Source organism: Odocoileus virginianus, chromosome 9, assembly GCF_023699985.2.
Source record: "Odocoileus virginianus isolate 20LAN1187 ecotype Illinois chromosome 9, Ovbor_1.2, whole genome shotgun sequence".
In the NCBI taxonomy this organism is placed as follows: Eukaryota; Metazoa; Chordata; class Mammalia; order Artiodactyla; family Cervidae; genus Odocoileus; species Odocoileus virginianus.
Genome location: NC_069682.1, coordinates 62,999,616 through 63,287,973, shown reverse-complemented (window position 1 = coordinate 63,287,973; position 288,358 = coordinate 62,999,616). Strand labels below are relative to the sequence as shown.

The 288,358-nt window shown below is 46.5% G+C and overlaps 6 protein-coding genes, 1 long non-coding RNA gene, 1 other non-coding gene and 2 pseudogenes across 12 annotated transcripts; 2 read left to right on the top strand and 8 right to left on the bottom strand.

Annotated features, from left to right (window-relative positions):
* Window positions 1-4,518: 4,518 nt before the first annotated feature.
* DHX35 (DEAH-box helicase 35) lies at window positions 4,519-74,381 on the bottom strand. 3 transcript variants are annotated; one of them, XM_020909087.2, is made up of 22 exons: window positions 74,278-74,380; window positions 67,500-67,633; window positions 63,395-63,487; window positions 55,055-55,132; window positions 49,454-49,558; window positions 46,977-47,038; window positions 46,085-46,154; window positions 43,863-43,922; window positions 38,308-38,420; window positions 37,282-37,378; window positions 36,131-36,289; window positions 33,931-34,141; window positions 29,418-29,542; window positions 26,133-26,187; window positions 23,544-23,639; window positions 21,692-21,786; window positions 20,979-21,056; window positions 20,133-20,262; window positions 16,226-16,307; window positions 13,478-13,549; window positions 12,071-12,182; window positions 4,519-7,583 (listed from the first exon to the last, which is right to left on the bottom strand). In XM_020909087.2, exons 1-22 carry the CDS (start codon window positions 74,315-74,317, stop codon window positions 7,539-7,541), a joined length of 2,112 nt encoding a protein of 703 aa, XP_020764746.1. In that variant the 5' UTR covers window positions 74,318-74,380; the 3' UTR covers window positions 4,519-7,538. The 3 variants fall into 3 exon arrangements, 2 of the variants coding, with proteins under 2 accessions (XP_020764746.1, XP_070328727.1); XM_070472626.1 differs by lacking the exon at window positions 26,133-26,187 and having other exon boundaries at window positions 23,544-23,697; XR_011489624.1 differs by lacking the exons at window positions 4,519-7,583; window positions 12,071-12,182; window positions 26,133-26,187 and adding an exon at window positions 15,457-15,809 and having other exon boundaries at window positions 13,480-13,549; window positions 23,544-23,697; window positions 74,278-74,381.
* On the bottom strand, window positions 48,304-48,399 carry LOC139036874 (small nucleolar RNA U3; annotated as a pseudogene).
* Window positions 61,802-62,369, bottom strand: LOC110147556 (cytochrome c pseudogene; annotated as a pseudogene).
* A 4,574-nt stretch (window positions 74,382-78,955) lies between the features above and the next one.
* On the bottom strand, window positions 78,956-79,090 carry LOC139036868 (small nucleolar RNA U109). Its single transcript, XR_011489730.1, has one exon. It is a non-coding gene; the product is annotated as a small nucleolar RNA U109 (small nucleolar RNA).
* Window positions 79,091-81,167: 2,077 nt separating this feature from the next.
* On the bottom strand, window positions 81,168-104,012 carry FAM83D (family with sequence similarity 83 member D). Its single transcript, XM_020909086.2, has 4 exons — window positions 103,518-104,012; window positions 90,454-90,621; window positions 86,073-86,197; window positions 81,168-82,607 (listed from the first exon to the last, which is right to left on the bottom strand). The coding sequence occupies exons 1-4, from the start codon at window positions 103,992-103,994 to the stop codon at window positions 81,629-81,631; spliced, it is 1,749 nt and encodes a 582-aa protein (XP_020764745.2). The 5' UTR covers window positions 103,995-104,012; the 3' UTR covers window positions 81,168-81,628.
* Window positions 104,013-106,736: 2,724 nt separating this feature from the next.
* Window positions 106,737-215,502, bottom strand: PPP1R16B (protein phosphatase 1 regulatory subunit 16B). 2 transcript variants are annotated; one of them, XM_070472625.1, is made up of 11 exons: window positions 215,414-215,502; window positions 185,509-185,859; window positions 129,875-129,945; window positions 124,918-125,063; window positions 122,560-122,663; window positions 120,499-120,623; window positions 117,343-117,468; window positions 116,727-116,802; window positions 115,956-116,085; window positions 115,695-115,863; window positions 106,737-111,696 (listed from the first exon to the last, which is right to left on the bottom strand). In XM_070472625.1, the coding sequence occupies exons 2-11, from the start codon at window positions 185,756-185,758 to the stop codon at window positions 111,187-111,189; spliced, it is 1,707 nt and encodes a 568-aa protein (XP_070328726.1). In that variant the 5' UTR covers window positions 185,759-185,859; window positions 215,414-215,502; the 3' UTR covers window positions 106,737-111,186. The 2 variants fall into 2 exon arrangements, with proteins under 2 accessions (XP_070328726.1, XP_020764744.1); XM_020909085.2 differs by lacking the exon at window positions 215,414-215,502 and adding an exon at window positions 214,937-215,025.
* Window positions 213,591-218,798, top strand: LOC139036456 (proline-rich protein 2-like). The gene is made up of 3 exons (XM_070471823.1): window positions 213,591-213,755; window positions 214,194-215,481; window positions 215,785-218,798. Exons 1-2 carry the CDS (start codon window positions 213,591-213,593, stop codon window positions 215,208-215,210), a joined length of 1,182 nt encoding a protein of 393 aa, XP_070327924.1. The 3' UTR covers window positions 215,211-215,481; window positions 215,785-218,798.
* A 25,796-nt stretch (window positions 218,799-244,594) lies between these two features.
* Window positions 244,595-266,692, bottom strand: ACTR5 (actin related protein 5). 2 transcript variants are annotated; one of them, XM_070472624.1, is made up of 10 exons: window positions 266,256-266,692; window positions 263,887-264,116; window positions 261,017-261,186; window positions 257,784-258,001; window positions 256,908-257,090; window positions 251,986-252,102; window positions 251,068-251,207; window positions 249,917-250,049; window positions 245,962-247,629; window positions 244,595-244,883 (listed from the first exon to the last, which is right to left on the bottom strand). In XM_070472624.1, exons 1-9 carry the CDS (start codon window positions 266,664-266,666, stop codon window positions 247,372-247,374), a joined length of 1,860 nt encoding a protein of 619 aa, XP_070328725.1. In that variant the 5' UTR covers window positions 266,667-266,692; the 3' UTR covers window positions 244,595-244,883; window positions 245,962-247,371. The 2 variants fall into 2 exon arrangements, with proteins under 2 accessions (XP_070328725.1, XP_020764950.1); XM_020909291.2 differs by having other exon boundaries at window positions 266,268-266,692.
* Window positions 266,693-272,021: 5,329 nt separating this feature from the next.
* On the bottom strand, window positions 272,022-277,578 carry SLC32A1 (solute carrier family 32 member 1). The gene is made up of 3 exons (XM_020909299.2): window positions 277,488-277,578; window positions 276,330-276,977; window positions 272,022-273,953 (listed from the first exon to the last, which is right to left on the bottom strand). The coding sequence occupies exons 2-3, from the start codon at window positions 276,720-276,722 to the stop codon at window positions 272,766-272,768; spliced, it is 1,581 nt and encodes a 526-aa protein (XP_020764958.2). The 5' UTR covers window positions 276,723-276,977; window positions 277,488-277,578; the 3' UTR covers window positions 272,022-272,765.
* Window positions 277,579-277,998: 420 nt separating this feature from the next.
* On the top strand, window positions 277,999-284,930 carry LOC139036767 (uncharacterized). Its single transcript, XR_011489623.1, has 2 exons — window positions 277,999-284,156; window positions 284,614-284,930. It is a non-coding gene; the product is annotated as an uncharacterized lncRNA (long non-coding RNA).
* Window positions 284,931-288,358: the final 3,428 nt, after the last annotated feature.

The window sequence follows — 288,358 nt, the reverse complement described above, 5'->3', positions numbered from 1 at the left end:
GCACAAGCCAGGAGAGCAGCCAGGAGGGAACCTGGGTGAAAGCAGGAACCTTTCATCCTAATTCCAGCTGGAACAGACTAATCGATTGGCCAAGATCAAATGTCAAAATTTTACACCGTTGGCACCCCCTCAGAACTGGGCCAGGCATCGTCATCGTTCAGGAGGGCTGACTTTGGTTTATAAAGCTGGCAACAGGAAACCTGCTCTGTTTCTCTGGAAGCTGGGATTCCATGACCTCAACCCCAGCTCCTGGACAGGTAAACGGCTCCAGAATCTCAGTAACTGGGACAAGTAATGCTTCCTCCTTCCGAGTCTGTAGCCCAAGTAAGGAACACTCATGATGAGTGATAATATCCTTTTCTCCAGGCAATGAGAAGTTTAGAGTCAGGCTTAAATTTAATAAGTTCCCTGGTGGCCTCTTTGAATTTGCATGTTGCCACGCTAACCTGGGCCAGATTTCTCCCCCTACAAGGCAATTCTTGGAAAATCAGGCATCAGTGATCATTAAACTGGTTCTAAATGTCCAGCAAGCCAATAACAAGGGGAGACGGAGCCCCACCTTGGGGCAGCAAACACAGCTGAAGTTCCTGAGCTCCTAGGGGTGATCAGGATCATCAAAGGGTTTTCAAAGCCTTGATGTATCCTGCTCCTTGTAGCCTCCAGGCTTACTCTGAGGGTGAGAAGTTTCCAGAAACACAGTGCCAGGAGCTGAAATGGAGGACAACAATCCCCGTGGGCTGAAAGCATCAATTCCATCTTAAGGATGCGGATCATCAGGAAGGACTTATGAGGAAGTAATCTGTCTTGGAAATCCAGCTAAGCTTTGCCCAGGTGAATCCCATGAGCTATGCACCGTTCTGGCAGTCTGTCTATTCATTAATTTGGGAAGGGTTTTCCCAGTGAATTCATTTGCCTGGCCTGACAGCGACCAAGGAGGGCTACATGCCTTTCTTTCCTTGGTGGTCATCCAAGGCCCACTGCTGTTGCCAGCTTTCCAATGGCCAATGAAAACTAACTCCATGCTGGGGTATGTAGAGTTTTTTTTTAAAAGGTATCACAACAGGGGGGACTCCCCTGGCAGTCCAGCGGTTGAGAATCTGCCTTCCAATGCAGGGTACGCAGGTTTGATCCTGGTTGTAGTTCAGATGGTAGCCTGAGATACAGGAGATTTGGGTTCAATCCCTGGGTCAGGAAGACCCCCTGGAGAAGGGAATGGCAACCCATTTCTGTCTCCAGTATTCTTGCCTGAAGGATTCCATGGACAGAGGAGCATGGGGGGCTCCAGTCCATTGGGTTGCAAAGAGTTGGACACGACTGAGCGACTAACACTTCCACTTTCACTTGGGGAACTAAGATCGCACATTCTGCAAGGCAACTAAGCCCGCACACTGCAACTAGAGAAGCCTGTGGCTGCAGTGAATGATCCCAAAGGCCACAAGGAAAACCCTGTGCTGCGACGAAGACCTGATGCTGCTAAATAAATACACACTTTTTTTTTAAGGGCATCACAACGAGAATAATAGCCAAGTAGGAAAGCACTGTGATGGAGAATGTGAGCATTAAGGCAGGTCATGGTGGTCCTCAGAGGATCACGTCCAGGATCAAAGAGGTTCCTTGGGGATCTGACCTAGAAGGCGGCAGCAGCAGGCCCACTGAGTTCAACACTCGTGAGGCCAACCCTGCACGCCTTCTACCCGCCTGATAAGACAGACCTAGAATAAGAAAGCTACCTGGCCTAAAACCAAGGCCTCTTGCAGATGAACACCGGAGTGCCTCTTCCATCCCACCTTATTTCATTTTGTTCTTTTCTCTTATCGCCATTCCTCACTCCCATCCTCTCCCCTCCACCCCCTACAGGCAACCCTCCTAATGTGCATCTTTTTGTTTATACCTGTTTTTGCGAACACTCTGTTGTTTCTTGTGTGAATATATTTGTAATGTCTGTACATGGTACTGTCCCATCTGTTTCTTTTCTCACCCAGCTGTTTTGAAGGTCTGTGTTACATGTCTGTGGCTTGAAAAGGCTTCGTATACTCCATGACATCAACCACTGACATTTCCCCTGCACATTCTCCCAGTGATGGACACTGCTCCACCCTGCCCCCAACGCCCGCCACCTCCACCACAACTACCCTCTCACCACAACCAAAGTGGGTGAGCATCCTTACACGTGTCTCTTCATGGACCCAGGTGAGAATTTTGTTGGGAACATTGACCGAGACATGGATGTCTGGATTGGGGAACAGGAGCTTACTTCATTCAGTGAGTTGTGCCAGGAGGCTTTCCACTGGTCCCCATGTCTCTGCCAAAACTTGTCATTACCCACCTTTGCTAAGCTGATGGGGGCCAACTGATACTGGATTGGTGCTTTAGTTTTGTGTCTCTCTGATGATTCACTCTAACAGCTTTTCACTGGTTTGGTGGACTTCTGGGTCTGTTTCTATAAATTGTTCATTCCCTTTTGCCCATTTTTTTCTCTTGGATTATCTATTTACTATTGCATATTCCTTATATATTCTTGACAGTGAATCCTTTGTTGGTTTTAACCATTGCAAACATCTTTTATCCTGTTCTCACACCTACAGCTAGGCCTTTTGCCAACCATGGACACCAATTAAGCAAACTAAGATGTAAGAGAAGGGAGTAACAGAAGTAAAAGGAAATGGAAAGTGAACTAAGGAAAGTTTTAAAAGAATAGGTTAAAATGAGACAATGAAAATGATGGAAGAAAATATTTACAGAACAAAAATGAAAAGTTAATATGAGTTTTTTAACCTAAAAGTATAAAAGTTAGAAAGAAGTATAAAGACGACCAGGAAGTTAAATATGAAGGTAAAAATGCTTTTTAAAACAGTATCAGCATCAACCAAATCACATATACGTATATTTTTTGTAAAAGCTTCATGGTGAAAAGGGAAATACTGCAGAAGTGAGGGAGGTGAAGGCCAAAAGGACGAAGTATACACATGTGAAGACAGGAAACGAAGAGCTCAGAGTAAAGACAGAGCAGTGCTAGGCAAACCTGATGGTGCTTCAGGCCTGAAAACACAGCAGGTGGAAATGGAGAGAAAAACGCTCCAAGGAAGCACCTGAAGGCAGACTGGGAACCCCTCACCAGCCAGGTCCTGCCCTGGGAGCCTGGGGTCCGGGCGCACTGGGCCGGAGGCAGGGCCTGGGGCTACTCTGGCTCATGGAACAGTTCACCCATCAGTCCAGGGCCAAGGAAAAGACTGACCAGTGTGCTTGGAGTCAGAGCCACCGCCCAGACCTCAGTCAATGGACAGGCCGTGGGCCACAGCCCATGCTCGGCCTTCGCCCAGCTACAGAGATTCTGGGCATCCTCCCCCGGGCCCTTCAACACCGCACCAACTCCCTTGTGCATCTCCCAGCCCCTCTGGCTCAATCTCTGCCTTCAGCAGAGCCCACAAGTGAGGCTGCGGCCACACAGGCCACAGGGCCAGGGAAAATGATGCCCTGGCATCCCTCTGTCAGGCACGGAGACGGCCTATTTGAACAAGTCCAGTACCACTGAAGAATGCAAAAGGCACCAGAACATCCTCCTGGTTCACCAGACAGAGCAGTGACCCTGAGGACCCAGGGACAAGCTCCCTCCAGCACACACCGACTAGCTACCCGCCCCAAAGTGGCCAGTTGAGCATGAAATGGGTGGATAGGCCATTTCTAGTTCCAATGGCAGGACCAACAGATGAAACGTAGGAAATCCAGGGTTCCACCAGGCACCAAAAAGGCATGCAAGTTGTACTTTACACAAGCAGGTTGGAAGGCTGCGGAAACATCCAGGTGAGTCACTCACTGGAAGGTGGAAAATATCTGATCTTATCAAAAGGTGAAGTCAGCAACCTGGGGGCTGAGTCCTGCCGCCTTGAATCCTTCCAATTATGTGAAGACAGGCAGGTCCCCTGCTGCTCCAAAAGTCCACGTGCAATCCAGTTGCTTGACAAGGCAGCTCCGTCTTCCCAGAGATGCGATGTTTGGTGCTGAGCTGCCCGCTGGCCCACACAGTACTCCCTAGCCCACAGGCTAGTGGTTCCTAGATTTGGGGATTTCATCAACCAGTTCTGTTGTTGTTATTTTGGCTGCACCAAATCTTAGTTGTGGCATGCGGGATCTTCTTAGTTGTGTGATGTGGGATCTAGATTCCTGACCAGCATCGAACCCGGGCCCCCTGCACTGGGAGCAGAGAGTCTTAGCCACTGGACCACCAGGGAAGCCCCTTGAATTTTTACTGGGGAAACTCATATACAATTTTTTTTTCTTTTTTTTCGGCCAAGCCATGCAGCATATGGGATCTTAGTTCCCCAACCAGGGACTGAACCCAGGCCCCCTGCATTGGGAGCATGGAGTCTTAACCACAGGAGCACCAGGGCAGTTCCCTGTAAGACTGCTGATATTTTTCCAAGGAAAACATTTTTTTTAAAGCTACCATTTAATATCACCATTATTTCTAAAAGAAAGAACATTTTAGCACCAAAAAAAAAAAAAAAACCACCACAAAAGGATGGGATAATCTTTTATACAGAATAACCATGAAATGCTTGCCATTTGGAGAGAGAAGTCAGGAAAACTCATTGTGGGCCAACACTGGTGCCCACCACCGTGACCTGTCAGGAGTTGCATTCTAACACCAGTGCTTTGCAGAACAGGCCAGTGGGCTCAGAGTGGATCCTGGTACGGGTTAGAAGACAACCTGTGTCAAAACTGTCACTCAAGACTGATGCTCCTCCTGACTGCCCAGCTGGTGGCTCACCTCCCTTCCTGGGTTGAGGTCCTCGTGACACTTTATCTCCTTTACCAGTGGTCCCCAAGCCACCACATCATTAGGATCATCCGGGCTGGAGCTCTTCAAGTTGCAGGCTCCCAGGTCCCACCACTGGAGATCTGGTCCTGTAGTTCCAGCATGGGGCCTTGTGGTCATTCGAATTTAGGCACCTCAGATCTATGACCCCGCCACTCAACCCTATGAAACAACTGACCGGAAGCCATCAGCGCTGGGGCCTGGAAAGTAGTGCTGAGAACAGGGAAGGATGGCAGGGGAACCCAGACTGGCACCAAGGCCAAGAGGAAGCAGCAATGGTCACAGGCTGTGCTGGTGCTGAAGCTGGTGCTGAAGCTGGTGCCAGAGACAGGAGCTGGGGGACTGGGCGACTCTCCACGTTCACGGCCAAAGTGAAAGGGTGAGGTGGGAGGGACAGGGCAGCAGAATGTAAGCACGCTCTGTAGGTTCACAAGGGTCTTGTTAAGAGCAAGCTTTTTCTGGATGACTGGCTTTTAACCACCGCCGCGGCCTCTGCCATCTCTCACCACTATCATCCCTGTCTCCTGCCTCCCTGCAGGTCCCCTCACCCAGTCACTTGCTGTCGAACATCTCCACCCCACTCCTGTGTCACACACACAGCCCGGGTGCTCAGCCAGTATCTGCAGACTGGATGGAGGGACGGGCCGGAGCGCAGCCTGGCCCAGGGGCCTCCTTGTGATGGCTCCGTCCAGATCTCGGGGAGACCGGCTTCGGCACAGAACCCACAGAGCATGAACGAGCACAGAAGGCCCGTCCCTGGGCCTCAGGACACCACCCCATGCCACCTCCCAGCATGGACTCCCCTGCGCCGTCCAACACAAGCAGCTGGTTTCAGAAGGAAGACACTGCAAAGTCGTGGAAATGTCACTAATGGTATCTGAGCGCCTGTGTGGGGCTTGAGAGGGCTCATTCTTGTGGAACGACTAGGGGACAAAGTCTTGGGAGCTGCCAGGCCATCAGGCCCTGCTGGTCTCTCAGCCCCGCTGAGTCAGCGCTCTCTGACGAGGTCACGTGGTCCTGCAGAGACGTGCAAAGGGGCCCCGGGGCCAAGGCTGGCATTTCGCGGTTGCAGGCCTTTCATGGTGACGATCCATCTCCACACACGAGGGGCTGCAACGTGACACAGGGCAAAACGCTGGGAGGCCTGCCTGCTGGAGCTGCCCAAGAGGTGGAGAGACGGCGACAGATGGGACCCACAGGTAGAAGTGGCCAGTGACACCTGCTGGCTCCAGCCTGCACCACGGACTGTTGTTTGATCTCCTGATTTGATCTGCGGTCTAGCCCCCAGAGGATGTGGATTCTGGCCCTTTGCCTCCTCCCACCCCAACAGAAGCTCAACAGGCTCAGCCCTGGTCCCAAATTCAGGCTTCATGAAAGCATTTCTAACCTTTCTCCACAAGGATCCCAATCAGAAACCGGTGAGAACTGGCACTTCTTTGGGACTTTATAAAACAACATCCCATGTCTGCTCTAACGATGTTTGGAGGGCATCTGATCACACAATCTTGCTCTACGGGGCTTCCTGTGCCCACATGACCCCAGAGTTGCCATGTGCCAAGCCTCTGGTTTCTCAGCTGATGTCAAGCACTCACTTGGAAGAATTCATTGGACTGTCTTAAAATACAGACCAGGAGAACCACGGATGGGAGGGACTACATTTACTTTAAGTATAAATGTTTACTATTATTAACAAGTTACCACTATTATTTACATGTTTATAAAACAGAAATAAAAATGACATACATGTTTGGTGCCAAAAGTGGCACATCCAAACTAGATCGGTACAAAAATAAACTTTCAAGCTATGTGTTTGCAAACATCATCACAGCCAAGCAGCCCGGGGGACAATGACACCAGTGCCTGCTGGAAGGGTCCCCGCCTTCTCCCAAGAACCCAAGCAAACACACAGAAGACGAACGGACGAGCATGTTCCTGAGCTACAGAAGCTTAGAGCCTCTAAACGGTTGTGAATTTCTGCTACCGAGGATCTGGGATGGGTTTCAAGCTGATGAGCTGTCACTAGTGGCATCGGGACATGGCACCGTGCGTGGAGGGGAAGCTAAGCTGCTTGTGAAGCCAAGGAGCCTTGTGCACACGGGTCCTCCCTGTTGATCACCAATCCTCGCAAATCTCCTGACCACAGACAAACAGGAACACGGGCAGAGGGAAAACAGAAGCTGCTTGACTTTAGAGTCCCTGTGCCCACCAAACACGCCCCGGATGACTGGCAGAAATCCATTGCGTTTCCAGGGTCTCATCATAGATATGTGCCATGTCCACACTTGGCCAAGGGCCTCACTGGTCAATAGAGGAGGGGTCTCAGCAGGGAGAACAAGGCCAGCCCAGCAAAACCCTGCCCACCCCACGTGGTGCTTCAGCCTGCGGCAGCCCACCTTCCTCCCTGCTCCCCATGAAGCAGGGCTGGAGTTCATGCCTGGCGGCAGGGGCACGCTGGACCAGGGAGGGTGCTGGGTGAGCCAAGAGCACGGGCTTTCCAACTCCTGCGCAGCAGGACACCCGCCCAGGCAGACTCCTCCAGATCCCGGCGAGGAATGCAGATGCTGAGGGGAACGGGCGGGAGGGGGCTGTGAATGGGCTGCAGCCCACTGCAGAGCCGCTGATGGGTCCACAGGAGCCGAGGCCAGCTTGTCCGCCCTGGGCCGGGGGTGACCGCGTGGAGGAGGGGACACCGAGCAGCCCCTGCAGCGGCTGCCAGCTCTGCTCACTGGTCCTGGACCTTGGCCCTCTTGGCTTTTAGGGACAGGTGCTGCAAGAGAAGAGAAAACAGCATCGCTGGGGTGGGTCAAAGGAAGCAGACTCGAGCACGATTCCCTGGAAGTGACCAAATCAAAGCTTCCACCTGGTTCACACCTTCTCAGTAAACGCCCTGCAGGCAACAGTTTGGAGGAAAAAAGCCCAAGGGACCGACAAAGGCACCAGGGCTTCAGTAAGCCACACAGGCTGAGGCTGGGCAGCCCCGGGCTCTGAGGGCAGCTGTCAGTCAGACATGGCTCACCCTCTGCCCCAGCCCTGCAGCCCAACAGCCGGGCTGCTCAGGGCCCCAGGCCAAAGATCACCTCGAGTTTCCTAGAATTTCTTGAGAATAGTCAAGGGAAGGTACCCTCCCCTTGGGAACAAAAAGGTCAGCCAACCTAGCCAGCCATCCCCAGAGGCTCAAGGTCCTGCTCTCATGACGCCCCGCCCAAGAGCGGGGAAGACACATGGGAACAGGACACTTCCTGGTGACCAGTCTCTCTTTCAGAAATGTCACTCTCTAGCAGTGTAAATAACCCAGGAAGCCTAACACTATCATCATGGGTATCAGATAATAGGATTGGGGGATACAAGCATCCTTTACGCTCGAAAGTAAAGCCAAAAGTGCGAGAAATCCTAAAGTATGCATTTGAAGCAAGGAGTGTACACAGAAGCTTTGAATAAAGGTCCTCTGTTTACAACGGAGGCAGACCTGATGCTTTCTCGGTAAGTTCTAACCCAACAGCCAGGCGATATCCCGAGCGTGCTGCGCTCACACGGCAGGCTCCTCACTGGAGGGACGTCAACGCCCCGCCTGCTGGCAGAGCAGGCCTGCCAGCCCCCAGCACGCTCAGGGCCCAAACCCCGGTCTCTTGGCACATCCAAGACGGCCTCGAGACAGCCATCCCCACCACCGAGAGAACCTCAGGGCCTGAAAGAATGCAGGTGCAGAAGACGCAGCCCCCCACCAAGCACGAAAGGATGGGGGGCGAGGGAGCAGCACGCAGGTGCAAATGAGCTGCAGGAAGTCACACTTTCTAACCACTTATGGCCGAGAAGAGAAAGAAGAAAGTGTTAGTTGCTCGGTCATGTCCAACTCTCTGCGCCCCATGGACTGTAGCCCGCCAGGCTCCTCTGTCCGTGGAATTCTCCAGGCAAAGATACTGGAGTGGGTTGCCATTCCCTTCCCCAGGGAATCTTCCTGACCCAGGGATGGAAACCAGGTCTCCCTCATTGCAGGCGGACTCTTTACCGTCTGAGCCAGCAGGGAAGCCCATGGCCGAGAAAGGACCAGCATAGATTCCAGCAATGGCCCTGGTGAAGAGGGTTCTCCCTTGATCCCACAGGTAGCTCAGAATCAGGAGAAAAAGCCTGAGGACCTGAAAGGCAAATCTCTGGACAGGTCCCCCGTCCTTCCCTCTCCAGCTGTGGGTCTTGCTGAATGTCTCCTAATTCTCTCCTCCATGCACTTCACCTGACATGACCCTGCCCACCAAGGGAAGACACCCATAGCCTTAGCTTAGGAACAGGGATGAGGTCATCGTGCCTGTGGGGCCATTTTTGGTGCTCATTTCTGAAGAGAATGTTGTGTATAAACAAAGCGGACTCTGGACCATTTCAGGCCTCTTAACAGGGCAAGAGCAACACTCTGAAAAACACTGGTAATGGAAAGTCACCAACGATGCCAGGACAGAGCTGGGGATGACCTGTGGGCTGTGCATGGCCGTGGGGCACTACGCTGCACTTAGCCAAGGACCCTCCACCATGCACGGGCAGCTGCTGGAGAGTGGCTGGGCTCTTGGAGAAATCAATCCATTTTGGACAAGTTAATAGCAGAAGTGCCTTTGGACTGCTTAGTTAAGGAGGGACTTCCCTGGTGGCTCAGATGGTAAAGCGTCTGTCTACAATGAGGGAGACCTGGGTTCGATCCCTGGGTCGGGAAGATTCCCTGGAGAAGGAAATGGCAACCCACTCCAGTACTCTTGCCTAGAAAATCCCATGGACGGAGGAGCCTGGAGTCCATGGGGTTGCAAAGAGTCGGACACAACTGAGCGAATTCACTAAGTTTCTTGCGGTGGGAGAGGGTTAGGGCCCTCGCCTGTACAATGAGGTTGTTGAACTAGGTGATTTCCAAGACCAGCCTCTCTAAAATTACTCTGATCACAAGCAGTCATCAGAGTGAAACTGAGGAGCTGAAAAACAGACATTTGGAGAGAAAAAAAAAAAAAAAAGACAAATTTGGCATTGTTGTTTTCTTCAAAATCCTGGGGCAGTCTGCTCTAACTTTGTGGGTTTGACCTAGAAAAACTGTCATTTTGAGGTGAGAAGGGAAAATGACTCTGCTTCTGGGTTAATTCTGTTCTCCCAGAGTCTAAAAGAACCTGAGACAACTTCAGAGTCTCTCTTCTCTAACTGCCTGACTCTCGTTATGCTAAAACTGCACCATTCTCCTTAAGCTCAAGTTTGCATTTCTAATTGCTCTTTTGGACTTCTGAAGTCTGCTGCGTTCCACCTGAGAGGTTTGGTGGAAGATTTTCCTTCATTTCAGGTTTATCCTTATCAGCCCAACGCAGCAAAGAAAACACACTGCATTCTTATCAATCCCTGCAGTTGATCTCATTTTCAGCTGAAATATCTGGATGGGGATACAGGAAGTTGAATTATATAGGTTTGAAATGTTTTTTGATTGTTTAATATTTAAATATCCAAAGATTTAAAAGGACAACTTCCCTTGACATTGCAGGAGGGGGAGGGATGAAAAGATCCTTCCCTTTATAGGATCACAACTCAAATGTTTCCAGGAGTCAAGCAAGTGAGATAAACAAGGGAGGCAGGACCTGGAGAGAGTCGCTCACAATAGGTGCCATTCCTCAGCCCCTGCTGCAAACTGAGGCTCAGAAACTCAGCAAATTCAACATGTCTTTCAAGAGAATCTTGAAATCCATATTTAATGTGGACTCTCCCAATTTTAAAAGGCACCAATGAAGCCACATTTTGGTCTGAAAACACTGCAGTTTGGCTACAGCTTTGATGAAGTACAGGTTTTGGTTTCCCTTTTGTGGTAAACAATGGTCAAACTGGACCAAATATCTGAAGCGATAATTTTCAGGTACTGGGTAACAGAGAGCACGGGGCTGTAACCCTTGAGAAAAAGGAAACACTCGAGGTGAGTGAACATTATAGTCATTCCTGGTCTCTGTATGGCTATCCACACTTTGTCGTGTCCAACTCTTTGAGACCTCACGGACTATAGCCCGCCAGTTTTCTCTGTCCATGGAATTCTCCAGGCAAAAGTACTGAAATGGGTTGCCAGTCCCTTCTCCAGGGGATCTTCCCAACCCAGAGATCGAACCCGGGTCTCCTGCATTTCAGGCAAATTCTTTTACCATTTGAGCCACCAGGTAAACCCCTGTCAGAGGGAAGTGAATCCTAAATAGAGAACAGTATAGCTGGGGAGAGGAAACACAGATCAGAGTTCAGAGTTGCTGCACCTGCTGGAATTTGTAGAACAGAGCATCAGAAAAGAGGAGCTCCAAAATCAACATAGACCCTTAAGCCTCTGGCTGAATACTAAGCTGCACAGGTGCAGGCCAAGGTTCCATAAGGCTGGCAAAGAACAGGTACTGGGGAGTTGTGACCTGGTATGGAGGAGACACTGGAGGTCTGAGCAGCCAGAGTGCAAAGGCCTCACTGAACATCCCAGGCATTCAGCTGAGACATCAAAAAGCCCATGTCTTGGGAGCAGGGCTACTAGACACCTGCCCAAAAAAGACTAAAGTCAGGTCTTGGTAGAATTAAACTGACCGCCAGTATGAACTGTCTACTAGAAAAAACTCAATATTCTTTACAGAAAAGACAACAAATTCAACTCTTCACAACAAACCACCCATAATGTCCAGCACACAACAAAAAATTGCTAGACAAGAGAAGCAGGAAATGTGACCTATAACGAGGTAGAAAAACAGTCTAAAAACAAAATAGATCAGAGATGACAAAGATGCTGAGTTAATGCACATGTCTGCCTTGGAAGAAAAGCATATACTGTATACACAGCAATGCCCCCACCATGTGTTTAAACTGCCATAGGTTTAAGCTTGCACACGCATTTAGTCTTGGCAAAGCAATCCTCATCAGAGTATTTGTGCTGCTTCTTGTGAACATGGTCCAAAGTGTCACAGAATTTCTTTGGAAATGGTTTAGAAGGGTAGAGGGAGAGGGGAAGACCTAAAGATACATTCTCTTTTTCTTATCATGTAAGCTGGAGGGATTTTATTTTTAAATGCACGTGAGCATTTTAAATGTCACATGAGCAAACAGTATGGTGCTTTTACCCAGAACAATCTGCGACTATGGTAACGGCCTTTCACCTATGTACCACTGGGGGTTGGGGCTGGGGGGCAGGCAAGCTTAGGACATTACACTGAAAAATAAATGTATATTTAAAAATATGAAGAGACAGGTAACACGTGGTTTGGGGGGCCAGGCTCAGTTCATTCCTACCGTTCCTTGTTGATAAAAGTGTGGAGCCAGCTCCAACAGCCAAGCAGACTCAATGGCGGTCACATCTCTCATGTAATACTTGGAGGTTTGGATAACTTCATTGTAGATAACCCTGAAACAGGAAGAAATCATGAGCTAATTTCCTATATATTGTAATTAGAATCAGAACCACAACAATTACAGATGGGAAGTTTTTCCCCCTTTACTTTTAACGTGCATCCACCTGTTCTGTGTGCCAGGCACTACACTAGACAAATGCATTCATGTTGCTCACTTAAGCCTCATGACCTGAGTGGTTGGTATACTACTGTGTCCATTTCACAGAGAAAGCTCTAAGTCCCACGTGATTTCCAGGACATCTCAGTTGAACCTTCTGGTTCCTTGTGCTTTTGTTTACAGAACTCTGAACTCTGAACAGAGTCTAATGACTTCATTAGAAAATGTAGAAAGAGAAGCTAAGGCTCACTGATTCTGAAAGGAGCTGGGAATTAACTGTTAAGGGAACCTTCTAGAGAGATGAAAGCATTCTATATCTTATTAGGAATATGGGTTACATCCACACAGTTATAATGACTGCTAACAGTTTTCTTCATGGGCTAATGAGAAGATTGATTGTGGTGATGGATGTATAACCTTGTGAATGTATTTAAAGCCAAAGGATTGTACATGTTAAGTGGGTAAATTGTATGAATGTGAATTACATAATATCTCCATAAAGCTGTCAAAACACACACACACACAAAAGAGGGGGGAGTTTGCCTGAGGCTGAGGTAACAGACATCAAAAAGCTGAGCCAAGAAGGTAATTTAAATCCCCAGATTTTAAGAGTGCGTATATAAATATAGATATCAGTTTCCAGGGACTTCCCTGACAGTCCAGTGGTCCAAGGCTCTGCACTTTCATTGCAGGGGCATGGGTTCGTTTCCTGGTTGAGGAACTAAGATCGCGCAGGCCACACCCTGCAGCCGTATCAGTTTCCGGAGCAAGGATTGATATCTCCTCCCTGAAGCCAGTCCTTACACCCTGGCCCATGGAACTGTGAACCTCAGCCACCTATCAAATACATCCCTCTACAGAAGCCTTTCTCCCTAGGTACTGGAGTCCATCTGCTCTCTGTCGGGCTGTGGAATGGGACCTGGATTCCTCTCTCTGCACAGCTGTACCAAGAGTGAGGACAGAGCTCCTAGTCTGTGGGTGAACACAAATGTTTGCTGAGGGGACCAGTGAGCAGAGGAACAAGACCATTGGCTTAAAGGGATCCTTGACAGAGCAGAAATTCTCTGAAGACCAGAGTCAGCAAACACATACTGGGCACCTGGACTCTAGGCTTTGGGGACCCAGAGGTGAACCAGAACGAGGCCCTGCCTTCAATGCGCTGACAAAGCAGAGTGGCAGGAGGGGGCTTACCAGCGGGGCGGCTTCTCTGCATAGAGGACCGATGCTGGGTGGATGTGCAACTCATGATCATCACGGATGGTCCTTGGGGAGCAGAGCAATTTTATCTCAAGTACATTTTAAACACTTTCAGCAAGACCTTCCCACAGATGCGTTTACACTCTTGAAAAATGCAGGTGCACTTCACACAAACAAAACTATCCTCTCCATCTTCTCTCAAGCCCTTTATGACCCCTCCCCCATTGGCACCCCAGAAATCAAGAATAAATCATGCTAAAAAAGGGAGAAGGACATTTGAAAAAAAAAAAACACCTGAGAAATACATTTTTCTGCTTATGTTTATCTTCCACAGGTTCTCTTTCAAAAATTTCCTTGAGGACAGAAATATATACAATTACTTCTATAAACTTTTCTATTAACAAGGTTAAACAGTAAAGACTATGGAAGAGACAATTATAAACAGGGGAAAAAGAAAGTTCAATATTGGACTATCCACTTCTCAGAGATAATATTTCAGATGTCAACTCAAATTTAATTCAATTTAATTCAAAAAAATATTTACAGCGCACACAACTGTTGGTGAGATCAGCTCATGAGAGAAGATTAACAGATCAGGATACTGCTGCTCAAACCGTAATTACAGAGCACTTCTGCAGCTGCCAGGGATGTGTCAGGAAAGTGCTCAAGGCCACGAGCCTGCACACATCCAGCGCTGGAAGAAAGCCACTGCCCAGGGTGCTGACTGTCTTATCAGGTGACCAACACTGAACTGTGTCCCAAAGGGACTGACCACCATGAAGCCTGCTGTGTAGCCTGTATTTCTACTGAGGACACTGGTGAAAGACTTTTGTGAATGCTAGTGGGAATTGCTAATTAATAATCTTGAGGAGAGCGGGGCAATCAGAATGACAGCGAAATGATGGTTCTCACTGGAGAAGATCACAGCCTGTCCAGGGCCGCCTCAGACAGAACAGCTCAGTGCTGGGAGCTGGTAGGGGAGTACATACGATGGGGCAACAGAACCGTGACACTGATAGGCTGGAATACACGGCCTGGGGTAACAAATAGAACATACTAGAAACAAATGGAAAGTGCTATACTGAGGCTCAGTCAGCAACCAAATATTAGATGGAGGAGAGCTGACTGCCAAAAACAACAAAGAAGCTCAATGCAATTCTGGGCTCATTAACAAAGCCCAGTGGGAGGAGATTGGGGGAGAATGGGAACCTGCACATGTCGGCCTGAGTCCCCTAAGGTGTTCACCTGAAACTAACAAAACATTGTTAATTGGTTATACCCCAGTAGAAAATAAAAACCTAAAAAAAAAGAAAAAGAAACAGGGTCCAATATCTGGAATAGGACAGCACAGTGACTTCAGGATCACAGGACTAGAATATGTTCTGAGGGGAAAAAGCGAACAATAGTCTAGGGAGGAAACCCAAAGACAAGTTAGGGAGAGAGCCTTTTGAGCACCTCCTTATTAAAGAAGGGGCTTCCCTTGTGGCTCAGCTGGTAAAGAATCTGCCTGCAATGTGGGAGACGTGGGTTCGATACCTAGGTTGGGAAGATCCTCTGGAAAAGAGAAAGGCTACCCACTCTAGTACTCTGGCCTGGAGAATTCCATGGACTGTATAGTCCATGGGGTTGCAAACAGCTGGACACGACTGAGCCACTTTCACTTTCACTTTATTAAAGAAGAGCACCTTCTGATCACTGCTCTAAAAAACTGGCTAAAGTGAAGTTACAAGACTAAAACCAGCTCAGAAACAGAAAGATGGACTAAAGTAACAATTCAACAAACTGGAATGATTCGGTTTGGAAAAAAGAGGGCTAAACTCAGTGTTAGCTTTCACCAAATTTGAATATACTGGAGGTTATCGGAGGTCATCAGTGATCAGTGACTTTTCTATACCTGAAAAATGGAACAAGAAGAGACAAGCCGTAGTGGTCAGCAGAGGGAGGGGCCAGCCAGCACGTGAAGAAATACTCACCAACATTCCAGTTTGGCTCCAATGTACCTGGGGAGCTTCAGTTGTGCAGACCTCTAAAAACATCAGAAAGCACCCAACAGCAAAACTAACTTCTCTAGGAGAGAGCAATTTTAATGGTTCCCTCAAGTCCTATTACTCTCTGACTACAACAGGTATGTTAGCAGCCTGCAGACTTGTAACAGGCTTTCCTGACAGCTCAGCTGGTAAGAATCCACCTGCAATGCAGGAGACACCGGTTCGATTCCTGGGTTGGGAAGATCCGCTGGAGACGGGATAGGCTACCCACTCTAGTATGCTTGGGTTACCTTGGTGGCTCAGCTGGTAAAGAATCCACGCACAATGTGGGAATCCACCTGAATGCAAGAGACACCGGTTCAATCCCTGGGTTGCCAAGATCCCCTGGAGAAGGGAAAGACTACCCACTCCAGTATTTTGGCATGGAGAATTCCACGGACTGTATAGTCCATGGGGTCACAAAGAGGCGGACACAACTGAGCAACTTTCACTTTCAGACTTGTAACTATCATCCTCCTACAACATGTGCATGGGCTGAATATTTGAGAATCATTTCCACAAAGTTAAGACATTATGCTTAAAGCTGTATAGCTAACCTCAAGGCATCTTTAGAAGGAGGCAAGATACAAATAAAGAAAAATGATTTAATCTCTCTGCTTTCTCTGCATGTAGGCTTGCTGTTGGGTTTGGTTCATTTTTAAGATTTAAATGACTTAAGTGACTTCACAAATGACTTCACAAAGTATCATGTTACCTATAAGCTCCAGTAGAATGAAACCTCGCGGCATTTGCAAAGAATCCGGAAACAATGCACCTCAGAACTGGATCTGGATCACCTAACACAAACAGAGGGATGAATGAGATGAGACCTCACCTGCCCTATGCTCTGTGCTATGAGGCCTACCCCAGGCTGCCCTGAGCCACCTTGAAACCATCTCCTGAACGGGTTCAGCCCCACGATTCCCAGTGCCAGATGCCAGCCCTGGCACCATAGAGGTCCCCACCCTCCACAATGGCTGCTGACGGAAACATGTCAGACTGTTCTCTTAACCTGGGACCCCGCCCCCCGAATCCCCAGCCACAGAGGACCAGACCAAGGTTGGGCACCAGAACCTACAGAGCACTCCACATGCTGGCCAGGGACCTTGGAACTCCTCTTTAGGAGAGCATTTTGCAGGAATGATGTTCCTTCCCTAAGACACAACCTGGGACATTAACACTACAAGATTATTTCTGTGCTTATAGTTAGTTCATAATTCTTCAAAATTTTCAAACATCTCAGTTTAACTGGCACTGTGCTGCTGTAGTAAACATCTTCCAAGGATAAAGCCCACTCAATTAGATGATTTCTACATGACATATCCAAATTATTCTGCAAAAACGAAAATGCCATCCATATGGCTTATGACATACGATATTTCATCAATTCTAAGATTTACTCTTTTTTACACCTTAACTCATTGAAATCAGGACAGCATTTTATAATTATAATTGGCAACATTTTTTCTTTCTTAATGACACATAAAATAATGGTATGTCTTAATGGTGTCTTAGATCCAACAAAACATAGTATATTGGTAAATAAGTAACCAAAAAGTGGTATAATTTACAAAGCTATCAACAGTGTATGAGAAGGTCAGTTTTACTGCATTCTTACCAGCAATGTTCTGGCACAAAGGTACCCCTTCATTAACTGTACACTTATTTATTACTATTACTGTATTTCTTCTTTTGTGAATTTTCCATTCCATTCCTTTGCCAATTTATCAACTTGGAAATTAGGTGTTTTTTTTTCCTTAATGTGTTAAATAAATTCATTCTGTAATAAAGCTTTTAATTTTTTATCCCTTATATCTGCTGAAAATATTTTTTCACTGTTTTCCTTAACATCTAGTTTTTGCTTAATTGGAGGATAATTACTTTACAATGCTGTGTTGGTTTCTGCTGTCAATGTCAATCAGCCACAAGTATACATACATTCCCTCCCTTTTGAAGAGAACTTTTTAATTTGCATGTAATGTATTGCGTTTCCATAATTTTCTCTATTGTTCTTCAGCACAGAACTGAAAAAAATTTCAAATCTACATTTCCAAACACAATCTGATCCTAGCCTCAGGCCCTTCTCTCCACTTGCCCCAAAGAAGTATCTGTGTAGAATGTGCATTCAAAATGAGATCATTTCCAAGGGGTAAAAACTGCCCTCCTTAGGGGCAGGATGGTGGGAAATTTTAAGTATTAATAAGAACTGTGGCCCTCCAGAGCTCAACCCTACCTTACAAAATCTTATTCCTTAGTACAGAATTTCTTGTGGTAAAAAGAATTTAAATTCAATCTAACTTTTCTCCTGGGCGAGGGGTTTGATAGGGACAGAGTGAAAAGACAAAGCAGGTGATAAACAGTTAATCGCACTAGGGAATTGTAAGTAGTGAAAAAGCATAGATTTAAGTTAATAATCACTCAAGAAAGCAGGTGTGATTAACCACAAAATCCAGCAGACTTGCTTAGAAACAAAACCATGCAACAGAAGCAGGAGGCATGCTCAAAAGAGCTAAAACAATGGTGGCATGAGACCCCACATCCTCAATGAGCTCAGTAAGCTAATGATTCTAGGAAACACTTCTCTGCCCACACTAAAAACAAAACCATGAGGAAAGGTGGCGTTACACTGAAACCTGAAGATTTACCACATTTTAGTCTATGTTGCCACTTTTTGCTCCTTTTCACTGCACAGTGACAGTCCCAGTTTGACCATGTAGGGACAAGAAAGCTCCCTGGCTTGATGTGGAGGAGAAGCTGAAGATGGAAGCTTGATGTCCGCTCAAGAATGAGGAAGAAGGTGGTTGTCTTCCCCTCCCCTGATTTCCCTTCAATTATAAAGCTGCAGCCCACTAAGTTCTCTGTGTGGCAGCTTCTTGCCCACCTGCTTGTAAGCCTCACAAGCATCCTATTCTAATCAATCACTTCTTATCACTTTGTGCCTTCCTAAATTCTTTCTGCACTGAGGGCTAAAGAATTGGAGCTCTTCCTTTGGAGCCTCCAAGACACATTTCTGCTGTTTAAAGTTGACAATGAAAAACAGGTTAAGAAACAAAGATGCAGATGGATGGCTGCTCTCTATCTCCTGGGAGACAGGCGCTTGATCAGCTTCTCCCCAGTTAGCTGCTTTTGTGAGCTTCCTGTTTGTACTGATGATACTTTACCCAGTCACCTGGGCTCAATGCTTCCCTCTCTTAGGAGCATGGTCATCCATCAACACCCTCTGAACATCTGATACGCTCCTCTCTGCCAGCACTTGTCTCCACAGTCCTCCTTGCCTAGTGAGCCCTTTGCCACTGGTTTCTAATCCAACCAGTCTGCTCAACTGGACTTCCACCACCACGTGAGGCCCACTGTGAGCCCTCTCAGTCCCCCCAACCCCAGGATTCCATCTTCCCTGCATTCCTACTAGAAACTCCATCACTGTACACCATGAGCACTCAAACATCTATTCTGTAGTTTCTAAGACAACTGATAATCTCATTTGCAGTACTTTGTGTCACCATAGGACTCTCTCTTGTCACTGCACTGTTTCAACAGTAAGAACCGCGTCTTTGTCATCATGTAATTAGTTTCCCTTAGTACCAAAGGCAACATAAAGCTCTGGAATGAAACTGCCTGAGCTCTGAGGCCACTGTACACTCACTGTGCGACCTCCGTGTGGCCCATCACTCACTGCCTCTCAGCCCACTCTTCTCATCTGTAGAATGGTGATCACAGCAGTATGTGTTTCACTGGAGCTCTGTGAGCACTAAATGAACTCACACATGAAGATACAGCCCTGCTGGGCCTGTAACGGGTGCTGCAGCTAGGTTAGCAAAAGCTAGTGGTGCCAAGAGTGTTGCCAAGGGCCTGGCACACAGGAGGAGTTCAAAAGACAACTGCTGACTGGCCAAGCAGACACACCACCCCCTGGAAAGCGTTGGTCTGCACCACGTAGGCCCATCTTTGCCAGTTACCAGCTGTGTTGTCCCGAACTTAAATGAACTTCTCCCTGGGACCTTACAACTCCTCTGTAAAATAAGGATAACATCACCTACGCCTTGGAGTAGTAGATTAAGTGAGAGAATATTAAGTAAAACCCCCGTGGTGTAAACTAGTGTGTCCTCAACTAACAGGAGTCACTGTCACTGCCGAGGCCAGAAACTGTGTCTCACACAGCACTTCCGTCTCACCCAGCGACTGTCTAGGCTAAACACAAAGCGCATGCTTTAGTAACACCTGTTGTTGAAAATAAAAGGCAGTTTATACAGAATGGCCATGTAATGTCTTCCACGTAAAAGTCATTTTTCTTGCAAAACCTACATGGGAAAATTAACCACATGGCATACAATGAGGTGAAGAATGTTAATGATTCTTAAGTGTTGTCACGGCTTGCTAAAAAATTTTTTAAAAAAAGAATAGCCCTTAGAAATAAAAAATGAACCTTCTTGGGGGTGGGGGTTGGGGGGAAATATGCTCCCTTCACATGCAGCTTTTCACCAACACAGGCAATTCAAAATGCGAGCCCAGTGTGGGTCCACAGTACACTGTGTTGCCTCATACTGCCCAGCCTGAGAACGCCAAGGATGCAACTCCACAGGGCAGAGAGAGGAGTGTCATGAGCAGTGGCGGTTTATTCTTACCTTCACTAGATTTCTTGGGCACTTGAAACTTGACGAGAAGCTTTTTCAACTGCTCCCTCACTGTCGCAGCTCTGACGAGACCCTTGTAATTCAGGAAATGCTCCTGACACCACTGGGAGTTTTTGTTGTGCTGCAGGACAAGGCACACGGAGGGAGGGTGAGACAGCAAGGACAGCTCTGGACAGAGGCTACGCAGTGGACGTCACTCAACCCTTTGCCTGCTTCAGTTTACTTCGTGGGACAAGATCAAGTCATTACGGGCCCTCTGGGGCCCCATCTCTCTAAACAGACGCTGACCACCCTGCTCACCATCTGACTGCTGTCCGATCCCACTCTCCTGTGCTAAAGCACAAGTGAGAACTTAAAGATAAGCAGCACTGTTTTCGGTCTTAAGTATCTCCCTGAGCGTGGCGAACTATCAGACAGAACCCCCTTCCTGCAGCTCTTTGTAAATCAACTTTCCCTCTCAGGCAAGCCTGAGGTCATCACTTTACTTAACAACAGGCAAGTATGAGAAGGTCTGGTGCCGATGCTTAAGCCCAATACTTTGGCCACCTGATACAACGAGCTGATTCACGGGAAAAGACTCTAATGCTGGGAAAGACCGAGGGCCAAAGGAGAAGGGGGTGGCAGAGGATGAGATGGTTACATAGCATCACCAACTCAATGGACGTGAATTTGAGCAAACTGCGCCGCAGGAGATAGTGAAGGACAGGGAAGCCTGGCGTGCTGCAGTCCATGGGGTCTCAAAAAGCTGGACATGGCTGAGTGACTGAATAACAACAACAGACAGCCTCCAATGGACCGGAGCATGGAGGGGGCCTTTGGAGTGGCAACTGTGCTTACTTTGATAAATGCTTCATACACATTGAGCATGGTAAGATGGTCACCCTCCTCCACAGCAAATTTTCGGTGCACTCGCATCTGGAAAGAATAAGGCAATGTTTAGAAGCTGACTCCTGTGAGCCTCTTGTCCTGGAGGTAACACAATGAATAGCTCAGTATAATTAATTTACAATGCTGTCTTAATTTCAAGTGTACATCAATATCGTAACTTTTCCTTCACAGTCTTTCCAGCATTCACCCATCTACCCATCAGAAATGCCTGGGCTGGGAGGGCCCTGTCAGCAGCTTGGCTGTGCCAGGCCTGCTGTGCCCAGGCACGAACTCCTGGCAGCACTAATAAGCCCACCAAGGTTGCCCCCAGAGCAGCCTTGAAAACAACCTCCCTTACTTTTGAAAAGTCAGTAGGACAATGGTTAAGATTTGGACCATGAAAGGCAACTCCACCAATTCTGGCTGAGCAACCCTAAGTTATCGAGCTTTTCTGTGCCTCGATCTGTAAAAATGGTGACAGTAATACCTCCCTCCCAAGTTCACACTGAAGATAAAATGACATGATGTATATAAAATGCCTGGCACAACGTCAGGCACACAGTAAAATAAACACTCCAAACTGAAGCTGCTCTGTCACCAGCAGTCCCTGGGCAGTTTTAACAAAGAAAAGACCAAAGTGAGCGAGATTTGTATGAACATCTTGGGGAAAAAGTCAGACTTACAGCCTGAGACTTCTGGTTTGAGGGAACCACAAAGACATTCTGGATCTGCATCATGGCAGCAATGCTTAGAATTTCCTGAGAACAGCCAAAATTCCCTATAAAACAAAACACACGTTTGATTTCAAATGTGTCGTGTGTCACGAAAAGAAAAAGACGTTCTCTGATGTTTGCTTGCAGCACACTATAAACTAAGATCATCTATTCCTATACAGCTTCATTTTAAAATCTTATATAAACATTTCACCCTGCTCTGTATACATGGTCCAGATGAATGGAGGCCTGGAAGGACTCCACTCTGCAGCGGTCACACCGAGGGACTCTGCCATGAGACTCAACTAGGGCAGGCCAGCGCCACACCTGCCCCCTCCTCTCCAGGTGGACACCTGGAATCCTGGCAGAAAGCCTCAGAGGGAGGGGGGCAGGGAACACGTGGGCTGTATCCCCTGTGCTGTCCCTCTGCTCTGGATCTTTCTGGGAGGAGGCCTCCCTCTCAACAGGGCTCGCTTCACTCAGCAAGGCGGAGGCATACCGAGACCAGGGAAGCACGCGGTGGGCTGCAGTTGCTGGCACCTGGGCAGAGTCTGCAGCAACCAGCCCTCCAGGGCATCAAATGGAGTGAACTGCCCTACATGCTCCCCAACGGCTTCAGGCCTCACATATGATCTATCCTGCTTCTCACTGCAAGCCTGGTAGCTCCAAGACACAATGAGAGCTAACTTTCACCATGCTTAATCTGAAACACAGCTTTGTTGACTGCCAGTGAATATAAAGTTAGACTAAAGCAAGACAGAGCTAGTATTTCCCTTCTCTGGGCTGTTGGGGGTGGCAAGCACAGTCTCTATAGTCTCCAGAGGATTTTGACTTCTAAGTACGAGAGGATCTTGAGGCTCTACACTTTGATCCCTTAACCCATATTCTCATAAAAATCTGAAAGCGTCAGAAAAGTTGGGACTCTTGCCCATTGGTAGTGCAAATACAAAATGGTGTGGCTGCAAACACAAAGTGGAAGATGCTACAGCGATTCCTCAAAAAATTAAACACAGAATCACTGATCCAGCGATTCCACCCTAATATTTAGACCTCAAAGAAGGGAAAGCAGGGATGCAAACACATACTTGTACACCTGTGTTCACAGCAGCATTATTCACAATAGCCTAAGGGCGGCAGCTCCCTAGAAATCCACCAGCAGGTGAATGGTCTGTCCGTACAATGAAATATTACTCAGCCTTAAAAAAAATTCTGACACATGATACAGCAGGAACCCTGAAGACATTGTACCAACTGAAAAAAGTCAGTCACAAAAGGACAAATATTGTCTGACTCCACTTACATGAGGTTCTTAGAACAGTCAAACTCATAGAGACAGGAAGTGGAAGAGTGGTTGTCGGGGGTTGGGGGAGGGGAGAATGGGGAGTTAAGTGTTTAACGGGTAGAGTTCCGGTTTGACAAAAATGAAAACATTCTGGAGATGGGTGTTGGTGGTGCTTGGACAACAACGTGAAAGTACTTAATGCTGCAGAACTGTCCATTTTAACATTTTTAATTGTATTTAAAAATGAGTAAAATGGTAAGTTTTATGTTGTGTATTTTTCACCACAAATTTGTACTAAAACTCAGGTGTCAGACCCACAGGAAACAAACAAAAGTGTTTCCTGAATTAATGATGACTGACCTTAAATCACAAGCTAACAACATGCCCCAAAGCAGGCAGCTTTAGATGAAAACTCCTTCAGTGCTTAAAAAGAAAATTCTGACGCATGCTACATTGTGCCCTCTCCCCCAAGGTACACAGAATTTGAGAAACAACTTTCTGGACAAAATAAATCAATGAGAACCACTGGTCTCCACCTACCTGATTCAAGCAGCATTTTTGCAAACATGGGATTTAAAGGAAACTCTGCTATTCTCATGCCAAGAGGTTCAGTTAGGCGACAGTCTTTGTCCAGACCTGCCACAAGAACAACAAAAGGCAGAAGGCATGAACCGCTGTGTTGGAAGACGTAGAGCTGTTGGGAGAATAAAAGATGATGCATGCTAGCAAAGGCGTATCCAGGAGATGAATCATACACTACTAGCCTCAATCTGACTGCTGTCACAGTAGAAAAAGAAAAGATTTCCTCAGAGCTCTTGAATTTTCAGTTTTGAAAAATTAATTCTTCTAATGGTCTCTATGGGCTTCCCTGGTGGCTCAGTGGTAAAGAATCCACCCGCCAATGCAGGAGATGCGGGTTCGATCCCTGGGTCGGAAAGATCCCTTGGAGGAAGAAATGGCAACCCACTCCAGTATTCTCGCCTGGGAAATCCCATGGACAGAGGAGCTGGTGGGCTACAGTCCATGGGGTCGCAAAGAGCTGGGACACATCTTAGGGACTAAACAACAATGGCCTCTATGCAAAGACCTGAGTTTAAGGAAATGGCCCCAGAGCCCCCTCCTGCTCCCACCCTCTCCTGGTTCTATTTCTGCCCAGAAACTGCCTTCTCCAAGGGCCCAACCCACAACCAGATAGTGCCAAACACAGAGGGTACTTTCCTTAGGGCCCCCAGCAGTCTGTGAGCCTGCTAACTACAGCTCCTTGGAAATACTCTTCCCCAGCTTCCATGACCCACACTGTCTGGCTTCTCTGCCACCTCTCCTGCTGTTCTCTCTGCATCACCTCTGGACTACTGCACTCACTTCCCATGCTAGCAAGGTAATGCTCAAAATCCTTCAAGCTAGGTTCCAGCAGTGTGTGAATCATGAACCTTCAAATGTACAAGCTGGGTTTAGAAAAGGCAGAGGAAGCGGAGATCAAATTGCTAACATTCACTGGGTCACAGAGAAAGCAAGCGAATTCCAGAAATAACATTCATTTCTGCTTCACTGACCATGCAAAAGCCTGTGACTGTGTGGATCACAACAAACTATGGAAAATTCCATTTTTTCCCCCATCACTTATGGCAAATAGATGGGGAAAAAATGGAAACAGTAACAGATTTATTTTCCTGGGCTCCAAAATCACTGTGGACCCTGATTGCAACCATGAAATTAAAAGACGCTTGCCCCCTGGAAGAAAAGCTATGACAAGCCTAGACAGCGTATTAAGAGTAGACATCCCTTTGATGACAAAGGTCTGTATAGTCAAGGCTGTGGTTTTTCCAGTAGTCCTGTATGGATGTGAGAATTGGACCATAAAGAAGGCTGAGGACCAAAGAATTGATGCTTTCAAACTGTGGTGCTGGTGAAGACTCTTGAGAGTCCCTTGGACAGTAAGGAGATCAAACCAGACAATCCTAAAGGAAATGAAACCTGAATATTCATCAGAAGGACTGATGCTGAAACTGAAGCTCCAAAATTTTGACCACCTGATGCGAAGAGTCAACTCTTGGGAAAGACCCTGATGCTGGGAAAGACTGAGGGCAGAAAGAGAAGGGGATGACACAGGATGAGATGGTAGACAGCATCACTGACTCAATGGACATTAATTTGAGCAAACTCCAGGAGACAGTGAAGGACAGAGGAGTTTGGTGTGCCATAGTCCATGGGGCCGCAAAGAGTCTGACCTGACTTAGTGACTGAACAGCAACATTTGGGGCTAACTTGAACTGCACATTTTAAATGGGTGAATTACATGGTGTATGAATTATATCTCAATAAAGATCTTAAGAACTAAAATAAAAAAAAATCACAAAGAACAAAACCTCCACTGAAATTTAATACCAAACTGGATATTATTTTCATTGGAGGCAACCTTCACAGAAAAGACACTTCCAAAATAGGTGAATTTAGCCCACAATTTTTTCTATCTTAAGATAAATACCACATTTTCAAACAACAAGAGAACAGAAGTTCCTCCATAACATGGTGTCTCCTTGTCCAAACAAGACCACAGGCCGGTATTCTACCCAATCCTCCACAGGAACTCCAGGAGTGGAAGGAAGGGGGTTTAGGGAGAGAACACTGAACCAGTTTCAGAATGAGGTCAGGGACACAGAATAAGGCCCAGAGGGGTGACAGCTGAAATGCTGGTGAAAGAATCTCCCAGATGTCTCTTAGGAAGTATAGGTGTAGCAAAGGTTATTAAAAGCTTTTGATGTATTGACATGCTTCATAAATTTGTCACAATTGGACTTCATGATCCAATCATAAAGTGAAAGTAAATTGTTAGTTGCTCAGCCAACTCTTTGCAACCCCATGGACTGTAGCCTGCCAGCCTCCTCTATCCATGGGATTCTCCAGGCAAGAACACTGAAGTGAGTTGCCATGCCCTCCTCCAGGGGATCTTCCCAATCCAGGGATCAATCATGGTCTCACCTTATTTCGATAAGCTTGCGTGTCACTGAGAGGATCATATATATGGGAAGAACCAAGTTCATCCTTGAAGATACCAAGAGCCCTAGAGTGAATACAACCTAACACCACATATTAATAATGTGTAAGAAACACAGTAAGAGACAGACGTACCTCCCAGAGCATACAGTAACTCCAGTGCTTGAACCATCGACTGCGCTGGAGGTGGCTGTAGGAAACATAACCACCCCCAAGTTAATTTCATCAGGTAACAGCTATAACAAGGCAACTACTTCCTGCTCAAACTCACTCTTCGCTTTGACAGCCCCAGACTTCCCGACCTCCACGCTTACTCTCAAGATGTGCTTCCTCTCCCTCTCAGCACCCTTCCTACTCCGTGGTCTTCAATCTCAGCTTGATTAAACATTTCCTTTGAAGCTTTCCCTCATGCTCCGCTCACATCAGAAGAGACGGGTCCTTACCTTGAACTACTTCCTTGCTTTCCCTAAACTCTCATCAAACATTTCTAATTTTTACCTCATGTCTCAGCCTTCTAAGAAGCCCCATGATACTGCAGTATTGATGGATGATTCATCTTTGTATCACCCAGAGCTCCGCCCCAGGCCCTCCCTATAGGGAGTAACTGACATCAGTTGAATTTGAACTTCTGGAAATAAACAGAGAATGCTAGACAATCCGAAGTTTAACAAAGCTGATACTGTGAGTTTCAGTCTGAGTCTCTGGATCCTCACTGCCTTCTTTCCTTCAGTGAACCTTTACTGAGCCTTTACTGTGCGCCAAGCATCACTACCATCTTCTAAACTATTTCATCTATAAGCCACATAATAAAATTATAGTCCTTTTGCAAATTGCATAATTTCTTTTTTCTAAATGCATTCACAACAAATGTATTTTAAATATATACTGTTTCAGTTCAGTTTTACAGGTGAGGAAAGTGAATAACAAAATGTAAAAGACATTTGAACAAGATCCTAGAGGCCACTGGTGGCAAAGCCAGAGACAGAACTCGGGTCTCGTTTTTTCCACTCTGCCACACCCACTTGGAGAAGGAAATGGCAACCCACCCCAGTACTCTTGCCTGGAAAATTTCATGAACGGGGGAGCCTGGTAAGCTAGAGTCCATGGAAACGCAGAGTCACACACGACTGAGCACCTCCACCTCACACCCACTGGACTGCCGAGGAACAAAGGCATACTTTTCAAAACTGTGCTGACTGCAGGCACGCACTGACGAGGGCAGGAACTAGACCTGACTCACGGCTCGCCAGGGACTCAACAAACCGCTGCAGACTAAATCATGTAACTGATTCACTAGTCTCTCCTCAGTGCCCACAACATCCTACTTCATGAACAGCAAACATACACACAGCACCTAAAAGGGGGCCGAGATTATATGAGTAACGGACAGACCAAGCACTCAACGAGGTTCTGAATCATTACGGAACAAAACAGGCAGGACCTCTTGGACTCCTTTTAATCCTTGGCCCTGTTTGCAGTCAATCACCAGGCCTGATGAATTCTGCTCTTGGGATTCATCATCAGTCAAAAGGCCCACACCTTTACCCCCTCCCTCCCCAAATCACATCCAGAGGATTTTCACCTCAACACACACTTAGTAGTATTTCTCCGCGGCCTCATCTGATTGGAGATCACATAAAAACACTGTTTTAATGCAGCTGGAAGCACTGCGTGTGCAGTTTTAGTTTGCTTTTCTCACTGCCTGGTGTTCTGTTCCCACTGTTTCTGGTACTCATCACGCTTCACAGTGATGACCCTGAGACAGCTGCATGCTATTCCAACAAGGTCGTACACTGTGAAATAAGCACCTTTCTTGCTACTGGGCAACTGAGTGGTTTTCAGTTCTTTGCTACTGTAATTATCACTGCTAAAGATACAAAATCATATGCATCCTGTGATTTCAACTGTTAAAAAAAAAAACAAACCACAATTTCAGGGGAAAATAACCAGAAGGGAATATATGAAGATGAATTTATGTATATTTCCTTCATTTCTCAGCTGTCCAAAAGTTCATGATTTTCACTATTATATTTTTATATTTAATATAATATGATACTATAATCATTATCCGACATATAAGTTATTTGTTTCTTTTGAATTATCTTCAGGAGAAAATTTCCCAAGAAGAAATATCAGGCATTTCTACAGCTCGTAATGTCAGAAAGTCCTCCATGAGGACCGAAATGGAATACAAAACCATTTCCCCCAAGTTGTGTCAGCTGGACTTTATCATTTTTATGTTTGATCATTCAACTAATGTAGAGTGGAACAGCTATCTCAATTTGCATTTCTTTCTCCTAGAGAAGTCAAACGTATTCTAATGTTGGTTATTATTTGCACTATTCATGCAACATCGGGGACTTTATCATCCAGGAATCTAGACTAGTAACACACACCAACAATGTCGGGATAGAATAGAGAGTCAAAAAAATACAAGTTTTCAAGTCATAAAAATTCAAGAGGAAAACATGAGTGAGTATTTATTAACTGACCAGGTTATGAGGAAATGCTTCACAAGCACAAGAGAAGCAAGAAAATCATAGAGGCAAAGGTAGAAAGATATTGCTGTGGAAATGTTTACAGTGGCTGCACGTAACTAAACAAGCAATAAAATACAAACTAGAAGAACTATTTACAAGAAATACTATAGACAAAAGTTAATAGTTTTTAACAGTTAAGTCTTTAATAATTAAAGGACTCTTTAAAAATCACTAATAAACACTAGAATAGTTTAATTCAGAAGAAATATAAAGTGGCTGATAATTTTTTTAACCTTATGAGAAATCAAAAAAGATAGAGATGGTATTTTTCTTCCTTCCTCCCACCAACCAAATTAGAAAAACTCTAAAAGAAGATAACATAGCAGGATCAGGGTCCAGTGAGTCAGGCATGCATGTGCTGCTCAAGTTTATACCTCCAAAGGAATTCTGCCCTGTATCGAGCACCTACGAAATGATTATGGTCTTTGACCCAATAAACCCACTCCTGGAAATAATCAGAAATGCAATCAGCCATAGGGACTTTCCCTGTAGCTCCACCACAGCCCTCCTGGCTTCCCCAATCGGGACACTTCTCTATCAGGCCGACACACTCCTGGATCACTCCACCCCTCCAGACTCGCTGAAATCTCACTTGGGTTTCAGGTCTCGCCTCAGACATGACTTAACTGGGCTGCAGGCCTTTCCTGTGTCTCTCAGAGCACAGGGCACAGATCCCTGTCATTACCCCACTTACTCCCTCTCCCCCAGCACACAAGAACAGAGGTTGTCACCTTGTCTGGCTGTTCTCCCCTGGACCTTGCACATGATACCTGAGGTTAAGCAAAAAAACCAGAAAGGCAGCACACTCTGTACCGATGCCAGCACCTCCCTTGGGAGCATTCCAGTCTCCCGGCAGCTACAGACGGAAGGCAGGACTTACCGACATGAAGTGGAACCTGAGGACGTTGTCGATTCCCAGCGCCTTCAGCTGCAGGATGACGGGGGCCAGGTTGCTCCGCTGCATCTCAGGGACAGTGGACTGAGGCAGCTGGTCAAAGGCTTCCTCTGGGGATAGGAAATCAGAACTGTTTGGGATCAAATGTCACAATCAAATGTGACCATTCTGCCAAAGGAATGTTGTCCTTCTCTCACTTTAACGAGGGGCTCTAGGAGTCTAGGCTCAGACTCATATGATACTCTGACAGATCGTTGCCTCCTATTTAGGAAAGACCCTTTTTTTTTTAACTTTAGATAAATATATTTTAACAATATGTCTTTATAAAAGTATGTCCTTTCACTTTAGAATGCTTTTTACAATGTGATTCTTGTTAGCAAAACATTAAAACAAAGCAACAAGTTATTACTGTGGGTGCCCAGTTTCCATTCCCTCTGCGTGGGATAGAGCCAAGGAGCCAAGGAATGTATATAAAAGCAAACAACGATTTCAGGATAAATTACCAAATAAAACCAGAAGATAACCAAAATATCTCTAAAATATTAAAAAATGACCAAATCTCAAAAAGACCAAAAATTGTCCAACTTTTTAAATCAAGCCAGGCACATACGTCACTCCCAGAATCCAATGCTGCCCCAAATGGATTAATGAATGCTTACACACACCATCGGGAACAAAAGGTGACCTCGAACAGGAAAAGGCACCACAAAGTTCAGGAGGCCAAGACGGGAGGGGCAGGAGAGGGGGAGGGAGGGAAAGAGACTCTGGGAAGCCTTTATATAAAAGCTAGATTAAAAGGGTGAGGGAAAAAAACAGCGAGGAAGAGATCAAATCCTTTGTGTGTATATTCAGAAAGCTTATGGATCATTTAGAGAAGGATTATAGACAAAATCCTCCCACATCAGTCAACATTTTAACTGTGCACACCCTCCTTCACATAAAGGTGGCCTAGCTTCCAACATAAATCTCACCCTCCTTCACATAAAGGTGGCCTAGCTTCCAACAGAAATCTTTAATTAACCAGAGAAAAGTCAGAGCAGAACCAAAGGTGTCATGAAGAAACACACTATCACTGAAGGACTTCAAAAAAACTTTACTTTGAGAAAACAGACAATAAATATTCTGTGAGTTGATTGATGCAAATCGCCAAATGCATGGGCCCACCTGGAAGGTTCTGGGTAACAGGCAACAGCAGGAAGTTCCAAATGGGATATTTCCTTCAAGTTTCAAGAGCGTTTGAGGGGTAGACTTTTGGTAGAATAACCATATTTTTCAAGCACACTGCTATCAGATAAGAGGACAATCCTGATGAAGACGCTCACAGGAAGTAGGTGCTTCTTAAGAGTTCAAGGACACTTCAGTTAAGTTCAAGGACACTCGAGTCTACTGAGGACTCAAGTACACAAGGCATTGTGCCAAGGACTGCAGGAGCTGTAGGCCAACTGCTTTTGAGACGTTTCCATGATTCAAAGGGGTCTGGGACCAAGATGAGGAAAAGGCTAGGTCCCAGTGTAGGGTCCTCCCGAGGAGAAATGGAGGCTGAAGGATGGAGGGAGGACAGCTGAGGGGAGAAGGGATTTAGAGCACTGACATCTGAGAGAGGAAGACAGGGACAAAGTGGATCCGTTGGGCAGAGGAAACGGTCCATGGAAAGGGAGACATCTGAGAGAGGAAGACAGGGACAAAGTGGATCCGTTGGGCAGAGGAAACGGTCCATGGAAAGGGATCAAAGGTATGAGAAGCGAATGTGCGAAAACAGAAGGTAGATTCAAAAAAGAGAGCAGCTGAGCAGCGATGCGTGCAGGGTCAGTGCTGTGGACGGCGCGGGGAGACAGGCTAGCAGTCCCGGAAGGATCTGGGAAACTGTTAGGGCCAGAGGAGGGAGCACCCTGCTCAGAGCTGTGATCTCTGGATGTAGGCTAGTGGAGGAAACCTAGAGGCTGGAACAAGTTACCTCATTACTGGCAGGTGGTCTCCTCCCAACCTCACCTCCACTAAAGTGGTTCACACTAAGGCAGCCAGTGACCCTTTACCCAAATCCACTTGCCTATCTTCAGTCTACAGTCTGCTGTTTGATTTCCTTGGAGCGTGAGATGATGCTGGCCATTTCCTCTTTAGAGGTAACCTCAGTTCAAGTTAAACAAAGAATTACCATGTGACTCTGCAATTCCACTCCTAGGTGTATACCCAAAGTACTTAAAAACACAGACTGAAGTACATGTACATATTTGTTCATAGCAGCACTATTCACAATAGTCAAAAGGTAGAAACAACCATCAACTGATAAACAAATCGTGGTACCTTCATACAATGGAATATTATTTGACCATAAGAGGGAATAAAGTACCAATAAAATGTAAATGAACCTGGAAAACATTATGTTGAGTGAAAGAAACCAGACACAAAATGTCATATGATTCATGTAAAATATCCAAAACAGATACATTCATCCCTTGGGATCCACAGGAGACTAATTCCAGGACACCCCTCTCCCCCACTGCAGGTACCATAATCTGAGGACGCTCAAGTCCCTTACAGAAAATGGCGCAGTATTTGCACATAACCTACACACATTCTCTGAATACTTTAAATCATCTCTAGGTTACTTATAGGACTTAACACAATACAAATGCCATGTGAACTGTTTCTGGGCAACTTCAAGTATTGCTTTCTGAAACTTTGTGGAATTTTTTTCCCAAATGTTTTCCATCTGCAGTTGGTTCAATCTATGGATACAGAGGGCCACCTGACCATCCAAAACAACAGAACAAAGATTGCTGGTTGTCAAGAGGCTGGTAGCAGGGAGAAATGAAGAAGGAAATACTGCTTAACAGGTAAGGCCTTTACTTTAGAGTGATAAAGACATTTTGTAACTAAATAAAGGTGGTGGCTGCACACTGTGAAGATAATAAATGCCACTGAACTGTTCAAGTTAAAAGGGTTAATTTCATATTATGTAAATTTCACCTCAATTAAAAAAAAATTTAAGTTTCCTGAAACTTCCTCTACCCCATATTTCAGTTTGCCTCTGAAACGGGCTTTCCTCTCTCTATTTCCATTATTCCCTCTTAGTACCTTCAGTGGATGATCCTTACCTCTCTGGCCTCAGGTTCTGCATTCTCCCTCCCTTCCATGAATCCTTCCTACCCCCTTCCTCCCCTCCAAGTACTGGTACATTCTACTTCCTCTTCCCGCTGTGATGAAATCTAACCCCCACTGCTATCCCCTCAACTGGGTTAACTACTGGGTTGCCAGGTAAGGTCAGGCTCAGTTATGGACTCTGAAGCCCTCCCTAATAGGAACAGCTCCCTGCTGTCTGCTTCCAAGGCTCACTCAGTTATGGCCACTCCATCACACCATAATATGCTGATCTGTTCATGAGCCTGCCTCCACCACCAGGCTGTCAGCCATGTGGCCTCAGACCGTGTCTCACCTGGCTTTAGATTTCCAGGCCTGGCACAGAGCAGGTGCTCTGTAAACATCTGGGAAAAAGAATAAATGATGTCAAGGACTGAACAAGGATGATGGTAATCAGAAAGGAAAGGAGAGATAAGTGGTAAAATCCCTGGATCTGGTTAAGTGACTACAGAAGAATATTGGACAGAGGAGGGAATTAAAAATGACTTGAAAATTAAGTCTAGATAATTGAGAGAAACTTTGACACCGTCACCCACAAAAGAGAGGTACAATGAAGTAAAGAGTAGCTCTGGGGACCTCATTTTCTGTAGATAAGATTGCTGTTTAGTTGGAGAGAAAGCTTCTTAAGGGCTAAGACCATCTTCATTGTAATTTCATGTTGCTCCTTCAAAGTCAAACATGGAGCAGGAGCTGACCAACTGCTTTCTATCAACAAGTCTCAGGAGAGACCCTGCTGGTTTGGCTCTGCAAAGGTGCTCTGAACCAGAGGTAAAGATGGAACCCACTGTGGGGCCCCACAGGATTCAAGGATCCCAGAACAACAACAAAAAATGCCACATGATGCTAAGAGAAATGTTAAGAAAGACAGAACATGAGCCACAAGGGTCCAAGCTACATGTCACATGGCTGCAGACAGGCCAAGGCCCAGACTAGGTCAGAAAAGGGGTGGCAAATAATTGGTAATTCATGGGACTTCAGTGGTGGTCCAGTGGCTAAGACTCCTCACTCCCAATGCAGGGGGCTCCAGGGTGCCATCCCTGGTTGGGGAACTAGATCCTACATGTCCCAACTAAGAGTTCACATGCTGCAACTAAAGATCCTGCATGCCATAACTAAGACCCAGTGCTACCAAATAAATATTTTTTTAAAACTGGTCTAGCTTTGGCCAGTGAGGAGCAGTAGCAAAGAAGGGCCATGTCTGGGGTGAGGAAAGTGGTGGGGGTCAGATTACAGAAGGCCTTGTGAGGGAGATCTGGGTCTTAAGTTCTGCTTATTAGGGGTAGATACCTGTAATAGTCTCTGATGCCCAGGCTGACTAGGAGAAAGTCAAAACCTCTAAAAGAGAAAAAGCCACACTTACCTGTATAAAGGCGGTAACATTTCCCTGAGCGGCTGCGGCCACCACGTCCTGCTCGCTGGTTGGCTGATGCCTGGGACACTGGGACCACCACCAAGCACTCGATAGCTGTCCTGGGATTGTAGGCCCGGAGCTTCACGAAGCCACAATCAATCACGTACACGATCCCGCTGATTGTGATGGAGGTTTCTGCTACGTTGGTGGCCACGATCACCTAGGTTCCCCCACAGGAAGGAGTGTCAGGATAAAAGTGTTTTGGTTGTCTTCACCCTGAATAAACTAATCAAAGTCCTAAAAGATTTCAAGATATCTTCAACAGTGTAGAACCTGTGAGAGGCAGTTAAGTATCCTGGGTGGACTAGGATGAGTTTTAGGCTCAGGGTGTCTTGGGTTTCAATTCTCCCTAAGCTTGGGACCTTGGACAAGTTCCTTAACCTCCTGAGCATGTTTCTTTGTTTCCATAATAAAATTTACCCTCCCGAGGTTCTTGAGAGGATTAAACGTGAAACATACATGAAATGATTATTAGACCCTGGTAGCTGGCTCAAAGAAAATATTCACCAAATATTAGTTTTTACCTTTTGTCAACTCAAGTGATGCACATCACCACCTGTACCTGTCTTTTACTCACATTCTAACTGCTTTCTGAGGGTCTGCACTTTGCCAGGCACTCTTCAAGATGCTAGGAATGTACAATGGACAGAGAGTCCACATTCCAGTGTGAGTGTCTGGGTGGAGAAATAGTGAACATAAACAAGAAAGTGACAAACACCAGAAGGAAAATGCAATAGGGTAATACTCTAGTATTATGTAGTGTTCAATGTATACCTCATGTTATGATACATTAATAATGGAGCATGCTTACTTCAGGTTAGATGGCCAGGGAAAGCCTCTCTAAAAGATGATTTTAGGCTGAGACCTGAGTAACAAGCAGCAACCGGCCCTACAGAGATCCAGGCAGAGGAAGGAGAAACAGCCAATGCAGCCACAGACCAGGATAGTTAAATAAAATATGAGGTTAGGAGGGATGCAGGGACCCAATCATGCATGGTCTCTGGGCCACAGGAGGGGTTTGTATTTTATTCCAAGGGCACTGAGCGCTGCCCCCTGGCGGGTGTGAAGCAGCAGGAGACATACAGATATAGCATTTGGAACTTTTGTCAGGCACTTTTACATAGATCATTTTACAAAAACCTCCTACTATTTTTATGGAGCAGAGTCAGGATTTTATGCTATAAAAAAAATCCATCTAAAAGTTACTATTATTCATGTTTTATAGCTGAGAAAACCAGGCCTCAGGGTTGAGTAGCTCATCCCAGTGCACAGGGTAATCCAGGTCTCCTGACTGGGTGGCGACAGTTCACGTTTGACTGGACAGACTTGAGCTGCTCTGTCCCAGTGGCCAGGCTGCCCTCTTAAAAGTGACCTGAAGTTGGGGGTGGATCCTCAGACTGGCCATCCCTCACCTACTGTGGTCTCTGCCACCTGCTGATAAATAGCTACTCTAAGGCAACTCTGGGCCATTTCTGTACCTTCCTCACTGGATGAAGGCAGAACAGAACAGAACCCAGGGAGGTGACAGACAGGAAACAGACTGGCTGCCTACTGGCTGCTTTAAACCAGTGCTTCTCACCAAGCCCTTCCCCACCCCAATTTCAAGGCTAGGTATTTTTAAGCCACACCTTGAATTAACTGACTTAAATGGCTGAGAAACCATTTTACAGTAGCTAATCTACTGTTTCTGACTGATCTCAATTCACGAAGACAATCCTTTAAACCAAGATACTGTTGTGTGACAGGGAAAGAAAAGAAGCAAAGAGAAGTCACCTACTCTGATAATTACCAAACTTTCTGTGGGGCAGGCTGAGATATCTTTGCAACTCATTATTGATTGTGTGCTTTTGTCCTTGTTTGTGTTTTTTTGGGGGGTTGGCTATGCAGCTTGAGGGAAATCAGTTGCCCAACCAGGGACTGAACCCAGGCCCTCAACAGTGGAAGAGTAGAGTACTAACCACAGGACTACTGGGAATTTCTTTCTGTGTGCTTTTAGCTCGGCTACACAGAAATACAGACCTTAAGTTCTTTAAAATACCTTCCTATTTAGCATGTTCTATGTAAAATAAACCTTTCCAGTAGAGAGCAAGGGGGCACCAACACGATTTCAGACGGCTGCAAACGCCCTTGGTTCCTGGGTTAATCTTACCTTTCTGACACTGCGTGACACCCTTTCAAACACTTTCATTTGCTCAAAGGAGGGCAGTCCCGCATACATGGGGAGAATCCGGAGGTGTCTCTTCATACCAGTCTGACCTAGAGCTCGAGCCTGCTCGATCAGCATTGACACGACAGTTTCCACCTCTTCCTAAAATCATCAAAATGGGGACCAAAGAAATCGAGGTCAGACTGAAGCATGTCATTTTATCCCACTGCAAGAAAAATGTAGGATGGGGTCAAGACTATAAATGCGGTCAGATTTGTGACTGTCAGAGTCATCACTCCACACTGGGGTGGTATTTAATCAAATGCAACCGAAAAAAAAAAAAAAAAAAAATCAAATGCAACCGAACAATGGTGTCAACGGGGTGTAAAATCATCACTGTCCGATTAATTACTAAAATCCATAGTACCTGCAGTCAATAGAAGAATTCCTGATGCACCAAAATGACTATTTTACTGAGGTGTTTTTTTTTTTAATACACTGCAGCAAACAGTGTGGCATATACATAGACAAGTAAGTTGTGACATACACATGGACAAGTTGTGGCATACAAAATCACTGTAAGCCTGTTCTAGAAAAGATTACTGCACAATGGAAAATGCTTGACAGTGGAAATGATTACCACTAGAGGGTAGTTCTGAAGAGAGCTACAACCTTGAGTGAGCCTTTAAGCCTGTCTGGCTGTTTCTCCAGTGGTGTGCCAACCTGTTCCCTCCAGGGTGAGCTGCAAAGGTGTCACTGGGAAAAAGGTGCAGCAGTGACACAGAGGCACAACATGCACCTCATGCAGGACTCAATCTGGTATCTAAACGGCCCACTGACTTAGCTCTCTGATTTACTCTGCAATTAGCTGATAAATTTTAAATGTCTGGCAGACAGAACAGGCAGGAGCTAATGATTCTCTGGCAATTGAGTCAACAGATGAATGACATCAAACTGAACAATTTTTTAATGCAATCAAGTAACCACAAAGACAAAACATGAGATCGATGGCTAAGTAAAGTAACAGGCTTCTGTATACATTTTGGTGCTGCTTTTTTAAAGATTTTTTTTTTCTTTAATTTTTATTGTAGTGTAGTTCCATTTGGTACTCAATATGTCTGTTCACCAGAGGAAAAAAGGTTCAATGGAATTACCTGACCAGTGAGAAATGCTAGTATGTCTCCATCTCCCTCAGTCTGGTGAATTTTCATCACGGTTTCTACGGTTGATTTGATGTAATCTGGAACAGGACTGAAAATATGTATGAGATAAATTCATCACCAGAATATGCTCATTATTTATAGATCAATTACCTTAGTAATCTGGCAGCAAAGCCTTGTGAAAGTTAGTTTGGGCCTGCCCAGCAGATAATCGGCATATGAATAATTAAAATAAACATTCTTTTTTTTTTAAATGCAGCATTCAAATACAATTCATAATCACATGTAAACTACTATTTTTGGCTTTATTTGCAGAGACAGAAAAGCAATAAAGCCCATGCAAACCAATGTCCTATCTTTAGCATGCAAAGATTCCCTAGCCAGGGAAATTGGGTCTCTTGTCCCAGTGCTAAATTCCACATTCTTTCCACTTCCCCTCCTGACCACCAGCAGCACGTCTGAGGGGAGCAGATGGAGCCCACGGGTGCCTGTCCCTCTAAAATGACTCAGAAGTCAGGCCCGTAACTCTCGGACTTTATCTGCCTCTGGCCCAGGCTCCCAGTCTTCCTCTGTCCAGTGACAAGGAGTAGGAATTAGGATGACCCTTTCCTATTCAAAGAGGCTCCTCCCGAAAATGTCAGCCAGGCCTTCCTGCTAAGATGTAGAGGGTTGAGAACCAAATGATTCAAATCACCAATACCACCCAAGCTGGCAATCTTGTAAAGCCCAGTTCAGACTGTTCTAGAGCCCTCCTCCCTGCAACCTTGTTCTCATTTTGCTCTTTGCAACTGAGACAGGGACCACAGTGTCATGGAAACCTGCACATCTGGAAGGAGACTTAAAATCCTGCAGCGATACTGAGGGAGGGTTCCAGAACATCCCATCAGTGACAAAACATGCCCTTCCTCAGCAACCTGGCGCACCACCCTCGAAGCTGTAAGCAGACACAGCTGCTTCTCAGCCCACCAAACAGGCCTGGTTTTCCAGTCGCCCTCACTAAAAATGCAAGGACTGTCAAACCTCTGTAGATAAAAGATGTCCACTGGAAATGTTCGCCCTTCCACTGTAAGGATCACGCATGTATCCCTGGTTGGATCACTGGTGTCATTTTGATTAAAGAAATCCCGAAATTTCTAAAAGAAATTAAAAAAAAAAATTCTTCATCGCTCAAATTAAAAAAAAAAAGGTTCATAGTAACTCATGAAAAGAAAGAAAATAATATAAAACTAGCAGAGCAGGGGATCGGGGATAGGGATTGGCTATATGTAATACAGACTAAGGATAACAAAATTATTCAGAGAATCACATTTTTATTCTTATAACTTTGGGGAGTCACATTTCAACGACAGACCCTTTATTGAAGATTTGACAGAAATGATCAAGGTTAGATTTCCAAAGTGCATTCAGCTGTGAACCTAAGTCAACAGCAGCAGAGGGATTATTCATCTTACCCCACCTGGCCCCCCTCCCCCATACTGCATTTAACCTCAGACTAGATCAGAAGGTGTAACTCAAGTTAAAGGTGGATTACATCAGGCTGATGTGTACTTCTGATCTGGGAAGCACAGCTCTGACCACACAGATGATCGCTGTATAAAGGAAACCTGTACATCTGTGAATGGCAGGGATATTCCTGGCAGTGCAATCACAGATCTACAGGTCCTGTGTTTGCAGAACAGAGTCCTCTCCCTCTTTATATGCCCCTCAGGCGGCAGCACAACACTCTGCATGAGCAGATCGGCAATTATCCACTTCTCCCACACTCCCACAGGACCTCACTGAGAGAAGTGGCTCTTGGCAATTCCACCCAAATAGGTGGCCACATCTTCTTCAGTGGCACTTGATCCCCAGGCCTGCGGTCTTTAGGGAGGCCAGTGGGAGAGCGCTTGACCTTCCCGGTCCCCTGAGGCCTGGCCACGCGCTGCTTCCTCCTCTCCTCCTAGGAGGCCCAGCCATGGGATCACCAGGCCTGTCTTCTTTCCTTCCCAGGTATCTCCCCTAAACACGTCCACGTCTTCTCCCGGAAACCAGGATCCCAGGGGTGCCCTGAGAACTTGAATCAAGTACAACATGAAAAGACTAGGAGGAGCACTTCTAGACGAGTCGACTAGATTGAACTCCAAAATACCTGCATGCTACATGTCAACCTCCAAGTCATGTCTGAGAAGAGTAAACAGACATAAAAGAACAAGCCTCCGACCGAAAGTACTGTGCTGTGCTATGAAGACCCACACAGCTCCACCCTTCTTTCAAGTAAATTCCCTGCAAGTGACTTCAGCCTTCCTGTGTCCCATGGTATGCAAAGCATAGGCAGGCTACAAGTGACGCACAAACAAGGGAGAAGGCACTGCACCCCAGTCCCCCAAACAGTGAATAAGCCAGGGAGAAAGGTGTACAAAAAACCAACCATAACATAAACCGAGCCTCAATGACTGGATGACCAGAAAAGAGCTGCGAGTTACAATCAGGGGAGGAGGAAAGGGCCCGAAACGACGTGGGGTAGGGAGGGCGTTCTGGACGTGGCAGGATCCCCTGGCTAAGCCTGAAAGGATGAGGAGGGCTATTACTGGTTGGGAAGGAGAAGAGGCACACCCCTTCCAAGGATGACAGCAGAGACGTAAAGACAGAGAGTTACTCTTTTAAGAAACAAAACTCAGCATTAACTGAGACGACACAAGATTTTTATCCTTAAGAACTTCATCTTTTATCTGTATTTGGAATCCGTATTAAACACATACACACGGAAAATTAAAGACTAGAAAGCAAATAAACATAGTGTCAAGAGGGTCTGCAACTTGAGGCAGAATGAAGGACCAGCAGGAGTGAAATGAGTTCAACCCACCAGAAAAAGAAGAGTGAGAGTCAGCTTTGAAAGCCAAGGATCACGCTGACACAGACACACACAAAAGGACTAGGAGGAAGAGGCTTGTCTGTGACATGCACACAAATGACGTGGATGTCTGCGGGATCGCCTCCCCTGCTCACCTATTTCCTTCTCTACTAGCGGCTCTGATCTGGCCCACAGGAGTGGGCCCCCAGCAGCCATGCCAACATGACCTGCCCACCTTTGGCCCATCAGAATGGTTCCAAGTGGGTACCTGACTATAATGGACCCCAAATTCCTTCTCTAAGAATCTGGAAAGATAAAATTATTCTCTCTTCAAGCATCTGGACTGTGACAAAAAAAAAAACCGTGGGATGGGTCAATGATCACGTTTTCTGCCAGGTGAATGGAAGCCAATAAAAGAAAGAAAAAAAAACCATGTGATACAATGGTCAATAAATACTTCATAATTATACTCAGTCACACTCTAATTAAGTGCTGGCTTAATTAGGTTGATATTAAGAAATAGCTAAACCAATGAAGGTGACAAGTTGATCAGCCCCATCCAACTCCGCTGGCCTCTGTCTCCCAGTCGCAGTCACTGGGTGTCTTCGACTGCAGGTTGGGCCACCCAAGGCCCTGAGCAAAACTAGAGCAGGTGCCATCAATCCCTCCAGGCAGTGGAGTTAGGAATGAGTCTGCTGCCCACAGACTTAACAGCTGGGCGACAGGGGAGGCGTTGCGGCATCCCTGGGCCTCCAGGTGAAAATGCTACCTGAGTCACGCCCCCCCATTCACCACTCTCACACACTCCTCCTCTCTCGTCCACTTCAGTCCATCCCTTCCTCTTCTTCGCTCTCTTACTCTCACCTGGGAACTCACATTCCATATCCCACGGGCATCCACACCCACCCAGGTCTCCCCTCATGCAGAGACACACACACAACTCACTCCTCACTTCCCAGGCCAGAAAGGGATGAAGAAATGAATGACCCGAGTCCACTCAAGGCTCCGCTGAAAGTTACTGATGTCTGGCAACCCGTGCATCCTAGTACACCCAAGGCTGACACAACTCCTACATTCCACCCTCCCACCTAAAAAAATCACTCCCAGGAAGTGCATCACTATCAACTACGGCAGGCAGAATGGAAAGAAGCTATATTTTTCCATCTCCATGCCACACTAAAGACAATGAAAGGCAACTGTAAGCAATAGATATTACTGATGATTCCAAAATTTGCACGTTATAGATTTTAACCACAATAAAAACTATTGGGAACAATTTTTAAAAGCGGGTGGTGTTAAAGGTAAGAGGTGAAATGGAGCTGATGTTCTGGACAACTCAGCCATGGAAGAGGTAACAAGAGGTGAGGTTAAAATAACATCCCAGCAGGGATTACAGGTGAAGGGCATAAGAATTCATTAAAGAGGGCAACAGAAAGCTTTAACCCTAAAGTTACAGTGGGCAGACCTAAGACAACAGACTCCTACACTGTGAGAAGGTCCAAGAAACCGGTCAGGCAGCATGCAGACCCCTCTCTCAGCCAGGCTGACTTTTCTCTCCCTCCAAGTTGTTCTGCATCGTGGAAGCCACACGGAGAACAGGAGCGAGGCCCTCTTCATCTCAGCTGGATTGCAGAACTGGCTTCCTGACTGTGATCGCCACATCTGTTTGTGTCTCTTCTATACAGCACCAGCGTGATCTTTCTAGAACTCAAATATGGGACTTCCCTGGTGGTCCAATGGCTAAGAATCCACCTTTCAATGCAGGGCATGGGGGTTCGATCCCTCGTCTAAGATCCCACTTGCCACAGAGCAACTAAGCCCATGCACCACAACTACTGAAGTCTGCAGGCCCAGAGCCAGTGTTTCACAACAAGAGAAGCCACTGAAATGAGAAGCCCGCATACCACAACTAAACAGTAGCCACCGCTCACCGTAACTAGAGAAAGCCTGCATGCAGCAACAAAGACCCAGCTCGGCCAAAACAAAACCCCACAAATGTGATCAAGTCACTGCCAAGCCACACACACGCTAGGGCTGCTGACCAGGTGAGAGGGTGAAGTTCACGTGGCCTGCAGGCTCCCCCATCATCTGACCTCTCCCAGCCTCTCCCATCTGAATTTCCCATCCCTTTCCACCCGATCAAAATTCATTCAATCCACAGTCCCTACTCCGTGTCGGACACTGTCTCAGATGAAAAGGATAAAGTAGAGTAAGACAGTCAAAGTCCCAGTCTTCACAGTGTTTACATTTTAGTGACGGGAGACATACAATCAACAGACACGCAGATATGCACATCATGGCAGCCAGAGAGAAGAGCTAAACAGAAACGAGGAGGAGAGCAAGAGAATGAAGAGCGACAGGGGCTTGGCTGTAGACACTGGTCTGGGAAGGCTCTCTGGGTGCTCATACCTGACCAAGACTGGAAGGAAGTGAGTACAAGGCCATGAGAACATCTGAAGCAAGAATGGTCTAAAAGGAGGGCTCCCCCCACCAAGAGCAGAAGCATGCTTAAGACCCCTCTGAAGAAAAGCAAGGTGAGGCTGGCGTGTAAGGAGCACTGCAGGAACTGAAAGCAGAAGTCGGAAGGATGACTGCGGGTGGGGGACAGATGACCCCCCAGCAGGTGCTGCAAGCGAGATATGGCTCCCACCTTACACTTGACTCACAGCCCTTTGAACACACGTTTCACACCCCCGTGGTTCTTTGCATGCCTAGGACTCCCTTCCCCACCCCACAAAACTAGCAGACTTGTGTGCATCTTTCCAGCCTAGGTGGGATGTCTCTCCTCCGTGAAAGCTTCTGGACACCCTCCAGCTGGCTAGAGAGAAAGCACCCCCTCCCTGGCTGTCTCAGCACCTTGAACAAACTGAACTGCAAACACCTACTTATGTGTCTGCTTCCCTGACCAGTCGGGGGGTGTATGAATCACCTGTAGCCAGCACTGTGCTTGTGTGTGTGTGAGCTGTGTGTGTGTGGTCTGCATGTGCATACACAGCAAGTGGTCAAAATTATGTGTTGAGCTGAACTGCTGTCTGAACTAAAATATTAGTCATTAAGACAGAAAAATAAGGGGGAGGGGGTTGGGGGAGGGACAGAGTGGGAGGTTGGGGTTAGCCAATGTTAGCATTTATATATATAGAATGGATAAACAACAAGGTCCTACTGTTAAACACAGAGAACTATATACAGAATTCTGTAATAAACCATATGGAAAGGAATATTTTAAAAAACTGCATGTATATATATATATATACACACACACACGTATAGCAGAAATTAACACAATGCCATAAATCAACTTATTTCAATAAAAATTTTTTTCAATAATGAAAACTAATGTACCCTTAGCCATAAAAAACTGTAACGTGAAAATTACTATATGTACAGGGAAAACTTTAATTGTATTCCCAAAATCTAAATATAAATGCTAAAGTCATAAATTCAAGAGGTATAGCCTCCTACTGAAAAGAGTAATAAAAAGAAGCTGCCTGTGTGGGGGAAAATATAGCATGTAGAGAAACAAGACAATAGGTAATTATGAACTCAATTAATTACAGGCTATTTCCACCCACGAGTTGAAAAGGAACTTCCTCCGATGACATGGAATCTAGGACATCAGATGGCCCTATGAGGAGGTAGGCCATCCTGCCGAAGATAAGCTCCAGCTGGAGGCAGCTTCCCAAGGACATGACCAGCAATCCCCATGTTGAGCAGGGACAGAGGATGACAGTGGAAATGCTCCTACCTCTGCATCCAAAGTGGCTGAAGCCACAATCAGTCGAAGATCCCCTCTCTTCTTCTGAATCTAAAAAAGAAGGCGTGCAGAAAAACAATGATAACACTGTGACACAGATGAGATAATCTGATATCTGAAATTTATTACAAAATAATCCAGTGTGTGGAGGGGGGTGGGGGGATGGGAGGAGCTTAAAGATGAAACAAGACTGACCACAAATTGGTAACTATTAAGTAACAGATGAAAGGGCAGTTCATTATACTAGTCTTTCTAAATGTGTGAGTAATAAAAAATTTCCAAAACAAAAAATTAGAAAAGAAAAAAGTATAAAGGAGCTTTAAGACACAAATTTGAATTTACCAAAAGTAAAACCATTTTTTTACTGACACCTGGGTCTCTGAATAGTCAGAATCTGTGTATATACAGTTAAAGTATGAAAAATCAAACAATAAATAATAACACCAAGACAGAAATATGGATAAAAGATATTAACAGTTATTCAAAGAAACAGATGATTAATGGTCATAGGAGAAATGATCAAATAAATTATAGTAAAAAAATGTTAACAATGAGATTATTGTTTCATCCATCACACTGGCAACAATTTATTTTCAGTGTTGGCAAAGATTCAGTGAAATGGGCCCCCTTGTTATATCATTCCTAAGAAGGTAATAACAGAGTGGGATAGTTCCTCACAAGTATCAAAAAGTTTGGCCAAGAAATAAATTAATAATGAAAACAACAGCAGCAGCAGCTAGCATAGAGTAAGTTATGTGCTATTCCAAGGTCTCTGCATAGTTGTGTAGTACGTGCACTGCACAAAGAGGCTGTTGCTGCTGCTAAGTCACTTCAGTCGTGTCCGACTCTGTGACCCCATAGATGTCAGCCCACCAGGCTCCCCGTCTCTCAGATTCTCCAGGCAAGAACACTGGAGTGGGTTGCCATTTCCTTCTCCAATGCATGAAAGTGAAAAGTGAAAGTGAAGTCGTTCAGCCGTGTCTGACTCTTAGCGACCCCATGGACTGCAGCCCACCAGGCCCCTCCATCCACGGGATTTTCCAGGCAAGAGTACTGGGGTGGGGTGCCATTGCCTTCTCCACACAAAGAGGCTAGGGGCCTCTAAAATCCAGCCCACCATCCCCTCACTCAGCTGCAGACATCCTCCCAAGGGAAAGGTATCTCACAGTCTATTCATGGCCCTGTGTCAGGCGCCATCCTAAACATTTTGTATCACCTAAGTTTCACAACAAATGATGTTATAGGGCAGACCTAAGAGAATGCTTAAAGATTCTGCCCACTGTGGTAGCCACTAGCTGCATGTGGCCAGAGAATCCTTGAAATACAGCCAGTGGGACTAAAGAAATGAATTTTTTATTTTATTCTGTTTCAACTAATTTAAATCTAAAGTGGCCAGTGGCTATTGGATAGGAAAGTAAAGCAGCACAGAAAAAGAAAAACTTGGTATCAGCCCCATTTGAGCGATGAGCAAATTCAGCATTCAGAATTAAACCCAGGTAGTCTGACCCAGAGTCCAGGCTTTTAATCACCCTGCTCTAGACTCTGGGGATCAGAAATATCCCCAAAGAAAACAACCAGAAAATATAGGAAGGGAGAAGAGGATAGAAGTAAGGTTGAAACAAAACCGGCCATGGGTTATAACTGTTGAAGCCAGGTTATGGGCACATGAGGGTCATTAAACCCTTCTCTCTACTCTGGGATATTCTTGAAATCTAGCAAAAGACAGAAAAGAAACATATCCAACAGATTTAACCACAAGGGTGCTTCCTGCAACATTATTTAAAATATTTCAAATCTGGAAGCCATACAGATGCCTAACTGTAATGGAGGCATCAAATACTTTATGGTAGAGACATGTGACTATATAGCCATTAAAAATGTCTTCAGAGAATATTGAATGACAGAGGAAAATGATCCTTATGCAACGCTAAGAGAAGTATGCAAGATACACATGAGCACAACAACCCAATCCCCACTGGGCCAAAACAGGTGCATGAGTACGCACATAAATAGACACACAAAGGAGAAAGGAGAGAAGGAAACATTCCAAAATTCTAACGGTGAATGTCTCTGCATGAGTAGGGTGATCGACAATTTTCATTTCTTTCCTCTGTATTTTGCTGAATTTTCTAAACTGCTACAATGACTTTCCTGATCAAACAACAAACAAAACAAAAACACAAAACCAGAAGTCTGGCAGTAAAGCTATATACCTTTTTCAGCAGACCAATGGCAATGTCGGTGTACAAGGTCCTCTCATGGGCTTCATCCAGCATGATGGCACTAGAATCAGAGGGACAATCTCAGTGAGCATCAAACCAACCACCGCACAAGCCCATCCAGACATCAAAGGGACTGCTGGGGATTCAGCCCCCATCCGATCACCTTGCAGCAAAAATTAACACCAAGTACCTCCTCTTTGACAAGGCAGTAACTCTAAAGCTAATAAAAATGGGCACTTCAACTTTTCTTGGTAAAGAAAATGCCGTTATTTATTGCTACTTTTAAAGTTTTACCACCAATGCTGGATCCCAACAGAATCTAATACATGATTTTAAATTTCAATATAACATATAGCCCCACCGAGCACATAAAAATTGAGATAAGGCCCAACCACCCAAAGACTAAAAATCTGAATAAAACAGCACGAAGAGGCACGTGGTCATGGCTATGCCACATGTGTACCAGGGAGTTAAATATGACATCCTTCCCCAGGATACACAGAGCCCGAGTGGGACCATTTTATACGATGAGCAATGGACAGAGACCCACAAGGAGACGGAAAATGTGAATAATTATTTGGACTCTGCATGTTACATTCAACAAATCGCTGCCCAGTTCTGTGCTGTGCCTCTGTAGTCACCCTTCAGCAAGATAAAAACAAGTCAACAGATCGTTCAAATAATGACAGGGATTTTAATGAGCCCAGTTTTGACTCTATATATTCTGAAAAGAACATCAGAGGTCGCAACAGCCAAAGGAAGGAGAGAAGCTTTGGGAAAGCTGAGTGTGGTCACGAATCCCAGCTATTAACACAACTGCTCCTCAATCTACTTGTGTATTTTTGAAACTGTAGGAAACTTATCACAGGAAAAATATACTTACCTGTATTTTGTTAATAATGGATCAACCATCATTTCCCTGACCAGCATTCCATCGGTCAGAAACTAAAACACAGAAACACAAAGGTTTAGAAATAATTCATTTACACTGTATATTCATGGCTTTCCTTCAAAGAGTTCAAGTCCAACTAAACACATACAACCTCATCACCAGTGTGTGTACAAGACAAATCCCACTAAGGACTGTGAGAAAATACTCCCAAATTTTGGTTATCAAGCAATGGAATGGTTTACAAACAAAATATTAAACACAGGACCCTTGGTAAGAGCTGGCAACTCTATTTGCAAATTTTACCTGCATTTGCTCTGTGAGTTTTGACTAAGCCCCACTTCCTCTGAGCCTGGACGATGGCTACTGCTATGAATAGACACTGCAGACAAACCTGGGTCTGCCCAGGGGCATGCCCCTGAGTCAGAGATCACTCTTCCTACAATGTCCCGAGGACCATAAACTTGCAGCTCCTGAGGTGAATAACCTCAACTTCAACTGGTATTATTTTAGGAAGGCTGACTGGGGCTGTGGTTAGGAATACAAGCTATCACAGCCGGCTGCTGGGTCAGATCTCCACTCTTCCTCTTATTATCTGTGCAAACCCTGGGCAAGCTACTTACCCACTCTGAGCCCAACTCCTCATTTGTAAAATGGAGAAAATAAAAGCACCTGTCTCACAGGGTTACTGTGAGAATTAAGTGGGAGAGTACAGTGCACATGTACAGGGCTTAGCAAGGGCCCCAGCACACACACAGAGAGCTCAAGAACGTCAGTTATTAATATTATCATTAAGGATTAAGGAGTGTCTATGAATATGCTTTAGAAAAACGCAGTTAACAGCTAGATGCTGTTATTCTCACCCCAAAACAAGTCAGTCGTTTAACAAAGCTAAATATTTCCCTCACAGGCTGTATCTTAGTATTTTTCCTTTTTGTTTCGTTTTTTAAAGCAGGGTGCATGTCCATCGTATTTTTCTTGGACCTGATACGAGCCGCCACACATACACATAGAAGTGCAAGTGAGAACGTGCCACCGACAGCCCATCAGTCGGGGGCTGAGTGTCTGGAAACCATTACCAAAGGGAACACGAAACTTCTCATAGAAGACTCTCTAAAGAGAGTCACTGATTATGCAAGTCACTAAAAGCTACCTAAAAATTAGCTAGTGTAAATGCATTTGGTGGTATAGAAGAATCAATCCCTTACCTAGCAAAATGAATGTCAAAGGTAAGAAAATACAGAAATTTAGAAATTTTGCATTTTTGCAAATTTGCATTTTTACAAATCACTGCATTTAGATCATCTAACTAGTTTCAGTTCCTCTGCTGCAAACCGAGAGGTAACTGAGATTCTACACGATCAGAGAAACTTCTCCAGTAACCAACTATAGAAATGATCCCTGAAAGTATAGTCCTCGTCACTGAGATTCTAATAACGAATGTTTATTTCATCAAAGCATTTTCTTTTTTTTTAACTTAAAAAATTTTTATTACTGAAGTATAATTCATGTACAATATTATATAAGCCACAGGTGCACAATATAGTGGTTCACAAGTTTTGAAGATTACGCTCCAGTCACAGGTATTATAAAACACTGGCCATGGTCCCCATTTGGCATGATGTATCCCTGAGGCTCATCCCTGCAGAGTCGTTGTGCTCCCTAAGCTCCTAGCCCTGTGCTGCCCCTCCTCCTTCCTCTCTCCACAGCTAACCACAAATTTGTTCTCTGTGTCTGTGAGTCTGCTTCTTTCTTGCTATATTCACTAGTTTGTTTTATTTTTTAGATTCCACACATAGGTGATATTATACAGCGTTTGTTTCTCTCCATCAAAGCATTTTCATCCATTGCTTCCAGCACTATCTGAAGAGACTGATTCACACAGTGGTACACAGTAGACACTGCTGAGCTAACTGTACCCTGATTCTATGATGCTAATTATTTTAATAGTAGCAACAAGGTCAAAGAACACACATAAAATCCATTATCATGTGAAAATGGGCCAGCGCTAATTAGCACAAATAACATTTGTGAATTCTACACTTTATCAATTTATACTATTTGTCCCTGTTTTTAAGTCTTTTATAGGTAAGTTTCTATATTTAGACAGCTACGTGGATTGGTGGGGAAAAACAATAAAACACACATGAGAAAGGACAGCTTTGAGCTCTGGTTCCACCACCGATGGGCACATGACGTCAGGCAGGTCGCTCAACCTCCCAGGTCCTCAACCTCTTCACCTGAAGAACCAAGGGCGTAACTCGACCTCCAAAGTCCTTTCTGGGCTAAGACGTGAGGACACAGAAAGAGCTCTGCACCTCCCAGGCTGACTTCCCTGAGGGCCAGGATGCTCTCATACACTTTCTGTCATGGCATCAGAGGCTTAGTCAGCAGCACTGGCTGTGTGTTTTTACCTCTCCCCAGATAATCTTCTTCCTTATTTACAGTAGGAAAGCAGTTGTGAACCTCACCTTAATTCTCGTGGCCAGCGGGTTGGTGCAGTCATCAAAGCGGATGCAATAGCCCACCTCATGGCCCAGCACTGCACCCCTTTCCTCAGCCACTCTCCCTGCAACCTTTGGGAAGAAAGATCATGCTGAAAATAGAGACATAGAAATTACTGCCCAGAGCACATACTATGGAAAATCTAAAGGTCACTTATTTTTTAAACACCATGCTGAACACAGTGGAAAATGAAAAGAGAAGGGGCAGGTTAGCAGAGAACTAGTGTGATAATCTTTACAACGATCAACTTTATGTTGACTTGAGGCAACTTATAAAACAGTAAGTATGGAATAAAAATAGAATCATGTAAAAAGGTTACAGATCAGGATCAAAGAAATTATAGATAAAATTCAAAAGGTCAAAGCCAATGAGAAAATTTTTACAACACAGATATGCCAAAGTTATTTAAGTTGAGCCACAAATTCAGCTCCAGGTTTCCTGGTGGCTGAAGCAAAAAGGGAAAAAGAAGAAACTTCAAGATTCATCCTTTTCCTAAAGCTTTCTTTAGCATACCAACTAGGGACAAATTTCCATGTCTTTATGCCTTGAAATAAAACAACTTCCACAGGACCAGGAAGGCAAAAGAACAAGAATGACCAAATTCAACATTTGGTTACGTTCATTTTCTCTTTGGAGACAAAAGAACAACATTTTCAGAGCAAGATAATCTAAAATGACTTGTAACAATGTCCCAGCTACCAAAACTACTAAAAGGTTAAGAATGCAGGTTAAAAAATCTTTACATGAAAGATGAGATGAGAAAGTTAATGAAGGCTCCAAGTTAACATAATTTAAAAAAAAACAAAACCTACTATGAAGACCATAAAGTATAGACACATTTTTTACCTACCAATATATAACAAATGAAAGGTGAGGGTAGGAAAAATAAAACGAAGGTGAGGGTAGGAAAGATAAAAAAGAATCCAGCTGTAAGATCTATTACTCCAGAAGGCCATTCATAGGCTATTAACTTAATAACAGAAAATATCTGGGGACTTCCCTGGCAGTCCAGTGGTTAGGACGCCAAGATTCCAATGTAAGAGGTGTGGGTTTGATCCCTGGATGGGGAACTAGGATCCCACATGGCATGTGATGCAACCAAATTAAAAAAAAAGAATGAATAAACAAAATTGCTGGATACTTTAAAAAAAAAATAAATTTTAAAAAATATCTGATAAAATGAATAAACATAAAAGTAGAAGAGCAACAACACTTAGAACTTAGTTTACCTTGAAAGAAAATAAAGGGTTTAGTGCTCATTATGTAAACTATCTAACTAAAAAAGACCCAAAGGGAAGCAAAATTATATAGAGCTTTCCCGGGAACTCTACCAACCAACCCCCAGCATCCTGTCTCCTCCTTTCACAGGCGAGGCAGCCTCGCCACCTAGTCCCTGCGTCCTGAGTTTGGATCATAAGCTGACACAGGGCACGTCTGACGCAGAGCTTTCAGCATCAGCCACTGGGCTGCAGCAGCCCCAGGTCCAGGAGTTCAGAGGCTCCCTGCATCCAGTGCTTCGAGCCGAGCACACTAGGCGTTATCTGACCATCAGCGTTTAAGAAACTGAAGAGCAGGTGAGGACCAGAAAGTGGCCCTGCCCAGTGACTTGAAATTACAGATCTCAGAGGCCACGACAGAATCTATCATCAAGCAGCTGGTATGCACCACGGAATCTTTCAAAACATCTTATGAAACCAGAAATACATCCTACACTGCTCTACCTCTGGAGATTACAGCTCCCAATAACCAGTATTTCACCAGGAGAGTTTTGTTATTGTTATTGTTTCAATTCCAACCCCACAGATCATTAAACTGTAAATCTTAAAAACTGGCACAGAGAGTGTGTGCATACAGATACTGGAGCTTATGGGGAAAACCAGCTTGTAAAAGTGAGCATAAAGGAACCAACCTCTCCATAAAAATGTGATCATTTTATGAAGCCAAACATTTATTCACTATTTGTATACATTTGCTATAAAATGGATTTTATTTTCAAGTTCCTTTTCAGAAATTTTATGTATGGTCATACCACTAGACATCTGAAAAGCCATATTCTATGGGCTTTTTTAGGGAATTTTTTTTTTACCTCTACTGTATAAGTTCTATTCCCAATAAACTCATCAATTAGATGGGATAAATACTGGTTTTTTGATAGAACAAACAGATATAGGAAAAAGGAGGTCAAAAGAAAACCAGGGACACTTCCCCGGCAATCCAGTGGTCAAGACTTTGCATTCTAACACAGAGAGTGTGGGTTCACTCCCTAGTCCGAGAGCTGAGACCCCACATGCCTCTCAGCCAAAAAAACCAAAACACAGAACAGAAGCAATACTATAACAAATTCAATGAAGACTTGTATAAAAGAAAAGAAAGACTAACCACCAATGACCGAGCACCTCCTAAGTGAAGGTGCTGTGCTCCAAGCTTTCACAAAATGTATCTTATTAAACATGCACCCAGTCCATTAGGTGGGCAAGAGACCGTCTTTTACAAAGCAAGAAACTGAAAACAGACAAGCTTAGCACTTGTCCTGAATCACAGGCCCAGGCAGGGCCTGTTCGTGAAGTCTAACCCAGACCAGGAGTCCAGTGAAATGCTCATTAAGGAGCTACCTTATGAGATCAGGCCGTGGCTTGTGCCATCTGTTCTTCGGCTCTGACATTGTTTTCGGATTTTAGTCTGCACACAAAAGTACTTGTGGAGATGGAGCATTTCAAACTTGACAGCTCTATTAATACTACTAGGCTAATTTATATACTCTTTGTCCTCTAAGAGAAAGCATGTGGTCTCATGGAAATTATCCATGGCTACAAATTTGGAGGAAAAATGCAAACTGATTAAGAGCTGGGATTCCAAACCACAAACAGAAAAAATTGCTCGAATGTTTTAAGTAAGTGAATCATCTTTCATGACATCAAAGGCTAAATCTAATGTTGTAGTCAAGTTGCCAAACCACTACTTCCATTTTTAGATACACAGAAGAAATTGGAAAATGTTCATCAGTGATGTCTAACTAGAAGACAAGTAGAAAGCGAACTTTGGGGGTAAAGAATAATGAAGTAATTAAAAGTTAATACAGAGGAAAAATAACTCAAGGAGACAGAATTAATTTCTTGTCCAGGTAGAGATGTCAAAATAAAGGCATTCTGGGGACTTTGGTGACACAGTGGACAGGAATCCGCCTGCCAGTGCAAGGGACATGGGATCGATCCCTGGTCCGAGAAAATGCCACGTGCCACAGAGGATAAGCCCTGGAGCCACAACTACTGAGCCTGTGTGCTGCAACCACTGAAGCGCACACACCCCGGACCCCAAGCTCAGCAACAGGAGAGGCAACTGCGATGAGAAGCTGCACTGCGACGAAGAGTGGCCCCCACTTCTCACAACCAGAGAAAAGCCCGCACAGCAACAAAGACCCAGGGCAGCCAAAAACAAGTAATCAGGTTTAAAAGAAAAAATAAACTATAAAAGTATTACCCAGAGAGACAGAACTCAGCCAAAGAAATCCAGTTTCAAAAAAAATCACAAGCTTAAGCTAAAACAGCATAAAGAAGAGATAAAGTCACAGCAGGGTCGAGGAGAAACAAGGTCTCAAACGGACAGATCAGAAAAATCAACCTGTGGACATCCTCCACATCTCACAGCCTGGCCCTGAAAGAAACTAGAGAGAGGCTTTTCCCAAACATGAAGACAATCCCCCTAATTTACACAATGCTAAAAATGTCAGTTACAAAGCTAAAGGAGCTTCTCTAGTATCAGTGCAGTATCAACAACACAAAGCAAAGCTGAATCACCCGCACTAGAGACACTAAAATACTGTTCTACTCTCACTGAGGGAAAAACAATAGAAAACCATCAGGTAAAGAGGTGCTCAGTGGGGACAGAGCCAAAAATTGCACGAAAAAAGATTTACAGAAATGTGTAGGACAGTTAATTAATAAAAATACTATGTTATTTTCTGTTTTTTTTTTAATGGTGGTGGTATTATCAGGGTTTTTCTTTTTATATTATCAGTTTTTAAGATTTGTAATGTAATATCACCTCCCATTTTAAATATTCACTTCTCTAGTAGAGGAAAAAAAAAAAAAAGCATTCAAAGAAGTGACTATGAGACCCAGGTAGAGATGCAAAGAAAACAAAATCGAATAAATCTGACTAAAACAATCATGAACACTTTGGACAGGCTTAAAGAAATATCACAAAACAAACTGGAAAGGCGATGATCCCAGAGATAGTGATAAATACTAAAAAGACACAAAGGCAATCTAATACACACTTAATTGGTGCTCTTAGAAAAGAGAAAAAAAATAAATGGTACAGAAAAGTATGCCAAGATATAACGGAAGAAAACCTGCCCTGATATAAAGAGATTTAATGTGAAGATTAAAAGTTCTTCCACATTTAAGAAAAAATGTGGAAGAAAAATTTAAGAAAAATTGTTAATTTTTAACAATTGTTAAACTGTTAAATTTAAAAACTGTTTTAACAATTTGATTGTTCTGTCATCTTCTATTTCAGCATCAAAACGTATCTCAATGAAATCGCAATCAGCATCAAGACATATCCCAATGAAATAGCAATATTACAAGCATTCAAGCAGAAGAAGTAAGCCTGGAAGGCGAGGGGGGCTCCGCTGGACCTCAGACCTCAAACTATTTCTATACAGTGATGCTTGAGGCCCAAAGGCAGCAGGGCAATGCCTATAGGGCTCTTACAGAGTGCAAATCAAGAATAAGACCACAATCAGACATTCTCAGGCATATACAATTCAACCAATCAAGAAGTAAAGTACAAAAAAAAAAAAGTGAAATGAGCAGCTCAAGGTTGGCAAAACCATGGAAAATAATTAGCAATTATTAAACTAGAATTAAAGTTAAATGCCTGTGGGAGTTATGATTACAGAAAAGAACATGTACTTATAATCTTGAAATTAAAATTATAGTTCGGAATTTATCACAAATGGAGGAAAGAAAGGTGGAAAGAATAAGCATGCTAATTTATGCTTCTTTTATAATAGGCAACTACCTATAACATAGTTCCAAAAATAAGTAACCTTCTAAAGCTTTCTGTAATCCTTTTTCTTCACTTTCAAGCTTTAATAACTTCTCCTGTGCTGAACAAATACTTACCCAAAGTTCAGTACTCCAAAGTTCCTATTTCAATGCAGTTTCTTCTTTTGTTAAATACAGCAAAAGCAAATATATGGCTACGAACCCATTTTTATAAAATGATTTCTATCCATCTAGCCAACTATTTATCTAAACATAAAATGAAGCTTAAAATGATGCTCACAAACATTCACACTGTCTTTGCTATGTGGTGAGATTTGGGGTTTTTTTCCTAATTACTTTTTCTGTTTGACTTTAGTAATTTATTATTACATAAAAATTCATAATGTACAGGGATCAATTTTACAAAAATAATCAGATCATAGTTCTTTTTAAGTTGAAGAATTAAATTCTTAAGGAGCAGTGTCATACTCATCTGGAGCTTGTAGGAAAGAAGAAAAAAGAAGCCACTGAAACAGAAGACACAGACAGAGTGCTTCCAGCAAAAAGGAAACTCACTGTAACAGCAGCAACTCTCCGGGGTTGGGTGACTCCCACCACTCTTCCTTCGGCCGTCCAGCCAGCTTCTGCCAGGTACTGCAAATAAAATCATGTTTCAGCACACACCTGACACCACTTCACCAGAAACAATCTACCCCAGGATGACCCTGGACTGAAATTACTGAGAAAGGAAATAACAGATGGTTCTTATTTCAGCAGATATTTTTAAAATTATTTTGCAAATGAGGGATTTGAGGTTTGGAAATGTAAGGTCATTTGCTTTAAGTTCATAGCACATGCATAATAAATTCAACATTCTAACTCCCCCGTCTTATAAAATGTCTCCATACTTCAGCTGCCTCAAGGAATAAAAAAACTATCCATTGGTCCCTCAAAACACTGCTAAATCTGTAGAACAAAGAATTTTAAAGTACATACATAGACAGTTCAATGAACATCAACCATACAAAATATTTTAACCAGAGTAACTAAAAATAATTGCAATTTTTAAAAAGACCAATAAAACATACGTCATTGCAAAAAATTAGATTTTAAATACATGCAAGTATTCCATTAGATATCTGTATACATTAGATTATCTAATTTATGTATTTATTTGCTACATAAGAAACATTTCTTAATTATTTGATTATATGCTTTTAAATCTAAAATGGGTTAACAGTGGTTAGCACAGGTACATGTTTTTGTAATGTCGAAATTGTTTTAAAATAAATACATATATTACTTCTATAACAGAAACAAAAAGATTAAAAATACTATTACATGCATCCGCTTATTTGTTCAAAAGGAAGGGCAAACTAGAAATGAAAGAGAATGGCTTTCTGAGGCGGATCGGTAGGAAAGGGGTGAAAAGGGGAGGAAAGGGGAGAAACTGGAACAGGCCAGCAGAGACACGGAGTGGCAATGTCCTGAGCAGACCTCTGTGAGCGGCCTGGACTCTCAGAACCACAGTCACGCTGCAAGGCACTCTTCAAATACCCAAATAAATACACCAAGAAAGCAACCAGGATTCGAGGGAAACCAAAAAGAAATGCAAACACTAACAAATGACCCTATCTGTATTACAAATGAATAACTGACCACCCCGAAGAGGGTGGAGAAGTAAATTAACCTAGGATATTGGAAAACAGAATCTTAACTGAAAGTCAATGACAAAAAGAACAGTACCTCAATGCTACAATCCAGTTAGTAAATGTCAGGGGTATGGGCTAGCAATTCTGGAGCTATTTTATGTGTTCACTAGAGTTTGGCCACCTGATGCGAACAACTGACTCACTGGAAAAGACCCTGATGCTGGGAAAGATTGAAGGCAGGAGAAGGGGACGACAGATGGTTGGATGGCATCACTGACTCGATGGACATGAGTTTGAGCAAACTCCAGGAGTTGGTGATAAATAGGAAAGCCTGGTGTGCTGCAGTCCATGGGGTTGCAAAGAGTCGGACATGACTGAGCTACTGAACTGAACTGAGAGTTCAACAAATAAATAAATACATTGCAGACGATGAGGATGGCGTTTCTCACTATGGAAGAAGAGTTACAGATAAGGAAAGGCTGGAATGAGTCCTATGCTGTTAGACTGGAATCAGTGAAGTATCAGCATAAATTGTGATTTTTAACATATACAGATTGGCACAGATATATAATAAGTGTTTTTACGTAGGAATTTAATACTTCACTGATAGCTCAGCTGGTAAAGAATCCGCCTGCAATGCAGGAGACCCCAGTTCGATTCCTGGGTCAGGAAGATCTGCTGGAGAAGGGACAGGCCACCCACTCCAGTATTCCTGGGCTTCCCTTGTGGCTCAGCCGATAAAGAAGCCGCCTGCAATGCAGGAGACCTTAGTTCGATTCCTGGGTTGGGAAGATCCCCTGGAGAAGGGAAAGGTTACCCACTCCAATATTCTGGCCTGGAGAATTCCATGGACTGTATAGTCCATGGGGTCGCAAAGAGTAGGACATGACTGAGTGACTTTCACCTTCACTTTAATAAGTATATTATATGTATTTAATATATATTATATATATATAACATATGTACATAGTTAAGGAAGTCCTAAGTCTGCCCACTGAGTCTGCCCACTGAGACTTATAGCAAAGACACCTCTGTAATAGTAAGCACTCTAGCACCAAAATATTGATTTTTAAACAGCATTTCCCAATAAGAGGAACCAGGGCTCCTTGGAGAGGTGGTTGACACCAAGGTTAGTGCAGGAAAAATAAAAGATAAGCGTGAAATACCTTCTGTTACTAGAAAGTAAGGAAGTGTTCAAAAATGAATGGAGTCTTTTAGAAAGAACACCAGAGCCAAATACAAGGAGCTCCTAATGACCAAAGCTGGACCACTTTGACCAACACAATAAATAATGACAGCATTGGGTTTTAACCCATACAACAAAAGAAATCACCATGAGTCCATGCTGATATACACAAATAACTGGATAAATAAACGAAGGAGAAAGGAGAATTCTTCCTTACAGATTTCACTTAATAAAGGCAGAAGGGAAAAGGAATAGAGAACATCATCATTAGGCAAAAACCTGAATAACTGCTGAGGGATCCACTGAGGGATGCTAAAACTAGTAGGTGACAGTTTGAAAGGAGCAGAATATTTGCAATCTAAAAATATCTCCTCCAAGATACTGACAACTACAAAGGGAAAAACAGTAACTTTACAGGTGAAACCTGGGACCTTAACAGTGATCATATTAACCTCATCAGAGATGAAGCTTTTTAATATTTCAGCCCTCTTGATACAAGACACTAATAAGGACACATCATTTTCTATGGGAGTCTTGCCAAAAATGCAAGCTCATTCTAATCATGAGAAAACATCACATAAACCCAAACTGAGGAACACTCTATAAAATAAATGCTCAGTACTCTTCAAAAATGTCATGATCATAAGAGATGAAGAAAAACTGAGAAACTCTCACAGACTGCAGGAGACCAGGGAGAAATAACAACTAAATCCAATGCAAGAATCTGGATCTTCTGAGAAAGAACACTGGTGGGAAAATTGATGAGATTTAATTAAGACTTACAGTCTAGCTACTGGTATTATTAATGTCCTACTTTTGATTACTATATCATGTATGGGAAGTGATGTAAGGGGTGTAGGGGAATTTTGTATTACTTTTGCAACTTTCCTATTAGTCTAAAATTAGCTAAAGATAATAATTTAAAAATGACTATAAGGAACAAATTGTTTTAGATAATGTAGGTTTTTTGTCATAAAAACTGTGAAGTTTCTCTCTCTTGCATTGAATACAAAATACTACCAATCACCCCAATCAACACAAATGCAGAAAGAGAACTATAAAAATAATGGCTAAGACTCACCTAGCACATCACTAAGTGTCAGCAACCGTCTGGCATGCATAACCCAGTTTAATCCTCACAACAAATCCAATTCAGAAGGTACCAGCATCATCAACAATTTAGAGATGAGGAAACAAACAGGTCATAGGACTTGTCCAAGGACACAGATAAAAATCTAAGAGTTAGGATTCAAGCTCAACAAACCAAAGCCACATATCCAGGACACAATTCTACCATCCAAAATAAAATACACTCACTTGCAGTCAATCTCTTAGTAGTAGTGTTAAGAGAAAGAAAAACAGTCTATGATAATAAAACTGACCATGAAGCCAATCTCTCAACAGACCTGAGATTCAGACTTCTGCTTGCTTATGGTTGCTGACAAGTGGAAATATAAAGATGCTGCAAATGTAGGTATAGTGTGGACATCAAAAGGGGGTGTCACAGAGGGAGACTGTTGAATTCCATCTCAGTTCTCTCTGCTCTTTTTAAGCGTCATCAAATCTGGTCTTCTTGTTGAACTGTGGGATTAGGAAGAACTCCACTGAAAACTTTAATAAAAATTATAGCAAAGAACTTGTTTTCACAGTCCACTGTTTTGACAGAGCTCTAGAAAAAAAAAAAAATCATCTAGCTTCCACATACAGTTTGTGAAATTTCAAAACTGGTGCAGGGTGCTAGGGCATGCTGTACTTTTCCAAGGAAAGGTATTACATAAATCTAGCAAAATAGTTTGTTGACAAAAACTTGCTTCATATTCTTGCCATGACCTTCAGTTCCTCAGTCCTTCCAATTTTCCTATGCTGTAACTCATATTTAGCTCCACAAGAAGGTGGAAACTGTGACTGTCTCAGAGAAGTGGAACTGAGTGGCAAGGAAAAAGAGGATAATCCACGGCAAAGAGAGCAGGTATTTGGGCCAATAACATAATCAATCACAACCCTCTAGTCATTTTCACCAGCAAAGCTTAGAAAATTCACTTTTTACCATCTATTCCTTTGTGTTTTTTGCATTTTGTACCATGAATGGATTCCCTATTCAGAAATACAATGCTTATTTTAAAAATACAACTCCTAGAATTTCTCTGGCAGTACAGTAGTTGAGACTTTGCCTTCCCATGGAGAGGGTGCAGGTTCGATCCCTGGTCAGGAAGCTAAGATCCCACATGCCTCACGGCCAAAAAAACCAAAACATAAAACAGAAGCAATACTGCAACAAACTCAATAAAGACTCTAAAAATTGTTCACATTAAAAAACTCCTAAAACAATACAGTTCCTTAAAAACAATTAAATTCAAGTGCATATGCCCTTTGACCCAGCAACTTATAACTACTATATTTATTCTGTAAGTATACCTGTATGTGTATAAACCGAGATAGGTGCCAACGGACTCACAGCATCACTGTGAGAACACAAAACTGGAAACAAGCTAAATGTCTACTGACTGGGAACTAGAAAAATACATTATGTAGAATCTATGCAGCTGAAAAGAGAATGCTACATTGAGTGGAAGAAAAAAACAAGGTGCATAAAACATGTATAGAGACTACCACTTGAGTTTCAAAAGGGGAAGAATATATATATATATATATGTATATATATTTTCCTGTAAAAAATACATGTGTAAAACCAATTTTTTAAAAAAAATCTCTATCTAAGAAACCTGTAGCATCAATTACACCTGCATAAAAGAAGTATCAGAAGACAGGGCAGGGAGGTGGGAGGGAGGGGACATACCTATGGCTGATCCATGTTGATATATGGCAAAATCCAACACAACATTGTAAAGCAATTATCCTCCAATCAAAAATAATTTTTAAGTGTTAAAAAAAAGGAAAAAAGAAGATAGGGCAGAAGGGGAAATCTTTCTCTTTTTATATCCTTTTGTGTCTTTTGAATTTTAAACCATGTCAACCTATTAAATATTCCCCCCAAATTAAAAATACTAGAATAAAACTTAAAAAAAGAAACTACCTGTGTTTGCTGCCACGCTGCCCAGGCTGGATCCTCAGACCCCACTACCTTCTCCCCTTCAGAACGTTCTTCCCTGGACTCAGCCCCTCAGCACGTGCTCTCTGCTCCCTAGCAGCTAAGCCTGACTGGGGGCAATGACCAGATCATTGTGCTATACTGTGTCATGGATCCAGATATCTGCTACCCATCCCTGTGGGAGGACGACATGTGCTGCCACCCTACTGCTATCAGACCTGGCCACGTCATTTGCTTGGACCGATGAATGTGACAAGTGTCACTTCCGGTCCGCAGTTTTAAGCGCCAGCTCATGACCCTGTCATCTACTACAAGATCCACAAGTCCCAGACAGGAGCTGCGCCATCATCCTGGGTCCCAGTGACCATGTGGGAGCAACCCATACCTTGGGTCATCAACCCCAAAAGACCACACAGTACGAGGAAGAAAGAAACCTTTGTGCTCTTAAGCCACAGAGATTTTCAGGTTCTTTGTTATCATAACAGAGTTTATCCTCAGCTGACTCAACAATCACACCAACTAATTCAAAACAAACTAAGGTCATCTAATGCCATGTGGCCATTAACCTCTGTTCTACATCCCCCTTCTCACCACTCTCTACAGTGTCCTCACCGGTAACATAAAGATAATAATAGTGCCTATCTTACAGGGCCACTCAGGATGAAACAGGTTAGTATGTGTAAAGTGATCGCTTTATGTAGCACTTATAATTACTACTTATTGTTACTTGGTTTATTATCATTGTTATTAATATTACTCTCTGATAATGTCTCAGTAATATAACATGGCCCTTCTCCTGTGTCTCTAAGAAACAAATAATATCCTAGGGGTTTTTTTTTTTTGAGGTGCTAAATATGCTTTATTTGATGCTACACATAAACCACACTAAAATGCCTTTCATTAAGTAAAAGGCAATATTTTAGATAGAGAATTTTAATTAAATTGGCATAGTTAAGACCAAAAAGATAAAGTGGACATTGTCAGTGTATCTTCAACCCTTGCCTTAACAGACTACTTGAAACACATTTGAATCTTGCTCTGTTCTATGTGACAGTGAAGGGAGTATCTCAGTATTTTAATGTATTAATATAATCAGTTCTAGAAATCTACATATATAACCAATTCCCTAAAGGGTTTGAGAAGGCATTCACCACCTCCCTGAAAAGGTTAACATTCCTTATTCACATTCAATCATCCCTTTAGAAGAGGAAAAGAGTGATAATACTTGTTGAGCCAGAATTACTATCAAAATTCAAAAAGCTGATCATATTCATTTAGCCACACACCAATCTTAGTGAAATCAGGACTGTCCAACAGAAATATTCCATCAGCCATGCAAGATCTGAATTTTAGTGTATGAGCTCAATTTAAATATGGTACACACAAAAACTCATGAGACGTTTCTGTTTCATAATAAATAAGACAGTGGCCAGCTATTACTCATTAGTAGCTTTTTTGAGATAAGTTAGCAAGTCTTCCCTTTCTTTCTTCTCTTTAATGTCAGCAAAGATTACTTTTGTTCCAGGGATGTACTTCTTGGGATTCTCCAAGTATTACATCAGCATCTCCTCTCCCCAGGTGATGCCTTGATTCCTGCAGGCACAGGTGTAAGAGAATCTAGCCGCCTGACCTGTCTTCTGCTCAAGCGGACCATGGAGGTTCTGCTCAGTTTTGTGCTTGCCTCTTTTTCCACAGTACAGCACTGGGCATGCTTCTGAATAAAGACCTCCCAGTCCTTCTCGACATCACCCATTTTTAAATCACTCTTTCTCTGTGCGCAGCTGAGAGGTCCTACTCACAAGGCAAACGTCCCAGTCTCTCTATGCTGCAGTCTTGGTACCATCTACACATATGTTCTCCCTCCAGATCCCCCATCTCCTCTCCTCTGCTGTTCTTTCCCTTCTGCCCACTATTCCCCAGCCGTACACTAGATCACCTGGGCAACTTTTAAGAAATACCCATGTTGGGGCCCCATCCTACACCCAGTATTGTGCTGGATAAAAGAAGCTTTACTTTTTCTTTCTAAGAGTTCAAAAATAGGCAGAACGAATCTACAGTGCTAGAAGACAGAATAAAAGTTATGCTTGTGCGTGTATGCTTGTGGGAGCAGGAAGAAACGGCAAGAGTCCAGAAGAGGACACAGGGTCCTCCAGGGTGCCAATGATGTTCTATTTCTTGATTTGGGTGCTGGCAGTACCACTGTATTCACCTGTGAAGGTGAATGATCTATGATGTTATGATCAAGCTACAGTTATGATCTATGATGTCAGAAGTATACATATTTTATACTTCAATAAAAATCTATATTAAAAAAGCAAAAAAAAACCTGCAAGGACTCTTATCCCTGACCACTTAAATATCACTCCTCACCCTCCAAGTCGAGGCTCTTAAGACACAATTCAACTTTCACCCTGTCTTTCCACTCTTGATCCTACCTGACCACTCTGTTGAGCCCCAAACACCTCTGCACTCCAGTATCTCTACCCACAGTATTCACTGCATGAGGACATCTTCCCAGCCAGTGTCCAATGATCGTTCAAAGTCTATCTCTTTGTCTTGCTTCCCCCTTTCTTTCATTTCAAGATCTATTTCAAATGCCACTTCTCTTACAGGACCTTTCCTGATCCTTCTTTTCACTTCTATTCACACCACAGATGATTTTGCCCTCTAAGAGAGATTTCTTCCATAGCACTGTATAATTCTATAATACACTGTCCATTTTTATCACAAGTATAGCAGCATCCGTCTTACCCCTCCTCTTCTGCCTGCTAATGCAGGAGACATGGGTTCGATCTGCGGACCGGGAAGATTCTGCACGCTGTGGGGCAGCTAAGCCCATGCGCCACAATTACCGAGCCCGTGTGCTGTAAAGCCTGTGCTCCATAAAAAGAGAAGCCATCGCAATGAGAAGCTGTGCACCACAGCCCCACTTGCTGCAAATAGAGAAAGCCTGTGCGAAGTAATGAAGACCCAGCACAGCCAAAAAGAGAGAAAGAAAGTGTTGCAAAAATAAATAAGTATATACTCACTTGTGGAATCTGTGTGCTTTTCCCACATCCTGTTTCTCCAACAATCACTACTGTCTGATAGTTTTCTATCAAGTATAATATATGATTCCTAAGCTGAAAAAAATATAACCAAACATTATAAATAGACATACATTTTCTCAAAAGACCTAAAACAAAGATATTTAAACATTATGAAATGAGCTATTTGCCAAAGGAAAGGACATTTTCAAAAAGAACTACCAAAACATATTCCTAATATCTATCAAAATGTATCTCAGGTACTGTTGGTATCAGTATAAGACAACACAATTGCAACTGAATATAATAACTTATCAAAATATATAATGTACATACTCCTTGATTCAAGAATTCTACTTTTAAGAAGTTATCCTAATACATGTGAACAAACATGTATATACAAGCATACTCATCGCAGTGTTGTTTGTAAGTTCTTAAAATCCAAACAGCCTATACGTTATCAACAAGGGAGTGATTAAACAGTTATGAAAAGACTCCAAAATGGAATAACATGTAGCCGTTAAAAAGAACAAATGCCTATCTGTACTGATGTGGAATGGTCAATGAGGTCTGCCATGAGAAGAAAGTAAAACGCAGGACAGTGTGATAATACACTACTATTTCTGTTTTTTAAAAAAGGGTAAATACATATATGCTTCTTTACATATAAACTACTTTGGGGAAAAGCAAAACAAGGCACTGGTAACTGTAATGTCTCCAGGGAGGGGAAGAAAGTGGGGGCAGGGAGCAGGCATATGAGGAACCACTTTAACTTTGTGCAATATGCATGTATCACCTTATTTTTCATTTACTAACTGGTGAAAACAAAGAGAATATGCTTTCATCTCTACCTCTAGGGCCAAGCGCACAATAAAGTACCTACACGTTACATCTGCATTTCAACTGGGCCTTCCTTTACCCAGTCAGTGGGAGCAGAAATGCTACTTTGGCCACTGGAAAGTCACAGACAACTCCAAGATCCCATGTACTCAGTTTCAGAATGTATTTTTGTACCCACATTTGATTACAGACACACCCAATGATCTGGAAAATCCATAAATTCCTCTTTTGAGGTAAAAATCTGCCAAACTCTCCTACTCTCATCACCATTCAACTCATCTGACTCCACAGAAGACTGAGATACTCGATGCTGCCCTATTGGTTAAATAAGCTATTGCAGCTGTTTGGGGGTTCCAATTTAGCATTACTTAGGGTCTAAATACGTAATTCTCCAGTTTTAGTGTAAAAATATTTTAAGATATTTTTATTATCTATTTAACAGATATTAAATAGATATTTAACTATTTGTTAAAAATGAAGATTCCCAGCTCTACCCACAGGGTTTCTGATTCAGCAGGGCTAGGGTAAAGTCCAGGAATTTGCCGTTTCTGCAAACACCCAAAGGAGATTCTGCTGCAGGCAGTCTCATGACTCATCTCGATGCTTTCCTGTCGATTGCCTGGACTCTGCAGTCTTTTGGGTTAGTTTTAGGCAGGGAAAGGTTTGGGTTCTTTGCAGCCATTTTGTAAATAATACCTTGTCAATCCATCTGTTGAATGGACGAATGGGTGGGTGGTCAAAGAAAACTTGAAATACAGTTTGAATATAGACAGACACATGGCATTCTAGGAAAGGGAAATAACATAAGTAAAGAAGATGGAAATAAGCAAACTATATGAACTCCATTCAAGAGGTGCTAGAAAAAGCCCATGAAAGGCTCCAGGTTTGATTTGGAAATGAATTAATTATTAGTACAAGAGATGTAGTGAGGGCCTTGAACGTACAGCCAGAGTCCGGGCTTTACCCGGGAGGCAGTATGTGCTGTGTTGCAAGCAAACTGGGCAGTGGTATACCAGTGATTCAAGCGTGAAGAAACCGAAGGCATGAATTCACTTCATGTGCTAAATACGAAGCACTGCAAATGGATATGTGCACACAAAATGATGTGTGACATTCAAGAAAGAGATGACAAGATTTCCAGTTTAGAGACCGGGAAAATGACGGTACCACGAACAGGTACAGGCAGGGAAATTGAGGAGAGCTGGTGCAGAGGACCAGACTGAGCTTCAGCGAGGTTTGAGCTTAATGGAATAAGAATACAACCTTGCATTGCAGTGTCCAGGGCCCAGAGAAAACGACAGCCCACAGGAGGCAGCCAACTGGAATGTTGCCTTGAAATGGCACTGGGGAAAAGGGGGATGAGCCTTAGATTTACTGCTGCTTTAGTTTCAACTTCTATCTTTAAAGCTACTTTCACTTTAAGTTTTAATGGGGGTGTGGGTGGTGAATGAGTAACTTTTATCCTTTTCGTCTCCTGTGCTGTGCCAGGTCACTTTGGTCGTGTCCAACTCTGTGCGACCTCATGGACTGTAGCCTACCAGGCTCCTCCATCCACGGGACTCTCCAGGCAAGGATACTGGAGTGGGTTGCCATTTCCTCCTCCAGGAGATTCTCCAGAACCAGGGATGGAAGCCAGGCCTCCTGCATGCTGCAGACTGTTTCCCGGCTGAGCCACCAGGGTAGCCCCAGATTTATCTCTAACATCTTATGAGATTACAACTGTGCTTAAACTCTGCTTTGATTTTTATCAATAACTTACATTCTCATCTTACCGTTTTTAATTTCATCAGTATGTTACCATCCTTTTTTTTTTAATCTGTTGTTTCATTTATCATATTTTACAAGTACAGCTGGTGGATGAAGAAGAGTCAAGAAAAGTAAATACTCAGTAAACAATAATTATCCTTGTACTTAAATGTGTATTACATGTCAGGTATTTTACTAAATAATGCTCCAAGTGGATTATGGCATCTGGTCCTCATAACTATCCTATGAGGTAGGTCTAATATTACAGATAGGAAACAGAAGCTCAGGTGCTGAAGTAAGATCACACAGCACACAAATGATGAAGCCTGCCTTTGAACTCTGAAGTCTAGCTCAAGTCTAGCCACTTCATCACAGCTCCAACTGTGTCCCTCCACGCTGAACCTATAATCTTATCTTCTGAGGGTCAAACTGGTTTACATTCACATATAATGGATGAGGTTAATCATCTATAGAAGAATCCAGAGACTGTCAGTACAGGAGTAACTAAAATGTCTGGGGCCACAGAAAAGTCTGGTGGAGGTGACTTGGCTATATTCAGAAGGTGGCTGCTTCATATCCATTTGGAGAAAGAACATATTAATAAAAAAGGATTTTTAGCATAGTCTAGACAAAGAATAAGTGCAAGAACCTGACGGCTTTCACCCAACATTGTGCAGGAGAAAAGACAGACACCAGTGCTGGGGGCCCCACCTACTTGAGTCAATTCAGGGGCCTCATACGAGGCAGCAGGACTTCATTACCCTACATCAGGGGCTACAGGAAATACATATCCTTCGACTGTATCTAAACCGCCTTTGGCTCTGAACCCACTTTCTGATTATAACTTGACTTTCCATGTGGACTTGGCAACGCGGAGAAAGTGTGTTCATGGACCGTATTCTCCGTACTGGAGAACCATGGGTGACTGTAAATGAATATACTCTGAATTCTAGTTTAACACTTTGGTTTCTTACAAGATGAGTGTAAGTCCATTTCATGAGACTAATAAAATCCTCCATCTGGATGTGCACGTGGTGTGTAATAACCACGCCCAAGTGCCATCACTCTCCCAGTGGGAGTTAACCTATTCAACGGAAACAACCTGGTATTTCTAATTAATCTGTGTCAAAAAATATGCCTTTAAAAAGAAAGCTAAAATTGGCCATATGCCAGTAATCTACTGAAAATGGATGCATGAAAGTTCACTGTGCTGTTTTCTCTACATTTTCGTATGTTTGAACTTGTTCATAATTGAAAGCAAAGAGGGGAAAAGAAAAATGTCACTTCATTTCTTCCAGTTTTTCCAATATGTAAGATCTAACTGAAAAAACCTTAAGGACTTTCCAGATTTCTAAGATTAACACACATGTATTCTGAAGACACCCTTCAGACAGGCCTCTCTGAGCTCACTGCATTCTAAAGGATCATTAACAGTAAGAGGAACATTATTCACTTCAGTGCCAAGTATAAAGCTACTGCAGGCTGCTTCGGGCTGACAACTGAACATGCTTATTCAATGTACCTTGAACACTGGCAGCTTCTGCCTCTGCTGCTCTATAGAAAGGGCAGCATAAGGGTTGTAAACAACAGTTGTTGCCGAGTTTTCAGCTAGACTTTGTCTCTCTTCAGAGATGCTGACACCTGGCCCTTCTGTACCTGCAACAGAAATGTTTTGGTTTCTTTTTTTCAGACTCTCTGATACAAGGAACAGGAAAATCGTGAGAAAATTACAAATTCAAAGACGATGATATACAATGGAAGCCATGCGTTTTTATTTCAAACCACTAAGAGGTATTAAACTGTAATTTCAGGAAAACATCTAGAAAAGTACCTATGAGACTACAGAAAAACATCACAGTGGTGTCAAGAACAAAGGAGACAGCAGTCCCACTGGGCTCCAGGTTGTTCACACACAACTGTAGTGACGGAGGACAAGGTACTGAGTTCCGGTCACCAGGCTGGGATTATTACCAAACTCTTAATAAAAGTGGTGGGAACCCACCAGGAATTAGCTGAAACAAATGAAGACTCCTAACACCGTAGGATGGCAGCAAGGTTCAGGGTCAAGGAGCACCAGGGACCCAAACACTGCCTGGCCTTGCTCCTTCATTCTCTGCTCCTCTTAACAAGCTCCTTTCGGTCCCCGGGGCTGGGTTCTCTAGGGAGCTGGAATCAAGGCTGCAGCCAATGCCAGAGCTCAGGCTCACAGCTCCTCCACCACTCACTCACTCACTCATCCACCGAGCAAAGATGGCTGTGCCGGAGATACAGCAGTGAACACTACAGACGCAGGTCCCACCTCTGAGCAGCGGACTTGCTTCTCTTATTCTTCCTTCCTAAGAAAGAAGACTTAGAGCATGAAGTGGTGGTGGAGAGAGACCCAGGGAGGGGGACAGGGAGTCCCAGGTGTGTGCTGACTATTTGGAAGGCGGGACGGCTTTCTTTCCCCCAGTGTAAGGCCACTGCCTGGCCCGATCCAGGCAACCATGGCCCTGGAATGGGCTACAATAATTGGCAGCTTCTATTTGAGTCACAGAACTGAAGTGGTTGGGAAGGAAGTGCTGGTGCACTGTGCTGAGCAGATTAAACACCCAATACCCACAGTGGCTTCTTCTTGTTTTATTATTATTTATTTGGCCGTGCTGGGTCTTAGTTGCAGCATGCAGGATCTTTAACTGCAGCATGTGGGATCTAGTTCCTTGACCAGAGACTGAACCTGGGCTCCCCTGCATTGGGAGCAGGGAGTCTTGGTCACGGGACCACCCAGCAAGTCCTACAACAGTGGCTTCTTGGTAAGAACAGTAACAAACTGGGGCTCAGGGAGGAAAAGAATAGGGAAACCATATCCTGCCAAGAAAAATTGTTTGAAGTACTATGGATTTTTAGCCTGAAAAGGAAAAAGCCTTAGGAGTAACGTGGGTTCCATCTTTATGATCAGCCTCTGTAATTTGTCACACCAAATTGTTCGTGCATCCCAAGACAGAACTCAAGAGTTGTAAGTAAATGGTACAGGGTTCAGAATTCAACTCAACATAAGGAAGTTATCTCTAAAAGTAAGACTTGTTCAGCACAAGAGAGTGTCACCTTTCGGAATTAATAAAAACCCTCCCTAGAAGTTCATGGCCCTCTGTGAGGATTGCTTCAAGGATAATTACCCAATACTATCATCACCCAGGTTTTCTGAATGCAGAATCTGTGATGCTATGTAAAAGTGCAGAGGTTTGTGATCAGAATACTTAGCCTAGTGGTTTATTTTTACATTTCTTGAAGGGTCCCAAATCCCCCTGACAATCTAATTGAGGCTATGAACTCCATCTCCTGAAAAATACAACAGAGAGTAATTTATCAGAACACAAAATGCTGGAGGTCCAGAGACTACTCCCAGAGCTAAATTCAGAATCACTGCTGTATACCTCTGATCCCTTTTCTATTTGTTTCCAGGAACACAGTCGTGTTCCAGAGGTCCAAAACCGTCAAAAATCAGGTAAGTGGGGCACTACTATATTGTTTTTGCCAAAATGTTGACCTTCCTTTCAACAAGATAAAAGACAGAACAGGACTTGGAACAAAGCCTGCACTCAAAGAGGCACATTTCCTTTCCTTTCTCCCCTTATTATCACTACATCTGATTAATTCCTTGTGATCTTCACTCAAGAAAACTAGAGCAAAGAAATAGCTTATCCTCATCAGCTCTGTTTTTGTCCTGAATCCTCTTCTTTTCAACACATTTAAACCTTTATAGAGTGCCTAGAATCTTTTAACATTGCTTCTACCATGTTTCCGGAGAAGGCAATGGCAACCCACTCCAGTACTCTTGCCTGGAAAATCCTATGGATGGAGGAGCCTGGTAGGCGGGCACTACTGAGCAACTTCACTTTCACTTTTCACTTTCATGCATTGGAGAAGGAAATGGCAACCCACTCCAGTGTTCTTGCCTGGAGAATCCCAGGGACGGAGGAGCCCAGTGGGCTGCCGTCTATAGGGTCGCAGAGTCGGACACAACTGAAGCGATTTAGCAGCAGCAGCTACAACGTCTCACCTCCTCCCACTCCAAGATTTAATCCACCCAGCTATCTTCCTGACTACCCCACCCCTCCTGTCTCTAACCTACAGCCAAGTTCACCTCTGTACACGCGGTTATGAGGTCTTTTACAAGAACAGCTGCTGTCAATCAATGAGGAGCATGTCTCCTCCATACAAAAGACTCCATTCAGCCAAACTAGGACTGCTTCCTGGCTGGCTACACATCCCATGGCCCATTCTGGCTTCCTAGGGTTTGTTTTTCCCTTGGGAATATTCTCAGTGCTTAAATGAGTAACAAGCTTGTAATTCTTGTAAATTTAAAGGCCTTCACCTCTCCATCTATGAAACAAGATTGATAACAGCACACCCCCTCCCCCTCTTCAGCATTCCTTCTAACCCAATTTTTCAGTTTAAGTGGTGATCCATCAATGGGTTATAAAACTCATGTACTTCTTTAATATGCTATGTGACTCAATTATTTTGGTGTTTTGTTGGACACTGCTGAGGCGCCATCCCACTCTGCCTTTGTTCCTGCTAAACTAGAAATAAAATAGTATCAGAGTGCATCCCAAGAAACACTGCTGTTTTTGTGCAACCCTCTTCAATTGTGTGTGTATGTGTACACACATGTGTGTGCATGCTGGATCACAGCACATTTCTAGCTGTGTATCCGATCAAAAAATCTTCAAAGCTGTTGCTGTAAAGTGTTTGCCAGACACGTGGTCAAACACTGATTTATCATTAAATATTTGTTGAATGAAGGAAGGAAAATGGCCAGGCCCTTCTGATTCACTTGGACTAACAAATCAAGTTAAATTTTTTTTCTACAGAAACCTCAGGCAGCTCATACAAAGATCTTAAGGTAGAGATCACAAAATGGTAGAGATCACAAACTATGAGGTCCCCAAACATGCCATCATTAAAATGTTTGAAATTGTTCATTTAAAGCATGTAAAAATTTACCATTCTAATCTGGGCGTGAGGCCATGTGACAACTGTTGGGTGGAACCACACACAGCTTTCTGCTTTAGACAGGATGTTGTATGCTTCAGGCTAATCGACACCGCACACACTAGAGTTTGCCACAGTTCCCACCTCTCCTTACTGCTTCCACCCGGCTGCTTTGCTTATTTAGACTGTCCGAAAGGCCCCTGCAGCTACCTGAGCTTGTGACTCCCAGCCTGTAGGACACATGTTCATCTACCCTTATACCCAGTCTCAGCCACTTCCCTGACCTCCACTATGTATTTCTCATATCCTATTTTCACACCTTCAACTTCAGTTTCCTCATGTAGGTAAAACGAGAGTAATACCTCCATCACAAGATATTGTGACCACTTAATAAGATGACATAAGTAAAAGTGACTAGCACAAAGTGTCCAGTAAGTGTCACCAAATGCATTACCAACTCAGTTAATAACAAAACAGTTTACCTGGACCAGTGGTTCCCAAACTTTAATGCACACTGGAATCACCCGGGGATCTTTAAAAATTACTGATGCCTGGTTCTGAGCCCCTCTAGACTTCTGATTTATCACCATGGAGTAAAACCAAACAGCAGGAGTTTTTAAAGCTTCCCAAGTGATTCAGCTACACAGCAAAATTTGAGAACCACTTACCTAGATAGTCACCGAACCCAGAAATCTGAGTCATTACTGACTTCACCTTCCTCTGTATGTGCCTCTAAAATGTCTCTCAATCAATTAAGTCCCTCCCTACAGCTCACATGCCAGAACTGCGGTTTTCAATACCCCTCCTCGGTTTCAGTAGCAAAGGATGTCCCTGACCCTAATTTCCTCCCCTAAGCATTGTGCACACCAATGCCAGTTATCTTCCAAAAATAAACTAGATCATGTTATCTTCTGCTTAAAAACAGTGAAATTCAAATTTTTTAACTTGCTTGGAGACTTCTCATAGTGAGGCCCCTACTTACCATTCTGGCTTCATGTCCTGCCATGCCCCACGATACGTTGTTGTTTAGTTGCTAAGTTGTATCCAATTCTTTTGTGACCCCATGGATTGCAGTCGGCCAGGCTCATCTGCCCGTGGCATTTTACAGGCAAGAATACTGGAGTGGGTAGTCACCTCCTTCTCCAGGGGATCCTTCCAACCCAGGGACTGAATGAACCTCTGTTTCCTATGTTGGCAGGGGGATTCTTTACCACTGAGCCACCTGGGAAGCCCCGCCACAAAACATACCCTACCATTAAACATCACCACGCTACTCAATAATTCTGGCGTTTTGGACACTGCTGAGGCACCATCCCACTCTGCCTTTGTTCATGCTACACACTTTAGAGTTCCATTCTCCTACCTCTCCATGGCACAAAGCCTTATTTGTGCTCCAACGTTCACCTCAAAAAATAGCACTATTTTGATGAATGATATCTTATCCACACATATCTTATGTACACATTCAACCTCTCCCTCTCGTCTATCTGTTTGTGTACTTACTCGTTCAGTCAACTCTTTGTGACCCCATGGATTGTACCCCACCAGGCTCCTCTGACAATGGAGTTCCCCAGGCAAGAATACCGGAGTGAGTAGCCATTCCCTTTTCCAAGGGATCTTCCCAACCCAGGGACTGAACCCGAGTCTTCTGCATTGCAGGCAGATTCTTTTACCGTCTGAGCCACCAGGGAAGCCCTCCTCTCTCCAATACTTGCATAAATTATAATAGCTAAATATGTATCTAGGGCTAAGAGCTTGACATGTATTCTCATTTAATCCTCAAAACAATCCTCTGGATAGGTGCTTGCCCAGTTTACAGATAGAGTAACTGTGATTTTCCCAAATTGCCAAGTTAGACAAGGGCAGTCAGGACAGTCTCAACAGTCTGATCCTAGTCGAGTTCCTCTTCCTTACCACTCCCTTTTTCTGTCTCACTTTAAAATCTCTAAAAGAGGATATCCAACTTCATAATACAATTGAGTGAGAGAGAGCATAAATCTTGAGAGTAGAGCTTTGGTCATCCATATTGGTCTCCTGACTAGAAGGCTAGATGTCCAGTAAGTATAACTTCAGTGAATAAACTAAACAATGGAATAGAACTCTGAGAGTAATCCCATGTTCCTTAACCAAGAGAGTATCCTGGTCTGATTTTCAACAATTTATTCAGGCCTTAATTGCACTTAACACTCTGACCTGTTATTAAAGGCTCAAAGAAATAAAGTATTTCATTACCTAACTGGACCTTAGTTTTGGCTGCAAATAAAACTCAAGGATGGATAATTGGCTGAGGACTTGAAATGCTGAATCATAAAATCCTAAAACTCATTAAGTGACAATCTACAGATTTTAAAAAAGAACACTCTTGCTTGGGTTTTCTTCCGTATCACTGATAAGCACAGTCAGAATTTCAGGGAATCACTCTAAAATACCCTTGAAAACCTTCCCCTATATTACCCTTCTCTGTCTTATTTCATTTTTGCTTCAATATACTTTACACATCTAGACCTACAGAGGCTCAAGTGGTGGAAAAAAGTAAGTTGGCAATGATTAAGAAACTTTTGTTTTTCACAAGAAACTGATGGAAGGAGAGGAAGGGTCTGGTATGTAAGCATTCAACAAATCTTGATTAATGAGTAAATTCAAACAAAACAAGCAAATCATTTGGCGGCTGAGAAGTGGGTGAGGGCCAATACGGAAAGAATGTTCACTTCTGGCAGACACGCGGGGTGGACAAAAATTACCCTAAAACAGAGTAAGACACTTTCCCTTTTAATGAGCACTTACTCTACATGCAACAACGCGCTCACGTTCTCCTTATTCTAGCCCACATGATAGGTGTTATTCCTCTCGTTTCACAGATGAGAAGGCTAAGGCTAAGAAGGAACTTGCTGAAAGGAACTCTACTACTCTACGGCAGAGCCTAGAATTCTAATCCAGGCAGTCTGATTTCCTAACCTGAACTCCCAAACCCCGAGCAGCACCTGTCCAGTCCCAGAGTAGCCCCAGGGCGGTAAAAGGACACGCGTGGGCGCTTCAGCTTTTCCCCATCTCACGGGTTGGGCAACACAGGCCCCAGGAGCGAGGAAAACGAGGCCCGGGGAGGCTGAGAGACTGTAATGAGGTGACAGAGAATTTCTGCCCATGCTGGGGGCGGATTCCTCAATCCCTCGGGACCACTGTGCACGCCTAAGCTGCCAAGCCCACCAGCGCGGCAGTGGCCAACCCGCCTAGGTCAGGGCTGCGAGCACGCCCGCAGCTGGCTGGCCGTGGGGTCAAGACCAAAGTCAGGCCGCCTTATCTGCCCAGCGTTCCGCCAAGGGCCTTACCGGGTCTCCAGAACTTCACCGGTCCCACGGGCGCAGCCATGCTGGGGTGAAAGGTCACGAGGAAGGCTCCACCCCTCCGCCGCGCACCGGCCCCCAAAGGGGCTGGGGGGCGTGGCCCGTGAGGAGCCTGGCTCTAAGAGGTTCCGCGGTGTTACGGCCACGCCCCCGTAACCACCCCCCTCCGAGCCACGTGATTTGCGTTTCAGCCCCGCCCCGGACCCATGTGATCGGCTCCGCCATATTGGAGAAAAGGGCGCGCTTCTTTCTCTTTAGCATAGCAGGCCTGCATAGCACACCTGGGTTCTGAGTGGCCTTAGGAGTTTGGCGTGGCCCGGAGGGCGGCAGCACGCTTCTGAAAGGTTGAGCTTGGCAAGAGACCGCTGGTCCGAGAGTTTGTCGCCGCCTGCGGTACGCGGTGGGCAAGGAAGCAGTGCATCCCAAATTAACATTAAGTTGTAAGCTATCACGGGTGTATTATTTCTTTTAGTCTCCTCCACATTTTCAGATTGGAGGATAATAGTAACTACCTAGTGGATTTTGTGGTTCAGTAAATATTGGGCGCCTACCGTGCGCCCAGGCATTGCAGTTTGTCTCTTTGATGAACTTCTGTCCCAGAGAGCAGGGGCGAGGGTGTCCTGGGAGTAAATGAGTAAATGCAGCGGTGTTTGGGGTCTTCCCTGGTAGTTCAGTGGTTAGGACTTGGCACTTAATGCAGGGCGCCTGGGTTGGATCCCTGGGCAGGAACCTAGGTCTTACATGCCGCGACTAAGACTGGGAGCAGCCAAACTAAAAACAAAACCAAAAAACGTTTATAATTAACAGTAAATAAAACGATGGAAACCAGTATGGAAGTCTCCAGAGCCCCTGAGAGTAATGCGAGAAGGGAGAATAGATTGAAATAAGAAAATTAGAAATGGGTAGATCTGTTAGGCTAGGACATTGGCCCAGTATTTCCTCCAGTTTCATTCATGACCCGTGTTTCAAATGCTTGTTAAAAGTACAGATTCTAGACCCCCAATCCAATCCCGAATCAGAATATCCAGGGACATGGCCTAAAAAACTGCATTGAAAACGTGCTACAGAAGATTCTTCCCAGTAACCAGCTTGAGAAAGATTCCACTAATGAGAGCTAATAGGCTGGAGTAGAGGAAATGCTTATATGGGTAGGCAACTAATTGGAAGGAAGTGAGAAGGTGCAGAATCTCCGTATTTTAGAGCTGTGAAGAAAAGTCTTATTCCTTGAGAGAAATGGTAGTCGTGGAAAGATCAAAGGCTTTGAAGACAAGTAGAATTCGGAATCCTCACTATGCCTTTCCTAGCTCCTAGCTGTCCTCTAATCTTAAGTTGTAAGATGAGGTTTTAAAAGTTTTTATTAAATGTGAGAACATGTAAGGTCGCCTACAACATAGGACATCCAATCAGTGTTTGCTGTGAATAGCTCATAGAGCAAATTGACCAAGGGAAAAATCAGAACTTACACATATACACACTAATTTTCCAACTATTCCATTTCCGTAATGAAAACAGGGTTCCATACATGATCATCTCTGCCCAAAATTCTCTACTGATCCTTTAAAATATCCTTATGTCAGCTCTAAGGCTTCTCTAAATTCACAATCCAACTTCAGTATTCTCCTCCTACAGACTCAGAACCTCTCTACTTGTTCTGTGATTTAACACTCATTTAGTTAAACTATAATCTGTCTCCACTGTTACACTGGAAGCATCTTGAGAACATGCATCATATTATTACAACTCAAAGTGCCCACTGAGTGATGTATATGTGAACACCATGCTTTATAGTTTTAATGATATTGACCCTTCCTTGTTTTATTTTTGTCTGATTTTCAATAAGGGCCCAAGTATACAAAACAGGGTTTATATTAATACATAAATACAAGAGTAAATTGAATAAATGCCACTTTTTATTATTTCTATATTTATTTATATTTATTTTGGTCACACTGAGCAGCATCTGGGATCTTAATTTCAACCATGGAACAAACCCATGCCCCTGCATTGGAGGCTTGGAGCCTTAACCATTACCAGTGAAGTCCCTGATTTCTGTATTTTATAAACTACGATTTATGTGATGAAGACTTCCTGTTTACAAAGAGTGTAATGGCCATGTGCAAATTACCAGATCATAATCTTAAAGCTGGAGGAGACTTTAATCATCTAAATTCTTTGTTTTATAGAAAAAACAAAAACAGCCCATGAAAGTTGAAAGAACTTGGTAAGAATGGGCTAATTCAGTATCAGAATTGAAACTAGACTTTAGGCTTTCTAATTCCCAGGTCAGTGGTTTTTCAACCACATGGACCATTTAAAACTGTTAGAGTTTAGCTCTCCTTGATGAGAATTAATTCATCTACCCCAGAAAGTTCTCTTAGCCCAACTGTCTCTAATGGGCCCTTTTGCTTTCAAAGACTTCTACTACAGAAAGCATCTAAGTAATACCCTAGATATTGAGTGGTTTTATTGCCACAAACTAGGAATGGTCTCCATGGACTATCTTATCTTTCCTAATAAACTATTTCAGAAAGAATGACATAAAATAACTACTAATTAAACCCATTGTTTCATGACATGGCATCCAGTATTTAGCTCATTGCCAACAATTCCAAGAAAGTTTGATCATTTTGTTACATTTTGCAACTTCCAAATGACCAATTTTCCACAGATAGTCCTCAAGATGTTCCATAGGTATATTATAGAAGTTTTTCTCTGCCTCTGATGGTTATCTGATACTTTCTGCTTTGAAATATAGCCCATCTGTCTTGGCCATGTTTAGGACATACAGGATTTGGAGTGTTCATCATTGTACCAGTAAAGTCTTTTATGTTACAAGTAATAGGAAATTCAACTCATTTTTATTAGGCAAAAATGGCTCATATAATCTAAAAAGTCCAAGTAATTCTGATTTGAGACACAGCTGCATTGAGGCACTTAGGACATAATCAAGACTTGCTTCTGATCATAACATTCTGCCTCCTGCTGCCCCAGGTGTCACATGGTAACTAGATGGTTATTCAACTCATGTCACATCCTCTTAGCATCAAGTCTTTTTCCAAAAATTCCTGGCAAAAGCATCTAGCTGGGCATATATCCATCCCTGAATCAATCACTAGGACATCCTGACTGGCTTAAACCTGGTTATACACTCCCCAAGTCAAGTGTGTTCAGCTTCACCAGGACCACATGGACTGAGAACTGGAAACAGAATGGTCCCTCAGAGAGTCTTCTGATAATGAGATTATCAGAGGTGGAATGAAGGCAGCAAAAATAATGAGTAGCCTCCCATGTATGCATGTACTATACTAGAACTCCTGGCTTCCTAAGAAAAATCCTAGCTGCCCTTGGGTCTCCTTCAGGAAGCCAGATCAGAGTTATCCCCCAGCTTGAAAAGAGACAGTTCTTTGCAGAATTGCCTTTCTTGAATTGTGCTACAACAGGGATTTTCCACTGACTTTAATGTGTAGCCCTTTGGGACTTGTAGCATATATAAACCTGTCTGGTTTGTTCACTTGCATACAAATGATCAGGTTCATACAGGTGTTAGCATAAACAAGTGTTTACTCAGCTCCAGGAATCTGGGTACAGAGGTGTGGAGAACCCACCAGGAGAGACTCAGCTAAATTCTAGGAGAGTCTCTATCATGTAGGCCTGAGGAATTTTGCGCATCTATTGAACAGAGTGAGTTGAAGATGGCAAGGTCTGCCAGATGCTTTCTAGGTAAGATGACTGTATGCTTTATCGGAGAGTGAAAGGGCAGGCTCGGGGCATACACTGGACCTCTGCCAGGCAAATTGGGATATATTTCCAGGTGCGTAGCACCAGGAACCTAGAATAACAATGCCTCTGTGAACATACTCAACATAAGGTATGTATTCCACACTCACGGAATATGTATGGATGCATTCAACTGCTTTATAGCTTTAGACAAACACCTTGTGGAGTCTCGTGTTTCGGCACACCCCAGAACATCTGTCGTTGTATTTTCAGAATACTTCACAGAATCATTTTTATAAAAGGATTCTTCTAAGAAATTCTCATCTGATCTTGGTACCAAGAATTGGGTTTTTCCTGTACCTGGAGTTAATCGTACGGACATTGTGGATGCTAGATCTGACCAGGTTTCTCTTTCTGCCTTGGTTACTGAGAAGCTTAAAAGTGTGTGGTCTGCCCAAAGTGTCAGTCATGGTGGCTTGTATTGACAGTGTCCTTCCTAACACCCCACCCTCTGGTTTCTCATGTAACTTCTCACTTTTGTGATTCTTGTACGTTAGGTTTTCTTGTCAGCTGCTTGGAATCCTGTAAGTAACAGAGAGATACTCCACAACCCAACTGCCCACAGAAGTGGCGTGGCCATCTCTTCAGTTGACTCTTCCAGTTTTTCAAGAGAATGCCAACCCTGCCATCTGATTGGGTTGACCTTGAAACTGTACAGCCAATTCAAACAGCTCATCAGGGAGAAAATAATGAGACAGCAGAGTCTGAACACTATTTGATACTGGGAAATTTTTACAAAATGTTTAGGTGTGATCAAGGAATTGTGGTTATGCTTTATCTTTCAGATATACACTAAAATATTTACTGCCAAGTTGTAATGGCTAAGTCTGACATGAAACAGGTGAGGAAGTATAACTCTATCCCAGGGAGAAACTTTTTTTTTTTCTAATGTAGGAGAAATATACTACTACTCAACCTCTACTGGAAGGTTGGCAGCCCTGAGAACTCCCTTTTTAATGTAGCATGTTATGGACGTATTCCTGCTTCCAAAGGAATGAGAAGCAGACATTTCCACATGCGAAGCAACACATATTTTTGAACCAAAGTCTGCCATACTCACCCTCCCATCCCCTGGAATTGGTGTCAACAGATCAACATTTTGAACAAGGACCCCAGATGACTGCTGTAGGTCGTCCTTAGATCTCCCCCTCAGAAAGCTCAAGCACCATGAGAGCTTTGCTTCCTCTGACAGTCCTGGCCATTTTCTTAGGATTCCATATACCTCTTGTTCTTCTTTCTTTTTAAAAAAAATATTTATTTGGCTGTGTCTGGCCTTAGTTGCAGCACACAGGATCTTTGATCTTTGTTGCAACATGCGGGATCTTTAGTTCCGGCATGAAAACTTAGTTGTGGCATGTGGGATCTAGTTCCCTGACTAGGGATCTAACCCAGGTCCCTTGCATTGGGAGCGGAGTTATAGCCACTGGACCACCAGGGAAGTCCCTCTTGTTCTTATTTCTAATTGCTGGCATTGCTTTCAGAAAATAATGGTTTTTGCATCCTATTTCACACAAAGAAAGGGGCTCTGAAGTTGTTAGTATGTGATGGGCCATATACCTGCCCTCCTCTGAGAAAGCCATGGTGCTTAATACCTCATTCCAAAGTCTCAGTGGTGCTGCAACAAAGAATTCTGTTTATCGGATCCATTTGCCAGAGTGAAACACAGATCCTTTTTTATGCATGCCTATTAATAGCTCTGTGGAACACAATGAGTTGAAATTTCAAACATACCTGCATTTGTGAATGAGCTTAACTTTTAATGTTTTCAATTCACCATGGCATTAACTGCCATTTCTCAAGGTACAACTGGAAATTCCCTGGCAGTCCAGTGGTTAGGAATGCCGTGCTTTTACTGCTGAGGGCACGGGTTTTCGATCCCTGGTCAGGGAACCGAGATCCTACAAGCTGTGCAGTGTGGCCAAAAAAAATTTTTTTTAATTAACAACAAAAAAAGGTACTCCGATGCCTCTCTACTCCCTGTAGAGAAATAGTCACATTTCAAAGCACTGAACTCAGAATCTGAAAACCTGTGTTTAAATGCTTGTCACCATTTATCAATCATGTGACTCCGAATATGCTACTTAATCTGAGCTTCAGTTCCTTCACCTGAAAATTGGGAGTAGGAGCTGTTCAACCACTCCTCTGATGAGAGGGTCACAGATAGCACACAGGAGATTATCTAAATCTGGAAATAATTTCAAGTAACAGTATGTTTATATGAGGCTTGGGCCAGAGTTGTTTACAGACAGGAACCAGTTGTCTGGTCTGCTTCCCAGTCCAGATTATAGCACTAACCCAGGAAACAACCTGGTGAGCAGAAAGGAGTCCTAGTGCACACGTGAAAACCCGAAGGCCTGCTCAGATCCGGGTGCATCAGCCGGTGGCTTTAGTGGCAGACAGCACCCTCCGCTACTACGGATCTCTTTTGCTCCAATCAAATCAGCAGGAGGAGGAAGCCATCAACTCTCTTTCTTTTGCCCATGCACAAAGGAGACTGGACAAAAACAGGATTCCACAGGCATACCAGCGCTGACTAGCAGGGTGTAGAAACTAGTCGCATTGCCTGCCACTGGACTAGGAATCTGGGATAATTGTCACTGCCCTCTTTTGCCCCTACTGCAGGATATCCGATTGCTAAATCATTGTCAATACACCCATCTGATGAAATTAGGCCCATGAGGCCACTACGGTTAATATCAGGGTGAATCCAGGATGCACACAGAGGCCTTCTCTGGCAGAGAAGCACAGAACTAAAGTCCTTGTCTAAACAGCTGAAGCTTTTTCCTTGAAAAAGACAAGCTAGAGCACATGAAGAGACCTGAGATTTCTGGCAAGTTTTCTCATTCAAACTGTAGAGCTAGTGACATCAATATTCATATCGCTAGGGAAGGTGTGACCCTGACACTTTATGTGATCTAACTTAAATATTTTCTCTTTTATAATTTGGGTCATCTACTCTTCCACCCAAGACTATAAAAAAAAAAAAACAAATGCATAAATAGCTATGAGGTGCGTTTACTTGTAACGCATTCCTAGAGTTAAACAGAAAAGTGCCAGAGAAGAAAAAAAAATAAGACACGAGCAACCACCAAACAAGATTTGTTTACATCTATTTAATGCTAAGAACACAGATATCCTCAAGAAGGGACACACCTAAGAAACAGAGTTTTGAGTTTTTTTCCTGAACAGGATTTTGATCATGAAAACTAGTAATTCAAACCTCTAAAACAATAGAGCACATAAATCTAAAAATGCAACACATATTTTATCTCTTACCTGAATTACCTGAGAACCCTGAAACATTCTCTTGAAGAGCTATCCATATTAAAATTGTGCAAAGAAACTGTACCCATAGTGTTTAAACCATAAAACCAAGACTGGGTTTATACATGATAAAATAAACATAAAGCACATAAAATACCATGCAGCTCATAGAGTTCAAAGAAAATCAGAGTGAAGGAAAGGCAATGAAGACAGGAGACATTCTGGAAAGCGGGATGCTCCAATGACATCTACTGCAAGACTGTTTGAGGCCAGGAGCTCTGAATGTGTGGAGCTGTCACTGATAAGATGGATAAAGTGTGATTTCTCGAACTGCCAGCAAGTTAGTGGATGATCTGGCAAAACTTCCGGAATTAAAACCAAGGTAGTTTTCAGTAAGGAATGTTTTTCTTGAAAGCATGGCCAGCATGTGGTTGAGCCGGGACCTGATCCCAGCAAAGTGAAACTGTCTCTCTTTATTCAAGTTTCTGAATGAGTCTCTGAAGCACAGATCGAAGTGGGGGGTGCTCCAGTACTTAGGGTGTCCAGGCGTGGCAAAGTCAGTGGATCTGAAGGAAGTCTGGGAACCGATGGAGCTGGCCACGGAGCCTTGGGAGGACAGAGAGGAGGAGGATCTCAAACTGGAGGAGCGCGACACAGACATCTTTGATACTGGTGACGCTTCCTTAGACTGGCTTCCCGGAGAGGCGAGAACACCCTCGTCCACGTCAGTTTGGGTAGTGGCCGATGTGGTCGGGACCACGGTTTGGGAGCTCACCACCCTGGTGGCCACTGCGGTCTGGGTGCCGGCGCATGCCATGGCCGCGCTGGCTTGTGTCCCCACGTCACTCATGCTCACAGCGGGCGTCTCCTCTCCTGGCTCTGTCTGAGTGGCGGCATCAGTCGCCCTCCTGCCCTCCAGCCTGTCCCTGCGGCTGCTGAAGTAGTCCTCTTCGCTGATGGTGGAGGCCTTGGAGGCCCCGCACCCAGCCTCTGCCCGGCCCTCCTCGCCACCCAGCTCGGCCTTCCGGGGAGTGCTCGAGAGCCTGGCCAGCCGCAGCCGCAGCAGGTTGCCCAGTGTGAGCTCCTTAGACAGCGGTTTCTGCTCGACAAGATGGTCAAACCTGCCACTGATCCGGAAGCTGGACAGGAGCTTGGAGCTGATGGGCTTTGACTGTGCGTAGAGGATTCGGAACTCCAGGTCAAAGTGTTCAACCACTTGGCCGGACAGAATCACCAAGTTGCTGCTGTTTAGTTTGCCATCTGTCCATGTAAAACTGCAGGATTAAAAACAGAAGCTGATAAGGATGATTGATCTTCATTTACTTACTGTCAACCTGATTTTAAAGCCCAGACATCCTGTGACAAGAGTCACAATTCAGGTGACAGCATACCTACCATGCAGTGTGAATTCCAGCTCGCCTTAACACAGGATATAACCCAGGAATATGTTAACATTGAAATAAAAAAGGGACTTCCCTGGCAGTCCAGCAGGTGAGACTCCGACTCCCACCGCAGGGGGCATGGGATGGATTCTTGGACAGGGAACTGAGATCCCACGTGCTAGAGGGTTCAGCCAAAAGGTTAAAAAATAAAAAGACCAGTAATTCAACCAACAGGCTAAAACGTATAATCCTCAGCCTCAGAGTTGCTAAAAACTAGAAAGGGCTCCTAAGGTGCTGAGGGCAGCGCCCTCCTTTGAGGAGTGAAGAACGTGCCTTGCGATGTCCCGGGGGAAGCTCGTGGTGGAGCCTAGACTGGGCCCCAGAACTTCAGAACCACAGGGGCAGTGCTCCTCACTACCTCCCCCACGCTGCTGTTTCCACAGAGGGAGACAGGCCTGTCATTCTCATGATGACACTGTTGCTCAACACACATGTAGAGCTGATTAGTGGCTGCGCGCCCCTGGCGGTCCAGTGAGCAGCCTCCTTCCTATGGTGACAGGACCCCGCCCACCCCAACCCAGCCAGCCGCATGGAGGCACCCTCTCCAGGTACAGCAGGGCTGGGCAGGTGACCCAGGCTGGCCAGAGTATCCTACCCCTTAGATGAGGGGATCTGCGCAGGGTGGGTGGTAAGCCAGTGACAGCCAAGGAATTTTGCAAGGCCTGATACCATCAGAGAGTGAGAGGAAGTCTCACTTTGATAAATAGCTACTGACGTTCACATGAGGGAGCCTGGACCTCTGTCTGCAAATAGAGAGCCTGACTGAGAATAAAGATCCATGAGAGGACTTCCCTGATGGTCCAGTGATTAAGAATCTGCCTGCCAATGCAGGGGACATGGGTTCAATCCCTGGTCCGGGAAGATCCCATGTGCCATGGGGCAGGTGAATCTGTTCTCCCCAACAGGAGAAGCCACTGCAATGAAAAGCCCACACACTGCAATGAAGAGTTGCCCCCACTCACCACAACTAGGGAAAACCCATGCATAGCAACGAAGTCCCAGTGCAGCCGGGGGGAAAAAAAATCAGCTAGAGGAAAGCAGAAATAGGAGACAGTGCTCTGATAAATACATGGCCCCTAGGTCAAGATGAGCTGAAAACCAGTGGCACCGTTCTATACTTTCAAGTTAAGTGAGATAATCAATGCCATTTTGCATAAAGTAGTTTGAGCCAGCTTTCTGCACCACCAGCAATCACCCCACTGACTCAGAAAAATTTCTATCAGGAGTAGGGTGTTTACATAAAAAAATCATAAAACATAGTAGCAACTCTGTCTCTTGCAACCAAGAACCCAGGCAAAAACAAATTCACCTTGCGACAACTGCCTTCAGAGCTGGAGAAGAAAGATCCTTTTGAAAACCATCAGTAAGATCATGTAAACAAGACACTTATCCAACACCAGGATTAAAAAAATGTCCTCAGCAAATGAAAACTATCCTTACTCTCATCCTCAGTGGTAGCATATTTCATTTTTAGGAGGTAGCTGTAGGAGCCACTGTGTCCTTGTCTTTTGAAGTAAGATGTCAGCTCAAGAGTTAATGATTGGGAAAGGTAAAGATGTAGAAACAAAGAGCTATTGGGCTGGGGAGCTGGTAACAATTTAGACTATAAATCTGCCACACAGCAGAATCACTGAACTCCTAGTTCCCTGAAAGATAGAGATAAGGGCCTAACGCACATCCCAAATTGTTTCTACAGGAAGCAGAAACCGTCCATGTGAAAACTGCTGACTACAAGAACATAGATCCCAGACTGGTTGAAACCAGAAGGCTGATGAAGCTTGAAACTTCACCTTGATGCCAACCAATCCGAAAACTGTCCACAAGATGATTACACCCTGCTCCTTGAACACAATAAAATTCCTCACCAGCCCCTCCAGGGTGGATCACAGAGTCTTGAGATCAAGAGCCCACTGGGGCCCTCTCTGCCCGGCAAAGCAATGAAAACTACTCTTTTCTACTTCACCTAAAAATCTGTGTTTCTATTTGGAACTGGTGAACAGAGGCCAAGTTTCAGCAACAATTTTTGTATTTCAGATTCAGAATAGTCAAAAATCATTTGGAAGTTTGGTTAATATAGATAAATCCTACTGTGGGTAAAAATCTTAGTTTCCTCCTATTACTGCCAAACTTCTTATGAAAGGAAGTCTTAAGGAGGAGTTCAAATTGTTATGAGCAATGATGGTACTGTTTGAAAAGAAAGACACCAAGAGTTTCTTAATCTGCCTGACTCCTCTCACACAAGCCTCTGCACACCCACCTTTATCCAGGGCTGACACTCATTAACACTCAGGGCTGCCTGCTTCTTCAAATATAGTTTTTCTTCTTTAAACTGTAGAGACATACCTCAGCTCACATATACCATCAGACAGTCTAACACAGAGATGGCAAAACACACCACCATCAGAGCCATGTCCATAAAAATGGTATATCTTAACCTCTGGAGATCATCATTTAGCACTTCTTAGCTATACCCTCCATTCAAATTCCCTGCTCTCTACCCTAAGATGCCACGCCAACAGGAGACTTCAAAGGTGGAGACAAAAGCTTGGATCTACTTTCTAGACTAAAGCACCAAATCATAAGGCTTGAATCAAGGTGAAGGATTAAAGTAGGCAGCTTCGGCTGTGCCCTCCATCCTGAGCCCAATGCCTACAACTGCCCTTAATTCAAGTGGGCAGGGACAAGGTGGGTCGAAGGCCTGGAGAACCAGGACTTGAGACTGATGCAGTCACTGTTGTTGCTGCTGCTGTTGTCGTTTAGTCACTTAGTCGTGTCTGACTCTTTGCGACTCCTTGGACTGTAGCACAGCAGGCTCCTCTCTCCGTGGGATTTCCCAGGCAAGAACGCTGGAGTGGGCTGCCATTTCCTTCTCCGGAGAACTTCCTGACCCAGGGATGGAACCCAAGACTCCGTACTGCAGGCGGATTCTTTATGCTGAACCACCAGCGAAGCCCCCCTGTTCCAGTCACTGTTAATCCCAAATTCGTCCACTGCAAGCCTCGCTAAGCCTTGAATCGAGGACTCCTGACTCACTGTCAGGTCTCCAGATAAGTTTTAACCTTTGCACTTAAGGTTTGTGAACCACAAAGGCAGTGGAGGGGACCCTGGCCCAACCCACTCCAAGAAGAAGAGGCTTTGATTAACCTATGCACACCTGTTCACACCCACAGATGCACACACAGAGGTATGTTTGCCCATAAAGGCTCACATTGAGAGGGAATAGCAACTTTCACCTTCATAGAGCACACTTCCTCTTAAAAGTTTAGATTAATAACCATGGATGGGTCAGAAACTCACCTGTAGGAGCCTGTAGCCACACGAATGCCATCAATCAGTGTGAACTTTTCATGAACCTTCCCAACAATTTTAGTTCCTGACCTGGCGTAGTAAATATTTCCTGTAATCGTCCGGACAGTCATCAGCTGTTGGTAGGGGAGTGGGAGAAAAAGAAATGAATGATCCAGTGAGCACATGATAGAAGCAGCCTTAGTTTACGATTTCTGAACAGATAAACATACTGGCAGATGAGAGGTTACACTGCTGGGTAACAATGCCCACAGTACGGGAGCCAGGTGAGTCTGAGGACTTAAGTAATGCTATTCACGTAAGTTCATCTTCTTACATGCTTTTTTATGCATGCATATTTATTTCTGAGACCTTCAGTTCACGTGGACTTGTGCTCTAAAAGAAGATTCACTTTTTGGAGACACTGAACAACAGAATTCAAACAATGACTTTGAAACAAATGTGGGGGATAAAATCATCAAAGAAAACATAATAGTAATAAATAACATTTTAACAAAGACTTAAAGAAGCTAAGGTGACAATTCTCCTCTTGTATAATAGCGCTGCTAATAAATAACAGCCCATCCACACTCATCCCTACACCATAATGGGTATGGGGAACAGGAAAAGAGGACAAGCCTCTAAATACAGGGTTTCTGAGGTGGAAACACTCATATTATGTGTGTTAATCAGCAATGTTACTTCTCCCACAAGTCTGCATTTACCAAAAAGGTACTCTGGTGATACACTGGGGCCATACGTTGTATAATTATCCTTGCAGAATGACACACACAAATGTATACACAATGGTATGCAAAATACTAAGCCAATCTGCATTCTTTGGAGCAGAGCAGTAGCTCTGTATCTTTACAAATCTTACACACCAGAAGTAAATGTCTAAGATTTTTGTTTGATTATCTCATTCACTCCACAAACAACAGAAAGCCCCTACTATGTACCAAGCCTTGCGACAATAGATATAAGGCATGCTCCTTACCTTCAAGGACCAGGAGACAGAAAATTAATGATTAAATTAAATGATTTTAAATTAATGATTAAATTACTATAGCAAGACATGACACCATCCAAAGAAGTGAAAACCTACATCTCCACAAAAACCTGTACACAAATATTCATAGCAACTTTATTCATAATTGTAAAAAACTGGAAACTACCCTAATATCCATCAGTGAGTGAACAGTTAAACAAACTGTCGTTTACCCATGCTATGAGATACTGTTCAGCATGAAAAAAGCCAGTCTCAGAAGGTCACACACAAGAAGGAGGGGACACGTATGCCGAAGGCTGACTCATGTCGAGGTATGGCAGAAACCAGCACAACACTGGGAAGCAATTCCCCTCAAACTAAAAATAAATGCTTTTTATAAGGGCCACATACTGCAGACTGCATCTACGTAACATTCTCTAAGTATTCTCTAAATGACAAAATGACAGAGATGGGGGACAAATTAGTGGTTGCCAGGGATGAAAGACGCTGGGAAGGGAACTGGAGGGGAGTGTATGTGACCATAAAGATGCAGCATGAGGGAGACCTCGGTGGTGATTGAATAGCTCTGTATTCTGATAGCAGTGGTTACACATATGTACACATGTGATAAAATGGCACAGAACAATAGACCCACATGGTACCCATGTCAATTTCCAGGTTCTGATGTTGTAAGTTATATAAAGTATAACTTGGGGGAAACTGGGTGAAGGATACATGGAAACCTGTATGTACTAATACTATCTTCCTATCTTCACAACTTCCATCATTATTTCATAATGAAGACGAAAGACAAAACAAACTATGGCATAACACAACATTGTTTCTGCGCTATTCTTACCAAAATGCGAAATATGAATTTAACCATGAGGAAACATCAGACAAATTCCATAGGAAACTGGCTAATATTCTTCAAAAGCATTAAGACTCTAACACGAACAGTTCCAGATGAGAGGAAGCTAGGAGAAACGGCAACTAAATGCCAGATATGGTCCCAGATTGCATCCTAGGTAAGAAAACAGGCATTCGTGGAATGATTCATGAAACTCACAATGTCTATAAAATAGGTAATAGGACTCTTATCAAGTTTATTTCATGATTTTGAAATTTGTTCTGAGGTTTGTCAAGATGTTAACATTTAGAGAATCTGGGCACGGAGCATTCAGGGATGCCTTATACTATTTCTCTAACACCTTTGTAAATCAAATTATTAAAAAAAAAAAAAAAAAACAACTAGAACCTTCCATAGAGGTGCACATGGAGCTGGCAGGGGAGGGATTCCTGGATAATTCCTGAGCAGAGCTTCAAAGGATTTGCATATAATACAAGCATGAAGAACATCACTGTGGGCAGATTTCAGTGTGATTTCGTGCATCTTTCCCTTTGGCATTTATCTGAATATTATATAGGCCTCTGTGATTGTGTTCAAAGCACTTTTAAAAAAATTATTCATTTATGGTTGTGTTGGGTCTTCATTGCTGCAAAGGCTTTCTCTGGTTGCAGTGAGTGGAAGTTACTCTTTACTTGCGGTGCACGGGCTTTTCATTGCAGTGGCTTCTCGTTGCAGTGGCTTCTCGTTGCAGAGCGTGGGCTTGAAAGTCAGAATCAGTAGTTGTGGTGCACGGGCTTAGCTGCCCCAAGGCATATGGAATCTTCCCGGACCAGGGATCAAACCTGTGTCCCCTGGATTGGCAGGCAGATTCTTAACCACTGGACCACCAGGGAAGCCCAAAGCACTTTTTATTTATTTTTTATCTTTAAAAACTTTTATTTTATACTGGAGTATAGTTGTTTTACAATCAAAGCACCCTTGAGTGCCTGCACACTTAGGTGTGCCCAAGTTCCTGCAGAGCGGGCAGAAGAAGTCGCCCCCAAGAGGTGAGGGACAGACTCACCGACACAGGCAGGCCCTGGCGAGCGAAGGCACCCGGGAAGGTGGTGCTTCCCAGGGAATAAGTTAGGACAGGAACACTGGTGAGGCCAAAGGGACAGGCCTCCCGTGGCCCTTCCTGAGGATGCAGGCCCTCCCAAAGGCAGCAACCAGTAGCAGGCAACTGAATTGGCAAATACACCTAGGTTTTTGCTGAGTGGATGAATCAGAGCCAATCACTCAATCAACGTCATGACCTGCCTGCCGCTCACACACAGCCTCAATTACAGCAACAGCACTTTGAAATTAAACACTGACACCTTCAATTTCTTCGCCGGGCTCTACGTCAGAGCAGACTGAATGTCTGGTTAGATCACGATGTGCTTTCCAGGCCTGACTTGCATTTCCCTTGGGTTTACCTGACGCATTTTTAAACTGTTGAAAACAAGCTAGTGAAGTCATAATCTTACACTTAAATACTTGGCTCAAATTCTTTCATGCTCAGGGCAAAGGATATAAAAAGTCTACTTTCAAAATAACAAGAAATGAGAGGCAGCATGTGACAGGGATTAAGAACCCTGGGGCTGAGACTTCCTTGGTGGTCCAGTGGTTAGGAATCTGCCTGCCAATCCAGGGGACACAAGTTCGATCCTTGGTCCAAGAAGATCCCATATGCCAAAGGGCAGCTAAGCCTGCATGACAGAATGACTGAGACTGTGCAAGGGCAACTAGAGAAAGCCCACACGAAAAAACAAAGACCCACTGCTGTCAAAACTCAAAAAAAAAAACAAAAAAACACCAGGGCTGGAGGCAAGCAGACAGATGGAGAAACTCCATCCCACTACTTTTTAGCTACAGACCCTGGGCTCTTGGTGTCACCACTTCCCAATCTGAAAATAGGTATAACACCACTCACCTGATGGGGCTGCTGTGAGCATCAAGTGGTATAACACTGTCAACAGCCTCAAATAGCGCCAAGGACAGACCAGGACTCCATAAACGGTGATCATCACGATTAAAATTGGAGCCTACCAGTGCTGCGGTCAAAAGCAGCAGCTTCTCCTCCCCATTAGAGAAATGCTACCTACTCTGATGAACAGAACAGCACTTTGTGTGTAAGAAACCAGTCTAGTTCTTTCCAGAATTTCCATCTCATTTTATGTTTCTGGGAACTTCCTTATTTTGGAAAATAAGGATATTACTTTTGGGGGTTTCCTTTGAAAATACTAGCCATTTTTCTTTATAGATTAAAAAACATTCTCTCTGATCACTGTATAATACATTTTTACACTAAAAAAAGAAAAGGCAGCAGCTTCCAAGGCAGCCTCTTGCCAGGAGAGGCCAAGGTCTGACCCCGACTCTGTCCATCCCTCCAGTGAGACTTCAGGCAGAGACTTTGCTCGCGGCCTCCAGTCCCTCCCCGCTTCCACTGGGGAGACCACCACCAACTGCCCCGTAGCTCACCGACAGTCATTACTTGCTGATTGTGGTGAAACTAGAGACTTTGTAACACAAACCTTTTCTTCTTCGGGATGAACTTTCAGATCCATGCACATATCCAAAAACTGAGAGAGCAGAGCCTGGTCCAGCAGGATGTAGACAGCAACTCCCTGTTTCCGAGAGATTTCCTGCAGGTCTCGGAAGATGTCGATGTCCGTGAAAACATCCATCACCACTGCAATCACCTAGGGTGTGGGGCAGGGAGAAGAGCCAGCGGTCAACCCACAAGAACAGCACCTTACAGCTGGCCGTCAGGACTCTGGACCCGCTCTCGGAACTGCCAAAGGATCCCACCTTCCTTCTCCTTCTGCAGTATCAGCTTTCCCCTCACCATGGACTCTTACCCATTTCCAAAGATGCTCAGGCCACTGTATCCTACAAATCTGGAACTGACCCAGCTAACCCTCCCAACTGCCTCCCAGCCCCTTTCCTCCACACTGAAAATTTCTCAAAACTATAAATTCAACCACTACCTTGACCTCCTGTGAACCTGCTCCATTTAATTCTCTTCATTTACTAAAACCCTCGTCTTACAGCTCAGACCAGCAAGCTATCCAGGTTCTGCAGCTAACACACTGTTATCTTAGACATGTGGTTTCTCGTCTATGTCTGTAACACACATGTAAAACCTTAAGAGTCTCTCGGAGGCCCCTTCTGGGTGTATCAGTCTCCAAGCCTGACTTTATTGTCTGATTTTGGATCATAATATGATTTTCTATTATAATCTAGAAAGGACCACCCCATTTACCACTGACTCAATGCTTGAAACTGATCAAACCGGGCAGGCTGATGCTCCCACCTTCTGCCTCAGCATATCACAGCACATCTTCATGATGTCTACTCCCTCCACCAGTCGGAATCTAACCAAATGGCTTCTGGAGCACCAGCCTCTCCTTTGTAAGAGGTGGTCCCTGCAGTTCTCTTGTATCTATCCACAATGCAAGCCCGCAAGAAGAACACGGAAATATGTCCTAAAGATGCTGCCCTGGGGCTTGGACCAGTCCTTTCCCTCTTCCCAAGGACGGGGCTCCATTTTGTCTCCTGATCAATTTCCCTTTGTGCTGATCAATGTCACTCAGCACAGACTAGGTGCTGCCTTCTGGCCTTGGGCAGATTATAGCTGCTCTGAAAGTTTTAATCCTTAGCTACAAAAATCGGTTCCTAGTGAGCATTAAATGACTATGTTACATGGAGTGCTCTGTACAAGAGACCCTCTGGTATCTGCTCGCTGACTGTGACCAGCCCTGAGGCTGAGCCATCCAGACAGTTCAGGGCAGAGAAACGTCTGCTGGCCCCCAGCTTTCTTGCTCAAGAGAGGCCGCTCCAGTGGCAAATCCTCTCATCGCTTCCTCTGCAGCTTCAAAGCATGGTTGTCAGCTAACTGCTGGCAGGGCTGTGGGGGCATCAAAACATGCAGGTCTTGTACAAGCCCCTGCATTGAGTCAGAGCCAGGGTTGGGGCCAGGGTGGGGAGGGGGTGTCAGCTTAAGAAACCACTCCCAAAGCCCAAGGTTCAGAGCTCTTTTGTGGGATGGAAAATCGCACCAGTAAAAACACGAGACTCTTCCCATCATATTAACTCCTGATTTATTTACAGGTCTCATCTCTTCTGTGGGGGCAGAGGCCCTTGAACAGGACTGATTCATCCCTCTTGTCCCAGAGAGCTCAGGACAATACTCAAGGGTCATCATCCAATAATGCCTTACAGGGAGCTTGAACGAATCTTTTGGCCAACTCAATATTTGAGTGTCAAAGAAAGGCAGAGACAAAGGGACAATTTCACTGTCCTTCTCTAACATTGCACAGTCTTGTCTACCAGGAGGATGGACCTTGAAATGCCAGCTCCCGGGAAGTCACTGCTGTGAGGGAATTTGGGAAGGTGTATTTCTTTCCCTGGCTCCCTTTCTCCAATTTTGCCAAAATCCCAGCTGTGAGCTATTCTTGACAAAGGGTACAGCTAAAACCCGCTGGAGACAGTGACTTAGAAAACAAGCATTCTTTCTAAATTGGTGGCATCTCCAGAAGTTTATATTCTCGAATGCGTTTTTATGCATCCTATTTGGAGATGTATCTATCCCATGTAATTCAGCAGTTGAAAGGCAGAGAGGCCTAGGAGCAGACCCCAGTTCTGTGACCCAGGGCAAGTTGTTTAGTCTCTCTGAGCCTCAGTCTCCTCCTCCAGTAGATATGGAGAACAGCATCTGGCATCTGCGTCAAAGGACTGCTGTGAGGATTAAAGGAGACAGAGCCTGGGAAGGGCTTAGCTCAAGCATGAAATCAGCATTCGATTATGCAGCCAGCACTTCTTTCAGGGTCTACTGTGAGCTGAAGCCTGTGCTAGGTAGGAAAATGGTGATAAAGAATTCGGCACACACCTGACTTACCCACAAAAGCGAGGACCTGGGATGCAGGCAAGGAAAGTGGTACACACATGGTAAGAGGCAATGAAATCAGGGGAACACTTCGCAGGGACAGGGAGACAGTAAAGCATCTCCCTTGCAGGAGCAGACCCAACACAGGCCCCCAGAGGAGAGCCGGGGAGGATTCCTGGAGGAGACGGCATTTGAGCGGAACCACAAATAAGGACAATTTAGCCAGGGGAGAAGTGAAGGGGTGGAGGGTGGGGGGGGCATCCAGCAAGAAGCCATGTAATGACAGAGGAAGAGGCAGGAAATGACGGGGTATGTCCCCGTCTGGCTGGAATGCAGAGAACGCACAAGAGGGAGCAACAGCACGCGACTGAGACAGGGGAGTGTGCAGGAGCATGGAAGGTCCTGGACGCCAAGCAAGGCATCAGGACCATACAGGTCACGGAGAGGAGGAGGTTTAAAAAGAGTGACGAGGGCAGTGATGGAGCCACCAGGACAGAAGATACTGATGGCGGTGTAGGGTGAAGATGTGGCCCTCTCTTCCGACCCAAGGCCACGTACCTAAGTGCCTACTGTATTGCTTTTTAGGTTCACAAATGTTTAGGAGGACTAAAGACCAAAATGGGCTTCCCAGATGGTTCAGTAGTAAAGAATCCACCTCCTATTGCAGGAGACATGGGTTCAATCCCTGGGTCACGAAGATCCCCGAGAGAATGAAATGGCAACTCACTCCAGTATTCTTGCCTGGGAAATCCCAGGGACAGAGGAGCCTGGCAGGCTATAGTCCATGTGGTCACAAAGAGACATGACTGAGCGACTCAGCGCATAGCACACAGTGACCGAGAGAGGGACTTCCCTGGCGGTCCAGTGGTTAAGACTCCATGTTTCATGGAGTTCGATCCCTGGTTGGGGAACTAAGATCTTGCATGCCGCATTTGAAAGTCACTCAATCGTATCCAGCTCTTTGCAACCCCATGGACTATGCAGACCATGGACTTTTCCAGGCCAGAATACTGGAGTGGGTAGCATAGCACAGCCTTTAAAAAAAAAAAGAAGAAGACTAAAAGAACAAAAATCAGCAACAGAGGTTTCAATGGGGGGCCAGGTGGGAAACCATGAGGGTCACAGAGGAGTCTGATGTGAACTCAGGTCCACACAACAGAAAACAGAAAAAGAAACAATCCCGAGAGGGAAGTTTCAAAATTAATTGTGAGGTGGCATAAAATCTCATAAAGAGGTTCTGAATGCACACATGTGAGAAGAGAGTCGAGCTCATAAAAAGTGAGAGAAAAACAAATCCAGAGTCAGTCCCCATCCTCAAGAGAGACAGGAGATGAGATGGGGTATCTCAGCGCGATGGAGCCACTGGGTGTACACCCTGGCATCACTGGGACAGAGCCAAGGAGGCCAGCCCAGCTGGCCAGGCTAGAGAGGGTTGGAGGGTTGCTGGGTAGGGCCCCAGAAGCAGGGCCCATAGTATAAGGCACCTGCCAAACTGAATTTTGATTCATCACCCTAACAAAACAACTGTACAAACACCACCATTGTTACAGAGTGAGTAAGGATCTAATTTGCTATTAGTTTCATTGTTTGGTTTTGAGGCCTCAACCTTTCCTGTGTGTTGAAAATAATTGGATTTGAACTGGTCTCTCACACCCACGGAGTAGTTAAGAGGGTGGATGGAGGTGTTTCTCCTGATTCCCCCTGTATCCAACATCCCCTCCTCTTTCTAGAGCAGGGCCCTTAAAAGACTTCTGGGAAAAAAAACAAAAAAAGACTTCTGGGAGCAGTCGCAGTAAAGCCTGCCTTCCTTCAAGACAGACCCCCACCCTACCCCCCCCAATCTCTGCCCTTAGCCCCTCCCCACCCCCATGCAACCAAGCCCTGCGTAGCTGAACTAGACCTGGGGCTTCTCAAGTCTCTAAAAGGACAGCCTCTTCACTGAACTGAGCTATGACCTGGGCTCATTCACTAGCCAGCTGAGTACCTGCTCTCCAGGGCTGGCCCCATCTCAGTGGTGTTGGTGTTCATGCCCTAGAAGATACACTTGGACTTGAAAGTGATCATCACTCCCACTTCCTGAGTCATACCACAGGATGGACAAGGAGAGACCCGTGGGCAGGTGGGCATTGCCCTGTAACAGTTCGTGCTGCAAAGATTCTGTCTGTTCTCTTAGGGCTGGAAAGCTCTGCATGTAGTGGTTCGTGAAAGTCTTTCAGGGTCAAAGCCCATCTGAGCATGTCAGTCCTAAAATGACACCTAAAGAGGAAACACTCAGCTGTCGGAGCCTGGATGGCTGGTCTGCTGCCTGGTCCTCATGCTGTTCCTGCTTTTCTGCAGCCACATCTAGAGCAGCCACTCCTGAGTCAAGTCCATGTCATCATCACAGATGACACAACCTCAAGTTACCTCCTTCAGTCACTCAGTCCAACTATCCCCCGATGATTTATACCATGGGACCCGGTGATCCACATGATTACAGGTAGCAGTCCCCAGAGTATTCTGCATTGATTCCCTCATTTATGTTACTTTCCACCTACAACTGGAATCTTTTCCATTTGCCAAAAGCTCTAAAGAAGTATCTTGAGATCTGAAAACCCCATTAATTGTTATCTCCAATTTACTGAAAAGAAAAATAAAGCATGCAGAGGTTCTATGACTTGTTCAAGGTGACACTTAGTCAAATGCAGGAGCTAGAATTTCAGTGCCATTGGGGCACCCCCAGAGCTACCTATTAAAAAGTGTTAAACATTATCCCAAACAAATCTAATTTCAGTCTTCAAATGATTGAGAACTTGGAATAGATCCTGAAAGGACTGAGTAGAGTATTCCAGAAAGTATATAAGATTGAGTCCACCAGGGGGGATGATCATCAAGGACACAGAACTTGGAATGCCCTAGGACAGCAGCAGGCACTTCCTTCTGCGGGCGGGCTTGCTAACGCTGAGTGAACTAAATCAGAAAACGTTGGGAAGCACAGACGCTATCTGATGAGGCTGCAGGGTTAGACCTGGACACAGACGCAGGCTCCTCAGCTTCCAAGCACCATGTACCTTCTGGCCAGTTACTTCCGCTGTGCTGGCTTCCACCACAGGCAAATAACACTACCCACCTGTAGTGTTCGTGGTGGGTTTGGTCAAGAGAGAACACCTGATAGCTCCTGGTATGCAGAAAGCCTTCACATGGCAGCTGGCACAGTCTTAGTTCTCACTTTGCCACCGTTCCTGGGTAAGTCATTCTACCTGAGCTCAGCATCCTCAAACAGAGCCCCTCTGAGCTCTGCTGTCTGATTCATGCACCCTCCATGGGCAGGGTGGGGCTCTGAGAGCTTCATGGGGCCATGCAGGGTGGGTCATTCCTGTTCTCATTCCAGCTCTTCCCCTGCCTGGAGCAAGAGGTCCAGGTCACTCACCGCTTCTCACTGCATCTCAGTTTCTTTCCCTTCCCACCCACGATCATAAAGCAAACACACATGTTGGAGATGCTTGGAATTCTACCAGAGGTCTATGCATGTGCAAAGAAGCACCAGCCTGTCTGGTGGTCAACAAGAGCCTGTCTGCTGAATTCCTCATACTGAGCACACGACACCCAAGACAACTTCCTTCCAGTTCCCAGGGCTCTTGTCTCTTCTGGAGAACTTCTTGCTAAAATTTAAGAAAAAAAAACCACAAAAGACCTATATTTTCTCCCCAAGTATTACATGTTTTAATAGAACAGAAATGACCTCCTGGAGATTTCTTTTAAAATCTTTAAATAACAATCTTGATATCAACTTTAGAGTTTGAAGACCAAAAAAAAATGTTAATGTCCACAGCAAAACTTAAATTTGTTTGTGCCTGTTGTTTTCTCTAAGTTTCATGGGCTGTTATTATAAAATGAGCAATTTAAGTACCAAATTACAGCACTAGTGGAGCCTCTGTCTGCAGAGAGTGGCCTGGGTCCTCGCTGGGAAGGCTGGGGTGAGAGAACCAGTTCTTCACTGGCCCCAGGAGTGAGGGGCCAGACACATATGTGGCATTTCCTCTCCACTGTTCCAGCGTAAAATACACAGGTGGACTGGGTTTTTTCTTTTTTCTCTTTAAATTTACTATTATTTTTAATTTTTTGGCAATGCTGTGCAACATGTGGGATCTTAGTTCCCCAACCAGGGATGGAACACATGCTCCCTGCATTGGAAGCATAAGGTCTTAACCACTGGACCACCAGGGAAGTCCCTGGGCTTTTTCAAAGAGAGGGAAAGGCATCAAGAGGTGTTCTGTGGGAGAAGGGACTTATCAGTGTGAGTTAATTTTTGAATTTTGCAGAATATCTGCCTGGCTCCCAAGTCCAACGGACAAAACAAGCTACATCCAGAGACATCTGGCTTCCATTCTTGTCCCTTCCTTTCTGCCCTCCCCACTAACATAATAACTTCAACTAGTTTTTGCTTTATTCTCCCATTTTAAAAAACATAAATAAGCATATATGTGTATACATCCTCACTTATGTTACTGAAGAAGTATACACATGTGTGTATATGTGTACACATACATGTTCTTATCCTCCTGTAGATAAAAGGCAGCAGATGATATGCACTGCTCTAGGCCAGTGAGTACAACAGAACCTTCTGAGATGATGGAGATGTTCTGTATCTGCTCTGTCCAAGTCACCGGCAGCAATTAAATACTTGAAATATGATTAGTATAATAGAGGAACTGAGTTTTTTTTTTTTTTTTCCTTTTAAGTCACATAAATGTGAATAGCCACAGGTGGCCAAAGGCTGCTGCCTTAGTCAGGACAGTTCTAGCCACTTCATCACAGGAAATAGCTAGTTCCCATCCCTTTTCAGTTGCCAGGCACTCCACTGTGCAGAAGGGCTTGGTTACTCACCAATCCACCACTGAAGGATGTTTGAGCCCTTCCAGCCTTTTGCTGTTACACTCAGTGCTGGAACAAACAGCTAACAGCACAGGCCTATTCGTATTTTTCGCCAGTGTATCTTTAATTAACAATCTTGATATCCACTTGAAAGACAAAAAAGATTGTTGTGTTCACAGCAAAACCTGAATTTGTGCCTATTGTTTTCCCTAAGTTTCATGGGCTGTTATTACAAAATTAGCAATTTAAGTATCAGATATTTAAAAAAAAAATAAGTATCAGATATGTCTTTGGGACAGATACAAAGACATGGAATAGCTAGGTCCACAGGTCAATACAACTGAAATTTTGCTGAATATTGCCAAATTCCCCTCCAGAGGTTCTATCATTTGCATGAGGACTTTTAAAAAGCCAGAATACCTACTACTTCTCTTCCTGAGAGAACTTATTTTTTATGCATAAAGGAACCAGAGAATAATTCTGCAGCTTCTCTCAACTGCCTAACAGATGCTAGGTAAAAAGAACAAAGAAATGAAATGGCAAACAGAAAACAGCATGGTGGTGGCCAGGGGCTGGGAGCGGAAGGGAATGGGGAGTCGTCACTGTTCAACGGGAGCAGAGGTTCCAGTTGCAGAGATGAACAAGTTCTGAACCTGAATGGTGGTGATGGCTACAGTGGTGATGGTGAATTACATAATGCCACTGATCAGTACACTTTAGAAAAGTGGTAAGTTTTGTTACATATATTTTACCACAATTTAAAAAGAAGAAAGATGAAATGGTGAAAGATTTCTGAAATCCTTAGGCTAAAGCATAAAATCAAAAGGAAGGAGTAAAAAGCAGCCACACTTAAGTCTGGTGGGGAAAGTCTTAAAATGACACACAAGTGAGACTTCCTAGGCCAGTGGTTCTCAACCAGGGACAACTTTGCCTCCCAGAAGATGTCTAGCAATGTCTGGAGATTTATTTTTTTAACTGTAGGAAAATATATAACATACAGATTTGCCATCTTAATAATTTCTAAGTGTATAATTCAGGGGCTTTAATTACATTCACAATATTGTCAACCATCACCACTGTCTGTTTACAAAATTTTTTATCACCTCCTACAGAAACTAACCATCAAAGCAGCAACTCGTTCTTCCCCTGACTCCCCTCCCTGGGGGAAACATTTCTGAATGTGAGGACTGTTTTTCAGTGGGGGCCAGTACTTCTGGAATCTACTGGGTAGAGGCCAGGGATGCTACTCAGCAACCTACAACGCACAGGACAATCCTTTGGGACAAAGAGCTATCGTGTCCAAAACGTCAATAGTGGCGAGGTTGAGAAAGCCTGCCCTGGGTTGAGACGGGCATCCACACAGGAACTGATTACACTGCACGGGTTCTACTGCAACTCTGAGGATTGCGTAAGATCAGGAGGGCCTTAATTTAGATACACGTACGTGCACACTGGGGGCCTCTGACAGATTCCTCAGCTGCTACTCCTCCTAGGAGGCGGGACTCTGTGTCAACACGATGACAGCTTCTTCTAATGCTCGGGTTATCAAAAGGATGCCCAAGGGTGAGGTCATAGCAGAAATGTCCCTCTGGAACAAAAGCACATAGGGAATGGGTAGCTGGTAAGAACGATAGCTCTGGGGAATGCAGGACCGCTTAGAAAGATGAGCTTTGCTTGGGAGCTCCCATCCAGACACTAGGAATATTTCAGGAGCACGGCAACAGCACATTGCCACGTAAGGGCACACAGCACCTCCAGGCAAGGTCTCCACTCCCACCCTATCTGTGGGGCCCAGAGCCCAGGTCAACACTGATTCTCATGGTAACAGAGACAAAGAAATGAATGACTCATCAACAAATAGAGTAGTACAGGGATAAATTCTAGAGTATGTATGTCAGAGGAAATTCTGTGCAGCTCAAAATTCTCCTAAAAGCAAACATCTCAGGTCTCAAACAGTCCAAAGCAAAAGAATAAAAGTACAAAACAGTATTTCCTACAACTGAGCCCTAGGTAAGCTGTACTCAGAAGCCATGCTGTACATAAATCATTGTGTTTTTAAGATGCTGGACCTCACTCAACACAATAGACCCACACTTTGAAAGGTGCACAGAAACTTTTCCCAAGAGCGGGACTGGCAGGTTCACAGCCTCGGACCAAGCTACCCTGGGACAAGTCCTTGCTGAGTGGAAAGGCAGGCAGACTCACCTGCTGAATGATCAACGCTGCATGTGAGCAGTCTCCGCAATATGTGGTGTACACTATTCCGTGCCAGATATCCTGCAAGCCTAAACAGCTCAAACTGCAGCTTGAGTCCTGGGTGAGGATGAAACCCATTCCAGAACCATCCAGTGAGGCCACAAAGCCAGGATCAGACACCACCATTCACCATCTGAGCCTGGCTTCTCCTGCCCGTACCCTGACCACTCTGGTCTCTCTCCTGCTAAGGGCAGATCTAGTGCTGTCGTCATCATTTCCCTGTTTCTTTGATATGCAATGTGGAAATTAAAAGTACACATCTTGAGAAACCCTTAAAAAGGCCCAGACTATTGAAAGCTACCAAAGAACCAACCCTCCCTCGTGGCAGGGGGGCCCTGTGCAGTGGTGAGTGGCCGAAAGCCCAGGTTCGGGGGCCAGTCTGACTTGGATTCACACTCAGCTCTGTCGCACACAAACTTAGAGGGCAAGCCACGTCACCTCTGTGCCTGGTCTCGTCTTAGTTACGGTCTCCTCCTACAGCTGGGAGGAGGGTTAAATGAGAGAATCCAGGGGAAGGGCTTAGCATAGACTCTGACCCACTCAAAGCGCTCAATCACACCGTCAAGTGCTTTCACTGTCTGAGCACAGACGCGGAATGGCCTCTCATCTTATACAGAAAACAGTTTGAGACCTGCATCTTCACAGCCCTCGCCATCACAGATCCTGAACTTGAAAGAATGTGGTCGGAGTGATCCAGCCACTTCTGTGAACATAACACACACTTCTACCTGGAGCAGCAGCAATGGGCCAGCCACCAAATTAGCTCTCTAACACTTGTTCCCTCCATAGATGTCTCTCCACCTGGGGACAGTGATAGCTCCTTGTCTCTACATGGCACAAGGCAGAGCATGGTGGCTGACGGTGCTTAAGAGATGCTACGCCTTGGTTTGAGTCCTGGCTCCAACATTCCCCGGCTACATGACCTCAGGGCAAGGGAACTTCTCTATGCCTCAATTTCATCACCTGCAAAATGCAGATCATAATCACACCTACCTTGGAGTTACTTGAACAGTGCCTGGCAAAGAAAGCAGTGCTTTTCTGTTTTGGTTGGTTTGTTTTTTTTTCTTTTAAACAAAAGAGATGGTCTCTGAGACCTCAAGTTTAGGGTTTCTCAAATCCAACTCATCTCCCCACCCCTACCCTCAGCCTCATTCTCCTCCATATTCTAATTTGGTAGCATCACTGCCTACCCAAGCTAAAAAAATCTCAGCTCTTCCCATACCTTCTCCTTGGCTTTGCCTCTTCTCCTGCCCCACTACCTCACCACTCTTCTGGTCCACCAAATGACCAAGTCCTGTCACTTCTACCAAAAACTCTTCCCCTGCCCAGCCCCCAGCAGTGCCTTAGCACAGACCCTCTTCTCATATATAGATCCCTACAACCCCTCCTGACAACCATCTGACACCAGTCTCACCCCTCTCTAACCCATCCTCCTGCAGGCTCCCACCAGATTCACAGGGACACCAATCTGATCATGTCCCTCTCCTCCCTTTAAACCTTCGATGGCTCCCCACTGGTCCTTCCAGGAGTGTGCAAAGCCCTCAACAGTCTGGTCCCAGTCTCCCCATTTAGGCTTCACTCCTACCATTAACCTACACATACTCTGTGCTCCAGCTGTGAGCAACGTGGCTGCCTCAAAAAAACGTCAGATGTTTTCACCATTCTGCCCCGGTCCCTACGCTCTGTTCTGACAAGAGCTCCTCCCACAAGGTCCCACTCCTCCACTTGGACCCAGCTGCAAGGCCGCCACCACTCTTAAAGCTTTCTTTCTTCAGCCTGTAGCAACCTCCTCACTGCTTCCTACCAGCCGACTATCAACTCTCAAGTGCAGGCAAGGGTCTTGTCCTTCATCCATGCCCCAAGCCCCTGGGGCACAGTGTCTATATACAGTAGGCATTGAATAAGCAAGCAATCTGGCATACGGAAGAGACATTGAAAACACTTATCAGATTTAAAGGTATCGTACCACCTTTCTCAGTTAAAAACTGTCCAGGTTCCAAATACAGAATCTTGAAAATACAGGGGCAGAGAACAAGGCAGGAGGTTCTAACCAGGAAGGCATTACAGGATGCCTACAAGACAAAGGAGTCTGAGGATCAGCCTTGAGCCTCTTCAAAGGCCAGCACTGAGTTGACAAACTGGTGTTAGCTCTACTGCCCCTTGATACTACTGAAAACAGGATGTAAGCAAGAGGCTAGGGTCTCTCTCACGGAGACCCATTCATTACTTTCCCCAAGTTCCAAGTGCGCAAGTTCTCCCCCTAGAGGTGATCATTGGGAATGCACACCTATTCTAAAAAGGTGCCTTTTTCCATCTTTCCAATCTTACCACTGAACTCACAAGTGTCTGTTGCATCAAAAGGACCCTAAGCATACTCAATGCACCGCAGGGCTGATAACAGTCTAGTTGGCGCCCATACATCTTCCCACAAAGGCAAGGCACTAGCCTACTGGATCCCCTACCCACTGCAACCCCACCAACAGGCAAAGGGCACTGAGTAACAGGAACACTGGTAAGTCAGGACTTGTCCCCAGCTTGGCTACTTCAACCAACCTGATGTACAGATATCATAACCACAGTCAGACACACTCAGCTATAAGCCCTACAAAAAACAACAACAACAACAACAAAAACAAACAAACAAACAAACAAACAAAAAGCCCTACCAAGTCTTACCATGACCTGGAGCTTTACCTGCATTTTCTCTGGCACAGGCAAACAGCCAGGAAGCTGGGTACTGCCAGTCAGCAAGCAAGGTGGCAGTTGATCAAGTCTCTGGAGGAAGATGTCTGCTACACCCTACCAGCCCCCGCCAGCTTGGGTGCCGCATGTTTTCTGCCTGATTCCTCTGTACCCAGCATCCTGCGTGCAGTCTCATCCGGGCTGGCATGGAGACAAAATCTCCCACCGCACCCCAATACCTTATCACACTAAGAGCTAGACAACGTCACCAAAACCCACCAAGGAGAGATGACTTAATGCATGGCTTTCTGCATTTTTCCCCCCAACCTATGGAAATGCAAACTCCTGCCCCACCCATTCACTAAAGGTGCAACTTCCCCTCCAAGCCGGCAGAAGGCAAAAGGATCAGAGCTCTTGGCCCCTCAGGTTTGCATCTGCTTTCCACAAGACACGTGGGGGTGACTAGCAATGATAGACTCGAAACGCCCCGCAGCTGTCTCTGGGGACAATCTTTCAGGAATTTCCCCCGAGGTTATGCGCTTCTTAGGTCGTGCATCGCTTAAGGAGCTCCTAAAAGTGGGATCTAAAGTCGGCTGACAGCCAATCTGACAAGTTTTTAACTGAAAGCTGGAACGGACAGGATTTCCGGTCACCCTCCCTGGGAATGTAAATATTAGGAGTTGGAACTTGAGCACAATTCGCTTTCTTGGGGATGGAGACTCCTCCCACTCTCCCTGGCCACGAGGAGCGGACGGGGAGGGGATCGGGGATCCGAGGGGATACACAGAGTGGGGAGAGTTGGGGAACCCCCACCGACCAACCGGCCAGAGCTCCTAGCTGACCTCAGTTTCCCATTTTTTGAAGACGGTGTCCCGTCCGACAGGGAACCGAGGAGACCTGAGGGGCCGGGCCGCTCACCTCTCGCGCCGAGCGGAGCTGCTGGCGCAGCGCGTCCTTGCAGCCATAGGGGCCTCCGGCGCCCGCGCCGCGGGGCTGGAAGTGCGCCTCGACGCGCGTGGCCCCGCGGTAGGCGCCCTGATAGAAGGAGGGCCAGCCGAGTTCCAGCAGCGGCGGCTCCAGGTCCGACTGCTCGGGGAAGTAGGTGCCGGACGAGCAGTCGTGCGACGAGCCGAAAGAGTCCTCGGCCCCCGCCGCCGCGCCCTCCTCGCCGGGCCTTTCGGCCGCGCGCAGGATGGCGCGCACCTCGTCTGGGTTCAAGAAGCGGCCGAGGCGTTCGCGTCGCAGGAACGCCGAGAAGGCGTCGGGGCCGCCCGCCAGCAGCTCCTCGAGCGCCAAGCGCCGCTCCTCGCTGTACAGTTCGGCCGGGTTGGGAGGCCCACACGGCGACAGGCAGGCGGCGGGCAGTTCGTCCAGGCCATCGTACCTCAAGGCCATGGCGGCGCTCGGACACTACCCGGCTCGGGCCAGTACGGGCGTGCGAGACGCTTTATAGGCACCTTTGAATCTAACCAGCCCGCGCCATTGGCCGCCCCCGCCCAGCCCGGGCTCTCCCATTGGCTGCCTTCTTCTAACGGCACTGTACGGAAGTAGTGCTTGCCTCTACGGCTCCGCCCCCTAACTTGCTATTGGTGGCCCGCGGCCCGGCCTCTCCCCTGAAGCCCCGCCCCCTCCCAGGCCTTCGTAAGACGGCAGCTGGGTCCAGGTTCTCGCTCCAGAGTTGCTTGGTGGAATTTAAATCTTGGCTACTACGTGCCTGCTCCGAGGTAGCGTTCCTGCTCTGGCCCTGGGGGGAGCTGAGTTCATCAAGAGAGCCGGTGCCAGGCCTAAGTGGCCGTGGTACCCGGGGTGGTGGGACAGGCTAAAAGTCTGGATTGAAACCCGAGAGCCCGGCCCCCGCGCCAGCCTGGCGCGCCCTCTGCCGCCCGCCCCACAGCGCGGCCCTTGCAAGGCCCAAGGAAGTCAGGAATGTGCACGCACAGGAGAGGCTGGAACCTGCTGGGGCACGCTGACCCACTGACTGCGCCTCCCCAGGGCTTACAGAGTTTGGGTGAGGCTCACCCATGTTGCCTTTATCCCCAGCACTTAATCATTCATTCGTTCGTTCAAAAATACTGGTCCATCATAATAGCTACTCGTTTGATTGCGCCTTCAGGGTAGCTATCTTTCTCTTCTCTCACCTCACCGTTTTTTGCCTGGCGAACCCCTAACCCTAGCTAAACCCCACTCTCCACCTACTTTCCACCTGCACCCGGGCAGACATAAAATTCTTGAGAAAAGAAAACACAACGATGTCTACCAATTGTGCCTGAAATTCATGGTCTCAAGTAGGCCCTTAAGATTGCCTGCTAGCCTACATTTTCCTACGTATACCTCTTCCTCTTTCTTACTCTTTTTGCCTCCTATTTCACTGAGGAAAATAGTAGCAGTCAGAGAAGACAGTCCCATATGCTCCCGCCACATCTTCCTCCCTGTCTGTATCTCTGCCCACATACTGGGCCTTGTGTTACTATGGATGAACTGCCCCGAGCTTGTCTCTGATACCTTCTATTTGGGCAGTAACCACCAATCCCTCTACTACTAAGCTTATGTCTCCAGCAGTTCTCTCCTCGCTCCTGGATGATCAGTCTCCCCACTTTACTGTTTCATTCCTATCAGCATACAAATATTCTGAAATATTTTTCACCCTTCAAACAACCCTCTCTTGACCCTACATCCCTCTAGAGCTTCCTCCCTATCTCTCTCACTTTTATAGCATAAAGCCTCAAACGAGCTGTCTATACTTGCCATCTCCAGTCCTTCTCCCATTCTGTCTTGAATCCTGTCCAATCAGACTCATTCCTCACTGCTCAACCAAAACCTCTTGTCATGCTCGTCATGAGGGACTTCCCTGGTGGTCCAGTGGTTATGAATCCACCTTCAATCCCTGGTTGGGGAACCAAGTTGCCACATGCTGCTACAATTAGAGAATCTGTGTACCCCTAAGGAGAGATCCTGCTAGACACAACTAAGACCCAATGCATCCAAATTAATTAATTAATTAATTAAAAGATCATCATGAGCTCCATAGTGCTAAATCTAATAGCCAATTTTCATGCCTCATTCCCTTTGTGTGGGAAGACATATGTACAACTGTAAAGTCTTCATAAATATGAGAGGTTACCACTAGCATTTTAAAAACAATATACTTTTCAAATCAATGAATGTCCACTGCTACACAGGTATCTCTGTTCATCCTCTCTCCCCAAACCCAGCCTGTTTGTGAAGTTTTTCAAGCCCAAGTGTGGGAACTTCTGTGTGTCCCTGTCATGGTAGCCAGCATCCAGAAGGGTCCAAGAGAGCACTCTTTTTCATCCTCTTCCAAGATACCCACAAATTTCTGTATGTGGTGAAAGAAAGGACCACTGTCTGGGACTGTGTAACCCTAGAGCTTATCAATCTCTCCATTGCCTGAGGTCAGAAGTGAGGATAACCACAGTCTTACCTCCTGAGTTGTTGTAAAAATGTGAAGTAGTATTTGACTTCCCCACTGTAAACTATATGGGGAGGACAGGGATGGAGTGAGGAGAAGAGAAGGACAGGTCAAGAGAACAGAAGAGAGAGGCAGCCCTGTTACATATGTCATCAGACAAACAATTAAGTGTGGGGAGAGAATGTTATAGGAACTATCACGGGGCTTCATGTTAATTTCAAAAGCAACATTTGGTCGGATGAAGGTCGTTTCTTATTTTTGCTTCGCTGGGTCTTCATTGCGGCGTGCAGGCTTTCTCGAGTTGTGGTGCAGAGGCTTCTCTTGTTGCACACGCAGCATGGGCTTAGTTGTCCTGAGGCATGTGAGATCTTAGTTCCCTGGCCAGGGATCGAACCCTCGTCCCCTGGATTGGAAAGCAGATTCTCAACACTGGACCACCAGGGAAGTCCCTGAAGGTCATTTTCAAATACCCTTCTTTTCTTGATTTCATCCTGTTTCACCTTCTTGCAGTCTAGAAAGATACCTGCTCCATGGCTGAGGCCTCAGGCCTCCCTGTGATTCAGGGGCCAACCAGGAGAGGCCTCTGTGGTGGGGGCAGGGACAGGGAAGCCTCCCCTACCAACTATCCCAGGCATCACCTCTTTGTGAATTCAAATCCTTATAGTTCAAGCAAGCTCATAGCAATGACCACAGCCACACCGAGCAGGTGTTATTAAAAGGAATTTAATTCATCTTAATTAAAAACTCTTTAACAGCCAATTCTGTCACAGGCCTTGGCAAATGGAAGCGACTCCAGGGGCACGCCCCTTTGGGATGTGGTTGAGCCACAGTCTCGAATGGCCCACCACTGCCACGTGTGGCAAGGAGCTTACCTGGAAGTTACTTCAATACAATATCAAAGATCTGCGAGGATTTTTTTTTAAAAAAGGTTTTAAATATATTAGACTCTCTTGATTGCCATTTTTACACAAAGCTGCTGATACAGTATACAGAGATTTAACTTTTTTTTCACATAAAATACATTTTTCTTAAGTGTTCTCTGTACATCAGTGGCTTCTGGTCTGGTGAATTATTGCGGGGGGGCTGGGGATCTGTAGACTTTTCCTGGGTGCGCAGAGCCAGGCCCCGCACCTTGGCACTCACAGTGCCCATGGGAAGCAGGCCCTCTGACCAACTGGCCAACAAGAGACTCTTGTCGAGGAGTGCTTCTAGCAAAGGCAGTCACTTCTGCAGAGTCACCCACTGGCCACATGACCCTTGGCTCTTAGGTGCCCTGGGGGAGGGGAGGCTGTCCCCAGGTCACAATAGCAAGAGTTAAATAGAGTCCTTCTAGGCATCCTGTAAGAAGTGCGCTTCTGAAAAGCATCCCAGTATTCTGCTCTGGAAAAGCAAGTGGGAGAGAGAACTCCAGATCAAAAAGTACCTGACACCAATAACCAAAATGGGTCTCATGTTATGACAAGGCCAGCCAACTAGTGGGTAGGTCAGGGGACACATCCTTGTTAACTTTTCTAAGCCTGCTGAGATTGATCAAACAGTACGGGGCAGTTTCATCAATGCTGCATAATCTGATGGAGAATTACATCCTGAAGTCTTCAGAAGACCTTAGGCTTGTGGTTCATTCAACTTCCTTGAGCTACTAGCCAGCAGCTCAGTCTCTGGTGGGTGTCACCAATTTTCAGGGTGGGAGCAAGGGCCGGAGCTCACATGGAGCTATGTGGCACATGCTTTAGAAACAGCCTCCTTCCATCTGCCAGGAACTGCCACCAGACCTGGGTCTAACCAGGAGCTGGGCATCCAGTCGATCTTGCCAGCTTTCTCCCTGCTCCTTGCTCTCTTATCTGCCAGGAACAGAGGCAGACTTATGAGGAAAGGCTTTGATGTTAAAGGAGAAGCTCCTTTTCCTCCCACTATCCACTGGTGGGGCAGGAGGATTAGGTAATAAACGAGCAAGAGACAATGAGCTGAAGAAGCTGAGATGCATTTGGCCGCAAATTCCAGGCTCCTAGCTCTTCTAGACACTGACTTCAAACTGCTGTTAGACAGTGCCCAAAAGATGCTGGCTGGAAGGCAGCTATCCTTGAGAGTTCCAGATAGGCTTCAGATGGTATCTACCTGGAACCCAAGACCCAGCATCTCCACCATTTAGTGGCAGATGTTATCCAAGGGTGGCCATGCCAGCAACCTCCAAACTAAAGGAATCCACAGTCCAGGGATTCTCAAGAGCAGAAAAGCAAAGGGTTGATGGACCAGGACACAGCTTTTCTGTCTCTGAATCAAATGGGGGTTGCTGGTACTCGTGGTCCTCCAAGGATGAGAACTGTAAAGAGCAGTGTCCTCAGTCTACCTCATTCCTCCTTTATTCCCAGAGCCTAACACAGTGCCTGGTGAGCCTCAGCTACTCAATAAACTACAGAGTGAAAAACTCAATGACCTTGGCCCCAGCCTGTCCCTCGACACCAAGGAGATCCACAGGGAAAGTTCCCCTGGGACTTGATGGAAGTGGTTTATCCCTGACTGAAAATATGAGCTAATGCCCAAGAGCCTGCAGTTGGCTCCTGTCGGGCAATCAGCTGGGATTCCCAGCCCTCTGGGTGGGAGACAGTGGCCCAGGAGGCAGGAAGCAAGGGAGGAAGGGAGGAAATAGCCAGAGGACTCAGAAGGGGCAATAAATGCCTTCAGTCTCTGGTCTCTGAGCAAACAGATCCGAAAACCTGCACGGCTGTCTCCTAGGAGCGTGTGGCTTCCCTCGGGACCTCCCAGCTCATAGCTCAAAATGAAATCCAGTGTCAGTCTCATCTGAACACTGTTTTTAAAGCCTAAAGGTATGCGTGTTTTGGATCATTCCTGCCCTGACCCAGTCATAGGATGAGATGATAAGAGCGCCAGCCCCAGACCCAGACCCCAGAGATGTGGCAGGCATCACGCACAGCTGTCTGCAGTCACCTGACCTGACTTTCCACCCTACACTAGATCCGCCCTGAAACTGGGGTGGGAGTTGTCTGATGCTGTGACTCTCCCTGCATCCAGGAGCCACCAGGGGCGGAGTGACTCCTGAGGCCCCTGCTCTCCGGCCCAGCTGCCCTGCGCCTGGTGAAGCATCAGCCAGAGCCCTTGGGATCGAGCTCTGCCTCTGGGCTACAGGAGGCCTGGGGGCCACAGTGGAGGACTGGGACAAACAGCGGATCCCCTTACTAGCGTTGTGGCACAAGGGGTCCCCCCCAGCCCCAACCTCTGGCCCAGATGTCTCACAGGGAGAATTTCTCATAGGCTCAGAAAGAAAAGGATTAAAGGAAATCCAGATTTGTCCCCCAAATTTCCGAATCTGGACCTCAGGGGCCCCCTTCAGAGCTCTAAAGAGGTAGTTTTTGGACAAGTAAAAGGCGTGCAGAGCAGGAAACAGACCTGCAGCTAGTTAGTTACACCAGTAAGCTTTGGCCAAGCCCGTGGACAGTGCCCAACTCGTGGGCAACAATTTCAAAGGGCTCATGAGAGGATGCAGTGGAAAGGTGGCAGACATCCTGTCCCTCGTAGTCTTCCCTCCTCAGCATCAGAAAGGTTGGGGGCCATGAAATCGTAAAGCTGGCGCAAGACCCAACTCCAGCAGCACCACTTGAATGCAGTGCACGATGCTGGACCACAGATGGGCACCTTGGATCTGCAGGCTTGGGCAGGAGCAGGATAGCAGCCCCTGGGCCAGACAGGAGTTCACAAGAGCCAACTGGAAAACCCATGTCACCAGGCATTCCTAAAAAAGCAAAGCTGGGCTGGGAGTCCTGAACATTCACCCTGGGAGAGGTGGGGACCACAGCAGCCCCCCCACTGCTCACTTTGATGGCTCAGTCTGAGGAGGACTGGGTGAGACAGGCTGGACTGAAACCATCTGACCAGTCACAAAGCTCGGCCAGGGCACTGGGTTCTGTCATCTGAACAGAGATGCTTGTAGAAATTAAAAACATGAACTCACCTCTCTCCCTGGAAAAGCCCTTCCAACTGAAGCTTCTCCCTTAGCTTCATTTTTTTTTTCAATACCAGTCACTAAAACCTAGTGATCATGATATTGTCTGTGAAAGAAAGCTAATTCAGCAATCCCTCCCCAACCTGGAGTTTTACAGTCTAAAAGAATTATTTTATCCAACACACTTTTGAAAATGCTACCTTTTTTCCCTCTCCTCGCCACATTTTGATGCTTCCATCCAAGAGCAAAATAGATTTGGATTATTCCAGGAGCAGAATTACCTGGCGTTCTACCTTGGCCCCTGGGTGCTTACACAGATGGCTCTGGGCACGGGCAAGGCCGTGGGGAGGAGGTCTACACCCATCTCATCCACCCGCTGTGGGTTCATCAAAGTGAAAGTGTCGGTCGCTCAGTTGTGTCTGACTTTTTGCGACCCCATGAACTGCAGCCCACCAGGCTCCTCTGTCCATGAAATTCTCCAGGCAAGAATACTGGAGTGGTGGGTTGCCATTCCCTTCTTCGGGGAATCTTTTGGACCAGGGGTCCAAACCCCCATCTCCTGCATTGCAGGCAGATTCTTTCCCTTAGCTCCCTCTGAACACAGAGAAGACCTCCTGCTCCTGCCAGACAGGGATGATGATACCAAGCCCTGGCAGGACTCTGGGCAGGAAGACGAGTCTCAGCTTAGCAGGCCTCCTCCCCTGCTAAAGCCATGTTGGCAGTGGTGACAAACTCTGAATCTTAACCTCAGTCCTCTTAGGAAGAGCTCACAAATTCTCAGTTCCACCTGCTTCCCATGAGCCCAGTTGTGTCATTCTTACACATTGATTGAGTGTGAGCGTGTATGTGTGTGTGTGTTGATATATGACATGTGAGTACGGGTCCAGAGAAGCCTTGACCAACAACAGAACTGGAATCCCAGCTCGCCCTCCCAAAATCTGACAGCAGGATGAGTCAGGAAGCCACGACGGGCCCTGTTTTTTGATGGCAGACAATGCGGCAAGAAGCAGAACCATGGGAAGTGGTGATGCTATGGGCAGCTGGCTGAGAGGTGGGCTCTGCGTTCCAGAGGAATGCAGAGCCCACCTCCCCCTTCCCACCCCAGCTGCCCCCCCGCCCACCCCCAGCCAGGGCTGCTGGGCTGGCCTGGATTCCAGGATCCCTCTCCCCATGCATCTCTCTCCTCCATCCCACAGAGACTAGGAGATACGGCAGCAGCCATGGACCTTCTCCTCCATCTCCTCTATGGGGGCCTTGAACTTCAAGAGCGGGGGGTCTCCACTGGTGACCGTGTAATACACCGAGGTCCCGTTGCTGCTGTACGGAGAAGTTCTGCCTCCGATCAAGGGGGCCTTGCCTTCGCTGCTTCCCTCGCCCGTCCTGGACACGCCGCTGCCCAGGTGGGTGCTCAGGAAGGGGTGGCTGAGCAGCTTGGCCGCAGCCCGCTGCCTCTTCAGCTCCAGAAGCGTCTGGGGGCTCTGTTCCTTGTAGCCACTCCAGGACGGGGTGGCGTCGGCCACGCCAGGGTTGCCATAGGCCATGCTGTAGTCGGGCACCTCGTGCACTTTCCAGACGTCCCCGTTGGACAGCGCATACTGGTAGGTGCTGACCGGAGCCCGGAGGCCGTTCTCAACAGGCACGTCCATGTCGCTGCGCGGGATCTTGGTGGGAAACTCGGAGAGCAGCACGGGCTTCTCCAGCCTGGGGTTCTGAGGGTGAGAAGGACAACGTCATCAGCTGGCTGGGGGAGCTGAAGCCCGCCCCGACTTGCGCCTCTACTGAGGGCATGATTGCTTGAACCTGTCCTCTTCCATTTTCCCTAACTGGGTAATAAGACCTTCATTTTCCTCTGGGGAACCGCATCAGTCTGTGGGTTTTGATAGACCCAATTGACTCCCATCTTTGCTCGGGGAGAGAAGCCATGACCCCGGGACCTGGCCAATCAGTAAACTCACTATTGGAATTGGTTCAGGAATGGGTTCAGAAATTGGTTCCATGAAACTCAACCCTGGGACTTACTGCTAGAAAAATTGGGGAAGAGCCGCTCTGTTTCTGTAGGAACAGCAGGGGTGAGAATCATAAACTGGGGAGACAGCACACCAAAGGGCCTGCTTGGCTGTGAAACCAACATTAAGGAAGGAGAGACGACAGAGACACTGCACCCTCATGATACGTTCTTTTTTTAAGATTTTTTGATATGGATCATTTTAAAAGTCTCTACTGCATTTATTACAACATTGCTTCTGTTTCTATGTTTTAGATTTTTGGCCTCGAGGCATGTGGGATCTTATCTCCCTGACCAGGGATTGAACCCATAGCCCCTGCAATGGAGGGTAAAGTCTGAACTACTGGACTGCCGGGGAAGTCCCCTGATGATATGTTCTGAGCCACCGGATCCAGTTGGCCCAGACTTTCCAGTTACCCAAGCCAGTGCATTCTTTTTGTGTGTGTAAATCAATCTTAACTGGGTTTTTTGGTCACTGAGAATTCTCTCTATATACTCCTGGGGTATCTCTGCTCCAAATGCGAGTGGTTCTTACTCAGAGATCTTTTCCACCTAGCAATCCCTGGGTAATGAGAGCTGTAAAAGGAGCTGCTACCTAGAAACTCTAAGGAAAAGGTGGATACATTTGACAGTAACAAAAATATAAAGCATACCAAAAATCACTATAAACAAGATCGAAAGACACACAAAAAACTTCTTTTTTTGGCCACACAACAGCACATGGGATCTGAGTTCCCCAGTCCCTGCCCCCTGCAATGGAAGCAAAGTCTAAAACACTGGACCACCAGGGAAGTCCCCCCACTTATTTTTCTATAAACCTAAAACTACTAAAAAAAAAAAAAATAAAGCCTATTTGTTAATAAATAAATAAACAAACAAATACAATGCCTGAGTCCAAAGCATGGAGACTGATTTAATCAGCTGGGATTATGGCCTGGACATCAGTTTTAAAAAAAAACAAAAACAAAACGCCTCCCCAAGGTGATTTTCTTATACAATTTAGATAGTGAACCACTGGTTGAAGAGACAGGGTTGTCTCATCACGCTGTGCCGGCTATCAGGGAGTCAGCTCTGCCAAAAGTGGGTCCCACGGCCAGCCCTGGGGGCTATCAGTGCACAGTCCTGTCAGAAACCTGACTTGGGAGTCAGGCTGAGCAAACACGCCCTCAGATCAGTGGTTCTCAAATTCTTGCATGCATCCGAATCCTCTGGAGGGCTGGTTAAAATACAGAGTGCTGGGTCCCAGCCCCAGGATTTATGATTCAGTCCATCTGGTGTGGGGCCTGAGAACCTGAGTTTCTCTTTTAATTGGAGGATAACTGCTTTACTATGTTGTGTTTCTTTCTGCCGAACATCAACACGAATCAGCCATAGGTATGCATATAGCACCCCCTTGAACCTCCCTCCCGCCACCCCACCATCCCACCCCTCTAGGTTATCACAGAGCACCAGGTTGAGCTGGGCTTCCCTGCTGACTCAGGCAGTAAAGAATCTGCCTGCAATGCAGGAGACTTGGGTTCGAACCTTGTGCTGGGAAGATCCCCTGGAGGAGGGCACATAACCCACCCCAGTATTCTTGCCTGAAGAATCCCCACGGACAGAGGAGCCTGGAGGGCTACAGTTCATGGGGACCCAAAGAGTCGAGCACACTCTCATATCTTTGGGGTGGAAGGGCTGCCTGGAAAAGGGAATGTAGGAGCTTTCTGGGGTGAAATGCGTATACTTTCATCTGAAGGTACACATTGGTAAGAGGTCATTGAAAATTTCATTTAAGATTTCTGGAGGTTATACAAGTTACACCTCTATCACAAAGAAAAGATAATTAAAGCATATCAGGGAAGCATCTGAAATGTGATTTGATTTCGATCTACAACTCTCTTCTTTCCTAAGCCCCAGGCTCAGGTGGGAAGAGGCAGAACACAAGCTCCAAGTTGCGGGCTCCATCCCAGTCAGTGCTTCTATGGGGATTCTCTCTTTTTAAAAAACACTTTGAATCAAATCTTTTTTCAACATTTATTTGGCCGGGCTGGGTCTGTAGTTGTGGTTTATCCCCCAATCAGGGATCAAACCCAGGTCCCTTGCATTGGGAGCAAGAAGTCTTAGTCCTTGGACCACCAGGGAAGTCCCTCTTTTTTAAAAAAAAAAACTTTTTATTTTATATTGGAGTATAGCTGATCAACAATGTTGTGATAGTTTCAGGTGGGTGGCAAAGGAACTCAGCTGTACATATACGTGGATCTATTCTCCCCCAAACTCCCTTCACAATGGAGATTCTTTGGAGCATATGCCTTCACTCCTGCCAGCAAGACAAGCCCTCACTTGGCCTCCTTGTCCACACAGGGAAGCAGGGTCCCACTGAGACATTTTGCATCCCTCCAAGCAACATTGACTAGAAATGTTTTCAGCTGCTCTTTGTGTGATGGTAGAACCACAAAGGCACACCACTGCTGGTATGGTCAGCCCCTTCCTTCTTGTGCCCCATAGTTCTGCTCTGGTCCCAAACTTGCATACTCCACCCAGCAAGACTGCAGCCAGGCATGGACCTGAATGCATCAGTACTGAGGCAAATGAAAAGTGAAAGTGAAAGTGAAGTCGCTCAGTCATGTCTGACTCTTTGTAACCCATGGACTGTAGCCTGCACCAGGCTTCTCCCCATGGAATTTTCCAGGTAAGAATACTGGAGTGGGTTGCCATTTCCTTCTCCAGGCGATCTTCCCAACCCAGGGATCGAACCCGGGTCTCCGGCATTGCAGGCAGACGCTTAAATAGCATCCCCCCAAAACTCACATCCACCCCACATCTCTGAGTGTGACCCTATTTGGAAGTAGGGTCTTCACAGGTATAATCAGTTACATTAAGATGAGGTCACACTGGACAAGGGTGGACACTAATCCAATGACTGGTGTCTTTCTAAGAGAAAACAAAGACACAGACCCATATACAATGAAGGCCACATGGAGCCAGAGGCAGAGATTGGAGGCACGCTAGCAAAAAGCCAAGGAGTGCCCGAGCCGTCAGACGCTAGGAGACAGGCATGGAACAGAGTTCCCTTCCAACACCCAGAAGAAATCAAGCCTTTAGACACCTTGAATTTTTTAGACTTCTGGCTTCCAGAGCTGTGAGAAAAGACATTTCTCTCACTTCAAGCCACCTATTCATTACAATAGTTCTCAGAAAACAATACAGCATCTTCTAAGGAAAGCGGTTTAACGCCCAAACCATTATCTACTCCTGGAGCCAGCTTCTTAGATGTTCTGCCAGCCCCCTACTACTTTTCAAAATTTTTCTTCCAACCCAATATCTCAACACAATTCTCAACATCTTGTTAGGTTTCCCCTAAAAAAGTTTTAGCACCCTTCTCTCCCAGAGTGGCTGCCCTATGGAACCTTCTCCTCTGGGAAGCCAGAACAAAATCTCTCTTCTGCTGGAGCTCAAGCAGACACATGGTGATCACTTGCTCCCTGGCAGTTATGAGCCCCTACTGTGTGCCAGTCACCCAGCTCTGATGCAAACACATCCTACACTCGCCTCAAAAACCATGGTAGGCACCGCCATCAGACAGGATCCACCTGGTTTAAAGGCGATGGCCAGCTGACCTCCCTCCAAAGGCCCTGAGATGAAGAAGCAATGCCAAGCTGGGGTTCCAACTGTCCCCCTCCCACGGCAGCAGTCAGTGGGGCGGGGCGCGAGGCAAGTTCTCACCGGGTCCTTATTCTCTTGGTCTGTCCTGGTCTCCCTGACGTCCCCGTTGTAGGTAGAGTTCCGCTGATCCTCGGATGCGCTCCGCTGCTGCCAGAGTATAGCCTCTCCCTCATACTCCTTCCTGTACAGGTTGGTCCTGTCGGACAGGCTGGCTCGACGTACCACCTTCCTAAGGGGAGACGGGGGTGGTGGGAGGCTGCTTCCAGGCTCCGTGGGCGGGAGCATCCTTGGGCACCCCTGGTTGTCCCACCCCCGACTCACCCTCGGCTGCCCGCGCTGGACGTCCTCCTGCTCAAAGATGACTTATGCCTCAGCTGCGACTTCATGATCACATCATGCTTGTGTTTCAGCTCCAACAGCAGGACTTTGAACTCCTCCTCTTCACACAGGTCTGAAAGCGTGGAGGAGTCCATGGGGGGGGGGGGCGCAGAGAAGGGGCTGGTGATCCCCGAGGGCACTCCAGACCAGAGGAACAGCCATCCCAACCCACTGAAAACTCCCAGCATCTTTTGTGCTGTGGGTGGAGGGGCAAAAGCAGTGCCAGCCTTATTTCCTGGGCTACAACCCACTCCTTAGAGGAGTGTAAGCAGAGGAAACCCCAGGTCCTATGCACAGTCCCAATTCCCAGCTATGACTGAAGGATTCATATGCCTTTGATCACTTCCAAGAGGAGTCATCAATCCTCCACTGATAGAAAATGTATCGAGAGAAACCAGCAGGTACCCCATGGAGCCCAAGCAAGACATTATGGAAAGATATTGAAATCATATATCCCTACCCACTCAATCCCTCTCATCTTTTAGTTCATCTGTCTACCTATTCGCTGAACCAGTCATCCATAGATTCATCCTCTACCCACCCATCCTCTTATTCATTCATCCATACATTGACCCACTTATTCACCCATTAATTTATTCATCAAACTATCCGTCTACCATGTATCCAACCATATATTCAACCATTTATCCTCCACTCATCAAAAATATCAAAGAGTGCTGATGTATGTACCAGGTGTGGTCCTTCTGAACTTACCAATTGGCATCTCATCCATGGACGTCCTAGCACTGAGACTGGCCCCATGGGACACCAACAGCTCCGCCATCTGCATCTGAAATACAGGAAGAAGCCCAGGTTCCCCCCTGCCCATAGCTGAGAAAGCCTAGGAGTTGGAAAGAGTGAGTTCAAAGCTTCTTAGGATGTGATCCAATGAACAGTAGGGCAAAGCTGACTCCCAGGGGAGGCTCTGCCCCATAAAGCTGGGAACTCCGACAAATGCAATGGGCTTGACACCTCCTCCAGCATGAATCAGCCATACCGAGGGACAGAAGGAGTCAGCGCTAACTCCAGAGAGGTCAGGTGTTTAAACAGGAATGGCGAAAACTACAGAGATTTCTGTCTGGGAAACAAGTGGAAAAACTCAAGACAGAAATGTGGAAACTTTTCTAATTTGGCAAATTGGATTCTCATCTTGTTAGGACACAACTTGACAATCCTTTTTGCAAACTCCGTAGGTCTTTTCACATCCTACACGCTGGCTGTAGTCAACACCCTAAGTGGGTCTGGTGTTCTTTTGAACCAACTCCCAGCCCAAAGGTCAGCAGGGTGGCCACAAGCTGGCCTCTCTCACAGCCCTGTGGGTGATAACTACCTGTCCCCAGAAGGCAGCCGCATGCAGGGGCTCCCAGCCATCCCAGTCCTTCACATCCACGCGTACACCATGGTCCAGGAGGAGCTCGGCTGCCCGCAGGTATCCGTTGGCTCCGGCTATGTGCAGCTGAAGGAGAGGAAAGGGGTCAGCACTCCCCATGGGGGCTGGTCCCTCTGGTCCCTCATTTGGAGGCAGGATAGTCCATTCCCCGGCCCAAGGCCCAGATCATACTTGGGGCCGGTAGAATGGAACAGAAGGAGGTGTAAATACCAGCCACGTTACAGAGCATTAGTAAGTCTGCAGTATGGAAACAGAAGGTAAGGAAGAGAGGTGAGTCCTTCTTCTCTGTCTTTGAGCCCCTGTCGTTAAGGCATCAGCATTTACTGAGTGCTTACTATGCACTGAGCCCTGTAGATGGGGTCTCAGAGGTCCAACAGAACACAGCCCTGATGGCCAGATGCCGCGTCATCCAGGGGTCAGGTTGCTGTAAGTTTCTGGCAAACAGAGGTTTGGGGTTTTTGTCTTTTTTTTTTTAATTTTCAGAAAAAAACAAAACAAAACAGGATGTGATCTGGAACAGGCACACACGAAAACTGATATCACTATCTGATTTATAAATGTTTGATGCTTGCCAGCTATTAAGAATGACACACAGCCGGCCAGACATTAAAAACTGTAGGGCCACATACATAGCTGGGAATAAAAAGTATGACTGGGAGATTGATACTGGTGGGTTTTTTTATTTTTTGTTTTACTAAAGTATAGTTGATTTACAGTGTTTCAGGTATATAGCAAAGCAATTCAATTATTCATCTGCATGTATTTTTTTCCAGATTTCCTTTCCCATTACAGGGGATTACAACTACCATTACATTGAATATAGTTCTCTGTGCTACACAGTAGGACCTTGTTCTTTATTATATAAATACAAGTGATCATGTTAATAATAATAATGAGTTCATCACCAGGATCTATTGAGAGTTTATAGGCTCTGTTGAGCACCTACATGCAGAATCTCGTTTAGTCCTCCCAACAACCCCGTGGAGAAGGTACGCCTCCCTGCTTCACTGGGAAGGACTGAGACCTAGTGTGTGCCCAGCCATGTGAGTGAAGCCGCTCTGAGGCCAGTCCAGGAGGAGCAGACCCCTGTGTCCACAGGGCTGAGCCACAGACCCGGTGGAGCCCCTTCCAGGGCAGGCAGTGTCCTGGCACAGCCTGGCTGTAACTTCGCCCAGTCTTCATGCAGCGTCCAGTCCAACTACCTGACTCAACTCCTGACTGCTGGGCTGAGCAGGTGATCTGAGCGGGGACCCCTTTCTTAGAAAAGAGCATGAGGCACAAAAACCTAGAAAGAGGACATCATCCACTGTTGGGTATATATCCAAAGAAAAAGAAAACAATAATTCGAAAAGACACAGGCGCCCCAATGTTCATAGCAGCATCATTTACAAGTGTCAAGATATGGAAACAACCTAAGTGTCCATCAACAGATGAATGGATAAAGAAAGTGTGGTGTATATATAGATAATGGAATACAACTCAGCCATGAAATAATGGCATTTGCAGCAACATACGTAGACCTAGAGGGCATTATGTTTCATGAAAGAAGTCAAAGATAAATACTCTATGTTATCACTTATACATGAATTTAAAAAACAAACAAATATATGTAACAAAACAGAAACAGACTGACTAATAGAGACAGGGAAAGGGCAGGGGAAAGATAGGGGTAGAGGACTGAGAGACACAAACTACTATGTATAAAACAAATAAGTAAAGTATATTGTACAGCACAAGGAAATATAGCCATTATTTTGTAACAATTTTTAATGGAGTATAATCTATAAAAAATATTGAATCACTGTGTTATACACCTGAAACTAGTATATTACAAAGCAACTCATATGTCACTGAAATAAACAAATAATCAATTTTAAAAGTTTTATTTAAAAAAAAAGAAAAGGGGATGAGGCAGAGGGTGGACTCAGGAATGGGGTGGGAGAAGTTCAATGATCACATCTGGGCTACCATGTCAAGCCTGAGGGACAGTGAGGGAACCTGGTACTGCTGAGCCCTACCTGAAAAGCTGAAGATTCTGAGACCCTGAGCGCTCATAATTGAATGGACCGCAAGCCTAGGACAGGATGGGCCCAGCCATGCACAAGGTTGAGGGGGGCTTCCAAGGCCATATTCTAGTTCTCAGTTTAGAGGCTGCAGAAGCAGACCTCCCCAGTACTGAGCTGTATCATGCTATGAAAGCCTATGAAGAAAGATCAAGAAGGTTTCACTGACACTTGAATTTAAACAGTGAGTGAAGCTAATGAGGCAGATAGAGAAGATTCCATCATTCTCTGTCTCCAATGTCTAGTAAAGCATGTGGCACAGAGGATGTGTATGTTGACGGGATGGATGGGTGAACCAATGGATGGATGGGTGGACCAATGATGGATGGTTGGACCAATGGATGGATGGGTGGACCAGTGGATGGATCGGTGGACCAGTGGATGGATGGGAGGACCAATGGATGGATGCGTGAACCAATGGATAGATGTGTGAACCAATGGATGGATGGGTGAACCAAAGATGGATGGGTGAATCAGAGGATGGGTGAACCAAAGATGGGTGGGTCCCTGGGGGTGTCTGGGCTCTGAAGTCAGGGAACCAGAAGAGAGGCTGTTGCAGCAACATCAGGGACAGACAATGAAACAAGGCACTGAGGTGGGAGAGGGTACACTGAGGCAGGAGAATGAACGGTGCAAAGCAAGATGGCCTGGATGAGTGGATGAACGTGGCACCCGTCTTGAAGCAGGAGACATCATGGGAAGAAGTGGAAATAATGAACTCAGAATGGACACCTAGAGTGTAAGGTAAAGGAGAAGTTTGGAGACAGAAGAGGTGAACAGCAGAGTCAAGCCTCCCCAACTCACGGCTCCCAACTCCCAGCCCCAGCTTCTCAAAGCAGATGATTCCTGCTCTGCTAACTCTCCACATTCCTGGGGCAACCCTGTCCCCAAAAGGGGGAGGAACTTCAAGGCTACAGACAGGCCCCCACTGTGTAGGCTTGACCTCCACCCAGTGCTGGCCCCATTCAGCTCCAGCTGGTCTGGGTTCTGGTCCCGACCCCCCAACCCAATCCAGCCTGGTCCCTCTCCTCACCAGTGTGGCCCCCTGGGCATCTACCCAGTCAAGGTCCTGGCCAGCTGCGATCATACAGTGAATGTCTGAAATCATCTGCTGCTCGGGAGCTGCCCGCATCTCGTTGATTTTCTCCTGGGTGATGCCTGCAGTGGGGGAGGGGGGATTGAGTCAGCACTCCCAGGCAGAGAACCCATGGGGGAGGGGAGGGAGGGCAGAGCAGGAAGGTATGACTCCCCTTTCTTAGGGTCTGCCAGTCAAGGGGGTAAACAGACGTGCTCAGAGGTCATTTCTCCCAGGCCCAGAGAAAAACGAACACCACGTGCTGGGCCATGAACAAGAGCCTGGAACCCAGTGGCGCTGTGTTAATATCAATGATTGTTACATACACAGCTCTTCTACCTGGCAGTCCCGACCACCCACCTACCCACCTCCTGGCTCTATCTCATCCTTTAGGTCCAGCCTGGATCTCATCCTTTAGGTCCAGCTGGCATCCCCTGCCCACTCTATCTGACCAGGTCTCTGTTCATTTCTTCCACTTCATCCACAGCTGTGTTTGCAGCACCAGGCACGATGCTCAGTGAATCTCTATTACAGCCACAACTGAATTACTGAATATATCACTTCTGAATGGAGAGCTGAATAAATCGAGGTGGAGGGACTCAGAAACACATTTTCAAGCCTGAATCTCTGGCTAAAATGTAAGTGTTACTGGCAGCTACGAATGGAGTTTAAGGAGAGAGTGATTTGCTCTGAAAAAAAGGTCCATGAAAGCAAGCATTCTTGGATAGAACTCAGGGGAGGTCTGCAAACTTGAGGGGAGACAAAGAAGGACCTGTTTATTTTCACTAACTTTCTGTTTGTTCATTTTTGGCTGTGCTGTGTCCCTGTTGCTGTGCGCGGGCTTTCTCCAGCTGTGGCGAGCGGGATCTACTCTCTAGTTTTGGGGCCCAGACTTCTCAATGTGATGGCTTCTCGTGTTGGGGAGCAGGGGTTCTAGTGCACACGGGTTTAGTTGTCCAGGGGCATGTGGGATCCTCCTGGACCAGGGATCAAATCCATGTCCCCTGCCTGCCAATGCATTCTTGGATTCTTCAACACTGGACCACCAGATAAGTCCTATTTTCACTAACTTTTCAATGAGATACAGCATGTCCTTCTAGTCCAAATTCACAGTAGAATTGGCAGTGCCCACGACTTTGTCACCAACAGAAACTATAGGTATTTTCACACCATGTTATCTTATTGTTTCATGAATCAATGAATTTCTATATTACACATTTAAAAGCATTTGGTGAGCCCTACTTAAATAGCAGTCGTTTCCTTTATAATCCTATGGCTTTGATAAGTGCATTAAAAAATACAGAAGGGGTGGGTCCATAGATTCACCAGACTGGCACAAAAATTAGGAAGTTCTACAGAAAGTGGACAGGGAAAGCTCCAGGGCCAGGGAATGGGCAGGCCAAAAGGGCGGTTCCTGCAGCCATCTGGGCAGAAACACAAGGGCAGAGATGAGGGGAGGACCCAGACTGCAGGCCAGGGTCTGGATTTGAGACATATTTCTAAAGAGGAGGCCTTTCAGGAGCATGTACTGGGGTGATGGGGGCGGGCTGGTCTCGGCTGCATTTGTTTCCTCTCTGAAGCTCATTTGTGAGCTGAGAACAGCCCACATCTTGTTTACCCGGAGTCCCTGGCAGCCCAAGTGGTGCCTGGCACAGAGCAGGCAGCCGTGAATGTTCTTGACTTTGTATTTTCCCAAATGGGAATATATCTTTATTGTGAATGTTTTGAATTGAACCATCACAGCTGATGAAGAGACGGGGCCAGCTGAGGCTGCCCATGTGTGTGGGTGACACAGATGACAGCCGGGCCCATCCTCGTGCACCGTGCGTTTTCCAGGCTTGTTCTGTGTTTGCATCTTGTCCATCACATGGGTAACAACCACCGTGGGGTCCCATCCCAGTTCCTGAGCACTGAGCGATGGGTACGTCTCTAGGTAACTTGTTCACCTGCACTGATCTGAGAGATGCTCACCACAGCCCCACACCCAGCCCACTTCCCAGCAGGCGGCCCTGCCCTTACCCTGGTACGCCATGCACGTCTCGATGACATCCAGGGTGGGCTCATCCTCACAGAGGTCATAGGGCATGTTCCCATCAGAGTTGACAGCGAGCAAGTCGGCTCCACTGCAGAGAGAGGACCAGGGTGAGGGCCAGGAACATGCAGAGGGTTGGTCTGACTGCCTCGACTGTCCAGCCTCTCACCCACACCCCACTGGGCACCCCAACACCCACAACCCAACCACAGTGCAGCCCAGCAAGGACAGCATCTCCAGGATCTCAGGGGGCCTGGGGGTGAAGGGGCCACAGTCCCAGGAGAGCTGTGCCACTTTCCCCAGCTTCCTCCTCTGTTGAACCAGCAGGTAGGCACTTGAGGATAGATGTCAAATAAGAAAAGACAAAATGAATGGAGGCAGCACCACTAAGCATCTGCTAAGACCCAGGCTTGATCTAAGCACTTTACACACATCATCTGATATAATCCTCATAATAGTCTTTTTGGTTGAGTACTATTGGCCCCATCTCACTCAAGAGAAAACAAGGTTCAGATAGGGTCAGTTACTTGTCTGAGGTCACATAGCTAGGATGTGGGAGGTTCAAGATGGAAATTTGGCTCTTTCATGGCCAGCTCTTTTTACTTCTCCCTGTCCTATTTCAATCTTGGACCAAGTACAGAAACACCCAAGGCTACCCTAATTCCTCCTCTAAGTCCCTGACCCAAAGGCAAACCAAGACAGGGTAGGAAAAGGCCTTGGGACCCCGTGGGAGAATTCCCCTTTGGGGCCAGTGGCTCCCAAGCACATGGGCCTGGGCTTCCCTGTGGCAGAATCACTCAGACACCACTAAAATAAAATGAAGCTTCCTGGGCTCCACTTTAGACCTCCCAAAACAGAGTCTCTCAAGAGGATGGGGTGGGGTTGAGGATTACACATTTTAGACCCATGATTCTGGTACAGATTGGCGCTGGGGACGGGTACCATGCTGGTATCCACTTCCTTTTCCTCTCGCACCACCTCTGATTGGATGGTGGCCATCTGATGCTCCTGCAGACTTAGCCACACCCAGGTTCTCATTGGAGGTGTGGGCACGGGCCACCTGCCAGTCCTCTGGCCTAACAGCCCTCCCCTGGGACCTCTGAGCTCCTGTGTGCCCATGGGTAAGCTGATCCACCTCTCTGAGCCAGGGAAGCATCTCTAACATCCGAGCAGCCATTCGATGCGCCCTGGCTGCTCTCCTGAGACCTCCGCCAAAGGCCACTTGCCCTCAGCCGCTATTCTTGAATCCCTGTGCTCAGATGCTCCCCTGGGACTTCAGCCACCATTGATCTCGCTTTGTCTCCGTCTGGGACTGAAATCACCTGATTTCCTGCTGAGTTTCTCAGGACTTCTGCGTCCCTGAGTGTTCAGTGCCCAGCACAGGGCTTGGCCCAGCTCAAATGCCCACCAATCATTAGATGAATTCAATGAAACACACTTGAAATTCAAGGTTGCCTCTTCTCTGTGTTTGCAGAGCCTGAGCAGACTGGAAAGAAGTTCAGGGTGGGGGGAAACTGTTCAGAACTCTACAGAGGGAAATGGCCTTATCCCTGGGAAAGACATTGCTATGTGGTGTCCCCCAAAGTAGGTTCTGCCCCCAAGAAAAGCATGTGGATGGGACTTGAGAGGGCAGAGCCAAGGAAATATACCTGCTTTTTTATAGCAAGAAAAATGGCAACAACACATAAGTATGGAGATGAATACAGGCTCGTGGGGACAGACAGAGAAAAAGAGATGAAAAGAAAGAGAATCATAGCCTGATACAAAGCCAAAGACACTACAAGAAAACTACAGACCAATATCCCTTATGAACAGTGATGCAAAACTCCTCAAGAAAATACAAGCAAACCAAATTCAGCAGCACAGTAGAAGGGTTATATGCCATGACCAAATGGGATTTATTCCTGGAATGCAAGGATGGTAAACTGTGTTTCGTATTTTATGACCATCATATCAGGAGAAAGGAAGGGAATGAAAAGAGAGGAAATGTGAATTAAGAGAGACACAGGGGAAAAGGCAACGTGAGATCAAGGAGGAAAGAAGACAGAGAGGGAAAACAGGAGAGAGAGACACAGGGATGGAGAGGGAATGTGGGGAGAAAAGGGATAGGCACCAAAGAAACAGAAAAAAAAGAGAGATGAAAGTCCTCCCCCGCCGCAAAAAAAAAAAAAAAAAGAAACCTGGAAAAACACCAAAGGCGCACCCATGGCTGATTCATGTCAATGTATGGAAAAACCACTTCAATACTGTAAAGTAATTAGCCTCCAATTAAAATAAATAAATGAAAAAAAAAAAAACACAAAGGCAGAGGGAAGGCTGCTCCTGGGGCAGAGAGGGGCACGTACTACTGAACGAGGATCTTCACCAGGTTAATGTGGCCGCAGGTGGCCGCGGCATGCAGAGGCGTCCACAGTTCGTTGTCCTTGGCATTCACGTTGGCACCGTGGGAGAGGAGCAACTTGACAATTTCCTCAAAGTTGTCGATGCAGCACTGCAAGGCGGACACAGGCAGGGTCAGCTCCGAGCAGGTCATGACGAGGGCACACCCAGTTCCCGAGAAGGACAGCGGAGCCAAGCTGCCTGCGTTTGAATCCAGCTCCATTACATACATGCTGTGTGATCACAGGCAAGCCACTTAACCTTTCTGAGCCTGTTTCCTTGTAAGTAAGTTAATAATGCACAAAATAAAAATATGAAAGACAATATAAAAAGTAAAGTCAGCTATAAGATTCTTTCCAAATGTTGGTGGAACGGGATGAAATTTCGAACAAGGCTTCAAAACCTTTACTTTTTAATTTTGGAAGGCTTTCTTCAAACAAAACTGTAAGGAGAACTCTAAGTTAGATAGCCAATAAATTCAAATAGAGTGGTTCAGGCTGAAGCTGGGGTGTGTGGGGGTGGGAGTGTTGAGAAGGTCCCCCTGCCCCATCAGTGGCCTCCTAGATTATAGTTTGAAACCTCTGACTTAGGAATTTCTGACCCAGAAGCTAGTTCTTGGGGAAGTCCCAAGTAACGAAGCCTCCCCCCAAAAACCCAGCTCCACCCGAGGGCTCTAGTGGGTCCTGATAAGAGTTCCTGCAAGGAGACAGCCATGTCTGTCCTCCTGCTTGTCCACACATGGGTCAGCCCCAGTGAGAAGGCAGCTCGCAGAGATACTGGGCTCCAAAAGCCACTGGAATCCCCAAACTCCAGAGAAAGAGAGCAAAAGATTCCAAGGGGACAGAGGGAGCTCAAGCCGGGGTCATGAGCAGGGAGAGGCGAGGACAGGGGGCAGAAGACGGGGAGCCACTTTACAGGCTGCAGGAAGGGTCTCGGATGACCTCCGGAGAAACCAGCAGGGACAGGGCAGCGGACCTGTGGCCCAGAACTGCCCATCCAGGGAAGGCTCTGCCCTCAGTGCATGGGAGATGCTGCAGTGTTATACTCAGAGGAGCAGCACAATTCAAACTTGTTTTTTTTAAAAATCCCTCCTCCAGCTGCATGCGGAGAACAGACTTTGATCACAAGCTTCTGGAGGGAGAAGAGGGAGGGTGAGAAACTATGTCAAAATCATCCCATTTAAGAGATGATGGCGGCCTGACCTACAGAAGTGACCGTGGGCATGGGGAGAAGTGACTGGATGCCAGCAGAAAGAGCGGGGCACCTGTGGGAGCCCAGGGCCTCAGGGGGGTGTGGGGATTGGGCGGCACCACAGACCCCACCCCCATTCCCTGCAGAACCAGGGGTCAGAGGGACATCCTCAGTGGTCCGAAGGTTAAGACTCCTAGCACCCAATACAGGGGACCTGGGTTCATTCCCTGGTCAGGGAACTAGATCCTGCATGCCACAACTAAAAGATCCCACATTCCACAAGTAAGACCTGGCGCACCCAAATACATACTTACATACATACCAAATACATGCATCCATACACACCACACACATAAATACACACCAAAATACATACATGTATACGTACCAAATACGTACACATCACACACACATACCAAATATATAAATACACACCAAATACATGCATACATACATAACAAATACATACATACATACATACTAAATACATACATATAGATTTAAAAAAGAAAAAAGAGGGGTCAGTCCTGGACATATGGAACATACAGGAAATGAGCAGAGATGGTGCCAGGTTATCTTCATGCACCTGGCACCATCTGACCTGGGGTTCGCTGGGTCTGGGGGCATCTCTCCAGGCAGGAAAGTCACGGGTGACCCAGTGGAGCAGGGCACTGCCTCAGGTGGTCGAGAGAACTGTGCAGTGGCGTGGCACCACCAGCAGAGGGCGCCAAAGGCACCAGAGTGAGGCAGCCTGGAAAGGCGAGGGTCCCCCGGAGGCCGTCACCGGCAGAAGAGTTTGGGATGGCCTGGTCCATAGGAGGAGCCAGGAGCAGCCCAGACTGTGGGGTGAGGGGACAGGAGGGCCAGAGATCCCACCACGAGGGGCTGCAGAAACATGAAGACAGGCAGGGCGGTGGGCAGGTGGCGTGATGACGCACATAGAATTGCTGTCGTGTGAGAAAGAAGCCCAGGGGCTGGGCCAGCCTGCAGCTGGGAAACTCGACCTGGGTGCAGGAGTGCAGTGGAGGCTGGTACGTGGCGGAGGGGGCAGCGTCCTCACCTGCATTCCCCAAGGTGGGCCATGGCACCTGGCACTGGATGACTCCTCCCGCCCCCTCACTTCCCACGTTCAATCCATCACCCGGTGTGGATCGCATCTCCTAAGAGCTGTCCCCATCCGCACTGCCCTGGCCGAGGCGTCATCATCTCTCTTTCTCCCTGTCACTCCCCTTTCACACACCCTCCGCCAGAGAGAGCTTCCTTGCTAACCCAGCCGTGCTGTTCTCAGTTTACAAAACCTCTGAAGGCTCCCTGTTGCCAAGAGCAGAAAATCCATAGGAAGCTCTTGTCGCTGAGCTCCTCTGTTGTCCTGGAGCAGTAGTGATGATGACAATGACAATAACAACAGCCCCAGAAGAGCAGTAACAACAGGTCACATTGCCAATAAAAAGAGCTAATGCTTTTTGAGGAGTTACTAGGGCCAGGCACTTTGCTAACTTTTGGCCATGCATTGCCTCAGTGAATCCTCAGAAAAACATTTCCAGGGCTCTGTAGCCATGTGGGGCTAGAAGCTATGGTGCCAGACAGTGTCGATACACAGAACGTGTCATCATCATAAAGGCTGTATCGGACGGTGCTGCCCTGAGGTACACCTCAGTTTCCTGAGCTGTAAAATGGGGATGACAGTATTTCAAAGAGTTCTTGGGATGATCAACCCACGCTTCACATATGCGAAGTGGTTTTGTCAAAAAGTGAACATGTGACAGATTCCCATAATAATGAGTGAAAATCATTCAATCGTGTCTGACTCTTTGTGACCCCACGGACTGCAGCCCACCCAGCTCCTCTGTCCATGGAATCCTCTGGGCTAGAATAATGGAGTGGGATCTTCCCGACCCAAGGGGATCTTCCCGACCCAAGGATTGAACCTGGGTCTCCCGCATCGTGGGCATATTCTTTACCATCTGAGCCACCAGGGAAGTCCCTCCATAATAATAAATAATAGTAATATCTAATATTTATACAGTGTGAGATGATGCTTATAGGGTTTTATGTATATTTATTTAATCTTCACAACAACCCAGTGACATGGGTACTTGTTATGCTTCTTTTACAGATGAGGAAAATGAGGCACAGAGAGCTTAAGCAACTTGCCCAAGGTCACACAGCTCGACTTTGTGGATGCAGGAAGCCCTACGAGACAGGAAGAGAAGCCAAGAGGACACACGGGGAGCTCCCAAGCTGACAGCTGAGGGTGGGGACTTGCCCCCGGGGCTTATGGCCAGGGCAGTGGCTACCTTTCCCACCCTCCGAGGGAGATGGAGAGGGTCTCGCCAGCCCAGGGTTCCAGAGCCTGGCCAGGCTGCATTCAAGTCCACCTGCTCTGAAACTTGGGCCAGGGCACAGGGGGGTCAGTGTGTTCACTCATTAACTCAGCAGGCACATATTGAGCACCTACTGTATGCCAACATGGTGGGGGACAAAGTGGATACACTTTGAGAAAGAGACATGATGAGCTCTGCCCTCGTGCGGAACAGAGTCTTGGGTAAGCAGAGACCAATGCTAAATGGTCACGCTAATGGCTGGAAGGCTTCCCCGACAGCTCAGTTGGTAAGGAATTTGCCTGCAATGCAGGAGACCCCAGTTCGATTCCTGGGTCAGGAAGATCCACTGGAGAAGGGATCGGCTACCCACTCCAGTTTTCTTGGGCTTCCCTTGTGGCTCAGCTGGTAAAGAATCTGCCCGCAATGCGGGGGACCTGGGTTCAATTCTGAGTTGGGAAGATCCCCTGGAGAAGGGAACAGTTATCCACTCCAGTATTCTGGCCTGGAAAGTTAAGAGTCGGACACGACTGAGAGACTTTCACTTTCACTTTCAATGGCTGGAATGACAGAGGTGCTCAGAGGAGGGGATGAGGATATAACAGCACAGCTCTCAGATTCTAGCTGTGCACACACCTAAACACTGGGTGAGATGCGAGGGGGAGCAGACAGTGTGTGCGAGGGACCGAGAAGTCAAACAGCTGGAAGCCTGGCGGTCAGCATAGCCGGTTCAGCAGGGGCACTGGGGTACTCCTCACCCTTAGTGTTATGGGAAGACATGGGAGGGCTCTGAGTAACATCAGCAGATGTTGGGTCTGGGTATCCCTGCAGCCACAGCATGGAGGATGGATCAGGGCAGGGATGCCTGAACGCTGGGGACCAGGGAAGGGGCTGTTGCAGTGTGAGATGATGAGAGATGACAGCCAGAGAAGCCCCTCCCCAGCCAAGGGGGGCTTGGGCCATCTCGCTCCCATAAAGAGGCTGTGTGTTATGACAGCACATGGTTCTGGCCAGAGTCCATGGCGCTGTGACCTTAGGCAGGTCCCACAACCTCCCTGTCAATCACTGCTGTCACCAGGGTGGACGGATCCTTGGTGGGTGTGAACGAACGTGCTTCGTACACTGTCAAGCTCCGAACAAACTTGCTCTGTGTGTCAAACCCTTTGCCAGGCAGCGAGGATGCAGCAGACAAAGGCTCCCTGTCCCCGGAGGCAGTGTGTGCGCCACGCACGTGGGCACGGGACTCTATGGGCGTGTCTGTAACAGACACACTCGTCTCCCGGGCAGACAAGAGCCTTTCAGAAGTGGCAGCTGCGGCTCCCCTCCCCCTCCTCCCTGAGGGTCCTGGGCAGGAGAAAGCAGGGAGATGGGGCACGTGTCCAGGTGGGGAGCAGGCAGTCAGGGTCCTTACCTGGTGCAGGGCGGTGAGTCCATCTTCGTTACACAAATCAGGGCTGACCTTATTCTTCAGGAAGTAGCGCACTGCAACAGAGGGGAAAGAGGTGACTGTCTTGTCACACAGTGCATGTGCAGGGGTGCGGGGGACCCAGGTAAGACCCACTGTCCCCCAGGTCCTGACACCATCAGTCTTATTCACTCCTTACAACCTTCCCTGCTCTATCCTCCCCCACCCACTCTAACCCTAGTTCCCATCCTGGACCCAAGTGCAAAGAGAAAGATGCGGGGTCAGAACACACATACTGGTACAACTTCTTTGCATCAATACATTCAAGTCTACCTGCTCAGAGACTTGGACCACGGCACAGGGAAGCATCAGTGAGTTCATTCATTATGTCAGTACGCACATATTAAGCACCTACTGTATGCCATTATGGGGAAGAGTGTTGAGATACACCAAGGAGCAAGACATGGACTCTGCCCTCATGCGGCTCAGAGTTTGGGAAATGAAAGACCAACATCCAATGAGCAAATGCAGCAGCCCTGCAAGACCCTTTGCAGACCTCCACACTTTAGGTTACCCATCTCTGGTCAGTCTCCAGCCAGGCCACTCCCACGGGGTGAGGTGTCCCTGAGGCCAGGGGGATGAAGCCCATGGTTTCCCTTCTGGCCCATCTTCCCCTTCCCTGTTCACACGGCTCCAGGGCCGAATGTAGAGCCTGCACAAGCCTTGTCCCCAGATCCAGCTTCCCCAGGGTGGACCACGCAGCAAGAAAGTGTGCCTCCAGGCTGAAGGGGCGACCACAGGGTGGCTGTTTGCAGAGCCAATGGAGGAACGTGGCTACACAAGCTGGCTTATGTGTGTGAGGCCCTCACGATGCTGAGAAAGCCGGGGACAGAGGCCAGGGTCCTGCAAATGCAGGAGCAGGCCGGCCCTGGCCCCTCAGAGGCCCTCCCATGCCCACCTAGTCTGAAAGTGTGAGTCTAAGTTGTGTCTGACTCTCTGCGGCCCCATGGACAGAGAAGCCTGGCGGGCTACAGTCCATGGACCCTATGGACCCTATAAACCCTATGGACGGTAGCCCACCAGGCTTCTCTGTCCATGGGATTCTCCAGGCAAGAATACTGGAATGGGTAGCCATTCCTTCTCCAGGGGGGTCTTCTTGACCCAGGGATCTGGTCTCCCTCATTGCAGGCAGATACTTTTATCATCTGAGACACCACCTAGTCTGGCTCCCTCAACACACTAGCCGAAGTGCACCTCCCCTAATGCCCCCTGGGGGCAGTGTCTCCCCACCACCACCCACATGCTAGGTCAGGGCCACTGTGGTTTCCTAGCAGATTTGCCTCTGCTGTGGGGAGACAAACTGGAGTGAGCTGTGGAAGGGCAGAGGGCAGGTCGTCCATTCTACAGGCTGAATGTCCGCTGGGCAACCCAGTGGGTGCAGGGGAGGGAGATGAGGTCTCTGGAACCTCAATGGGATGGGGGCTGTCTTCATTAGGCTCAGATCCAGGAACCACAGGCCCAGCGGCACCCTTGGCCTGAGTGTGACCAGAGGTCCCTGCGAGGGGGGGCCTGAGGTCTCCACCCAACTTTCTGGCAAGAGGTGACATCTCCCACAGACTTGCCCGAGATGCTTTCATCACTGCTGGGGGTCAGGGGGACAACGGTCTTATATATGGTTTACACTCAGGTCCTCTGGAGCTGCCCTGTCCACTGGGGAACCACTGGCCACAGCGAGCTCTTGAGGTTTTTCAAACGTTAACTTGTAAAAATTCAAAATTCACTTCCCTCAGTCACTCTGGACACATTTTAAGGACTCAACAACTACAAAGCAAAAGTGTTAGTTGCTCAGTCGGGTCCGACTCTTTTGCGACTCCACGGACTGTAGCCTGCCAGGCTCCTCTGTCTGTGGAATTCTCCAGGCAAGAATACTGGAGTGGGTTGCCATTTCCTACTCTAGGGCATCTTCCTGACCTAAGGATCGAACCCGGGTCTCCCACGTTGCAGGCAGATTCTTTACCGTCTGAGCCACCAGAGAAGCCCCCAACAACTACAGGTGGCGACCACATTAGAAAGTGCACAAATAGAACATTTCCCATCTTCACAAAAAGTTCTATTGGACAGTGCTGTTTGGGGGCATTACACGTGGAAATTAACTGCATTACCAACTGCTCAGACCCTCCCGTGGCTCCCTACTGTTCTGGAAACAAGCGCAAAACCCTGACGATGGTGCAGAAGGTCCACCTGATGTGTGCCCTGTCTGCAGGGCTCCATCTCACACAGTTCCAGCGGGACCATTCATTCACACTGTGGCCTGTGAGAATGGCACCCGCTTAGGGCAGAGGAGTTCGCTCAGCTGTATACAGTACTCCCAACTTTCCTGCCTCTCCAGTCTCATTTCTTAAACTCCGAACACCTTCCACATTGGTCTTTTGTCAGCTACAGAGTCACCAAATTCCCTTTGATCTCTGAACTTTTGCACTGCCTGTTTCCATTACCTGGACAACTTAGTCATCCATGCATGCATCCATCCATCCATCTAGCCTCACCCATTCATCCACCCATCCACCATCCATCCACCTACCTGCATCCATGCATCCATCCAGCCATCCACCCACCCATCCACCATCTATCCATCCACCTAACGGCATCCATTCATCCACCTATTCATCCACCCATCCACCATCTATCCACCCACCTGCATCCATTCACCCATCCAGTCATCCACCCAGAGCCATGCATTCTATCTCTTAACACACACACACACACACACACACACACACACACACACACACACACCTGTCTCACTCCTCATCCTTCACATCTCAGCTAAAACTTCCCAGATGAAGGCACTCCCCCGTTCTGCACATCCACAGCACCTATACATCTCATATATAGCCTTATCACAACCATAATTACATAACTATTTGGGTAATTATGATGGGCTTTGGGTCTGTCTGCTGTGACCTGGCACTCACTGCTGAGGTCTGGCACACAGTAAATCTTCAACAACCCTTCCAGGACCCTGATTTACTTGGTGGCCTCCTATCTCAGTCCAAGGACACAGCTTATCCATATCTCAGCACAGCAGACCACCCTGCAGGGCTGACCCGAATGGCTCACATCTGGAGTATTCAGCGCTGCCCACAAGGACCTCCTACCAGGATGCACGGTACTGGTCTCAGCCTCAAGGCCACATTGAGAACACTATGGCAAAGCCACTGATCACTGTGGCCCAGCCTGTCCACAGGCCACGGGGTGCCCTGGGCCTGACAGCTGGCCTTTGGAAGAGAAGTGACCACGGCATCCCTGGGCATCACAGAAGGTTCTAGAAGGTTCTGCTGCCATTAGGCCAGGGTTCAAATCCTTTGGGGGTGGCTGGTGAACTAGGCTTCCGGTCCGGGAGACGCTCTTTGAGGCAGAATTTAAGCGTCAGCTGCCAAAAGCAGTCTTTGTGTGCAGTAATTATTGGGGTGTTCTCTGTGCGACGTGGGAACCTAAGGCATATAATTACTCCAATGTCGGCAGTTATTTTCAGCCCAAGAGGTGGGACAAGTCATCTCTGTCTCTAAGGAGCCGTCGATAGTCATGACCCAAGGTCCCCCGCCTGGTTCTGGACAACCCACTGGAGCAAAGACTCCACCATCCAGGACCTAGCCAGGCTTTCCTGCCTCTGGGGTTCAACAGCAAAATGATTCTTCTGGACTTCCCTGGTGGTCCAATGGTTAGGAATCTGCCCTGCCAATGCAGGGGACACAGTTTGATTCCCTGGTCTGGGAAAACTCCACACGCCGCAGGGCGACTAAGCTCGTGCGCCACCACTACTGAGCCCTCAGCTCTAGAGCCTGTGCTCTGCAACGAGAGAAGCCACCGCAAGGAGAAGCCCGCACCCCGCAACTAGAGAGTAGCCCCTGCTCATTGCAACCAGAGAAAGCCCTCTCGCAGCAACGAAGACCCAGTGCAGCCATAAACAAATAAATACATTTTTAATGTTAAAAAACCGATTCCTCTATTCCTGTATCAACACTAGTCTTCTTACTGAGCCCCTCCTATGCACCCAGGTCGATGCACAACTGCTTTGTTTCACGGGTTCATGTCTAATCATTCCTCCTATGGAGAAATGGAGACAGAGACTCAGAGAAGTACAGCTCACCGCCACATGAGACGGAGTAGAGGAAATCAGACCCTCTGGTTTCTAAGCCCAGACTCTTGACCACAAGGCTGCTCTTTTCTGCCCCTGGGACCAGGCATGGCGACCAGCAGTGCTGGAGTATTCAGAGCTGGGCCAAACGCTGGTGCAGGGAGGAGGGGGATGGGAGTGTGGGCAGAGTGACCTCCGCTCTGTAAGCATCGGAGGCCCTTGAGTCCCAGGCCAAGCCTCTTCTTGCAGACAGAGGGGCTCAGAGATCTGCATGCAGGACAGCAGAAACACCGCAGCCCCCAGAGGGCATGGAGAGACATCTCAAGGGCCAAGTTAAACACAAAGTTGCTTCCTCTCGCTCCCTACTTAAAACTCTCTCCTGGCTCCATACTGCTCTTAAGACTAGAGTTCAGGGCTTCCCTGGGGGCTCGGCGGTAAAGAATCTGCCTGCCAACGCAGGAGACGCAGTTTCGACCCCTGGTCCAGGAAGATCCCACAGGCCATGGAGCAATAGAGCCTGTGTTCCAGAGCCCAGGAGCTGCAGCTACTGAAGCCTGGGTGCCCTAGAGCCCGTGCTCCACAAGAGAAGCCACAGCGATGAGAAGCCCACACACCGAAGCTAGAGAGTAGGCGCTGCTCGCCACAGCTAGAGAAAAGCCCGTGCAGCAACAAAGGCCTGGCACAGCCTAAATAAATAAATAAATAAAATTATACATAAAAAGAACAGAGTTCAGAATGCTTCCTTGGCCTTCACTGGGTCAGCAAACTATGGCCCATAGGCTGTATCTGGCAGGCAGCCTGTTCCGATAAATGAAAATTTCTTGGAACACATCTGCACTCATTCATTTACATATTGCCTGTGACTTCTTTTACCCTACAACACCAGCGTTGATTAGTTACAGCAGAGACATATGGCCCAGACAACCTAAAATATTTACCCTTAATATCTGGCCTTTTACAGAAAAGACTTGCTGACCCTGGTCTTCACAGTCCTGCATGGTGTGGTCTTGCCTACAGGGCTACCACCTTGCTGTTTTCATCAGTCTATGGGAATGGCTTGCTCTGAAGTTGTGCAGTGTACAGCTTGCTCAACTGGACCTAGCCATCCTATATCCCTAGCTCTCAAGGCTCTTCTCTTGCTCTCTGAGCACCTGGCACAATAGAGGTAGCTGGCTTAGGGGGATCTGAGGGGCTGGTGGGGGTTCAGAAAGGACAAAGACAAGAAGGGCAAGCGCTTCTCTCCAGCTGGGCACTCCCACCACTTCTCCTGGTCACGCACCTTCAGATCCGCTCCCTGCCCCCACAGCCCCAACACCAGGCTTGCCCATCAGTTTGTCCCCATGATCCAACAGTCCTCCAAGCATTTGTTCAGCTGTGACTTAGGTAAGTTATTCCTCTTCTCTGTGCCTCAGTGTTCTCATCTGTAAAATGGGGATCACAACAGCATCTCCTTTGTGGGAATGCCATGAGGGTGAAGTAAGACAACCCCTGAGAGCTACTACTATCATTTCTATTTAAAAAAAAAAAAAAAAACCACTGAGTTCCTGCTTGGTCCTACTCTGTGCTGGGTGCTGGAGATGTAACCGCGAATATCCTGCATTTCTCAAGAGCCCCTGACCTGGTCTTAAAAGACAAGGACCGTCTCTCTCCAGGGGGCTCTTAGCATCCGCTGGTTCAAGGACCACAAGTAAGGCCGCAGCCAACGTCCCCGCCATCCACCCCCCCTACAGGCGAGACCCCACTGAGATGGCGAAGAGGTGGCTCCCGCCCTCCCCTCATGTATTCCTGCGCCTGGCACCAACCCTGTCGCTCCGCCCACACCTCCCTGGCAATCTGGCTGGAATCTGGGCCAAGCAGGGCCATCTGCTCCCCTCTGTCTCCAGCTGTAGCGAGCAAGGCTGAACCGGCCCATCTCGGCAGGAAGCTGGTGGTGGCTGCCTTTGTAGGGAGAAATCACTGCTGACAAGCTTGTGTTTTCTCTGCCACCTGACCCATTCCACCCCATCGAGCAGACTGCCTGACCTCGGGCTGGTCAGTAACAGGCAACCACAGGTGTGGCTCCTGTCCTGGGATGTGAGGGACAGCAAGGCAAGAGGCATCTGCCCACTAGACGGAGATGGACCTTGCACAATCTACGTCTGCCGGGGGCTGCCCTGGGCCTGAGCTGCTGCCGCCTGGCCACATGACTTCCACAATCATGTTCATGGGACACCCACTCACCAGGCCCTCCTCCCTTTCCATCTCGCTTCCTTTCCTGCCCAGCACCCAGCAACGAAGCCTCATCCTCCCACTGCCTCCTAGGCGCTGCATGATCTAGTTTCTGCCCCTTTCCACCCCCACTTTATCCCACCCGCACCTCCTCCCTGAATCCCTCACCAATTCAGTCACACTGGCTTCTTCCATTGCTTAAAGCAAGACAAAAAGTGAGCTCCTCAAGGCCTTTACACAGAGTTTTCTGCACCTGGAACCCTCTTTCTTCCCTAACTTGAGCCAGCAAACTCCTCTTTATCCTTCCAATTCCAGCTGAAATGTCACCTCCTCCAAGGGGCCTTCCGAGATCACCCCAATCTCAGTCACGTTGCCTGAGTTATTCTCTTCCATAGTATCCTGCACGTTCGAATTTCTGCTTTGCAGTAGTGCCTATTGCAACCGATACTTACAGGATCATTAGTGAGCATATATTAGTTATATAGCTATTTGTTTTGTTTTTTTTAGACTCCATGAGGGCAGGGAACCCCCAATGGCTGGTATCCCCAGTGTCCAGCATGGAGCCTGGCTCAGAGAAGGGGCTCAAGAAATATCCATTGTAGTGAGAACACCTGAAATCTACTGTCAGTAAATTTCTAGTACTGAGTACAGCATCGTTATTAGCTATAATCATCATGCCGCACACTAGAGCTCTAGATGCAGTCCTCCTACATAACAGCAACTATGTACCGTCTGGCCAATATCTCCAAAAAAATGTAACCTATGTGAGGAGATTGGAGAAGGAAATGGCCATCCACTCCAGCATTCTCGCCTGGAGAATCCCATGGACAGAGGAGTCTGGCAGGCTACAGGCCATGGGGTCACAAGAGTTGGACATGACTTGGCGACTAAAGAGAGCAAGAGATCGAGGGGATGGATGTCTTAATTAGCTTAACTGTACTAACCGTTTTTCTATATATATATAAAGATAGATAAACATCATGTTGTACACCGTAAATATGTAGAATTTTTATTAAAATTTTAAACAATCTTCAGTCATGTGAAGGAGCAAAGGTAGGAAGGAATGAGAGGAGAGAGGATTGCTCCAGTGGTCCACAGAGCTCCCTGTTCCAGCTCCTCATTCCAGGGGCCACGGGACGGTGGGACATGGTCTCCCACTGGGGACGCATGTACAGTCCCACAGACACAACACAAAGAGTGTGAATCAGGACTGAAAAGCAACAAGCATGGATTTCGCAGACATGCAACAGCAGATGCCCCTCCTTGAGCCTCCAGGGGCGGTGCAGCCAGACCTGGCAATTGACCAGCAGCTCACTCCCAGGCCAGGTACCAGACACCCTTCATGACCCTGCTGCCCCAGATCTCCGTCCTCACTTTGTCTACCCTACACATTGGGTGTTCTTTCTGTAATTCAGCATTGACTGTGTTACAGGCACCATCTTAGGTGCTTTATGTCTGTCAAATTCATTAGTCCTCCATTTATATCTATCGGCTCCATTAATCCACTTATGAGGACCAATGACCTGCTATTATCAATTAACTGCCTGCCATTATCACCCCAGTTTACAGGTGGGAAAACCGAGGCTCAGACTTAAGCATGTGAAAATGACTTGCCCAGGGCCATGTGTCTAGGAATGGCAGAGCTGGGATTTTAACTCCCAGGTTCTGACTGTCTCCAAAGGCTGCTTAAGCATTTTGCTAAAATCATGCCAAACAAGGACCTGGGGAAGGGAAGGTGGGAAGAGATGTGTAAGATGGATGCAGATATGAGTGTGAAGAAAGCCACAGAGCTGACAAAAAGCTAGAGGAAAGGTCAAGGTTGGTACCAAGAGTTCAGCATTCAATACCTGATAATAAGACAATGGTCACTAACGGTCATCCCCAAGCCTTCTCTTTAGAGCAGTTTGCAGGTGAGGACTGTGGGGCAGGAGGTTAACACTTAGCCCGAGGTCCCACGGCAGAGGAGTGGGGACTCTGGGGCGGACCCTGAGCCCCACCACTTCCTCTGCTGGTATTCCTCCTGCATCTTCATTCCTGGCAGACCCTACCCCTCCCCTAATGCATTCTCACACTTGCGCCCCACCCCAGGCATCCTCAGGGCCTGCCTCCAGCTGCTGCACCCCACCCACTAGGCTGCACCACCTCCATGGAAAATCGTGCCCCCACTGGTCACACTTCCTTTCCTTCCTCACGTCCCAGGTCTGCTTTGTTCAGTCTCATGGGGTCCAGCACCTGCAGTCTGGTCAAACCAGATCCTTGGGCCCCCCTTCCCCCTCTGCCTCCCCCTCACAGGGTGCTGGCAGAGCTGCAGGGGGCCCAGCATGCTGCTCTGACCCTGCCTGAAGGGCCAGCACTCTCAGGAAACAGTCTCTTGCCTCTCCTCCCAAGTCAAGGATGTCCTGGGTCCTCAGTGCACTGCACTTCCCGAGTTGTTCCACTGAGCAACTTCAACCTTTCCGCCCACCACTGCTCCTCCTCGGAGCAGAAAGAGCCAGAAATAGCTGCTTCCATGGGAGCCCAGCCGCCTTGGGCCGGGGGTGGAGTCAAGTCTAATGGTGGCTTCTGCGGGGCTGGTGCCTCCCATCCCAGCGGCAGGAAGTTCACCCCAGGATCCCGGGCCATGACTCAGCCATGGTGAAGGATGGGCAAGGAAGACCTGGGTTTCCCTCAAAGTCACAGTCCCAGGCCCAGGCCCCAGCCCCAGGAGCCAGCCCGTGTTCTTCCCCGGGAAGCCCCCCTCCAGGGTCCATGTGAGAAGAGGAGGAGGCCGGACAATAACCAGTGTTGGGGAGGATGTGGGGACATGGAACCCTCATACACTGCTGGTGGAAATGTAAAACGGGGCAGCTGCTGTGGGAAAACTGGCAGTTTCTCCAAATATAAATATAGATTTACCATATAACCCAGCGATTCCACCCTTAGCTACAGACCCAAGAGGAATGAACATATATGTCCACACAAAAACTAGTATCTCAATGTTTATTTACATTATTTACAATAGCCCCAGAGTGGAAACAAGCCAAATGTTTATCAGTGGAGAAATGGATAAATAAAACGTGGTATGGTCATACCATGGAATATTATGTGGCCATAAAGAGGAACAAAGGGCTGACAGAGGCTACACCATGGATGTTTCTTGAAAACATCATGCTAAGTGAAAGAGGCCAGTAAAGAAAGATCACATATTGTGTGATTCCATTTATACAAAGTGTCCAGAATAGGTAACACTATTAGAGTTAGATAGAAAGTAGATTAGTGGTTGTTAGGAGCTAAAGGGAGCAGGGAATGAGGAATGACTGCTTATGAGTACAGGGTGTCCTTTTGGTGAAACTTTCCTGGAACTATTAATAGATAGTGGTAATTGTTATACAATCTTGACTGTTACACAACGTTGAATGTGAATGTAATAAGGACCACAAATTGCACACTTTAAAGAGGGAATTTTGTAGTGTGTGAATGCTATCTCGATTTTTTTTTTTTTTTTTTTTTGGCTGTGCTGGGTCTTCACTGCAGCACATGAGCTTAGTTGCCTCGTGGCATGTGGGATCTTAGTCCTCCCACCAAGAATCAAATCTCTGTGCTTTGCATTGCAAGGCAGATTCTTAAACACTGGACCACCAGGGAAATCTTGATATCTCCATTTTAAAAGGAGAGCAAAGGGGTCTACAGTGGCCTGGAGCATCATGCTATAAACTCATCTCCGTACCAGCCTGGGAGTTCTGAGAGGTCAGTACAGCACCTGTCCGGCTCATCACTGTACCCACGTGCTAAGGACAGTACCAGGCACACAGGAGATGTTCAATCCTTACTTAATGGAAAGGGGAGGAAGGAGGAGGCCACTGGCCACTTGGACCCTAAGTGATCTGGTTTCTGCCCACCTCTCTTGGCCTCATCCATCCTTACCACCATGGACCCTTTCAGGACCACCCAGGCACCACTCTGTCCCTCTCTGGCATCTGTGGGCCTTCTCAAGCGCTATTCCCTCTATCTTTCTCTGCCTTCACTTAACCTGGCTATTCTTACTTTATTATTATTTATTTATTTGGCTGTGTCACATGGGATCTTGGATCTGCATAGCAGCGTGTGGGATCATTATAGTTGCAGCATGCAAACTTTTAGTTGCAGCATGTGGGGAGGTGTGGATCCATGACCAGGGATTGAACCTGGGTCCCCTGCATTGTGAGCACAGAGTCATAGCCACTGGACCACGAGAGTTAAACCTTAACCAGAGGTCTGTATAAATGTCTCAGCTTACATGTCACTTCCTCCATGAAGTCACCCCAGGCTGGGCCAGGTACCCTTCTCAGGGGTTTTCTGTCCCCTCCACAAGAACACTTGACACCATAATGTAGTTGTGTGTGAATCTGTCTGTGTCTTTACTAGACTATCCACTCTGGAGGAATGGAGAAGTAGGAACCACAAACTTTATAGCCACTGTGACAGAGGTTCCTGGTCAATACGTGATGGTTACTGGAGTCAGAGGAGCCTGCCTGGCATCTAACCAAGCCTCAGAACTGGCCAGAGCATCTCTCTTGGGTTATTTCACGCTTTGTCCTCCAATCAATGCTCCCAGGCTGGCCCAGAGACTTTTCCGTCTCAAAATCTTCATCCCTTGGCCTAAACAAAGAAGCCAGTTTCTCTCTTAGCATCTCTGATACCCGAATGACCATGAGGACAAGAGCGCCAAGGATGAAGCTCTAATTTTCTCCCTTCTAGAACCCCCATGCCCAGGTCACATGGCTAAGCTGGGCAGTTGTTGACTGAGACTCATGTCAACTATCCAGATGCCTCTGGAAATATGTAACTTGTATCTAGCATTAGGAGGGTGCCAGGAAAATTATTTCAGATGCTTCAGACTATAAGCTCCTTATGGGAAAATCTTGCCTGACTTTTTATCTGGGATATCCAGCACCTAGAGTAAAAGCTCAATAAATATTCATTGAGAGAATGAATAAATAAAAGCTCTGGTCTTCTTCTAAAGAAAATAAAACTAAAGTGACCAGGGAAATTTAACAAAATAAGAACAAGATCTATGTGAGGAAAACTACAAAACTCAGATGAAGTCAAAGAAAAATTCAATAAAGAGAGGCAGTCTATTTTCATGGATAGGGAGACTTCATACTATCAACAAGTCAGTTCTTCCCAATTTGAGCTAAAGAATCAATACAATCCCAATAAAAAATACAGCAAATCACATTATGAATATTGAACTGATTCTAATGTTTACATGGAGAGGCCAAAGACCCAGAATAGTAAACACAATATCAAGAGGGAAGGGTCATATGTACACATTGGTTGCTTCATGTTAATGTACAACAGAAACCAGCATAATATTGTAAAGCAATTATCCTCCAATTAAAAGTAAATAAATTTTTTAAAAACTTTAAAAAAGATATTTAAGGAGTGAAATAAAGTTGGAGGACTGATACTAATGGACTTCAAGACTTAGTATAAAGCTATGGTAATCAAAGCAGTATGGTATTGGTGAAATAATAAACAAATAGATCAATGGGACAGTATATAAAGCCCAGAAATAGACTCTCATACATATAAACAACTCTTACCCATTGCTGGTGAGAATGCAAAATAATATAGCTACTTTCTGAGGTTTCTTATAAAACTAAACATACTCTTATCACACAACCCAACAATCTCACTCCTTGGTATTTACCCAAAGGAGCTGAAAACTATGTCCACACAGAAACCAGCATACAGGCACTTACAGAAGCTTTATTCATCATTACCAAAACTGGGAAGTAACCAAGATGTCCCTCAGTAGGTAAGTGGTAAACTGTGAGACATGCAGACAATGGAATATTATGCAGTGTTAAAAAGAAATGATCTGAAAGAGACACATGCACCCCAATGTTCATCGTAGCACTGTTTATAATAGCCAGGACATGGAAGCAACCTAGATGCCCATCAGCAGACGAATGGATAAGGAAGCTGTGGTACATATACACCATGGAATATTACTCAGCCATTAAAAACAATTCATTTGAATCAGTTCTAATGAGATGGATGAAATTGGAGCCCATTATACCGAGTGAAGTAAGCCAGAAAGATAAAGACCAATACAGTATACTAACACATATATATGGAATTTTAAAAGATGGTAATGATAACCCTATAGGCAAAACAGAAAAAGAGACACAGATGTACAGAACAGACTTTTGGACTCTGTGGGAGAAGGCGAGGGTGGGATGTTCTGAGAGAACAGCATTTAAACATGTATACTATCAAGGGTGAAACAGACCACCAGCCCAGGTTGGATGCATAAGGTAAGTGCTCAGGGCTGGTGCACTGGGAAGACCCAGAGGGATGGGATAGGGAGGGAGGCGGGAGGGGGGTTTGGGATGGGGAACACATGTAAATCCATGGCTGATTCATGTCAATGTATGGCAAAAACCACTACAATATTGTAAAGTAAATAGCCTCCAACTAATAAAAATAAATGGAAAAAAAAACAATTTGGAACTGAAAAAAAATAAAGTTCATGTTATAAATTTTTTTTAAATGCATATTACTAAGTGAAAGTGAAAGGCTACATACTATATGATTCTAACTATATGACATTCTGGGGAAAAAAAACTTGGAGATAGTAAAATGATCAGTTGTTAGTTACCAGGAGTTGGGGAGCGGGGAGGCTTGAAGAGGCAGAGAACAGAGGATTGGGGGGGTGGCACTGAAAATATTCTGAATGATATCTTAAGGATGGACACGTGTCACTATATACATTTGTCCAAACCCATAGAAGGTACAACATAAGAGAGAACCCTAACGGAAACTATGGTCTTTGGATGACTATGACGTTATCAGTGTAAGTTCCTCAGTGGTAACACGTGTACCACTGCGGTGGGTGTTGTTGATAATAACGTGTGGCGCCGGGGGTGGGGGGTGTATGGAAAACCTCTGTACCTTCCCTCCGTTTTGCTGTGAAACTGCAACTGTTAGAAAAGAAGAAAGACGACATGAATAAGCAAACAAATAAAAAGAAACCAGGGAAGCCGATGTACAAAATAAGCTACAGCCAATCCTCTGGAAAAATGCATAGTCTTTCTGAAAGTGTGGGGGCGGGAGAGGAATCACTTCATTATGCAGGAGCAGATATTTATGTACTAGAGTTCCTCCAAGGGAGGCAGAACTAACTCATCCGATGTGGAGAGGACGTGGGTCTGCAAGGTCTCTCCACCAAGGCTGCAGAGACGGTGCCGGTGTACCTGGAGGTCTCTCCCACGCCCCTCCCCACCACACACCGGCCGCACTTTATCCCAGGGACTCAAGGCAAGGACACTGTTGGTCCAGAAGCACGATCTGAACATCCCCACTGCACTCATGAACACATCAGACTTCAGCTGTACCAGGTCCCCGTTCTTCACTAATTTTGCTTCCAGAATTCTCGAAGCATCTCCCCCTGCAGACCGAAGAACCTGATCTCCCTTCTGCCCCGCAGAACCTGGCCGCCCGGGAACTCTCCAAGGTATTCGCTTTGCTCCCACTTCCGCTCTCTCCCCAGACGCCCCGCACCGCTGCCTCTTCTTGAATCCCTGTTGCTCCCCCAACCCCGTCTCTCTCACCTCACTTCTCTTTCCGCTTCTCTTTCCTCAAGTTTTTTTAAATGGCCCAATTATTTCATATCTCCAGGCAAGCAATAGATAAAAATATTTAAGGTCCTCCAGGTGGGAGCTGCATACACATAAACACTAAAATGGCTTAACAACCATCATAATACAATCATTTGTTGAATATTTTTTCACGTGTGAGGCACTATGCAGAGACAGTAAATGTCTCATCCCGGTTTATTTCCACGACAACCCAATAACTTAGGTGCTATTATCAGCTGATTCAAAAGAAAACTGATTTGCCCAAGCTTACTTAGCTAATCAACTGAGTGTGTATGCTAAGTCACTTCAGTCGTCTCAGACTCTTTGCTACCTTACAGACCCGTAGTCCACCAGGCTCCTCTGTCCACGATTTCTCCAGGCAAGCATACTGGAGCGGGTTGCCATTTCCTCCTCCAGGGCATCTTCCTGATCCAGGGATAGAACCCAAATTTCCTGCTGCACTGCAGGCAGATTCTTTACCACTGAGCCACCAGGGAACTCAGTCCTGGTCTGGGCAATTCCAGGTACAACTCTGGTGGTTCTGGCATAACTAGTGATAAAAGATCCTCACCCAAATATAACCAAAAGCAAAATCCACTCCTATCAATATTTAGGTAGAGAAAACAAACTGCCTATGAAGGGGGAAATTCCTCCAGCTCCCACCTGTCCACTTTGAACCTTCCATCTGGTTTCCTCTGCTGTTGCATACCACCCGCTATGCCTGTCTGCCCAGCTCCTACATTTTCTCTTAAAGATGTTAGGTCTTGCTTTCTTCCCTCAACACAGAGTTACACAGGATGGGAACAAATCCCAGTCTGCGCTTCCTTCTGCCTGTCTGGCCAAGGAAATTATACAAGAGTTTTGAACATTTTAAAGGTAACCACCAGGGAAATTAACATCAGGGTTTATATATTCCAGATCAATGGAAAAGATAGATGCAGAAAAATATGGTATTCATGAAAGTCACAAAATGAAAGAAATAACATAGAAACATAAATGCCACAAAGCCTGAAATAAGATGACCAAAATGTAAACATCTTACAACAATAAACAAAATCATTTATTCTCCCTATAAAGCCGTGAAGATTTCATTGCCAAAAAGAAAAACGTTTGATTATGTGCTGCTAACCAGAGATACAGCTCAACAAAATAACAGTCTGAAAATAAAAGGATGCTCAAATATAAAACCAGCAAACGCAAACACAGGGAAAGCGGGGGTGGTGACACCACTGGGATGCAGAATAGAATTCAGGGCAAGAAGAGGAGGCAATCAACTTCAGGATGATTTTTTTTTAATACTTCAAAAGGAAATCATAAACAAAAAACAGATCAGTGATTGTCCGGGGCTAGCAGTGACAGGGGGAAAGGGAAGTTGTTATCAGTTAGGAAACCTTTTGAAATCATAATCGGTAAAGCAAAATTCAGTGCAACACAAATTGTCAGTAAAGAAGTCAAAACCACAACTTCTCCTAGGAATCTTCAGCACATACACACCCTAAAGAAACGATCAGGTAGGGGGTGAGGGACAAAGACATATTGACAAAGATGTTTACAACAGCCTTGTTTATATACACTAATTAAAATTGAGAAATATTGGAAGCAACCCAAATGTTTAAACAATTTGAGACAGCTTAGATGAAATACGGAACATCCATATAATGGAATATTCCACAGCTGGTACCTTAGAGGAATATTTAATGACATAGGAAAATGCTTGATATATAACACAGAATGGAAAAACAAAAAACCAAAACTATACATTCAATGCAATCTCAACTGGAAAGGAAAAACCACATTGTGTCCACACAGAAACACACGTCTCATTGGAAATAAAAACTCAGATATTAACTGTGGCTATCAGTGACTCTTATTTTATGGTTGCCAGAATTTTCCAAACATTTAAAACTATGTATATATTACCTTTATAATCAGGATTTTCTTTTTTCACAATAAAAAAAATCCATACACAGAATGGTAGCCAAATGGTAAGAAATATATTCCTGCTAAGAGTTTCTAAGGCAGAAATGAGGTCTCAAGCTGGTTGACCCCGTGAAGGAACTGCTGAAGCCAGGATTCTTATGTTGGGTAGGAAGTTAAATAGCAACCAACAATAATAATAACCCCTTTGTTGGTATCGCAAAGAAGGCAAACTATGGTCCAATGGCCAAATCTTGCTACTATGAATTGCTTGTATGTTAAGAATGCTTTCTGTACTTTTTTAAAAATGGGGGAAAAATCAAAGAGGAATAATATTTTGTGACATGAAAATTACATGATAGTCAAATATCAGTGTCCATAAGTGAAATGCAATTGAAACACACACTCTATATACTGGTATATTGTCTATGGCTGCTTTCTCTGTAGTAACAGACTGAACCACCCACAAAACCTACAATATTTCTTATCTGGCCCTTTGCAGAAAAAAAGTTTGCTGATCTCTGGCGCCGTGCTTTTCTGCTAACAAAGCATGTTGAAAACCACAGTCGGTTAATTCTCACGATAAAAGTCTCAGGTAGAAGAGGAAGAAATCAATGAATGTCCAAGGTGGACCATGGGGTCATGGCCAGGAGGGGCATGAGCAGATTAGGCTCAATGTCTTCACCTGCCAAGGAATGAAGGGGGCACAAGCCCCCAAGAGCCAGCTGTTCACTCACCTCATTTCCCCACCATCTCACCACCCCCAGCCCCAAAAGCATTTCCTGTCAAGAGCGTGACCTTCTGAAACCTGCATGGTGGAGGCTGCAGCTGCAAAAAAGATGGTATTTTTATCCAGACCCTGTTTCCTGTTTGCCGGCTGAGGGGTTTGATTTGCTGGTGTTCGGTTTTGTCGCTTCTGATACAGACTGTCTCCCCTGTCGCATCAGAACAGAGATGCCTGAGTCCTAGTAAGGATGCTGCCCGCCATCAGGCCCACCTGCCCCGGGACTGCCAGGTCCTAGGACTCTCCCCTCCTGCCGCACTGCCTCCTGTGACAGCGAGATCCCCATCTTCTGCCAGCTCAGGAGCAGAAACCAGGGTGGCTGGATGGGCCAGGGTCGGGATGGGGGGGGGGTGGCAACAGGAGCATTTCTGCTGCAGGAAATGGAAAAATCCACTCTCTTATCGAGAGGAGCTGGCTGGGCCAGGAGGGGAGTGAGTCTGCAGGTTTTCCAGAGCTTCTAGAATTCACTGCTCATAGCAAGGCCTGGCTGGGGAAGGACCAGCACAGCTGCTGGAGGCAGAGTTAAGTATAGGACTTGGGAGTCGTTTGCTGAGAATGTGGTCAGGACCTGGGGATTATTTGCTGATGTTGCCAGCAATAGACAAACAGACACTGGCGTCAACCCTCCAGTCCCCAGGACTCAGCCATATGGGAACAGAGAGCAGCTACATCAGTGTCTAACAAGCCAGTGATTAACAGGTATTCATACTCATTGGCACTTACTGTGTGCCTAGCACTGTGCAAGAGTTAGCTCACTGAAACCCTACCACTGGCCTGGGCAGGAGGGAGACAGCCTCTCTGATAGATGCTATTAATATTGTACAAATGGTGATACTGAGGCACAATGAGTTTCATTAACTTGCCCAAGCCGCTCATCTGATAAGAGACTCCAGTAGCCCCACACTTGAACTCTGGGCTTGTTCTGCCATGTTGGTTTCATGTCTCAGAGCTAGATCTGATCCCAGGTTCCAAGAGCTGGGAATTCTGCAGCTCAGAGCATTATTCCTATTTCCTGTTCTGCCACCACACCCAGAACCAGGCTCTGAGCCAGATGGATAAAAGGGCTGTCCTTTGCTACCTTCACTCCCACCCTGGACAGAGACCATGAAAAAGTACCACTGAGGGACAGGAAATCTACCTAAGCTTTGCCCCTGCCATGAAAACACAGGTGGAGCAGCTAAGAATGCATACCCCATTTCCAGTGATCTGACCTCAGGGATGTCACCGCCTCTATCTGAGCCTGTTTTCCTCGTCTGTAAAAGGAGTTATAACCTCATGAGGCTATCTGAGAGAGAGATTATGGAGTAGATTGTGTGTGTGTGTGTAGATAGTAGTAGATAGTAGTGTGTATGTGTGTGTGTGTGTGTGTGTGTGTGAGTTGCTCAGTCGTATTCTATACTTTGCGACCCCATGGACTATAGCCCACCAGGCTCCTCTGTCCATGGAATTCTCCAGGCAAGAATACTGGCATGGGTTGCCATTCCCTTCTCCAGGGGAATCTTCCTGACCCAGGGATCTCCCCCAGGGATCAAACCCGGGTCTCCTTCACTGCAGGCAGATTCTTCCCTGGTGGTCTAAGCCACCAGGAAAGCTCCGGAGTAGATTATAACTGGTATTATAATAACAGGAGGAGGAGTATTTATCTAGTTGGCTCTGCCCCCTCTCAACAGTCATCCCACGGGAATGCGGAGCCCAGTCTTCAAGCCACCAAATGGTGGCTCCAGGTGGGGGCACCCATGGAGATCTCGTGGGCTGACCCGAGGGGGAGCCAGGGGCATTCTGGCTGTGGCATCCAGTCCCCAAGACGCATGGCTTCCTCCTAAGATCCCCACGCTTATGCAGGTGCCTCGCATACTGAACAGGACTGACTGACGTGCGTCATCACAGGAGGGCACGTGCCTGCGAGGCTGGGTCACAGCAGACAGTGCAGGCTCCATCTTGCCCCCTGGGCCACTCGCTCTGGGGAAGGAGCTGCCATGCCGTGAGGACAGCTCAGTCAGCCTTGGAAAGACCTCATCATGAGATGCTGAGGCCTCCTGCCAACAGCCATGCTGGAGCTATTGTGGAATCAGAGTCTCGAGCCCCGGTCAAGCCCTCAGATGACAGGCATCTGGGTGACATGCTGACTACAACCTCATGAGAGGCCCTGAGCGGGAACCACACAGCCACCAGCCCAGGCTTCCAAGGTGCCCTAGAACCTGAGCCCTCTCCCCTCCCCGTCAGTCAAATTTCTGTTAACCAGGGAAATTCTTCAGTAAACCCTACAGCTGACTTAGAGTTTCTATTTCCGCCCACAGGGCTGAAAACACGTCAGACGTCACCTGGGTCTCTGTCTTGTTCTGGAGACACAACCGCATCTTCCCTGCTGTGTGAGGATGGGAGCAGGTGTTGAGGCACCTTCCTGGGCTGAGGCTACCCACGATCTGGCTGGAGGGAGGCGGGAGAGGAGAGAGCGGCCACACACAGTTTCCTGAGTCACAGACCTGAATGTGCTTCTGTCCTGCTCAAAAAAAAAAAAAAAAAACAACAAACCTCTCACGGCTGCCCATGGCCTCCACACTGTCAGGAGCCAGCCCAGTGATTCTCACTGTGGGGTCCCAGTGGTAGCGGCAGCACCTGGGAATTTGCGAGAAGCGCAGATCCTGTGGCTCTACCTCAGATAAACTCAATCAGGAGTTCTGGGGGAAGCCCCGGCGCTCAGCGGCTTCACACTTGCCTCCAGTGATCCTGACGCTCCATCTCCTGTCTCCCCATTCCTTCCCGTGTCTCCCATGTTCTGGAAACACCCAGTTTCTCTTCCTCCCAGCTCCACCCAGCTCCACGAACATTCCCTGGCTACCAACTCCATGCCAAGTGGAGCGCAGAGCAGTGAACAAGGCAGACATCAGCTCTGCTCTCCTCGAGCCTGCAATCTGCCCTGCCCTCAGTCTGGAATATTCTTCCCTTCCTCCCACCAGCCAGATCCTCAACCCGCCCTCACACCAGTGCAGGAGAGGCTCAACAATCACAAGGCAGACATGAAATGAATCGACAAATATGTGACTGAACGCACCACCCTCCTTGAGCCTGAATTAAGTTCCCTCAGGAGGCAGTATGCACCTCCACCCACCTGTCACCCCTCACAGTGGCCCATGGAGCACTCGAGGTGTGCACAACCCAGACTGAAATATTTGCACTGTGAGTTTGACATGCACACCAGATTGGAAAGATTTCGTACCAAAAAAAATAAAAAATAAAAAAGATGGGAAAACACGTGTCTCAGTAATTTTTTGCATTGATTATATGGTGAAAGAATAGATTGAGTTAAAGAAAGTATACAAATTAATTTTATCTGCTTTTTTTCGACTTGAAGGTGCTACTAGAACATTTGAAATTAAGTATGTGGTTCACATTTTTTTTTTTTTTTGACCAGCACTGTGCTGGTTGTAAATAACTGTTTCAGGACTACAGACTCTGTGAGGGCATTTCTGTCCATCTGTCCATCCATTCATCCTTCCTTCTTTCCTTGATTTCTCCCTCCCCTCCCCTTCTCCTCTGTCCTCCTTTCCACAAACATTTATTGGACATCTGCTTTTGATTCTCACCATAAGACTTAGCACAAAGTAAGTGCCAACACTGTTTGCTGAATGAATAAATCAACGCTCTGAATGCAGACTGACCCACAGGTGACTCTGGGGGAGTTCCTCTCCTCTTTAATTCCCATACCTGCTTGTCTGTGTGTAGTTTTCCCATTTCATTTTAAAAGAAGCCATATTCCAAAGGTATCCTTGAGCTATACAAAAAAGGTCTTAATGACCCAGATAACCACCATGGAATAGTCACTCATCTAGAGCCAGACAGACATCCTAGAGCGCGAATTCAAGTGGACCTTAGGAAGCATTACAATGAACAAAGCTACTGGAGGTGACAGAATTCCAGCAGAGTTATTTAAAATCCTAAAAAAGATGATGCTGTTAAAGTGCTGCACTCAATATGTCCGCAAATTTGGAAAACTCAGCAGTGGCCACAGGACTGGAAAAGGTCAGTTTTTATTCCAATCCCAAAGAAGGGCAATGCCAGGGAATGTTCAAGCTCGGGGCCAGGGTCAGCTTTCCTCCTGCATTCAGGGCTCAGGTGCCCTCACGTCCCCGGGCCAGGACTCTGCGTGCAGTACACTTTGTTCTGGACGCTCCACGAGAATCTGGGCTTGGAGTTTTAATGCCAAGTTCTCCAGGGAGGGGAGGGCACCAGGTGGGCAGAGCCATGCACTGCACCTCGGTCACCCTGACCGGCCACCACGAGTCTGGGAAGATGAGAGGGCACATGGGTCGGTGAGACCCAGGCTTCTGAGCCTGCTCTGGGCCCTGGGCAAGAATCACTGTGGGTGTAACAGGTCCCAGAATCTCAGACTCAGCTGCCTCTGACTGCACCCCTCCCCACCTCCCACCCATCAGCCCTCCAACTGGAGAGGCTGCAAGACGCTGGGAGGAGCCACGGTACCTCAGAGGAGCTGCCCCTGGAGCTGAGAGGGCAGCAAGGAGGCTGGCATGGGGCACGGCCTTTCATGTCCTGGGACCCCTCGCAGCGCACACAAGGCCGTACCGCTGCAGCATGACCCCGCAGCCAGCCGCAAGCTTCCTCAGGCCTTCCCACTGCTCCACACCCTTCCCAACCTCGCACGGAGCCACCAGAGGCTTTCCCTTCCCCAGGGCTCTGGCTTATGCGATTATTTCTTTTTTAAAAGTATTTATTTATCTTTGGTTGCGCTGGGTTTCTGTGGCTGCACACAGGCTTTTTCTCTAGCTGCAGAGAGCAGGGGCTTGCTCTTTGCTGCACAACACAGGCTCTAGGCGTGCGGGCTCCGTGGTTGGGGTGCATGGACTCAGTTGCTCTGCGGCAAGTGGAATCTTCCTGATCAGGGCTCAAACTCATGTCCCCTGCATCAGTGGGCGGATTCTTACTCACTGTCCCACCAGGGAAGCCCTTACGCTGTTATTTCTGTCTCAAATGCTTCCTTCTGGCTCAACCTTGATCTTTTCACATGGCTGGCTCCTTCTCATCCTTCAGGTCTCCTAAAGGTCACCTCCTTGGAGAGAATGCTCCTGACTGATGTCGCTAAATACATCACAGTCCTTTTCTCTTTTGCAAAGCACCTATTCCTTCCTAGCAAGGAATTCCACTGTAGGGGAGTGAATTTCCACCTTTGCATTAAAGAACCTTATCTTCCCTTTTAAGAAACTCCATGGATCACCACAGGAAATTTCAGGCACTCAAACCATGCATGTTGGGTTTCCTCATGTACAAGCTGAGAGAAAGAAGTCTCATGCCCAAGAGTCTAGTCTGTGATTCCATGGATTCCATGCAATGGATTCCAACATCCATTTGCATGATGTTCTAGAACAAGCGAAACTAACCTTACACTTCACACCCACCAGGGCAGCTATAATCAAAAAGCAGACAGTAACAAGTATTGGTGAGGATGTAGCAGAATGAGAACCCTCCAACAGTGCTGGTAAGAACATAAAACTGTGCAGCTGCTGTGGAAAATAAGGGGGTCTGATGGTCCCCCCCTCAAAGATTAAGCACAGAAATACCAAGTGCTTTGCTTAGTCATTCAGTTGTGTCTCTTTGCGACCCCATGGACTGTAGCCCACCAGGCTCCCCTGTCTGTTGACTTCTCCAGGCAAGAATACCAGAGTGGGTTGCCATGCCCTCCTCCAGGAGATCTTCCCAACCCAGGGATCGAACCCAGGTCTCCCACATTGCAGGCAGATTCTTTACCAGCTGAGCTACCAAGGAAGTATTCTACTCCCAAATAACTGGAAGCAAAAACTCAGAAAAAAATATACTCACTCATGTTCATAGCAGCACTATTCACAAAAGCAAAAAAAAAAAAAAAAGCCAAATTGTAGAAACAACCCAAGTGTATACATACATTAGGTCACTAAAAGAAATGAACTGACACATGCTATGCTGTGGATGAAACCTGAACACAGGATGCTAAGAGAAAAGAAGTCAGACTTGAAAGTTTACATATGGCATGACTCCACTTACATGTAATTTCCAGAATAGGTAAGCTTGTAAGAACCAAACGCAGATTTGTGGTCACCAAGGGCTAGAATGAGGGGGAAGTGAGTGGTGACTGCTTAATGGGGAAGAGTTTCCTTTTGGGGGGATGAAAAGGGTTTGGAACTACACAGAGGGGTGGTTGTACAACACGGTGAATGTCCTAAATGCCACTGAACTGTTCACCTTAAAACGTTTCATTTTATGTTATGTGGATTTCATGTAAAAAATCAAAACCAAAATAAAAACTACAACAAACCTGTAAAAAAAAATCAGACACTTCCCCAGTGGTCCAGTGGTTAAGAATCTACCTTGTAATTCAGGGGACATGGGTTCGATCCCTGGTTGGGGAACTGGGATCCCACGTGCTACGGAGCAACTAAATAAGTCCACGTGCCACAACTAAGACCCAACACAGTCAAATAAATAAATAAATAAATATTTTTTAAAAAATTAGAACAGGGGCTTCTCTGGTGGCTCAGCGGTAATGAATCCACCTGCCAAAGCAGGAGACACGGGTTCAATCCTTGGTGCAGGAAGATTTCACATGCCGTGGAGCAACCAAGCACATGTGCCACAAGTACTGAGCGCTCTAGAGCCTGGAAGCCGCAACTACCAGCCCACACACAGCAACTACTGAATCACGCGTGCCCTAGAGCCTGTGCTCCACAACAAGAAAGAAGCCACCGCATTGAGGAGCACAAGCACCGCAACAAAGAATGGCCCCCGCTCGACGCAACCAGAGAAAAGCCCACACAGCACCGAAGACCCAGCACAACCACAAATAAATAAACACTAAAGTTAAAAAACGAGCACAGTACTTGTCTCGGATAAGGGAGAGAAAATGGCTGGGAAAGGGGGTGAGGGACTTCCTGGAGGGATGGTAACACTCTAGATCACCACTGTCCAGCAGAAATACAACAATACGGGTCGTATATGTCATGCTAAACTTTCCGGTAGCAACACTGAAAAAGAAACAGGTGAAATTTTGATAATATATTTTCTTCAACCCACTAACTCCAAAGTATCATCATTTCAACATGTCCTCAATATTTTAAAATTCTGTGTGTGTGACCGTGTGTGTAGTGGTCACACAAGTATGCACCTGTGATTTTCAAGATTGCAAAGAGCTAACTACGTACATACCCATCAATGAGAGTATGAAAACTGGTAAAATCTCAGTCAGGTTGATGGATTATATCAGCGTCAATTTCCTGCTTGTGATATTACACTACAGTTTCATAAGATGTCGTCACCATTGGGGTAAACTGGGTGGAGGGTAGAAGGGATCTCTTTATTATTTTCAGTCTGCGGGTGAATTTAAAATTATCTCAGGATAAGAAGGCATGGGCTTCACCCCTGGGGTGGGTGACTTGGACTCCTAAGGTTAGGGGCAGAAGCGCCCTAGGCGTGCAGCTGTTCACAGGCCCTTGTCAGATGTACATATTGGACTGAGTCAAACCAGACCCAGCCCTGGCCTTGCTGGGGGTCACAGGGGTGCACTGTAGCCAGACAACCCCTCAAACAGAGGGAACCATGCCGTGAGGGGACACGGCAGGGACCCACCCAGTCAGGGGCTCAGCACAGCCACAAGCCTGCAACTTTAGGGCTAAACATCACCGGATATAATCCAACAATGATGACAGCTGAGAGCTAACATGTATTAGAAACTTCCTCTGTGCTGGACACGTGTTAAAGCCAGACTTCATTTATTCCTCCATACAACCCTTTCAAGTGGATGTCATTATTTCCATTTAACTAAAAGAAAAACCAAGGCACAAGAAATCAAGGTCACCCAGAAGGCAGAGGAACCACGATGTGAGCCCAGACCGTCTTGCTCCAGAGCCCCGAGACTGACCCATGAGCTTTGGTGACTCCCGGGCTGGACCACACAGGAAGCTGACCCTCTTGTGCCTGGTGGATCTTTAACCATCCCCACCCTCTGGAACCACTTCCTCTGTCTCTCCCATCAGCACCAGCTTGAATGTTCGAGTATTAACGTGCTGACGAGGCCTGAGGAGCCGTGATCACACAGTGCCCTTTGACCATCAGCCTTAGGGTGGGTTAGACCTTCTGTGCATGCATGTCTGTGTGCGTGTTCTGGGTCCGGCCCCGCCCTCTCCTTAAGTCCCTTTCAAAAACAGCAGTTTCTCCATCAATTGATAAACAGAGAAACAAAATATGGCAAACCATTCAATGGACTATTATCCAAACATAAAAAGCAATGACAGCTGACACATGCTACAGCGTGGATACTGAATGCAGGAAGCCGCCACAAAGCTCACATATCGTATGATCCTATTTTACATGAAATGTGCAGATCGGCAAATTCATAGGGACAGAGGGGCTTGCTTCCCTGATGGCTGAGACAGTAAAGAATCCGCCTGCAATGCGGGAGACCCAGGTTCGATCCCTGGGTCGGGAAGACCCCTTGAAGAAAGGAATGGCTAACCACTCCAGTATTCTTGCCTGGAGAATCCCATGGACAGAAGAGCCTGGAGGGCTACAGTCCACAGGGTCTCAGAAGAGTCAGACACGATTGAGTGACTAACACTTTCACTTCTCATAGGGACAGAACACAGACTGGTTTTTGCCAGGGGCTGGGGGCAGGGGGAACTGGGGAGCAACTGCTAACGGGTGCTGGGTTGAGGGCAATAAAAATATTCTAGAACTAGGCAGAGGTGACGGTTGTACAACATTGTGACTACACCAAATGCAACTGACTTGCCCACTTTAAAATGGTTCATTTATGAATTTTACTTCAATTAAAAAAAAAAGAGAGAGAGAGAGCTTCCCTGGTGGCTCAGTGGTGAAGAATTCATCTGCCATGCAGGGGACACAGGTTCGATTCCTGCTCCGGGAAGATCCCACATGCCGCAGGGCAACTAAGCCCATGCATCACCACTACTGAGCCAGCGCTCTAGAGCCCAGACTCTGCAACAAGAGAAGCCATCACAGTCAGAAATCCGAGCACCGCCACTTGAGAGTAGCCCCTGCTTGCTGCAACTAAAGAAAAGCCCGCACAGCAACAAAGACCCAGTACAGTCATTAATAAATAAATCTTTAAGAAGAAAAAGAAAAACAGTAGATTCCAGATCATGGGGTGCTATAACTCTACAGATGGTGCCTGGCTTCCTGACATAACCAGGCAGAGCTGGGCTCTGGGTCAGGAAGGCCCACCTCCAGGTTGCCCCCTGCATGCCCCACTGTGCCCTCCCTGTGCGGGAAACATGAGTCTCGCCCCACACCCTAGACATCCACAGAGTAAGAAGTAAGCAAACAGACCCGCGCTTTGGGTCAGGTCCCCAGAAGCTCTCTTTAAGAGCACTGGTGAGCCACTGTTCTGTTTCTGGGATACTTACTAAGTGCAAGGCACTGGAGGTGTCATTTTTAAAATAATTTTTAAAAATTTACTTATCACTTTTGGTTGCACTGGGTCTTGTGCTGCACGTGGGCTTGCTTTCTCTAGTTACGACGAGCAGGGGCTACTCTCTGGTTGTGGTGTGTGGGCTTCTCACTGAGATGGCTTCTCTTGTTGCTAGAACCCTAGATGGGCTCCAGGGCATAAGCTCGATAGCTGCGGCGCACAGGCTTAGTTGCCCCCAGGCATGTGGGGTTTTCCCAGACCAGGGATTGAAGCCATGTCCACTGCACTGGCAGGCAGATTTTTAAGCCCTGGACCACCAAGGAAGGAAGCCCCACAGGGTACATCATCTAACTTAATCCTCACCAGAACCCCGAGATACGTACTGCGGTTCCTCTGCTTTACAGAACAGGGAAAGAGGCTCAGAGGGATCAAGTTCACTGCTCAAGTCCACCCAGCAAATAAGTGCTAGAACCCACAAACCTGCCTCTTCCCACTGGGCACACCCTCGGATAACAGAGGACCGCACACCCGGGATTTGAGACTTCCTCTCTCCCCTCAGGGGCCCAGAGTCTGAGGGATCACCCTCCCTCCAAAACCAGGAGCAGGAATCAAGCCTTCACCGGCTTCTGAAAGATGAGGTGGTTGTTCTTGTACAGTTGCCAAGTCATGTCCGCCTCTTCCCCGACCCCATGGACTGCAGCACACCAGGCTTCCCTGTCGCTCACCATCTCCTGGAGTTTACCCAAGTTCAAGTTCAGGGCTGCCCTCAAAATAGAAATGGGCTCTACGGGGGGCAGACTGGGATCACACTAGAAGCCAGGAGCTCTGGAGGGAAGTACACAGGCTCTGCCTCCCAGCTGTGTGAATTCTGGGCAAAGGAAACCGTCCCCGAGCCTCACTCTCCTCACCTGTGAAGTCGAAGGGCTTTGGTACCAGGTGATGCGGCGGAGGACGCCGCGGTGTGCAGGGCATGGGGGAGGCGTCCATCAGAGGTCAGAGGTTTGCATCCCGGGGTGGGGGAGATGCATCTCCCGGGGATGCCCAGGGAGACAGGGTGTGCTGGGATGAGTTCCTACTTCTTCCTCCGGTCCCCTCACACCCCAGGCCCCAGGGCCGTCTCACACTTGCCGGTTCTCGGAGGGATTTCCCTGGGGTCAGACGAGGATAGGATTTGTCTCAAGCTCCAAATCGGAAAGGCGGGCCATCCTGAATTCCAGCCTGGCTAAGAGGACAGAGCCCAAGGGACAGACAGCCCGCGGGAGGGGGGCTGAGGCCACCGGCATGATTTCAGGCCAACCCACCCCATTAAACGGTGTTTCTTCCCCAACCAGAAGGAGGCCAGGCTAATTAAGTGGAATGCGCCAGTCTGTAAATCGATTTTTGTGCGCTAGGAGCTCCCAAACTGGGTCAGAGACTCTTCGTCCCTCAGAGTCACCCGGGAACGCCCACTTCCATCTGCATCTCAGAGCCTCGATCTCTGCAGACACACCTAAGCCCCACACCCTCCTTACCCTGGGACCTGGCTTCAGGTCACTGACCGAGTTCTGACCCTCCAACTGCCCAGCCCATCCCAGTGGGTACTAAGCTCCTCTCTGGAGAGGCCAGGCCCCCTGCTACCCAACAAGGCTGGGCTCAGAGGTTCAGGCTGAGTTTAAAGGCGTAGCTGGTTGGGGGGCGGGGCATGTCCGTGTATCATGGACAGTTCAGGGTCAAGACCTCTGGGGCTGCAGGCAGAACCTGCTGAGCTCACCAATGGGAAGAGAACAAACCAGCCCAATACAAAGTCCAAAAGTGGCATCTTGGGGGCTAAAAATTACCAGTTGGAAGGCCCAGGCTAAGGGATAGAGCTGTACAAGGCCTCCAAAAGAAGCCAGCAGCCATGGCCCAGATACAGGCTGGGGATATTTGCATAATAAAGAAAGATGCTGTTTATCAGGGGTTTGCCGCAGGCCAGGAAGTGTGCCCACGCACATGACATACATTTCCTCTTCAAACCTCACAGCTTCCTGTCAGTGACCCCATTTTACAGACAGTGAAACTGAGGCTCAGCAAGATAGAGTGACTTGCCAGAGGCCACGGCAGAGTCAGGGCTGGACCCCAGGCCTGGCTGACTCACAAATCCTCCCTCCACGTGCTGTCCAGCCTCTTGGCTCATGGGAAAATCTCACAGCACATCCTGGTGGCCCACCAGGCTGAGAGGGCTGCACGGAGCCATGGAGTCTGACACAACTGTGAATTGAGTCAGCATGGCGAGCCTCTGGGGTCAGCGCTCAACATGGTCATACTGCAGGAGCCTGTGGACATACCCTAAGGCTCAGGGCCCTGACCAGTGTGGGGAGACAGGGTGTGATACAATGAGGGTGGGCCTCATGGGCTTGTCCAAAAAAGACAGCCTGAAAAGGAATCAAGCTCCAAGGGGTCTTGGAGGGCTTCAAAAGTCAGGAAAGATTGAAGGCAGGAGGAGAAGGGGCTGACAGAGGATGAGATGGTTGGATGGCATCACTGACCCAATGGACGTGAAGAAAGAAGTGAAATTGCTCAGTCATGTCCGACTCTTTGCAACCCCATGGACTGTAACCTACCAGGCTTCCCTGTCCCTGGGATTTTCCAGGCAAGAGTACTGGAGTGGGTTGCCATTTCCTTCTCCAGGGGATCTTCCCGACCCAGGGGTCGAACCCAGGTCTCCTGCACTGCAGACGCTTTATCGTCTGAGCAACCAGGGAAGCCCAATGGACGTGAGTTTGAATAAAGAGATGGTGAAGGACAGGGAAGCCTGGCGTGCTGCAGTCCATGGGGTCACAAAGAGTCGGACACGACTGAGAGACTGAACAGCAATAGCAAAAGTCAAAGGAACCCAGCTAAGCTGGAACTTTTAGTGGAGAGCAAGAATCTGACCCTGGGGCCACAGTGGCTGTTAGGCCTGGCGGGGGAGGTTGCAAGCAGTGTTCAGGCTGGCTCTTCGCAGCCAGTTGGGGAGATTCTAAGAGGCTGCAAGTGCGAGGGGTGAGAAGGAAAGTGAGAGCTGACAGAGGCAGTTGTGAGAGCGGAAGGGGGAAATGGAGATGAATTACAGGTCCTGCCTCCCCAGAAAACTGGGGGTACAAGCTGCCCATCTTCCCACCAAGAAAGCACAGCAACAACTGAGGGTGAGCTGACAGCCCTCTGCTCTGCTCCTGGACACAGCCCACCCAGAAGGTCCCTTGTGAGAGGTATGGGGGAGCATGGAGGTCTTCCCAAGCTGGGGAGGGGTTGTGAACCCCTCTATCACGCACAGTCTGGATTACTACAAAGTGGGAGGCAGCTTAGTGTTGGCGATGAGGGCACATTCAGAATGCCGGGTTCAGTTCCCAGATGTGCCACTAGCGAGCTGTGTGACTTCCAGCAAGTGACTTTACTGCTCTGAGCTTCTGTTTCCACCACCATAGAAATAAGGTAACAATAATACCTCGCCTACATCATTATGAGGATTCAAGGGGTGAATATTTAGGAGTCACTTTAAGTGCCTATCACAGAGAGAGTGCTGATAAGTTTCTTTTTTCACCCCAACTTTTCATATTTAAACAGCTTTCTTGAGGTATAATCCACATACCACACCATCCACCTATTTAGAGTATACAAGTCAATGATTTTTTTTCCCCCTATATCTAAAGAGTGGTACAGGGCTTCCCAGGTGGCACAGTGGTAAATAATCCACCTGCCATTGCAGGAGATGCAAGAGACTCAGGTTCGATCCCTGGATTGAGAAGATCTCCTGGAGTGAGAAATGGCAACCATAGGGGTGTCTGGCTCTCATAGCTCCTCTGGGTCTTAGAGACTGCTGTGGCTCTGGGTCATGAAGTAGAGAGTTTCTGGTCTCTCCTGGCTGAGGACTGGAACCTCCCAGCCACAGGGACCCCCTGGACAATACAACCTCAAAGGGTCGCTCTGGATGCAAGTTGCCTCTTGTCCTTATCAACCACAGCACAGATTATAAAAGGTGCGGAAATAGAGAAGTTCCCTGACTTCTTGGTCCTGAGACAATCCTGGTCTGACCACAGAGAAATGGTGTACCTCTTACTTCCCCTCTGGTCTGTGAAGCACGACCATGGCTAGTTTCATTCTGCCTCAGCCCAAAGGTCCCTGTTGGCAAGTTCAACTCCTTGCATGACTGTGGACTCCTGCAAAGCAGACCCCACTACAGGTGAGGGTGTAGGCTTCCCACACTTCCATTTCTGTCTCCCTGAGCCTCCCCACCCCCTGCCCCCTGCCAAAACAGCCCTGGTTCTCATCTCGTGTCCCCTTTGATCCTGATGATGCAAAGAACTAGATACATTTCAGGTTCATGTTCTGTCTTTTCGCAACATTATGACTCTGGGCAAGTTGGGGTTTCCCAGGTGGCACTAGTGGTAAAGAGCCTGCCTGCCAATGTTGGAGACATAGGAGATGCTGAGTTTGACCCCTGGATCGGGAAGATCCCCTGGAGAAGGGCACGGCAACGCACTCCAGTATTCTTGCCTCAAAAATCCCATGGACGGGGAGCCTGGTGGGCTATGGTCCATGGGGTCGCAAAGAGTCGGATACAACTGAGTGGCTGAGCACACACACAGAGAATTGTACAACCGTCGCCACCATCAATCTTAGAACATTTTGTCACCCCCAAGGAAACCCCATACCCGTTAGAGCCACTTCCCATTCCCCACTACCACCCCAAGCCCTAGATAACCACTACTCTACTTTCTGTCACTACAGATTTGGCTATTCTGGGCACTTCCTGTAAGTAGAATCATATTCGACCTTTTGTGTCTGGTTTCTTTCACTTAGCATGTTTTCAAGGTTCATCCACATGATAGCATGTATCATTTCTTTTCACAGCAGGACATTCCATTGTATGGACAGGCCACATTCTGTTTGTCCACTCATCAGATGATAGACATTTGGCTTGTTTCCACACTGGGGCTATGATAAACACTGTGGCTACAGACATTCGTGCACAAGTATTGGTGTGGACATATGTTTTCACTTCTATTGGGTAAACACCTCAGAGTGGAATTAACTGGTTCTTTACAGAAGTTTTTGTTGAATAAAACATCCTCGTTTCCTCTGGTACCACCCAGAAAAAAAGAAACGAATTACTCTTTCTTGAACACTTACTGTATGCCAATTACTGTCCAAGGTGCACTTCCAGACATAGCTGGATTTAATTTTCATAATTTCATTGAAAGAAATATTATTATTATTATTATTATAGTCACTATCTACATGCAAAAACTGAGATGCAGACAGGAAAGGCAACTTGCTCAGCGTGCATGCATGTGTGCGTCCTCAGTCGCTCTGAGTAATTTCAGGGATTTCATGAACAAGCCCATCGCCCTCTCCATGGTTTTATGGTCCTGAATTATATCTCCCTCCTCAAATCCCATGACCCAAACAGCCACCAGGCCCATTCATTTGCCCAAGAACATAAGGTTTAAGTCCTTCCCTTTGATCAAAGGTCTCCCCTCAAAATGATACAACCTGGACTTCCCCGGTGATCCACTGGATGAGAATCTGCCTGACAATGCAGGGAACCGGGTTTGATCCCTGGTCCACGAAGATTCCACATGCCGCTGAGCAACGAAGTCCGTGAATCACAACTACCGAAGCTCTCATGCCCTAGAGCCCATGCTCTGCAACAAGAGATGTTGCCACAGTGAGAAGCCCATGCACTGCAGCTAAAGAGTAACCTCCGCTCACCACAACTAGAGAAAGCCCTCTTGCAGTAATGAAGACCCAGCACAGCCAAAATAAAAATAAATAAAATAAATATCCTATTTTTAAAAATATACATTTACTTTTTTTTAAAAAAAATGATATAATACATCCTGAGTCAGCCAGGATCTAGGGACCCCAAAGCTCACCCAATCAGCAGTGAAATTTCCTCCAGCCTCGAGTGTCTCTGTGTGCACCCATCCCCCGGGGAATCCCCACCAGCTTCTCCAGCACTGCAGGAAACCCAAGCAGCATCCAAAAAGCCAGGCATCTGGCCTGATGATTCAAACGTGCCTATCATGGACTGAACCGTGCCCCTCCTCAAAGTCATCTGATGAAGCCCCAAATCCCAGCATGTTTGGAGGTGGCGCCCTTGGGAGGCAATTAGGTTTAAATGAGGTCTTGCCATAATGAGATTAGTGCCTTTCTAAGATACACGAGAGAGTCTGCTGGCTTCCTCTCCCTGCCATATGAGGACACAGGAAGAAGGTGGCCACTGACAAGCCAAGAGGAGGATTCCCACCAGGAGCAGACCAGGCTGGCCCCTCAGTCTTGGACTTTCAAGCCTCTAGAACTGTGAGAAAATAAATTTCTGCTGTTTAAGCCATCCGGTCAATGTTATGGTGCTATGGCATCCTGAGCTGACAAGACATGGTCCCCAAGCCATGACCACCAGGAGAGACTGGGTTTTAATGACTTGGGGGATTTGGGGCCCCATAAGCTGTGCCCTGGGAGGCACCCGGGTCAATGCCATCATCAGTCACTGAGTTCCATGAGTCAGAAGCTGTTTATTAGCCAGAGCACACCAAGACCAGAATATACTTGCCAAAAATGGAGTTTGAAGAAATCTACAGAGTTGTGTGGGTTTTATGAATATATTTTAAGCTGCAGAGACAAAGATGGTGTATTTGACATGCCCCCAAACCTACCTACCGATCAATCTGTATAAAACCCAACCCCTTCCATTAATTAGAGCTTAATCTTCCGGTTTTTTAAGTGAAAAACTATTTCACCAGAGAAGAGCTTCCCAGAGTGAGTGGCTTATCTTGGAGACAGCAATAGGATACCATGTCATATATGACATGATATGATTGCATTGGTTTTCATGAAATAAGAATAGGCTCTTTAGGACCCAAATGTAAACTGAATCAATTTTTTTTTTTTCTGGAGCCTGGAATTATTGCCACATAATGTTTTCCAGGTGCCTGGTTGAAAACATCAGCTAGGTATGACCCTTGACAAGGTGTCTGTCTCAAGATGTGCTGGAAAGGACGGAAGAGAGAGAGACAAACTTCCCAAACCCAGGAGCTTTCTTTTCCTGTGTCTCATTCTATACAGATGATAGAAATTCACCATGGACTATAAGTGTCTCAGTGCAAATATGATCTGATTGCCAGTGGTGGATGTGCCCTGTGAAAGACTAGTGCTTAACTGTGGTTTTCTCTGACAGACCTCGTTAGGAATAAGTTTAGGACCTGGCTGCGAGGTGGCTGCATCCACCCGCAGGTGGGGGCCGTGGGCGCTTGTTTTGTTTCTCAGTTTCCTTCCTCAAGCAGGATGCTCTCCCTGAGCCCTCATTCCAGGCCCAGACCTTGCTAAGTTAAATGGTGAACAGGGAGGACTAATCTCCTGAAGAGGGATAAATACTCCACAAGAGGTGTGATCCATGTCTGCGGCACAAGGCTTAGAGTGCAAGTTCTGATGTCAGACAGTCCTGGCTCTGCCTTTTACCTGGCGAAGTCATTAGACCTTTCTAAGCCTCAGTTTATCCATCCGCAAAATGGGGCTACCAATAGTAGTTGCTCCCACCCCAGGTCTGGGACCCTTCTACTGTTCTACCACGGTAACTCCCACTTCGTGCTTCACCTTCACCATTTAGCTACATCCTCCAGCTACTCCCTCAATGCTCAGCTACTTCCCCTCTCTCCTGCTACTTCCCACTCCCTCAGCTGCTCCTTCTTTATCCAATTCTCAGTCACCCACTCAGATGGCCACTCAGGCCCCAGTTACCCTGCCACTCCCCAGTTCCCCTTTCACCCTCCTATTATCTCGAGTTATATTCTTCTGACTTAACACAAGCTTAGAACAATCAAGGGAATCTTGGCTTTCATTGGGACAAATCTGTCCTAGTCTATATATACTTTTCTCTGCAGGAAACTGTCTCTTCCTGGACCAAGCAGTTGATGTTTAGAGATGGAGTGTTTCCTGCCTCTTATCTTTGAGCCCTTTGGTCTGGACTACAGAGAGTGGGAAGGCAGAGCTCACATGGTACAAAGGCTGGGAATGTTGCCAGGCAGAGCCAGGTGTCTCCACCACACAGGAAGACGCTGGCGGGTTGGCTGGTAGAGCCTTGGAGCAGCTCTCCTGGTTCCAGGTGGGATGCTGAAGCAAGAGGCTCCTCCTCCTCACCACGGACCTGCCCCTAAGCATCCTGCAGTTCAGGATGCTCTCTCCTAAAAGCTGGGAGAGCTTCATTATGAATCTGATTAAATCATAAGAAACCTCATCCCAAGCTTGCCAGAAAACAAGTTATTTTCAGCATCCGTGGGCAGCAAATGGAGAAGAAAGTCATGAGCCGGAAGAAATGACTGTGTAGAAACCGAGCCCATTTAGATGAAGGTTGGCCACCATTTATCCTTGACAAAATGGTAGATGCCAAGGAATTTAGGGGAAGTTTGTGATATAATCTAAAAGTTTTTTGTTTTTTTTTTTAATAACAAGGGAACAGATCATATTAACTACAAAAGCTTAGAGAAAGAAATGTATAGAAACCAATTTAAGGTCCCTCCAAAGAGTCTTGTAATTATAGATGGGTTTTAAACATTCAAATGGCTCAAGCCAAGCAAAATGAATTAAGAGATGACACATGGAAATTAGGAAATCCGGGGCACAGTGAATCCTATGGTTTCAGTCAATGGCCTGACAGTTCTTCAGGGGGCAAGTCCTTTCATTTTAGGGACTCTGAAAGGGTTCTCTCATGCAAGCAGGTTTTAAGTGTTACATTATGTGGGGTGGGCACACACCCCACTTTCACTTGCCACTGGCTTACAATGAAAATCGATGTGAAACATTTTTTTGTAACTCTTTTATACTGAACTTTAAAATGACTACAATCAGAATAGACTCTTGTAAATGACTAATAAAAGGTTAACTAAAAAAAAAGAAAAAGAAAGAAAGAAAAAGCTGAAACTAATGGTAGATGATACTAATAGTGACATTGACTATGCTCACTGTCCCAGCCTTTATGCCTATGAATCTTTCCAATCCCACTGCCACAGTCATTATTCTCTGCACTTTACAGATGGGGAATTTGAGCACAAAGAGATTACGGGAACTCACCCAAGGTCACAAAAGAGAGACTAAAAGTTAGTTTTGTCTGACTCCATGTTCTTAACCTCCAAAGTCTACCTCCCTCTCTGCAAAGCTTCCCAACTTTTACACAAAAAAGCCTCCTTTGATTCAGCTTCCCCTATGCCGTCCACACTTTGAAAGATTTTATCTACTGAACACACTATATTTGTGAACTAATAATTTGTTCCATCTGGCTGATGATTATTTTTCTGTTCCTGTTTCTGTTTCAACATCGATCCAGACTTTAATCCCAATTACTGGGGGTTCAACATAATATTATGAAACCACATAAATCACTGTCATGGCTATGCAGCTAATAAGCAATAAAATTAAATAGGCATAACCACTGTTCCCCAGTGCTGAATTCTGCCACATAGTTTGAGTCTATGTCAATCACATACTTGGTATACTCAACCCAGAACCCATGGTTCCCAGATAGAGGACTCTGGTACCACTGTTTGGTCTACCCAATACATCCCAGATATTTCCAGGGAAATAAACAGCCAATTACAGTGCTTGATCCTTGCTTAGGGTAATCACACTGGGTTGTTAGAATTCCAGTCTAGATCAAAGTGAAATCTAGAATGTGGAATAGATTGTAACAATAATGGCCCTCAATGAAGCATGACTTTTGGTACCCACAGGCTATACAGATTCCTCCCACAGTGACCCTGGGCTTGGCCATGTGACTTCCTTTAGCCAATGAGACATCAGCAAACACGATGCCAGAAAAGGTTTGATAAATGCTTTGAGCTCGCCTTCTTGGAATCCCAAGACCACCATGCTAGAGGAAGCCCACTTGAAGAAAGAAGCCCAGCCATCACAGCTGAGCCCAAACACTGGCTTATCAGGCAGCTAACTGCAGTCTCATGAACCCAGGCAAGACTGGAAGAACTGCTCAATCAATCCCAAGAGACACTGAGAAATAATAAGCTATTTTAAGCCGCTAGGTGGATTGTTTCAAGGTAGTTTGTTATATAGTAATAGCCAACCAATACAGCATAGTTCTTGATGGTGACTCATTCAGAGGACTACCAGTACTATCTTTGTGGTGCCCAAGGGTCCCAAAGAGTCCTTAGGCCAAAAAGCCTGTATACTAGGGTTTCTCTTGAGAGACTGGGAATTCTACTTCTTCCATCAAGATGTGGGTTTCACTTGACTCTTCCTGTGTAAATGACAATGGGAATATTTCCTTTTCCCAGACTCAGTGAGTTTCATATTTATCCTGTCTTTGTCTTCCCCCTCTGCTCTGGACACAAATTCCTCCATCAAATATGGTAGACAGAGGATGGGGCAGTGGGACCAACCCTATTTGTTGGCACAATCATGGGATGAATACATGGGATGAATACATGGGATGATGCAATACTCTGAGCAGATTCTGGAACACTGTTCTGTTTTTCAAACCCCAACCTGCCTCTCCATGTTCGGTAACTTTGGCATCAGTGATTGTTGAGAGGAGGACTTAGGGTTTGGCATTTAAAGAACCTCTGAGTCTCTTAGACAGAAATACTGACCATTTTCTCACTCCATTAGAAGAGAAACAGTGGTTCCCAGAGGCCAAGCAAGAATAAATCATGCTAGAAATACTTCATTTATCTCCTCTACAGGGTTGCTAGCTGGAGAAATGCCAACGTTAGGAACTGTCTAGACTTCACTGAGCATTTGATAAGCATCTCATATACCTCCTTATCGATGACCAGGAGAAATGCTGGTTGAGGGCCATGGTGTGTACGGTTTAAGAAGGTTCCAGGAGAGGACCAAATTGGACGAATCCCTTAGAATGGCATCACCTTGGTTTATCAGCCTACTACAAGTGGGTTCTTCTTCCAAGAGTAAACTCACACGATCCAAGCATATAAGGCTATTGAATAAAGCCACAATGCCAGTTTCACATGAGAAAGAGAACTGTCTTGCATGCCAGAAATTTATTTAAGCATGATCGACTCACTCTGTGTCTGTAGGCAGACTTGGTTGGCATGCCAAATTATAATCAGAAGGTTGCAAGGAGATACATAATCATCATGTTTAATGGCATTATAACAAGGGTTGAAATCTCCTTTTCCATAATCAAACTGTCCTTAGCAACAAGATGGTAATCTTCAAAGTTGTTGCTCACATTGTCCTCTCTTATGGACAGTATTCAGATCTCATTGATCACAAATGATCCCCTAGCCTCCATTTTTTTCCTAGGCATCTGATCTTTTATTTATTTATTTATCTGCACTGGGTCTTAGTTGCAGCACATGGGATCTTCCATCTTCATTGGGGCATGCAAGATCTTTAGTTATGCCGTGTGGGATCTGGCTCCCTGACCAGGGATAGAACCCCAGGCCCCCCGAATGGGGAGCATGGAGTCTCAGCCACTGGATCACCGGGAAGTCCTTGTTCTTTTTAAAAATTTTTTAAGCCCCAGTGTTTATTATTGGATTCAGTGGACATGAAATTACACATAAATAATTACACATAAATTACACACAAATATAATCAAACTAACAAAAGAGGGAAAAAGGAAGAATGTACAAAATTGTACATTTGCTGAAAGTATGTATGTGCTCAGTCACTTCAGTCCTGTCTGACTCTTTGCGATCTGATGGACTGTAGCACGTCAGGCTCCTCTGTCCATGGGATTTCCCAGGCAAGAGTACTGGAGTGGGTTGCCATTCCCTTCTCCAAGGGATCTTTCTGACCCAGGGATCGAATCTGTCTCTCCTGTGTCTCCTGCATTGCTGGCGGATTCTTTATCCACTGAGCCACCTGGGAAGCCCCGAAAGTGTGTATATATGCTGATAAAAAAGATTCACTATTAGAATTTGAAAAAGAATAGATAAACATGTATGTATAACTGAGTCACTTCTGTAAACCTGAAACTGACAGAACATTGTTAATCAACGATACCCAATATAAAATAAAAATTTTTTAAAAGATTCACTGTTACACTTGGAAATTTTTATCATTTTGCAATTATACTAAAATGATGAAATAGTGATTCCCCATATTAAATGTCTATATACACTCTTCAAATAAGTAAATACTACTATATTGGTATTTAAAGCTTTTAATGTAAAAATTGAACTTGTTCTTGTTTGTTAACATATCTACCTAAGTTGAATTGACAACAACAGTACTGGCAGGACATAACTTATCTATGATGCTTCCTTGTTTTATTTTAATGACACTCAGTATAAAATTAGTTTAACAGAGGTATATTGAAGAGAATGGAGTAAGAGCTTTCAAACAGGCTTCGGCAAACTAGGAAAGGTATCAAGATCATAACTTCTTTGCTAAGTGTTGTAAAACGAAGGAAATATATTGTAACAACCTGTAGCAACATCAGCTTTGGCCCTTCATTTTTTCCCCCTGGCATTGAAAAACAGTTGCATTCTCTCTTTGCACAGTATTAATATTATTAAAAATCAGACAAAATATCCCTGGTGGTCCAGTGCCTAAGACTCCATGTTCCCAATGCAGGGGCCAGGGTTCGATCCCTGGTCAGGGAACTAGATTCCACATGCTGCAACTAAAGATGCTGCATGCTGCAATGAAGATAAAAGATCCCACAGGTCACAACTAAGACATGGAGCAGCCAAACAAATAAATAAATATTTAAAAAGTCAAGACAAGTAAGCAAGTCTGTCTGTCAAACTGCCAAAATGACATTTTTAAAAGGTGAGAGGAAACCATTTTTTTTTTTCTTTCTGTTTTCCCCATCTCACAGTCCCTGGCAATCACCCTTCTAGTCTCTGTCTCTGTGAGTTTGGTTGTTTGTTTTAGATTTCACATAGAAGTGATATCATATTGTATTTTTCTTTCTCTTACTTATTTCACTTAGAATAATCTAGGCATCTGTTCTTGACAAAGCTCTCTTTATAACATCATCTACTGTGAAGCATGTTAATACTGTGCTTTCTTCAGAGTGACTTTGTTAGACTCATTTCCAACATGGCCTGTCCAGGTCTCTTATTCACTACTGACCACTAGTACTGGGCTGAAGATGTCCAGACCATGTTCCATGAATGCCTGTGCATGAATCTCTTACTCTGATTCATTACATATTTTGTTTTCTTTAATTCTCAGAGACCTTCTCTTCCATGTAAGTGTAGGAAAGGAAGGTAGACCTTATTGTTCCCAGATACCAACTACAAACAACAGTACAGTAAAGTTCATTTCAGTTGAACAAATATCCCCAATGGGTAATGACTGACCATGAAATCTTAATATGAAGCAGCCCCTGGGGTCGTGCCCCCAAGCTCTTGTCTTTGGCCATGATCTGTTCAACATTTTTGTCAAGGATTTAAGTAATGGTGAAGGGCTGTATTGTCCTATCCAGTAGCCTCCAGCTTACCCACAGCTGACTATTTAAATTATTTTAAATTAACTAAAATAGAAGCAGTTCCTTAGACACACTAGTCACCTTTTAAGGGCTCATTGGCCATATGTGACTAGCAGTTGCCATATTGGACAAGGCATTTCCATAATAAAAAAAGCTCTATTGGACCCCTCTGATCTAGAATGCAAATGCTCGTTTCATTTATGAACAACAGAGAACAGAAATTGTTAATGAATATTTCATTTGAAGTGGACATGTTTTTTAACTATGATCTTCCAAGTATCCGTTTTCCCTCCTTATTGTAACAGCATTCCAATTTTCCTTGGGGTAGGTACAACATACCTACAAGTACCAGTTCATATATTCTGGGAAGAGCTGGCTCCAGTGGTGAACATATCACTCAGATCAGACCAATCAGAGCTTTATATTCATGCTCTAGCAGTAGTCGCTCAGTCATGTCCAACTCTTTGCAACCTCTTGGACTGTAGCCCACCAGGATTCTCCGTCCATGGAATTCTCCAGCAAGAATACTAGAGTGGGTAGCCATTCCCTTCTCCAGGGGATCTTCCCAACCCAGGGGCTGAAACCAGGTCTCCTGCACTGCAGGCAGATTCTTTACCAGCTGAGCCATAAAGGTAAGTATATAGCCAATCTCAGCAAATGAGATTCAATTCTGAGACTTGTTGAAACTAGTTCATGATTGGGAGAAGAAATAATTTCTCTTGGAGTTCCAAAAAAAGGTAGGATATACACTTCAAACTGCTGACAGTCATCTACTCAGAGGCATTTTTTGACAGTTTTATGTATACATGTGTTAGTTTGAGTTGGATTTCTTGTCTCTGATCTTAATTTATCATTGAAGACATCCAAATTATTTGAGCAGGTGGATTTATGGGCTCAAAACTCAACAAACCTGGGACTTCCTTGGCAGTCCAGTAGTTAGGACTCTGTGCTTACATTGCTGAGAGCCCAGGTTCAACCCCTGGTCAGGGAACTAAGATTCCACAAGTCCCACGGCACAGCTGATAAAATAAAATAAAATAACTCAACAAGGTAAATGTAGAGGCTTGATTTCAAAATTGAAAATCACCTGTAGGTCCAGAAAGGCTGCTGGGGTGATGTTGCTGTTTTGCCTCTCGACCTGAGTAAGTGCTGGTTACATAGGGATGCTCAACATACAAAAATGCAACCAGTTTTTCCCTTTGCTCTATGAATAATACACTTCAATAAATAGTTTTTTTTTAATCAATTACATAAGGACCAGATGGGGAAGATGTAAGTTCACTAACGAGACACCGACTTGAGAGTTTCAGTTTTTCATAAACTCAATATGAGTCAACAGTGGCTGCCCAACAAGCCAATGGAAACAGGTCATACTGAGAGACAGACTCAGCCTGAATGAGGAAACTGACAGTGCCATTCACCCTAGGGTGAGTCAAATCAGACTTCAGGAAAAGACACAAAGTGGAATGTGTCTGCAAATCTCAAAGCAATATCTCATAATGGTCAGGGGGAGAAGAGATGGGAGGAGAGGATACAGGCAGGGCAGGCTCAATGAAAGCCTGGAATGAACAGTGTTTGGATAAACAAGAGAACCCTACTATCTGCAAATAATGTTTTCTACATAGAAAACCCCAAAAGAACCTACTGAAAAACTGAGACTAAGATGTTCAGTAAAGCAGCTTGATACAAAGTCAATATACAAAAACTTAAAGCCCTCTTTTCAAGAAATTAACAGAACTTAACATGGAAAAAAAAAAAAAAAAAAACCCTAGAGCTTTTCTAAAGGAAAGCAAAGAATACTTTCCCAACAGAGACATGCACTACTCATCTGCTTGGAAAAACTCATACGATAAAGATACCAGTTTAGCCCAAAACAATTTTTTTAATTGTGCTAAAATATACATAACATAAAATTTACCACTGTAACAATTTTCAGTGTTCGGATCAATGGTATTATGCACATTCACATTGTGCAACCATCAGCATCACTGTCCATCTCCAGAAGTTTTTTCATCTTCCCAAACTGAACCTCTGTACCCAATAGACTGTAATGTCTCTTTCTCTCCTCCCATCAGTTCCTGGATAATTTTTTTTTTCCAGTTTTTATTATCGTGGTAAGACACATATAACACAAAACTTACCATCTCAACCATTTTTAAGTGTACAGTTCAGTGGTATTGAATATGTTCACCACCATCCATCTCCAGAGCTCCTTTTATTTTGAAAAACTGAAATCCTGTGTCCATTTATAATACTAATCAATTTTTGGAGGATCTATCTTTCAGCTTTGGGTGGAAAACTAACCCAAAAGTCTTTCAATATTATGTGAACATCCAAAAATATCCAAGAACATCTTGAAAAGGAAGAGTTATATGAAGAAGGACTTTTCTATCACACATTAAGCCACAATATAGACCTACAAAGATCAAAACAGTGTGTAACTGGCACAAGACCAAATGGTTAGAACAGAATAAACAGTTTGGAAAGTCACCCTTCTTCATAGATAACGGTTTCGAGTATGAGGGGTGGTGCATGGCAAACTCATGGGGAAGTGAGAGATTCTGAACATTTGATAATTCTTTGGAAACAAAACAGAGATAGGCAGACTTTTCAGTGATTACTTTATGCTCAAATGAATTCCAAGAGGAGTACATATTTAACTGATTTAAATGAGGCCACAATATCTAGAAAAACATAGAGGGTAACATACATCTCTGGATGAGGAAACACATTAGAGCCAGAGTCAGCAAACTTTTTCTGTAAAGGGCCAGAGGGTAAATACTTTCATCTTTGCAGGCCTTATGGTGTCTGTTGCAACTCCTCAGCTCTGCCACTGTGCTGTGAGAGCAGCCAGAGGCAGTATGTCAACAAATGGCTGTGGCTGTGTGCCAATAAAACTTTATTTACAAAAACAGATGGTGGGAAGATTTGGCTTTCCAGCCATAGTTTTCTGACCCCTGTTTTAGAGAGGTAAGAGCAAAGAACAAAATAACTGGGAAACAAGCAAATATCATATAGTTTAGCTACATAAAAATTAAGGACTCCAGGGCATAAAGTATATATACCATAAACAAAATATTAAAGCAAACACACACACAATGCAGGAAATACTTGCACCACACATGACCGAGTCAACATCTCCTCTTTTTTCATTCTTTCCCTTTCCTTGTCCTTCTCACACACAAACATACACACAATCATCAAAATCAAGAAGAAAAACATACACGCGAGTAGAAAAATGGACAAAAATATAGACAGAGAAAGGAAGAAATGACCAGTAAGTTTATAGACAGGTATGCTGTGTGTGCTCAGTCGCTTCAGTTGTGTCCAACTCTTTGCAACTCTATGGACTGTAGCCCACCAGGCTCCTCTGTCCATGGGATTCTCCAGGCAAGAAAATTGGAATGGGTGGCTGTGCCCTCCTCCAGATCTTCCCGACCCAAGATCAAACACACATCTCTTACTTCTACTGCATGGGCAGGCAGGTTCTTTACCACTAGTGCCACCCGGGAAGTCCCTTATATATAGGTATTTAACCTTAAAAATCTCAATTACATGCATATGAGGACCACAGAACTAATTTTCATATATCAAATACATCATCAAAGTGTCTTTTCAGTGCTATTGACTGGTGTTGATGGGGAATCCAGAGGCAGGCCTGGTACCCACTGCCAATAAGGGCTCAGTTCAGTTCAGTCACTCAGTCGTGTCTGACTCTTTGCGACCCCATGAATCTCAGCATGCCAGGCTTCTTTGTCCATCACCAACTCCCAGAGCCCACCCAAGCCCATGTCCATTGAATCAGTGATGCCATCTAACCATCTCACCCTCTGTCGTCCCCTTCTCCTCCTGCCCTCAATCTTTCCCAGCATCAGGGTCTTTTCCAATAAGTCAGCTCTTTGCATCAGGTGGCTAAAGTAATGAAGTTTCAACTTCAACATCAGTCCTTCCAACAAACACCCAGGACTGATCTCCTTTAGGATGGACTGGTTGTATCTCCTTGTGGTCCAAGGGACTCTCAAGAGTCTTATCCAACACCACAATTCAAAAACATCAATTCTTCGGCGCTCAGCTTTCTTTATAGTCCAACTCTCACATCCATACATGACCATTGGAAAAACCATAGCCTTGACTGGACGGACCTTTGTTGACAAAGTAATGTCTCTGCTTTTTATATGCTGTCTAGGTTGGTCATAACTTTCCTTCCAAGGAGTAAGCATCTTTTAATTTCATGACTGCAATCACCATCTGCAGTGATTTTGGAGCCCCAGAAAAACAAAGTCAGCCACTGTTTGCCCATCTATTTGCCATGAAGTGATGGGATACCATGAAGATAAGGGTATAAACTGATAATAACTGTTCTGGTGAACCAAAGAAGCAGTTTACACTGAAGGTTTGCGGTGTTTATCTCTTTGAATCTATTGACCCTCTGGGAATCTACCCTATGTAAGTCATCAAAAGCTGTGTCCAAATACTCTTATACAATAATAACCACCATGGCATAATTTACAGTTGCAAAAATTAGAAACAACCTCAAAAGCCAATAATAGGAGAGTGGTTACATAAACTATGGTACATTCAGTCAAGGATGTATGAGGTTGTCATTTAAAATATCTTTTCCAAAGACTATATAAAGACAGAATAAAATAGTTGACCTCTAAGCAACATTTGACTCAGCTGATAGACTTTTCTTCTAAAAACACTTCCTTTCCTAATCTTCTGAGGTGTCACATCATCTTAGTGTTTTTTTCTTCCTCACTGCCAGATGGTTCTTGGTCCCCTTTGTTCTCTTCTTAGATGAACAATTACCTAGTCAGGTGACCCAGGGCTTTCTCTTAGGGCCCCTTCTTTGCTCTGTTTTGCTTCCTAAATGATCTCAGACAATCCCTTCACTTTAAAAAGGTTGCATTTCTAAGCTGGTGATCCCCAAATTTTTTAAATCCTGAGATCACCACTTGGATGTTAAAATGTTGTGTCAACTGGGGTGACTCTACAGAACTCTAGATTCTCTCCAAAGTCTCCCCTCCCTCCTACCCCAGTCTTTCCAGTCTCAAAACATGGCATCATCATCTACTTATAAGCTCAAGACAAAAACCAAGGTCATCTGTGTGTCCTTCCCTTTGTCACTTGACACACAGATCCTAGCACTCTACCTCTTCATTTCTCCATCTCCACGGCCAACACACAGGCTCTCACCTAGGCTCCTGAGATAGCTTGTGATGAGGCCGCCCTGTTCCCACTCATGCTCCCATAGGAATAGACTCCTACAGCCTACTCTCCATTCAGCAGCCAACAAAAGCTCTTCACAATCTTTATCTCATCACATACATCCCCCCTTAAAACCCACCAGTAGCTTTTCATTTCCACCCAATTAAATGGACATGTCCTACCAGAGTCCACCGGGGTCAATGTCCTGCAGTCTACTTCTTTGCCTGCCCTCTTCTTTCCAACCGCAAGCTCATTCCCACCCCACGCTTTTATCCCTTTCCTCCAGATTCTCATGTGACTCCCTTTCTCCACACTCAAAAGTCAGCCCAAATCACCTCCTCTAAGGGGCTCACCCTGATACCATAACTTATACATGGCCTCCCACCCCAGCCCTTATTTATCTTACTACTTGCTTAGGTTCTTTAGAGCACAGAGGAGATACATAATTTTGGTGAGCAGACAAACGCTAGGGTAAGAGTTATTTTGTAAACACACGCTTACTCGCTCTGTGTCTGTATGTAGATACATTGAGTGAAGACAACTGGGTTGAATATGCCCCATGCAACGCCCCCACCCCCCAAATCCATTCTTCCTCATGCTTGGGGAAGCCAACCCACATCACAGACTTCCTTGCATTCTGCTTCCTGGTTGGGTTTGGCAGTGGGAAGCATGGGCAGAAGACGGAAGGGCAGCTGCAGTGGGTGGAGGAAACCACTGCTCTTGTTGGGCAGCCCTCCCCACCAAATACCTCCTTAGATGTAAGTAGGGTCTCATCCCTTGGCCTCTTCAAGCCTGGGGGGGCTCATCGCCCCCACTTTTACTAGTCCCAGAGTTATGCACTATTCCTTGGTGTCTCTTGCAAACCAACAGTTCTCAAAGTGGTCCCCAAGACTCTTTCAGGGTATTCAGGTACTCTTTTCATAATAGCACAAAGATGTCATTCACCTTTTTCAATGTGTTGGCATTTGCACTGACGGTGCAAAAGCAACAGTGGGTAAAGTGCCTTTAACAGAGCGAGTCCAGTAGCATCAGACTTTTCCAGTCATCACAGTAGTCTTCATTGCTTCATGTTGTTGTTTAGTCGCTAAACTATGTCCAACTCCTTTGTGACTCCATGGACTGCAGCCCGCCAGGTCCCTCTGTCCATGGGATTTTTCGGGCAAGAATACTGGAATGGGTTGCCATTTCCTTATGTCTCCTGCATTGGCAGGAGATTCTTTACCACTGAGCCACCAGGGAAGCCCATAATGATGGATACATTTGTCCAAGCCCATAAAATGTTCACCACCAGGAGTGAACTAAACTGTAAACTACCAACTTTAGGTGATTATGATGTGTCAGTGTATGTTCATCAATTGTAGTAAATGTCCTATTCTGGCGGGGGATGGCTGATAATGGGGGAGGCTGTGGGTGGTTAGGGGGAGAGCAGGGAGTCTATAGAAAATCACCATTAACTTACCCTCAATTTTTCTGTAAATCTAAAATTGCTCTGTAAAAAGTCTTAATAAAAACACAAAAACAAAACACACACCACAATAAAAAAAATCAATACGTTTCACTTTTAAATGTCCTTGCTGATGCCATAAATGTACTAATCTTACTATGTCGCAACCCTTGAGTACATGTTTTTTATAAAAATTCTGCATGTCAAAATGAGAAGTATGCATAAAGTAGGATCACTGTCTCGATCTGCATTAGTTGAGGATTAAGTTGTGTACTAAGCTAGTCCTTTCTCTCCTGGATCACCATTTTTACTTAAAGAATGACTTGCAAGCAATGGTTATCAGTCTTTTCCTCTAAAACAGACAAAGAGATTTTTCTCACTGATATTTTTTATTGCCAATGACAGAATTTTAGCTTTCAGGTAAAAATTAGAATTTTGTAAAACTTGTATCACCACCATGGCCTCACAGTTTCCCAATAACTGAAGAATCTTCTGGTGAGACAGGTGTTAAAAATATAAAATTTTTTACTGAAGTAGTTTGCGCTTCTCAGGTGGCACTAGTGGTAAAGAATCCATCTGCCAATGCAGGAGACACAGGTTCGATCCTTGGGTCAGGAAGATCCCCCGGAGTAGGAAATGACGATCTGCTCTAGCATTCTTGCCTGGAAAATCTCATGGACAGAGGAGCCTGGTAGGCTACAGTCCATGGGGCCACAAACAGTTGGACATGAATGAGTGATGAGCACCTAGCACCAATATGCGATAGCTGATTTACAATATTGCATTAGTTTCCAATGTACAGTATGGTGATTTGGGGTTTTTTTGCAGGTTATATTTTGTTATAGGTTAGAAAATAAAAATTTTTTACATTGTATAGTGAAATGTGTCAACACTTAGAAGATGTGCATAACTCAGTGAACCAACACTTTCTCTTTAACTCCAGCTTTACTGTGATATAATTGACATATAACATTGTGAAAGCTTAAGTGTACAATGTGTTGATTTGATTCACATATTTATTACAAAATGATTACCACAAAAAGGTTAGCCAACTTCTCCATCACCTCCCCAAATCGTCCTTTTTACATGTATGTGGTGAGAACATTTAAGATCTGCTCTCCTAGCAAATTCCAAATATATAGCATTGGTAACTATAGTCACCCTGCTGTATGTGAGATCCCCAGAGCTTATGCATCTTGTAACTGGAAGTTTATACCCTTTCACTCCCACCCTCACCAGCCCCTAGCAAAAACCATTCTACTCCATTTCTATGAGTTTGGTTTTTTTAGATTCCACATATGCTGCTAAGTCACTTCAGTCGTGTCCGACTCTGTGCGACTCCATAGACAGCAGCCCACCAGGCTCCGCCGTTGCTGGGATTCTCCAGGCAAGAACACTGGAGTGGGTTGCCATTTCCTTCTCCAATGCATGAAAGTGAAAAGGGAAAGTGAAGTCGCTCAGTCGTGTCCAACTCCTAGTGACCCCATGAACTGCAGCCTACCAGGCTCCTCCATCCATAGGATTTTCCAGGCAAGAGTACTGGAGTGGGTTGCCACTGCCTTCTCCAAGATTCCACATATAGGTGGTATCAAATAGTATCTATCTTTCTTTGACATTTCACTTAGCATAATGCCCTCAAAGTTCATCCATGTTATTGCAAATAGCAGTATTTCCTTCTTTTTTATGATCAAATGATATATATCACATTTTTTAATCCATTCATTCATGAAGAACATTTAGGCTATAGTGAATAATGCTGCAACGAATACTGCTGTGCAGATATCTCTACCAGGTAGTGATCTCTGTCAAATCACTCAAAAGTGAGATTGCTGGATCATATGGAAGCTCTATTTTTAATTCTTAAAGGAACATCCATATTGTTTCCCATAGTGGCTTCACCAATTTATATTCCCACCAACAGTACATAGAGTTCCCTTGTCTACGCATCCTTACCAACAAATAAATCATAATTTCTCATCTATCTGATGAATAGACAACCTAAAAGCTATGAGGTGATATCCCACCATGGTTTTGATTTGCATCTCCCTGATGATTTGTACGTTGAGTATATTTTCATGTACCTGTTGGCTACTTCTACATCTTCTTTGGAAAAATGTCTATTCAGGTCCTCTGCCCATTTTGTAAATTGGATTATTTGGCTTTTTGGCTATTGAGTTGTAAAAGTTCTTTATATATTTTAGATATTAACTCCTTATCTGATATATGGTTTGCAAATGTATCTCCCATTCCGTAGGCTGTCTCTTCATTTTAGTGGTTGTTTCTCTTGTTATACAGAAGCTTTTTAGTTTGAGATGGTCCTACTTGTTCACTTATGCTTCTGTTGCTTGTGCTTTTGATGTCATATCTAAAAAAGTGAGCCAATACTTTCTAACAGATCAATACATTATGTTTTTTTAAAAAAAAGTATGCGTGGCTAAAACAGTCATTCAAAATATAAGACAAACCAATGGATTTCAATGTAGCAATAAGAGCATAAGAAAAGCTAAACGTTGATAACAGTTTCAGATTCCACATTGCAATAAGCCATCGAGAAACTACTACCTGTTGTATTTGATTGAAGTTCCAAAGAATATCCACATTTATCTGAAAAGGCAATTAAAATATTTCCTCCCTTTCCCAACTCCATATCTGTGTGAGGTAAGATTTTCTTCATTTGCTTCCACCAAAATAACATACCACAACAGATTGAATTCAGAAGCAGATGAAAGGATCCAGCTGTCTTCTCTTAAGCCAGACCTTTAAAAGATTTGCAAAAGCATAAAACTAGGCTACTCTCCTCACTACTTTTTTTGTTTTGAAAATATCATTTTTCATAAAAAGATTTATGTTAACATGTGTGGTGGTTTTAAAACATGCCCACAGATGCTCCTCCCTTCAAGAGGTGGAGCCTAATCCCCTGCGCCTTGAGTTGTAGGCTGGACTTAATGAATCATTTCTAATGAATAGAATGTGACAGAAGGAATGGTATGTGGCTTACAAGGCTAGGTCATAAGAGGCACTGTGACTCTCTCCTTGCTCTAGCTCTTGGATCACAAACTGCAGGAAGCCAGCTGCCATGTTGAGAGCCTACTCAAGCAGTCTGAGGGAGAGGCTCACGTGGCAAGGAACTGAGGCCTCCTGCCAGGAGCCCTGTGGGTCAGCCATCATGGAAGTGGATTCGCCATCATGGAAGTGGATTCTTCAGCCCCATTTAAACCCTGAGGTGATCGCAAATTTAGGAGAGATCCAGAGCTGGAATCACGTAAGCTAAGCTGCTCCTGGATTCTTGACTCACAGAAACTGTGTAAGACAGCACATATTTATCTTTTTTTAATTCTTATCATTTTTAAAATTAATTAATTTATTTGGCTGTGCCAGGTCTTAGCTGTGGCATGAGGGGTCTAGTTCCCTGACCAGGCATCACACCCAGGCTGCCTGCCTTGGGAGAGCGGACTCAGCCACTGGACCGCCAGGGAAATCCCAATATTTATTGTTTTAAGTTTCTAAATTTTGAGCTCATCTGCAAGGCAACAATAAATAACTAATAACAACAGTTAATAAGTTTATGTTTTAGTCAGTGAATACACATTTATTTTAATTCCTCAGTTTTAATTTCCTATATGGTAAATATTGATATAAAACTCACTTAAATAAGATTTCTTAAGAGTTCTCAGTTGTTAATAACATAAACGTGCCTTGAGACAAAAATGTTTGAAGACTATTGCCCTAAACTCTTTGCAAACTGCTTCTTTATTAAACTTTACTCAAAACACTCCATGTGAGAGCATCTTTTCTTTCCAATCAGGACTCTGATGGATAGAACAATAACAAAAAAATTGTTTTGATATTTCAATGACTGTTGCTTTTCCGTAGAAGGATGAGCGATTTTATTTTCTTCTTAATTTTTTTCTGTACTTTTAAACTTCTCTACAAACAAGGATGTGTTATTTTTATAATTAAGTGAAAAGAAACTTCCCTTTGCAAAATCATTCAAAAGTGAAAGTTCAAATTGCGTTTTCTTTAGATGAGTCAATGGTTGAAGCTTAGCGTGCGGAGCCCAGATGTCTGCCAACGCACCTGGGGGTTGGGGAGAGGTTTGTGGGAGCAGAGAGGGGGAGGCAAGGGGAAGAGGAGCCAGCACCCCCCACCTCCTCAGCCAGAATAGTTCTTTCATGTGTTTTCCATATTGGGGTTCTGCACAATATTTCATTTAAAGAAAAGTTTCCACTCTTTAAAAAAAAAGAAGCTTGAAAACCTTTACCATGAAGCTTGAAAACCTCTACCATAGCTGAAGAGTTAAAATCAGGCTGCAAAAGAATCACTCAACTTTTTCTTCAAAGTTTTTTTCAGGGTATCCTTAAAGAAAGCCCTATACATTCTGAGGGAAGAACAGAAGCCCTGACAAGTTCATGAATGTTTGGTCATTTCAAAGAGAGGCTGGCTTATGTGGCCACAGAAAGAAATTACAGGTAGGGATGAAGAGGTTATTCAGAGACTCCCCCCAGTAGTAAGGGCCCAAGAGGACAGCAGAAACATGAGGGGCCTTAAGGCCCACAGAGTCACAGATCAAAACCACAAGTGAATCATTCTCATATTTTCTAGAAAGAACAAAAGCAAGAGGTTCCAGGACCACCCAGTGGTTAAAACCATGGGCTTCAGGGACCACAGATCTGGGTTCAAGTCTCAGATCTGACACTTCAAACCTATGAGATCTTGACAAGTGACACAGCCTCTCAGAGCTTCAGTGGAAACATACAATGTACAATTTCACCCATAAATGAGGTCTGAGAATGTAAAACAGTGAAGCCATTTTGCCACAGTTTGGCAGTTTCTTAAAAGTTAAGAAACTTAACTTTGAGATAGATTTACCCTCTGACCCAGTAATTCCATTCTTAGGTTACCACCCAAGAGAAATGAAAACAAATGTCCCCAAAAGGACTTGCATACAAATGTTTTTAGCAGCATTATTCATCAAAACCCCAAATGGAAACCATCTAAATGTTCAGCATCTGGTGAATGGATTACCAGTGGCACATCAATACTGCAGAATGGATCTCCCTGGTGGTCCAGTGGTTAAGAACCCACCACCAATGCAGGGAACATGGGTTTAATTCCTGGTCTGGGAAGACCCCACATGCCATGGAGCAACCAAGCCCGTGTGCCCTGACTTCTGAGCCCAGGCACCTAGAGCCCAGGCAGCACTGCAACAAAGAGTAGCCCCCATTCACCACAACTAGAGAGAGCCCGTGTGCATCAGGGAAGCCAAAAATAAACAAATAAATAAGTGAAAGTGAAAGTCATTCAGCTGTGTCCAACTCTCTGCAACTCCATGGACTGCAGCCTGCCAGGCTCCTCTGTCCATGAATTCTCCAGACAAGAACACTGGAGTGAGTAGCCATTCCCTCCTCCAGGGGATCTTCCCAAACCAGGGATCAAACCCAGGTCTCCCGCATTGCAGGCAGATCCTTTACCGGTTGAGCTACCAGGGAAGCCCAAATAAAAACATAAATAGAAGAATGTGTAAGTGTAGAATAGTGTATAATGCAAGGTAGCAATTTACATCATATGTACTTCTCATTTAAATTTCAAAAACTGAAGAATAGTTGATTCACACTGTTGTGTTAGTTTCTCTTATACAGCATAGTGATTCACTTATACATATACATTTTTTCATATTCTCTTCCATTACAGTTTACTATGCTATATAGTAGGACCTTGTTCTTTATCTATTTTATATATAGTAGCTTGTATCTGCTAATTCCAAACTCCTAATTTATCTCTCCCCCTCCCCTTTCCCCCTGGTAATCACATGTTTGTTTTCTATGTCTGTGAATCTGTTTCTGTTTTGTAAATTAGTTCATTTGTGTCATATTTTAGATTCCACATTTAAGTGATATAAACTGTATATCCATGATAAACACTTCTTACCATACCACCCCCACACATGTCAACCCAATGTAACAGGGTTAGCAGGCACACTACATCATCCTCATTTTTACAGATGGGGAGCTGAGGCACCAAGAAGTTAATGAACTTTCCCTGGTTGCTTAGCTAGTAGGCAGCAGAGCTGAGAGGAGGAATCCTGGATAACTAACTTCAAAAACTATGCTTCTCACCTCTCAGTAAATGTCAGCTGGGTATGGAGTTACTGCTCTACCAAGTGATGGGGGAAAAGGTCCAGACAAGGATCAGAGACAGCTCCCCAAGAAGGTCACACAGGAACCCAAACCTGAAGGGTGTAGGAGTTAGTTAGGGGAAGAATGTTCTAGACAGAAGGAACCACATATGCCAAGGTGGAAAGGTAAGAGAATGCAGGGCGTGGGGCGGAAGCCAGAGAGCTGGAGGTGGCTGGAGCGTGAACTGATACCCAGTAGTGGGAAGCTGAGAATGGGGCTCAGGAGGCCACAGAGCATCCCTGGTGTCTGGACATTAACCTGCAGGCGATGCAGGGCTAGACAAAGAAAGTCAGTGAGTTCCTCAGCACTGCCTTACTCCAGGAATGACTCACATCACCCTGGCAGGTGGAGGAGGTTGACTCAACCCCTGCTGCGAGCTCAATGGGAGCGGGGGAGCTGCCACCCCACACTCCCATCCCACTGGGAGCTAATGCCCCAGCAGCCGCCCCACCGGCAGCCCCACCAGCACACAGAAGCTATCCCAGTCAGCTGGGAGCATCGGGCTCGGATGTGCTGCCAGAAAGTTGAGCAGAGTCTGGTGAGAATGCCTGCTAGCAGCTTCCACACCCCACTTAAAACCCAGACACCTGTGGTCCCCAGGGACACCTCTCAATGCACCCCAAAAGCGAGGCCACAGGGCATAGTGCTCTGGCTCTACACGCTCACTTGACTCTGCCCAGAGCCAGGGGACCAGCCTGGGCTGGGGGGTGGGGGCGGGGCGGGGAGGATCTAACACTCTTCTCATTCAAATTTAATATCCAGATAAACATTTGCATGTGTGCATAAAACATTCACTGTGGCAAAAGTAAAACTACTGAAAAAAAATTATGTGCCAACAAAAAGAAACTAGCTAAAAATACTGGTAAATCCATACTGCGGGATACTATGAAGCAGTTAAAAAGAATGCAGATATATTATTCCATCGTACTGGCATGAAAACAACTCCAAGATATGTTACTGAGTGAAAAAAAAAAAAAAAACCCTACAGAATAATGTATCTAGTATGTACCAGTTACATAAAAAACAAAAGTCGACTAGCTCTATAGTTCATCAAGTTTATAAACACATAGGTAAATGAGAAAAATGCCTGGAAGGAAATATATCAATCGTGGAAGGAAGGAAAGGAGGGAGGGAGGAAGGAAAGGAATTTTATATCTCTATGTTGTTTGATTTTTACAAGAAGCATGCATTTGCGTTCTTAAAAACACTAAAGTCTGTTTAACACACACACACTGTGGGGAAAATGTGTTAAAATGATCACTTTACTGGTGCAGGGTTCAGGATCCCTTTTCAAAGAGCTGTAACATCTGGGATCTTGTCTAATTCTTGCTACACTCCCTTGAGCGCAAGTACTCAAAACCCCTTTTATAGATTAAGAAACTGAACCCAGGGAAGTGAAACAAGCTCTTCAAGGTCACATACAGAACCGAAGGACAGAGGGGCCTCTGAACCTTGGACCGAAGCCCAGCTCTCTTTCTAACCTGTAGGGGTGGGCGTACACCAGGGCGGGGTGGGAAATGGTGCTTGGACGCTGGGCAGCAGCCCATTGTCAGCTCACAGAACCTCTGAAAAGCCCCTTCCGCGAAGGGAAACGGGGCTCAGGGGAGAAGGCGATGGAAGACGAGTGTGAAAGGAGGGCTGATGCACCGCCGCCCACGACAAAATCACACATCATGACGTACCGCCCACTGAGTGGGAGGGACCTGCCGAGTCACCCGGTAAATGACACGTAGGAAGGAGCCCCGCAGGGTGGCGTCCCCCAAGCCTGAGACTTTAGGCCTGTCTCACGGGGGCTGCTCACCCCGGGTTCTGGCTGCACTGTTTACAGCTGAGGGGTTCTGGGGACGCCTCTCTGCTCAGTCCCAGAGCGCTCTGTAACCAGGCCAGAAAGGGATCTGTGCTTCTCAGAGGGTTCTAGAACCTAAGGGGCAACAAACTTAAGCCCTAATACCCACCAGTGTGGTAAGTGCCTCCACCCCTCCGCTCTTTCACTGGCTGCTTTAGCACCAAGTGTCTGGAGGATGTGGGAAGGCAGGAGACCAGAGGGACCCAAGAAACACGGCTGGGTCCCGCCAATGACAGGCGGGAGGGATTCATATACAGGGAGGCATCAGCATCTACCAAAGGCAACCCAGGCTGCGTGGACACATCTCAGCTGCAGAGAGCAGGCGTGGGCACTCGAGGATGCTCGGAGAAGAGGGCCTCGGCCAAACCACAGATCCTCTGTTCACTCTTACAGTGGGGAGCAAACCCACAAGGTTTGATCATCCAGGGACAAGAGCCTGGACCCTGGGAGTTCTGATCCCAGCTCTCCTCCCTTGCTCAAGTTTGTGAACCTCACTGGTCTCAGTTTCCCCATCGGTAAAATGGGTATTATTATACTTGCCTCTTGGGTATTATGGTATCTGGATCATAGGACATATAATAACAATAACATAATTAAATAAAACATAACAAGTACAGGGTATCCATAAAATCTGGAAACAGATTATATGAATATATGTATGTGTTCATATTTATTTATTCATCTGCTTTACTGGAAATGTCCCAGACAACACTGTGTACATCTGTCTGTTTCTAGACGTTCTGGACACTATATAAATATACTTTTATATAATCATAATTTTATATAAATGTATATAATAAAATATAGTAATAATATAATAAAATAAAATATACTAATCACTCACACAGTATGAGGGACCATGTCGAGAACTTACAGGTATTCTCTGCTTTAATGCTCAGAGGAGGCCCTGGAGGTGGATGCTATTATTAGCCCCATTTTACAGAGGCAGACACTAAGGTACAAAGAGCTGAAGAGACTTGCCTGCTTGCCAGGGTCACCCAGGGAATAACTGGTCTCAAACCAGTTTGAGACCCAGGTCATCTAACCTCAGAGTCTACTCATGCTGTTTTCCAGCTGTCTAACCCATCTACCTCTGCGGTGAAGACCCAATAAAAGGGACCAGTTCCGGGGCACAGAGGAGAGGCTCAGGAAATGGAGGGTCCTCTGAGTTCTGAGCTCCTGGAGGGGAGAAACCAGATCCAGTGGGTTCACCACTGTATCTGGAATGGTAATATACAAGACGCAGGTTGGCAGTCAGTATTAGTGGGAGGGAAGGAAAGTATTTATTAGCCAAAGGCTGGCATTCTTGTCTTAAAAAAAAGTCTCAGATTCCAGTGCCTTTCCTAGGAACATCCACCTCCTACGATGCCTGGGGCTGCCCAAACGGGGGCAAGGAGGGCCAGACCCACCCCGCTCTCCCCTCCACGGCACAGAACCCAGAATCCAAGAGGCCCAGGCGGCCACCCACCAACCAGGCCCAGGAGTGGCCTACCTTCCTCGGCGTCGTTCCTAAGCGAGGCCTCCAGCAGGGCCACGCTGGCCTCGAAGGACACCTTCTTTCGCCGGCCGCCCGTGCTGCGCTTCCGCTCATGCTTGCGCTTGCGATGCTGCAGGTCCTGCTCGTATTGCGCCCACTTCTTCAGCTGCTGGGCCCGGCGCTTCTGGGCGGCGCGCAGCCGCTCCAACGTGGGCACCTTCTCCAGCAGCTGCAGTTCAGTCAGCAGGTCCACGTGGCTGGCCATGGCCTCCGCGCCTCCCTGCGCCCTGGCTGGGGGCTAGCGCGGCGTGCCGGGGGCCGGGGCAGCATGCGGGCTCCTACGGGGCTGGGGCGGCATGCTGGGGCCTGTGGCGGGGAGCGGGAGAGACACAGATGGACATGCGTCACGCTCAGAACTCCGATCTAATGAGGTCACCCAGTCCCACCTTCCAAACGCTTTGCCCCCCTAATTTATTGTCTTCCTTCCTTCTTTTATGTCTTTTTAATTGAGATATAATTGACCTATAACATTGTGTAAGTTTCAACTGTACAACCGTGTTGATTTGACATACTTATATACTGCAATATGATTACCACTCTTAAGTTAACACCTCCATCACAGTCATACAATAATCCTTACTTTTGGTGGTCATATTATAATTTCATATAAGGTTGTTCTATTGTTACAACACACACAGGAGTTTATTGTTATAACATGGAAGGGGTTTATTGTTATTTTTAAAGAAGCGAGTACTGTATTTTAAATGTCTCTGTATTAATTTTTAACTTGGTAAATATTGACAGATATAACCTACAGAAACATAAGCTCTTTGGGAACCTTATTCTGAAGAGTCCAGTGGTTAAGAATCCACCTTCCAATGCAGGGTACGCAAGTTTGATCCCTGGTTGGGGGACTAAGATCCCACATGCCACAGGGCAACTAAGCCCACATGAGGCAACTGAAGAGAAGTTCGAGTGTGGCGATGAAGATCACCCATGCTGTGACTAAGACCTGATGCTCCTCAGTAGTGCTTTTGGTAAGGAACCTGCCTGCCAAAGCAGGAGATCTAAGAGATGCAGGTTCAAGCCCTGGGTCGGGAAGATCCCCTGGAGGAGGGCATGAAAACCCACTCCAGTATTCTTGCCTGGAGAATCCCATGGACAGATGAGCCTGGCGGGCTACAGTCCATTGGGCCGCAAAGAGTTGGACATGACTGAACGACAACAACCCCCACTTTATGGATGTGTCCCAGTTTGCTTACTCATTCATTCACTGAAGAACGTCTAAGTTGTCTCCAGCCCGCAGCTAATACATTCACGCACAGGTTTTTGTGTGAACATGAGTTTTCATTTCTCTGGAGTAAATGCCCAAGAGTACAGTTGCTGGGTTGTACAGTAATTACATGTTTAGTTTTATAAGAAACTGTCAAACTGCTTTCCAGAGTAGCTATACCATTTTTCATTCCCTCCAGCCATCTATGAGTGATCCAGTTTCTCTGCCAGAATTTGGCATGCTCGGTTTTTCAGCCACTTAGATAGATACTCCTTTTTAAAAGTAAGGAGCTCGGATGAGTTGAATTCACAACCATGCTGTATCATCATGATGGCAGGAATTCACTAGGAGCTAACGGACCACCTATTTACTTTTCCCCACTTCCTCAAGGACTCAAACAGTGAAACCTGCCCTGTGATGAGTCCTGGTTCAGAGATGATTCAAGAATCAGCTCTGCCTTCTAAGAAACACCACGTCTACTTGTCTGTCATGGTGTCATCTACCTGTAAATTAACCTGATCCTTCTGATGACCTAGTGAGACCAGGTACTATTCTGATCCCCATTTCAGATAAGGAAATTGAGGCACAGAGAGACTAATTAACCTACCGAATACCACACAGCTAGAAAATGGATGAGCTCTGGAGAAGGAAATGGCAACCCACTCCAGTATTCTTGCCTGGAGAATCCCATGGACAGAGGAGCATGGCAGGCTACAGTCCATGGGGTCGCAAGAGTCAGACATGACTTAGCGACTAAACCACGGAGAAAGACTACCCTCAATTTGGCAGCAAGTGACAACTGTCCTTAAGTTTCTTTTTTTTTTCCCCTGATAGAAAAAGAAAACACTTGGAAAATGAAAATAATAAATTTTCTATTCAAATGTAAAAAAAAAAATAAGAAAATGGATGAGCTGTTCTGGCTGGGGTTATCAGGAAAGGCTCTCCAAAGTAGGAGGCAACTGATTTGAATCTCCAAGGATGAGTAGGAGTTCACTCCCTGAGGAGGGCAGACACGAGGTGAGAAGGAGCTTCCCCATGTTCAAAGGTATGTAGAGGGGCTGAACACCATGAAGGGAATTCTGGGAGCCAACACACACAAACCTGGCTTGAGGGACTTCCCTGGTGGTCCAGTGGTTAAGAATCCACCTTGCAATGCAGGGGACGTGGGTTCAATCCCTGATCTAAGAAGTAAGACCCTACATTCTGTGGAGCAACTAAGTCTGTTCACTGCTACTACTGGAGCCTGAGCACTCCGGATCCCACGTGCCACAACTAGAGAACGCATGCGCAGCAGCAAAAGATCCCACATGAAGATCCTGTGCGCCACAACTAGGACTCGATGCAGCCAAACAAATAAATATTAAAAAATAAAATAAAAACATGGCCAGAAGTGGATGGGGCTGCCCAGCCCAAGGGAATAGAAGTCTTGGAGGAAGCAGTGAGTAACTTGTGGTTCAAGGCCAGATAGCCAGAAAGTCCCCCATGGTCCACATCATGTTTGTTTGCTTGGTTGATTTGGGGTCCACGCTGTATTTTATGGTATTGTCATTCACGGCTAATATTTAAAACTTGAAGATTTGATATCCAAAATCAGATTTTCAGCCTTTCTTAAAACATCTCAGTGGCTGGCCATGCCAAGCTCACATGGCAACAATCAGCTGGTACTGAGTAGGACTGCCCTATTTGGATGGGGCACATCTCATTTTCCATAGTGCCCACTACCTCCCATTATGCCCATCTGACCTCCTTCACTAAGTGGCATCACTTGCTAGCTCCTATAGGACTTACCTGGTGGCCTGGTGATAGAGAATCTGCCCACTAATGCAGGAGACACAAGGGACGTGGGTTCGATCCCTAGGTCAGGAAGATATCCTGGAATAGGAAATTGCAACCCATTCCAATATTCTTGACTGGGAAATCCCATGGACAGCAGACTACAGTCCATGGGGTCACAAGAGTTGGACACGACTTAGTGACTAAACCACCACCACCACCACCACCATTAGCTCCTATGATCATTTCAGTTTGCAAGCCCTGCCTTAGGTGAAATATCCACAGGTTCAATATACACAAGAAAGAGAAGGCAGTCTGTGAGTCTCCTCAATAAAGACCAGGATCAACGTACAAGGGAGTGGTGGTGTGCACCCAAAAACAGGCACCTGGCCTCCAGAGCTGTCCAACAAGCAACTGAACAAGGGCTTGTGGTCCAGTGACTGTCTCTGGAGGTGGCAAATTCTCCATCACTCACTGGAGAATAAAATTTTCACTGATGTCAGATCAGCCTAAGTATTCTGTCAGCCGTAAGAGTCTGTACACAGATGGTTACCCATTTATTCATTATTGAGTATTCACTGATCACCTACTAACTGAGAAGTGACAAAACATGCAATAAACTGTGGAAAATTGTGAAAGAGATGGGAATACCAGACCACCTGACCTGACTCTTGAGAAACCTGTATGCATGGACATGGAACAACAGACTGGTTCCGAATAGGAAAAGGAGTACGTCAAGGCTGTATATTGTCACCCTGTTTATTTAACTTATATGCAGAGTACATCATGAGAAATGCTGGGCTGGAGGAAGCACAAGCTGGAATCAAGATTGCCAGGAGAAATATCAATTACCTCAGATATGCAGATGATACCACCCTTATGGCAGAAAGTGAAGACGAACTAAAGAGCTTCTTGATGAAAGTGAAAGAGGAGAGTGAAAAAGTTGGCTTAAAGCTCAACATTCAGAAAACTAAGATCATAGCATCCAGTCCCATCACTTCATGGCAAATAGATGGGGAAACAGTGGAAACAGTGGCTGACTTTATTTTTCTGGGCTCCAAAATCACTGCAGATGGTGACTGCAGCCATGAAATTAAAAGACACTTACTCCTTGGAAGGAAAGTTATGACCAGCCTAGACAGCATATTAAAAAGCAGAGACATTACTTTGTCCACAAAGGTCCATCTAGTCAAGGCTATGGTTTTTCCAGTGGTCATGTATGGATGTGAGAATTGGACTATAAAGAAAGCTGAGAGCCGAAGAATTGATGTTTTTGAATTGTGGTGTTGGAGAAGACTCTTGAGAGTCCCTTGGACTACAAGGAGATCCAACCAGGCCATCCTAAAGGACATCAGTCCTAGGTGTTCATTGGAAGGACTGATGTTGATGTTGAAACCCCAATACTTTGGCCACCTGATGCGAAAAGCTGACTCATTTGAAAAGACCCTGATGCTGGGAAAGATTGAGGATAGGAGGAGAAGGGGACAACAGAGGACGAGATGGTTGGATGGCATCACCAACCCAATGGACATGGGTTTGGGTGGACTCCAGGAGTTGGTGACAGACAGGGAGGCCTGGCGTCCTGCGGTTCATGGGGTTGCAAAGAGTCAGACACGACTGAGCAACTAAACTGAACTAAAAAACATGCTAAGACTGAAGATAGGAATAGTCACATCAATCTCTATTAAAGCCTTTAATCCTTTTCTAAGAACCTCCCCAGCCATTGTCCCAGCCAGGTGTTTCCCTAAGTGTAGAAAGAGAACCCATTCCAAGGGAATTTACAAAAAAGTTCAGGACAAGACTTAATAAAACATGGACTCAAAGACAGCAAGTTACCTCCTTTTCACTTGTTTTTTTAATAATCTATCCATTTTTTCTTCAGAAGAAAGTTGTCAGTTGGGTGCTAATAGATCTTTAACATTTTTATAACCATTGCAATTTCCCTTATAAACAAAGAGAAAGTCAGCCTCGGGCTTATAGCCTTGGACAAGCGATAGTATTTACAACAGAATGTAATGACAATGATTTTTTCCCCTGCAGATCTGGTTTCACAGTTACTGTTTATTTATGGTGGTGATGTAAAATTTCCTTTTTAAATAAATCTTCTTTATTTCCCTTGGAAATCCTGCAAGGTAGTAGCAAAGAAAAATTAAAGAATGATGGCATTTAATGCTGGCAAAAATTGTGATTGACGTTTGGGAATCCCTCATCTGGCCACTGATCCTCAATGACAACAATCTGACAAAAGAATGCCTCTTAAGAGCTCATTATTTCAGCTGACAAATATTCATTGAACATCTGTCACGTGCCAGACAGCTAGGGATACAGCAAGGGAAAAACAGGGGCGGTCCCTGCCCATTGGCTGGATGACAAAACAGATGTACAAGGGAGTGGAGGACACATTCACAGGATACAAAGACTGAGCAGTAACTTGAATCCTGATCCCAACTCCCAGTACAGTGCTCCCTCCTTGAGCGAGCCCCAGGGTGGCGCACCCCTTGCAGACAGGAGACACTCACTGCTGTGCCTGGTTTGGACAGTCTGCTTGAGTAAAGGAATTAAGGGCAGTTGCCCAGCCCCCTGGAGAAAGCTGAGGACAGTGCCTCCCAAGGGCCAAGAAAGGGGGCCAGGGCACATTTCTCTGACTTTGCTCTGTCAGCCCCCAGCTGGCTCGCCCCTCTGGGTTCCCTGGAGCTGGGGCTCCAGGACAGCTCCCTCTTGACTGCTGGTTTTCAGGTGACCTAGTTTCCCCCAATAGACCCACACACCTCCTCCCACCCCCGTCCAAGAAAACCCTGCTTGGTCTAATTAAAGAATTGCCATCAGGGCTGCTAACACAGGAGCCAGGCAGCCCCCAAGGCAGGCGCTGGTCTGGGCGCTGGGGCAGCCCGCAGAAGTACTGGCCCCCTTGTGAGACCCAGTGTATCTGCCCATATTTCCACAGATAGCCCTGGTTGGTGATGGGGACACAGCCCAAACTGCCAGGATGCGGGAGAAGTAATGGCCTCAACTCTTTCTCTAAGAGTAGGGGAGTTTTTATCTAATTTTCAGCTGCAATTCCCAGCATGCAGGATTTTAGTTCCCCCACCAGGGATCAAACCTGGGTCCCCAGCAGTGGAAGCATGGAGCCCTAATCACTGGACTGCCAGGGAATTCCAGCAATCCTCAACACTTAAAGGGGATCCTCAAGGAGGAGCTCATTTGAAGGAAAACCAGCTCCATGGAGACATTGAGCCCAGAGTGTTGCGGGAGCACCCAGATGGATCATCTTGCAGAGAACTGGGCACATGGGGGACGCAAGACAACCAAATGCGCTGGAGAGGCGGGTAGGGGAAGGGGTCCGCAGAGGCCAGGTCGGGTGAGGTCATCCAGGAAGTGTGTGCGCTTTGAGAAATCAGAAGCAAGGGGGAAGCAGGGTAGGGTACTTAATTATTCCAACCAATAGCTGTGTGAGATCTGGGTGGATGAGCCAAAACAGCCCTGGTGTGGGCAGCCCCAGGTCTGAGGGCAAGGCCGTTCACTCTCAGTGAGGCCAGAACAGACAGCTAGAATGAGCCTCGATTCAGCCTCCAGTTGCTGTCTGACAAAGCTGAACTTGATACCTGTTGGTAAACAGCAATGTAGAGAAGCAAGGGCTGCGCTCCAGAGAGCTGAGCCTTGAGGGCAAATTCGAGGAAGCCTGTAGGGGAATTGCGGGCCAGGTGGGGGTGCATGACAGAACCCCTCCCCTCCTCCAAAGTGAAAAGAAGGCTATTACAGAAACGCTGTTTGGGGGATGATACGTCTCTGAAAAAACAAGAGGAAGAAAGGCATAGGCCCATTGAAAGACTCGGTTAGGCAGTGGTTTCTGTAGTTCCCCCAGTACCACTCTGTGCTGGGCCCTGATTGGCCACAGCCCAAGAGCGATGGTTTAAGCCCAGCCGGAGTGATTGGCCAGGGGTAGGCACATGACCTAAGCTGGACCAATCAGAAGCTCTCTCTTCTCACCGCCCATGAACTGGAAGCGTGAACCCCAGTTGCCGTTGTAAGTCATCTCGCCCTCAGCCGTGCCGGAAGCCGGCCTTTGGATAAAGCCAATACTTGGGGGAGTCAGAGGAGAGAAACAGGGTCCTTTAATTTAGGGAACCTCTGGACTTTATCCCTGTTATTATTTAAGCCAATTGAATTGAATTTTGATACTTGTAGCCAAAAAGTACCCTAACAGATATTAATGCTACTTTTAGGGATACATGAATGGGAGCCCCAGGAGGCGATGTTGCCTGAAGGAGGATGAGTGGTCTCTGCTGGGCTGTATCACCAGACACCTCCACTTCCCCTAAAAGGGCCATTTATGGTCTTCTGGCCCAAGCTGAGGGCTGGCCTTGAAGAAGGGCTGGGGAAGGTCAACACCAAGTTCCCACAGCAGTCCACCCCCTGAGGTGGGACCCAGGCTTTGCGACGCCTCCAACCCAGGGTAGCGGCTGCCTGACACATCTTTGGACCCGAGCCTAGTGCCTTGAGAAAAACAACACGAAGGAAGGTGGATTCAAATTGAAGAGACTTTAAAACATGAGTCAGACGGTGTCTCAAAGTTCACGCTGGTAGAAGAAAACGTTAAATTTTTTTTTCCTTGTTCTTCAGCTATTCTTCTCCACACAATATTGGCAGCACCCTGGAGGAAGGCCATGAGTGCTTGTGCTTCGTGCTTCCTGTAGCACTGAGCACGAGGGAAAAAGGAAAACAAAACACTGCAAAGGCTTTCCCTCCTCCGAGCTCACTTGGGACCCACTTTCGCTCCTAAAGGATACACACCCCCCGCCCTCCCACAACACACTTCTTTGAATAATACCGTCATTTCCTCTTTCCTGCCCACCCCCACCCCCACCCCACCCCCCAGTATAAAGATGCTTTACGCATGAGCAAAGAGACTTATGGGGCCCTTGGTGCTCCAACTATCTGAATTAGAAATTACTAGCCTTGTCCTCCCCACCAACCCCATTCTCATGGGATTTTGTAAACTCTCTGTTCTACTCCTGCTGTCATGAACCTTCTAGATTTCAGACACAGTCATCCTAGACAGACATTCTGATTTAAAAATCTGTTGTAGGACTCGGTCTCCAAGGATCTGTTCCTTAACTCTGCCTCTCCCAGCTGTGCTCCTTCATTCAGACCTCCGAGTGGTAGTTCTGGGCTTGGCCTTCATTTGTCACTGTACTGTTTTTTTTTTTGTTTTTTTTTTTGGTCACTGTACTCTGAAGTCCATTTACTACAACCGGATTTGGCAAGACCTTGGAGGAGGAGCGGTTGATGGCATCACCATCTCAATGGACATGAGTTTGAGTAAACTTCAGGAGTTAGTGATGGACAGGGAGGCCTGGAGTGCTGCAGTCCATGGGGTCGCAAAGAGTCGGACATGACTGAGCGACTGAACTGAACTGGAGGAGAGGGCAAGATGGCAGGACTCGAAAACCACAAGTTCAGCAAGAACAGAGTGCTGGATCAACTAAAGCACCCTGAGCTTTCAGGAAAAGAATCATGTCCAGCATTGAGATAATAGCCCAGATGACCTCTATCTGAACTGGCTGGACCACACTGGGAGTATAGGACCAGGCCTTAATAAAAGCGATGAATGAAAGGATTAGCATTGTTCTGTAGTGATCATAGGCAAAGTGAAGAAGGATCACCCTGGAACTTCGCTAAAAGTCTAGTGGTTAAGACTCCATGCTTCTACTGCAGGAGGTACAGGTTCAATCCCTGGTTGGGGACCTAGAGATCCCATATGGGGAGTGACACAGCAAAAAAAAAATGAAGGAAGAAGTAGGATCAGCCTAGAATGAGGAAAAACTGTCTCAACACCAGCAATTCAACAAAGTCCAGCCATGGTGTGATGCTGGGGTCCCTGCCACCGAGAACTCCAGTGGCCACTCATGAGGCTGCTGGGAGAAGGTTCATATTGGGTTGGAGGACGGACTGGTCCAGTGAGCCCTACTTCCAGCCTGGCAGAGAGATCATCTCTGTTAGGAGGAAGACTCTATCATGTATATTTGCTGCCCAGCATTTGGTACCCACGAGCCTAGCCTGAAAGAACCATTCCAAATAGATATTGATTGGTGATATTTTAGATTCTTCCTACCTGTGAAGGTGAGACAGCTGTCTCAGACTCAGCTCCAAGAAAACTTCAAAGGAAGCCACAGCTCAAATGGGCAAAGGAAAACCTGTGAACACACCCATCTTCCATGCCGAGCTTCTCCCCATGAATCTGAACCCACAGAGAGGCCCACATACGTATGGGTAAGAATGCCAGTGTGGGGGAGGCTGCAGGGGACAGAACAAAGGTGCCAAAGATGGGGCACATGCAAAGCTGACATGATGTCTACGAACACATTAGTCAGTCACAGTCACGGTGCTAAACCAGCCAGTCTTCTAAAGAAGCTTATGTAATAGCTAAGCACAGGGAAATGGGAGTCAAATTACACATACTGCTCCTCCAGGCTTGGGGGAGTGTGGTCCACCCCCTCCCTTGCAGAGAGATAAAAACTCCCTTTGCAGCTAGAAGGATCATTTTCCAAAGGAGGCCACCTGTGGCCACAGAATGCCCTCCTGGGTTACACGTTTATTGAACAGGGGAGGGCTATTCACACTGGTTAAGCCTTGAGGGGCCTCTGCCACCTCTGCCTCCCTCTCAGCATGACATCCTGGGCCAAGCTTTCCTCTGTTGTGCCAGCTCTTAGGTTGGTAGTGGTTTCTTGGAGCACTTTGACGGCAGAGGGTGTGAGGCCACGTGTGATGACAAGAGGAATGAATGTGGTGATCGATTAGTAATGTCTGCCACAGATAAAGGAGTGGCTGCGTGGGTACTGAGCAAGCAGCTCTGTTTTACATTACACTTGCCTACTTGGATTTCAACACTTGCCTTCGCCCCACTGTTCAAAATCCTCTAGTCTTAAACACAAACATCTAGAGAGTTATCAGATTAAGTAGAAGGGTTCCTCAATATCAGTATATCATTCAACCAAGAACAAAAAATCACGATGGCCTCAAAGGCAAGAGTCAAGAATAGCTTAGGTTCTAATAAGAATTTCTCCAATACCTTGTGCTCGGGGGTAAAATGAAGACCTGTCCTCTATGACTGCATCCCTTAAATTGAATGGATCCTAGTTCTAAGAAGCAGTACGCTGAGCCAACTCAAGCTAAGGATGGCAGCCCCTTTGGAACTGCTACCTCTCCCAATCCTATCCCAGAGATGAGCATCCCATCCTGTAACTGGATGGGGTCCACTCTTGAAGAGGGTGGGGCAGGGAGCACCATCAGCCAGGGATCACTCTCCTCCATCCTAAGCATCTTGGGTTTCACACCATTACCACCATAAAGGAGGAAGAGGGCTGTGGTCTGCTTCCTAACAAGGTCCCTTTCTCCTCTTCAGAAACCTCAAAGATATCCCTAGAAGCTATCACCTTCCCTTTAGTCAATTAGAAAACAGCTGGGATGGGAATTTTTTGAAGTTTTTCATACTGTTTGCTCATGGAGGTTTGGAGAATAATTCCAAGGAAACGAGGACAATAAAAAACAGAGAGTTGGACTCAAAGGAGAAAGTCCTACCCTGGAGGAAGGAACAATGAGAAGGAAAAGGACTAGAGCCATGCAGACAATGGACACCAATTAACTGCACAGTAAGTGGGGGAAGTGGGGTTCAAACTCAGGCCTGTCTGATTCTACTCCTACATACATAAAAGAACAAGGAAGGACTTCCCCTAAGGCCCGGTGGTTAAGAATCTGCCTTCCAGTGCAAGGGACATGGGTTTGATCCCTGGTCAGGGAACTAAGATCCCACATGCCACAGGGCAACTAAGCCTGCAGGCCACAGCCAGTGAGCCCATGCACTCTAGAGCCCTTGAGCCACAACTGGAGAAAGTCTATGTGCCACAACAAAGACCCAGCGAAGCCAAAGACAATCACAACTGCTTTTAAACAACTTCCTCATGAAATGTAAGAAGATTTCAGGAAATCCAGGGTGTTGATGATTAAGGAGATAACAGGACGTTTCAACTAATAAACCAGATAGATCAATTGGTAGTAAAACAAATACTTGCTGAAATCAGTATAGAGTGAAAAAACATATGCTTAATGTAACTAAACATAAGCATCACAGGATGTATAAAATATGTAGATGAAATGAACCCAGAGATAAAGAATGCAGGGTTATAATGGCAGCTTCTGTGCACAACATATTTTTCCATGGGTCCAATTCGTTATATGTAACATCTCTTGGAATCACTGCACCAACTCTGTAATGTAGGTCTTGTTCCCATTTCAAAGGGGAAAAAACTGAGACTCAGGTTAAGGAATCTGTAAGAAGTGCTTTTTCAGTTGTTTATGGCTGGTATCTCTTCTGATTGATCAATCATATGCTATGATGGTTAAGTATTTTTTTTATCATCTCTCCTGCTTGAAAATAAAAGAGAAAATGTCATACAGGAAAGATGGCCCACAAAAGCACGACTAAGAACAAGAAAAGGAGTCCTTGCAGGAAAATAAATGAAATCTACGCAGAGTGAGGATAATTGATTACAGTCATAACTTCCCTTACTGTTGGAGCTGTCATCACCTTTGGAGGCTTAGGCAGGAAATATATGTATCTCATCCTGAATTTCATAAAAGCTGCCTTCCAAACCCTATGAGCTCAGCCCCCTATGACTAGTGTTCCCTTACTTGGTGAGTACTTTCTCATTTTCACTTCACCCAACAGCTCCCAAACCAGATTCATAACAGCAACTGTCCTCTCTCCTCTGCTCTCCGGGAGATGAAACTGTCAGTAGAATAAATCAGGAAGTTTCCAGACACTCTGCATTTTGGTAAATGAAGTTTCTGTCCAGTATACAGGCTTTGAAGTTTCTCCATATGGGATTTGTGACCTTCCAGGTCACCATGCAGAGAGAAGCAAGCTGTAGTCGACTGCCTTTACATTACTTTCATTCCTCCCCTCTTTGATCTCCAGCCAAAGTCCCTTCACTTTGATTCCCTCCTCTTGGCTCCTCTTGTGTGTGCAGAACTCCAAGCATATCTCTGCTTCCCCCTCTGACCAGCTTTATTTCCATTTAAAATTCTCCATAAGCCATAGATTCAATCCCATGAAAGTGACAGTACTCCCACAATTGAATGTATCGCCTCATGTTGAAATCTCAGGTTCACTTTGTTAGTGACTGTGGTCTACTCTCCACTCAGACCCCTAATATTATTTCAACCCTCTCATCATGTTCTCCAGCAAACTACCAAACTCTCTCTATATATTTTATGCCTGTCATCAACAAGTAACAATCTCAAGATTTTCTTCTAGTAATTTTCTTCTCTAATTCAATTCCACTTTTAATTTAAAGCTGTGTTCATTTAGCCAGTCAACAAACAATTATTGCCATCAACTATGTGCTAGTCAGGAAAGCAAAGGGTCCTAACAGTTTCTTAGTGAACAAAACTATTGATCAGAAAAGTTCTGCTCTGGTAACGGCAGAGTAACTCTTATTGGACGCATCCCCTCACATTTAACTATTGTGAACTCTACATCCCACATGCACATTACCTATTGGAAGGCACTAGATATTCAGCCCACGGTGTTGCAAAGAGTCAGATATGACTTAGCTACTGAACAACAGCAAGATTTATTCAACCACAAGCAGATAGAAACTGAAGGGGAGTCAACACTTGATAGAAATCTGCTCTAGGCAAATTCTGTGTTTTTGTAGCTTTTTACCTGAGGTCAGACCCCACTCAGCATTGTACATGGTGGCTACAACTTGCATGAAAACCTTTGCTCTTATCGTTTGAGGAATTAAAGGACAGAGTTCAGGTGACTACAGTTGGAAAGTGAGGACAAAGCATCCCAGAAAAGAGTCACAGATGGTAGTCCCAAATGCTGAGTATAAATTCTGTCCAAATCTCTCTGAATGATGCATGTGCAGGGCAGGTTCCAAGCCGCCCAACTAGGGTTATAAGAACTGAAGAAAGATTTCAGCTGCTGCCTACCCAGGGGAAACTGAATTTAAAATTTGTTTGTTCAAGTCAACTGATTGATTTTTTTAAAAAGTCATCAGTAGGACTTTCTTGGTGGTCCCATGGGTAAGACGCTTCGCTCCCATAGCAGGGGGCTCCAGTTCTATCCCTGGTCGAGGAACTAGACCCTGCATGCATGCCACAACAAAGATCCTGAGAACTGCAACTAAGACCCGGTTCAAACGAAAAAGAAAGAAAATAAATGAATAGTCCTTACTGTTCTAAGAAATATAATAGAACCTAGGGTCTCAAATCTGACTCATGATATTCAAGATGTAACCTAAAATTACTAGAAAAAAAATTTTTCAGCAAACAGGAAATGGACTTCCCTGGTGGTCCAGGGTTAAGGCTCTGTGCTTCCACTGTAGGGAGTGCAGGTTTGATCCCTGGTCAGGGAACTAAGATCCCACATGCCTTTGTGCAGTCAGATTAAAAAAAAACAAACAGGAAAATATGACTAAAACTCAAGAGGAAAGGCAATCAATGGAGATCTACCTCGAGATGATCCTTTATTTCCTTTAAGTGTATAAAGGAAAATGTGCTAGTAATAAATGAGCAAATATGAAATAGCAACTGCAAAACAGAAAGCACAAAGAAGCGATGCACAGCTATTAATCAGATCAGCTAAGTCCACACCAACACCTTTCTCTGCATCCATGAGTCATGCTTTTCATCAGGGCCAGTTATATAGTTCTAATATCAACTTCAATGACTTTTTTTTTTTTCTGGAGCACCTTCCAAGCTCTGGGTCTTGGGCAAGCTTTGGAGAACAAAAATATAACATAAAATCTTAAACTCTAAAAAAAAAAACCACAAAAAACCCTTAAACCCTGATCCTGAAGAGCAGATATTTTCATCTGACAACATCTGTATAGGCTACTTGTCACTTCTCATGCCCTCCCTTCTCTTTTAGGCCTTAAATTGGAAGAGGAGATTGAAGTCCTGTCATGGGCTCCTTCCAGCTTCCAGATCACTCCATCAGGAACCATTTACCCACATAAAACACACAGGAATGAGAAACAGGCTGTCAGGTTTAATACACCTCTACATTCTCCTTCCATCACAAAAGCATCCTCCCCTGCTGATTAGACAGATCATGTCTATAAAAAACTCTGGGTATAGACGTCAAAGAGGGGCCATGGAGAGGCACTTGCCATTATAACATCTCTTTATACAGTTCCATTAATTCGTGTTTTGCTTTTTCAAAACCTGTTAGGAAAGAGGTTCTCAAACTTGGCTACATGTTGGAATCACCTGGAAATGTTGGGAAATTATATTAAGATCCAGAGCAAGACTACTATATATCCACCAGAATGGCCTTTTTTTTTTTTTAAGACAGAAAATACCAGTCGTGGGCAAGAATTCTTATAAACTGAGCGGAAATATAAATTGGTATAGCCACTTAAAAAACTGCTCAAGCAATATCTTCTACAGTTGAACATATGATGCCCTATACTCCAGCAATTTCATTCCTAGGAATATACTCAACAGAAATTTCTGTATACATTCACCAAAACACATTTACAAGAATGTTAACAGCACTATTTGTATAGTAATCTCAAAGTACAAACTATTCAAAATGTCCACCAACTTGAGTCTGGAAAAAAATTTATGGTGTACTCACAGTGGAACATAGTCCAGAAGCCCGGATGAGTAATACACAATTACACACCACAATCTGGATCTCTCACACTGTTAACCAAAATAAGCCAAACACAAAAATGCATACTATATGATTCCATTTATGTAAAGTTCAACAACAGGCAAAAAGAATCTATGTTATCATCAATCAAAGTCACAGTTTTGGGGTGGGAGTGACTGGGAAGGCACAAAAGAAGGACTTTTAGAGCACTGATAGTATTCTGGTTGGTTTGTTTTGGCCACACCATGCAGTATGTGGGATCTTAGTTCCCCAATCAGGGATCAAACCTATGCCCCCTGCAATGGAAACTCAGGGCTTTAACCACTGAACCGGCAGGGAAGTACTAATATAGGGAAGTCCCACACTGAATGGCTTACCTGAGCATGTTCAATCTGTGAAAATTCATTCACTTAGAATATGTGTGTGAGTGAAAATGTGAGTGAAGTGAAAGTCTCTCAGTCATGTCCAACCCTTTGCAACCCCATGGAATTCTCCAGTACTGAGTGGGTAGCCATGCCCTTCACCAGGGATCGAACCCAGGTCTCCTACATTGCAGGTGGATTCTTTACCAGCTGAGCCACAAGGGAAGCCCTGGATATGTGCACTTTTCAGTATTTGCTTTGCCTTAACAGAACATTACAATTTAAAAAATACAGGGTCCCATCTCAAGAGATTCTAATTTAACTTGCAGCCAGGCCTTGAAAAAACTTTTTCTCCAAACTTTAAACTTTTTATTTTGCATTGGGATACAGCAGATGAACAATGCCGTGGTAGCTTCAGATGACCAGCAAAAGGACTCGGCCACACACACATCAGGCCTTGACATTTTTAAAAAGCTCCCCAGGTGTGTCTAATGTGCATCCAAGAACCACTGTGCTAGAACTTGGCAACCCTCTTCACCATTTATTTCTTGGAGCAGAAAGTGCTGCTGGTTCTCCAGAAAGTTTAAAGCAGGGTGGTTTCTGTAGAAGACTAGTAGCTCCAGAGGAAGTTAATAGATATTACATGGAAAAAGAGTTCTGTGGTGAAATAAAAATTTTTAAATTTTAATGATTAACTTTCATTGAACACTTACTACATTCCTAGAGCTAGGCTAAGTGCTTTATCTACATTATCTCATTTAAGACCACAAGTCTGTGAGAAAGGTATATTAATCCTCATTTTAAAGAAGAGTTAAAAAAATAAATAAAAAAATAAAGAAGCGTTAAACTAAAGCTCAGTGCGGTTAAGTACTTGCCCAAGGTCACACAGCCAGTACGAGACAGGTGTGTGCCTGCGTGCGTGCTTGGTCACTTCAGCTGTGCCAGCTCTTTGTGACCCCATAGACTATAGCCCGCCAGGCTCCTCTGTCTATGGGATTCTCCAGACAAGAATACTGGAGTGGGTTGCCATTTCTTCCTCCAGGGGATCTTCCCAACCCAGGGACTAAACTCGCATCTCTTACAGCTGCTTCATTGACAGGCAGGTTCTTTACCACTAGTGCCATCTGGGAAGCCCGTACAAGGCAGGATTAGGATTTAAATTCACATTCGCCTTGACACTGAAGCCCGTGCACTGAATCACTGGCCTGATTTGCCTCTCCAGGCAGCACTTGTCCGCAGGACTTAATGGAGCTTTCACTTGGTTAATGTGAGCTGTGGGTTGCCAAGACAGGAATGTTGGAGGCAGCATTTCCCCAAATGATCTCCTTGCCTACATCTCTTACCTTCCAACCCACAAGCTACACCACTGGTAGAGTTTTCATTATGCACTGAAGTCTGATCCTGTATTTCCCTTGCAGGGAAGCTTTTTTTTTTTTGGCCACACCACATGGCATGCAGACTCTTCCCTAACCAGGAATCAAACCCACATCCCTTGCAGTGGAAGCAAGTGGGAGTCTTAACCACTGGACTGTCAAGAAATTCCTGTAGGGAAGCATTTAACGCTTCTGCACTGCCTAAAGAGTCAAGTCTAAACTTCTTAGCCTCACAGTCCAGACCATCTGGTATCTGGCCTTGACATGCTTAGTTTTATCTCTGGCCATCCTAATCTCCCTTCCCACCCTCAGTCCACTAAACACTCAATTTTCTGGCTATACTTAATAGGTTTGATAGATTCACACCCCTGCAACGGTACCCACCATTAGCTGAAACTCCGCTATGTGTCAGATACTACTCATAAATTAACTTTAACTCCCACAGGGAGCCTTTAAAAACAGGTCTTGAGACTTCCCTGGTGGTCCAGTGGCTAAGACTCTCTGCACTCCCAATGCGGAGGGCCCTGGATTCAATCCCTGGTCAGGGAACTAGGTCCCACATGCTGCAACTAGGAGTTTGAGTGCCACAACTAAAGATCCTGTATGCTAAAATGAAGGTCGAAGACCCCACGTGCTAAACCTGGCATAGCCAAATAAATTTTTTTAAAAATCAAAAAATAAAAACAGGTCTCATTATCCTCAGTAGATAGATTAGGAAAAGGGAGGTTCATCTTGACATGCCCCAAGTCACACTAGTGAGTAGCAGAACTAAGATTTGAACACAGATTTAGATTTCTCTTCTATGAAGCTATGGAGTTTTCACTCCTCCACACTCACCACCTGTCCTTCACTCATACTGTTCTGTGGGGTGGTGATTCCCTTCTTTCTCTCCACCTGGCAAGCTCGTCCTGTTCTTTAAGAGCTAGCCCAAGTGCTGTAATGATAGTATCTATCATCTCTTAAAATGCTTTTCGGGAGCTCCGCACTCGACTTGCCTTGTCTCATTTACACAATATTGTCTCCATGCTCTCTTATTCCGCCTGAATTGCTCTTTATCTGCCTTGTGCCAAATGGGTTTCTCTCCCCTCTAGTTCCAAGGAGTCTGACCACATCTCTACTGTGGCTCTCAACTGTGTGTGCCTGCTAAGTTGCTTCAGTCATGTCCAACTCTTCGCGACCCCATGGACCGCTGGCTCTCAACTAGTAATTGTTCATTTCATATGTGCCTCTTCCACTGGACTAAATGCTCTCAAAAGACAAGAAATATGTTATTCACCTTTCCATCCCCCCCCTAGGGCAGGGGTCCCTGTTAGGAACCAGGCCACACAGCCAGAGGTAAGCAGTGGGTGAATGAGGGAAGCTTCTTCATCTGTATTTATGGTCACTCCCCATCATTTGCATTATAGTCTGGATCTCAGGAAAACAAGCTCAGGGCTCCCACTGATTCTGCATTATGGTGAATGTAAAATTATTTCATTGTATATCACATTATATAATCACAATAATAGAAATAAAGTGCACAATAATGTAATGTGCCAAAACCATCCCCCCCCCCCAATCCTCCAGCCCATGGAAAAACTGTCTTCCACAAAACTGGCCCCTGGAGCCAAAAAGTTTAGGGACTGCACCCTAGAGTCACCCAGCATGCCATAGACATTCAATAAATGGGGGAGAGTAGACAGGAGGGTGGGAGATGAAGAGACTAAAATTCACTGACATTATTCCATCAGCTGTATCATAGGGAGTGGTCCTCTGGCTTGGAACCACAGCTCTAGCATCAAACCAGACAAAATAGACCTGGCTGTTGGGGAAAGATAGGGGCCAGACCCAAGATGTACCTTACCTGGCCCCTGCCTTGCCATCCATAAAAGGATGGCTTAGGACTGCCTCTGCTCCACAGTCTCTTTTCAACTCTGCATGCTTTACAGTTGGTTTTATAGATCCCCGCTTAGAAGTTTTTTCTGTAAAATGATGGTGAGCTCCATTCCACAGCACTGCTTCAGATATTCTCAACTGCTCCTTGCCGTGGCATGTGTTGTTCTTAAGATCTCCTAATGGATGAAGAGCTATCTGTGACAGGTGGCCCAAAGAAAGTATAGCTAAGGAGTGGCTCCCCACAGGTGGGAAGATCAGGTGGTCATAGCCCTTTCTAAATGGATCTATTCTCTCCGAGTAGGCGGCCCTTTTATAGGACAGAGACATCTTTGATGCTCACTCATTCACTCAACACCCATTCTGTGCATGCAGTCTACAATGGGTGCATTCAAAGCACACCTCCTTGTAACCCCTGGGGTAACCGCCAACTCATGCCACCCACATCCAACTCCAATGGGCTCCAAGGCTGTGGACTTTTAAAGCCAGCCTTCTGTACCTTTGTTCTCACTCTTTCTGGACTAACATACACACTTGCCCAGGTAACAGTGAGCAGTAATCAGCACCAGCTGCAAACTCAGCTGGGTTTCTGTACAGCCTCCCTCAAACATTAGTAAACATGGAAACCACCAAAAAAGTCAATTTCAAAATTACTTTATCCCTTCCTAGCTGCCCACCTCTGCTGCTGCCACCACTAAGGCTAAGCTACATGGTTTTTCTGCTTCTACCAAGTCATTTTCTTTTGAGGATGTCAAGTATTGACCCTCCCACTGGGGCACAGTGTATGCTGTATTTTACACATTCATTTGTAATATTCATGAAGTCTGTCGAAGAGAACTTCACTTATGCATTTCTGTAGCACAGCTGGAACCATACCTCTTTGTTCTCACTTGTCCATGTGTCTGCTTTCTTAGGAGATGGGGACCAACCTAAAGGCAGGAACTGCTTTAAGCTCATTTTTTATCTCTAACTTCAAGCATCAGGTCAGGTGAAGTGCAGTTCTTGACTACTTAACAATATGTAGCCACAGTCTAAATGATCATAAAATCTGAAGTACTGTGGAACTTGATTCAGAAACACTCTTTCTATTTTATTCTTATCTGACTGGAAAAAAAAATTAAATGTACTCAATACTCAGTGTTAGAGAAAGGGCTAGAGAAAGAAGCATTCACACACACGGTCTAGGGAATAGAAACTGGTTTGCAGGACTTCCCTGTGGTCCAGTGGTTAAGACTCTGAGCTTTCACTGTAGGGGAGGAGGGGGAGGGGCTCAATTCCTGATCAGGGAACAAAGATCCCGAATGCCCTGTGGCTCGTCCAAAAAAAAAAGAAAAAGAAACTGGTTTGGCCTCTTGGGAGGACAATTTGACAATGTCATAGTTCAAACTGCAGGGAATTTTCCTTACAGATAAAATCACCCAAGTGTACAAAGATACACACTGTATAAGCAAGGATGTCACAGCATCATAATGTGTAGCAGGGGAAAAAAAAAATGGAAATAATCTTCACCACCAGCAAGGGACTAGAAAACAAATTATGGTAAATTTTTATTATGGGAATATCATGTAGCTTTTAGGACTGAGGTATACCTATATGTGTCAACATGTGCTAAGATAAATTAGCTGAAAAGGGAAGTTTCGGGAAAGGGTTGTATAGATGTGTTAAAAAGAAAAGAGCGTAGGATATACATAAATGCATGTGGATTTGTACATGCCTAAGAAATTTATGGAAAAACATAAAACATTCAGTGATTTCTTCCGGGAAAAAAGAAATGAGTGGATGATCATTGGGAATATTTCCCTTTCCATTTTCCACATTTCTGTACTGCTTGAATTTTAATAATGAGTTTCTCTTTAATTTTATAATTAAAAAGCATAAAGTACAGCAATAAGAAAACAAAAGCTTGATTTCCTATGTTAAAAAAAAAGAAGAAAATAAATGAAATTCTGGAGAAACTCTTCCCTGTGTCTTTATTTTAATTTGGCTGCATCAGGTCTTAGCTATGCATGCAGGATATTTATTTTCAGCATTTGGGATCTAGTTCCCTGACCAGGGATTGAACCTGGGCCCCCTGCATCAGGTGGAGAAGGAAATGGCAACCCAGCATTCTTGCCTGGGAAATGCCATGGACAAAAGAGCCTGGTGGGCTACAGTCTATGGGGTCGCAAGAGTCGGACATGACTAAGCTACTAAACCACCACCCTGCATTGGGAGCACGGAGTCATAGCCACGGGACCACCAAGGACGTCCCCTTCTCTGTTTCTTTATAAGGCAGTAGCCAATGACTCCAAAGAGTTTGCTCTCTGCCCAATTCATGGGGGAGTAGGTGATGGCTACAGAGTTCCAGAAAGGAAGCTGGGGACAGAGAAAGTCACCGAGCAGAGCCAAGAGTCCTGAAGAAAGTAAGTGTGAGAATGTGTGCCTTTTACTTGCTCTTGGATGACAGGAAATAAAGCCTGTTCTGATTGAGACTCCAAAATGTTCTGGGAGCTAAGAAATTCTGAGAACTCACCAGGATGGCATGGACACGGGGGCCTGCAACCAGCGGCAAGAAGCAAAGGCTAGGAATGCCTCGGTAAGTAACAGACATAAGTAACCAGGGTGAACAAAACAACGGACCCGGCAACAAAGTGACACAGGGCTCCGCTCGCCTATCCCCTCTGAAGCTATGACGCCCAGAGGCTGACTTCACGGATACTAAGGTAATAATTATTGTTGGTATGTATCCAGTACACCCTATGTGCCAAACACAGGCTAAATAATCGTATCATCTCATACTATTATTATTCCTATTTTACACATGGGGAAACTGAGGCTCAGCGAAGTTAGCAAATAACTTCTCAAGGTTACAGTAAGTGGGAGAGGGAAGGATCCAACCCAGGTTTGACTCCAGAGCTAGCCAAAGTCACTGCCAGCCTTTCCTCCATCTGAGGGAGTACTCGAGAAAGGCACTCCCTCAGGGCAGGGACAGCTTACGAAGTGCAACCGCATTTTTGCCCAGAGTCACAGAGCATCATGATTTGGTGTGAGGACTTAGAAGCGAGACAGCCTGATTCGAATCCTAACTCCACCACTGCCTGGCTGTGTGACCTGGGGCGAATCACGGAAACTCTCTGTGCTCACTCGAATCAGGGTCATAGTAAGGCCACCTCTTAAGAGTTGCTAGGAGGCCTGAAAGTTAAACAGTGCTTGGCCCATAAGAACTAGATGTTAACCATTATTATTAACATTAAGAAAAAGGGACTTTCTGGGTGGTATAGTGGATAAGACTTCGCCTGACAATGCAGGGGACGCAGGTTCATTCCCTGGTCCAGGAAGATTCCACATACTGTGTGGCAACTAAGCCTGGGCACAGGAACTACTGAAGCCCACGCTCTAGAGCCCACGATCCACAAGAAAACCCACCGCAATGAGAAGCCCGTGCACTGCAATGAAGAGTAGCCTCCACTCGCCACAATTAGAGAAAGCCCAAGAGCAGCAAGGAAGACCCAGTGCAATCAAAAAATAAATAAATAAAGGGAAAAAAGAAAAAAGGTGCCCTTCCTCCCAGGCAGATGCAACCCCACAGGGTTACAAAGCTTGGCAAGTGAAGCAGGTTAGCTTTTGGCCCCTCCATCAGCCGGTGCCATCAGGCAGTCCACAACTCTACAACCCTGCACTCGGCCTCCTGAGCAGTGAACTTCCACATGCTGCCAGCTCTTCCTCTTGGCTTCCTTCCCCTCTGCCAACCTGGCTATGAATCTGGCTGGCACACTTTTGAAAAATACAGACTCCCAGGGCCCCACCGTGGCGGGTTCTGACTCAGGTCGGCTGGTCTAGGGCCCAGGGATCTGTGTGTATAACAAGCCCCAGGTGACCAGGGGACCCAAGACACTGTGTCCCCCCGACGCATGTTTCTGGAAGCACCAGAAGCCCCTCGCACCTGTTCTGGGTGTTTCCACAGCTCCCTGGGAGCAAGCAGACTTTCCTTCATGCTTGGTCCCAGGTCTGAGCAGACAGAGAAGGGCCACGGTAAGTCTGCTCTCCTGCAAGCCAGCCCACAGAGCAGATAGCTGTGCCAACAGGCATGACAGGCTGAATCTGCTTGAGTGGGTGACACCGGGAACCCCTCAACTGTAGACCTGGGGTTCCCCCAGACCCTTGCTCCCCAAAGTGCAGTTCACAGACCAGCAGCACATGACTCTCTCTGAGAGGTTATTCTAAATGCAGACGCCCAGGCCCCAGACTTAAGGAATCAGATTCTGCCTCTTACAGAAACCTGCAAGATTTTCAGCAAATCTGAGGCATATGCTTGAGACCCCTTCCTCCATCAGGATAAGTTCTAATCCATGTGCAGCTCTAACCTGTCCAAAAACCCTTTGGGGCCAGTCTTTTCCTTCAGACTCCCAGCGAGGCCCAGAAAAACAGCGTGGTCCTTTCAATGGCCCTGATGTAGCAGCCAGCCTAGGTCTCATGGTGAACCTTCGTTTTGATGAATTATTTATTTCAAAGTCCATGTGAAAATAAGCCTTCCCAATAAATTGGAGAAAAAAAAAAAAGACAACAATTCTGGCCTCTGTAATTTTGGGGCGTAAAACATTCCCATCTTTTGTACAGAGTTGTGACCCCTACTTCCCTAGCCAAAGCCATCCAAAGACATCAAATGCCCAAAGAAAACAAGCCATGTCTTCCTGTTGGCCAAGCTTCAAGTTATCAGGCAGATTTCACACTGGAGCCTGACCTCATTAATCCAAGGCCTATCACATTGCTGTAAATGTCAGTGGAAAAACAGCCATTCAGTGGTTTCCTTCATTCCACCAGAAAGGGAAAAAAACAGGAAGCTGACAGCAGCTGTACCCCAGCTTGGCAAATCCCAGGGGCCCAGCTGAGAGGGTGTCCTTGTGAGTACCTACCTTCCCCCGCCCCAGCCTGCCCATCCAGATAAAGGGAGGACCTGTGTCTTTGTGAGCAAAGTGCAGCCGTGATCATAGAACAATTCAGATAATTCGGGCCCCCAAGCGCCTCCTTGGCGGGCAGGCGGGAAGGAAAATAGCTTTGGTCTGAATTTCTTTGGCCTAAATGACCAACGATCATCATTCAAGTTCATCTGCATCTCTCTCCTGTTCATTCCAAATGTCCTACAAGCCAAACCTCCTGGACTCCAAGAGACGTAAGGCCTTCCAAGTCCTCATTCATCCCTTTAATGCTTATTGTCTCTTGTGTGCCCGCCATCATGCTGGGCAACTGGGGACACATGGCTGAATGAATCAGACACAGTCACTGACCTTAGGGGCCTCATGGCCAGTGTGAGCCTTCTCAAATCTGGCACTGTTGACATTTGGAGTTGGACAACTCCTTGTTGAGGGGGACTGCCCTGGGCGCAGCAGGGTATCTCGCCGCATCCCTGGCCTCAACCCACTAGATAACAGTAGCTCCCTGTCCCCTCTGCACTTTACCACTTGTGACAAGCAAAAATGTCTCCAGACATTGCCAAATGTCCCCTGGAGAGCCAAGCTACCTGCAGCCGAGAACCACTGACCTCGTGGGACAGACAGTAAAAGAATAATGACCACAAATAGCCATACAATCACAGTTATGTTAAGCACCATGGAGGAAAATTTTATGGATGTTACATCAATATATCTATGATGTTGAAGTCAATTTTATGTTGGATTATAAATCTTTATTTATCACAACCCTGAATTATACACACACATACATACATGCATCTATATTTCTGCATGAATAAACTGAAGTGCAAGGAAGTGAAAAAATTGGCCGAGGCCCAAAACCCAATGAAAGGCAAAAGCAGGATTTGAACCTTGGCCTTGAACTTTGCCTCCTGTGGAAAAGGAAATTCGAGCCTTTGTTTTGATGTCTTCTGTAAACAGGTAGGGTGTGTGGTCACGTGATGCTCTAACCCCGCCATCCTAAAAGACTCATTCCTTCCTGGGGTCACCGTGGAGCTCAGTCACCACCTGCTGCATCAATCAAGCTGCAAACTGCCTGCGTCAAGGCACGTTTGTGGGACAGTAGCGGGCCGAGGAAGGTCGCCTTGAATTCTGAATCATCCAAGAATAGCTCCCCATCACCAAGCGCCTGTACTCAGGAACTTCCCAAAAGTCAAGGCTAGGAGAGACTAGGGTAGTCGCCAGATACCCGGAGCACACCCCACTGTCACCCATCAACAAGGTGCCTGCAGTCTAGCATCCATGGGTGCATGGTGAAAGAAGCCAGACATTCTGCATGCAGCATTACCAAGAGCACGCATGAGGTGGTACACATAAGCACAGAGCAACTTCAGAGACCTCTAGACATGAGTTCTCACCATTTATAAACCCTTTAGCAAATCACCTCACCCTCTATGCCTCAGTTTTCCCTTCTGTACAGTGGGGATAAATACATCTACTTCAGGAAGTCTGTATGAGGATTCGATGGCAATACAAGCAAAGACCTTGGACAGTGACCAACATCCAGAAAAGCACTTAGTACCCTCTTATGGTCAATAAGGGAGCGAGATGGTGGTGCTTCCTCCACCCACACCCCCTTCCTCCAAATGAGAAACATCCCAGGGTGAGAGACACGGGTGCACAAGTAGCAAAAGCATCTCAGGAAGAAGAAGGGAACTTCTGTGCTTTCCGGACAGAAGGAAGAGGAAAGGACAGTGAACATATCAGCAAACGCGCACAGGCCAGCCATTCTTCCCTTGCAGAAGTAAATTCTAGACTGGATTCAGATGGCTCCATAAGTTGCAGGAGGCCTGCTTTGGGTGAACAAGCATTTAATCATTCGGGACCCCTTAGCAGAACACCCTCTTGCTCCCTGGCCTCGCCTCCTGCTCCTGCCTCCATCATGCCCTACGGTGATGGCCCTCCAGCTGTTAACACTGCCCACTGCTCTCTAAGACACCAAACACTTTTTAAGCCTCTACGTCTTTGCACAAGCTGTTCTCTCAGCTCAGGCTGCCCACTCCCCCCATCCCACCTTATTATCTGCCACCTGGAAAACTGTGTCTGAAGGGCTCAAATGCGCCCCGACAAGCAAAATTTGCCCACCTGCTATTGATCACTGCAGACTAATAATAATAGCAGCCAGGCTTTCCCTGGTGGCTCAGTGGTAAAGGGTCTGCCTGCCAATGCAGGGGACACAGGTTAAATCCCCAGTCCAGAAAGACCCCACATGCTACAGGGCAATAAAGCCCATGCACCACAACTCCTGAGTCTGCGCTCTAAAGCCCAGGAGCTGCAAATGCTGAGCCCAGGTGCTGCAACTACTGAAGCCCTTGTGCCCTAGACCCCGTGCTCTGCAACTAGAGTAGCCCCCAGAGGAAAAAAGTCCACAAAGCAACGAGGATCCAGCATAGCCAAATAAGTAAAAAAAAAAAGAAAAAAAACAGCAGCCAACACGTGCAAGCAGTGATTAATATCTAGAAGGCTCTGAACTGAGGTTTTTTACCCACGTGGTTCCCTTTTCTCCTCACATCACCACTCAGAGGTAACACATCTGTCCATCACCAGCTAGCTGTGAGGTGGCAGATTCAGGGATGAAGCCTGGGTTCGTTAGCTGAGGCCACCTGTTCATCCCTCCCTCTACTCTTCACTTCTCTTCTTGCCAGGGAAGCTGTGTTCTCACTATCGTTTTTTTGCCCGTAGATCGAGAAGCCTCTGAGAGCTGCCTTATTCATCTTGAAATCCCTCGCTAAGCACAATGGCTAAAAGGGAGTAAACATCTGTTGGATGAATCAACAGACCCTGCAAAATGGCAGCCAGAGGAGAAAGGCGAAATGACAGACTTCCTAGAGACTGGCTGATGCTGAACTTGGATTCCCAGAAAGCAACCCCCTCCCGCCCCCAGGCTTGAGGGGCTTTCCCTGTCCTGTTAGCTAGAGGCAGAGAGTTCTGACTTCCCCTGGACTGGGAGGGGGTGGCGAGGGGACCTAGGAGAGGCCAGTGCAAAGGAGGAAATGGTGGTGGTGATGATAATCGTTTCCTGCATTCCTGCACTCACCAGGTGCTGCACTAAGCACTTTCTATGCATCACGGGCTCAGAGAATCCTCACACCCCCACAGAGGAGGCATTACTATCACTCCCACCTTACAGATGAGAAAACCAGGAGTCAGAGAGAGCAAATAATTTACCCAGGTCACAGAGCTTCTAGGCAGAGAGCTGTCATTTGACCTAGACCTATCTGGCTCCCTTGCTCTTCCAACTTTGTGGCCTTCTGTAGGAGACAGGCTTGTCCTAGCCCTCCCGAAATTCCAGTGTCTCGGGACTTCCCAGGTGGTCTAGTGGTTAAGAATCTGCCTGCCAATGCAGGGGACGCGGTTCGATCCCTGGCACCTGGGACAATTCCACATCCTGCAGGGCAACAAAGCCTGTGTGCCACAACTACTGAAGCCCCCACACCTAGAGCCTGTGCTCTGCAACAAGAGAAGCCTCCACAATGAGAAGCCCGGGCACCACAATGAAGAGCAGCTCCCACTCGCCACAGCTAGAGAAAGCCTTCGTGAAGCAACGAACACTCAGCACAACCAAAAAAATAAAATCTCAATGTCTAGGATGAACCCAGGATAAAAAAAAGACCATCCCAGCCTCTGCTGGAAGAATACCACTTGGGACGCACTCTACACTGAGTGCTTCATGTCCCAGGTGCAGGTGGCATGGGGGTAGGGGTGATTGGATTGGCAGAGGGGTCAAAAGTTGGCAGAGGTTCCTGAAAGTCCAAACACAGCCCAGGAATCCAAGTACTGCCTTCCGTGACCCACAAAAAAACCAGGCTGGTTGCAGACTCCATTGATTACAGAACACTGACTCTGGGTATGGAGCAAGGTTTGAGAAGAACCTGGGACCCCAGTTTCCAAAGAGAACAAAGAAGTTCTGCAGAAGGTTACTGCCTTGGGGGAAAACCCACTTTCCTGCGTCAGCATCCTCTTAGCCCTATGGCTCCAGCTCCCGAACCGAACAGCTGGATTAGAATTTAACCTCCTCTCCTGTGTCAGTTACCAAAGAGAACAAAGTCTGCGTGTGCACTGGACCTTGCCTGCCATGTCCCTCCAAACCAGGGAGGATTGAGAGAGCACAGGGATTCGGGGAGCCCCAACCCAGAGCCTGGCAGACGAATGGCATAGTGGGAGGAGACCAAAAGATGGGGGAGGAAGGATCAAGTGGTCTTCCTGAAGAAGACATTTCAGAGGCTGGGACGAGCTGGGACCAGGAGAGGGGTCAGGAAGGTTCCAGGGAGAGGGACACTGCTGGAGACTCCAGTTCACAGGAAAGCACGAAGTTGAAGGTCCAAAGTGGCCTCGTTGACATCTTGCCTCCGACATCCTGGTGGCAGGTGGGAGATGAGGGGCTGGGGAAGGGAGTTGTGTGGGAAGGCCCGGGAGCAGGCTGGGAGCTCAAAGGACTCACCAGCGCCCACCAGCCGCCAGCAAGCTGCCTTTTGATGACAAAGCTGAGGGAGGAAGATGTGGAAACTCCCCGAGCGCCTGCAGAACCACCCACCAGGGCTGCACTTCTGCTCCTGCCTAAACGGAGACACGCCCCACTCCAAAGCTTTCTGAAAGGCCCGGGTATTAACCTCGGAGCATCCCGCCGCCAGGACCTCACACGGTCCTGCCCCCATCTTCCCACGGCCTGATTAGCTCCATCTCCTAGAGGCAACTGAGGCTCTCCGAGGCCAAGTGCCTTGCCCTCGGGAAGAAAGCGAGTCACTTGCTAAGCTAAGATGCTTATGACCAGCCTCGGAGGAGGCCTCCCAGACAGAGGGTTTTTCTCCGGTGCTTCGCCAGCCACAGGAAATGGCAGGGCCCTCAGGGAAGTACCCGCGCCAGCCCAGTAGGCTAACGGCAGTCGCCTTCCCAGGAGAGCCCGGCGGGCAAAGGCGCCTGGTACCCTGGGGCCCCGGGTCCTCCACAGAGGGCGATTCAGAGGCGGCACCTGGTGCCCAGGGCCGCCGAGAGCGGGTGGGCGCTTCTGACAGCGAGAACAGCGGCCCATTATGTGGAATTCAATCACATGCGCGCGCAAGGAGCTCGGCTTTCGGTTCTGAGAAGCTCTTAGGAAGCCGCGTCTCTCTCTCCCTGGGTTTCTGAGATGCCCGGGAGCTCCGAGTCTCGGGCTTTCCGCGCGGCCCTCCTGGGAGGGCCAGATTCAAAGCTCCAATTATCCGCGCGAGGCTGGGAACTGCATCATCAGCATCTCCCGCTAAGCCGGTCCGAACTGGAGGGGGGGGGGGGGGGGGGGGGGTTTGGGGGGGGGTGGAGTCGGCCGGCCTCAGGGAAGACGAATACCCCGCATCTCTAGCTGTCCACGCGGGACGGTCTGGGCAGCTCGGGTGACCTTGGGGAGACCCCTCTACGCGACCTCTCGGAGGAAGGCTGCATGGACTCAGTCCATCCTAGGCGCTCGGGGGCGCTCCTCCGGCTAGAGTCGATGCGCGGGACTCAGGAGGAGAGGCGCGCTCCAGGCGCGGGGGACCCAGCCGCGGGCGCACGGCGGCCCTTCGGGGAGGTAGGGAACCACGACGCTGGGGTCTCCCCCGGGGCCGCGGGGCGCTGTCAGTCGGATCCCGCGGGGGGCGGGTCTGCACGCGGGGGCGCCTGCCCTGGGGACCTTTCCCGCCCAGGCAGGGAGCGCTCCCGGCGCCCTGCCACTGCCTGCGGGGACCGAGCGCCGCCACGCGAGGGGGCGGCGCCCCCGTGCCAAACCCGGACTGTCTGGTGCCGGTTGGGGCTCCTTCTGCCCGGCATTGCGCCCCTTCGGCAGAAGGCTGCCTAAGAGCCCAGAATCAGCCAAGAAGCTCCCTGCCCGCCCCAAGATCCAGCTACGGAGACCCTAGCCAGCAACCTGCCAATGCGCCCCGTACCCTGGCCTCGTCTCTGGCGCGCAAGACCCGGGAGAACGCCCCCATCCCAGCCCAACTCCCCAGCCCTGCACGCCTGGTACCCGCCTTTCCAGTCTCCCTCCCGCCCCCCCACCTCCGCCACCCAGTTATCTCCTGCCGCCGGCCCTCAGCCAAAGCTCCACACACACACCCCCAGCCAGACCCTCAGAGGCTGGGTCCACCTCCCCGCCGCGATCCTCATCTCCCGCCCGGTCAAGCCGCAGAGAGCAGGGCAGCCGGCGGCGCCGCCGGGGAACTCACCCGCTCTCCAGAACCCTGCCCCGGGCGGCTCCCGGCCCTGGCTCGGTCCTTTCGTCCCCGAGCCGCAGCTGCTGGTGCGGCGACAGAAGCCAGCTCTGCACGGCCGCCGGCCTCCGCGCCGCCCCTCGGCTCCTCCCCCGAGGCGGGGCCTGAGCTCGCGGGAAGGGGGTGGGCACGCTCTGGACTCGACCTGGACGGCACCCGAGCTGCCGGCAAGGGTCTCCTATCACCCTCCACCACCACCTTTGAGCAGCTAGAAATTGAAGGCAGATGAGACGCGACCAGGGTTCAGAAGAGAGTTTTCCTTACGGTCTTCCTCCCACCCTCCAACATCACCGCTTTGGAAAGGGGGGAGCCCAGGACGGTATTCTTGCTCCCTTTTTATGGAAGGGCATCACGAAGCCCAGAGAGCTGCAGTAAACCACCCAAGGTCACACAGCGTTAAAACCAGTGCCGGCAGTTCACATCTCCTCCTACCTTGAAGCCTGAATCAGAAGGCTTCCTAGGACGTCAAGGAGCCCAGCCAGGCTTTGCCCTGGGGACAGGTCTGTGGGAGCCAGTCCCCCAAATGCGGGGTGGGAGAATGGGGGGCAGTGGCCGGCGACGTAGAACCGCATCATTTCCTCTCTCTGGGAGGGACCGAGGTGAAGCGGAGGAGGAAGGAAGCGGTTGTACCTCCACTGACGTCTGCCCCTGTTTGGGAGGCGCAGGATCTAGAAAGGGGCTGCCTTCCTGAGATATAACCCTTAAAATAGAAAGCAAAACACAGCCAGTGGCCCCTGTCATCTAACCCAATCCTTTTTCCTGGGCCGAAGGCCTCTGCACTCAGCACCATCTTTTCTCTACAGGACAATGTATTGAGAAGACCCTTCTCTCCACCCCACCCCCCAGGAAGAGGAGAGAAAGTTAACAAACAAAGGGGAAACAAATCCATCCCCAAACATTCTCTGGAATCCACACTCGCTGAACACTGGCTTTAGAACAATAGAGTTCTCTTCTGCACAAAGGGCCTTGTTTCCTGAGCTTTCCCAGCCTCCAGATTAGAGCCCGAGGCACCCCAGGGCCAGCCAGAGGGGCGCAGAGAAGGCTTAGGTTTGAGGAGTTCGGGGATGATAGTTCAGTTCCTAGCAGTCTTGTTCAAAGAACTCCTTTACTCGGTACTGTATAGCAACCTTCTTCGGAGGCTGACACTATAACCTGAGTTTAGTGATTTCCTGTTTGCTAAGAAAACCCCCCTAACCTTTGTTGGGGAAGCGAAAACCCCCGGATTGGGTTTATTCTCTGCCCCCAAACTCCCCAGTTTCTCTGAAAGCCAGCTCCCCAATTTGCCCCCTGGCTTCCTCTCAGTTCATTAATAATCCAGTTTTGAATGACACTGTTTCAGAGTAGAGCAATTAGAGAGCAGAACAGGTGGGGAAAACTTAGAGATGTTTGAAGTAACCCTCGGGGATCACTGTTCTCTGCAGAATGTTTCCGTTGATTTATCCTGAAGAGCTGTAGGCTGAGAGGGCGGGAGTCCATCTCTCTGAGGCCTGCATATAACTTGAAGCCTGCCTTCCTAAAATGGTGCCTTGAGTATGGGCCCCATGCTATGCTGTTCATTTACACCATTAAAAACATTTTGATGTTGAAGATAAGTATACTCAGAATCGGGTGGAAGACTCATACTTCCTGATTTCAAAACTTACCACAAGGCTACAATAATCAAGATTGCAATATGGTATAAGGGTAGATGGAGATCAACGGAATAAAACAGACTCCAGCTAAAAACCCTTACTTTTAGGACCAATTGCTTTTCAACGAGTGACAAGACAATTTAAAGAGTCATCTTTTCAACTAATGGTGCTGGATGACGGGGTTTCCATATGCAAAAGAAAAAACAAAAAATGAGGTTGGACCCCTACCTCACACCATATACAGAAATTACTCAAAACAGATAAGGCTGAATCATAAGAGCTAAAACTATGAAACTCTTAGAGGAAAACATAGACATGAGTCATGACCTTGGATTAAGAAGTCTTTCTTAGCTATGGCACCTAAAGCATAAGCAACAAAGGAAAAAACAGACAAGTTGGACTTCACTAAAATTAAAATGCTTTAGAGGACACCATCAAGAAAGTGAAAATATAACTGTAATGGGCTGAATTGTATTCCCCCCAAATTTACATGCTGAAGTCCTAATCTCTAGTATCTCACACTGTATTTGGAGATAAGGTCTTTAAAGAGGTGATTAAGTCAAACTAAGGCCCTTAGGGTGGGGCCCTGATCCAATATAGCTAGTGTCCTCAGAAGAAGAGACACCAAGGATACGTGCAGAGGGAAGGCCATGTGAGGGCCCAGGGAGAAGATGGTCATCTACGAGTCTAAGAGAGAGGCCACGGGAAAAAGCAGATCTGCAGACACCTTGATCTTGGACTTCTATCCTCCAGAACTGTGAGAAAGAAATTTCTGTTCTTTAAGCCACCCAATTTGTGACATTTTGATATGGCAGTCTTAGCAAACAAATACAATAACCCACAGAACCCACAGAATGAGAGGAAGTATTTGCAAAGCATGTATCTGATAAGGGGCTTGTATCTAGAATATATAAGGAACTCTTACAACCCAGTAATAGAAAGGCAAATAACAAAAAATGAACAAGGAGTGAGAACAGACATTTCTCCAATGAAGACGTACAAGTGGCCAACAAGCACATGAGAAAATGCTCAATATCATTAGCCATTAGGGAAATGCAATGCAAAACCCCAATGAGGGGACTTCCCTGGTAGTCCAGTGGATAAGGCTCTGCGCTCCCAAAACAGGGGCCGTAGGTTTGATTCCTGATCAGGAAACTAGATCCTGCATGCCGCAATTCAAGATCCCACTCAAGGTTCCACAGGTTGCAACTAAAGATACAGGCACAGCCCCCCAAAAAAACATCCCACAATGAGGGAATTCCCTGGCAATCCAGTGGTTAGGACTTGGTGCTTCTACTGCTGGGCCAGGTTCAATCGCTGTTCAGGGAACTAAGACACCACAAGCTACGAGGCCAAAAACAAATGAAAACACCACGATGAGATACACTTTCAAACTTACTAGGATGACTATAATCAAAAAGACAGGTAATAACGAATGTTGACAAAGATGTGGAGAAATTAGAAATTTTATGCATTGCCGGTGGGAGTGTAAAATGGTATAGCCCCTTTGAAAAACAGTCTGGCAGTTCCCTAAAATGTTAAACATAGAGTTACCGGATGACCCAGCAATCCCACTCCTAGGTATATACCCAAGAGAAGTAAAAACAAATGTCCACACAAACTTGTATATAAATGTTCATGGCAGCATTATTCATAATAGCCAAGAAGGGGAGATAACCCAAATCTCTATCAAATGATGAATGGATCTGGAAAACATAGTGTATCCATACAATGCAATGTAATTTGACAATCAAAAGATATGCAGTATGAATACATGCCACAACATGAACCTTGAAAATGTTATGCCGGGTGAAGGAAGCCCACAAGACCACGTATTGTATGATTCCGTTCCTATCAAATGTCTAGAATAGGCAGATCTATAAAGAAATTATAGATTAACAGAAAGTTAAATTATAAATTAACAGAAAGTTAATTCATAGTTGTCTAGAGTTGGGAAGGATATCTGGGGCAAATGGAGAGTAACCAATAATGGGCACTAGTTGTCTTTCTTTTTTTTAATGAAATATGATTGATGTAATAACCAGTTTCTTTTTGGTGTGTTGAAAAATGAACTAAAATTGACTGGGGCAATAGTTACATGACTATGACTATACCAAAGCCATTAAATTGTATACTTTAGATCAGGGGGTCCCCAACCTGTGGGATCTAATACCTGATGATCTGAAGTGGAGCTGATATAATAATACTAGAAATAAAGTACACAGTAAGTGTAATGTGCTTGAATCACCCCAAAACCATCCTCTACAACCTCAGTCCATGGAAAAATTGTCTTCCATGAGATCGATACCTGGTGCCAAAAAGGCTGGGGGCCACAGCTTTAAATGGAAGAGTTATATGGTATGTGGATTACATCTCAATAAAGTATCCCCCCCGCCACAAAGTCAAACTGTACTCTGGTCCTTGAAAGCAGCACTGACCATGTCTAAACCTCTCTCTTCTACCCCAGGCAAGAAAGTTCCTCCTTTTTAATTTTTTTGGCTATGCCGCACAGCTTGTGGGATCTTAGTTCCCCAACAGGAATCAAACCCACACCCTCAGCAATGAAATTGCAGAATCCAGTAACCACTGGACCAGCGAATTCCCGGGAAGGTCCTCCTTTTATTTTGAGGCCATCTATGGTCCGTCCATTAGACATTAGAATATAGTCTAAGGCCAGTGAACATTCTAATAGACTATGGAAAATGTTTGAGGGCCTGGAAATAAATGGGTTGGCTCCAACATATAAAATCTGAAATATTGGTGTTTAAAAATAGAGAATTAAATATCTACACAACTTTGGGTGAACCAGTCAACTGCAACTCAAGCCAACTCATACATATAAATTATACAGAATGTAGAATTAGGGTGAGTTATACAATTGCTGTGATGTAGGGCAACACCTCAGAAGAAGGAAGGCCTAGAGACTTCTGAGTCTACTAAAAAATGAGCTAATCCAGCCTCAAAGAGATTCACTTCATAAGTTACTTGATCCACTGGTTCTTAACACCAGCCAGTGAGCAGGTGCTGGGCTGGCTGTATTCATTCACTCAACAGATACTTAGTCCAAGGGAAAAGAGTATAGAGTTCCCTTAAAAAACTAAAAATAGAGTTACCATATGATCCAACAATCCCATTCCTAGGCATATATCCAGAAAAGATAAAAACTCTAATTCGAAAAGATATATGTACCTCAATGTTCATAGCAGCACTATTTATAATAGCTGAGACATGGAAGAAACCTAAACGTCCATCAACAGATGGATGAATAAAGAAGATGTAGTAATGTTATGGAATGGAATGGAATATTATTCAGTCATAAAAAATGCATGAAATCACACCGTTTGCAGTAACATGGATGGGCCTAGAGATTATCAGACTAAGTGAAGTAAGTAAGTCAAAGCCAAATATCCTATGATATCACTTTTATGTGGAATCTAAAAAATGGTACAATGAACTTATTTTCAAAACAGAAATTGACTAACAGACATAAAAAATAAATATATGGTTACCAAAGGGGAAAGAGGCAGGAGGAATTAATTAGGGGTTTGGGATTAAAAGATACACACCACTCTATATAAAAGAGATAAACAAAAAGGACCTACTGTATAGAACAGGGAAGTATATTCAATATCTCATAATAACCTATAATGGAAAAGAATCTTAAAATGAATATGTATACATACATGTATGTTTGTATCTATATATATAACTGAATCACTTTGCTTTATACCTGAAACTAACCCAATACCATAAATCAACTATACTTCAAGAAAAACAAATACTTAGGGCTTCCCTGGTGGCCCAGTGGTAAAGAATCCACCTGCCGATACAGGAGACATGGGTTTGATCCCTGGTCAGGGAAGATCCCACATGCCAAAAGCCAAGTAAGCCCGTGTGCCGCAACCACTGAGCCCGTGCTCTCGAGCCCGGGAGCCACAATTACTGAAGCTTTTGAGCCCATGTTCGCAACAAGAGAAGCTGCCACAATGCGAAGCCCATGCATCACAATTAGAGTGACCTCTGCTCGCCACAACTCGAGAAGGCCCACGAAGCAACCAAGACTCAGCGCAGCCAGAAATAAATAAAAATAACAAATACTTATTTATTCCAGTGCCTGGCCCAGAATAATCCTTCATAAGTGGCTGATTCTGCTGGTGAAGATGCTGGCTCCAGGCCAGGGCCACCCTAGAGAGGGGCACGTGAAGATGACAGTAGGCTCAAGTGAAGACGACCAAGTCGGGGAAAGACCTCTCCACTTAGGAGTGCTGGTGCTGCTGAACCCGCTGGGCAGTCATTTCCTCTTCCAGAGCATCGGTTTCCTGGTCTGCGAAACTCCGATTGTACAATACTTGCTTGTCTTTGTGTGTGTCTTTTTTCCCATGTCCCTGTGCTTTTGAGGGAAGTGACCTTTCTCCGACCTGTTTTGCAAGCACCCCAAAGCGCACACAAGTGGTGTGAAGAGAACACCAGATGTTTTTGGCCCACAAGTGAGCTGAGTCCCGGGTCGCTGTGCGTTTAGGGGGAAGGAAGAGCAGGGGAAGCCGGTTTTCATTGTTACATTCCGTTTAGAGAACTCTCTTAGCTCAGCGTCTCTCAACCTTGGCAGTACATTGACATCACTAAGGAAGCTTTTTTTTTTTTTTTTAATTTGGATGTGAGAGGTAGACTATAAAGAATGCTGAGCACCGAAGGATTGATGCTTTTGAACTGTGGTGTTGGAGAAGACTTTTGACAGTCCATTGAACTGTAAGGAGATCCAACCAGTCCCTCCTAAAGGAAATCAGTCCTGAGTGTTCATTGGAAGGACTGATGTTGAAGCTGAAACTCCAATACTTTGGCCACCTGATGGGAAGAACTGACTCATTTGAAAAGACCCTGATGCTGGGAAAGATTGAGGGCAGGAGGAGAAGGAGACAACAGAGGATGAGATGGTTGGATGGCATCACCGACTCAATGGACATGAGTTTGAGTAAACTCCGGGAGTTGGTGACGGACAGGGAGGCCTAGTGTGCTGCAGTCCATGGGGTCGCAAAGAGTCAGACACAACTGAGCGACTGAACTGAAAGGTAAGTTAGGAATCCACAAGGAATCAATTTCTTTTTTTTTATCATAATGAGCAATTATTTTTTCCTTCATGTCCAAGAATTACGTTTACTCTTTTAATTTAATTTTTATTTTATGTTGGAGTTTTTGAAGCTTCCCAGGTGGTGCTTCCCAGGTAAAGAACCCGCCTGCCAATGCAGGAGTCGAAGAGATGCAGGTTCGATCCCTGGGTCTGGAAGATCCCCTGGAGGAGGGCATGGCAACCCACTCCAGTATTCTTGCCTGGAGAATCCCATGGACAGAGGAGCCTGGCAGGCTGCGGCCCATAGGGTCGCACAGAGTCGGACACAACTGAAGCGACTTGGCAGGCATAGTTGATTTACAATGTTGTGTTAGTTTCAGGTGTAGAGCGAAGTGATTTAGTTATACACATATAATGAAGCTTTGTATTTTATTTTTTACATTCATTTTTATTGGGGTATAGTAGTTTTACAGTGTTGTGAAGTTTCTATTGTACGGCAAAGTGAACTACTATAGCTTGCCTGGAGAATCCCAGGGATGGGGGAGTCTGGGGGGCTGCTGTCTATGGGGTCGCACAGAGTCGGACAGGACTGAAGTGACTTAGCAGCATACACATTTCTCCTCTTTTGTGAATTTCCTTCCCATTTAGGTCACACAGGGCCGCCTTTAGAGTTCCCTGTTCTCATTAGTTATCTATTTGACACACAGTATCAATGGAAGCTTTTTTAAAAATGGAGATGCCAGGCTCCCCCCCAGGACGTTTGAATCAGATTCTAGAGGTGGGGCTCTTACTTTTAAAGATACACAGACACACAGATCACAAAAACTCCCCAGGGTTGTTGAAAATGCAATGTGCAGCCAGCCTCAGGATCACCCTTTAAGCCTGTGTTTCTCAACTTGCTAGGAGACAGAATCACCCCGGAAAAGAGAGAAAGAGAAGGTTAAAATGCTGCTCCCTAGGCCTGTCCTTTGCACCCCTCTCTTACTGTTGGGTGTAGGATGGGGCCTAGGAATAGGCATTGGACTGATTCTCACGAACGATTTGAGTCAATGCCTCCTGCTGCCTTGATACAGCACTCCATTTTCTGAATCCCTTACCTAGACTTAACCAGGGTTTCCCCAATCCCCTGAGTGGAAGAGTCACCTCGGGCACTTATTAAAAATACAGATACCATTCTGCAACTACTGTACAATCATTGAGGAGGCAAGTCATCCCAGTTGCTAGAGCCACTGGGTGGAAAGTTGGATAACAGAATATTCACATGATTCCAGAAATCAGACCATTTATTGATTAAAAGGGGGGAAACGCACCTTCACAATAGAGAGACCCAGCAGTCTCCCCCTTTACCACGGATCAGACCCAGCATCTCAGAGTGGGGAGATGACCTGACATTGCCTGACCCCTTGTGATGCAATAAGATGTACTCGCATCTTCTATGTCATATTCTTGCCAAAAATACTTAACCTGATTTTAATCATGAGGAAAATTTAGACAAATCAAGAATGTGGGGCATTCCACAAGCCTGGACTCTCTTTTAAAAAGCTAATATTTTTAAGGTGGGAAGTTCTTCTAGATTAAAAGAGATGAGACGGACATAACCAAAAATATATACACAGCATGTGGACCTTGATTGGATCTTGGATTGAACAAGTAAATAGTTATAAAAGGAATTATTCTGTAGACCATTGAGAATTGAATAATTGTTTGCAGATTCGATAGCATTACTGAATTAATGTTATTATTCTAAAATGTGACAATGGTATTGTGGTGACAGAGGAAGGGGTCCTTATCTTATTTTTAGGGGATACCCGCTGAGGCAAGGACGAAGGACGGAGAAAGAAAAGCCTAAATGGGTCAAGATGTTAACAATCGGTGAATCTAGGTGAAGGGTATTCAAAGGGCAGTTCTCTTTCAATTTCTTTGCAGGTTGGGTATCTTTCAAAATAAAAAAAAATTCAGAGAGTGGGAAGGAATGCAGAGTCCTGAGAACCTACGCCCTGGAGATTCTGGTTTAGTCGATCATTGAAGCCTGGGATCTGCTTTTTTTTTTTCATTAAAAAATTCCTTTTTAATTTTTTTGGCCTTGGCGCATATGGGACCTTCATTCCACCACTAGCACGCCCTGCATTGGAAGAGCGGAATCTTAACCACTAGGGAAGTCCGTGGGATCTGTAATTTTTAAAGAGGGCCCCGGGGTAGGGTTGCGGTTTGGTGGTTGGGGGGAGCGATTTTATCTGGCCCAAGGCTTCACCATCCGGAGAGGTCACCGCAACAACCTCTGCCTCTAACTGCCTTTCGGTTCCTCCAAAGCCCTACTGGGTGCTACCATCTCTCAGCACACCCCGTTCCCTCTGCCTGGCCTGCTGCTGCCTCTTTCTCTGTTTAACCTGCATCTTTTTTTTAGATCTCAGCCCAGATACCATTTTCTCAGAGGAGGCTTCCTAGACACCCCTCAGTCAACCCCCCTGGCTTTGGCTCTCATGGGCTCAGGAACCACAGTTGAGTGAGTTGCTCATGTGGTTGTGATTGTTGGATTCATGTCTGCGTCTCCCATCTGACAGTGTCATGGGCTGAACTGTGTCCCCACCTCATCCCTAAATCCACACGATGCGGTACTTCAGAACATGACCATGTTTGGAGATGGGGCCCTTAAAGAGGAGACGATGGGGAAAGGAGTCCTTGAACTGGGCTCTCATCCAGTATGACTGGTGTTCTTATGAGAAGAGGAGGGACTTGCCTGGTGGTCCAGTAGCTAAAACTATGTCCTCCCAATTCAGGGGGCCCAGATTGGATCCCTAGCCGGGGAAGTAGATCCCTCACGCTACAACTAAGACTCACCCTAGCCGAGTAAATAATTTTTTTTTTTTTTAAAGAAGAGGAAGAGTGATTCAGGAGTTCCCTGATGGCCTAGTGGTTAGGATTCCAGGCTTTCACTGCCAGGGCCCAGGGTCAGACCCTGGTCAGGGAACTGAGATCCTGCAAGCCAGGTGGCACAGCTGAAAAAAAGAAAGAGAGAGAGAGATTAGACGCAGAGAACAGACCACGTGAAGACAGTGGAAGAAGACAGTCATCTTCAAGCCAAGAAGAAACCAACTCTGCTGATACCTTGATCTCAGACTTCTAACCTGCAGAATTATAAGAAAAGAAGTTTCTGTTGTTCAAGCCCCCAGTGTGTGGTCTTCTTTTGGGCGGCCCTAACAAGCTAACATATAGATGGTGAGCATTCTGGTCAGATGAAAGTGTGAGTCGCTCAGTCCTGTCCGGCTCTTTATGACCCCGTGGACTGTGGCCCACCAGGCTCCTCTGTCCATGGAATTCTCCTGGAGGAGGAAATGGCAACCCACTCCAGTATTCTTGCCTGGAGAATTCCATGGACGGAGGAGCCTGGTGGGTTATAGTCCATGGGGTCGAAATAGGTGGACACAACTGAGCGACAAACACCGTTGGTCGGGAACCGTGTCTGTTTTGTTTACGGCCGAATTTCCAGGACCTAATAAAGCTGGGCACTCAGGCGGGGACACAGAAAGGACTTGTTGCATGAATGATGTCACCTTTTACGAGACTTTTGAGGGAAAACACAATACAGGTCCTGGCCTACACTAGGGCTTCAGTAAACAGCGTTTGAAAATGCAGCAAGATAATACTTGGGGGGGGGGGGTCATAAAAACTGAAGTTTAGATTGTCTTCCTTCAATTGTTGTTTTGTAACTCTGCCTCTGGGAAAGGACAGACACCACCCAGAGGGGACAAAGTGGCTCCTCCGTTCTCAACTGCAAATAGAGTAACAGTCACAACCCAGGGAGTCACTGGCGAGCCAGAGCACTTTTCACATACTGCTGCCTCAGAGGAGAGCTCTTTTGGAATTCTAGAAATCTAGGCTTGGAAGATTAAGAGACAAAGCCTGAGGAAGAACGCAAGATGTCTCTCCCCAAATGACAGATTGGTTGAAGAGATGCTCACCTTCGGAATGAATCAGTTCAGTCCAGTTCCATCGCTCAGTCGTGTCCGACTCTTTGCGACACGCCAGGTGGAATGATTAGGGAAGTACAAAGAAAATATCCAGGAAAGAAAAGCTGACAGCTGTCAGAAATGGCCACAAAAAAGGTCTTTCCATCCTGAGGCAGCCTAGGATGATGAAACATGAATCCTAAGGAAAATCAACTCTGAATATTCATTGGAAGGACTGCTGCTGAAGCTGAAGCTCCAATACTTTAGCCAGCTGATGCGAAGTGCCTAGTCATTGGAAAAGACCCTGATGCTGGGAAAGATTGAAAGCTAAAGGAGTGGCAGAGGCTGAAATGTTTAGATAGTAGTCACCGACTCAATGGATAAGAATTCGAGCAAACTTTGGGAGATAGTGAAAGATGGGAGCCTGGCGTGCTGCAGCCCATGGAGTCGCCAAGAATCAGACACGACTTAGCGACTGAACAGCAAGAAGAAGGACTGTGAAACAGGAACTTCTTAGGGTTAGGAGACCAAACACTGGGACCACTGCTTTAGAGAGGAATCTAGCATTGCTTGGAAAAGATGGCCCAGCAACTCCACATTTAGGAGCACTTGGCCTGGAGAAAGCCTCACACCTGTGTAGGAACAGGCATTTCTTTGCGGCTTTGTAATCCCAAAAGATTGGCAGCACTCTAAATGCCGGCCCATAAGGGAGTGGACATAATGAATTAAGGGGTATTTTAAGATGATGAAATTCTAAACAACAGAAAAAATGAACTGAAATAAAGCCACCTGTATCAACATAGAGAAATCTGGAAAACAAAATGCAATTTGGGGTGGGCAGAGGTGGGGGGAAGCAAGTTGCAAATGGATACTTTTAGTGTGATACTTTTATATATTCAAAAGGAAATAGCATCCAATATGAAATATACACAGGCGGTAGAATAGCTGCTACAGATTCATTCTCCATCCTTCACTCTGCTCTGCCTCACTGGGGATTAAACTGTAGGATTCCCGTGTCTTCTGGCTTCTTCTAGATTTTGGCCAAAGGGAGGCACCAGCAGATCAATGGGTAGAAGAAATGAGATCATCTGAACTGTCTGTGTCCCTCTACTGAAGGCCGTGGCTCGTGGTGGTAGCCCACTCTAAGTTTTGATAATTGCTCACTTTCCTTGCCTCAGTTTTCCCATTCACAAAATGGGCACAATGGGACTTCCTTGATAGTCCAGTGGTTAAGAATCGCCTTCCAATGCAGGTGTGGGTTTGATCCATGGGTTTGATCCCTAGTCAGGGAGCTAAGATCCTATAGGCCTTGTGGCCAAAAAACCAAAACCTAAAACAGAAACAATATTGTAACAAATTCAATAAAGATGTTAAAAATGCTCCACATCAAAAAAAAATCTTTAAAATAAATCAGGCATGATAAAAATACCTAATTCCTAGCGTCATTGTGTGGACGTGGTTGAGGGTAGGCTCCTGGCACAATGCCTGGTAGGTTATAAACACTCAGCAAAAGTTAGCTTGGGTTATTATTAACCACACCCTTTCTCCAATCCTTCAAGGAAGCGCTTCCCTCTTGTTTTCCCCCTGCTTTTTTTAAACATAGAAATCTCACGACTTCCTTTAATATGACTTGAAATTTCAAAATACAGGTCTACAAGAAATCTGTCATCCGAAACCAAGGAAGCCAAGTGTGCTTTAGAATTCAGAACTTTGGGGTTTTATAAATGTCATGTGGGGCTTCCCTGGTGGCTCAGTTGTAAAGAACTCATCTGCCAACACAGGAGATGTGGGTTCAATCCCTGGGTCAGGAAGATCCCCTGGAGAAGGAAATGGCAACCCACTCCAGTATTCTCACCTGGGAAAACCCATGGACAGAGGAGCCTAGTAGGTTGTAGTCCATGGGATCGCAAAACAGCCGGACACAACGACTAAACCACAACAAAGTGTAATGTGGGACATAAACTTTCTATCAGTGATTCACACACTTGAACGTGAATCAGAATCAACAGGAGGATTTGGGTAAAGCACAGAAGTCTGGGGCCCATCCCAGAGGTTTTGCTTCAATAGGTCCAGGGTGGAGCCTGAGAATTCCCATGTTTTACAAGTTTCCAAGTGATGCTGCTGCTGCTGGCCTGGGGACCACACTTGGAGAACTAATGCAGTCTATTATATAGCATCCTTAGGGCAGCACCCCATAAATTAATATTTCTGCTGTGAAATGTTAATGAAAGATATAACTGCCTTATGTCAGTTCAGATTAGGTTAAGCTTCCCAGTGAGCTTTATTAATCTGATGAAAAATCTTTCAGTTTTCAGAGAATTCTGGATTTTGGAAGAGGAATGTAAGAGATTGTGGAGTTTGAAATCTCATGACCAAAGGTGAAAGCATACAAAAAACAGTAACGTTAGATTACACTTTTTTTTTTTTTTTCCAAACTACACTTGACCTATCAGGGACTTGACCATCCGGGACTGTGAAATGTTTGTGGGATGAAGGAATGAATGAATGAAAATGTCTTTCTTTAAAAGGGAAAACAGTGCGTTTTTTCTATTGTCCACCAGGTGGCAGCAATAGCTCTCTATCAAAGTTGGGGGCGGGGGTGCACGGGATGGAGAATGGTGTTCTTTGCTTTTATATGAGAAAGCCGGTCTGGTGGGCGCTGTTCTGGAAGAGTCTTTGGGAATTGCTGTTGCTGTGTAAACAACCAACTCCAAATTTAGTGGAGTAACAACCATTTTATCATGCATGAATTCTGTGCCAAACTCCAAATTAGGAAAGGGCATGGCAGGGACAGCCCACCTTCCATGTGTCTGGGGCATCAGCTGAAAAGACTCAACAGCTGGGAGCTGGAATCATCTGGAGGAGTCTTCACTTACGTGTCTGATGATTGGTGCTGGCTGTCAGGGAGGACCTCAGCTAGATGGTCAGCAGGAGCTACAACACAGGATCTCTTGATGTGGTCCCTCCATGTGGGCCAGCTTGGGCTTCCTCACAGTATGGCAGCTGGGTTCAAGCGTGAATGTCGGCACCCAGCTTCAAGGGGAGAGGACAGAGCCCTCCAGTGGATGGGAGGAACGTCAGGGTCGCTGTATTAGTTTGCTAAGACTGCCGTTAACAAAACACTGCAGACTGAGTTGCTTAAATGATGGAAATTGATTTCTCACCGTTCAGAAGGCTAAAAGTCCAGAAAAGGTGGCAGCAGGTTTGTTTTCCCCTGAGGCTTCTCTCCTTGACTTTCTGCCCTCTTGCCGTGTCTTCGCGTCCTTCTTTCCCGTGTGCCCACACACCCTGTATCTCTGTGTCCAAATTTCCTCTTCTTGGGCCTTCTCTGGTGTTCCAGTGGCCGAGACTCCATGCTGGGGGCCCGGGTTTGATCCCCAGTTGGTGAACTGGATTCCAATATCGAAACAAAGGTCAAGAATCCCACATGCCACAACTAAGACCCACCGCCAAATAAATATTTTTTTTAATGTTTTCCTCTTCTTATAAACACAGCAATCAGATGGGTTAAGGGCTCTAATCTTTAACGGCCTCATTTTAACTTAATCACCTCTTTAATGACCCAGTCTCCAATACAGTCATGTGCTGAGGTCCTGGGGTTGGGACTTGACCATGTGGATTTGGGAGACATGATTCAGCTCTTAACAGCCACATTGTCAAAAGAGCAGGTGGGGTGGGAGGTGTTCTCCGGCCCTCTCGGGGAAATGCAGTCTGCCCTGGCACCCCCTCCTCCAGTCACCCCACACACTCCAATGGCACCCGAGTTTATTTAGCACATCCTACTCATCCTATTCCTATGCCTTCCAATACACTGCGTTCTCTGCCTGAGAAGCCCTCACCTGCCCTTCTGTAATGGACCGCACTTATTCATCCGTCCAGAGCATCCTTGATCCTGTCTGCAGTTGACCAGCATTATCTTTACCACCAGCCTTACCACATTAGCCACAACCAATGCCATTTATAGACTGCTCCTCTGTGCCAGCCTAAGCTTCACTGATTTTTTTTTTTTTTGAAAGGAAATTTTTTTTAAGTGAACCATTTTTAAAGTCTTTATTGAATTTGTTACAATATTTCTTCTGTTTATGGTTTGTTTGTTTGGCCGTGAGGCATGTGTGATGTTAGCTCCTCAACCAGGGATCAAACCCTTACACCCTGCATTGGAAGGCGAAGGCTTAACCACTGATCCGTCAGGGAAGTCCCTACTGATCTTATTTAATTCTTACAACCATCCGTGAGGTTGGTTTCACAAAGGAAGAAATTAATAGAGTGGAGAAGTTCATTAGCCCAGGGCCACAGAACGAGCAAGTGGCAGAGTCAAGACCCGAGCCCAGGTCTTGCCTGCTCCAGAGCCGTGTCTGTCTTCTCTTATTGGGCTTTTGACACCTCCTCTGTGCTGTTCCCATTCCTGGTTCATCCCTCTTACCAAAGCATCATTCCCCTGCCGCAGTTCACACCGCACCAGCTCTGGTCCCATCTGCTGGTCTCACCTGCACAGGCTGTTCATATGCCTGGGCTGCTCCAGGGAAGCTCTCACCTGAGCTTAAGAGCAGGCTGAAGGCATGTTACATTGTACATTACATGGTAACACCATGACATTGAAGGTCCCCGATGAAGCACACACCTCCTGATATCCACCTTTGTGCAGCCCCTCCCACATCAGGGTTGTCTGTGTGACTCGCTGTGGTCAGCAGGGCCTCAGCAAATGCGATGCAAACAGGAGCTTGAGAGGCGCTTGTGTACCGAGCCTGTCTCTCCTGGAACACTGCCACCTTGTGGAAAAAATCCAGATAGATTTGAGGATAAGAGACCTAGCCCAGCCAGTGACCTGGCCACCTCTCCTCCTGGTCTAGGAATTCTAGCTGAGATGGATATGTCCCTTGGTCTTAAGTCAGCGGGCATGTTTTGTTTTGTCTTGTTTTTGTTTTATTTTTTATGTTTGGTTGTCTTGGGTCTTCATTGCTGTGCATGTGGGCTTTCTCTAATTGCAGACTGGGAGCTACTCTCTATTTGCCGTGTGCAGGCTTCTCATTGAGGTGGCTTCTCTTGCTGCCGAGCATGGGCTCTAGAGCGTGGGCTCAGTAGTTGTGGCACACAGGCTTGGTTGCCCTGAGGCATGTGGGATCCTCCCGGACCAGGGATCGAACCCATATCCCCTGCATTGGCAGGTGGATTCTTAACCACTGGATCACCAGGGAAGTCCTCTCTTGCTTTCACAAGCCTGTATTTTTTTTTTCTTTTTCTTTTTTTTTTCTTTTTGGTGGAGGATGCGGGCATCGATACAAGCCTGTATTTTTAATCTCATATTTGATTTGGCTTCTTCACTGGCCTCTCAATCTCACAGATCGCTTTCCTTTGCTCAAATTCACACCACTTGTGAGTGGAGGATCCAGAATTCCAGCCCAGATCTCTCTATCTGGAAAGCTATAATAATAATAACAATAGGGATTTCCCTGGTGGTCCAGCAGTTAAGATTTTGCCTTCCAATGTAAGGGGTGCTGGTTCGATCCCTGGTTGGGGAACAAAGATCCCACATGTCACAAGGCCAAAAAACCAAAATATAAAACAGCAGCAATACTGGAACAAATTCAATCAAGACTTTAAAAAATGGTGTATATCAAAAAATCTTTAAAAAAATAATAACAATATTATTAAATACTGTTATGTATTATTATCAAATAATTATTATTTTATTTTCTTGCCCTAATCCTATACTATATATCTAAGACATTATAGATTTTAACTTTATTTTTATGCATTTTATAGTTTTATCATCATATTCTTTTTTATGTTTTTCATTATCACAAACTATTCTTTAATTTCTTGGTTTTCCTCTTATGTTAGAATGGCCACGATGTTGCCTCTCTTCAGTCCAGTTTTCTGCTGTATTATATCAATAGAGTATTTTGTATGTTTTCTTTTTTCTCTAGTTCTTTCATGCTAGACCTAATCTTATGGTTGGTCTGTGTATGTCTGTAAGAGGTATAAGCCAGGATCCTCGAGGCCCACCCTTAAAACACTGCTGTTGTCATGGAAACATGGTCCAGCCTACCCCACCCCCAACTGTTACAACTTGACTGTTTTTTTCAAACACCATGAAGGGAAATACAACATTCCCAGAAACACTATTTAAAACCCTCTTTTCTGCCCCGTCCACTTAGTTCACATGCCCAGAGTCTTTGTCCTCTGCCCAGCTCTTCTCTCTGTCTCCTCTGACCCTCTCACTTTCTCTTTTTCTTCCTAGGTCTTCCACTTTCTTCCAGTCTCTGCAGATCTGTCTCTCTCTCCCCATCTCCTGGATTCTGCATCACAAGACTTGCTTAATCACTTGTCGACCACACAACACCACGCATGTCTGTGATTTTACACATTAAAAAGCCCAACAGATTCTCCATTCAGGTCATTTAGAACTAATTAGAGAATTCTTCAAGGTTGTTCGATACAACATCAATAAACAAACACCAACAATAAAAATCAACTATGTTCCTACACACCAGCAACAACCAATTAGAAAATGTCCTTCTTCAAAAGATGCCATTTACAATAGCAATAAAAGCTTCAAGGTGTCTAGGAATAAGCCTGCATGATATCTTTATGGGGAAAATTAGAAAACTGTAATATGAGACATTAAAGAAGATATAAACGTTCCATGATTTAATGAAAGGAAAAACACACACCCAAAATAAAGAACATATACAAAATCCACATGCAGAAGAGATACACCCCATTATCAAATTAGACAAAAGATGTGAATGGGGAATGTACAAAAGAAATATAAATGATCAGAAATCAAAGAAGTATTCACTAAAACCACAATATGATATAATCTACTGATTATTAGAAAAAAATTTTAAAGTCGTAAATATGCAGGATGGCCAAAGTGTGAAAAAAATGGGTGGATACCTTTAGGGAGAGTATAAACTGATTTTGTTTTCAGACAGTGACTTCACAATACCTGTCAACATTTAAAACCTCCTTCAGTGCAGTAATTCACTTGCAGTAGTGTATCCCTCCCGAATATACGTATGCAAGGATGTTTACTGCAGCACTCTTTGTAATAGAATAATCTTGGAAACATATTTACTCAAATGCCATTCAAAATGGAATCATCAAATAAATTATGGTATGAAACATAATGGACAAATGTTTAAATGTTTAAAGGAATCAGTTGCTTCACTAAGCATGGAAATACATGAATGCAACTTTCAAAGTCTATTAGGTGATATACAGACCTGAATAAAGGAAAAAGGCACTTTCTTATTTTTGGTTAGAAGAATCAATAAAGAAAAGATAGCATCTTTCATCTTTCAATCTGTAATTTTAATGGAATGCAAGTACATATTCCAACAGGATTGTTTTGGAACTTAACAAACTGGCTCCAAAGATGATGCAGGAAAATCAAGAAGAGCCCTGAAGAGAGAGAGAGAAGTTGGAAGAGATAAACTCTGTTACATCTCAAAGTAATGATAAAGTGACAGTAACAGTTCATTATGGATTCAAGAATACACAGAAAGATGAATGGAGCAGATGAGTGAGTCTGGAAGTAGACACAAAAAGTAAGGTTATTTAACAAACAATAAAGGTGGCATTAAATCAGTGGAGAAAAGATGAATTACTCAATATTGTTAGTACACCAGGCTAGACATCTGAAAAGAAATTCCACTGGAGCCCTACCACAAACCTTCGCGAAGATGAATTCCAAAAGGATAAATAAATAAATCATGGTACATGCACGCAACAAAATATTACACAGCAATGAGAATAAATGAACTGTGGCCACAGGCAACATGGATGCGTGTTAGAGGCGATGTTTAGAGATGCATAATTAGGTGGCCAAACTATACAGGAGCATGGGAAGAAATACTATAGAAATTGGTATAGTGGTTTCCTACAAGGGGAAAGGAGATTTTGATCAAGAAAGATCATACAGGAGACTTCTGACTGGGAAGGAGGGCAGCAATGTTTTGTTTGTCAACCATTACGACTGCACCAGTGTTCATTTTACAAGTTGTTAGGTTGCTCATTTATATTCTTAGCCATTATGTAGGGTTATTCTTTTACATAAAAAGCTTTGCAATAATTAAATACATGGGAAGAAAATGTCGGGCTTGGTGTTGTTGTTGTTTTTAATTTTCTCAGCATGAGTAAAGCTTTTCTAAAGATGACATGAAACCCAAAAGCAAATTTAAAAGATTGCTTGATTTGAGCCCATAACAAATTCTGCATGGAAAAACACCTCCACCCAGTCAAATGACAAACACCCATTACTGGGAAATGTTTGCAATTATATCACATTTCTTAGAATAAAAGAGCAAAGGATTGAAAGATGGTTTTTCAGAATCTTATGAATGCATAATTCATTAAACATAATACAAAACTAAAGAAAGGAAAAAAGTATGGCAGCTGTTTTTATATTGATGGGGGCTGATCTCCAAGGTATATTGTTATACTGTGTATAGTATATGCTACTATTTGTATAAAAAGTGTGTGTATGTGATGTGGATATCCTGATTGCATTCACTTGGTGTTCTTTACCATGTTTGTGGCAGATATGCACACATATACCTCTTTTTTTTTTTTTTGTAAATACACTTTTAAAAGATGAAAAAGAAGCAACTTCAAGACACACCACTACATGAGCAACAAAACAAGGCTAGACAAGAGTAGCGCTACTTCTGTTCTGTTTCTTTTAATGGAAAACTGCAAACACGTACAAAAAGTAGAGAGAGGAGTATAGTGCACCCTTATGTACCTCTCTCCCAGATTCATGATAGAAAACACATGGCGACTCTTGTTTTTTCTGTGCCTCCCTCCCACTCCCCTCCACATCACATGATTATTTTGGAGCAAATCCCAGACATACCATTCCGTTTGCAGACACCTTGGGATGTACCTCTCTATAAGCCCTTGCACTCTGCCTCTCTCTATCTCTCTCTCTCCATACCACAATCATATCCAAAAATTAAAAGCTATTAATAATCATACAGTCAAACATCCAGACACTGTTCAACCTTCCCAGATTTTTTCAGGAGTCGATCTTCTTTACCAGTTGATTTATTCGCATCAGGGGTCCACGTGTCTACATTGCGTATCTGTGTTATGGTTCAAATGTCTTTTAATTTACAGGTCACCTTCTTTTTATACTCTTTGCAATTTATGTAAGGGGGAAAAGGTTATTTAACTTATAGGTTCTCCCACCAGTCCCTTTTCCCCTCTCTTTGCAAGTTACTTGATGGAAGAACAAAAGGGGGTGGGGAGGCAGGAGGCGTTGTTTGTCCTGGAGATTTGTCGGTCTTCTGGTTGTTTGTCCTGGAGATTTGTCGGTCTTCTGGATTTTGCTGATGACAGCCTTGCGGTGTTATCATGTTTGTGTTGGATTGCAGTCACTTGCCCCACTGGGGTCTTCCTTCCACTCTTCTCCACCCTGCCCTTTGCCCCAGGAGGCCGTATCAGCCAGGCTCTCTTGCCCTCTGGCTTCAGTTGGGCTTGGCTAATAGCGAGCCCCGGTAGGATTGGGAGGGGACGAGAACAATGAGTTCAGGCTGTTTATTTCCTCAGCTCCCTCTGCAAGAAGACCATGTTGAGTTGGCTATGCTTCTTCACTAAAGGTGACTGTTCCTCTCAAGACAGCTGCTCTACACAATAGCCCCCATTCCAGTTTCTGGTAATTTCTCCCTCTTATTGGCAAAGGCTTCTTGGCTCCTCATCCTAGGATCCTTCACATTCTACCGTCACCTTTATTTTAAAAAACAAAACAAAACAAAAACCTCCCCTTCTCATTTTTCTAACCTGAGTGCGTCATCTGCGTCCTGTTGGGACCCTAGTTAATACAAGGTTTCTCTCTCTGTACCCACCCCCCTCCACCCCCAGTATTTCCAACAAACTGGCAGTTAAATCTGAAGCTTGATCAGATTCAAGCTAAACATTTTTGTAAGAATACTTCATGGATGCTGTTAAACACATTACATTGTATCACCTCAGAAGGCATGGTAACATCCATCCATTACAAAGGTCTCCATCAACTTTTCACCAAATGGTTTTCAGCTGTCATTGGATCACTGTCTCTTGCCATTATCAGGAGTAAGAAAATAATGCTATTCTATCATTCTTTCTTCATGCACTTGCTGGAAATCCTCTACAAAGGAAAACCCCCTTATCATCTACTTGGTAACCATGGGGTCTAATTATACAAGAAAGGCAGGACCATGCCTGCTTATTTCCCTTCTTTGTTTTTATTGATTTTCAGATGACAAACGGGATCTTTCTAACATAATCAATGATGAATTCATGGATTTCAATATTTAATGTTTTAATTCCTCATCTTTGTTCTTTCTGATGCTCAAATTGCCCCCATTTTTTGGCCAGTGGGTGGGAGTCACTGAGTTCTTTTGATGTGATCCCAGGAGTCTTGGATCATTTCTTTGGTTTCTGATACAATAAGATATTCCAGGCTCATCTATTTCCTGCCCCTGAACTGGAATCATCCTTTCCTCCAAAGAACTCTGGTTCCTTTTAATGAAAACTGGTATTTGAGACTGGAGCTTCCCCGGGGGCTCAGATGGTAAAGCAGCTGCCTGCAATGTGGGAGACCTGGGTTTGATCCCTGGATCAGGAAGACCCCTCGAGAAGGAAATGACAACCCACTCCAGTACTCTTGCCTGGAAAATTCCATGGATGGAGGAGGCTGGTAGGCTACAGTCCATGGGATCGCAAAGAGTCGGACACAACTGAACAACTTCACTGGTATTTGAGAAGTCACACAAGGGATGTTCCTTGGTACTGTGTTGTTTGTTATTTCTAAACCATACTTTAGCTAAGAAATTAATACTTTTAGAGAGAAAATTCATCATGTTCTCTTACTGATATTTATGATTCAAATTTAAGATTACAGGACTTTAATTTTTAATTTTATATTTTATGCCTTGTAATGTATGCTGAAAATCTTAGTTCCTAACAACATTAACATAATCATTTACATATATATTGATACATAAACATTTATATCTTCATAATAACTATACCAATGCTATTACCAGCAACATAATTACTGGAAACAGTAAGATTCCTTTGCTGTTCTTTTTTGTCCTTAGAATATATCCCACTAAAGATGTACATTCAACTACTGGGTTTTTTCTCACCACTGTGAAAAAAAAGTCACTTAAAGTCACCTAATTAAAGATTTAAAATAGGACCTCTCTGTGTGAGTAAGCTACCAACTTGATATAATTAGCTTCATTTATTTCACTTTGCTTTTTTGATTTTTAAAGATTGTGCTTTTATTTCTATTGAAATTGGTTTCTTTCATAACATATACACAATTCCGGAGCCACACATACAAAGCATGTACTGTTAATTTAAAATGCAGGTGAAAGAAGAAGGAAGAAGAAGGCTCCTCTGGCCAGTACGGACAACTTAAAAACAGTTGTACCTTCATTTTTAAAACAGAGCTGTCAAATAAAATGTTATTACTATAGCAACATATAATTAAGCAAGGCTGCCAATTTTTTTTAAGGTTTTAAGAATTTTATGGATATAGTTTGTAAAAGATTTTTTAAAAAACAGCACATGATTACATTTCTCTAAAAAGAAAAAAAAATGTGACTTAAAATAATCCTTTGTTACATTTGGAAAATTAAAAAAAATTTTTTTAACTGTATCGCTCCCAATGTGGACCCTAACTCCCTGACCAGGGATCGAACTTGTGCCCCCTGCATTGGAAGCAGAAAATATTAACCACCCAACTATTATCAACCACCGGACCGACAGGAAAACCCCTCCCCTGTTACATTTAACATTTGCAACCAAAATCGGAACAGGATGAGAGTTCCCATTTCATCAGAACAGGAACTTTGGACCAGTTTTCTACTGCTCTCAGGGGGCTGTCTGCTTTTCCAAACAGGCAGAAGAAGAGGGAACATCTTTCTCACCTGAGATACTGTTTGCTAGGAATAGTCAATGAGGAGGATCTCCAATCTCAAGGCCAAGCCCCAGAGTGCCATTAAATAGTAGGAAGCAGAAAGAGCAAACTCCAACTCAGAGTATGTGAAAGAAAAAGGCCATGAGAAGTTTTAAGTGTCTGGCTCCAAAATTCACAAAGAGCCAAAACCAAGTTATTTCATGGTCTCAGGATACACCTCTGCTCTTACCTCTTCTTCCAACCAGATTTCTCTGGAAGCTGTTTTAAATTTGATCCTTCTCCAAAGTAGCTCCAAATTCAGAAAAGAACTTTTGGGAAATTTTGCATCTGTGTCATCTTTGAGGGCTTCCCAGGTGGCGCTAGTGGTTAAAAAAAAAAAAAAAACCAATGCAGGAGACATAAGAGAGGTGGGTTCAATCCCTGGGTCCGGAAGATCCCCTGGAGAAGGAAATGGCAACCCACTCCAGTATTCTTGCCTGGAGAATCCCATGGACAGAGGAGCCTGGCGGGCTATGGTCCACAGGGTCGCAAAGAGTCGGGCTGGACTGAAGCGGCTTAGCACAGCGCAGCACAGCACAGATCTTTGATGCACCCTAGAAAGCCGCTAGGTGGCGCCAAAGAATCTTTTCCCATAACCAATGACTCGACTCACACAGAGGTGATGCTAGGATAACCTGGGTGTAACTGCTAGGTCCCCAAATATCTCAGTGTATCTTAATAATCTTGTGAGAGGTTTCTATTGTTAGATCCAGAATGTGGGGGAAAGCTGCCAAGAAAAGCAGAAGATCATCCTTCGCCCTGGGTTGGGGGGTGGGCGGTAGGGGGTGGGGGGGGCGCTCTGTAAATATCCCGGTCAATTTTATTCAGCTTCTTATTTGTGTACTTTAGCATCTGGGCGTACCTTCTCACAATGGCTAAAGGAATCTGTAGAACAAAGGCAGACCGGATCATTATCAGCAAAAGGTTTAGTTCAAACTCGTGGAATGCCCTTTACTATGAATAGTGACCGGGGCATGGATATGGCTGGATTATAAAGCCTTACAGATTTAAAACAACTATGACGAAATCTAATCCAAATTACTGCGGAAGTGTCCCAAATTGAGGAATGATCCGGCAGGCAAAGGGGAACTTCACCCCCTTCCACCACTAAAACTAGAGTTTCCAGAAGTTCGTCCAGGCCAGGAAATACCCATCAACCCAATTCCCAGGCAATCCCCAGATGGTTGTCCAGATGGAAAGGTCTGGCAGGACAAGATAGAGCCCACCCTCAGTCAGATGTTGATCAAAACCTTAAGCAGGCTGGAGAGTGCCCAGCAGCTGAACTCACCCCCCTCCCCCCAATTCTTGTCCAGGTTGAGGACTGGCTGTGAGGAGAATCCCACTGCATTTCCTCCAGGACATCTAGGTACGAGCCAGAGGCGACCCCTCCACCCCCATCCCTTTCCGCTTTCCTGAGAAGAATGTCCTCCTCCTGTCCCCACTTTTCCTGTCCCAGAAAGTCGGCGTGGAGGTAAATGTAAACGACCATCTTTTTAGATTTCTCCAAGACTGCTGACTAAATAAAACAGTGTTAACAATGCCATGTGGGGTATAGAGCATAAGTATTAGTAAAACACAGGATACCAATGGCAAATCCCAAAGTGGCAAAAGGAGTTATGTACGGTGACATTCCTACATTGTTTATACACTGACATTCCTACATAGTTCATACATGGGGACATGCCTACATTGTATGTGAAGTGTTACAGATGAACTCATGACCAACTGTAACAAACTGAGGCTACACAATGGAATCCTTAGCCTGCCGTGCGGGCTCAGTCATATCAGACTATGCAATCCCATGGGCTGTAGTCCACCAGGCTCCTCTATCCATGGAATTTTCTAGGCAAGAATACTGGAGTGGGTTGCCATTTCCTACTCTAGGCAATCTTCCTGACCCCAGGGATCAAAGCTAGGTTTCCTGCATTGCAGGGGGTCCCCTGCATTGCAGGTGGATTCTTTACAGACTGTGCCACTAGGGAAGCCCATAGTCCTTAGAGAAACTACCAGAAAAAAATATATATAGAGAGAGAGGAGCAATTAGACATGAAATGGAATACCAAAAAGTTATACATTGCTAAATGATGTGCCTTAACCAAGGGAAGTTGAGTAGGTGTGACGTATGTTACTTCTGGGTGGAAGCATTTGGGAAACAGGACTTGACTCTTAACGTTCTCTTTTCTTCTTCATGTTGAGTTGGCACAATCCTGAAATGAAGTGCTGTGATTATGTGCAACGGTGATTCCCTCCAACCTGCACGTACATGCTGACATCCACTGGACACACAACATAAGAAAGAAACCTTGTGTTAACCTCTGAGATTTTTGATATTTGATGGATACCCTTGCCTTCCTGGAATAAAATCCATTTGGTCACTATGGATTATTTTTTCAATGTGCTGACAGATTCTGTTTATAAATAATTTACTTATGTTTTCTTCATTGATATCTTTAAGTGAGATTGGGTTATGGTTTCTTTGTGTGTGTGTGTGTGTGTGTGTGTGTGTGTGTGTGCACATGTGGAGTGGGTAATCTATCAGATTTTGATATTATACTTAGTACATAAACATAATTTAGGTGATTTCTTCTGTTCCTGCATTCTGAAAAAGTTTAAGGCACACTGGAACTATCTAGTCTTTAAAGGTTAATAGAATTCTATGAGCTTACCTGGACCTGGAGTTTTCTTTGAAGGGGCAGCTCTGGGAGTACCTTTCTTTAGTTCATCTATGGAAATAGTTGGATGGGCTCTACATATCTCTATGAGGACCAATTACAATTTTCAAAAAAAATTGACTATTTCACGAAGGTTTTCAAATGTATTTGCTGACAGTTGTGCAAAGTAGTTATACTTTTTTTCTTGTTTTGTTTATTTATTATTTTGTGTATTTGTGTTTCCTCTGTTCTTTCTAGTAGCTTAAAACTTTGTTGGTCTTTCCCTCGTAGGTTTTCTGGTTCTTCAGCTGTGTTTGTTTTTAATAACAGTTGATTTATTTTACCTTTTTTGGGGGCCTGGCCACACCAGGCAGCTTGTGAGATCTTAGTTCTCCAACCAGGGATCGAACCCAGGACTCTTGGGCAGTGAGCATGCAGTGTCCCAACCAATGGGCCACCAGGGAATTCCGTTTTCTAATTATTCGGTTTCTTTTATCAACTTTTTAGTTCTATACATTGCTGTTAGAGTCTGATTCTCATTTTTCTTTATTGTGTAAGTACTCTTATCTATTTTTCCTAGAGGCCAGATGATTTTTTTTTTTTTAACTAGTACCTAGAGTTTGACATAATAGTTTTACTGGGCCTTTTTCTTAAAGTTAACTCTCCTGAGTCAGTTTTCCCAACTATGCACACAGTGGGTCTTTATAGTATTTATATTCGGGGCCTTTTCCTTTCAGAGGGAGGAAAGTTTTACTGAATTACCATTTTAAGTATCAATTTTGTTCCTTTGTTTTCCTTCCTCTTCAATATAAAATTCAATGCAGTTTAATTTTCAACTATATTCAATTTGATTCAATTTGTTTCCTCTTTTTCTTATCTATAATTTCCCCTATTTTCTTTCATTTGTTTTTTCCTTTATATCTTCTTAGTTGGATATCTTCACCCTGTGCATCTTGAGTTTAGGTTTCTGAGGTAATTTTTCCTTTTTATGCAATTTCTTCACTGAGTCCTGTCAGTTCCCACTTCTCATCTACATCTACTCAAAGTTTTTCAGTTGTTTTGTGGTATCCTCACACCTATATCAGCTTGTCTATTTTTTTAAAAAACATATTTAATTTGACTGTGCCTGGTCTTTATTGTGGCATGTGGGATCTGGTTCCCTGATGGAAGTTGAACCTGGGCCTCTACGTTGGGAGTGCAGAGTCTTAGCCACTGGACCACCAGGGAAGTCCCTGGCTTGTCTATTTTTAATTCATGTTGGAATGTTGCATTCCAGTTTTGCCTGTAGTGACTTGGGGGGTGGGGGGGGGTGTATATATTTTATCTCATCAAAAGTTTGAATCTTTTGGTTTTTTTTTTTTAACCATATCCTCTTAAGGATGCTGCAGTTTTATTAATGTTCATATCTGAGGATGTTAAGTTCACCTAAACCACATTAGCAGGAGGATATGGATAAGGGCGGGTCAAGGAGAGGGCTTTGGGGGATTACCACATTTCCCAGGGCTCCCCCTTCTGGTGCTATGGGGAGGGACAGACTCTACTATTGAGCACCTCTTAGTGGCTGAACGGGCGTCCCAGGTGGCGCTCAGTGATAGCCCATCTGCCAGTGCAGGAGATGTAAGAGACGCGGGTTTGATCCTTGGGTCGGAAGATCCCCCGAAGAAGGGCATGACAACCCACCCCAGTATTCTTGCCTGGAGAATCTCATGGACAGGGGAGCCTGGCAGGCTGCAGTCCATGGGGTCGCAGGGTCGGACATGACTAAAATGACTTAGCACCATGACTGAACAAGACAAGACCTCTTTGTGGTCAGTCTTGCTCTGATCCAGCCTTGCTTTAGTAAAGATCAAATTGTAGCCCCTTCTGTGCTTCCTTTCACACTACCTCTGGCTTCAGAGGCGCCTCTGTCACCCACAAAAGGGGTGCCTTTCCGAGACTGTCAGCTCTGGTCCGGGAGGCACCGGGACAGTTGGATCCCACAGGGCTCCCTGGGCCGGAGCAGATGAGTAAGGGGCAGAGAGAAGCGTGCCTGGGCCTCCGTGGGAGCTCCGAAACAGAATTTGAAGAGAGGATTTCATGGAAGAAAGGGAAACAGAGTCTCTCTGTGCCCCTTCCCAGGACTCCGCTGTCTTAGTCCACGGGTGACGACCACCCTGACCTCCCAGTACATGGCTGCTCCCCAAGGTGAGGCTCCTGACCACCAAACGGAGGAGTAACAAGAGGACAGAGGTTTGCTGGGCAAGAGGAAATCCTGGGGCTACCCTGGCTGGAGGAGGCTGACTGAGGGGAGGCAGTGGCAAGAATGAAGTCAGGGGTGGGTGGCTGAAGTCCCTGAAATCCCCAAGTTACCAGAATGCACTTGAGGAAATTATTCATCTGTTTTCCTACTGAGTTATATCCAGTAGCCTCTGCATATGCCTGCTTCTACTACAGGCAGGACCCACAAGGGTTTTGAGGGCCAGAGAGGCCTACAGAGAAAGCTAGAAAAAGATGAAGGAAGGATGTGGCTTCCAGCTCAGGGTCCTCCCTTCCTCCCAAGCAGTCATTCTGGGGACCATCAACACCCTTCCCAGCATTTCAGGGAGCCCAGTCCTTGGGAGGAGTCTTGGGGAGAAGCTAGGAGTCCAGGTTTAACTGCCCAGCCTACAGTTCTCCTTTGCTCTGCCAAGGCACTGGATTTAGCCCAGAACCTAGAAGTACCAGGCCCACCCTATTTCTGGATCTCATCATTCACAGCTCCCAAATACTGATCTCTCAAGGACCAGGCACTATTTATCTGCCGCTTTATGATTCTGTCAATCTGTGCTTTACACATTTTGAGGCTATTTTATGAGGGGCATAGAGGTTAGATTCAGGCTCTGTGTAACTTTTTCTGAGTTGTTATAAAGTATTTTTCCTAGTAATACTTTCTGCCTAGCAGGTAAGTGCTCTAGTGTTCCTCTGCCTTCTTCTGTCCCTTTCATCTTTGTATGTTTTCAAAGCATCTTTTGCAAAGAACTTGCAGCTATACATGTTTTCTAAAACTAACCTTATTTCTCGTTTTTCTTTTGACAGGCCTATTTACACTTACATTAACATACTTGAACTCATTTATACCACTTTGTTTTGTACTTTTTAAAAAGGAACTTATTTGGCTGCATTGGGTCTTAGTTGCAGTGGATGGCGTGGGCTTCTCGAGTACAGGCTTAAGTCGCCCCACAGGATATGGGATCTGAGTTCCCCAATCAGGAATCAAACTTGAGTCCCCTGCATTGGATGGCAGTGGACCAGCGGGGAAGTCCCTGTTTTATTCTTTTCATTAACTAGGCTACCTCTTCTCTCCACACCACCCACCTCCAAACTTTTCTTATACTATTAGACTTGGATTTATAGGCTCTGTTCATAATTTCTTTGAGGTTTCCCTTGCTGCATTAGTATTACCTATTCAGGGAGCTTATTCCAGGTTCCTTGCTCCGTGAGAACCCAGGCTACATCTCTACTTAGGCATTTTAAAACATGTAGTCCCTACCCGTCCCAAGGGCTGATTTCTCTATCTGAAACAGGCTTGCCTCAGTGCCAACTCGGCTTACCAGTCTGGCTTTGATTTTCATGTTTATTTCTGATTTCCAAGCTTTTCCATATCTATAATTCTAAGGTTAGCATGACAACTTTTTAAAATTCTGCTTTATCCCACTTTTTGCGTAACTTTGTAGGAGGTTCGAGGGTGACTTTCTGGGTCAGCTTATACAGACATGTTTCCTGAAATCCTTAGGTGATTCATTTATTAGCTCATTAATCTACAGGATAGTCAGGTGATAAAGAATCTGCCTGCAATACAGGTGACCCTGGTTGGATTCCTGGGTTGGAAAGATACCCTAGAGAAGGAATAGGCTAGCCACTCCAGTATTCTTGCCTGCAGAATCCCCATGGACAGAGGAGCCTGGTGGGCAGTCCGTGGGGTCACAAGTCAGACACGACTGAGTGACTAAGCCCAGCACAGGATAAAAGGGATTACTCTCATTTCCTGGGCTTCCCTGGTGGTTCAGCCAGTACAAAAATCCGCCTGCAATGTAGAAGACTTGGGTTCAACTGCTGAGTTGGGAAGATCCCCTGGAGAAGGGCATGGCTACCCACTCCAGTATTCTGGCCTGGAGAATTCTGTGGACTGTATAGTCCATGGGATCTCAAAGAGTCAGACATGACTGACTGATTTTCACTCATTTCCTAAATGAGGGGATAACTGTCCCATTGTTCTCCTTGTTTCACATTATTTCAAAGATTTTTCCTCCTTAAATCCCCGATGAACACGAAGGTAATGGTTTTTATTTTTAACCTACACTTTTAGTTAGAATAATGCTAGCTTCTGTAACAAACAAGGCCAAAGCTCTTGGGGGCTTAAACAGTAAGTTTATTTCTTACACACAAGGATTTGCAGGGTCGCTGCTCCAAGCAGTTGTTTAAGGACTCAGCTTCTTCCACTTTTGGTTCCATGCTCCTCTTGGACCTTGGACAGCTCTCTGTTCAGCCAGACGATGGGGAAAGAGAGGCTCTCGTGGGAGGTTTATGGAAGCAGCCCTGCCTGGATGTTGTGCATCTCTTCCGTCCATATCCCACTGGCCAGAAATCAAATGGCTACATGTGTAACTGTGAGGGAGGCTGGGAAAGGTGGTGCAGCTCTGTGCCCAGGAGGAAAGGAAGATGAATTTAGTAAACCCTAGTCTCTCTGCCTGTATTTTTTAATTCTCTGTTCTACCATTTTCTAAATATCTGGAAATGATTTAATCACAGTATCTATAACGATACATTTCATCTCATCCATTTAGTCCCTTAGGTAAGCGTAAAATAACCTGCGCGTGTTTTATCTGTATGAGTTCAGTGTCTTCATCTCTTGGTCAGGTGTTCTCTGCCCATCCTTACACACTTACTCTTAACTTCCATTTCCTTACCTCTTCACCTCCGTCGCTTTGGTAAAACTGTTTATTTCCCAAGATGCCCATGGAAGGGAGAGGGGGCAAAAAGGGGGGGCACCCCCATCAGGGAGCGAGGCCCTGATCACCCTGGGTGGCCACTCAACCTTCGGAGCTGCCCTGACTCAAACCCAGAACCAGGCTGACCCTGGGCTTTCCCCTGCCACAATGCAGACAGAAGCCCGAGGCTGGGCTATGGGAATCTATTTCTTCACGGCTGCCCTCAGATCAGTCAGCTGGAGTCATACCCACTTTCTCTCCAGGAACAGTCCTGGCAGGATCAGAGGGAAGACTTAAAATGTCTCAGTAGGGCTCCCTGGCTTAGGGGAAGTAGAGACTCCTGATTTGTTCCTCCCACTGGAGCAGACAAGCTATCCTTAAATTGCCTTTGTTCACAGATCTGGTCAGTCATCCAACCAGCTGGTCACTCATTAGAAACCCTGCGAGCCCTGGCACCCTCCGGGCCCAGCCCTGGGATGTGCATGCTCCAAGCTGAATGAAACTCGCCTCCTGCCCTTGGAAGCACTTTCTGCCTTACAGTCTATAAGAGACCACGTGGGGGCAGAGAAAAAGCTCAAGGTACTGTGATGAGCGCTCTGATGGTGGTCAGTGCGAGGGGCTGAGAGGGGTGAGGAGAGGTCACAGCAAGCTCAGCGTGAGGAGTTAAAGCGGGAGCGCGCAAGGCCCAGCCTCAGTACAGCCCCGACCCGCCTCAGTTCCGGGCTACAGGCACCCCGAGCAGAGCTGGCTGCACCTGTTCTTGGACCTACGCTGTGTCCCAGCTTACCTGCCCAGTCAGGGTCCTTCCTCAGCAAGGCTGGATGTCCAGGGCAATCTCTGCATCTCACCACTGCTCTTCAGGCCATTTAAAACACTGACTGTGCAGAAAGACCCCCAAGGCCCTCAGCAGCTCACCCAACCCCTCTTCCTGGAAGCATCATTATGAAAACCTCTCCACGGAGGCCGGTCCTGCCTCCTTCGCATCTGTCCTTTCTTGTCAGCTCACGCTCACCCTCTCATCCGCCCCCAGGCCCAGCTGTGGGCAGCCAGTGGCTCCCTGCGAGGCCGTGGGGCATCTTGAGCTGGCCTGGGTCTGCCGCCTTCCCCTCCACCACTGCCCCTTCCTGGTCTTCAGGGCCAAAGCCCCAGAGAGCTGGAGCTGCACATGAACTCCATGGACGGACTGGCTCTGAGGAGGCCTCCTCAGGGGGTGGCCCCGACGCGCCACAGGATTTAAACGCATGGATTCTGGGGCAAGGAAACTCAGGGGCGTCCTGGGCTTAAGTACTGGGTGTGTCTGAGAGTTAAAATTCTCCCCAAGCCATCTCGGGAGAAGAGAGTGGTTATCCATCCATTTAAGATGAAGCTGCAAAAGTCCAGGAAAGATGAGGTTGTGGCAAAAATGAAAAGGCAATACAATGGACCTTTTCCAGTCTGTTTCTTCAGGAAAGCCTGCAAAGTTATGCAGCCAGCAAATTCACAGGGACAGAAACTTTTTAAACTGTAGGAAGGCCTCACACGGTGAAAATGTCTCCAGCAAAGGGAGTATGAAGGATGCTGGCAGCCCCACACCTGCCCATTCAGAAGCCGGCGCCAGGAGGGCCCTCAGGGAGTTGACTTCAGACAATCTCGTTTCCCTCTTTGGGCCCCTTTTCCTTATTTCTCAGCAGAAATAACAGGAGGAGGAAGATATTTCCAGTCCTGGAGAGTTCATGGGTGATGGTTCTCGGAAGTGTTATCTTCTTAGGTATAGATGAAAGAACGCCACCTGCTGGGCATTCACAGTTTTGGAATCAATTTACAAAACTAGCTACATGGACAATATAAAATTTAAAGGATTTAAAAAAAATAAAAACAAGAACGAAAACAGCTTTAAAATGTAGCAAGAAGGACGCCTGTGTACACACTCTGTACACCTCTGCCACCATCACGTTCATTCACTCTCATTTACTGCTGCAGAAGCGAAGCCTGTGGCTCATCCACGGCACAGCAAAGACAGCAGGTCCGAAAGTCTGCTCGTCCCTTCACTGCAGACGCCCCAAAGAGCACAGTTCCAAGGGGTAACTCCTGGTGGCCCTTAACTGTCCTCCCCTGGAGAAACCCATCTCGCAGCCAAATGTTCCCAGCAGACTTGGGCCGCACACAGCTGGCAGAGTCTGTCCCGACGTGGCCCCAAGTCCCTGGAGGGGCCCCTCCGCTATGCCTGCTCGCCAGCCCCACCTCCACTGGCCCCCGAGCCCTTGCCGGATGCCTGGGCCTCTGCGGAGCGCGAAGCTTGCTTGGGCAGGCGGATGGGGACGTACACGTTGGAGGCGCAGTGCTCCCTGAGGTAGCCTCCCCCCTTCTCTTCGTAGTCCTTCCTGGTGATCCAGACGTCCTCGTTGTCCAGGTGGTCCAAGGCCCAGTCGCGAGCTCCGTACCAGGCGTCCAGCACGGGGTTTGCGGCCAGCTGAACCTGGAAGACGAGCAGAGCGGTCACCGGAAGGGCATCTCCCATCGATTTCTAAGGACTGAGCGTGTAGCAAGGCTGGCTACAGAAATGCACACACAGGAGGGCCCCCTTTGGTTCCAGGATGCGGCAGGACGATCTCTGCACCCCTCAAACGGAGCTGAGCTGAAACGCCCCAGACAGTCCAAGGAAGGACACGGACATGGCGGAGTGCACCACGACCGACCTCACAGAGCACGGGGTCATCAGTTACTTTATCCACACCACCCTGGGCGGGGCGAGGGACCCACTGCCCGCCTCCTGCCCCCGTCCTGTCGACCACAAGGTGTCAGGTGGAGACCGGGAAGACCTGGACCTGAGCCCCTCTGCCAGCGAGGAAAGCAGAGGCTGACGCGAGGGGGCTCTGGCCATGGTGGCAAACGAGGCTCAGAGGACGTGAGGGCAGAGAGGCTGCCCTGGGCTCGGTTTCCGCTGCTTTTCCCAGGAGCAAGACTGTGGTCAGCAGTCCCGGGAGTGCTCCCAGGACTTGGGAACTTTCTGAAGTAAAGGGCCAGAGGAATTAGCACAGATGGCGGAGGAGGAGGCAAGGGACCTGCGAGAAAGGACCATCAACAAAAACAGGGTCACGAGAGCCCTGGCCGCTCTGGCCTAGGAGTGTCACTGACGGGACGAGGAGGCGCTCGTTCTGTTCCTTGCACCAGGCGAGTGCCCACGGCTGAGGAATATCAAGTAGGACCACGTGTGGAGTCTCGGCGGGTCCTTCTAGTGACTTGTGGAGTCCAGCGTGCTCTCAGGGGCCCTCAACACAACAGCTGATGTCTGTCCATCACACGCAGGCCCTGGGCTGAGCGCCCGATTCGCCCTGCACGCTGAAAGCTGCAAACGGGTGCCAAGATGACCCCACTTCTCACTGCTGCGGAAACTGGGGTGTGGCAAAACTCAGTGATGGTGGTGCTGGAGTCAGGACCCAGGTCCAGAGACCACCGCCTGAACGTATGACACGTCACATGGCACGGGGTGGGCCAAGCCAAGCCCCTCGGCAGGACACACAGGCTCCCTACCCCATGCCCCCTGCCAGCCTCTCCAGCACACGCCCCCACCCTTCACAGCCACTCTCAGCTGCACACCCCTCAGCAAGGTTTTGGCCCCCAAGCCTTTGCTCCTGCTTGTTCCCCACCCCACCCAACCTGGAACGTTCTCTCCATCCCACCCCCCGCCCTATGTGACAAACACCTCCTTGCCCTTGGAAGACTCACTTCCAAGGAGCCGTCCCTGAACTCCAAGACCCCTAGGTGCCCAGGACATCTCAGCATCCTGAGATGACTGGTCCACGAGGGGAGCTCAAACCACGTCTCTTAGTGATTGGGAATTTGGTAAAGAGATTGTGGGTTACCCACCAGACAGCTGCTTTTAAAAGTATTTCAGATGAATAATGACATGGGGAAATGTTCCTGGCAGGTAAAGAAATTCAAGTTACAAAAGCCATGTGTAGAAAATGTGTGGAAGAAAGAAAAAACCTCCTCAGCCAATCCCCTCTGCCTGTGGCCCAGGGCCTGGGTGAAGAGAAGGCCTTAATCTCAATGTACACTCTTTTTAAAGAAAATAATTTTGGTAATAATGAACCCCATATGCCGCAGGGCAAGTGGGGCTGTGTGCCACAAGTACGGAAGCCTGTGAGTCTAAAGCCCAAGCTCCACAACAAGAGAAGCCACTTCGATGAGAAGTTCGTGCACCACAACTAGAAAGTAGCTCCCGCTCACCGTAACTAGAGAAAGCCCGTGTGTAGCAAGGCAGACCCAGTGCGGCCAAAAGTAAATAAATAATTTTGGTGATGATTTTTAAAAATTTAATTAATTTAGCTGCACTGGATCTTAGTTCCAGCACATGGAATGTTTCATCTTTGCTGCCACACGTGGGATCTTTAGTTGTGGCATGTGGGATCTAGTTCCCTGACCGGGGGTCAAACTCGGGCCCCCTGCACTAGCAGCGTGGCGTCTTAGCCACTGGACCACCAGGGAAGTCCCTCAAGGTACACTCTTGGGTACTCTCTAAATGTATACTGTATGCAGGTCTTCCTTTGTCAATGAAATCAAAACAAAGAAGTACATAAATTATGATTTCCATTTTGCTTTAAAAATCTGAAAACAGAAAGAAAGCCACGAATGTGTTAACAGTGGCTGTCTCTGGATGATGAAATGACAATTTTTCTCATTTACGCTGTACTACTTTTTCAACTCAGAAAACAAACAATAAGGTTATTTTCAAAACAGCTGGTTACATGGACAATTGGTACCTGAAAAGAAGACTGAAAAGGCCTCATCTCCAGCAGTTCCTTCTCGATTCTGACCTTCATCCCAGGATACATCATGTTCCCACCAGTGAGGAGAACATTCTGAACCAGCAGCTCTTGAACATCCTTTGGGTACCTAGGGATGAAATGATTCCACTGCTACAGTCTCTCCTACTTGAATATTGGAAGAGAATGTAGATGTGGAAATGTGAGCTCTCAGTACGAATCAGAAAACATCCACACAAAAAGTTAAAAAACAAACAAACAAACAAAACACTTTCCATTTTTCATTTGCCTTTACAGAATGAATGTCAAACAGCTAGCTAAAACCTTAATTTGAATGGTCAATCCATTTCCTTAGCATTATGCCTTTCTAATACATGTTTTTTAAAAATTGACTTAAGTGAGGATTGCTTTAAATGCATTTAAATGCAGTCTGACAAATTTATAAACCCCAGCAACCACCACCACAACCAAGATACAGAACATTTCCATCATCCCCCGAAATCCTGCCTCTCCTTTTGAGGACTTCCCTCTCCACTTGTGCTTTTTATTACTAGTTTTATCTTACACATTTGATCATTTTTCTACTCACTTTGAGACAAAACTCAAAGTTATTCAAACAAAGTAGCTGCAATCACTTTTCTTCCCTGCTAGTTGTTAAGCTGCCATTCTGTTTTAACCAACAGCAACTAGAGGACCACAAGACCATGTTCCCTACTTGTCCCACGTGAATTAGGAAAACTCACACTGCAGAATCATATCTGTGGGGAGAGGCATGTTGTTATAGAAATGTAAACTCTTAAAAAATAAAATGCAAGGTGGGAAAAAAAACTAAGTTCTGCTTGTTTTTAGGGTGATTTAGAACCACTAGTCTGCAATGAAGACTTTTAGAAAAGCCAGTGCACATATATTATCATGTTGCCCAAATTTTTAAAAGACATTCTTAAAGATCAAGTATATACACGTTGAGCATCTACACTGAAAAAAGAACAGACGGCCCTAACTCTGTGCCAGGCCTGGTGAGAGAAAAAGAACACCCTCTGAGTGCAGCAAGTCAATGAAAAAGAGGCCCGGCCATCAGCTCTACTGTTCAATGCACACTTCAAGGGAATGGTTCAAGAAAACAGAAGGAAAAGAAGATCCAGGCTCACCTGTCCAGGATGTACTGGAGGGTCTCTGCTATGCCGGCCTGCTCCTCTCCAATGAGAGATGGCTGGAAGATAATTTCTGGAGCTCGAATTCTTTCTGTCCCAACAAACAGCTGATGATACGCTGCCAAGTTAAACACGGGCTTTAAAAACCCAAGTTTAGAAGATATTTTTAGGCCAGAAGAACAAACATCCCAGGTGCCAGCTTCCTCAAACTGCATTTCTCATTCCATTATAGCTTTGTTTGTGCCAGAATAACCTCTCCCCCCACTCTCCTGATGTGATGATTCCATTTTTCTACCTTCTTTAACCTCTGGATGATAAACTGCTACACATCTGCATCATGAAATGATCCGTGAGATGCAGGAAAGAGACTGGGTGGAGAGCAGCAGCAGCAAGGCTGGCACTGGGAGACCAAGTCTCCGCCAGCGCCTGGCTCGGCGCCCAGTCCCTGCACAGCCAAGACCGCCTTCTCCCAGGTGTCTCAGCCTCACGTCTGTGGTTGCCACGGTGGTTCAAGAAAACAGAAGGAAAAGAAGGTCAACCACCTGGTTGCCACGGTGATGGCAGAAACATGGACCCAGATGATGATGAAACATCATAACACTGGCTTCAATTTAAATAAAAGCATTAAAAGCTACTCTTTGGGTCTCAAAGTCCCTGGCTACTGGTCCAAATGCTCCCACCAAGCAGACTATTTCTCACAGTTTCAGAGTCAGTGCTGGAACCCCAATCAATCACCGAGGAGGAAAAAGCCCCTGACCCTACAAGCTTTCAGAGCTGGTACTCGCCCTTCTAGAAAACTACAACTGGGACTTGCAGCTGGAGGGGGGAATATTCCTAAAGAAGGAGACTAGACCTGACTGGTCATTCACGCCAAGCTTCAAAGTATAAGCAAGGTCGAGGCTACAGGAGGCCAACCTGGACTGTGGCCACTGGCTTCTCCACTTCCGGCGTCTCCTCCGAAAACAGGGGCTCGAAATCGTTGATGTTTTCCACGTCTTCCAGAGACGGCTCTAGCTGCTCCAGGTCAGGAGTCTGAGAAGAGAAGAAACACAACAAGACAGAACCTGTGATTTAGCAAGCCTTAGCTCTGTGAGTTCACGGTCACCAAAAAGAACTGGGATCTCACCCAATGTCCTGAAAGTATGTCCATACATAAAAACAATGAAAATTTTTCTAAACTATTGGAAAAAAAAAACCTGAACACACATGAACACAAGGTTAAAAGACTAAAAAAGCCAGAGATGGATTTTGTTCATACCCCCTATCTTCCCCACTGAGACCAGTCTCATCAACTCCCACCTTCTCTGAAGCCTTCGGAAGGGGCCGCTCAAGTCTGCCACCCCAGAGAGGACTGTCCCACAGAGACTCCAGAGATGAGGGGCTCAGGATCCAGCTGGTCACCTCCCTAAGCTCGGTCCACGCTGCCTCTCACCCCAGCCGCAGTGACTGGACAGAATCTGGACTCAGACTGCTCGGATCGGACTCTCAGCTGCGCCGCTTCGAGCTGTTGACCTTGGGCACATTTCTCCCCTCGTCTCAATCTTAGTTTCCTTATTTATCAAACGGGAATGAAGACAGCACTTGCGGAATGGCGAAAACTAATCAGGACGACACTGCACGGCGCGCCTGGCACAGGCCCCGTGTCCTGTTCTCGCCAGAAACCGGCGCTCCTGGGTGGCGCCGGCTCCTTGGTCCGACCTTGGGCGTCTGTCCTCCTCCACCCCCACGGCCACAGACAAGCTTCAGGGCGCACTGGCTCCCTCCTGGGTGGAGCCATCCCATTTTTATCCTGTCTTCCCCCCTCTGGTCTTGCCTCTCCCTAAATCCATCATCCTAACTGCCACCAGTTATTTTCCTAAAATAAAATCTCCTCAGATTATGCCTTGCTCAGCACACTCTGAAGGCTCTGTCTGAAGGATACTATTCGGGCTGACGGATACAGACTGTTTCAGGCGGCACGGCCTCCCTCCCGGCTTCGTCTCCCACACTCTCCACGCGGGATGGGCCCTGCTCCCTGCATGTATACTTCTTTCCATATAAAATGTCCTTCCCTCCTCATCTGGTATCTACTAAAATCAGGGCCCAGCTCAAACATCCCAGTCCTTTCTCATAACTCCATCTGAGGACTTCCCTGGTGGTCCAATGGTTAAGCACCTGCCTTGCAACTCAGGGGATGTGGGTTCCATCCTTGGTCAGGGAGCTAAGATCCCACATGCCGCAGGGCAACAAAGCCCCTGCAACCACAACTAGAGATCCTGTATCCTGGCAGCTAAAACCCAATGCAGCCAATGAAGTAAGTATTTTAAAAAACAAACAAAAAAACAAACCTGCATCTGCATTCCCACAGACATCTATTAACAGCATCACATTTGATAAATGTTATTACAGCCTGGGGCTTCCCTGGTGGCTCAGACGGTAAAGAATCTGCCTACAATTTGGGAGACCTGGGTTTGATCCCTGGGTCGGGAAGATCCCTTAGAGACGGGCATGGCAACCCACTCCAGTATTCTTGACTGGAGAATCCCCATGCATAGCGTATTACAGTCCTGAGTGTGGTTCTAGAGCCCTAGGTTCTGAGGTACTGAGGAAGGAAAGGATTGTATCTCAGTCACCTCTGTGCCCCTGGCCCCTGGCAATCAAGCCTAGCACTGAGTGGTGAGTCCCCGGGATACACCCTTAGATTTCTCTAAAATAAAGAGGACTGTAAAATGTCTGGGTTTTAAAGGCTTTTTCTGTATTACTATCCACTTTCGTATCTAATTATATTCAAAAGCAGTCACCTTAAAAACAAGATTTCTTAGCTTCACCAAAAATTGTAAAAAAAACAACAACAACAAAAAAAAACCTTTTCCTTGTCCTGATTCATATGATTCAAAGCTGGTAATGTCAATGCAACAACAGGCATCCCAGAGATAACTGATTTCTCTACTATGGCTGGCTTCTCTCCCTCTTAGGGTTTGCCAGGGTGTACTGGGTGACAACTAGGAACATATATATAGGCTGTTCTTTGGGAACCAAACAGAACAACAGTTTGCCAAGGCCCGTCAGAGAAGATGCAGTGTGGTTCCCCAGAACAGCCTTAAGCAGCAGAAAAACAGAGACCAGTTCAATCTTGATTTCTCAGGTAAGAGAACTTTCTATCTTTGGCCACTATGGTTTCCAACAAAGAAGGGTGCTAGTGAGCTGCACTCCCAACCATTTGCAGTGATGGAAAGTGAGCATCTTTTAAATACTCCATGAAGAATGCTAGTAGGACTTCCTTGGTGGTTCAGTGGGAAAGAATCCACCTCCCAATGCAGAGGACACAGTTTGATCCCTGGTCCCAGAAGACTCCACATGCCCTGGGGCTGTGTGCCACAACCAGAGAGTCTGTGTGATGCAGTGAAGATCCTAAGTGCTGCAGCTAAGACCCAGGGCTGCCAAATAAACAAACATTAAAAACAAGAATGCTAACAAAGCCTACTCCTTTACAATATCCTCACTGAATACCTGCAGTGAGGGATGAAATGGATTGGTCTGTAAGAAAAAATGGATTTTTAGAACACACTGGAAGTTAAAAAATTTAACTGTATGAATCCAATGTAACTTTTACCGCTTAGATGGCATTTCAGTATGAACTGTGGTCCACACAGATTTGTTCTCTCCACTGTAAAGGAACTGTACAGTTGGAAAATACAATACTTTTTGAAAGGTAGAACTGGTTGGCCAGTGTTGTGGCCAAATTTAGCCCATGAATGTTACTGTAATTGATCTAATCTTTAACAATCTCCCTGACTGACCATTAAGGCTTTGGGACAGACGGATTCATCAGATCTGTTGTACTACATAGGGGAACCTTTTAAAGTCCAACAATTCAAAATCTCCCCAAGCCCAGAGAGGTTTGAACATGTACCCTCAGGTCACAGGAAAAAGTAGGGACTTAGTAAGTACCTGCTGAATGAATGAAGAGAGTGACTGAAGCAGGGCATATAACAAACACAGAAAAATGAACAAAGAAAAGGAAAAACTAGCTCCCCAACTGCTTGGGAATCACATCTTCACAGTTATTTGATTTCTTTTCTTTTTAAATCTGAAATCCTCCACGTGCATGCAGCTCAGTGGTTCATCTCTGATATAAAGATGCTGATACCCTGTGGACATGTTGATAAGCATGATAGTAAGTACAGATAAACAAACAAGAAAGGCAATGTGAACAGAGGATCCGATGGTTGGATGGCACCATCAACTCAATGAACCTGAGTCTGAGCAAACGCCGGGAGGGAGTGAAGGACAGGGAAGCCTGGCGTGCTGCAGTCCATGGGGCCACAAAGAGTTGGTCACAACTGAGCGACTGAACAACAACAGCAACAATGTGGATCCGGATCCCAGTCACCAACGGCTCAAACCTGAAACACAGATCTGAAAAGTGGGAGGCACGCTGGTTCTCCTAAAGCTGATCTGGGATGCTGTGCGAGACTAAGACGGAGGTCAAGGCCCCTTCAACCCCGATCTCAGTGACCCAGTATGCTGTGTCTAGGAAGTCTGACTCAGGATCTGCTCGGTCAAACATGCATGCTCACAGCCAGTCACTGTCCTCATGTGACCTACAGCCTGTCTGAGAGGTGGGGAAGGGGAGGCTGAGATCAGGAACCGTGAGAGCTGGCCTCCAGCTGAGACAGTGCCTGAAAAAGCAGGCTGCCTGCTGAGCCAAGGACAGCTCTGAGGCCCCTGATCAGCAGCAGACTACATACACCCAGCGGCAAACTGAAACTTTCCACAGGACTGTTTCTTTTGAAAAGTAAAGGCTTTAGAATTTAAAGTTGACTTGAAAACAAAGATCAATAGCTGGACTGGCTAACCCTGCCCCGGAAGTATCACAAGGCAATGAATAAGTACCTTTATTTTAGAACTCCAGAGATGACAGATCCAGCAACAAGGCATCCACCTACTATCACTTTTGTCCAATTCTAGAGAAAGTGAGACAACCAGAGACCTGTGACCTGCAGGCAGCCCCTTCCACACGAGCCCAGTGCTAGGGTTTGATTTACCCAGGGCCCTATCTCAGCCCCATGCACCCACCCGCCCTTTCAGCCACATGAATACTTATTCACAGTCCATGGGCAGGGAAACAAAAAGGAGACTGAGAAGATCAAAGAGTTAGTTTTAGTAACTAACAAAAGGCTGGTTTTTAATCAACCCACAAATATCTTTTCAAGGTTTTAAAAATAACACTTATTTCTTAAAAGTTAACATGTGCATAATAGGAAATCAAAAAACACAAGAAGCAAAAAACAACATCACTCATAATCACAAGTCGTTTACCATCTGATGTGTCCTTCTGGGTCTCACTTGTATATTTCCTATTGAACACGTCTACTAACGCCTGTAAAAAAATTCTCAGACTATGTGTGAAGTGTGATCCCTGTCCTAGGGAACACTGACATGGAAAGGTGATGAATGAAAGAGTAATCACAATATATTTAATAAGAGATCAGAAGAAAGTTGAGGCATATATGATGATCCAGGAACCATCAGTGGGGCAGGCTCACGCTCAACATGGGCCACACAATTGGTGTGCACCATGTTCTTGCTTTTCTACTCACACACTTCCCCCTCCCAGGGGGCCAGAGCTCTACCGGGTAAAGCCTCTCAGGTCAGCACTCCAGTTGGTACAAGGTCAGTGCCATCCCTGCCCCCATCTGTGCCCCCAGACACATCAAACACCATTCTGTTCTCTTTGCCACTCTAGTCTGGTCACGACCCATTTGTCATCAGCCTTTCCTGGACATTCCTCTGTCCTCAGAAAGGGCTATCCTCTCTAACAACCCCTGGAGACCTTCCTCCCGAGGCCCCAGTACCTCTGGCTTGCTGTCCACCACGTCCACCTCAAGGCTGACTTCTGCTTGAAGGATCTTCTGCTTCGCCTGCTCCACTGCGGCACTGAGCTTCTGGATGTAGGACTGCAGCTCCTCCGGGGAGTCCATGTTCAGCTCTATCAGGGCCTTGTGAAACTGATCCATCTGGCCGTCCTCCAGAAGCTCCTGCAAGCAGAGCAGTCACAACCCATCCTCAAAGATGCGCATCGGGGCAATCACGCCCGGGAAAGAGAGAAGGAACTCAGAAGCTGGATGGACAGGAAGAACGGCGGGCGAGGGCTCCCCGAGCCTGCCCCTCCACGCAGCCTGTCCCATGAAGCTTCGCGCCGTGGCCCTCCTCCCCAGCCATCTCTGGGCTCCCACGCATCACCGTCTCAGCACCACCTGAGCAGCCAACACTCATCTATGCGGACAGATGTCAGAAATGTGAGCTTCTGGGAGGGACAAAGGTGGGAGAGTTGCTAACAGGAGACTAAGGGAGGTTCCTGGGCTGCTGGTAGTGCTGTATTTCTTGATCTGGACGTGGCTACGTGGTGTATTTCAGTGGTGAAAATTCACTCAGCTGGACCCTTAAGATTTGTGCGCTCTGCATCATGTGTGCCACACTTAAGCCAAGAAGTTAAAATCAATCAAAGGGGACTATAAGGATAAACTACATCATCAAGGCCAAGTGCACAGCTCTTTCAGAAATTCCTGCTGCTACAACGTCCTCCACACACGTGATCTCTACATGGATGATCCCGCTAGACTCCTCCTTGACCTCAGGGCGGGGGGGACTGAGATGGCTGATGCGTTTCATGGCTGGGGCAGAATCTACAGGAAGAACAAGGCGGGGACCTACCCAGGGGTCTGCATCACCTGCACATAGAGCAGCCGGTCCAGCCGCTCCTGATCCAGCTGCAGCTTCTCCTCCCGCCGCCGGGCGTTGAGCTCCTGCAGCCGCCGCAGCTGCTGCTGCCGCCGCTCCTGCTTCTCCTCAGAGGTCAGGGTGCTGCCCAGGAGCTTGCTGGAAAACGGCAGCTGCATCTTGTGCACGTTGTTCTCATAGTAATCGGGGCACCGCCATTTCTGCAGCTCTTCAAAGGAAGTGTTTCGGAAGTTAGGAGACGGAACACCATTAGCCCTGAGATTAGCAAGCTGGGACCAGGGTTCCAGGTGCAGGGGAAGATGGAGGAAGCATGCTCCCCCCATTTCTGAACCCACCCAATTGACAAAATGCAGCAGTGAGACCTGGACACGATGCCAACACACCTGCTCTGAGAAAACTGGTAAATAAAGCTTTTCAGATGGAAAGGATATCACCTGGAGCACCAGAAATGAAGGAAACACAACTGAAATGATGAACAGACTAGATTAACCTCCTCTGGAATTCTTTAAAATATGTTTGACAATTCAAAGTAAAAACCATGACAATGTCTGATGGGCTTCCCACAGATGTAGATGTGACATGGAAGACAAGTCCGACACAAAGGAGGAAGGATATGGGGGTCTCTGGAGTGCTAACATCTCCAGGTTCCACTTGAAGTGGCGAGAAAGAGACCCTAAGACTGACAAGCCTGTTAACTGTCATCTCTTGAGCAACCACTAAAACAAAAAACCCACACAAGAGAGACTGGTGAAAAACACAATAGATAAATTAAAATGGAATGCCAAAAAACTGGTGGACCTAAACCCAGACACAAGAGGGATTACATTCACTGTAAATGGTCTTAACTTATCAGTTAAAAGATAGAGACTGAAAGAAGGGATTTTCAAGGAAAGGACCTGTTAGAAAACTTGCTTTGTTTTTTTTTTTTTAAAGCTATTTTATTTTTAGGCTGAACTATTCGGCATGTGGGATCTTAGTTCCCCAACCAGGGATCAAACCCATGCCCCCTGCATTGGGAGTGCAGAGTCTTAACCACTGGACCACCAGGGAAGTCCCAGAAAACTTGCTTTGAATATAATGTTTTACATAGACTAAAAGGCCAGGAAAAAAAACCACCACATAAGCACCAATCAAAAGAAAGCTCAAGTGGCTATACTAAATCCAAGCAGACTTCAAAGCAAAGAAAATTGCAAGGGATAAAAAAGAACATTATATAATGGTAAAAGATCAATTTGCCAATAAGATTTAAAAAAGGATGACTACATAAAAGACCAATTTGCCAAGAAAACATAAGAATACTAAATGTGTACCTAACAAAAGAGCTTCAGATACTTGAAAGCAAAAACTGACAGAACTGAAAGGAGAAATAGGAAAATTCACAATTCTCCCTGGAGATTTCAATACTCTTAATAATCAGTAATAAATAATCGGTACAGCTTGCTGGACAATGAAGCTGGGTTGACAAAAACTGAACAAAACCAAAAACCAGCAGAACCCGAATGACATCACAGACTACTCCATCCAACAACAGCAGGACATACATCCTTTGCAATTGTATATGGAACATTCACCAAAACAAACCAGGCCTGGGTCCTAAACCAAACCTCCACAAATTTAACTGATACCAGGGAAAAGAAGTTCTTTGACTATGATAGAATTAAAGTAGATATAAACCACAGAAAAATAACTGGAAAGTCTCCAACACTTGGCTATATTCTAAATAATCAATGGTTGCAAATAAAAAAGGCTTGAGGGAAACTTATGAAAATACACCATATCAAAATCTATGGAATATAGATAAAGGACTGCTGAGAGGGAAATTCAAGCTTTAAATGTCTATATTAGAAAGAAGTTATGATAAAAATCTAAGCTTCTACCTCAAGAAACTAGGGAAAAAGGGCAAAGTAAACCTAAAGCAAGTAGAAAGGAAGAAATAATAAAAAGAAGACATCAATGAAATTGATGAAACTTACACTGACACCTATTAAAGAAATTAAATTCCTTCAGAAAAATAAATCCCCCAGGCTCAAACAGTTCTGCTGCAGAATTCTAACAAACATTTAAAAAAAAAACAAAACAACTATTTACTTAATCTTTTCCAAAAAGTAGAAGAAAACACTTTTCAGCTCATTTAGTAAGACCAGCATTGCCATGATCCCAAAACAAGACAAAGAGAGTAGAAGAAAACTGCAGATCAATATACCTTATGAATACTGACACAAATACTTCATAAAATTTACCAAATTAAATCCAGCAATATATAAAAAATAACACATAGAAACAAGCAGGGTTCAAGGCCAGTTCAGTATCTGAAAAGCAATCCTTATACTCTCTTAAATGAACAGTTCAAAGCACAAACACCATAGGATCATATGAGACGCAGAAAAAGCATTTCACAAAATTCAAAGATTCATTCACAATAAAAATGATCAGCAAAACTTGGAACAGAGAGGAAATTCCTCAATTTGACAAAGAGTAAAAACTCACTGTATTTCATAAAAATTCACTGCATTTCTATACAACAGCAATGAGCAATTGGAAACTGAAACTTAAAATAAGGAAAGAAATAATTTAGGCATAAATCTAATAAAACATGTACAGGATCTATATGCTGAGAACTATAAAATGCTGATGAAGGAAATGAACAAAGACCTAAATAAATGTAAAGATACATTATGTTCATGGATTAGAAGCCTCAACATAGTAAAAAATGTCACTTCTCCCCAGTCTGGATTTAGCATATCTAGAAGGTTGCTGTTTTATATACAAACCAATCTACACATTTAATGTTCTTTCAATCACATCCCAACAGAACTTTTGGTAGATATGGACAAACTGACCCTATCATTTAAATGAACAGGCAAAGGAACTAGAATAACCAAAAGGATTGTGAAAAAGAACCAATATATGAGACTTATCACTTAACTGAGAAGTTTTTGAGGAAAGTAAATACCAAAAAATGGAAGAGGATGCTAAAAAGTATTAAGTGCAAAAAGGTGGGCAAAAAGGGAATTCCCTGGGGGTCCTGGGGTTAGGACTCTGCGCTTTCACTGCAGGGGGCACGGGTTCCATCCGTGGCTGGGGGAAGATCCTGCACACCACGCCTTGTGACCAAAAAAAGCCTGTTAAGAGTGAGCAGGAAAGTCACCATGGGAACAAATTTAAGGAACACCCCCAAAGGCAGACAACACTCGGAAGCTGCAGGCAGACATCCTCTTCCTACCTTCCACGTAATCCTCGGCGATGTAGCTGTGCTCGTGGAGGATCTCCTCCATGCGGCTGAGAGTGATGGCGGCCAGGTGCCCGGGATACTTCAGCTGCAGGAGACGCTGGAGGTAGCCAGCTGCCTGGCTTCCTCCCAGGTTGATGCGCTTGCAGTTTCTAGCATCTAACCTACAACCGAGAAGTGGAAATAGCACTGAAACTTTGGCAATGTGGAGAAAAAAATATGGAGCAGGTGGACAAGGGGGGATGATAATTTAATGTAGACTAATGAGGAAGAAACTGACTGGTAGGGGAAAATAAAACAGTTGGAAGGGACTTTAAGTTGCCTTAGTGCAGCCTCTGATCCAATGCAGGCATTCCTAGACCACGTCCTGACAGACACATGAACATTTAACTTCTGGTAGGAGTCTCAGAAGGAAACCAGGTTCAAAGCAAAGAACGTGCTCTCGGAAGTCAGACCCTCATGTGACTTGTCATGTATTTCTCAAACTGTGGTTCCAAGGCCACGCATCCTGGAATTAACTGGGGATAACGTTTAAGGCGACAATGCCCAAGACCTGTCTGCTCCGGGGAGGGCCTAGGGATATGCACTTTTTCTTTTTCAGCAGTGCCACACGGCATGTGTGATCTTAGTTCCTCAACCAGGGATCAAACCTAAACCCTCTGCAGTGGAAACTCAGAGTCTTAACTACTGACTGCCAGTGAAGTTCTGGGGATATGCATTTTGACAAGCTTCCCGGGTAGCTCCAGTGTACCCCTCCCCTAGACACTCCACTTCTACTTATGCAAACACGTTAAGTAACCACATACACACCAGCTTACCGTAATCTCCTAAGAGTACCAGGTTCCTCTCACTTGAAGTGAAGGAGAGGAGAACCAGAGTAACTTTATTAATTCTCAGTGTGAGAAAGGGAGAGGAGCTGGGCTCTAGGAACTTGCTGTGCACTGAAATGATGCCGCTATATCACACCTCACCAGCAGGTGCCAGCATAGAACAGGACATGCTCCAATCTGCTCCTAGCTTCCAGGTCAAATCATTTTCTCTCAATATAAGATAACAATATTATTTTTAATTTCAGCATATGCTGGTTACATAAGGTAGAAAATTCTGTATAGCAGGAGTGTTTTGGAATGCCTAACGATTGCCTTTTTCTTCATAAATGTTTGTACAAACTTCAAGAGAAATTCCCACAATAGGGCTCAATAAATTCATCAACCTCTATTTTCACTTAAATATTCAGATTGTTTTACAAAGTGCCATCTCCTACACTATCTCATTTCATTCTCAGGGTAACCCTGAGAAATCAGTTTTTCCCAAGTTTATATGTTAGGAAACCAAGTGAAGAAGTTAAGTACCTCATCCTTAGCAGGGCTGCAAACCCAGGCTTTCAACTCCTTTCCCTATTTACACACTCTCTCTATGCAAAGAGAAACCTTCTCAGGAGAGCATGATGCTGGCCTAGTCTCTCTCTTCCTTTTACTTTTTAAATGAAGCACAACTGATTTACAATATTTCAGGTATCTAGCAAAGTGATTCAGTTGTATATAACATATGTATATCTGTATACTTCTTCAGATTTTTTTTCCACTGGGCTTCCCTGGTGGCTCAGATGCAAAGAATCTGCCTGAAATGTGGGAGACCTGGGTTGGATCCCTGGGTTGGGATGATCCCCTGGAGGAGAGCATGGCAATTCACTCCAGTATTCTTGGCTGGAGAATCCCCATGGACAGAGGAGCCTGGTGGGCTACAGTCCATGGGGTCACAGAGTCGGACATGACTGAGTGACTAAGCACTGCACATATATATACTTTTTCAGATTCTTTTCCATTGTAGGCAATTACAAGATACTGAATATAATTTTGTGTCCTACACAATAGGTCCCTGTAGTTTATCTGTTTTATATATATTGGTGTGTCTCTGATAATCCCCAATTCCCTATTTATCCTTCCCTTCCTGGCCTAGTCTCTTTGAAGTGAAAGTGAAAGTTGCTCAGTTGGGTCCAACTCTTTGCGACCCCATGGAGTATATAGTCCATGGAATTCTCCAGACCAGAACACTGGAGTAGGTAGTCTTTCCCTTCCCCAGGGGATCTTCCCAACCCAGTGATTGAACCCAGGTCTCCCAAAGGGCAGGTGGATTCTTTACCAGCTGAGCCACAAGGGAAGTCCAAGCATGCTGGAGTGGGTAGCCTATCCCTTCTCCAGGGGATCTTCTCAACCCAGGAAAGGAACCAGGGTCTCCTGCATTGCAGAGGGATTCTTTACCAACTGAGCTATCAGGGAAACCCCCTGGCCTAGTCTCTTTAACAGACAATAAGAGCCCAACTATAAAATAAGAACACACTTTAAACATGACAGAAACTACCCTCAACTTTTAAACAACTTGGAAAAATAATCTACTACATATTTATTAAGTACCATACTTGAAAAGGTCTAAATAATTGTCATTAAAGAGCTTTAAATAAAAAAGCAAAATAGCACTTAATAAAAAAAACAGTGACTCCATAACACAACAGTCTAAATTAAATTTATTTAAACAATTTACTCATAACATTTTTATTGAGTGCCTACTACCTACAGGTACTTGTGTTAAACTATCTATTTCATTCTAAATCAAAATCATACAATTCTAGAATTACAGATTTGTACCTCAGAGACCATCGACCCCGACCCAAGCCAGGAGGTCACAAGGACAGATGGTGAAGTGACATATCTATACCCACACAGTGAGGGAGGTCAGAGTTAAGCCCAGAGGTCAGTTCATGGTCCTGTACCTGCTCTTTCCACTCTACCTTTACAGTAAGCGCCCAATAAAAGTTTCCTGAATGCTTCTCAAAACAGTACTCAAATGCCATAAGTACAACTCACCTCCCTTCTAAGATGGGTAAAATATGTGTACACTGATAACCAGACGAAATGATGAGCCCACTTGAAATCATGTTCTTTGGGTTATTGTGGTAGAAGCTGAAGAGGCTGTCTATCCCATAGGCAACCTTAGGGATCCCGTAGCACTCAAAGAGAAGTTCAGACATCATCTGTCGTGAATACAGTGGGGTGCACACGGCTTCTGTCAAAACTATGGGATGATCAACACAGCCCTACTTTGAAAGAAAAGAGCAAACTGTTAGGTGCTAAGAGGATACACTTTTCAAAGCATAAAAAGAAACAAAAATCCTTATTGCAAGGGCTGAATTGGCTCTTGGTCTCCAATCAAAACACCTGATCAGAAGCAACTGAGTAACACCCCTCCTTCCCTGGAAGTTTCTTTGGAAAATATGAAAGTAGGGTCACTCGTGGCCGACTCTTTGTGACACCACGGACTGTAGCCCAACAGGCTCCTCTGTCCATGGGATTTTCCAGGCAAAAATACTGGAGTAGGTTGCCATTTCCTTCTCCAGGGAATCTTCCTAGGGATCAAACCTGGATCTCCTGCATTGCAGGCAGATTCTTTACCATCTGAGCCACCAATGCTCACAGCAACTTAAGTCAGTTCAGTTCAGTTCAGTTCCGTCCAGTTACTCAGTCGTGTCCAACTCTTTGCAACGCCATGGACTGCAGCACACCAGGCTTCCCTGTCCATCACCAACTCCCAGAGTTTGCTCAAACTCATGTCCATCGAGTCAGTGATGCTATCCAATCATCTCATCATCTGTTGTCCCCTTCTCCTCCTGCCTTCAATTTTTCCCAGCATCAGGGTCTTTTCCAATGAGTCAGTTCTTCGCATTGGGTGGCCAAAGTATTGGAGTTTCAGTTTCAGTATCAGTCCTTCCAGTGAATATTCAGGACTGATTTCCTTTAAGATTGACTGGTTTGATCTCCTTGCAGTTCAAGGGACTCCAAGAGTCTTCCCCAACACCACAGTCCAAAAGCATCAATTCTCCAGTGCTCAGCTTTCTTTATAGTCCAACTCTCACATCCAAACATGACTAATGGAAAAACCATAGCTTTGACTAGATGGACCTTTGTCGGCAAAGTAATGTCTTTGCTTTTTCACATGCTGTCTAGGTTGGTCATAGCTTTTCTTCCGAGAAGCAAGCATCTTTTAATTTCATGGCTGCATTGTCAATTGAAGTCAGGCCCCATCCAAACTGTGAGCCAATCATCTTTAAAACAGCTCCAGAATCCAACTGCTTCTTACCACATCCGCCATCCCTTTCTCATCTAAGTTACCATCATCCCTCACCTTGGAACTGCAACAGCCTCCTACTGATTTCCCTATTTCTACCCTATGACTCAGGCCAGTTCATTTTCCACATAGCAGCTATAGTGATCCTTTTGAAACAAAAGTCACATCCCTCTTTTGTTCAACACCCTGCAATGCCTCACCATTCCACTCATAATAAAAGCCTACAAAGTGTGTGACCTCTCTGACTTCTACTTCTACTTACTGAAGTGAAGTTGCTCAGTTGTGTAGAACTTTTCACAACCCCATGGACTGTAGCCCACCAGGCTCCTTCATCCATGGAATTTTCCAGGCAAGAGTACTGGAGTGGGCTACCATTTCCTTCTCTAGGGAATCTTCCTGACCTAAGGATCCTACCCAGGTCTCCCTCATTGCAGGCAGATGCTTTACTGTCTGAGCCACCTTATTGTAAGTAAGACCGTCTACTTACTACTCTCCCCTCACTCGGACTATCCTCAATTAGGGTTAGGGCAAACTCTTGCCTCAGGGCCTTTTCACTGGCCGTTCTGTCTCTCAAGATTACTATTCATTCAGATATTCACAAGGCTTGCTCCCTCAATCGTCTACTTTAGTCCTTGCTCAAAACACCACAGTCACCTTGAGTCCTCTCCCTACCCATCTTACTGAAAAGCTGTAACCCTTTCCTCTCCATCATGCCGTAGAATCTACTGCTTAATTCTACTGTTTATTATCTCTCTTTTCATACTAGAACGTCTTTCCATACTAGCTCCATAGGCACAGGGGATTTCGTGTTATGTTCCCAGACATATTTCAAACCGTAGAAAAGTCCCTATTGAGAGTAGGTGCTCAACACATATCTGTTAATAAATAAATGCACTAACAAACAAACAGATGCTCAAAGAGAAAGGGGCGTTATTTTGTTCACTGGCATACCCCAACCGCCTAGCATAGGACTTACTACATAGGTTAGGCGTTTAATGTTTGATTGACTGACTAAATGAATGACTAAATGACAACTGCAGCGACTACCATCTCTCGGAGAGCGGAGTGACACGGGACACGACCGCACCCCTCTCCTCAGTCCTAAGCCCACCTCGCCCGTCACCTGTGAGGAGACACCCAGATGCTGGAAGCTGTAATCAAGCAGCAACTCCTGAAGCTCCAGGTTCACCGGCACGTTGCGGTCGAAGGGCGATCGCAGCATCCAGCGCAGCGGCTCCAAGCTGCCCAGCGCGTTCCCCACCTGAGGGCCCGCCCCGCCCCGAGCCCCACCCCGCCCGCGGGCGCACACAGCGCGGAACTGCAGCCGGGGCTCGGGGCCCGGGTCCGGCCCGGGGCACGCCCAGCCTGCGCGGGCCTGGAACGACCCATTGTCCAGCACCAGTGGCACCGGCAGTGACCCGTGTGCCACCGGGCCGGCCTCCAGCACCGGATCTGGCGCTGCGCGGGCATCGCGGAAAGGAAACACGTTCGTGGCCAGGCCGGCGGCCGTGGCCGCCGCCATCTTGAAGCGCTGCTGGCTCCGCCCCTCGCCGCGGCGTCAACCCATTACGGCGCGAGACTCCGCCCCCGACGCAGCGTCCGCCCGTGCGGCGCGAGACTCCGCCTTCGCACAGATCCGCGGTGCCTCCAAACCTTGTGTTCTTGTCTTTTAATCTCTGCCGACGTTTTCACCAAACTCACCCTCGGTATCCCAGGCCGCCTACGGGGATCCCTAGGCCACGCCCACCCTGGCTGTGGTTTAACCTCACTCTCAACATTCGACCTGACTACTCCCCTTCGCGCTAGCCGGGACTCAGGCCAGCAAACCCCGCACCTAATGCGTAAAGTCATCGGTCCCCGCCGGTTCCTTGCCTCCCAAACTGAGCTGAGCTCCGCCGGGCCCCGGGTTTCCGCCTAGCCACGCCCTGTTTGCCTTCTGTCACTTTCCCTCGCCGTAGACTCCTCCCCACGTGATAACTTTGCCTTCATTCAAGGAAACAAACTCGGGATTAGCAGTCAGCTCGATTTCTTGACCAAGGAGTTCGCTACTCAGACGTGTTCATTTTGTGAAAATTCATCAGGCCGTTCACTTACGATTTGTGCACTTCTCTGTACGTATGTTCGAAACGTGGTGGCTCAGACGGTAAAGAATCTGACTGCAATGCAGGAGACCGAGGTTTGATCCCTGGGTCGGGAAGATCCCCTGGGGAAGGAACTGGCAACCCACTCCAGTATTCTTGCCTGGAGAATACCCCGGACAGAGCAGCTTGGCGGGCCACAGTCTGTGGGGTCGCAAAGAGCCATACACAAATGAGCGACTCTTTTTTTTTTTTTTTTTTTTTTGCACATATATTTTATAATACAATGTAAAGTTTCCCAGGTGGCGCTAGTGGTAAAGAACCCACCTGCCAATGCAGGATACCAAGAGGGTTTGGATCCCTGGTTTGGGAAGATCCCGGTGAAGGAGGACATGGCAACCCACTCCAGTATTTTTGCCTGAAAAATCCCATGGACAGAGGAGCCTGGCGGGCTACAGTCCATTGGGTCGCAAAAGCCTGACACCACTGAAGTGACTTAGCACATAGAGTTTTAAAATAGATTAACTTCCACAAGTCTATGGGACTTGTACCTTCTCACAAACCTCAAACACTGCAAAAAAGACTGCTAAATGTTACTTAATATGTATATATTCTCTTTCTTTTTTGTGGTATGATTCCCCTACATGGTCCTCTAGCTTGTTGTGATCTTGTGACTCAGTTTTGGCCAATGGGGGGTGGGGGCAGGGAGGAATGGAGGTGATGTCATCTGCCCCCTCCTCAGTTTTAGCTGTAAAAAGACTGAGCTCACTCTCCCCTGCCGCATTTCCCCCTTTCCACCAGGCAAGATAACAAGAATTAGAGAGCCTGCTTTGACTATACCCTCCCAGCTCTGGAGCACTTAATTTTGAGAGATAAAAGCAAGTTAATTACGAAAGGCCCAGTTCAGTTGCTCAGTCGCGTGTGACTCTTTGCAACCTCATGGTTGCAGCACGCCAGGCTTCCCTGTTCATCACCAACTGGCGGAGCCTACTCAAACTCAGGCCCATCACGTCAGTTTGCCATCCAACCATCTCATCCTCTGTCGTCCCCTTCTCCTCCTGCCTTCAATCTTTCCCAGCATCAGGGTCTTTTCCACTGAATTGATTCTTTGCATCAGGTGGCCAAAGTATTGGAGTTTCAGCTTCAGCATCAGTCCTTCCAATGAATATTCAGGACTGATTTCCTTTAGGATTGACTGGTTGGATCTCCTTGGAGTCCAAAAGGTGGTTCTGTAATAAACATCCTTACGGAGAGATGAGACCCCAAACGTTCTCAGGAACCTCTAGGAACACTTCTAAGCCAAACAGGGAGCCAGTCTAGCAGCAAATCAGATGAAAGGTGTTGTGTTCCAACATGTCATTATCTCACATCTGAAGGAATCCATTATTAAACAGAGAAGCGGGGCAGAGCAGAACACAGAAGATATAAGTGAATGTAAATTCAAGTACTACACCTGTGTATACCAATATGGGAAAATCTCCAAGATACATTTTTAAAAGAAATGAGTGCAATTTATAGGAACTCCCTTTAAGAAAGGGGGGGAGCATTGAAAATATATAGTGTTTTGCTTGTATTTTCATGTATTAATAGACAAGAAACTAAGAGTTTGCCTGTAAAGAAAAAGACAAGGTGAGTGGGTCAGGTGTGGGAGACTTTTTTCACTGCATACTTTTTCACATACTTTTGATTTTTTAGTCTTGTGAAAGTATTACTGTTCCAGGGGAAAAAAGAGCACTATGTATAAGCGAGGTAGATTGGATTATTGCTCCCAGTTCTTCACGCCTCTGTAATAGGATTATACATCCATACCATTTGCCATGTGACTCTGTTGGGCCTCTCTCACTGTAGACATTGATATTGAACTTGGCTGTGGGATTCACTTTTAGCCTGTGGACTATCAGCCAAATGTGATCTGAGCAGAGGCTTTGCGTGTGCCTGTGTGGCTTCGACTGCCCTCTTAGCATTAGTCATGAGAAGAACACGCCCTGAGTCTAAAGAGGATGGGAGAGACACATAGAGCAGATCTAACACAAACTGCAGCCTGGAACCAATCCAGCCAACCTCCCTCCTAAAGTTGAGCTGTGCCCCTCTTCACTTCCTGACTGGTGTCCATGAAGCCCTGTTGACTCCCTTCTTTCCTCCGAAGCCCCTAGAGTGGGAAACATATGAGTTCCTGGGGGTAGGGCTTGTCATTTAATAAACACGTCCCTGATTAGCATCCTTCTATGTTTGGGAGGCAGGGGACCATCAAAAGCCCACTTTTGAAATATGGAGGACCTGAAAGTAAAACACTAGAGAAAAGCAGTCGTTATCCACTGGGAAGGGAGGTGAGAGGATCCGGAGTGGCAGGGAGGCGAGAGGCATTGAGAATGCTGAAGGTGGAGAACCTTGTGAGCGCCGGCAGCTTTGCACTCTCAGCGCTAGGGGGCGCGGCAGAGCGGGCTCGGTACACAGGGGCGGCTTCCTCGCGAGCAGAAGGATCTTGGTGGTTCCCAAGCCACCCAGTCGGATGGCTGTCCGAAGAGCCCGGAGTCAGGGTTCGTCGTAAGAAGACAGGAACTGATGGGGGTAGGAGACGGAGGGGACGGGTCCTGGGGTGGATTCCCTTGCTTCTCAGTTCGACTCCCGAATGAACCTTGCCGGCCCTTTCTGCCTCGTTCGAATTCGTATTGCGAGCTCACAGCGGACCCCTGCAAAGAACTTAGCTCTCTTCAGCTTCCACCCATGCACTTTGCTGTTGGGGGTTGGGGGAGGCAGAGATGGGTCTCATCTTTTATTTCTCCCTTTGGCCTAAATGCAAGCCTTGGGGGTGGGTGTATTGCGCACGACGGGGCAGGGTTTCCCTTGGGGCGCCTAGGAACTTGGCTCTCCCGCCCCGGCCTTTCTGGGCCCAGGAGGGGGTCGGGGCGGGGGATGATTGGGGGTGGGGGTGACCCGGGCTCCGGGGAGCTGAGCGCAAAGCCTGGAGCTAGGATGCAGTGCAGCGGATCCCGGCGGGTCCGCGGAGGTAGCACCTGCTGTCCAGGGCGTGTTTAGTATCTCATTTGTCCTTTCAGAGACGGGAAGGACGGAGCTGGTGCAGCATGACTCTCGCACCTTCCCTTCCACTGCTTTTTCTGAAGTCTACTGACCGAGCTCTGATTCAGAGAGCACCCAAGGAGCAGCGGAGACTTCCCCGGCGGGGACAAGCTTCTCCGGCCTGGGAGACGTCAGAAGGTGTAGGAGGACGGGAAACTGAGAATCCTCTGGCTAGAGGATTCCAGCTCTCGATAAGAGTGACAAAGGGGCATCGGGCGGATGATAGCAGGCATCTCAAATGCCCCGTTTAAATCGTCAGAGCCTCGGGCGGCCAAGGGAACCCAATTTTAGCCCCCTTGCGCTCCCGCTCCTGTTGGGTGGCGCGGTCACCTCTGTTACAGGTGCGTGCTCACGGATGGTCTGCACACCCAGGCAAGCACACACATTCATCAAGGCTCTTCACGCCCCCCCCTCCACCCCCCGGGATGTCGCGTGGGCTGCTGTCTCTCGCTCAGCGGCACACACTCACCCACGCCTGTCACAGCAAGCAGGGAGAAATGGCCGCCGTGCATTTGGCAGTACCCCCCTTCTTTACCCGTGCGCCCTTTGCTCCTGGAGAAATCGTTCTAAACAGGCCTCTGCCTTGATGGGAGAGACCAAAAACCTCTCACATGGCTTCTCTCTCAGTGAGAACGGCCCAACCGTCCTGAGCACGCAGATCTCATCTGTAGAGGCTAACCACGACCCATTCCCACCTTTCCCAAGACGGACGCCCATGGAGGCAACGCGAGGGCTGCGCCTGGAATAGGATCTGCACACAGAAAAGAACCGGATCCTCTGGGTATTTTAAGTAAACACATTCTCAGATAGGCTGCTCAAGAAAAGGAGAGGCTGGAACATAAAGCGCTGTGCTTGGTGAATCTAAACAGTCTGATCTCTTCACTGTGGCTGTGTAAACTCCACACAGAGGGGACTGAAGGCGGATTCTGCAGGGTGAGAGATGTGTGGGAGGCCAGGTTGGTCCCCACCCTGGGAAATACACAAGAGCCCTGCTGATTTCCTTTACAGCCTGTAAGTCATATTGTGGATTTCAGAGTCCTTGTCAATTGCCGCTGTCTCCTCTTCTAGACTGTAAGTTCCGGGAGGGCAGGGCTGGGTTTGTTTCTCCAGGAAGCCAGCACAGCCCTCACCCCTGGTGAGCTGTCTTTCAATATTTGTTGAAAACCCAGTAGGGCTTTTGCTGTTGTTTAACTGCTAGGTGGTGTCTGACTCTTTGGGACCCCATGGACTGTAGCCCTCCAGGCTCCTCTGTCCATGGGATTTCCCAGTCAAGAATACTTGGAGTGGGTTGCCATTTCCTTCTCCAGGGGATCTTCCCCACCCAGGGATCCAGCCTGCCTCTCCTACATTGGCAGGTGAATTCTCTACCAATGAGCCACCAGGGAAGGGCTTTTGTACACAGGAAAAAAACTTAAAAAAGAATTGGAAGTTGAGAGCATCCACCAAATTCTCAGATGGATCCAACTCCCGGGAAGAGATATGGGTTTAAAAAAAAAAAAAAAAAAAAGCCTAGTCCTGGCGGCTGGGGACCAAGGTCACACGGAAACCGTGGGCGCACCGCCTGCTCCTTGGCCTGAATCCCCCAAGCACCTGGAGAGCCGCCCCCTCCTTTCCCGGGACGCTTTCTCTACAGCTGCCTCTCCGCCCCCAAAGGCTTCACCCGGAGGGCCAGAGCCCGGATTCCCGCGTTCGAAAATGCAGAACTGAGCCAGGGCCGCGAGCGCCTTTGTTTCTTCTTTATTTGCGGATATAATTATGCACCGCACTCTAAATTAGAGATAGATTTTTTTTCTGATATACATTTCACCTTATTCACCACGAGCACACCACACGCACAGTAGAACAGTTCCACAACCTGATAAATTGCGCAGGATGAGTTTGGATTCCTGAAAACCGCAGGCAAGCCAGCCCCGCCGCGGCTCCTCGCCTCTCCGCTTGGCTGAAGGAAATTCGCCCACCCGAAACGGATTTCCCGGCCAGCCTTTCCCGCTGCGGGGTTGAAATGTCTCTGGAATGGGAAGCGCTCTTGCTGGAAATGGCCGGACGCTGCAGATTCCGAGCACTGATGGCTGTGAAATGTCCCCCCCCCCAAGGTCAAGTTTCCGCGCCAGCGAGCTGCGCCCCCCTCTCCCTCCCTTCCCACCCCTCCCCTCGGTGACAGGGACCAAAGTGTCAGGGCCCCTACTGGAAGGACAGAAAACCTTGCCCGCAGATGCGCCCCCCGTCTCCCCCGAAACCAGGGTGTTTTGTGGAAAAGAAAGGACAACAGAAACGCAGACGCGATGGATGGTGGATCCCTAGCCCCTCCCACCCCCAACCCGCAGAATCAGAAACTAGGAACCAGAGATGTTGACGGCTTGGCTTCCCAAGCGCGGCGGCAGCGGGGCGCACGGGGTTGGTGGGGGTGGGGCGGGTGGGGAGCGAGGAGAGCGCGGGAGCTCGGTCGCGGCTCGCCCCCGCGGGCCCTAGTCCTCCGCGTTGGTTCGGTAGGCCTCAATGAGGCCCTCCAGAGAGTGCACGAAGCCGGACACGCTGCAGATGCCGCCGATGACGAAGATGGCGACGTCGAAGAAGACCTGGTGCCACAGCAGCTTGCGCCAGAGCAGGCGCAGGTGGAAGAGGCTGGGCAGCAGGAAGCAGAGGCCGGCGCCTGTGAGGCTGCCGGTGAGGCCCATGAGCAGCGCGAAGTGCGGCACGTAGATGGCCATGAGCAGCGTGAAGACCACCAGCGCGCAGCGCAGCGTCAGCCCCCACGACTTGAGGCGCCCGTCGCCGCCGTAGCAGGCGGGGAAGAAGGCGCGGCTGCCTTCCTGGAAAAGCGACTTCTCCAGCACCTCGACAGCAGCGAAGAAGGGCAAGGGGTAGGAGAGCAGCGCCTTGGCCACCAGGAATATGTTGACCACGGCGCGGATGGACCCGGGCAGGTTATCCGTGATGACCTCCTTGGTCTCATCGGCCCAGGTGAGGTAGGCGACGAGCGCGAAGAGGCCTTTGAGCACGCAGGCGGCGATGTGCGTCCAGTTCATCATGCAGTGGAACTCGCTCGGCTGCTGCATGTTGCCTTCCAGCGAAGGCAGGAAGATCTGCGACGTGTAGCTGAACACGATGATGCCGATGGAGATGGGAAACTTCTTGACGTCGATGTAGAACTTGACCTTCTCCCAGGCCCAATCGCGCGCCCGCGACAGGCAGTAGGCAATGACCAGAATGTTGATGACGAAGTGGGCCAACGTGCACAGCAGGCTGAACTTGGACACGGCCTTGAGGTTCTTAAGGAAGGCGCAAGGCAGCAGCACCGCCGTGGCGATGATGGACCAAGACTTCTGCGACACGGGCAGCCCCGGAAAGCTGTTGTACATGAGGTTGCCGCTCACCACCACGTACAGGATGCAAGTCATCACCAGCTCGATGATCTGCGCCACGTTCACCACGCGGCCGCCCAGCGTGGGGAAGCGCGGGGCGCAGCAGGCGTTGGCAATGGCCACGTACGAGTCCCGCACGCGCACCACCTCGCCGTCCTCGTTCTCCTCGTACAGGCAGGCGATGAGGATCTTGCCGGTGTAGCAGCACACCACGGCGGCGAAGATAATAAGGAACAATCCCAGGTAGCCGCCGTGCAGGATGGCGTAGGGCAGGCCCAGCACGAACATGCCCTGCGGAGCGAAGAGGCAACCAGACCCGGGCGCTCAGAGGAGGCAGATCTCGGCGGAGGAGGGTCTAGGGGAGTGGGTTAAGGGTGTCGCTGGAAGGGCGCGCTAAGGAAGTGAGAACTGGGCCTAAGCCTCCGGGAGGAGAGGTTAAGGGTAGGCTGGAATGGGGGTGTAGAGCGGCCTAATGGGGAACGTGGATGTTGAGTAAGAGATGGCGAAGGACGGAACGGAGAAGGAGAGGCGTGCTTAGTGGCTGGAAAACAGACAGAGGGCTGGGGTAGGGGGAATTGGTTGTCAAGCTACAAAGAGGGAAGGGTACGAGGTGATATCTGGGGGCGATTCGGCAGAAGGCGAGCAGGGGCTGGAGGGGGCGTGGCCGGAGAAGGAAAAGGAGAAAGGTAGAGAGCGGGGCCTGGGCCACTCGGAAAAGGGGGCACGGAGTCTCAGGTGGGGCCGGAATGGGGTGCACGGAAGCTAAGGAGGGGAACGCGGGGGCCGAAGGGCCAAACCCGAGAAGGAAACTGTAAAAGCGGCAGCGGGAGGGAAAGGAGTCGGGGAGGGGGGCGGGGGTGGGGACGGAGGGAGGCTGAGCGTGAGGCCAGCCTCAGGGGGGCGAGAAGAGAGCGAAAGAGAGGTTGCCCGCGAAGGTTTTCGGGTGGGGTGAGGCCAAGGGGCGCGGAGGCAGGGAGGCAGGGTAGGGCAGTCTTAGGGCCAGGCGGGAATTGGGGCTCCGAGACGGACCCCTAAGTCGGGGGACTGAGGGGTGGAGGCAGGCAGGATGAGGGGCCTGCGGGGAGAGCGCGAGCGCTGGGTCGAAGGCGGAATCAAGCGAGAGTCGAGAACCAGAAGCTGCGGGATGGGGCGGGCAGAGCTGTGGAAGGAAGGTTTAGAATCCACATGGGGAAGCAAAGCTAACGAAATTCAGGGCTCCCGAGGCTTGCAGGCCTCCAGCTTCCCACCCTGGCCTCCCACCAGGCCAACCGAACGAGCCTTTTAAAGATGCCCCAGGTGGAGGCGCGGCCTGCGGCTGAAGCTGGTGCGGTCCCCCGGTCCCTGATTGCGCTTGGCCGTCCTGCCCGGCCCTAGAGGGAGAGGCGTCTTGGGTTGGGTCACTTATTGAGCGGGGCCCCTAGGAGTCCCGCGGAGCCCGAGTCCCTGAGTAACCCCATCTCGGCCTCCAACTCCAAGGAAACCCATGTTCTGCTCCCCAGCGACAGTGCGCTCCGGGGACACCGAGGATGGGTCTTGGGTTGCAAAGCCGCAAGGCCCGGGGACGCCCGAGGCCGAGGCCTCCAGTGCCCTGCGAGCTGCCGCCGGTCCGCCTTCGTCGGCGCCCGGGGTCGTTGTGCAGATTGCAAACCCGCTCCGGGTGGAGACCGGCGCCGCCTGGTGGGGACTGAGGGTTGACTGTAGGGGTGACGGGGTGAAGACCAGAGGCGGTTCAGAGCATCTGGAGGCGGCTCCGCCAGGGTCACACGCGGAGGAACTAGTTGCCTTTTTGTGGTCGCCAGGAAACTGATTTCGGCAGAGAGGGGTGAGTCTGTGGGCAGGTAGCGCTGGGGCACCAAAGACCATGCTGTGCTTGTGTGGTCACACATATGTGTTTGTGTGTGTGTGCATGTTTGTGAATACCTGTTTGTCCCCGACAGGACTGCACCTGGGACAGCGGGTGGATCCTGTATGCATAAATCTCTGCGTGTGTTATGTTTAAATAGGTTTGTGTGTGTGCCCTTGGTATGTAGAGGTATGTGTTTCTGTGTGTGAGGGGTGTAGGGGTGCATGGAGGTGCATTTGAGCATAATCTTGTGGTCTGTATATAGATGGCTGTCCTGTGAACCTGTGACCTGCGTCTCTTCGTTGGGGAGGGGGGCTGTGGGTATGTGTGTCTATCTATGTACATGCGCGCTGTCTGTGCGTGTGTGTCGCATGTGTGTCGGGGGAGGAGACTCCCCGCTCAGCCATCCCCCCCTCTTCCTTTCTACCCAAAATGCAGCTGTGAATCCATTCCGGAGTCCCAGGCGACACTGTTCCTTCCTATCCTGATCTTCTTTCTCCCTCACCCCTCCCCACTCCCCCTCCTCCTGTTTCCCTGGCTTTTGCAGGGTCTCCGGGCAAGCATCTCTGACCGAACCTTAGTTTAGCCATCCCGCGGCCGAGGACGCGGGAGAGGGGCCGGACCAGGGGGAGGACACACCGCCTGGGGGCGTAGATCCCCGCGCAGGGCTGAGAGGGATGGGGAAAGGCGAGATTCCGGGTACAGGAGGGGGTCTTGAGGTTGAGATCTCCAAGGGACTCTGCTTCCGGCAGAGCCTGGTGCGCAGAACTGGGGGTCGGGGAGTAGGGGCAGGGGACAGGCAGAGCTGGGAATCCCGCGCTCACCTGGATAGCGTTGGTCACGTTCCAGCCCGCCTCCCACGCCGTGATCTTGGGCTTGTCGTGGCCCCCAAACTCTCCACCAGCTCCTAGGGCCTGGTCCTTTGAGCCCGAGGGCGGCAGTGGCGCGCCACCGCCGCGCTGGTAATGGATGTCTCCCTCGACGGGTGGTTCGGCGCCCTCGTCCCCGCAGAGCTCGCCCTCGCTTTTCAGGATGTCCATCTGCAAGCCCTGACGGTGCTCAAAGTCGAGGTCGTCGCAATGCGCGAAGCCCACCGCTTCCTCGTCGGTGGCCGCCTGAAAACCCATCCTGGCGAACATGCCGCTCACCTTGGCCTGGGACTTGTTGGACACGGACGTGGCCACATTGGACAGCTTGCTGCGGAGCAGGTTGGCCATGGCGGCGGCGGACCCCGAGGAGAGGACAGCAGGGACCGGGGACCCGGGGGACGCGCGGCCAGGCGGCGAGGGCCAGGGGGGTGCGAGGGCGCTATCTTCGCTCGCTCTCCCCGCGGCGCCCCGGGGCGCTGTGGCTCATGACCTCCTCCGCTGGCGTCTGAGGCTCGCTCGAGGCCGACCCGGCGGGCGGGCAGCGGAGCTGGAGGAGCGGCGGCGGCGAGTGCACTGCGGAGCTGCCGCGGGGCGCGGGCTGGGCTGCGGAGGGCGGCGGCGGCGACGACGACGGGCGGCGTCAGAGCGGCTACGCGAAGCTGGCGCGGCCCCCCCACCCGCGCGCAGCCCAAACCGCTCCCGCCCCTCGGAATCAGGCGGGGATGGGGGTGGGGGGTGCTGGGGAGGGAGAAACACCGGGAGGCAGGAGGCGTGAGGAGGGGGCAAGGAGAAGAGACAGGGGGCACCAAGGGACTCCGGAGGACCGAGATGGGGACTGGAGAAGGGCGCCCACGGAAGGGAGCGGGAGGGAGCGCGCGAAGGAGGGGTGCGGAGGGCGGGGTGGGGGCCAGAGTGCTGCATTTCTGGGGGAGGTGCTAAACTCCGATCCTGGCCCTTCCCATCTCGCAGCCGCAGGGAGGGAGGGGGCCCGAGCGGGCGGATTCTCTCGATCCCCTGTCCCGGCTACCCCCTCCAGAGTCCGGGAGCCTTTCATCCCCGGATCCTCTGGCCAAGGACCGGTCCAGACGCCCGGGAAGGCAGCAGGACAATTACCTGTCTCCGGCAGCGCGGACCGTCAGGGCATCGCTCTGTCTCCCTGGCACCCATCACTGGCACTTGGACCTGGTCGCAAGCAGCCCCCGCCTTGAAGGCAGAAGGGTGCGACAGAAGTGGGGGGACCACTCTCAAGAAGGCTCAGCCCCGGCCTCGGTCACTGGGGCTGTCTCCTCCCGTCCAGGGACGGCGCGATGGAAGTGATTCTGCGGTTTGTTTGCCACCAGCCGTTCTCCAAACGTGTGCAGAATGCAGGCGAAAGGTTGGCTGTTCGCTTTCTTTTCGTTTGGGAGTCTGGAAGGAGGAAGAACGGAAGGCACCTGTCGACAGCCTCGAGGCGGGTCTGCGAGTGCTGGCGCCGCGGAAAGGCGCGGCCAGTGCCTGGCACAGAGGAAAGAAGGGCTAGCTGAGGGCTCAGGGCCCAGGGCGCAGAGGCGCGCGGTGCGCTCCGGGCTTGCTGGCCCCGCGGCCGCCACGGGCAGTGAAAACGTAGACTGTTTATGTTGAGTGGGTGGCATGTGTGTGCGCTCGAGAGTAGGAGAAAGACCCAGAGACAAAGACCGACATGGTATCAGCTATTGCTCCGGGCCGGATCTGAGTGGACTCCGAGGGTGAGATTTGGTAACCGTGTTTATTCTGTGAATGTATGGTTTTGCGCCTCATCTAAGCCCCTGTGTGCACAGAGCTTGTGTGCTGAATTGTATGTGTAGATGCATTCCTGAATGAGTTGCTTGCGTTTTTGCCTGTAGGAGTCCTTTTGTAGTCGTGTCTCCGTGCGGGTCCGCGGCTCCATGTGTTCCCAGCTGGGCTCCTGCCCCCGGACTCAAGCGGTCAGCAGCAGCGTCAGCAACCTGGCCCTGCCAGCCGAGGTGGAAGAGTGCTAGTGGCTGTGACTGGGAGTAGGATGGGGAGAATCTGAAGGAAACGAAAAGAAAGGGGCTCTAGTGAACCCCTTCCCAAGACCCAAGCTCTCTGAGAAACCCCGTCTCTGCCTCCCCGGCTGTATTTCTAGATTAGCTCACGTCAGCGCACAAGTAGGGCGGCCTGAGGGCTTTGACCAGTTGGAGCTGCCAGGGCAAGACAGGCTTCCCTCTACCTCCCTCCCTCTCCCCGTCCCGCCCCCAGCGCCTCACAGCCTCTGAGACGCTCCTCTGCAGATAGGGAACCTCACCACCTTGGGCAGAGATGCTGTAATCCCTCCCAGGGACCCTCTTAAATACCCTCTTCCCCAAGAACCCGCCGGGCAGAAAGACAGAAATCGTCTGTCTGTCCTAACCTGAAGCATCTTCCCAGCCACTGTGACAAGAAAACCTTTCCACAGAGCCCTCTCAAATTCAGATCCTCCAAACAATGATGGGACTCAGAACAAAGACAGGACAGAGATCCTTCCCCCAAACAGAGATTCACTCCTCCAAAGAGGCTTTGAAGAAAAAAAAAAAAAGTCTGATCTTCCATCCCAGGAATTCACCCTATACAGAGACCCTCCCCATTTCCAACCCCAGATGCTGGAGAAAGAGAGAGAATCTTTCACTTACAGATTCCTAGAGACAAAAATCTCTATCACCTAATCCTCGTCCCTCCCTTTTCTGTTCTTGGTGAAATTCTTTAGTTGCACAGATGATCTCAGCAGGGACTGGAGTCCCCTAGTGCCCCCTTCCACCCCATGCATGCCCAGACCTGAAGATGGTCACTGATGCCCTCTTTGACAAGTGAATCAATAACATCTATGCATCAGTTCAGTTCTGTTCAGTCATTCAGTTGTGTCCGACTCTTTGTGACCCCATGGACTGAGGCACGCCAGGCTTCCCTGTCCATCACTAACTCCCAGAGCTTACTCAAACTCATGTCCATTGAGTCGGTGATGCCATCCAACCATCTCATCCTCTGTTGCATGTCTCGTGCATCGGTTGCGCATTGCCAATTCGTGTGTGGATTTTATGAGGGTCCAGAGTGCTTATTCTCTCTTTCCTTTTTTCTGGTGATGTTCACTGCTGTAGGACCCAAGGTGCAGTTCTCTTAGTAGTGAGAAGTGGGACTCATTCATTCACTCATTTCTTCATTCATTCAGCAAAACTTCTTGAAGCCCTACTGTGTGTGTGTAATTCTCTTCCAGCTGAAGATGATACAGGCATGGCTTCTGTCACTACGCCTAACCCTAGTTCTTGGGTCTGGGTGGGGAGAACCTCAGGGAGAACTCAGGCCAATTACCATCTCTGCAGTGTTTTAAACCACCCCTGAAACATCCCAGGCAAAGCCTCACTTTCATTCTCATTGTACAGAAGAGCCAACCCAGGCTCAGTACGAGGGTGTCCTGCTCAAGGTCACATAGAGTCTAGGGTAGAGCCAGGCTAGGATGTAGGAGCTCTGATGCTCCTCCACTGTGCTTCCCCTCCACGATCTCATCTTGTCCTTCCGTGCCCTCTCCCTCTTTGTTTGGTGTTTGGCCACCCCACTGTCCAGAGAGACACAATTCTAAATTAGACTCCAGTCCTTCCAGCTGCAATCAAATGCCAGCCGCTGGGGGAGGAATGCCTCTGCTTCCCTCCTCTCCTGCTGTCGGCAGTAAATGCAGGCTGAAGGCTGGTGTGGCAAGCTCTTGAACAGCCCATCCCTTATGGCAAAATCCTGCTCCATCACGTACTAGCCGTGTGACATCGGATGACTCACTTAACATCTCCTAGCTTCCATTTTCTCATCACTAAAATGTGAAAATAACAACAGACTCCTAGATTTCTTGAGGTAATTCAACGAGCTTGTGTATGTAAAATTCCTAGCATGTGCTAAGGGCCCAATACATGGTAGTGATTATTTTATTATTGTTGTTATTGCTATAACCCAGTGGCCATTTTTCATTGTTTGGGAGGAAAGTGAGTGTACAACAAGAAAAAGTCTTGTGATTGGGGCTGAGAGTCGAAGTGAGCTGAATGCACTCCTTCTGGCTTTGCCTTGCTTCCCTGTCCTCACCCCTTCCAGTCCTGGGGTGACCTTAAGAGAAAAGGATGAAGGACAGGAGGAGGGCAGAGGGCAGGGGGCCTGGCAAGCAGCCTCAGGAGACCACCAGGACGACCTACCTAGCTGGTCATGAGCCAGTCTGTGCTCTAGTGAAGCTGTCAGCCTCCAGATTCTTCCACTAGCTCCTCTAGGGGCACCCTCAAGAGAGGAATTTGCAGCCGCTTGGCCCCCTGAGTTGAAACACAGCACACACATACACACATCTGCTCGCACAAGGAGCATGACAAGCCAGTTGACAGATGCACTAAGAAATGAGGACCAACACACAGATTCAAGTACATCGGTAGATTCACACAGATTGACGGAGCAACACACACAGGTCAGACACAGGCCAGGGCATCCACACGCTGATAGACACCCAGCACAGGAACACACACACAGATTCACAGCAACCAATGAGTCGTCAGGCACCCACAGAAGCAAGAATACCCCCATGTGATCACTGAAGGGGAAAAGAGGAGAGAACAAAGAGAGGAACGAGGCAGAGAAGACATGAAAAGGAAAATGCTAGAAGAGGCAGCAGGGAGACAGAGCAGGACATGACAGGCAGAGGCAGCAGCCAGTGGGACACAAAAGAGAGAGAGATGCCACAGGCTTCCTCTTGGCCAATGTCAGAACCTAGTTCTGTGACTAAGACAATGGGGTGGGGAGTTGGGGTGAGGGAGCAGGAACAGTCCCTGTTGTCTGTCCTGGGAGTGGGGGTGGGGGCTCCCCTCCCAGGGCCACATAAGGTCCCACCTCTTGGGGGACCTAGGCTGCCTCAGAGGGAGCAGTGAGGGACTCCCAGGACCACTGCCAAGTTCTATGAACTGTATTCAGAATCAGTCCCACCACCTGGAGCCCGCGGTGGGGGTCCCTCTCCCATCATGAGATTTTTTTTTTTTTTTCTATTTTTGATGCTTTTGGTACCCAAAGGGTTAAAAACCTGGCTAGCAGAGATGGAGGACACTTTGGGGGGCGGGGTGGAATAAATAGGGTTAAATAGAACCGGGCTTATCTCCCAGAGCAGGCAGCACCATGGGGGTGGGGCATGGAGCCCTTGAATTAATGGCCTGGAAAGCCAACATCATGAGCATCATTTCGGGGCTGAATGATTAGACAGACCCCCTCCTTTTCCTTTTTCAGAGCATAGATGGTGGTGAGCCTTTTCCTGCTAAAGGGGCAGCCACTGACTCTATAAATCACCCTCTGCCCTTCCCCCCGTCAAGCTGGGGCATTGGCTTGAGAAAGTCTTGCCTCAAACCAGAATCCAATTTCCTGATGCTGTGTCCATGGCACCAGGGCAGAGAGGCCGCAAGGCTGAGGACTCCAAGTGGGCAATCCATGCCCAGAACAAAGACCCCAATTCTTCTCCCTTTGGAGAGACAAATCAGGGGGCATCATGGGTGGTGAAGATGCTGTCTCTGCTAGTTCAGGGTAAAACATATTAAAATATATTAAATGAGTTTTTAAATGCTGGCACTTTTCCATGCAGAAATAGAAAGCATCTCGTCTCTGGAGGCATGCAGGCAGAGGCTGTATGTTCTCTTAGAGAGCAAGTGGAGTCCGGCCTCAGGGCAGGAGAGGCTGGATTCCATGACTTCTGGGCTTCCAGCTTTGTGCCTTTGTGTGAATGGCTCTGAGAAGGGACCAGGGAGCAGGGGACATTGGGCACCCAGGCTGGCCTGGCCTTTGAAACCAGAAGAAGCTGCCTAGAACTGAAGAAGGAGCCCTGGATCGGGCTTGGTGAGTTAGACCAAGAGTTCCTGCCATTATGAAAACACAGTTTTCTATTACATTGGGAAGCAGAAAGAATGGTGACCTCATTCCCCACTGGGTTCCCAGTGTACTGCAGACACTCAATAAACATATGGATTGGATTCAGTCCACATTCCAAAACCATTCCCCCCCTCCTGAACTTTTAGGATAATTGGTTGAGGAAACACATCCAGCTCTGAAGTCTGAGTTCTGTAGCTCTGCTAAATGGATTCATCTTTTATGCTTACATCAGCTTCTACATAGATGAAGGTCAGTTATACATAGACACATATGAGTGTGATTTTTGTACAGAGAGGGTTTGGGGTACACACCCAGATTCAAGGACTCTTTGAAGCCCTCTCAGCAACCTTAGGCATACTTGAGTCACCAGTTGTAACTGGGAGAGACTGCTGAGTGGAGGCTGTGACTCTAGTGAGCCTTGATGCTGGGCCCCTGGACTCCAGGAGTGTAAAGGTGCTGCGGGTCTGACCTCCTGGACCTTCAAACCTGTTGGTGCAGAGCTAACCTTTAGTGAGTGCTCTTTGCATGCCAGGCATTGTTTGAAAGCACTCTGAGGATTGTTTCCTTAAATGCCCACAATCCTTATGTTCAGCGACTATCATCTTCAGAGGCTGCAGGTAGGAACCGCAGGATTGGACATAGGGAGACAGTGCTGGTTGGGCACAGGCAGGGGAAGGGAGAAGGTTGGAAGGATGATGGGAATGGGAGATGTTAGACTTGGGGAGCCAGGGGAACTGGAGATGAGCCTTGCTTAGAAGGACCAATACTGGTCAAAACCTTCCCTCACCCAGATAACCCATTTCCCTGAGTGACATGAACCAAACTGTGTCCTCTCATAATTCATTATGTTGACACCCTAACCCCCAAAGTGACTATTTGGAGTAGGACCTCTATGGAAATAAGTAAGGTTAAATGAGGTCATAAGGATGGGGCCCTGATAAAATAGGATTGGTGACCTTATAAGAAGAGGTACCAGAACTTATTTGCCCTTTCTGCCATATGAGTACTATGAGAAGGTGGCCATCTATATATAGACCAGAAAGAGAGTCCACCAGAAATCAACCCTGCCAGATCTTTTTTAAAAAAAAAATTTATTTATTTGGCTGCATCAGGTCTTTGTTGCAGCACTCCACTTCTCTAGTTGCAGCTTGTGGGCTCCAGAGTGCATGGGCTCAGTAGTTGCAGCACACAGGCTTAGTTGCCATGAGACATGTGAGATCTTAATTTCCCGGCCAGGGATCGAACCCACGTCCTCTGCATTGGAAGGCAGATTCTTAACTACTGGACCACTAGGGAAGTTCCAACCCTGCCACATCTTAATCTGAGACTTTCAGCCTTCAGATGGTGAGAAAATAAATGTTTGTTGTGTAAGCCACCCAGTCTGTTGTATTTTGTTATGTTGCTCAAGCTAAGATACTGAGTGACCTGCCAGCCCCTGGCTAGCACTAGCTCAGTGGCCTAAGATTTTTCTAGGTCACAGCCTCCTTGAACATCTGATGAGGCTGAAGATCTTCCCTCTAGAGATACACAGAAAATGTGGCACGGAGTTTCAAATCCTGTATAGCCCACTCATGATGGCTCTATTATCTCCAGCCTAAGGGGTCACTCTAGGAGTTTCTTTCTTGCCCAGTTCTGCTGAGAGCTGGAGTCAGGTGAGGTATCAACATTAATAGTTAGCCAATGGTTATTCCATGCCAGATTCTAGAATGAGTTGCTTTGTCTGTGTTCTCTCACTGTTGCCTTGTAGCATCTCTATGAGCTTGGGTAGGTTTCATTACAGAGGAGGATGCTGGCATACAGAGAAGTTAAGTAACTTGCCCAAGATCTCACAGCTAGGGAGTGGTGGATCCAGGATTCAAACCCAGAACCAGAGCTGATCTTATAACCTCTACTCTCTAGGTGAGTCCACCGGGAAGAGCTCAGGCCTTGGACTCCAGAGAGGGACTCAAGTCCAGATCTGGCTCCCACTGGCCAGGCAGATCTCCCTGTCTGTTCTTGGGCCTGCTCCCTGCACTGACAGCTGTATATGTCTACTCTGGCCACACTCATCTTCCTCCCAGCCACCCAGGCAACTTCTCTGGGACAGGGAGTCGGGGGAGGCACAGTGCAGGCATAGAGTAGGTACTCAGGAGAACTTGCACATTTCACAAGTCTGGGTGGCCTTCGAGGGCTAGGCCCTATGTCCTGGGCTTTCCAGCCCCAAGAACACATGGTTCTTCCTCCAAGGATGACTTAGCCTAGCACAGCTGATAAAGGCTCCTGGGACATTGTTTCTTAACCTGGGTTGTATGAACTCTCACCCAGAATTGATGGATTTTATGTTGTGTTATTTTACATCTAAACAATCTACCAGCAGATACTAGATCCCCAGGATGACCAAATAATGCTTTGTCATAGGCCTTATGACAAAAGGACAGAGGAGAACCAAATGCTGAAGCGTACAGAACCATATTCCCTGTGCAAGTGGCGATTTAATTTCAGCAAGGCATCATCCATCACGTGAAATTAATCGTGTCATTTTGAAATTTCTGATTTTGTAGCTTTGTTCATGTCACGTGGGCACACTGTGCTTGCTTTCCAGTTGTATAAAGCTAAAAGGATAAGGATTTATACCCAGCTTTATGTTTGTGCATATTTCAGTAAAATCATAATAAAGATAATTTGTCAACTGTTGGGCAGGGGCTGTGATTTTTTTCCCCCTTTAAGAGCAGCTCGAGTATTAGTCAAGTGTGAGAAGCGTGCGTTTAATTCATTCTGACCAAGTAGAAAATAAGCTTCACACATTGATGCCCCCCCACCACCACAACCCCTGCCACCTGCACGGGTCCCCATCCTCGGCTCAGCTCCCCCACTGCTGCCTTCGAGGGGAAATATGACAGCATAATGAACAGTGGTACGACATGCTATAAAAAGGCAATTAAGGGAACTGTTGGACTGGGACAAGCCAGCGTGACCTGGTTAATAGCTCTGAGTGGAGCTGGACCGTGGGGAGCGGGAGGAGAAGGGGGAAGGGGTTTGCCGTTTTACCGCGAGGGGCTGGGCTGAGCTGCTCCCCACTTTCTGCCAGGTACTGAGAGAACCCACAACAAACAGGTGCAGAGACAGCCCGAGGGGGAGTTTGGTTCAGAGCTCAGCCCCAGAGTCCACTCTGCCACTCCTGGCTGAGTGACCGGGCAGGTGACTCCTTAGTTTCAGTTTACTCAGCTGTTAAATGGGAATAAAAATGATTGTCCTAAAAGGATGTCCTGGCAGTGGGAGCAAGGAGTAGAACATTGATTGTTTAATTGGTCAGCTCTCAGAGCTGCATACAGAGTCCAGAGAAAGATGTGCAAGACGCTTTTGCTTTGTGTTCAAGTAGGATCTTCAATACAACACGATGCAAGTGTGTGTGTGTGTGTGTGTGTGTGTGTGTGTGTGTGTGTGTGTGTGTTCTGATCGGGTCACCCAGGCTCTCTACTCTACACAGGATGTGAGTTCTTGATCGGATATCCTGGAGTCACCCCCGCAGTCTTCCATCATGAGGTCACCCCTCCTCCTCTTTGGACCTGTCTCATCTTCTCAGCCTCTCAGTCTCCGTTCTCCCCACACGCCCCTTTAGGATGGAGACAAACACTTCCCGCCCCTCCAATACCTGTTTCACCCTACTTCACAGTGTTGGCGGAAGGATTAACAAGAGAGCACGTGAAAAGTAGGTAGGGAAGCACCTGGCACAAAGTATGTGCTCGATAAAAGTGAGCTATTCTCATAAATCAACTATATTTCTTTTTTTTATTTTATTATTTTTCATTTATTTTTATTAGTCAGGGGGCTAATTACTTTACAATATTGTAGTGGTTTTTGTCCTACATTGACATGAATCAGCCATGGATTTACATGTATTCCCCATCATGATCCCCCCTCCCACCTCCCTCTCCACCCGATTCCTCTGGGTCTTCCCAGTGTAATCAACTATATTTCAATAAAAAAATTTTTTTAAACTTACCCCAAAAAAGTGAGCTATTCTTGTGGTCACAGTGGGCAAAGCTCTAGGTTTATATTTAACACCTCGTACAGTGCCTGACACAGAGTAAAAGTCGCTCAGTCGTGTCCGACTGTTTGCGACCCCATGGACTGTACAGACCGTGGAATTCTCCAGGCCAGAATACTGGAGTGGGTAGCCGCTCCCTTCTCCAGGGGATCTTACCAACCTAGGAATCGAACCCGGGTCTCCTGCATTGCAGGCAGATTCTTTAACAACAGAGCTATCAGGGAAGCCCCTGACACATAGTAGGTGCTGAATAAATGTTGGTCCACTGAATTAATTGTTGAAACCTTACTTGGTCCCATTATATACAATCTATGATTGGACACTAACCCCTCTCGGAGCCTCAGTTACTCATTAGTCAAAGAGGGATGTGATCCTGCCCTCTAGTCAGAGAGATGCCTTGTAGATTGTCAGTCCCTGCCCACTGCAGGAGCTGCTTCTCTTCGCTTCCATACCCACCCCCCTCCTCTGTGCTTGGCACCTGGATTTCTGGGAGCCTTGGGGCTCAGCCCCCCAGCTCATGCATTTAACCTAAAATAGGAAACCAGTGCACACATTGGTCTGCCTGGTCCCCCTCCCCCTCCCCACAGCTTCAGATGGAAGTGGGGCTGAGAGCCAGCCAGCGACAAAGGAGCAATCAAGAGTCATTATGGCTTATTTAGGGTGGGCTTCGTGATTGGCCGAGAAGCCCCAGCTCGCTCCTCACTCAAGAGGAAGAAAGTCTGAGCGAGGCAGCTGGAAGGCAGCCCCTTAGCTGCCCCTTTCCAGCCCCCAGCCCCAAGGAGGGCTGCGAGGGACAGGGGGGTCCCTGAAGGAAACCTTGTCCTTTAGGTAGGCAGTGACTACCCCCACCCCAAGCCTATGCACCAGCATCCCCTGCACCGAAGACTGCACCTGAGGGTGTGATGCGGACCGGCGGAGTTCTAAGGCCAAGTCTGGCCCTCTATCCTCCAACCACATTTATGATGAAGTCCAAACTCCCTTCCTTGCACTCACAGCCAAGAAGACCCTGTGTGTCCTGACCCCAGGCTGTCTCAGCATCTTCCTACCCAGCAGGAGAACTGGATCTCTGTCCAGTTTCCCACCCCCACTCCCACTTCTCTTCTCGTTTCTGTGGTTCAGAACCCGCACTGAAAGGCAGGTAGCGCGTGCTAAGTTGCTTCAGTTGTGTCCAACTCTGTGCGACCCTATGGACCGCAGCCTGCCTGACTTCTCTGTCCATGGGATTCTCCAGCAAGAATGGAGTGGGTTGCCATTTCCTCCTCCCGGGAATCTTCCTGACCCCGGGATTGAACCCATGTCTCTTATGTCTCTTGCATTGACGGGCAAGTTCTTTACCATTAGCTCTACCTGGGAAGCCCAGAAAGCAGGCAGGACCATCTGCAAATCCAATCTTCACTTTGTAGCTCTGGCCAGGAGATTCACTTCACCTAACAGAAAATCAGCATCTTCATCTGTCAATAACCGGGTCCTCCTGCCAGAGTGGCAGAGATTACATTAAAGGGGATAAAGCATCTAAAATGTCTCACATGTATTACACCCTTCATGGATATTAGCTTGTATTATTTACTATGCTTTCTTAGGTCACTGCTTAGATGTCGCCTCCTCCAGGAAGCCCTCTTCAATTGATTCCCCAAGTCTGGGGTTTGCCCCTCTGAAGTATTCTGACCACGCTCTGTGCTTTGCCCTGGCCTGTTGCAGATACAGAGAGGTGTGGCCTGCGTCTCACTCATCCTTATATCCTGGAGCTCAGCGCAGAGTCTGCCATGGAGGAGGCTCTTCCAGGGGCCTCCAGACAAACCACTGTCCTGACAGCCATGACCAAGCGGGTATGCCTAGCATCCCTGGCCCCCAAGCCCTGAGCCAGGAAGAGGTGAGGCTGTGTCTTGGGCTGCCCCATCTATACTTCAGTGGGACCTGTCTCTTCATCCCAGCCCTTGGACCATTGTCCAGACCGTACCCTCTACTGGAATGCTTTCCACTCTCCTAGTCTCACAAGCCTGTCTTGTCCAAGGGGTTTTCTAAGACCACCCTGCTCAAAACAGTACATAGAAAATAGAATTTGCCCTTCTGCACC

Excerpts from the sequence above, each read along its gene's own strand:
- PPP1R16B (XM_070472625.1), bottom strand. The coding sequence starts at position 185,758 with ATGGCCAGCCACGTGGACCTGCTGACTGAACTGCAGCTGCTGGAGAAG. Across the intron at positions 125,064-129,874 it reads GACTCACCGCCCTGCACCAG|TGCTGCATCGACAACTTTGA; the intron begins GTAAGGACCCTG and ends TCCGCCTTGCAG. Across the intron at positions 115,864-115,955 it reads TCCAGCGCGGGCAGCCGAGG|GAAGGTGGTACGTCGAGCCA; the intron begins GTGAGTCGGGGG and ends GTCTCCCCTTAG.
- ACTR5 (XM_070472624.1), bottom strand. The coding sequence starts at position 266,666 with ATGGCGGCGGCCACGGCCGCCGGCCTGGCCACGAACGTGTTTCCTTTC. Across the intron at positions 264,117-266,255 it reads CCTCACAGGTGACGGGCGAG|GGCTGTGTTGATCATCCCAT; the intron begins GTGGGCTTAGGA and ends CTTTCAAAGTAG. Across the intron at positions 257,091-257,783 it reads ACCGGCTGCTCTATGTGCAG|GAGCTTCTGGAGGACGGCCA; the intron begins GTGATGCAGACC and ends CTCTGCTTGCAG.
- DHX35 (XM_070472626.1), bottom strand. The coding sequence starts at position 74,317 with ATGGCTGCGCCCGTGGGACCGGTGAAGTTCTGGAGACCCG. Across the intron at positions 47,039-49,453 it reads CGCTGGCCACGAGAATTAAG|TTTCTGACCGATGGAATGCT; the intron begins GTGAGGTTCACA and ends TCTGTGTTTTAG. Across the intron at positions 38,421-43,862 it reads CAGCCACTTTGGATGCAGAG|AAATTTCGGGATTTCTTTAA; the intron begins GTAGGAGCATTT and ends AATTTCTTTTAG.
- SLC32A1 (XM_020909299.2), bottom strand. The coding sequence starts at position 276,722 with ATGGCCAACCTGCTCCGCAGCAAGCTGTCCAATGTGGCCACGTCCGTG. Across the intron at positions 273,954-276,329 it reads ACGTGACCAACGCTATCCAG|GGCATGTTCGTGCTGGGCCT; the intron begins GTGAGCGCGGGA and ends TTCGCTCCGCAG.
- LOC139036456 (XM_070471823.1), top strand. The coding sequence starts at position 213,591 with ATGGCAGGGCCCTCAGGGAAGTACCCGCGCCAGCCCAGTAGGCTAACG. Across the intron at positions 213,756-214,193 it reads CCCAGGGCCGCCGAGAGCGG|GCGCTCGGGGGCGCTCCTCC; the intron begins GTGGGCGCTTCT and ends AGTCCATCCTAG.
- FAM83D (XM_020909086.2), bottom strand. The coding sequence starts at position 103,994 with ATGGCCTTGAGGTACGATGGCCTGGACGAACTGCCCGCCGCCTGCCTG. Across the intron at positions 86,198-90,453 it reads TTCATCCCGAAGAAGAAAAG|CTGATGACTGTCCGGACGAT; the intron begins GTTTGTGTTACA and ends CCCTACCAACAG. Across the intron at positions 82,608-86,072 it reads GTGGCTACAGGCTCCTACAG|TTTTACATGGACAGATGGCA; the intron begins GTGAGTTTCTGA and ends TTAATCCTGCAG.